The sequence below is a fragment of the Pleurodeles waltl genome, chromosome 10 (genome assembly GCF_031143425.1).
Source record: "Pleurodeles waltl isolate 20211129_DDA chromosome 10, aPleWal1.hap1.20221129, whole genome shotgun sequence".
NCBI lineage: Eukaryota > Metazoa > Chordata > Amphibia > Caudata > Salamandridae > Pleurodeles > Pleurodeles waltl.
The window spans coordinates 544,961,245-545,249,602 of record NC_090449.1 but is presented as its reverse complement, the minus strand read 5'-3'; positions in this window follow the sequence as shown (position 1 = coordinate 545,249,602).

The window sequence follows — 288,358 nt, the reverse complement described above, 5'->3', positions numbered from 1 at the left end:
AAGAGAAAAAATGCCAGGCTGGCACGAAACCTTAAGATAAGCATGTGAACGATCTCAGTGGAAAAGTACAGCTTCAAGCAAAATACACGTTTATTAGCACATTGGAAAAATACGAGCATCTAAACCGTGAGACCAGGCAACTAGGCCAAAGCCTGCACTAAAGTAATGCTAAGCTAAAACATTTCAAGCAAGCAAATCGTAGCACACGTTTATGATTATGTCGGATTAGTACAATTCTAATACACCACGTTATATAAAGCACGCTTATAAATGTTGGCAAACTACTCTCAGGGCACATTTTGTCCCCGTACAATCTTTATTAGTTCGGTTAAAGCCACACGTGATTATTGCAGTACTACGTTTAAGCGTCAATAAATGAAAACCTTCATTTTCTGCTTCATCAATCCCTCCTCTGATGACTACTTGTCATCACACCAAATCGTGCCCACAAATTTTATTCCATAAAAATTCTGTCAGTTCTCTTTTCCTTTTAATTCCCCTAGTTTTCGCTTTGTATTCTTCTGCCATTCTTTTCATTATTTTCTCTTCCTTCCGTCTTTTAATTCTTTCCATTATCATTATTATTCCCCTTTTTATTCCCCAAATTCCAAAAATGCAAATTATAACTATTAAAATTCCCTCTATTATTTTTAGCAATATCCCATTCCAAATTCCACCAAGCCAACTTCCCACTGAAGCAAGTCCTTTTCCAACCTTCTCCCACACTCCTGGTTCTTTCAGTTCCTTCAAATCTGCGCTCTCTTTTTTTAGATTAGCAAGCATAGTTTTAATTTTCACACTGTTATCTGGAATATACGTACAACAGTGTCGTGCACCAAGCATTTTGCAAACGCCACCATCCTTTGCTAAAAGAATGTCTAAAGCAAGCCTGTTTTGAAGAGTCATAGCTCTTTCCGCTGCAAGTTCAGCATCTATCAGGATTATAGCACCTTAAAACTTTGTCAACATGTTATCCACTATAGTAGACAACTTTCTTATTTTGATGGAATTCAACACGACTCCCAATGAAGGAATCATGGCTCCAAATATATCTCCTACCACAGCAGCTGCGGTCTCTCTTTTCTGGATACGATGGGATCCAGATGTCTTTGAAATCATCGATAGGTCATCCAGTTGCTAAACTTTTGGGAACACTATACCCAAATAACATCTCCCCCACCATCCCTTTGGAAGACGATAATAGGCATTATACCCACAAATGTAATATACACCTGGAATGACAGGGTCAAGTCCGTTCATCATGAATGTCCATTTGGCCTTAAAGATAAACGTATGTTTACACTCACTCGCTCCTACAAAAATGTTGTCATAATAAGATTCACCTCGATATATACAAAATTTCCCTACATGCCAAGCATCTAAAGCTATTCTCCCTTGTGTCTTTATTGCGGCAAAATCATAATTATCTACTGAAGCCCTCTTATGTAGCTCTTTTTCTAATTTCGCATTCATTTGTGCCCTTCTATCATCTGTGCGATCTAAAAAGCTTATTTCTACTGCAGAGAGCGAGCAGGTAAGGTTTTCCCTATGAGCGTGAGCCGTTTCAAAAGGTTGCATTGGCTCGAAAAATTCCCTCATTATTTTTGCATCCCAATCTTTAGCAATCTGGCTTAGCTGCGCTATTATAGGAACATATGCAAAGGTAACATCATAATTTGAGTAAAAATACTGTATGTTAGTTTGACCATAAAATCTAGACATTACGATACTACACGTAATCCCGTATGTAAGAGGCATGTGGTGATAAGTCACCCCTTCCTTTACTGATGTCGGTATCTGTGTACACACATAACAATCTTTCGCATCCATAGTCTCAACATATTCTGTTAGCAAGCGATAGAAAACATTATATGAAAGCTCTTTCTTATCATGCAAGTGTCTCTCATCTAATTCTAGTCTTTTCAATGCGGTTAGTTCAGTGACAGTAACAGGAGCAAAAGTAGAAGCATCAATTTTCTCATTCTCACCCTTTCCATGCATTGCAAGCACTATTGCCATTATTATTAGTACAAATGCAATTACCAAGCCTACACACACATATTTACAATATTTCTTTCTACTGTTTTGCGTCATGATCTGTATAGAATCAGAGAGCTAGAAGCACCTATAAAGAAACTTTTTGGCAATTCAGTTACAAAGCTGAACGAGCGCAATGTTCACACAGTTTTCTTCAGGAGGCCAGTCACTTATCGGTTAGCAGCATTTGTCTCAATTCGGCAATAACTCAGTCTTTTATCAGTTCAGCAAAAGTCTCATCCGGTTTAGCAATGTCTCAGCTGGTTGTTTGTATCACGTTGGATTGTAGCAAGCAATATCATTTATCACCCTTTCAATCGACAGAGTCCATAAAACTTTTCTTTTCTATTGGTATCTCTTCTTCTTCGGTCTCGAGGCTAAGAGATACAAACTCGTCAGTCCAATCGTCATGAACTACATATGCCCATTCAGGACCGGAATATCTTCTGTTCGGTATCCTTTTCCTTTTCAATTTCGCTTCCCTTTTTGATTCTGCTTCGCTGGTACTTTCCACCTTTGTCAAATCTTTTTCTTCACTCGGGGATGGTACCACAACAGTTACTTCTTTTCTTTTCTCTTTCACTTTTGGCCTTTCTCCGTCGTTCAAACTTTCTCCAGTCCTTTGTTTTATTGGTGATATGCTTAGTCTCCTCTTTGCACCATGTCCATTTGATGGACCTGCGATCTTTTCTGAGGAAACTTGAACTTTTTCGTTCTGTTCTGCCTTGTCCCCTCCTTCTGGGGAATCAATCACGTTCTCTTTTTCTTTTTCTGTATCGTCTGCTTCTGGGAAAGCCCTCCTCTGATCAGGCTCTCCTGCTTTTTCACCTTTTTCGAGCCCTTCGTCACCGTTACTTTCTTCAGGCTCTTTATCACTTTCAGCTGCTTCAGGTTCCTTGTCACCTTCAGCTGCTTCAGGCTCTTTGCTACCCTCAGCTGCTTCAGGCTCTTTGTCATCTTCAGCTGCTTCGTCGCTGTCTGAACTTTCTCCTTGGTTTCCCCCAAGTGAGTTGGTCTCTTCGTCCTCAGAGAATATCTCTCTCTCTTCCGTTCCTGCCTGTTCGCTTTCAGTTCGGTTTTGCTCTGTCTCAGCACTCAGCACTGTTTTATCAGGCACTGGCAGTTTTAGCGCTTCAACTTCCTCATCTGTGGGACACAACACTTTCTTTGTGTGACTGGCGTGGATCCAGTTGGGAACCCCCGCACACTTCACAGCGGTAGTTGTCGTCAGGATCACTTGGAAAGGGCCTTTCCAACAGGGTTCCAGACACGACTTCCTCACGTGCTTCTTTACCACGACCCAGTCACCTGCTTTCAGTGCGTGTCCTGGACCTTGGATCGGTGGCAAGGTGGTCGCTTCCACCTGGTGAGAGAAAGAGCGAACCACGTCAGCCAGACCTTTGCAGTAGTCTAACACCATATCATCTGTAATATTCAAGAGCGCGTTTGCGAGAACTGCAGGAAGTCTCATAGCCCTGCCCATGAGAATTTCGTGCGGAGACAATCCAGTCTTCCTATCAGGGGTGTTTCTCATTGACATTAACACCAAGGGCAATGCGTCAGGCCATTTCAAATTTGTCGATGCACATATCTTCGCCATTCGTGATTTCAGTGTACCATTCATCTGCTCCACCAGTCCTGATGCTTCAGGGCGATAGCTACAATGCAGCTTTTGCTCAATGTTCAGCGCTTCGCAAAGTAACTTTATCACCTCGTTATTGAAGTGACTTCCCCTATCTGATTCTAAAGAGATCGGGAATCCGAAACGTGGTATCAACTCTCTCAACAATAGCTTTGCAACTGTAAGGCTGTCATTTCTACGTGTGGGGTATGCCTCAATCCAGTGACAAAAAATGCACACAATCACCAACACATACTTCAGACCTCCATGCACAGGCATCTCAATGAAGTCCATCTGCATTCGACTAAACGGGCCACTGGCTCTGCCAATGTGGCTCGCGTTCACTACTGTTCCCTTTCCTGGGTTCATCTGCTGGCAAATGACACATCGATGGCAAACTGCTTCTGCAGCTTGACAAAATCTGGGGTTAAACCAATCAGTTTTGAACAATCTTATCATGGCATCTCTCCCTAGGTGAGCTTGCCCATGATAGAACCGCGCAAGCTGTGATAAGAGACTATTTGGCAAAACAAATTTTCCCTCATTTGAAACCCATAACTCGTCTGGTCTCTTTATACATTGTGATTTAATCCAGGAATCTCTTTCATCCTCCCTGACGTTATTCTGTAATGCTTTTAATTCATCTATTGTATCTACGACCTTCAAGGCAAATGCTTCAGCTGGTTCGAGTTCTGGTTCACTTATTGAATTCCATTCATCTCTGAGTAATATACAATTCAAGGCACAAAATATTGCGACTTGATCCGCATATGCATTTCCCAGAGAAACATAGTCCTGTCCTTTTGTATGAGCACTACACTTTACCACTGCAACTTCGGCTGGCATCTGAATAGCGTGTAACAATTCCCTTATCCTTTCCCCATTTTTCACCGGGGATCCTGAAGAAGTCAGGAACCCTCTCTGTGACCATAGTTGTCCAAAGTCATGCACAATCCCAAACCCGTACTGACTATCAGTGTAAATGGTGACTTTCATCAATGCAGACAGTTGACATGCTCTTGTAAGGGCTACAAGTTCTGCTACTTGTGCAGAATAGACTCCTTGAAGCCAGGCCGCTTCCAAGACACCTGTTACAGTACATACAGCATATCCTGCTTTCAAAATTCCCATCCCATCTCTTAGACATGAACCATCAACGAAAACAATTTGGTCATTTTCATCAAGCTTAGTATCCTTAATGTCAGGTCGAGGTTTTGTGCAAAATTCCGTCACCTGAAGGCAGTCATGCTCGACGTCTTCAGCGTTCTCAATTTCAGCATTTTCTCCAGGAAGCAAGGTTGCTGGATTCAACGTAGTGCACCTTTTCAGCTGCACATTCGGTGAGCCCAGAATTATCGTTTCATACCTTGTGAGCCTTGCTCCAGTCATGTGTTGCGTTCGGGAGCGGGTCAAAAGTATCTCAACTGAGTGAGGGACCATGACTGTTAATGGACGTCCCATCACTATTCCTTCACTCTGAGTGAGGCTGATACCAACTGCTGCTACGGCGCGCAAACACCCTGGAAGTGCTGCTGCAACCGGATCCAAAGTAGCTGAAAAATACGCTACTGGTCTGTTTATGCCACCATGGGCTTGAGTCAAGACAGACAAAGAACATGCATCACGTTCATGACAAAACAATGTGAAAGGCTTTGTGTAATCAGGCATACCTAAAGCTGGAGCCCTGCACATGCATTCTTTCAACTCAAAGAAAGCATCCATCTCATCTCCTTTCAGCTCAATTTGATCCAAGGCATCCTTCTGGGTCAGTTTCAGTAAAGGCTTTGCTAGAGTTGAGAAGTTGGGAATCCACTGGCGACAATAGCCCACCATTCCCAAAAACTTCCTCACCTCCCTCCTTGTCTTTGGTGGACTCATTTGAAGTACACTCGTTATTCTTTCCTTCATTATTTTCCTTGACCCTTTCTCTATCTGGTGACCCAAGTATTTCACTTTCTTCTGACAGAACTGCAATTTGGAAGGAGACACCTTATGTCCATTCCTTCCCAAATGGTTCAACAGAGCAATGGTATCGGCTGTGCAGCCACTTTCTGTCTTTGATGCAATCAGTAAGTCATCAATGTACTGTACTAGGGTTGATTCGAATGGCAATTCTAATGCTTCCAAATCTTTCTTTAGAATCTGATTGAAGATTGACGGTGACTCAGAAAACCCTTGAGGAATTCGACACCAACTGTACACTCTGTCTAAGAATTTGAAACAAAAGAGGAATTGGCTGTCCTCATGAAGAGGCACCGAAAAGAATGCTTGTGACAAGTCGATGACTGAGAACCACTCGGCATCGCAAGGGACTTGAAACATTATCACAGCTGGATTCGGTACGACAGGGCAACACTTGACTATGATGTCATTTATTTTCCTCAAGTCCTGCACAATTCGGACCTTTCCACTCGGCTTTATTAGTCTCATGATTGGTGAATTACATGGACTGCTCAACACTTCTTTCAGTAGTCCCTGCTTTACAAATTCGTCAATGAGTTGGGCAACTTTCATAAGGGTGTCTTGTGCCATGTGGTATTGTGGAGTCTGGGGAAAAGTTGCATTGGGCTTTACAGTCACTTTCACTGGTTCCACTCCTTTCATCAATCCCACCTCTTTCCCTGTCATATCCCACACTTCCTTTCCGACTGTTTCCCGTAATTCGGCTGGAATATCTTCTTCAGTTATCATCGGGAAAAGACAAATCAGAGGATACTCTTCATCGACAGTTTCCATCTCATCCCCCTCTACACTGTCCTCTTCTTCCCCATCACTGCTCGTCTGTATTTTTATTCCCTCGTTCGAACACATAATCGAACAACCCAATTTGCACAACAAGTCTCTCCCTAACAGTGCTATCGGGCTTGAGTCACATACCACAAACTGATGTACCCCTTGATAGTTACCGATGCTGACTGGTACCGGATCTGTTATTGGGTTTGTCAGGTGCCTGTTTGCTACTCCCACCACTTGAACTGTCCTCCCTGAGAGTGGCAAATTTGGTACTTCACTGCTCTTAACAGTTGAACGTGTTGCTCCTGTGTCAACCAGGAATGAGACACGATGACCCATTACTCTTCCCTCTACGTACGGACCCTTTTGATCAACTTCCAAGGATGCTGCAAGCACACAATCTCCTTCCTCTCCTGAACTTTCACTCTCCCACACATTGTTTATTCCACTCTCACTGTGTAGTGGGAACTGTTGTACGGTGCCATTTGTACTCATTACCTGACCCGAGACCTGTGGAGGAACCATCACTTGCTGCTGACCCATTGGTGCCAAAGGTATTTGCATTTGCTGATTAGGTACCATGGGTAACTGCTGTTGCATTGGCTGCATTTGCGTCATCTGCATACGAGGCATCTGCAGCGGCTGCATAGGTTGTAATCCCTGCAACTGATTTATGGTCTGAAAATTTGGGTTTGGACCTCTCATTTTTGGTCCCCTCATTGTCTGAAATGCATTGACATCATTGTTTTGCTGACCAGCACCTGCACCTGCACCTTCCTGCACCACCATTGGGCACTCGCGTTTCCAATGACCGACAATTCCGCACACGTGACACGGCATCACCTTCTTCATTGCCTGCACACCAGTCACAACAGTGTTCAAATCCGGACCATTATTCACAAAACCTCCTCTGCCTCTGCCTCTAGGCTGTGGCTGAAACGCCATGTTTCCCTGCAACTGCGGCTGCGGTTGCGGTACCTGCTGTTGGAACCCTTGCAACCCTTGCAAACCTTGCAGACCTGTCTGAGCTGCTTTAAGTTGCATCATCATCACTTTCTCCTTCAACTTTTTCTGTTTCACTTCAATTCCGTTGATACAGTATTTCGCATAATTCAACACCTCATCAATCGGTTTCGACTGCCAACAAATCAAATGCGACTTTATCATCTGACTTATCTCTGGTCTCAGCCCTTCCACAAATCTAAACACAAAATGAAGCATGTCCTTCGCCTCTATTGTTTCCGTGCCGCTGTAGTTCTTAAACGCCTTCAACAACCTCTCATAGTAACTATGAATCGACTCTTTAGCCTCTTGGGCAGTTCGATCGATCTTCTGCCAATCCACATTTTTCGCGGCCACCTTCGTCTTCAAATGCTCGATCACCTTATAGTACAGGCTCATCACCATAGGTTATGGTGCACCCGTCTCCCTGTCTCTCTCTGGTTCACTTGTCGGCCAACCTACAGCTCTTTTGCAATCCTCCCACAAATCTGCCGGAACCACAATCTCAAAGAGGGTGTTCAGGTCTTCCCAGAGACACTTTGCAAGCTTCACAAACCTGTCAGTCTGTTGATACCATTCAATCGGTTTCTCTCTCAGTTTGGGAAAATCATCCGTAAACGACTGAATGTCGCTTCTGTGCCATGGTACATGTATTAATTTTCCCCCTGCTGTCTCCCTCATTGGTAACATGGTTACTGCCTCGCTACTCTGCGGTCTTTTCTCGTTGATCTCTGGGACACTGTCTTTCCTCTTCTCCTTTCTCTTTACCCATCTGCTTTCCCATTTGTCTAAGCACCTCCACACTTGTGCACTCTGCAACAATTCTCTAAGGTGCGCCTTCATGCCTGCTGACCTCATGTGTTCAAAATCTGTGGTCCCAAAATCCAACCTGTAGCTCCTGCTCAAGTGTTTCATCTTGTCTATCTCCACCCCGTTTTTGTCTGCTATTTCTTGCAACCTTCTATGTACCTTGTCCACTTCTCTCGTAATCCTGGGACATAGATACCTCAGCTCTTCTTCCGAGTAGGACTCTAACCTATTCACACCCATAGTCCCTTCCACCAATTCTTGTGCTTCCATGCTCAACCTGACCCTATTCAGATAGTCTTCTCCCTTCCCACTGGCTGAGCTTTGTGTGGAATTCAGACTGTTGAACCACTGTGTCAGCTGTTGCGCATTCAACCCCATAAGTGTAGCATTTACATCGACTGCCATTGATGGTTGCGGCAATTTTTCAGTATTCGATGACAGCGGTATCACCAGTGGGGGACTCGACCTCACCAATGTTGACTGAGCACATATGGGACTAAACTCCATCAAGGATCCAGATCCAGTTGGCTGAGCCGCTATCGGAGTTATCCCTGGGGTGTTTTCTATGCACCTCCTTTCTGTCCCACTCTGCAGCATTGATCCCTGACCGCTCATACCCAAATTAGGCTGACTGTACAGAGGTACCGGTGGACCTACAGTAATGGGTAGCGATATCGCATCTGGGTTTTGTCCATTCCCCATGTTCTGAGGCATGTTCATTCCCACACCATGGGTCATCATTGCCGGCATGCCCATCTGACTCCCCGTCATCTGAGCATGTGCTGTTCCCCCCTGCATCTGCTTTTGAGGCATCAAAAACTGAGTTGATTCAGCTTGTGTCAATGTCTGGTTGTGACCATTCTGTACTCCTCTTACGGTTGGATCTAGAATCATTCCTGCACTGTTGTCACTGCTGTAGTACCCTGGCATCTGCGGCTGATAATTTTCTGCTGGTTTCGACATGGGCACATCTGGATATATTCTCCTAACCTGCGGTATCTGCGGGGTGAACAGTAAACTCGGGTCCTTAGATCCCGATGCTGCTCCTGAACTCTGAGTTTCACTGTTCTGTACCGGTGCCGGAGGGGCAGAACTGGTACTCGGACCTTGTCCACTCTCTGCATAAGGTGGTGGATGGTCGTTCAGCAATTGCATTATTAACTCCTCATCCTCTAACTCCTCTTCTCTTCTCAACTTTTCCTCGTCCTCTCTATCCTTGGAACACTTCCTGTTTGTCTTACAGGTAGCTTTCTTACCTGTCTCCTCTTCTTCCTTAGTAATTGCGGGGAACAATTTTATCCCCTGCAATACATCTGACCTCCACACCTTCTGTGCATTATCCCACCTAGCGTCCGCTAGTGTCTTTTCTACCTTCCTTATCCTGGTTTCGAACTTATTTTTCTGTTGCTGTCTAGCCATTAATTCCCAAATTGCTAGAGCCTCAAACTGGGCTGGCCTTGGAGGCACCTTCATGTCGTACATCGTCAACCTCAAATTCTCCAGAATCCTTATATTGAATGTCCCGTGGATCGGGAATGCTACGCTCCCATGTTTCTCTGTCAACTTGTGCCATTGCTTTAGCCAAAGGCACGGAGCTACCCCCTTTTCCTCCATTACAATGTAAGCTGGTGTGCCTTCGGGCGGCGTTTCCTCTCCTACGCTCGCTTTAATGTAAGACTCCCCCTTCATCGCACTCCTGAATGCTTTAAAGAATTTCATTTTCTCGTCTTTATTTCACAAAGTTTGTAATCAATAGGTGACTTTAATTCCCGGAATACTCTTCGCTTGCCTTTCCCCTTCCAATCGAGCCCCACGGACTGCGTCCAATCCGTGCGCGACCCTTCTCTGCAACCAACCTATCCCAGCGCGGCTCCTAGTGACGTCACACTCACACACACTGCGGCTGACAAAGCCTCGCGGCTAGTCCTCCTTCACTCAGCTCCTCTCGTAACAACTTCTTGCATGTATCGCGAGCTACAAAAACTAAAACAGATCTGTCGGTTTACTACAGGAAGGGTACCACAGTCGCTTCAGGACCTTAGGGACTTTTCACTAGCCTCGGCAGTTATTCCATCTTTCTCGGTCCCCACTTTCGCAAGCAAATCTGACCCGCAGACCTACTCTCAACTTGTCAATGATCTATTCTAGTGCACTTAGAATTTTGTCAAAGCCCGAAGTCGAAGTTTCTTTCACTCCCTTAACACACGTACCGACTCGTTGACCACGCCCGATCAACCTACTAAACCGCCCAGACCACAACATAAAACAACATACTCCGGAGTCTCTTGACCTCGCAGGACCCGTCTCAACAACAACAACCACGTGGACCTTTTTATGCACAAAGCGCCACACGCACATGAAGTTCGACGACTTCCCTCCTCTCACACTCGGAGTCGCACCTCCGCTATCTTCTATGAAGTTCGACGACTTCTCTACTTCTACACTCGGAGTCGCACCTCCGCTATCCTCTAAAAAGGAAAAAAAAATTCCTCGCAACCTTTTCACACAATCTGCGGCAGTAAGTTGTGCAAGCGCAAAACCCTAACTTCGCTCATACCATCACTAGTACCACCAACGCTGATCTCACACCTCCATTCTCCTCATTCGCAAGCTCCGAGATCCCGGGAAAGTCGCGGTGGACCTAGCCCATCATCATTCTGTCAATCTATTTTACCCAAGAAAAATCTAATTCAACTTCTCGAATGGGGTCTCAAAGGGCGTAACCGTTAATTCAACACCATGTACTTTAAGAGTACGGGGTCCCAAAAGACTAAACCGTCCTCTGCTACCATCTACTGATAGAGCGTTCCGTACTAATAATTTACCTGTGTTCGGACGCTCTTTAGGCCGATGAATCTTTTGACTAAGTGGGACTCTCTGTACTCTATATCGGTCAATTTAATCAAATTAATAATCAATAACGAACATAAGCAATACCTTGATCAACATAACACTTAACAATTAATCCAGAATACATTTCGGCGAAACCCTGACCTTTCAGTCAGGAATAACCACACCAGTTTATTCAAAGTTAGTGAATTTATTTCCCTATATTAACAAAGCTAGCACGATATAGATGTGTCTCAACACCAAATGATAAACATAAATGAACATTAATAGCTGTCCATAACGGCGAAACAGGTGCAATCTATGTAGCATTTGAATAACAAGGCACTCGATAATAGCAATGCAAATCACTAATACGATAATCTGTAATGAACTAATTGCATACATTTAGTCAGCATAACAAGGTCTCAAATTGCATCGTGCAACAAAAGAATCCTCATCTAACCTCAAATTAGCATCGGCATGTGGGACTTCATGCAAAACAATTTAGCAACATTAATTTAGAAAAACTCCTAGCTAGGGCTCTTGTCAAAAATCAGCAGTTGGTTACCTAAAAGAAACACAATGCAATTGTACAATTTCCTTTCATATTTACCAATTACAATCAGCATTCAAGGAAGTCTTCGTCTCACAGGTACCGCTTCTCGATCAGCATGGGACGGGGCAAAGGGGCAGGGGTGGACGGGGCAATTGCCTCACGGCGGCAAGATAAAACTACTACTTCATGCTAAGGATTCAAAGTTAAAGTCTCTAGGGTAAGAATCATTTAAAGTCTCTTTCTCTCGATTAGAGAAAGCATCAGAGTCTCTTTCAAAATGGCGTCGCAGCAAGGTGGGCCATAATAGCTACAAAATGGCGCAATGTCGGGTAATAGCTGCAATGGCTGGTAATGGCCGTAATAGCTGTAATGGCTACTTTCTTCTCGTGCACCTGGGTTTTATAGACAACAGTTCAAATCCAGTAGGGTCTTCCATTGGAGGGTTCATAGGTTAGCTTCAAATTATCCAATCAAAAACAACAGTTCTCAAGCTTTTACTTAAGCATACATTATCCTTGGAGACGGGTACGCAAGTTGCAACATTTTATACCAATTAACTCACTTTCAGAGCTTCCATTGTCCGCACCTGCAGATTGACCTTGGAGCAAAGAGAAAAAATGCCAGGCTGGCACGAAACCTTAAGATAAGCATGTGAACGATCTCAGTGGAAAAGTAAAGCTTCAAGCAAAATACACGTTTATTAGCACATTGGAAAAATACGAGCATCTAAACCGTGAGACCAGGCAACTAGGCCAAAGCCTGCACTAAAGTAATGCTAAGCTAAAACATTTCAAGCAAGCAAATCGTAGCACACGTTTATGATTATGTCGGATTAGTACAATTCTAATACACCACGTTATATAAAGCACGCTTATAAATGTTGGCAAACTACTCTGAGGGCACATTTTGTCCCCGTACAATCTTTATTAGTTCGGTTAAAGCCACACGTGATTATTGCAGTACTACGTTTAAGCGTCAATAAATGAAAACCTTCATTTTCTGCTTCATCATCACTAAGGAGTTTCATGACCAAATAGAGGAACAACGAGGCTGAAGGCCATATAGAGGAATTACATTGCAATATCCTTATCATGTATGACGGGGTACCTTATTCCTTATAATACATGATCTCACCATGAACTTTTCCACAAACCACTTAAAACCTTGGTTCATATTTGTTTCATATGAAAGAGAAAGCATGTTTTCTAGCATGAACAATAAAAATACAATCTCTAATGAAAAATTAAACACCTCACCAGCTGTGAGGTATTTGTTGCAAAAAGATATTTCAATAAGTTTAGCATGTCCGTTTTTTTTCTAAAAGGTGTGGTAGCTCGATTGTGTAAAAACATGCAGAAGTATTTTACATTTTCAGAGGGTGAAGTTGTGCTCTAAAAATAGGTTCAGAATTTATAGTATTCAGTTGTTGACTCCAAGCAGTGGTAGGGCATCGGGTAGGACCTGCTATGCCTGCAGGAGGAAGCAGCCAGACAGTTAAGTAGTTCTTAATGGCTTTTCTTGGATTTGATCTGGTCACAAGATGGAGGAGAAGCTAATACCTCATGAATGAAGATACCCTGAAAATGCTTTGTGGTGTGGCACAGGAGCTTGAAAAGTAACCAAACATTTTCGAGACAGAGAAATGCTAAACATTGCAAAGGAAAACAATAGTTGTGAGGCAAAATTAATGAGAGGACCAAAGCAAGAAGGAATGGAAACGAGTAAATAAATATAAAAAAGAAAAAAAGAGCAGGAAAAGAGGTACAAGGAATGGTGGAAACTGCTTCGAAGAACACTTACAGCTAACCTTCCATTAAAGTGTTGAATTTCATGATTGACTCAGTGTAGATGTTTCAAAGTGGTGGGGGTGGAAGTATTTTATTTTTCTGACTACTCTTCTGACACCAAGTGAGACCGCAGTGTGTTCTAGTAGTTAAAGTCGTTCATTTCACTTGAGTTTTATTTTTAATTTTATTGCTTCCAAAAAGATCACTGTACATTATGGTGCTTGCATTATTTTAAATAACAAAATTTCATATTTTCATAAACAAAAATGAAGACATCTTCAAACGGGTTTCTTGTTTTTTACAAGCTTTCATAAGAGCTAAAGATCTATTTTTATAATAAGGAAAATACATTAGGAAATGTTCTTATGTGAGTTTTCAGGATGTTTTACCATTTTAGTGGAAAAGTAAAAACATTGCATTAAAATACTTCAAAAGACAATAAATATAGAAGTAAACAAGGCAAAAATCAAGGGCCCATGAAGAGATGACACCATCCCCTCATTATCAAAACAATACAGATCCAGAATATAAAGTGCAAAGTTTACATCAGCATAAGCAAGCAACGGTTGGCCATTCACGAAAGGCAGCCCCTAATCAATTTGTACCTGGCCGTCACCAATTTCACCAAGGTAGTCTTCAAAATTTATGAGACAAATTTGGTTCACAGTTTTGGAGTGGGTCCAACCATTGATAGTTTGTCTCCTCATGCATCTTAAATTGTTTGTGATACCATTCCGCAAATGTAGCCACTGTCACAAATTTGCCAAATTTCAGCAATCATGAGATGAGCAACAAGGATTCAAATGAATTTTAATTAGTCACGTTTCCCCTCAAGAGCCGAAGGCCGAGCAATGGCAAGAAAGGATCTTGAGCAAGTGCTTTCCAGTAGATCTTTTCATATGCAGTAGTACAGCTCCGAATAGTCTCTTGAAAATGTGTGTAACTGGAGCTGGGTATATAACAGTTGATAGTGGTAATAAAATTGAACTCTTAATTTTGAGCTTACGGGACTTGGTACAGCATAATAATCATCACCACCAGCACTGTACCCCCTCTAACCAACCCAGATCTTCGACCAAGGAACTCCCCTATCAAATGTGTAGGACATTTTCCAGTTTGGTAGGCATTTTATTTTGCCCTTTTAGAAGTGAGTTTTCGAAATTTGATGTGAGACATTTTGGGTGTACAGGCTAAACTCTGTGGGCCTGATTAAGAAACATAAACGTACACTTTTGTGGAGTCTCTGCACATTAAAATATTTTTATGTGGGGAGATTCCACACTCATATACATACTACTCGTAAATTCTATTGTGAATACCAAACAATCATAAACATACACACAAGGTGTAAGGTTATATTCGTGAATCGGGCCCTGTGAGTTTATTGGCTAATTTACTGTGTTATTAATGGTGTTTATATAGGGAAGACAAGACCTAGTGGGTGGCAGAACACTTTGCCTAGAAGCAGTTACTTGCATGTAATCAAAACTTATCCCTTAGGATGCATTTTGTATCACTTAGTCAGCCACCATTTGCCAATTGACTGTTTATTGTAAACAAAGCCCAGAGCAGAAACCAATGCTGTAATGGTGTGCACGCCTTTCCAAAATTCAAGGTGCCCCTTTCGCCCTTAGGATAACACAGGTCATAGGGCTATGTGCTATTCAAAGTATAGCACCATACTTCATGAGAATAAGAATTCGTTTTTTTTTATTGGATCTCAGGCCTACGAGTTGTCATGTCCTCCAAGTTTGTGTGTTGTTCGTAATTTTTTCGGACTTATTTTCCAATGTGATGTTCCCTTTTACAGAAAGAACAGTGAGTGGACGCTTATCTTATTGTGTGAAATAAACTGTGCCAGAGTGTACCTTCTAGAACCAACTTGAGTGAATCTTCTCTACTCATCCATGTTACCCTTCATATTTTAAGGTGTAGCCAACTGTAGAACAATAGTACCTACGGAGCTGGGGCACCAGCTGTAAATGACAGTAGTCACCATGGATAGAGCTCACTAACCACTGAGAGCTCCATGACCTAGAGGAAGGTCTGGCATGACATTGTAGCTGTTTGCAAACCAATTATTAACAATTCTTAAAATATACATAAAGTGGACTTTGCATCCTACCCAGAGGCTCTCACAGATTGCTATTGGCTATTTGGTGTATCACTATGTCTTCTATGGAGTGCTTGCATTTCAGTACATAAAGAGCTATTGTATCTATTGTGTACACCATATCATCACTCATTAAAGTAGGTATGTCGTTGTTGCATGTATAAATAGAGCAGTTGGTTTTTGTGAGGTTTTTGGTGGGGTTAAATTAGTAAACCTGTATTTCGCTATACATGCTTACGTTGATGAACTACTGATGATAGTCGTCCAGTTACGATATGTGCAGATCGATAGTACTGTCCTAAGCAGTGGCCCGTCTGTATGGGATGTGGGGCCAGGCCCCACCTACATTTTTCCTGATGTGAAGAGTGTCTGTCAGACTGAACGAAAGTCAGCCTGAGAGATACTCTTCTGGTTCAGGTCAGGCAGCCAGGAGCTGGACATGCACTAAATGCACAGACTGTTGGCTGCCTGAGCTGAACATTGCTGGGCTGAAGAAGTCAAAGCCCTATGGGTGTGACCTCTTCAGCCTGGCAAAGGTGCCTCGACGCCATCCCCCTCAGGACAAGGGGGAGCATCACAGATTGCTTCTGACCTTGGCCCTTCAGTTTTAATCCCTGAAGTGCCATGGGTTGAGTGTCAATCAGTGACACCTCATCACACAGTGGTGGGGGTCAGCAGTCTCACTGACCGCATCCCACTCTGTGACCAGATTGGGACTGCTGCCTTCTCTCAGTGGCTGACCTCAGGTCAGCCAACGAGGGAAAGCAGCAATCCCAACCCTCCTGGTACCTTCTAGGCTTGGGACTGCTGCCTTCTCTCATTGGCTCATCTTAGGTCAGCCAGTGAAGAAAAGCAGCAGTCCCAACTCTCCAACCCTCCTGAGACTTCCAAGGCTTACCAGTCAAAGCTGCTGCTCTTGAAGTAAGTTTAAAACAATGTTTTGTGCATGCATGTATAAATGTATGTGTATTTGTTGGTGAGTTTTGTGAATTAGTGTGACTGGGTGTGCATGTGTAACCTCCCCCTCCACCATACCCCTCCCTCTTTAAATTACCAGTGCCACTGACTGACCTCCCTATTATGACATACAAGAGTCGTGTTCTTTTTCTACTAGGATATGCAGTGCTCCACACCACACTGGCAAAACACTTTGGCTGCATGCTTTTTTGAAACAAAAGAGAGACAGGAACAGTATGTTTTGAAGGAGAGACAGGGCAAGCTGAAAGTTGTTCAGACCAGTTTGGTGTACTCTGGAGGCGGGTTAAAATTCTACTAAATGTGTAGTTATTTTCAGACTCATATGGGCTAAAAATAACTTGAGTGGTGAGGCCTGGAATGAATTGACGAAAAGGAAAACATGAGATATGGTAATTTTACGTCACACACCTTCATGCCCAACTGAGCACCAGACGCAACACAGCACATTTCTGCATGTTCTCATATATCGTGCAGCAAGTGTTTACCTTTCAATGCATCTAAATTAGCTTCCTGCCCTTCCGTTTTTACGAGTCATTAGTATTTCAACTGTCTGACTTCAGCAAGTCTCGGCCTCTCAGTTTAGGATGCCATTTGCAACAGGACAATTATGAGCGTCTATGTCTCTTTGAGGGAGGTATGTGTTAATAATGCACATCGCAGGTTCGAATGTCAACACGATTAACATTTCATCTGAAGGGAAGCATGATTCTCATTTAAAACCTTCGGAAGAAAACGTGTTATTCTACTACCGGTCTTTTGCTATAATAATACCATCAAGGACCTCTTAGCAAGTTTTGAGGACACCAAGGCCCTTATTTATGCTTTCTGGCGCAAACCTACGCTAACGCAGGTTTGCCTCAAAAAGTATAGTGCCGGCTAGTGCCATTCCTAGATGCCGGCCGGGTGCCATATTTATGGAATGGCGCTAGCCGGCACTAAGGCCCTGTTAGCATCCTTGGAAAGGATGCTAACAGGGCCGGGGAGGTGTAGGGGGAAATGGGGCTTGTGTGGCAAATTATGGCGCTACACTGTTTAGAGGCAAACATTTTTACTCTAGCCAGTGTAGCGCCATTTTCCGGCGCACAAGCCCCATGGACATGGCTCCTGTCTTAGTAAAGACAGGAGCCATGCTCACCACCCCAATGGCCATTCCCAGGGGACAAATGTCCCCTGGACATGGCCATTGGGGCCAGTGCCGTGCCGTGTTGGGCAAAAAAAAAGAAAATACTCACCCGGACATACCTTGGATGGGTCCCCCGTCCTTAGGTGACCTCCTGGTGTGGGTAGGGATGGGTGGGCGTGTCCTTGGGGACAGGGAACAGCACCTGCGGCAATTTCCATGTTCTCTGACCACTGAAATCAGCCTACAGGTCCCCTTACGCCTCCTCAGACCCAGGCATTATTTAAGGCCCCATGCTGGATTTTAGCACAGTGATAAATATGGCGCAAAGGCCATATCGTCCTTTTCTGGACGGGAATGCCTACCTTGCATCTTAGGTAGGTTTTCCCCTACAGAAAGCAATGTAAACCCCATTACTTTGGCGCTAGACATGTCTAGCGCCAAAGTATAACTATGGAGTTTGGTTTGCGCTGAATTAGCATTAAAAAATCATGCTATTTCAGCACAAACCGAGTATAAATATGGGCCCAAAGTCCATGAAAGTAAAAGAATACAGAAAAATGCGACCATATGAGCTAGTGAGGCCTAGGAGTAACTTCCAACTCCAGGGGCCTCATTCAAAATGTACACACAATCCTACCCAATCTTGCATGGTTACCACTGTGTATTTATAGTTAGGTGTCAGAGTTTCCATAGGAAGAAGGTGATATGCTTTGAAACCATTTGATTAATCTGCACCAAACCTTTGATAAAGAAATGTCATCCATGTCAGCTCCTTCCTGGAAAGTGTTTCACAGATCCGTCGAGTATGGGCCAAGAAAAAAAAAGTAGTGATTTCTCATGGTAATTCCCATTGGAAAACTCTTCTCTACGATACAGAAAAATGGGTGAACGTAATTACAAATAGGTCTTGGTAACAAGTTGAGGTGTTATTTCTCTCCTTTGGTAAATAACAATACCACTGGGTAGGTTATTTCTCAGTTGCCATAAATAACACCTATCGTGAGTTTATGGGGAATAAGATGCAGTTTTATGGTGTTTAATGGACTAAAATCCACATGATGCAGTATATACCACATGTTTTTCCCTTGTTAATTTATGGGGAGAGGAGGGGGTTTGACCTGCCACAATTTATTGAAGTTTGATTTATTTAATGCATCTGATAAATATTAGGTGTGTTAAATACCTTCAAATATGTAATTCCAACCTATGCATACACAGATATTAATGCATAGGTTACGAGCAACAAGTAATCAGGCCTCAAGTGTTGAAAAAAGTTAGAACTTTACCCAGAAAGTAGGCATTTGTGGCTTGGTGTAAATCTTTTCAGCAGTTTTTGAGAAATTTGTGTTTAAAGTCGCACTTAAAATTTGGACTTGAAGAGGCTAAAAAGTTAGGCATATCTGGATGCAATACTGAGTGATCTGATTGGCAGGCTGCAACCAAGAAGAAAATGTTGCGACCTCCAATACAGCACTTGATGCCACAAAACACTAATGATGGTCTGTGGTCATGGTGAACCGTGACCCAGGCATAATTTGAAAATATATACCAAACTGATTTGCCCTGGTCAAAGATTTTACCTTCTGACTCTGGGCATGATTTACAGTTTGGCAGATAGGTTACTCAGTCATAAACGTGATGGATATCCCATCCGCCGTATTAGGATGTCCATATGACAGAATGGAATCGTAATAAAGCTGGCAGGATATCTGTCACATTGGTGAAGGAGGAACCCCATCTGCCAAACTCTAAATCTGATCCTTAGTTGTTTAAGGCTCAATCCAACAGAGGACTACACTTTTAGAACCCCACAGGACCGAAGGGGAATGCACTTGTCAAAGGGTTTATTTTGACATGTCGAATTTGTAGTTTTGCACTTTTACAGTCAGGATAGAATGGAAGGCCTGAAGCCATGTTTACTCTCCCACTGTAATGGATAGCACTGTAGGTGCTGCAGTCGATGCAGTGGATATGCTTTGTACTATAAATTAGGGACTGATAGGCAAGTTAAACATGCCAATTGGAGTATGCCAACACAGACATGTTAAACGGGAGCACAGGACCACTTGTTGCAGGGTTATAAGACACAGAGTTCTAAACTCAGCAAACATATAAGGTCCAGCAAAAGGCGAAATATCTGGGGTGTCCACACAGAAAAGGCAGATTTCTTCTAGACACCCTGATCACAAGGGACTTGTTGGGGTGGGGCCTCAGACATACTAACAAGAGCCATTTAAAAAAATGTGTACTCCTGTGGGATTCAGCGCAGCCATCCTGTGAGCTATTTCTTAGACGTTTGCACAGTACAGCAGTACCAGTGGCAGTAAACCTTGAGACAAAGCTTAAAAAAAATAATCTATGGTGTTTTTTCTCGGCGGGATTGGTGTCCGCTGAGAGGTTGGGGCTCCATAGCAGGGTTGGACATAGGACCTGTTCGGAGGCCATGCCCTGTGGCCAACACCTTCCTACGCACAACCAGAGGACATGCTCACTGGTGGGTTTTATTACTAGTGTGGTGCTGGTCGCAGCAAATGGCTGGCGGCTAAGTCCTGCAGCCAATACCTGCTGTGCAGATGATTAATAATGATGTCATAAATTATGTCAATTAACAAGTCCTGATTTATGTAATATGAGAGGTCATAAGCAGTGCATAATGGGGGCACAAGTTACAGTTAGCTTAGTGAACTATAATCAGTGAATTTCAGTATTTTATGTGTTTTTATAAATTAGTTTTTATCTTACTTTAACACCTAACTGTAATGTCACTTGAGTGTGTTTTTTAGGATTTAGGGATGGGTGGATGTTAGGGGTGGTGAGAGAATTTAGGGGGCAGGGAAAGGTGAAATTTAGAGTGTAAGGGTTTTTAGGGTTCATGGATAGGTAGGGTTAAGGGCTAGCTGAAGGGTTGGTAGAGCTCAGGGTGGGTGTCATTTAAGGGTGGTGGGGGATTTAGGGTTGAGAGAGGGGTAAGCAGTTTTAGGGGTCAAGGATAAGTGGAGTTTAGATGGTGAGTGTTTTTTATTGTTCAGGGACGGGTTGAGGCTAAAAGGGTTGATGGACTGTAGTGGTCAGGGCTAGATAAAGGTTAGTGTGGATAGAGTATTTACAAATAGCAAACTGATATTTACCTAATAAAATGTAATATGAATAAAAAGCAACTGACAAAAGTACTAAATATACAGTAGAAATCCAATCCAACTTCAATTTAAAACCCTCTAAAAAGAATGCTAAAAGCAAATTACATAGAACCTCAGGGGTTCGCTCATGGATCGGGATTTCCATCTCAATTGTAATGAAGCCCTCAAGAACAATAAGGATTCCTATCAACAAGAGATCTCTTCTTCCATTACTAGTTTTTAAATTTCTGACTCTCAGTTTTGCCTTCAAGACTCACATGCTGTAGATGCTATTTCAGAAACCCAGCATAATCCTTCTGCAACCAAAATAAGTTTATGCGTTACAGAAGTGATTATTTACTATCACCTATTAAATGTACTAGTGTTCTCTTGGTGAGAGGCAGGGGACAACTGATGTAGTCTCTGGATTGAGATTTGCTCCTAGAGTCCGTGTCAGAAGATTTGTATTACTGAGTGTTGAACATTACTCCTAAATCTCAGTTCTTACGATCTGTGCACTAATGGGTTGAACTAATGTTACATCTAAGTTAATTTGGATGTAGCTACCTATACATTTTTTGCAGGACTGGTTACTAAGTGCAACAGGTTTCAATGGAAAAAATCTAACTATTCTTCAAGCTAGGAAGCCGATGTACTTTATTCAAAATTAAAGTAATGGATATTCACAACTTTTTGGCCATTTTGGCCATTTCCTGACTAGGAAATCATATACAATTTGTCAGTCCCTCACGTTCAACCTATAATTTATTTCATTTTGACTAATACCTATACATACAAATACAGTGAACCAACAGCTAGCCCACAAGGAGGTGGGTTATAAAGAAGAAATGTAAGATTAAAAATAATTAGAACAAGGCAAAAAGCAATACACATTTGTAAGTTGGTTGTATGATGTAATCACACATGCCTGAGCCATGCAGGCCTTAACACTGCAGTCTGAACAACAACGTGTCTTTACCATGCATGCCTTTACCACCCATTCCTTTACAATGAATTTTGTTGTAAAAGCATGTTTGGCATAGGAATATGTGTGGTAAATTCCCCTGCACCCTGTGCCCCAACACCAGAAACCCCAGACCTCTACTCCACCCCACTCCAGCCTTTAAAGCTGCCCCACCCCCTGCCGTGAGCCCTACACCTCACCCTGAGTCCTGAAACTGACCCTGCCCTATCCTTAAAACTACCCCAACCCCCACCCTAAAACGAGCCTTGCTCTGCCTTTAAAACGACCCCTTCCCCTCCCCCCACCCTCACACCTAAAGCCCTGCCCGCGCTAAAAACGACCCCGACCTCAGCGGCCCCACTCTAGACCTAAAACTGACCTCACCCCTGAAAACTGCCCCTTCCCTGCACCCTGAGCCCTAAAACCCTGCCCCAGTCATGACCTTGTCCCCCCACCCTGAGCCCTAAAACCATGCTCACTGCCAAAAAAAACTAACCCAACATCCACATCCAAAAAAAACTAATCCAACTCCCCCCACCTTGAGCCCCAAATGTGCCCCACTCCTAAAAACTAACCCCTCAAAACCCAGCCCCAATTCCTAAAAGCCTTCTCTTTGCCCCCAAAACTAACCCTACTTCCCCACATAAAAAAAACCAAACCCAACTCCCCCACCCTGAGCCCTAAAACTGCCCCTACCCCTAAAAAGCAGCCCCCCAATCTTGGCCTCAGCCCCACTTACCTCTCCCGATACTTCCTGTTCCTGCTCCTGATCTGACCTGGACAGCTAGACTGCTCTCTGCCTTAACCACAAATATGCATAGTTAAGGCACATGCTTGTTTAAGGCAGACTCCACGCCCATGCTAGGTTCAGGCAAGCGTGGTTCAGCTTACGTATAAATGACACACGTTGCTCAGCCGGCATTGTTAAAGCCATTTCGCTTGTGAGTTGCACCACAAAGACAATAGTTATGTGAGGGCAAACACCTTGATTTAGAAGAGAATAAAAACACAGTACACTTTTAGAAGAAATGGTTTACAGAAAATAGATACAACAATAGGTTATATTCTAATATTAAAATGTACACCTCATATTGTGCCAATCAGATGATACAAGCTCTTAACGTAGATGCGATAATTCCTTTTTTGAAGTCACTACGCATCAAATTCAATAAATCATCAAGCAAGATCCTATTTAAACAGGTGCATGTAGCAATGTGGAGGAAAACACTTAAAAATGATGACTTTTAAACTACGATTTCAGCATTTCAGCATTTGAGGTAGTAATCATCCTATTAATTAGATAAATTAAAGATTAAGGGACCATTTGACACATATATGGTCCAAACTAAGGGTCCATATGAATTGTTCAATAGTAACTGGATTTCTGCCATTAAATAAACAATATGATTTAATACTGGTTACTAATATTATTTTAGAAGCATATCTAATTTTTCTTTTAGGTTTAAGCCATATGTAAAGGATTCTATCTTTAAAATCCAATAGCTTTCTCTTTCTCTCAATTTGCTTTCTCTATTTGCACTTCTATGTGGTTTGATGCTTTTGATTACCACAAATATTAACTAAAACTGAACTGAAATTTAGAACTACATATTGTATCTCGAATATATAGTGACATGGGATATCTGTTGTTTAAGTTTTTAAAAGCTCTTAGATTTCCCTTCCAACTTTATTTGACTAGTCTGATAGTTGTTCCTGTATAGAATTTTAAGCATGCACAAGTGATCATATAGGTACAAACTTTACTGTTTCAATTTAGAAATTCACTTATTTGGTTGCTTTTTCTCCTCTGAGTGTCTCAAAATTAGGTTTTTTGTTGTTGGTGTAGAGACAGCAAAATTATTGATGGTGATTCCTCTCCTGAATGTGATCACTGGTCTCTCCAATAGGTATTGCAATTCTTCCTTTTCAAGTCGTAAGAGGTGACAGTGTCCAAAAAGTGTTTCTAATCTCCATTTAGGATCCTGCACTGAATCTCACTATTTTATCAGCATGATCATCTCTCTTGAATGGTTTTGTTTTGAATAGTGAATGTTTTTTGTTGATTTTGTAGTTTGATCAATAATCTGTGTGTTTAAAAGAAAACTTCATTTAGATTTGACATGCATAATCTGCAAGCCTAAAGTAACTCACCATAGGGGATTTCATTATTTCAAGTTTAGGATGAGCTGAACTGGCCTGTAATATTCTATTAACAGAAATGGGTTACTGAACAGTTTGCTCAAATTTGGTATTATCAAATTATGTATATCTCACAATCACGAAAATTGATTTGTTGAACACTAAATTATATTCAATATTATATGGATTTGTTTTCAATAATTCATTAAACGAGTACAAATAATTGATATTACCCTTCCACATAACACAATGGCCCTCATTCTGACCTTGGCGGGCGGCGGAGGCCGCCCGCCAAAGTCCCGCCGTCAGGTTACCGTTCCGCGGTCGAAAGACCGCGGCGGTAATTCTGACTTTCCCGCTGGGCTGGCGGGCGGTCGCCTTCAGGCCGCCCGCCAGCCCAGCGGGAAAGAGGCTTCCACGATGAAGCCGGCTCGGAATCGAGCCGGCGGAGTGGAAGCTGTGCGACGGGTGCAGTTGCACCCGTCGCGTATTTCACTGTCTGCGCAGCAGACAGTGAAATACATTTAGGGGCCCTCTTACGGGGGCCCCTGCAATGCCCATGCCAGTGGCATGGGCACTGCAGGGGCCCCCAGGGGCCCCGCGACCCCCCCTACCGCCATCCGGATCCCGGCGGTCGGACCGCCGGGATCTGGATGGCGGTAGGGGGGGTCGGAATCCCCTCGGCGGCGCAGCAAGCTGCGCCGCCTTGGAGGATTCAATGGGGCGGCGGTACACTGGCGGGAGCCCGCCAGTGTTGCCGGTCCGACCGCGGCTTTACCGCCGCGGTCGGAATCCCCATTGGAGCACCGCCGGCCTGTCGGCGGTGCTCCCGCGGTCCTCCGACCTGGCGGTCTTTGACCGCCAGGGTCAGAATGACCGCCAATGTCATCAATAAAGTATAGCCATAAGAGGAGATTCCCATCATAGTGCAATAAATCATTGTGTGAGCTCCACACCCTCTCAAACTACCCCATAAAGTGTAAGGCATATGAGGGGGTGAAACAGGAACCCATTGCAGTTCGGCAAACCTGTTGGTATAAGTCTCCCTCATAGTAAAATAAATTGTTCTTTAGAATGGTGCTGCTAAATTCCATTAACATGTTTGTAGTTACCATAGATTTTCTGGCAGGTACAGAATATTTTTTGGCATACAAGTACATTTTATCAGACTCAGGCCCTCATTCTGACCTTGGCGGTCAGTGTTAAAGCGGCGGCCAACCCGCCAAAAGTCTGGCGGCATAAAAATATGAATTCTGACCCTGGCGGGAACCGCCAACACAGGCCGCCGCTTTAACACTCCGACCGCCACGGCGGTACAAACAAACAGCGCGGCAGTCACCGCCAACAGGCAGGCGGCAGACAATGTACCGCCCACCCTATCATGACCCACCAATCCGCCACCTTTTCCGGGGTGGGAGCCCCGCCGATAAAAACACGGCGGAAACAGACATCTCCAATGGAAAACGCTTACCTCGACACACTCCACGCGGAATCGGAACAGCATGGAACCCGAACTCCACATCCTCCCAGCCATTGCCTTCCTGCTCTTCTTCCAGGATCACGAACCTCGCCGCAGACGACAGCGGTGAGTACTGCACCTACGACACAGGAGAGGGGGGAGGAGGAAAGGTTACGGGCACACACATACGCCACACACCCACCCCCACCCTCACCCCCACCGAAATACCTACACACCTATGCAGATAAAAAAGTCAGAGTGACAACCCCAACCCCCCCCCCCAAAAACAAAGACAAAAGGCAATGAATGTAAAAGTAAAACCATATTATTGCAACAATAAAGTATAGCGACCTTAGCAATATATGAAGAATGAATACACATCTAGAACTCTATCCATACAAGTAGCAAAAGTCCGGCCCAGTCATTCAAAGTCCAAATGTCCGTGGGCCAATGTGCAGCAACACATGGGCAAAGCCCACACACGAGATCGAGTCCATTGGAGAGAACACTGCTGGGGCATCACTAAAATAAAAAGACAGGCACCTCAGGGGGAAGGGAAGGGGGGGCACCTCAGCCACATGAGTCCACGACGCCAGATCCACGAAGGGCCTCCATGCCCACTGTGCCATCCTGGGGAGTGCAAAGCCACAGTCTCACAAGTCTCTACAGTGGGTGGGTTGCCCACTGTGCCATCCCGGGGAGTGCAAAGCCACAGTCTCACAAGTCTCAACAGTGGGTGGATTGCCCACTGTTACATCCTGGGGAGTGCAAAGCCACAGTCTCACAAGTCTCTACAGTGGGTGGATTGCCCACTGTTACATCCTGGGGAGTGCAAAGCCACAGTCCATCAGGTGGATTACAGAGACCACTGGTCATGGAGGAGGCATGGTGGGCAGAGTGCGTCGTGAAGGCCTGCCCGACACAGAACCGGGACTGCCAATGGGCCAGCGGTGCTTGAGATGAAGGGCCCAGCGGAGCGGTGCTTGAGATGAAGGGCTCAGCGGAGCGGTGCTTGACAGGAAGGGCCCAGCGGAGCAGTGCTTGACAGGAAGGGCCCAGCGGAGCGGTGCTTGAGATGAAGGGCCCAGCGGAGCGGTGCTTGACAGGAAGGGCCCAGCGGAGCGGTGCTTGACAGGAAGGGCCCAGCGGAGCGGTGCTTGACAGGAAGGGCCCAGCGGAGCGGTGCTTGAGATGAAGGGCCCAGCGGAGCGGTGCTTGACAGGAAGGGCCCAGCGGAGCGGTGCTTGAGATGAAGGGCCCAGCGGAGCGGTGCTTGACAGGAAGGGCCGGGCGGAGTGGGGATTGAGATGAAGGGCCCAGCGGAGCGGTGCTTGACAGGAAGGGCCCAGCGGAGCGGTGCTTGACAGGAAGGGCTCTGTTCAGCGGTGCTTCTCACGGCGGGGCCCTGTTCAGCGGTTCTGGTCATGGCGGGGCCCTGTTCAGCGGTGCTTCTCACGGCGGGGCCCTGTTCAGCGGTTCTGGTCACGGCAGGGCCCTGCTCAGCGGTTCTGGTCACGGCGGGCCCTGTTCAGCGGTTCTGGTCACGGCGGGGCCCTGTTCAGCGGTGCTTCTCACGGCGGGGCCCTGTTCAGCGGTGCTCCTCACGGCGGGGCCCTGTTCAGCGGTGCTTCTCACGGCGGGGCCCTGTTCAGCGGTTCTGGTCACGGCGGGGCCCTGTTCAGCGGTTCTGGTCACGGCGGGCCCTGTTCAGCGGTGCTTCTCACGGCAGGGCCCTGTTCAGCGGTGCTCCTCACGGCGGGGCCCTGTTCAGCGGTGCTTCTCACGGCGGGGCCCTGTTCAGCAGTGCTCCTCACGGCGGGGCCCTGTTCAGCGGTGCTCCTCACGGCGGGGCCCTGTTCAGCGGTGCCTGTCTTGTGTTTCCAGTGAACCACACCTGGCCAATACTTGCCGCTCAGTCTGCATCGGACCTTTCCGTTGCGGGGCCCTCCTGTGATGGAGTCCTGGGGCCCTGGCTCTCCTTCGATACCCCCGGAATGGGGCTGGTGGGGCCCTCATGGCCAGGTCGGCTGCTCCATGCCTTTTGCTTTTTGCTGCCCTTGCCCTCCTTGGCAGACTGTCCGTGGCCCTTGGCTCCCTTACCCGATGTGGCAGGTGACGGTGCAAGGCTACCCTCCTTGGGGGCAGGCGTATCAGGCCTGTCGCGCCTGCCCTTCAGTTTTTTGGTCTTCTTCCCAGGGGGGGGGGGCTGGCTGTGCCTTTGCTGCTGGACGATGTCCCAGCCCAAGGAAAGGGCGGACTCCAAAAACCAGGCACGACGTTCTTTGGAGTTGCTGGGCTGGTGGTGGCTGAGGTGTTTGTGGAACTCTTACGGGATGGAGGGGGTGGGTCAGGTGAGGAAAAGAGGCCCACTTTAGAGAGGAAAATTTTCTTTGGAGCCATGGGAAGGGTGGCTGGAGTGGGTATGGGAGTGGAGGAAGAGGATGTGGTTGTAGGAGAGTCAAGTGTGCTGTCTTTGGGTGCAGGTGCTTGGGCAGGAGGCTGACGTGAGGTGGATGGCTGTTGTTTGGGTGCCTGCCTGCGTTTGTGTGGTTGGGAAGCGGGGGTGACAGACACACTGGGAGAGGACACAGGAGACGTGTACATGGCAGTGGGGGTGGTGACTGCACGTATGCGGACTGGTGTGGAGGGTGTGCTGGTGACGGGTGCAATGGCTGATGGTGGTGTGCTTGCAGGTGTGTGTGGAGACGTCACAGGGAGGGAGGAGGGAGACGAGGAGGTGGGGGACACAGAGGAGGTAGTGGCTGTTGGCATGTCTGCATCTGGATGTTGCTTGGGTGAATGCTTGTGTGTCCTGTGGTGCTTATGTCTGTATGAGCTGCCCTTGGGTGTAGAGGTGTGTGCAAGCTGGTCTGTAGGTGTGGATGGGATAGGCAGAGGAACAGGGGAGTGGGACTGGGTGGAGGGAGTCAGAAGAGGGAGGCTGGAGACAGGGACAATCGCTGCCGTCAGTGCTGAGGCCAGAGCGTTGAACGATCGTTGATGGGCAGCCTGACCCGAATGAAGGCCCTCCAGGTATGCATTGCTTTGATGCACCTCCCTCTCCACACCCTGGATGGCATTCAAAAGGGTAGACTGCCCAACAATGATGGTCCTCAGGAGGTCAATGACCTCCTCACTGAGGGCAGCAGGGGTGACTGGGGCAGGGCCTGAGGTGCCTGGGGCGAAGGAGATGGCCGGCTTCCTGGCCTTGCGGGCACGGGCCGAAGGCCGAGGGCTGCTGGGAGGGTGGAGCTGGTACGCTGGGTGGCGGCTGTACCTGTAGGATCGGTGGGCACAGATGTTGCCACCACCGCAAGGGAGCTCCCTTCCGAGGACGTGTCGGTGTCGCTGCCATCTCCACGGGTCCCCGTGGTGGAGCCCCCCTCACCCTTCGTCTCACTGGTCATGTCGAAGTCCGTTGCATGGCCCTCCGGGGCCATGTGAGATGCAGCTCCCTCTTGCGCCGATGCCACTTCTCCTCCGCCTGATGATGCTAATGCACACATTCACAGAAAAACTAAGAAAATGGGGGGGGGGTGGAAAACATAAAGACAAGCTGAGTGCATGCATTGGGGACACCGTTGGCGGAGAGAACAGACACAGAAGCCCCCTGCACTACGCTGTGCACTTGGGGTACACTACTCATTCACTGGGACATGCCCTACAAGCTTATGGGCGACAACTGCCCACACAGTATACACTGGTCCATGAATCGTGTTACTAGGCACCCTACAGAGGTGGGGGGCAGGGGCGCAGGACCATACTTCACGGACGGGCCTATCCTACAGAATTCGCCTTGGCCTAGGGATACCCACAGCCCTCCTCCCCCACCCAGGCACCTCCACTGCGCGCAAAATAGCTGAATGTGACAATTGTGTCTGTTGTGATGTCCTCAAGCGCCCATCTAAATCGGGGTAGGCCACCGCCAGGATCCGGGATATCAGGGGGGTCAAGGTACGACTGGCACCCCTCCTAGGTTGGGAGGCCATCCCCAGCAGAGCCTCCGCGGTCTTCCTGCTCCCGCGGCGGATGTCCTCCCACCTCTTGCGGCAGTGGGTGCCCCTTCTGGTGTGGACCCCCAGGGCCCGGACGTCCTTGGCGATGGCACGCCAAATGTCAATCTTCTGTTGGGCGCTGACCTATGTGACATGTACAGGGGGGGAAGAGAAACATCATCACTTTTCTGCATGCTCGATGTGAGTGGCCCCCCCTCCCCAACCTTGCCATGTGGCACATGCTCTCATCTGTCGTGCCATGCATTCGTCATTCGCTGCCCTCCCCTCCATCGTACATCCTCCCCACTCAGCCCAGGCATTGGGCACTATGCATTGCCCCCCGTGTACTCACCTGTTGGTCTGGAGGCCCGTAGAGTAGCGCATATTGGGGAGGACCCCGTCCACAAGCTTCTCCCACTCCTCAGAACTGAAGGCGGGGGCCCTTTCCCCAGTCGCAGCAGCCATTGTCACTTCCAGACCGAGGTCACAGCAGCACTTGCAGTATAGGTCCTCTCCTGTGAATGCTCAGTTCTCATGTGATCAAGCAGAGAGAAAATGGCGGTTACGGCCGCGGTGGTGCATACCGCGGCGGTGCGTACCGCGACCGCCGGCGCTCACCGCCATTGGCTCCTGAAACCCATAGGGTTCACTGTTGTCCAATGCAGCTTTGCGCTGCGGACTGCGACCGCCTACCGCCACGGTGTGCCACGCTTGCGCAATGACCTCACTTCACATTGTCACACTTCACAGGTCAGGCAGCCGCCATTTCAAGGGCCCACATGGCTTCATTCCTTCTGCGTCACACATGGCTAGGCCTTGCACCGACAATCATACTAGCCATTCAATCCTGAGAGATTCGTGTACTGGGTATGCTGTGGGCACTTACCTGTGGGTTGCTTGACTCTGTGCTCCATGTTGTCCTTCCTAGGCATCGTCCGCTGGGACTTGCGAGGAGACGGAGGAATCTTCCCGTGTACAGACCGCTGGTGGACCTGTCGACAATGGAAGAAAGACACGTCATACTCACCTACAGACTCAACCGTGCCACTGTACAGGAACTGTGTGCCCAGCTGGAGCCAGACCTGATGTCACCCATCCGCCAACCCACAGGGATTCCGCCTCGAGTGCAGGTGCTGTCAGTACTGCATTTTTTGGCAAGTGGATCATTTCAAACTACCGTGGCCATTTCATCTGGGATGTCTCAGCCTATGTTTTCAAAGGTGTTGTCTGCCCTGATGAAATACATGCGGAGCTACATCATTTTCCCTGAGGTGGGTGACTTGCCTACAGTGAAGGGTGATTTCTATGCCCTTGGACACATTCCCAATATCATTGGTGCCATTGATGGTACCCATGTGGCTTTGGTTCCCCCAAAAGACGATGAGCAGGTGTACAGGAACCGTAAACATTATCATTCGATGAATGTCCAGGTGGTCTGTTTGGCTGACCAGTACATCTCCCATTTAAATGCCGAGTTCCCAGGGTCAGTGCATGACGCGTACATCATGCGAAATAGCAGCATCCCTTATGTGATGGAACTGCTACAGAGACACCGTGTGTGGCTAATTGGTGACTCTGGTTACCCAAACCTGCCTTGGCTATTGACCCCAGTGAGGAATCCCAGGACCAGGGCAGAGGAACGGTACAATGAGGCCCATGGGTGGACTAGGAGGGTGATTGAGCGGACCTTCGGCCTCCTGAAGGCCAGATTTAGGTGCCTGCATATGACTGGTGGATCCCTAATGTACTCACCAAGGAAGGTGTGTCATATCATCGTGGCCTGCTGCATGCTTCACAACCTGGCTTTGCGACGCCAGGTGCCTTTCCTGCAGGAGGATGGTCCAGATGGTGGTGTTGTGGCCGCTGTGGAGCCTGCGGAGAGTGAAGAGGAAGAAGACGAAGAGGACGACACAGACAACAGGGACAGAGTGATACTGCAGTATTTCCAGTGACACACAGGTAATAATCTACTCCTGCATTGTATTATATCTGTAACTGTAGTGGCTCTCTACTGTCTGACCTTTCACCCCAATGTATGGTAACTTAGTTGTGTATATCACTTCCTATTTCAGTGATCTGATCCCCACGGAGTGCCCTCTGGTTTTTTTCCCCATGGACTACCGCTGTGTGACACTGGTATGTTGTCATCACAATGTAACTAGAAATGTTTTGTTGGTTATATCGAATACATTTGGTTTAAATAAATAGATAGCAGAATCCAGTTGGTTAATGTACAATAATTGTGTTTATTGAAGTTTTAAAATAGGTGTATAGTTCAAACAGGGTGATGGTGGAGGCATGTCCATGGCAGTGTCCAGGCTGTCGTTCCTACAGGTCCATTGTCCATATGCCTGTGGAAGGTGGAGCAGGGGCAGTTCAAGGTTGGACAGGGTAAACAAGTGGGACAGTGGGATGACATCCGGGGGTTTCCGTGCATGGCGGGGGTCTTGACATCCTACTCTGTCTTCTTCCTCGATCTCAGGCCTTTCTTGCAGGTGGTTCTTGTTCTGCAGGGGGTGGGGTCCGGGAGGGCCGTTGCTGTTGTGTCGGGGCCTCCTGACCACTAGCGCCGGCGGAGGTGGTGGGCTGTTCTTCCTCCATGCTAGTGGCAGGGGCCCTTTGGGGGGCCACATGGTCCCGCAATGTGGTGACAATCTGGTTGAGTGCCACCACGATTGTACCCATTGCGGAACTGATGCTGCGCAGTTCTTCCCGGAACCCCATGTACTGGCCCTCCTGCATGGCCTGAATCTCCTGGAACCTGGCCAGGACCGTCGCCATCGTCTCTTGGGAGTGGTGGTACGCTCCCATGATGGTGGTGAGGGCCTCTTGGACAGTGGGTTCCCTAGGCCTGTCCTCCCTCTGTCGCACAGCAGCCCTCCCAGTGCCGCTTTGTTCCTGGGCCTCTGTCCCCTGGACGGTGTGCCCACTACCAGTGCCCCCAGGTCCCTGTTGTTGTTGGGGTTGTGGGTTACCCTGGGTGCCCTGTACTGGTAGACACACCACTGCTTGACCTGTCCTGGAGACAGAAGCATGGGCCCGCTGGGTGGGTGCTGTGCTGGTGTTTCCTGAGGGGGTAGGTCTGCTGTGGCCTGGGGCTGACTGAGGGTAACCGACTGTCCAGAGGTCCCCGATGGTCCGGGCTGGTCATCAGGTTCCAGGTCGACAGAGCTGCTGTCATCACTGGGGGCCTGTTCTGGGGGTGGGACGGACAAATCTGGACCCTCCTGGCCGGTGTGTTGGCGTTCGGGCCCTGCAGGGGTAAAGGAATATGGTTATTGATTTTGTGTGTGCCGTGGCGTGCGATTTGTGGGTGCCCTTGTCCTCCAGTGCTGGCAGTCCCATGTGGGAGGAGTTGTGAGGGTGGTTTGTGGGGGGGGGGGATGGGTATGTGCAGTGGTCATGCTTAGGTGATGGGTGTCCATGGTTTGTGTTGGCATTCAGGGGTTTGGGTTGGGTTGGGTGGGTTGTGCTGGTGAGACATTAACAGGGAGTATGTGTGCTGGGGGGTTAGTGGTGAGGGTGGGGGTGTGGGTTGGCATGCTGGTGGTTGGGGGGGGTGAAGTAGTTGAGATTAGACTTACCAGAGTCCATTCCTCCGCCTACTCCAGCGAGGCCCTCAGGATGCAGGATGTTCAAGACCTCTTGCTCCCATGCTGTGAATTCGGGTGGAGTGGGTGGGGGTCCGCCGCCAGTCTTCTGCACAGCGATGTTGTATCTTGACACCATCGACCGCATCTTCCCCCGTAGGTCGTTCCAGCGCTTTCGGATGTCTTCCCGATTTCTGGGATGCTGTCCCACAGCGTTGACCCTGTTGACGATCCTTTGCCATAGCTCCGCCTTCCTGGCTATTGTGGTGTGCTACACCTGTGTGCCGAAGAGCTGGGGCTCTACCCTGATTATTTCCTCCACCATGACCCTGAGTTTTTGGTCCGTGAACCTGGGGTGTCTTTGGGGTGCCATGGGGTGGTGTGGATGAGGTGTGGGGTGGTGTTTGTGGTGATGAGTGTGGTGGTGTGTGGTGTTTTGTGCGTAGATGTGGTGTGGGTGAAGATGTTGGGTTCCTGTGTGTGTTGTGGTTTGCGTTCCCTGTGCTCTCTCTCTGTGTATTGCGCCTTGTCTCTGAATTTCGATTTGTGGGGGTTTGTGGGTGATGTGGGTGTGTGTTTTATATGGTGATGGGTGTGTGGGTGTGGTGTGTGTATGTGTCTCAGGTGTGTGTATTTTGAATTGTCCAATGTGGCTGTGTTTTGTAAAGGTGTGTGTATTTTGAGCGCGGCGGCGTGTACCGCCAATGGAATACCGCGGTTGAAAGACCGCCGCGTGGATTCGTGGGTCGTAATGGCATGGGCGTGTTTGTGTTGGCGTGACGGTGGAGGTTTGGTCATCTCCAGTTTATCGCTGGCCGCTGATAAAGGTTTCAGTGGATGTCGGGTTTTTGGCGGTTTGGCAGTTGTGGGTCAGAATGACCATTGCGGTTTACCGCGGCCGCGGCGGGATGATGGCGGTCTTCTGACCGGCAGTAAGAGCCTTTTACCGCCAGGGTCAGAATGACCCCCTCAGTCTCTGGCATCTGGGGGGTCATTCTAACTCTGACGGGCGGCGGAGGCCGCCCGCCAGAGTTCCCCCCTCCAGAACACCGCTCCGCGGTCAGAAGACCGACGCAGTGATTCTGGGTTTCCCACTGGGCTGGCGGGCGACCGCCAAAAGGCCGCCCGCCAGCCCAGTGGGAAACACCCCTCCATGAGGATGCCGGCTCCGAATGGAGCCGGCGGAGTGGAGGATGTGCGACGGGTGCAGTTGCACCCGTCGCGAATTTCAGTGTCTGCTCAGCAGACACTGAAATTCTTTGTGGGGCCCTCTTACGGGGGCCCCTGCAGTGCCCATGCCATTGGCATGGGCACTGCAGGGGCCCCCAGGGGCCCCACAACACCCCATACCGCCATCCTGTTCCTGGCGGACGAACCGCCAGGAACAGGATGGCGGTATGGGGTGTCAGAATCCCCATGGCAGCGCAGCAAGCTGCGCCGCCATGGAGGATTCTGCAAGACAGCGGAAAACCGTCGGGAGACCGTCGGTTTTCCTGTTCTGACCGCGGCCATACCGCCGCGGTCAGAATGTCCTGCGGAGCACTGCCAGCCTGTTGGCGGTGCTCCCGCCGACCCTGGCCCCGGCGGTCCGTGACCGCCGGGGTCAGAATCACCCCCCTGATGTTTTGAATTTGTGATACACAGTTCCTCAAAACAATGGTGCAAAATTAAGGAGTCTTTGTTTTGATTTGGCCTTTTTCTATTTACAAGGCTCTGTGATAAAAATATTTGATACTCAAATTTAACTTATTAGCAGCACAATTAAGACCTAAAAAATACTGACATGCTTATTTCTTATGTTGAAGATTGTAATTTTAACATAGTTTTTCTCAGACATGTTTATATCAGATCTCACTTGTCAATTTATGGAATGTGACACTAATTGTCAAAAAAACTAATTACAGCATCAATGTTAACATCATCTAACATCAGATGCACACAATATGAGTTGTCCATTTTAATATTATAATCTAAATTGTTGTTTTATTTACTCTCTGTAATCCCTTTCTACTAAAAATGGAGGGTGTGTTTCAGTTCTGTTTTAAATCTTATTGCTCCCTTTCATAATAATGTATTTCATTGTGGTGTACCTTTCATGTTTATCTTGCTTTTCGTGGAGTTTTTTTTTTATCTTTCTTTTCTTCATTATAACCCATCCGTTTGTGGAGTAACTGTTGGTTCACTGTATTTAAATATGTATAAACTTATTAATGGAGATGAAAACCTTTATGTGAAGGTTGTGAAGAAGTAACAAATTGTAAGTCATTTCTCAGTCATGAAACACATTTGACGTAAAGTTGTGGATACCCACTCCTTTAATCTTGAATAAAGTCCATTGTCTTTTAAACTTAAAGAATACATTTAATACTTTTTAATTGAAACCTCTTTATCTCAATGACCAGTCTGTCTAAATTAAACTATGGCGTATCTGAGGATGATACACTTTTTGTTTAAGGTCCTCTCAGGATAAAAAATATGTCTTCACTTTATTAAGGAGAAATATGTATGTAGGATTGTTATATCCTTATTGTTAACGTGTGTGAAGCCTGGCATCGCAGGGTAACAGTCCATGGTAACAGTCCAGTAGAGTGAATGCTTCTGTGCATGTTAAGCAGTGTGTCTATCCGTAGGGGCATTTTAAAGCATTGTAAGCATGCACTTTGTCCTCTGGTGCTTGACCATGATCAACGAGTGCACTCACTGGCTTTGCTTACGACTTGCAAATTACAGAATCACCCCTTTGGACGCACAAATGTTTGCAGTGTGCTCATGTGTTATAAAAACAACATAGGAACCTGTGTACAGTTGCAGTTAAGAAGCCATTAGCACTGAATGAACATGAATGAACATGACGTTTTAAGGACCTTTCAGTAACTTTATTAACCCACTGGTGACGATGGACTGTGCACGACTTGCTTAGTATAAGATAACAAGATAATGAAAGGTAGTAGTAAATAAATTTAGTTTGGGGATAGACCCTTAAAAATAAGATAAAATATACAATACATCTTTTCACTATTTTATTACCAAATAAGTATAATAAAACAATAACAAATATAGAACCTTTATTAAAAATCAATCTAAAATAAATTAAAAAAATTAATATGTCAAACCCTCCATCACTGATAAAAAACAAAAAAGGGAACCCCAAAACCTAATCTGCTACATCACGCTGATATGAAATCAATCAATCAATCCAAAGTTCATAGTGATAGCCCCAACCGCTTCCTTTTGATCCAGACAGTGTATAAACAGCAGCTTAATGCAAAATTATAGCAGGGCTAGTGTCCATCAAAATAATTCTAGTAACAACTTGATAGCGCCTAACACCCAGGGTGACAGAAAACAGCCTAATCCATGCCCTTCCAGCCCTTTTATACAAAGTGCAAAAAATAACAGATGATCAACATCCTCAACCATATTGTTGCAAAACGAGCAATGGGCAAATTCATCTGTGGTATGCTTCCAGTTGCTAGAACACTTGATGAACACGGTTATAACCTGACGAATTGTAATGGCATCCATACACTGTTCCAGGACAGATATGAATTTATGGCACAAGAATCCATTCTTAAGGCTGAGACACCTATGGCATGAATCAATCTTATGATTCCAAAATGCCAGTTTTACAGAATCCTTAGTGTCTTTGTTTATTGATGCAAACTCACCCCAGTAGATTCCCATTCATAAAACCTGGAAGTGAGATTTTTTTTATGTAATAGCGAGGGTATGTATTATGCCTTTCTGATGTTCATAATTTCTAGTAGGGCTAACCTGCATTGCAATAGCTCAGGGGTTAACCACAGCCTGACCCAAAAAGAAGGAGTTTCGAAGGAGCTATATCTTCTACTTTTTTTAATCTCATATCAAAAAATAGAGGAATCAAAGGTGTACTTTGTAGTATGCTACGTAGGGACCTTATAAAACTATTCTCCTTGATAGTGAGCCTACTAGTGTTCCTCACTTCCCAGATTTCTGCCTCGTGAAGATCTGCAATTTGTACCTTAGTTAGCATGCTAGACCTCAATACCCAGAGAAATAGATTTAGGAGTAGTGACTTAGGGGGTCATTCTGACCATGGCGGTAATTACCGCCATGGCGGAGGTCGGCGGTAGCACCGCCAACAGGCTGGCGGTGCACCGCTGGGCATTCTGACCGCGGCGGTTCAGCCGCGGCCAGAAACGGAAAGTCGGCGGTGTACCGCCGACTTTCCGCTGCCCGTCTGAATCCTCCATGGCGGCGGAGCGCGCTCCGCTGCCATGGGGATTCTGACACCCCCTACCGCCATCCTGTTCATGGCGGCTCTCCCGCCATGAACAGGATGGCGGTAGGGGGTGCCGCGGGGCCCCTGGGGGCCCCTGCCGTGCCCATGCCAATGGCATGGGCACGGCAGGGGCCCCCGTAAGAGGGCCCCAAAAAGTATTTCAGTGTCTGCCCAGCAGACACTGAAATACGCGACGGTTGCAACTGCACCCGTCGCACCTTCCCACTCCGCCGGCTCAATTCTGAGCCGGCATCCTAGTGGGAAGGTTGATTTGCCCTGGGCTGGCGGGCGGTCTTTTGGCGGCCGCCCGCCAGCCCAGGGCAAATGTCAGAATCACCGCCGCGGTCTTTCGACCGCGGTGCGGTGTTCTGACGGCGGTACCTTGGCGGACGGCCTCCGCCGTCCGCCAAGGTCAGAATGACCGCCTTAGTGTCTTGTGATCATTTATGAGGCTCTAAGAGCAGAATAATTTCAATTTTTTGTAATTGTTGTTTCCAGGAATGTGAGCTGTCTATCCTTGTCCCAAGCTAGTCAAATCTATCAATGTTTTGCATAGATAACCAATTCTCCTTCTAATTGTTTTTCCTTGATTTGCAGCAACACAGATACTCTGTGCAGAGCAGCTAACATTGTGTGCATTAAAGATAAGCAGACACTTAATATGCAAGCCCATGAGGTGCTCAAGCTACCAACATTAGTGCCATAGTAAAGGTGTCATGAATCCCAATCATACCAGAAAAAAAATGTACCTCTGGGTTCGTATTAAAATACCCTGAATACAGAAGCTAAGTGAGCTCATTACACCCCTGGGCCTGAGTGCCACTGCATCTTGTACCCTAATTACTTAACTTATAAGTGAACTCTATTTGCTATCACCATGCCACTCTTTTCTCCTTCTAAAAAATGTTCTAATCGTGGCGCATTGGGCAGCATAATTTGCCTTTTCTTGCCTCAGAATTCAACCCTGCCAAATATGTTGGTCCTCTCCTGCTGCACAAGTCCTGACTATGGAGCAAGGTAGAGTTGTGAGAGCGAACAAAATAGCAGGTACAGCTGAGCCAAGGATTGTCTCTAGCTGTTAAGAGCTCGTGCACAAGCTAACCCTTGAAAATATGTGGCATGGCAATCATGCAGCTCAGATCATGTTAGAAAATGATAAGGTGTCTTCAAAATCTTAAAAACTAAAACACAGAAATGTTTCATTTTAGTACATCAAATTATATCTCTGTGTTGAGAAGTATTAAATAAATGTGAAGGGTTTTTTATGTGAACTGAGAAACGTTCATGCCACCTCTCTGATAGCAATGCTATTAGTGAACTAAAAGGAACTCAGGAATCATAAATGTAGCCTAGATTCAAATTAGAGATGAAGATGAGGCTATTATTCTAACACAAGAGGAGTTTTGTACAGTGCACAGCCTAATATTTAAAGGTACCCTCACTCCAATCTCAAATGATAGCAACAGCCCCTTGTCTTTAACGGTTGTGCTCAGCCTCCTGGAGCGCCGCCTGCCACCATTAAAAGAAAAAGGGTTTTTTTATGTCTCCCTTCCATTACGTACTTAGGTATTGGGGAGCAAGTGTGCTTCCAGAGAAAGTCTGGTGATGGAAGAATCAAGGCTGTGTGTGCAGACTACAGGGAACACAGGAGGCAACCCAATCAGTGAAAACCCACCTCTGAACGGTCTATGAGGATTAAACACCATTACCTTTGTTTTTGATATATTCACTTTCAAAGCTCAAAGGTTACATAAGTCAGCATTATTTTTTAATGGCTTCTACAAGCCTACTGGGGTGTGGAAAACAAGAATGATGTTGTCTGCAAATAAAAGGGCTGGGATAAGGGTTCCTCCCAGCTTAGGGGAGTCAGGGGTGCAACCAATATGGTGTTTCAAAACATCATTCATATAAAAAGAGAACATAGTAGGGGTTAACAAACACCCTTGACACAACCCTCACTTAATGGGTATGTGATCTGTGAGCACGCTCCTCTCCCTGTAATTCACTTGGGCAAAATTTCCCTCATGAAGCCTGATGAGAATCCTTAACAAATCTGAACAGACTCCCATTTACTATAAAGTACACCACAAACATTGCCCGGAGACTAGGTCAAATGCTGCTTTTAAGTCCACAAAGGCCACACACATAATTTCCTTAGGGAGTCTTAAATATTTCCAAATATTTAGTGTGAAACAAAACATCTGATCTATCGTGCTGACTTTTGATTGAAAATTAGCCTGCAGTGGGGAAAAGATCTGAGATTCTGTCATGTAGTTCTGCAACTTTTCTAAACGCTGGCAGCAGTACACCTTCTGCAGGTTATCTAAAAGTGTAATAGGTTGGTAGTTGCCTGGGATAGTCCTGCCCTCTTTTTAAATTACAGGATGATTTCAGTACAACAAGAGGAACCAGGAATCCTTTCCCATGCCATGATCCTATTGGACAGTAGAGGTCCTACATGGCAGGTCCAGAATGAAATATATATCCCGGGGTTTTGTTGAGACCAGGAGATTTCCTGGATTCCAAACATTTAATGGCTCTAGTAGTGTCATCTACAGAGAAATAAAGAGTCATATTCTGATGGGCAACTATCAATCAAAGTAAAGTCACTCTCAAGTCTCATAGTATTTGTCCTAGCTACAATTGGTAGAACAGTTTCCAAGCTGGTTGCTGTATGCAAATGTTTCACCAACACATGCGTTCGAATAAAAAACTCTAAAGTGTGGGTGTTAATTAAGCTGCCATGGGCTATAATTGGTTAAACGCTACAGTATCTCTATAACTAGAGGTCTCAAAAAGTCACGCCAGTTGGAATCAATCCTGATTTGTTTAGAAGTGCCCATGTGATTTAATGGCCTATATTAATGCACCTTTATCCCTACAGCACTCTCTAGAGAACCAGAGTAAAGTCTGGGGTGAAGACGAGTTAGAGTCATCACTCACCCTAGTGCACAACTGTTGCAAAGTCCTAAATAAAGCAGTATGAAGACAGCCATGGCCCCACCACCTTTTGCTCCTCATGAAGAGTGCCTTTCAGGCTGAGCAAAGGTCAGCTGGATAGACACTCTTCATGTTCAGCTCAGGCAGCCAGGAGCGAGACATACGAGGTTTGAGCAGACTCCTGGCTGCCTGAGCGGAACTTTGCTGGGCTGAAGAGGTCACTACTCCTATGGGCGTGACCTCCTCAGTTCAGCAAAGGTGCCTTGAGGCTCCCGCCCTCAGTGACAAGGAGAAGCATCACCCATGGACTTTGACCTGGGCGCTTCAGGCTTAGCCCTGAAGCACTGAGGGCGAGTGTCAATCAGTGACACCTCATCACAGAGTGGGGTGGGGTCAGCAGTCTCACTGACCCCATCCCACTCTCTGACGAAGTTGGGACAGCTGCCTTCCCTCCTGTCAGGAGGAAGTGAAAAGTCTCAAACAGAGAGAAAGGCTGATATTAATTAAAACCAGATCGCCAGACCAGATCAGAACGGATATGGCAGGGAAAACTCTAAAATAATATATCTAGAAGACAGACTATGCAGTGACAGTAGTAATAGAAAGAGACAAGAGATCTAGCAAATAGAAAAGACACTTTGGTGGTCATTATGACCGCGGCGGGCGGCGGTCGCCGCCCGCCATGCGGTTACCGCCGAATGACCGCCCCGCGGTCAAAAGACCGCGGCGGCCATTCCAACTTTCCCGCTGGGCCGGCGGGCGACCGCCGGCCCAGCGGGAAAGCCCCTGCAACGAGGAAGCCGGCTCCGAATGGAGCCGGCGGAGTTGCAGGGGTGCGACGGGTGCGATAGGTGCAGTGGCACCCGTCGCGATTTTCACTGTCTGCTAAGCAGACAGTGAAAATCTATATGGGGCCCTGTGAGGGGGCCCCTGCACTGCCCATGCCAGTGGCATGGGCAGTGCAGGGGCCCCCAGGGGCCCCACGACACCCGTTCCTGCCATCCTGGTTCTGGCGGTGACAACCGCCAGAAACAGGCTGGCGGGAAGGGGGTCGGAATCCCCATGGCGGCGCTGCAAGCAGCACCGCCATAGAGGATTCCCTGGGCCAGGGGAAAACTGGCGGGAAACCGCTGGTTCCCCTTTTCTGACCGCGGCTTTACCACTGCGGTCAGAATAGCCCAGGAAGCACCGCCAGCTTGTTGGCAGTGCTTCCGCTGCCCTCCGCCCTGGCGGTCATAGACCGCCAGGGTCGGAATGACCCCCTTTATTTTTCCTTAAATAAGAGAACACTCACCTGTGGATTTCATTTTTTTGTTGATGCCTCTAGACGGTGTTGGTTCCTAAATGGAAGAGCAAATCACTTGTACTTCAAATCTGTACTGTTATATGAGACACAACAACCTCAGAGAGACATAAAACCATAATGTTGTTTATTATGATTGAAACTCAAGCAGAAAAAGGCCTTATTACTTGCAAACCAAAGTTTAACATGTGGTTTCAGAAGTGGGATTTTCCCATCTGATATGAGACGAAGAGCATCCTCTAACAACTAGCTGAAGAGCAGAAGAAACCTGAATGTTCCTTAGAAAAATATATGAATGTAGCTGAAGCCGGACATGAAGATTTTCAAGATACTCTGAAGGCCCAAGATGTCTCAGAGAGCCATGTACAGATCATTACCTGGCTAGTGCAAAGTAAAGGACTCGCCCCAACAGTATTGGTTCTATCATTACAGAAATTCCAAGTGGGAGAATACCCAGAGGCATTTCTTCTTAATTTTGAAAGAGCTGCTAGAGCCAGCTCTTGGCATATGGAGAGGTGGCCCCATTATCTAGCTCCACTATTAACAGGGGAAGCGCAAGAGGCATAACAGACCCCTAGTGCAAATGCAATTACCCTATATGTGGAGACAACATTTTTTTTACCGGATCAGTGGGGAGTGGATGAGGAAACTCATAGAATCCGTTTAAGAAGAGACAAAGGGCAACTGGGGAAAATCCCTAAGACACTGTTTTTTAAACTAAAAGATGCTTCTGACAGGTGGCTTAGACAGTGCTAACGAAAACGTTATGATCAAGATTTATTTAAAGCAATATTTAAAGGACCTCACAATGTCCACCCCGAGATGGTTACAGCAACATTCTGACCTGACTCTTGAACAAGCAGTAGAGATGTCTATTACCTATGCTAGGGCCCAATCATGACTGGGTTTCATGGAAACAGAGAAGGGAACATGACTATTAAACCTGATAGCCTCAGGAAAGAATTTTAAGAAGCTAATAAAAGTGCCAGAGGAACCTTCCAAAATTAAATCAATGAAGGGAAAGCAAGCACCCAACATGGGATCACAGTGATATGAATGAAGGGAATGGGGCCACATAGCTGAATATGTAAGAATAAGAAACAGGAAGAAGAGCCCATGGAGGTTAATTACATTCCCTGCTCTATATACTTCTCTAATGAAATGGAACAAAGCTATTTTATAAGTCTACCAACAAATAGAAAATTGGGGACTAATTTTAGTCTGGTGTAGGCAGTAATTATTGACAACTTAGTCTCACTTCAACGAATTATACCAGCTTAACAGGTTTGTAGTAAAAGTATTTCCCATGGCTAAAGTAGAAGTAAAAATGGTGGCAAGACAAGCCACAATAATAGAAGTGGGAGTCATCAGGAACCTCCCAGAAGATGTCGACTGGGTACCGATAACCCCCTGTTACTCACCCTATTAAGACAAACCCTGCAAGAGAATAAACAACAAGATACCTTAGTGGCAGAAGAAGCATGGACCCTGGATCATAATTTTAGGGCTGCCCAAAGAAACATTTCAACCTTACAAAATGTTTGACAAATAGGTAAACAGGAATAGGAATGTGAAGCAATTTCCCTTCGTCATAGTAAACAATGGGCTATTATACAGGAAAGAGACTTGTACCCGTCAACTTCTAGTCCTAAATCTTTTCCAAGATGAAATTCTATTGTATGCCCATTCTCACCCAATGGCTGGACATTTTGGACCTCAAAAGACTTTCCAAGCTAAACCAGAGCATTTTATTGGCCAGGTATTGTAGCGCAAATAAATAATTATTGTCAGGATTGCCAACAGACAAATCCATGCCAACCTCCCAATGATCCCTTAATACCAGTGCCTATAACTGGAAAACTCTATAAAAGATTTGAAATATATCTGATTGGACCATTACCCGACTCAGACAATAAGATGAGGTGTGAATGGCGAGGACCCTACAAGGTAATAGAAAATATTGGAAAGTTTACATACAGGCTCCAAAAACCAAGGGAGGGCGTAAACAAATCTATTGTATAAATCTACTTAAAAATGGCTAGGTTCCCCTGCAGTTTCAGCCACTACTGGCTTACCCCTTAAAAAGACTACACTGGATAAGTCTTCTGTAAATGATAGCCTTACTGGTCAATGAAAAAGTAAACACAATTTATCTCAGTTTTCTCCTATTTTCTCTGACTTGCCAGGGAGAACTCATCTCATTGTGAATGCTATCTACACAAAAGAAGGGATGGTATTAAAACATCACCCCTATTGAATTCCAGAATCTAGATGAAAAGCCATAAGGGAAGAGACTGTGAAGATGTTACAACTGGAAGTTATTGAACCCTAAACCAGTGATTGAGGTTCACCCATCATACTAGTTCCTAAGCCCAACGTAACTGCATGCTTTTGTATTGACTTTTGAGCAGTAAATAGCATATCAAAGTTTGATAGCTACCCTTTACCCTGAATAGATGAATTAATTGAGCAACTAGGGGAAGCTAAGTATATTTGCCATAGACCTTAGTAAAGGGTGTTACCAGGTTCCCTTGAGGCAAGAGGATAAAGAAAAAACTTCTTTGTCCACTCCATATGGTCTGTTCCAATTTATGGTTCTTGCATTTGGTTTGCATGGTGCTCCTGCCACCTTTCAAAGGTTAATGAACTCCATCTTAAAATCTCACCAACAATATGCTCAGTTTATTTAAATGATATAGTCATCTATAGCAAAGACTGGGAAATAGATTTCACACATCTAAGGACAGTAAACACAGAGCTGCAGAATGCAGGGCTCCTTTCATTTTAATGCCAAGAAATCACAATTTGCATATAATCAGGTGAAGTTCTTAGATAACTTATTAAGAGAAGGTTTAATTGAACCCCAAAATGAGAAGGTGAAGGTCATCACTGTCATTCCTTTTCCTATAAATAAACAGGGTATGAGAGATGTCCTGGGCCTTGCAGGTAATTATCAAAGGGTTTTTCCCAATATTCCCAAATATCTGATCCTTTAACAGACCTGCTAAAAAAACTGTCACCAAGAAAAAATTTAGGACTCTATCCTTTCAGGCTATAGATGCTTTTAGACATTTAAAACAATAATAGCCTCCAAACTGATTCTTCTTTTTCGTGACTTCTTTAAATCCTTTTTGCTCCAGAATGGTGCTTCTGATTATGGTATTGGTGCTGTTCTGCCACAGAATGCTGAGAGTGAGGAAGAGAGACCTATTCTCTTTACTAGCCATAAACTGTTCCCAAGAGAGATGGTGTACCACATTATTGAAAAAATATATTTAGGCATTAAATGGGCTATTACGAAATTGAGATGTTACAATTGTGTCTTGATTACACAATGTACCTGGTTTGCGTAAAAAATAACATGCAAGGAGACCACAGAGGAGGAGATGCGTGGAAAAATAAGGTGTGTGTTGGAATTTCTGGTGCAGTACAGATGATGCGTTGTTTCTTTCCATGCTGTACGGGGCTTTGCGTCGATTTCCAGCATGCAGTCTTGGTTCCTTACTGCCATGCAGGAATCTTTTTGAAGCCCAGGGATGATGCAGGGAAAATCCTAGGCATGCGGGAAGAAGTCATAGGAGTTGCGTTGATCCGATAGGCGATGCATCAAATTTTTTGTCGCAAGGCAGGCGCAGCGTGGAGTCTTCACTCGGGAAGTCGGCCAGCGTTGTTCCGGTTCCATTGTACATTGATCTGGTAGGCTGTAGGAAGTCTGTTTGGCCCTGATACTTCAGAAAACAGGAGGCAAGCTCAATCCAAGCCCTTGGAGAGCACTTCTCAGCAAGGTCAGAGGGCAGCAGGACAGCAGGACAGCAGAGCAACAGCAGGGCAGCAGTCCTTCTCAGCAAAGCAGTCCAGATATGTCCTTTTGGCAGCCAAGTAGTCCCTCACAAGTGTGCGAGTCCAGGGGTGAGGGAAAACAGGGAGGAGTACTGCTCCAACAACTGGTACCATTCTCCTCCATATCAGCATTTCATGACCTTTTGACTGGCCTCAAGGTTGTTCTTTGCCTTCTTCTAGAAGTATTGCATCTAGCAGCGGAAGGCTAGCATATAGCTAACCACATCCTGCGGAGGTGCCGTGGGAGCTTTATCCCACCTCTCTTTTACAATGCTTAAGGGTCCCCTGACAGGGTACCTATAGAGAAGCTCAAAGGGACCGAACCTTACCTCCTTCTGGGGCACCTCCCTGTAAGCAAAGAGAAGACATGGTAAGAGGATGTCCCAATTACGCCTCATGGCCTCAGGGAGGCCTGTGATCATGCCTTTCATGTCTTGTTAAATCTCTCCACAAGACCATTGGACTGAGAATGATAGGATGTAGTGAACTTATAGGTGACCCCACACGCATCCCACATGGACTTCATGTATGCAGATATGAAGTTTGTGCCTCTGTCAGACACAATCTTCTTTGTTAATCCCACACAGGTAAATATCCCCATCAGAGTTCTGGTCACCACCAGTGCAGTCACCATCCTCAAAGGGATTGCCTCTGGGTAGCAGGTGGCATGGTCCACCAAAAGTGTAAGCTGGTGACCTGAAGGAGAAAATCCATGCCCTGGCGCGCACCAGCAGAAAAATTAATGCATCTCGTGTCCCATAGCTGGAGAACCAACACAGCGCTTGTGCTGTGGGGGCAGAATTGACGCAGCACCTGTTTCCCTGTGGCTCCATCAACACAGTGAGTCTGGATTTTCCATGCATCCTTCCCGGGATGTTAATTTCTCATCACCCCTGCTCCGCAGTAAGGAACAGAGGCTGTGTGTCCAAAAATCAATGCATCTCCTTTCCTATGAGGAAACAATCGATGCATCACCTACCCTGCCAATAAGGAATTGATGCATTGCCTCTCCTGCGAGGAAAGAATTGATGCATCACCTCCCCATGCAGTAAGGAACCAATGCATCACATTGCTTTTCAGTACCTCATTCCTTCCCTCCAACTCCCTCACCCGGGCCTGCATCACTGTTGTTTTTGATCCCAAGTACTTTGTGCTAAAAAGATACAATCATTGATTCTTATGGATTAAGTTTCGCTGAAACTTTTAACAAGTGATATCTTTACTTGTGTATGTTGGATTTTTGTTGTTTTGGTTTTGTTTAATTCAGATAAATATTGGTTATTTTTCTAAAGTTTTTTTGTAGTGTTTTCATAGTCTTACTGTGTGTGTTCAAATACTTTACACATTGCCTCTGAGATAAGCCTGACTGCTCATGCCAAGCAACCAAGGGTGTGAGCAGGGGTTATCTTATCTGTGTGGCTCCCTTACCTTGACTAGAAAGAGGGTCCCTACCTAGAAAGGGTGCAAACTACTGCCAACTAGAGACACCATTTCTAACACTATGGCTTGACATACATATGTTGTTTCAGCAAGGTAAGTGGCACATATTGCCTTGATGTCAACATCACACAGAAAACTTGTCTGATGCAAAGTCCTGAAATTCCTTTCAGTCACAGTACAAGTTGTCTCTGTACAACATCTGTCTATCCCAAGTGCATGTCTGTCCAAGGATCATTACATTTTCATTTTGTACTTTCAAACTGCAACACATCACTACAAATGTCACAAGCGTGAAATGTCCAAATTAAAATTACATGGCGAAGGACACTGATACAGAATAAACAGAATAACAAGGGATGAATAATGATTTTATATATAAAATGTGTTTCAAATGATAAGTTAGGAGAGCACATGTACATAGCACAAGCAAAGGTAATCTATGTTAATGAACATAGTGGTCAATGTTGGGAAACTCTGATCCACTAACAACTTTGCCTTGGACTTTTCTGAACTGACCATTCCTACCAAATTACCTTTGCAGACTGATATGTTCTCTATGTCACAAATTGTTCTGACATTGGACGTTACAATATGTAAAGATAAACTTACACTCAGGTAAAGAAGTACTCAACAAGATCTTGACATGCATCAGTTTCTTCTTCTTTACCACTGTCATCTTCATTGGGAATTTCAACATCCTCACCCAGTGGCTCTTCACGGTCTTCATTCTCTGCAATTATTGGGATGTTCTGTCGCAGGGCAATTTTGTGGCACATGCATGACGTGGCACACCTTATCAGGTCAGTAGAGGAAGGCCCCACTGGTCTTGTCCAGGCACCTAAATCTGGCATTGAGGAGCACAAAAGCCTGTTCCACTGGCCTCCGGGTTCTTCCATGGGCCTCAGTGAAGTGGACTTCCCCTAGCAGTGTTGGATTCCTCAGGTGTGCTGACAACCAAGGTCTTTTAGGGTAAGCGGAGTCTCCTGCATGGAAGGAACATATCAATAAATTAACATCATATGAAGCCATTGTAACTTTCTAATCTAGGATTCAAGCAAATGATCCTCAAGTCATACTGTACTTACTAACAAGCCAGGCCCTCTCAGGTTCAAGTTATGACGTTTGCAGGAGTATGGTGCTATTCCGTAGTACAAAGGAAATATGTGTTGACCCAGGAATGTGGGCCCACACACTGCAGATGTACAAATCCGGTAAGCAGACAACTTGCACATTGAAAGAATGGAAGTTCTTACAATTGTGGCAGACCTGTTCCCTTGCGTGTGGTGGCACAAGGGAATATGCATGCCATCTGTTGTTTCAAATACATGTGGTAGTCCAACCAAAGCATAAAGTTCTACCTTCATGGTGGCCAAATCCTGTTGGCGAGGAAACTGGATGTAGCTGTTGATGTGTCTCAGCATTGAAGAAAGTACTTCTTGTGGCACACTACTGAAAGTTGGTTGGGACATACCCCCAGATGCTGCCACAGTTTATTGAAAGAGCCAGTGGCCACAAAATGAAGTACTGCCATATGTTTTACTGAAGATGTTATTGCTGTTGTATTCCTTTTGTGAGGCAGGAGATCAGGCTGCAGCTGGTGACAAAAATCTAGCATAGTTTCCAATTTGACAGAAACGTTTTAATGACATCCCTTTCATCCATAATGGGAAGGTCTGGAAATGGCGGGAAGGTCTGAGGCTGTCATCTCCTCTGGGAGTTATGATGCAAGGCAAAGCACGTGACAGAGCCCCTGCCTTCTCCCCTGGGGAGATGGAGCTCCTTACCAGGGAAGTCCTGACCCTGTGCAGCCAGCTGTATGGGACCCCAAAGGAACAGGTACAATGGGAAGTGCTTGCCGAAGTAACTTGTTTCCTCTTTGTCCACAGGCTATTTGGTCCCTTTTTGTTTATGACTGATATGTTGTGATGGCAGTTTAGCGAACTGCATGATTTACCTAAGTACAGGGAGTTGTTTGAGGGTGGTAGAAATGTCTGTGCATTGAAATGAAAAGTCACCTAAGGGAATAAGCTGCATTTTCAGTTTATGTTGCTCACAATACCACATTTAGTGAGACAAAAGGCAGACCCCTTACTTATAGTGTCTAGTAGGCACTTTACCAATAATTTAAGTGGAAACATACAGCCCAGGTCAAAAGGTGGAAATCTGAAAATCCAAGTAGATTTGTCAGAGTTTTTCAGTTGCCTGATACTGTTCTGTCAAGTGAATGTGTAGGCCATACTTGGCGTTTGGAATTGTTTTTTGTTTTAAACACGTCATGGTGTCACATATGAGGAAAGGTATTCCATGTGCTGCCAGTCTAAATGACACAGGCTCACAATCAGCCATAATAGTAAATCACTGCACACTTGTTCATACATCACCCAAAACCATGCTCTCACTGACACATAGCAGCCCATCCATACTGCCCTTAGATACTGTATGTAGTGCATACCATAGCATCGGACTCTTAGAATGATAGGCATTAAGCCAATGTAGATATGCATGCAGTTATGTGCACATAGTGTAAAGGTTGTTTAGCCTTTAGTAGCTCACAAGTTGAACTAATCTGCAATGGGTCTCACTACATGAGAAGTTCCCTATCCCTGCCTTCTATGGTGTTTGTGTACTGTATTGGTAACATGAGGTAACAAATGTTGAGACTTCTCTGCAGATCACTGAAAATTAGTGTTTCTAATTAACTTTGAAATGTTTTTAGATAATCTGTACTGTCTGTTCTGGGAATGCTTGTGAGAGCTGCTACTAAACTGTGTGACTACACTACAGACAACCAAAATAACTCCAACCCTCTTTTGTTGTCATTTGTTCTCAACCATACAGGTCTACACCCATCAGAAGTGGGCCACCATGAAGGCCATTGTGAATAAGGTGCAGAACCTGTGGGTCTCCAAGCGCCAGAGTCTGCATTGCAGGAAGAGGTAGGAGGACCTCCAACGCTGGACCAGGATGCCAGCGCAAGTCCAGCTCAGCCAGGCTTACCAATGAGGCAAGCACGATCGCCACAGCCTGACCCACACCCTTGTGGTGGCCTACCTGAAGCATGATGGGTAGTTGAGGGCCCATCAGCCCCATCAAGGGGGTGAGTTATTGTCTGTGGTCATTCTTGTTATTTAACCCTTTTTATTTACAGCAATGTTTTATGGTATCAACATGATGGTTGACACACATCAAATGCGCACATGGATTTCTGGAGGTGTACGTTTTTCATACAGTCTCTTATGCTGTGTTTGGGGCATTGATTTGTGCTACAGGTTGCAACCAGGTTCTTCATCATAGGCCAAGTACTGTTTTGAACAGACAAATGGCTGCATAAGAAAAAAGGGGTAGTTGCATTTCTTTGATGTTATAAGAGACAGTTGTACCAAACATGCCTCATTTCAGTATTGGGTCAGGTGTGAGGCTCCATCACAAATGTGAGTAGGTAATGTAGGCCTGGTTACAGGTGCCATGACATACTAAGCACTTATGATAGAGTTTATGTTTCAGTCTTTACATTGTTAGGTTGGTACAATGGGAACATGATAATGAACATCTGGTCCAAATGTACTGGAGACATTGGTGCAATGGCATCATTCCTTATCAAAAACATGTCAGAAATAAGTATTCACAGCAGGATTCAAGTCAGTTCATGTAGACAATACCAGATTGGCATAAAGCCTAAGGCCCGGATTTAGATCTCGACGGAGGGTATACTCCATCACAAACGTGCCAGGTATTCTGTCCTCCATATTCTGATCCCCATAGAAAATAATGGGATTGTATTATGGCAGATGGGATGTCTGTCACATCTGTGGCAGAGTATTCACTTCCACTAATATCTCAATCAGGGCCTTAGTCCTTCACAAATTGAATGTAAGCCAGTCTATTTCAACCAACATGTTTTTTTGGCCAAACTGTATTGATTGAAATAGAAAGCAATGTGTCCACATTGGTGACAGAGTCACATGGATCCCAAACAACATTTTAGTGTTCTTAGTTATGCCCATATTTGAAATAATGATGGTGAAAAATGGCATAGTTAAAGGACGTTTGCTTACGGGAGGTTACACCGCATATATGTTGGCGTATCCTATCTTGAAAAGTCAATATCAGGGCCAAAATATGACTCTTTTGGAAATATTAAAATGTTTTTGCTCTGTAATGAAGTGGGTTAGAAATGTATCAAAGCCTATGGGTTTACTCATGCTGTCAAGGTCATTTGTCAATCCATCACAAAAATATATTTAAATAGCTTCAACAACATAGGTATGTACATAGTGCCTAATACATTGCTATGTTAATTCAGTACAGACTCCACATGATACATCGTACATTTGAATTATACTTTAGCTACTTTAAGTAAGTGTTACCATCGATCAAACAATCAGACAAAGTAAACAGGCTTTCAGTTTATAGATATATTTGTACAATATTTCAACATTTGTGGACACTGATCCATATTTTAAATATGTTGAATGTCAATGATTCAGATTATTTGACCTTCTGGACACAGTGTGCAAATGAATTTCTGATTTCTGTATTTTTATAGGGACATAGGTTCAGTGTTCTAAAGAACAAAGCCCTACCAATCAGAAGTGTGAAACAGTTTAAGCAGAAAATTAAAAGTGGTTATAAAACAAGGTCATACATGATATAGGAGCTAGCATTGGGAATTTAAAAAATGTGCGCAAATGGTCTCAGAAAATGTTCCCAACATGCGTGAGATACTGATGATAAAGAAGTTAGGTTTGAGAGCCTTGAGGTTGGATAAATATGTAGATTAAGAAAATGTTTTGTGAGCAAATCTCATTTTCAGTTCTATTTACACAGATATAGTCAATCTGTTGCATCTGTCTTGTTAGCTTCATCAGACACAGGTAGAGAGGACATTGACCACATTGGAGGGGAAGCAGCTGACCACTGTCGTTCCAATGCAGATGCCAACAGCACTGAGAGACCCTGTGACACCGAGGGTGAGAGGACTGGCCAGAGACCAGGAGTTCTCCTACATCATCTTGGGAGGCCTCTACCGAAGACCAGTTCCTAGTGGGGGTGAACCCTATTGTGACTCTACCATCTGCATCATTGTCCACTACCCACCTTCCCATCTCCACACTCCCTCTTGCACCTTCCCCAGTTGGCCATGTCCACCCCCTAAAAGGGATGGTGTCTCCTTCACTGCAGGCACCTCCCCTTGTACCCTCAGCCACACTGAGTGAGGAGGCTATTGACCTCTTGTGGGCTATCTCTGCATGCCAGACTACACTCTTGAATGGCATCCAGGGGCTTTGTTGCCAAATATAACAGATGTTGGCTTAGCTGGAAGGCATTTATAGTATATCATCTGGCCTACAGAGGTCATTCCAAGGTCTGGCCTGCTCACTGACTGCAGCCTCCCAACCTTTCACCTTCGTGCCCCAACACCCGCCCCTTTCTATCCCAATTTCCTATTCCCAGCCCTGATCAAAGCACACGCATTCCTCTGCACACACCCACTCCAGCACACACAAGCAGCACATCCACACATAAACACAGACACAGCAAGAAACAAACATACAGACACCACATTCACCACTACTGCAGCCACCACCATCACCAACCAAAAGACACCACACCCACCACCAAACCAATATGAACCACCACCACACCAGCAGACACCACACCCACATGCACCACCAAATCCGCAATCACCACATCCACATCCACACCCACAGGACACAAATGCCCACACGCACTGGTCAATGAAAAGCCAGAGAAAACACACATGCAAATATATACCACATGCACAAGACCCACAGGCATCTGAACACTCAACAGACACACACACACACATCATCCACTGCCACTCCCTCTACCTCCCAACCCAAACCCCCTGCCAACCACCCTACCCATTTTCCTGAGACAAACCTTTTTTTAGTCCTGGCCCTGACTCCTTCCACATCCCAAACAACCCCTCCCAAATGTAAACCCACCACTTCCACACCCAAACCCACCCCTCCTACTCCCGAGACCACCCCTCCCAAACCCCATAAAACACCCCTTTTAAACCTAAAACCACCCCTCCCAAACTCACCCTCCTACCTCCCAAGTAAGGATCCTTGAGGTGACCACTCTGTGCCCACTTGATGCCCCTTTCTGAGGAGGTTGTACTTGGCAGTGTAAGTAGGAGGCAGGTTCTGGGCCTGAAGCCCACCTATTCTAGACTGTATGATCATTCATTGTTCTTTAAAAATTGTTTTTCAACGTTAGAGCAGTATCTCATTCTTTAATTAAATTTAATTTATTTGCACTAAGTTTGTCCCGGGAGTATTTTAATATTATTACTAATTGATTGTTGACAATGTTATTTTTGCAGGTGTGTGTTAAATTAACTTATTTTCACAAACACAGGTTTTATTTTTGACATATTTCTATAGTGCATTTATTAGTGTAGTACATTTGTGGTTGACATGTTGCTTTTGGTGCAAGCATTCATCCTGTTACTGGACAGTCACACCAAAAGTATATAAATTTCATTTTTTGTGACTTGATAACACATGTGTTGTGCAGATGATGTACACACATGCATTACACATACCACATGACAGTTTAGAGTTAAATGGCATCTAATGTTTGATATTAATTACACAAACTGAGAGCACATGTGACCTTAATACATCTCTGACATGCTTGAAGTTTAAGGGTTACATTGGTTGTTCATTCTATGTAAACCCACTTGCTTCATTGTGTAGTGCAAATACTAAATTATATTGGCTTTATGTATGTACAATGATGTGTGCTGTTTATGTTCTATGATATGGTAGTTTGTGTTAAATGATTACACACACCTGTGTGGACACATTTCCATTTAGGAATTGTTGTGATTTTTTTTTTAGATATCCATTAGAATGCAGATATTTGGCAACATATTGATGTTTGAGACTGATACGTTGAGGTGTTAGTTTTTAAAGTTTTATAACTACTACATTACAGATATATGCATTGCACATCATTGTACTCTTGCTTGCACATATTTTATAATCATTTGCGAGTCCAGTGGTAATGTACATAGACAAGTCGGAGAATGACAGGCAAAACATTGACTTACCTTCGGTTCCATAGACAACTGGGTTGATTTTTGTCTCGGTCAAGCAGCAGCAGCAAAGGTACGAATGCATGATTGGATTCATGGTGGCAGGAAATGAGAAAACTCAAAAGAAGTCAAGTTTTGTGCTTATATCTCTCCCAATCCGCCAACTCAGGCGTGGAGGTATTGTTGCCACAGTTGCATCAGCGGGAAGGCACACCGTGATTGACTCAGCAGTAAAAGTGTCTGGTGTCCCACCGCCAGCCACTTTTGTGTATGACATCATCGACGCGGGTAAAGATTCATGATGGTGATGGCAGCACTTCGTCTGCGGCTTTTTGTCTATGGGACCACCAACATCTTAACAGAGCATCCAGAGGTGTAGATGAGAAATCTTAGTAATTTGATGGCGGGACCAATTCCACCAAGATCTAAATCAGGCCCTTAGTCTCTTTTTTGGAAGTCCGAAATCTCCAGCATGACAAAGCTGCAGGCTGTAGCCAATGAGGGCTCCACGAGGCTGGATATCCCTTCTGAAAGGAGATGCTGAACAGGATTTGCTGCTGTGGAGAAGGTTGCAGCAGGAGTTGGGCGGATTGACAAGCAGGTAGGTCTTGGGTTCCTTTCAGTTCTCAGAGCACTTCTCTTCCAAAAATGTTCAAACACCCACATTGTGGATTCGGACTGTTTGGGCACCTTTAGCACTGCTTTGAAGACTCCAGGACTGGAGCAGCACACCTTTGAGGGCCAGGACTCACTCAGGCAGCTTCCAGGGATGAAGTTCAAGATGATTGGAGACTTTTCCAGCCCTGAAGCTTTGATCAGGAAACCAGCCAACTAGCCATTGGAGTCACTTCTGGAGTACTGGGATCAAGGAGAAGAACAGGGCTCAAGATCCAGGGCAGTCCTAAGTTGCTCAGAGCAGGCTGCAAACAACAGAACAGTCCTTCTTGGTGTGGCAAAGCAGTCCCTCTGAAGTACACAGCTTGCCACAGAAGTAGGCAGTCCTCAGAGTCCTTCGGGGGGTCTAGGCGTGAACTGAAGAGTGGGTCTGAGTGTACACTTTTTATCCCTGATGCCTTCTTTAAAGTGGAAGAATGTTCCAGAGGCTTCCCCCGACAGAAGTGTCTGGAATTTACAACTTCCCTGCACTTGCTCCAGCCTGGCTACAGACACAAAAGGCTAGTGTGAAGTTCTTATTGTATGAGCAGGACCCACCCGATTGATCTATAAGTGGAGGTATGCTCAGTACACTACCCATTTACCCAGTGATGGCCCATTTGGGCACACCTAGTCCCTCTATTGTGTGTCTGTTTGGGAGGAATATACGAAGGCAAATTGCCACTCACACATAGTCATGTGGCCCAGGAATTAAATGGTTGGGACACGAAAATGCAACCTTCCAAAAGTGTAATTTCCAGAATTGTCCCTTAAAATCTGACTTAGCAATTAAAAAGGATTTGAAAATACAATACCTCAGATACCAAACATGACTTTCTTACCTGCTTCCAATCACAGGTTAGCACGTATTAAATGTACTAAGGCAACCCAGTGTTATCCTATGGAAGAGGTATTCATCACAGTAGTGAAAAATACATTTGTGCGTTTTTTACTACCAGGACATGCAAAGCTTGAAAGTACATGGTTAACTTTTTAATTACAATACACCCTGCGCAATTGGTTGTCTAGGAACTACCTTAGGGGTGAGTTATATGTGATATAAAGGGAGTTTTAGGGAAGGCAAAGGGATTATTTGCAAGGTCAAATTGGGAGTTTGTAACTACTGGCAGACTGCAGTGGCAGGTCTGAGACATGTTTTCAAGGGCTATTTAAGTAGGTGGCACTATAAGTAGTCCAGGAATACTAGTAGCATTTAATTTACATACCATGGATATATAGTATACGACTTTACTAGGAAACTATGAGTAAATTAGATATGCTAAAAAGGTATAAGTCAATTCTACCATATTTTAGGGAGTGAGCACAACCATTTTAGCACTGGTTAGCAACAACCGCAAATTCAGAAAAGTCCGAGGGTATGCATGCACATGCATAAGTAAGTAAATCAGTAAAATTAATTTTAGAAATGTGAGAAATAGTGTTAAGTATGTTAGTGATTAGAAGATAGTTGGTTTCAAGTTGCTCAAATGAATGAAGTAAATGTAAAATAACAGAACCACAGTACAACTGTATACATTGATTAGTCATTCATTTGGAGATAAAAAGAATGGTTGATGTCTCTGCCCCAAAACACTATCAGGTATCCTTATCGTACATGATTCTAGGGCAAAATGAGTGAATTAAAATTAGGAGGTATCTTTCCAGTGACATACAATGAATTCACTATAGGTATTTCAGATTTACTCTTGGTTTATATTGATTTTAAAGTGAGGACATTGCACAGAAAATTGTGTGTGGTGGAGAAATGCAGAAGCTCTATTGGGAAGGAAGCACCAGAGTGGTATAAGGATGATTTTGCATCTCTGATGTGCAAAACATATATTCTGGCGAAGGAGATTGAGAACAGAGATTTAAACTGACTGTGCTGGGAAATTATTATGATTTAATTGCTGGGAAAGTGCTGGGAAATTAATTTAATTGCTGGGAAAGTGCAGGGAAAATAATATGACTTCATTATTAGTTATTCCTCAAATGAGGATCAATTTCTGTCAGACACAAGCTCAAGAACCTACCCAATATTGCTTTCAAAGCTTTTAGGCTTACGTTAAAGAGGCTACCATACGGTGTACTGATAAAGCCAGAGAAGCAACCTCTGAAAGTGATTGTGTACACGCCTGAGGGAGGCATATGACATTAAATGGATTGCAAATATATTAACAATAACATTTGGATTTGTAATTAAGCACTGTCAAATATTCTGTTATATTGAGTACCCTAGATGTACATTCATTTTTATTGGTGGGCTTTTACGCTACATCAGCTTACCTCAATTTACAGATGTTTATTGGTTTAGTCAAAAGCATACAAAGAATGCCCTTTTATGTTTCTATTCCGATTGACTGTAGAGGTGTACAACATTTTATTTGCCATAGCAAGTGGATTCATCAAGAACAAAGAACATATCATTAATGACCACAAATCCCATACTGGTACGACATAGAAGCTAGTATGTTGAAGCCACATCACCTCATCAAGATACTTTTTCAATCTTGAAAAGTATTACAGAGGAATCTAAATTTTCATAGAATTTACTCATAAATTAAATTCTGTTTAAAAGATGCAGTTTGCAAGGAAATGTTATGAATTTTTGAAAGTGGATGTACATTATGCTCTAATACATGGATGATTCTCAGGTGTAGGTAAAAATTTAATAACGGAAAAATATCTCTGCAGCCTGTGAACCATTAAAAAAATGGATGTCTAACAAGCACCTAAAACTGAACCCAAAAATATAGAATTCCTATTCATCACCAAGAAAAAAAATCTAACCTACCTGTCCAGTTTCACTCATGGTCTTTCATGTGTTGAAAACCCGCTATTGTAAATAGTGTCAAATCTTTGGTATTCAGACACAACAACTGCCCTAAAATACAAAGGCAAATTTCTGCCATGACCAAGAGTGCTCATTACCAATTCAGGCTACTTTGGGTTACAAGCAGGTAATTCTTGATTATTACTTACTGACTTCAGTTCAGGCACTCATTCCTCCAGATTAGACTGTGGGAAACCACTTCTCACCAGCCTGTCAAAAGCCCCCTTTCCCAAATCCCCCCTCCCAAACCACCGTGAGAGCTGTTCTATGTCAGATCGCTTGCACCAACTCAGTGCACAATTCCAAGGCTAACAAGATTTAAAAAGGAGTTTAATGTCCTCTTATTTCAAAAATACTAATAGTGAGATTGTGCACATCATTTCCCTTTCTAAGTTCCATTACCTAATTACAGCTGATTGGTCATGACTATTGTTTTTGTGCTTAAGTGTTTGCATTGTTGATTCTTATTACAAACTCAATTTTGATATTTTTTACAACACTCTAATGTCTTTGCAGTGTGAAATACTGCAAAAATAAACACACAAATAATTAAACTTTACATAATTGTAGGGTGGCGCTTTGACACATACAAAAGGCAGGGAACATGTAAACATGCCATATACAGCAAGAGCTATTAAGGATGCAGAGACTCTTGATGGTGTAATTGCATGGGGACATTGTCTTTCTATTGGACTGTGAAATCATTTAGGGCCTGATTTAGATCTTGGCGGACAAGTTACTCTGTCAAAATGGTGACGGATATCCAGTCCTAGGAAATATAAATCCCATAGGATATAATGGGGTTTATAGTTCGGCTGACGGGATATCTGTCACCGTCGTGATGGAGTGACTCATCCACCAAAATGTAAATCAGGCCCTTAGTTAATTGTTAAGGACCATACCCTTCATGGTGAAGCCTGATCATAAATCTTTGTAAAAGGGTTGCGTTTAATGAGCTTTTCAAAGTAACCACCCTCAAAATTAGTTATGTAACTGATCAATTATTAAATATATAATAAACTATTTGAACTCTTTCCAAACTCTGTGTCAGACCTCTAGACATATTTTGCATTAGGACTTTGTGTAGAATAAATCATGACAAAATGGAATATCTTACATTTAACAACAGTAAACTGGGACCTATAATGTGGTGAAAAAAACCTCTTCAACTGTGTTAGGAAATGTAGGGTTGCACATAGAAAAGCAATCTTGGTCAGACATTTTAGTAAGCTACAAAATAAAAATGTACAGATGTCTTTCCACCTACTACTGACAGCACATAAAACTTTATTAAGGAATTATTTGACTCCCTGAAAGCTCTTTAATCTGAGCTTCAAATGTTATTGTTTAGGCTTGGTGTGTTGACAAGCTAAAGTCATGTGTGGCCAATTATTCATTGTTATTTAGTATAAAATAGATGTACAGAAATAATATGTAAGTTTGAACTAATGACAATCATTTCTGTTTACCTAAGTCAAGTGTATGAGGATTAAAAAAGATTTCTGTTAAATTAGAAATGTAGACAGCCCCACTTCCATGTACCTACCATATGTACAATATTTAATCCTTAGGGATTGAAAGAGTAGTGAAAAAATCTAAATGGAATATTGAACAAATTACTTGACACTGAAGACTGTAGCTTATGATAGGCAGAAATCAAAAAGAAGAATTACATTTATAGAATTCTGGCATAAATATTAAGGCTTGTGAAATTAGTAGGTACTACTCTTAATCAGTACAGTAGAGTTCTTTTCTTCCAGTGAGCAGATTTCAGCATATATATATATATATATATATATATATATATATATATATATATATATATTTATATATATCACATATACAATAGTAGCACCTCTGTAGTTATGGTTGTGCCTGACTTACAATTAAAAAGACATTTTTATTTTCAAATTAGCTTTGGAGATATTCAATGAATCTGCGCAAAATGTTTAAAATGAAAAATTCTTCGGGTTTGGCATGGCATGTATATGCAGATCTGTCAACTGGGCTGCTAAAAAATTGGGGGGAGGATCAAAGAAATAACATTTCCTATTTTAGAACCCATTGACGTCTTTATTCTCTGACACAGAAAAACAGCTGAACGGAATGACACAAACTTGATATGAAACCAGAACTTTACTGTAAAATATGCGCCTTTGCTTGTTTGGTATCAATCTGTTCAATAGTCTTCTAAAAATTCGTTTTTACAAGTCTGGTTTTGGTAGGACTCAAATTGAGCTTCTAGTGGATCATATTTAGTTTTATTGGGAATCAGTTGTTCGCTTTGCCTTTTGGCTTGCAGGCCTGTGGCCCCGTCGCTAGTGACTTTTAACCTATTTAGCCTGTGCTGATGTAGCGCATTTATTTAATTATTTCTTCCAACATGGCTGCTAAGTACATAGTTAGGAAAATGTTTAATTTCCCGTTATCAGTGCTATGTTGTGAAGGTGCCACTATCAGCATCAAAGACAAGTGATATATACATAGGTGTTCACATCATGTCCCTTTCTCAGTTACGTGTGACAGGAACATAATGCACCTTTTGTGGGAATTGCTGACATAATTGCCTCCCCAAGCATGCTTTCTTATCTTTTGTTTGGGAACATACCTGCGTCAGGAGTCCTACAAGATCTGTATAAATACATCTCAAGCAGACAAGGTTATCAGAAGGTTTCCTACCAGATGCCATCAATGCCATCTATGCTGCACATCACCGTGATGCAGACCCAGACTTCGTTTCCCCACGCAGCCTGATCTAGAGACGTCATTCCAAGGTAATGAGGGTTGGGGGGCGCTTCTCGTGGACACAGTACTGGCAGATTAGGTTTATCACACCTAGCTCTCTTTAGGTTAGAGATTAGGTTCTCCATGCTAGGGTAAGGTGGCCTATTTCACATCTCATGTTTATTGCAAGATGGTAGGGATCTTTGTATTCACGACTCTTGTTTTCACAATTATGCTTCTTGCACTGTGCATTTTCCTACACATTGCAGCTCATGCATTTTACAGTGGATTGCACTCTTGGTAATATTATCTATTGAAACCTTTACTGCATCTCTTTCATTTCTTGTGTGTGACTGAGACTTGTTGCTCATGTGAGAAAAGTGTAACCACGACTCCCCTGAGATTTTGCACTACAGAGTTAATGCAAAAAGGCTGCCAGAAATCATCATTTACTGTTTGGATTTTAGGTGAGGTACTGCTTGTGAGCCGGGAGGGTTGGGCTGACAGTTGCGACTTGTTGTAATATTGGCCTAGTCATCTACAAACAAAAGTACTGTCATTCCTAAACCAGCAGTCTTGCCCAGATCAAGAGTCCAACTACAACATGGCACCACCAATGATGGTGTTTTGGCCCTAATTTATGGATGCCCTGAGTATCTCTGTCTCACATACAACAGGTACTCTAAGTGCCATTATACAGAGACGTCTTAATTCTTTGGTATAATCCTCTTCAGGTGAACAGGGAGCACCTAGCTAGGCAGTAGGTTGTTCGAGTTCGAACTCTTAAAAGGACTTTCTCCCCATTTGGTGTTCTGTCTCCTTACCCATTTTTCAACATGGCTAATGCATAGACATTCCCAAGAACGTCAGACATGCATTAACACTACATCTAATAGGGCATGGTTTAACAGACGGGGATGTCACATTCATTGTAGAAGCTAATGAAGCTTACCAAACAGAAAAAATCTATTTCTGGGTTAACTTTCCTGAGTAAGACACTACAACATGCACATTCCACACATACAGAATTGCAAACATTCTACAGCAGTACCAAGCATACCAGTATCTTGAAATACCGATTACTTAGCAAGAACATCAGAACTGGTTTAATGGGCCCTACCACACGTAATACAACCCTTGAGATTAGGTCCTTTAGGTAATTACGGAACAACATGGCCAATGTTTGCCACATTTACACCACACCCCGGTGTACAAAACTTGCAGGCAGCCGATCTGCGCAATCTTTACAATGAGCTAGTAACGTTATACAGATGACTCGTTCAGTTCGTATCGTGAACTTTGAACACGACAGCAGCGCATCCAGCACCACCAGCACCAGCTGGATACCAATTGGCTGTTACTGGGATTAACCCACAAATAGTACATTCGATCATGGGCAAGGTGCCCATGGAACGAGAAAAAATCCCATTCTGGATAGCCCAAAAAATGAGTCTGCTGGAAGCTGTGTTCCCCCATACGGGACCACAGGAAAAACATCAAATTCTCACAATGTGCTTGCCATTTGGAATGGTTCCCTAAGTGGATGACGGCACCACATGGGGTACAGTCTTCGCTGCAATTTACACTACCACACATGGTACCCCAGAACTTGCCAATCTGCTGGAAGTGTTAAAACAAATTCAGAACAAACACAGGTCTGCACCAGCCCTGGACTTGGGGATGAAACTGATGCATAACTTCGACCCAGTCTCCTCAATAATACTCAGTAGCATTAAAGGGAAAGCGTTAACTTTGGCCATACGCCAGGTTCTCCGGGAGATTCCACACTTGGAACAGGAGAAAGAGCTACTGAATATTATTTCCGATACCTATACTAGTATAGAACGGGAAAGTTGGGGTGCCAAGCCAAAAAAGCCTGAAATTCAGAGTACCACACCTAAGGAAGGTACTAAACAAGCACAAAAAAGTTCTTAAAACCTCTGGGATAAACAAAATCAAAATAAAGACAGGTGAAGTCAGAGAGCAGACTCCCCACACCCGGAGAGCTCCGAAAGGAGATATAATCTCAAAAATAGAGAAAACATAAAAACTCCTGACAGATATACTGATTCAAGTCCCTCTTGGTCCTTTCAGGATGCACCAGATAGACGTAGTGAGAGAGTGAGCTGGTCAGAGCAACATCCAGACTTACAGTGGTCTTCAGACAAGAAAGAAGACAAGTCCCTACAATAATAACCATAATGTAAAAAGAAAAAGGTGGAAGCACTTTCAGTTAAAAATGGCAGCCAACTTGAGAACATTGCTGAAGAACAAGATGTAGGCAGTGACACTGCTGGGCAGAATGGCAGAAGTCACGATACATCACCAGAGTCTGAAAGATCATCTAGATGCTACAACAACTATCAACTTTATTACAGTCAAGACTGTGGGTGGGCGTGTTCACCCACCCGATAGGGTTTATGATTTAAACACCCAAATTGAGTTAGACATAGAGCACACCATTAGTGTAATATTCTGGGATGAACCTAGTAGTGATATCTTGTTGGCTGAACGAGACTGGCCATCCGAACACGTCCGTGAGCTCCCACATGGGGAAGGTGTCATTTTTCCTTCTTTCTCTGATCTCTTTTCAGAGGTGTTAAAACAAGCCTATGCTTTCAAGTGGGCTTTAGCTAAGGCACCTGCCCTATACCACAACCATTTAGGTTGTGATGAGGATTCTCCTTACCATGTAATACTGATTAGGTCTACACCCAGCCTCAGCCCCAATATTCTGTTAAACACAAAGCCAAAGCTCCGGTGAGGGAGACCCTCACTCAGCTTGAGTACCAGGGAGTAATTGAGCATGTGTCTCTGCAATGAATAATCTGTTATCCCTGGTTGCAAAACCTGACCATTCATATAGAAAAGTCTTAAATTACAGACATTCAAACAGTCACACAAGCACATACGCAATACAAAACTCACACAGCACCACACTAATTAACAGCATAGTGTGTAAAAAATATAAAACAAACTTGGATATCTCCAACGGTTTCTTCTGCCAAAACTTAGCACATGAAAGTCGGGACTTGAGTGCATTCTCATTCGGCTCACAAAAGTGCTTCTGTCATTTTCTCCAAGGCTACAAGAACAGCCCAGGGATGTTCTTAGCCCGTGTAACATCAATATTGCATGATATTGACCCTGAGGCGTTGTCCTATGTGGATAACATATATCTCACGGATGACGACCTCAACATTCATCTTGCCAGGGTTGATCAGATTATTCTAGATTTCGCAGCCCTTGGCTACAAATTCAATTTTAAGAAACCTAAAATAGCCTTTCTCAGTGTATTGTTCCTGGGATAAGAGCTTTCAAAAGAGGGCAAGAGCCTGGCCCGCACTTTTTAGAAAAATGTACTCAACTCCATCCACCAAATACTATCAAGAAACTGCAGTCTTTCCTCGGTTTCCTCAACTTTGGCAGAACATACATTCCTGAATATGCACAACGCATCAAGTCACTTTGTGATTGAATGTGCCTAGAATTCTCAAGCAGACACTGGACAGTTGAACAAACATCCATCCATAGCGGGACATGCTAGAAGCAAAACACTTACACACCCATTACAACACAACAAATTTGGTCATTAGAATAATTGCAGGTGCCATTGGGCTCACTTATGTCACTTTTAATGAAGGTGACATGGTACCCGTAGCATATAAATCATATTTACACTCCAACGCAGAACAACACTTTGCACCAACAGAAAAAATTCTAACTGCAGTACAGATGGATGTCATCAAGGAGAGGCCGCTTGCCCAAAGGAAACGCAATATTGTTGTTACCCCGGTGCCAGCCTTAAAGGTTATGGCCAAAGCAAGCTTTCCTAGCGCTAAAGCATTACATCCACTCTGGATTCAGTGGGCAATGTCCCTGACTGCCACAGATGTTGATTATATCATTGACCCAAAACTTCAAACACAAGAATTTTTCTAATACGAACAGGAGTACCCCGCACCTCTTAACATATTGCCACTACGACAAGCTCAGCTGTCAGTCAAGAGAGAGATACTGGTACTGCCAGTCACTAGATGGTGATCCTACCCAGGTTCATGGGCCAGATGAAGACAGAATTTTTTAAAAAAATACTCAAACCTGATTTGAAGCAACAGCTTTTTCTTTCCTTGTCCTTTCCGGTCTACAAACCCGAAAATGGATTAATAGACCTGAAGTTCTCTAATTGGCAACCACTATTACAGGACTCCACAAACCAGTACTTGTGACATTTAAAAAAAAATAAAAGAGACGTAAAGGGGTAGAGAGACTCACTGCGTCAGATTAGGGACGCTGAAAGGAAACCCCAATGCTTTTTAAATAAAAGAATTCAGATTTTGCCCTGCAGTTTGCAGACCCTGCAGATGGTTTTGTGAACCTGTAGGCGGGCAGTGAGGCATGCAAACTCAGGTCAGGAGTCCACAAACCCACGGCAAGGGGCCTTGTTATACCCTTGTTGGGCATGCCTCAAGGGATGTGCACAAGAATGCAGGGGTTTGTGAACCCCAAGATAGGGTCCGTGGATCCATAAGAAAATAAAAAATATGGTCGGAGTATATGCTGAAGGCCTTATACAATGGAGTGAGTGTGGCACACAACCTAGCCTAAGGCCAGCCAAGGAGTCCAACCCCACTTACATGGACAAGGATCATGTGCAGCAGGATTTGGAGACCAGTGAGAAGTAGGTGCAATTAGGGTTGTCAGCACATTTGAGAGCGGCCCTGTTGATATGTGCAGTGTGTTCAGTTGACACAGCAAGATCGGTGCAGGGAATTGTGGCTTGTGGTATCTGATAAAATATTTACTGAAAAAAACTGTGTGGTTATGGTTAACTTTGGTTATGATACCTTTAAAGTGCAATTATGGTTACACATTTAATGTGAAAAGGCACCAAATTCACAAGTTATGGTTAAGACCTCAAATCATAACTCATACAATAGCCTGGCAAGCCATCACTCACGCAACAAATGCAATACTTATTGCTTCACAATATTTATACTAGTAGGTAACAACACCGCAACATAATTAAATAACAGCGGATACTAAAACCACTAAATAACACTACATTAACAGTCATCACTTTAACAGTGGTAAATGCAATCTGTTATATCTCAACTCTACAAATATTTGCCTCATTTGAAACTGCATCTATCCAACCAAGTCTGAGGTTATGAGCATTACATTTGGTGTGTAAGTTATGGGTTTCAGTACCTGTTGTGCTAGGTATTGATTGCAGTCCTAACCATAACTTGTGCTTTTCAGTGGTTTCTAATTTTAATTTGTAACCATTACTGCACGTTGCAGCCCTCTGGTCATAATTGCAGTAAGGCTGACCTATTTTGCGTGGGATGATCATCACCAGATTTCCCTTCCTCGGACTGCCAGTCTGTCAGACCTCTTTTGGGGGCCACTGGGCAGACAGAGTCTGTTTGTCATCAACCATAGTGGTTGACGTAATTTGTCATTGATTTCCTGGGGTTCATCCTACTATCACTCTGCAATCTGGGCAAATACACCCTTTTTCCACTTTAATCTCAGGGTAGCATGGGTGAGCTGCTTCTGAGGGAGAGAGTATAAGGGGCAAGTGCACAAAACTAAAAAAAAAACTAACAGACCGAATCAAGTATTCCCCTGTCAAGTGATTTTCATTTGAATTAAAAGAAAGTACTTTAAGCATAATATGATACTAGACAGAGCAATTCCGAAAGTCAGATACAAGGTTTTCATTATGTGTTACCCTTTTAACGATCTTCCTTGAGGCGCTACACCGTTCTGTATGGACTGACAGAGATTCCCAACATCTATAATCCTTGTCATGTAAAATCGGGACAAGGCACCGATTAGGCACATGTACAATGAACTCAAATCATCCCCAAGGCATAGATGCACCAAATAGTTCAGTTCTATTTCACCACTTTGTGGTTTCTCTTTAAAAGTATTGGGTTCATTTTGCAGACCTCATCTGCTTCGACATCTCTAGTTCTTCTCACAGCTTTAAGCACAGTGGTGAGCCACATTTCTGTTGCAGTTCAGGGTAGTGCTGGACCTACATTTGAAGCGGTGCTACTCCTGTGGTGGCAGCACTTAAACTGGAGGGTCTATGGCTGCAGTCTCACTTGAAAAATGACAGGTGGGAGATATCAGTGTGGTGGCACACATGGCAGTTCTCATCTTTGGCTGCAGAAGTCTCCCTAGTCTGGGTGCAGAAGAGATGCTAGCTTAAAAGGTGCAGTCTCTGCGATGATCCTGAAAATGTGGATGCCATCTGCAGTTATTGCCTTTGGGCAGATCAAGTCACCTACTTCAGCACTAACAGGCAACTTTGACATCATTAGTAGCAGCACCTGTCTCTCAGTCATGGTGAATTGCTGAACATGCACAGTGCTTGGTAAAAGTAGAATTTTTGGTCAGGATTACAACTAGAACCATTCAGAGTGACCAGGCACACCTTCCACAATTGGGTCACTTTTGGCTTTGCTGCCTTGAATGTACCTCACTTTCTCTTTCAATTTCCTATACCGAGAACACACTGGATGTCTCCTTTTTGTAAATCTCTAGTTCTGTAGGGTCAGCATCATTCCTTGCCCTCCTTGCCTCTCTTAGCATCTAGGCAAGCTTCTAGATTCTATGCATATTCTAGCTCATCCAGCAGAAAGCGCGTAGTTCAGGTGATGGCCCCTCACCTTTGGGAGAAGGGCTGTCATACAGACATCAACTGTGGCCACACTTTAGTATTTCAAACACTCTTAGTAGCACTTCCATCCTGGTTCCTGTAGGACCAGGATCCGGACCAAAGAGGAGTGGTTTGAGTCCCACGTTTATATATGTTTTCTAGGCAGGGGATGTAGATTCACTGTGTATGGTTTTAAAGCCATATTTGGGTGTTCTCTTCTAAGTGCCATTTTCTAGCTGTCCCTTAGAAACAACTTTTGAGCATTGACAATGATATGGGATTGAAGAAGGATAAGTCAAAATTAGGGTGCAATGAAGTGTCGGATATACTCTCTTTACCTGCCTGTTTTCACCCTTTCTGAGGTCGTTATAAGGAAATTACAAAATGACAAGTGTGAACACGGGAAATGTCAGTCCAACCGCTCACCACTACCATCTAACAAGTAGTAAAATTCAAGAAGGACTAATTAGCAGCCATTTGCTATTAAGGCCCTCATTGTATTGAAAAAGGGACCCCGGCTGCCATCCTCCTTCACTTTAGTATCTGGGTCTTCTCTTCAAGCCACAGAAATCCAGTAAATACACTTCCACTGTCTGGGGAAGCCATATTCACCCTACATTTTGCACCATGTTAAACTATGTGTTATTCAAAGTGGACCTGCTGGTGCAGGTATTTTAATAAAGATTATTAATGAGTGTTCATGTATTCTGAGTAATGGATTTGTGTGGAAACTGTAATAACATATCAAAATAATGCACGCATTTGAAAATGTGATCACGATGAGTGATTACCAATGTTCACGAAGTGTAGTTATTAATAGTTTATTAATATGAAATGTTGAGTATATGTTCGACTAATGTAGTAATGTGTCATATATGTTATTATGTATTAGCTTTATTAAGTGTAGGCCTTAACTTAGTGGAGGTCTTGGCCTAGTTGCCCGGCCTCATGTCAAGCTGTATTTCTAAACGTTTAGTAAAATGGCTATCCTGGAGAGTTAAACTGTGATTTTCCATTGTATTGTGTAAAAGTACTTGTAGCTAAAAGTCTGTCTCGTGAGAACGGATTACTAGAGGATGCTGTTCTTGCTAGAATGTAACATATTGAGTGTAATGTGTGTAAGACTGACTTTCTCAGGAGGAGAACAATGTAGACACTGACGGGAGTATAAGCTGCAACAATATTGTTACCTGACGAGCCGGATGATAAGGACATTGCAGGAGAAACCAATCAGTGACATGTGAACAGAGTAGTGGTAGACTTCATAGATTTGAAGTTTTAGTTTTATTTATTTTAAGTGTGAATATGCGATCCCTTGACCGATAGGGACTTGGGAAATAGTTTCAGGAAATTTAACTTAACAGGACTGCACTGAGGGAAGATAGCCCATATGCCCATTTTCTTTCTGGCGGAAAGATCAATATTTTCTTGTGTGTCTTGACAAGAGACGTGCTTAACTTTATTGCTTTAAGACTTTGGGGCACATTACGTTCTTGGTGGTTCAGACCGCCATGCCGGTGGCGGCGGAAAAGACCACAATGGGCATAGCGGTCTGAACCGCCATATTATAAACACAGGAAGGGCCACCTGTGGCGGGCCTCCGCCACCGCCAAGCTACTGCAGACAGGCAGCCTGACAATGGTGGATTACATTACCCGACAGGGTTGCATGCAAGCAGCGCTGCTCTCCGGATAATGTACCCTGTTTCCCCCAGCCTTTCCCTGGTGCAGGCTAGCAGAAGGGGTGCTCCGGGGCCCCTATGGGGGCCCGTGCACTGTCCTTGCACTTGGCATGAGCAGTGCAGTGCCCCGTTGCGCAGGTCACTGCCTGATCTGTTCGACGGGTGCTGCTTCACCCGCCGCACTGAGGCATTGCCGACGGCTCCATGTGGAGCTGTCGGCAATGTCCCGGCCTAGCAGAATGTTCTTTATGCGGCCGGAGGGTCTCAAGGGGGCTGGCGGTCTATAGAAAGACCGCCAGCAAGAATACGGTGGTGTTGACTGCCATGTTCATAATGACACCCTTTGTGTTTCTGAAATTTGATGCTGAATCCTGATGCCTTGCTGGCCGAACTGATTTCCTGATGACGAAGACTATCTTAGACTGCCGATTCAATTGAGGAGAGGTATTATTGTACCCATGTGTTTGTTATGCCTGTTTGCTTTTTCTTTCTAGTTACTAGCCACACTGTTTTGATAGAGCCATAGTTAGATGTTTTCCAAATTTGTGTTTACTAAATTGTTTTGCATGAAGCCTAACATGCTGATGCTAATCTGATGTTAGATAAGGCTTCCCACTAATGAAAATCTGCCAATAGGGAATAATGATTGATGAATTTCTCTGTTGAATCTAGATGTATGTGATATTGTTTGCGAAATTGTTCTTGTAATTAATTTGTACCATAACCGTAGAATGTGTATCAGTTCAAGCTTTGATTAGATTGTGTTTCTTTTGCAGGTTTGGTCAGCCAGTGTTATTTATATATGTGTATCATTTGATTTTGAGATTAATTTACGTGACTTTAGCATTGTTAATATAGGGAAATAAATATTATAACTTTTACTAAAAGGTGTAGTTATTCATAACTGAAAGGTCATGGTGTGTAAGAATTACTGACTCCAATGATTATTAATGTCATTGATTACCATTGATGTTACTGATTGATCATTGATTAGTGGTCTGCCTGTACTGGATCTATGATGGGAACATCTTAATTCTGAGTCAAAAGGTTCATCGACCTATTCTCGTCCCCTTGTAAGTTTATTTAAGGTCAGACACGCTAACAGACCCCAGTGGTCCCAGCACTCAGGCTTTCCCAACAAACACAGAGCCATACTACCATACAAGTGCTATAGACGCTCTGAGCATAAACGCAATGAGCACACACATGGAATTTCAGCACAAGGATCAGGGTTTCACACAACAGTGGAACTTTACACAAGTAGGTTCAGTAGACCGCCTTTTCCTTGAAACAGAGAAAAAGGTCTGCTCAAGCAAATGACCATAAAAGCTCAGCGTGCTGCCGCCTCCTCATTCAGGACATGGACTATAGCCATAGGCCCACTATGTGTGGGAGCTTGTTATGCTCCTCCATGTCACAGAAGACGTTCTGGACCTTACATCACGAGGGACGGGGCTAGGCGTCGGTGCACATGGTAGATGAGATTATGCCCAGGTCAAACAAAAAGTCTGGATGCCAACTTTACAAGTCATTGGGTACTCAGGGCAGGAGTACACGCTCGTTTATCACGCAGAAAATGAAACAATGATCACAGCGCCTTTTGACCGTTCATTAGTGCCACATTGATAGCTTTGATGAAGGAAAAGATGTCCCTGTCTACCTGGCAGTGAACTCTTATTTTGATGACCTATCATTCGTCAGGGTAGTGAAGGCGACGCACTCTCCTGATCTGGCAGGCCGATAATGATCTACGCTCACTAAAAATGTGGGTAACGGCGCTTTCTTTTAATTCAATTCTTTTGTAATAATGTTATGCCTTTTTTACCTAATATGTATTGGTCGCTGAAACGCACAAAAATGATTTTTGCTACATACAGATCGACCCTTAACAGCAAATTAAATTTCTTAAGTGTTTTTTTTTTTATTAGTGGTACCTAATTAGGTCAAATTAAGATGCTCTTGAAGTTGTCGCCATTTCACTATTTGGTCCCACTTAGAACCTCATACTTTTTATCATTTATAAAAATGGTGTGGGATGGTTTAAATTACCCATGTGCCTCACGTTTATTTTACATATTTCCACTCCATGGCCTGCAGGGAGTGTGAAGTAGGAGTTAGGCTTGCCCAGTGGTAAAGTAATTACTTTTTTCAACTCCTTATTTTTTCACATTATTCACTGCGCTATTAGGATCAAATGGCTTTTGCTAATAGTTTGCGACTTTTTTATTGTTGCAGTATTAACAGTTATGGCTATAAAACTTTTTTTCTCCATTTCTGTAGAGTGAATTTGCTGTAGGGCCCATATTCCATCCATGGCGTGCGTCTGGTTCGCATTATATCTGAGGAAAAAGTTATTCTGTTTCGGTGCCTTAAACTTCATAACACTCGTTGCCAACTGTCCTGCCCTGTTCTCATGTTACCCAGTTGTAACTGTAAGCAGGTAGTAGAGGCCTGTGTTCCAAATTCCCATCCAGAACGCATAATATATAACATTTTAGAATAAACGTATCAATCAGATAAACAGGATTGCTGACCTAGAATGGAACACTGCCACAGTATGACTACCCAGAGGCTAATGAAAGCTGTTCCTTTCATGGTCGAACAGGCCTATTATTCCACTGGGCATTTCCCTGGTTGGCTAAAGCCCTCGGAGTCCGGTTTTGCAAGCCCAGGGCCGGATCCTGGTGTGTCTTTCACTTCCTTGAGCTCCCAGCAGGCACCCGGAGGCTTCGAGTGAGAGAGAGAGAACAAGGAGGAGGGAGTGGGATGATAGAAAGAAAGTGATCAGTGATGGAAAAAAGAGATGAAGGAGAGAGAGAAGATAGAGAAAAAGAGAGAGAGATTTGCATGAGGAGGCGAAGGGAGCAGGGTTGGATTAAACATTTTTGCCTGGGTCGCTTCTGTAGCCTAGTCCAGCCCTGGCATCTTGTCCTTTCTGATTTCGATCTCATTTTTAACAGGGCATGATATCCGAACCAATACAAAGGATGATGTGTCTTAACAAATATGTTTACCAAAGGTAACGCAGTGGAGCCTGGGGTCTGTGGCACAGTTCTGAGATCATCTATGACCATTGGAAACGGTAGGGAAATTAACTCTTTACCTGATGAAGTAAGGGTGGCAAAGAGCAGCATTGAAACGATGAAATACCCCACTTACTTACTGGCAATCATCAATATACTGAGTCCCAATGTTGCTTGTCTTAATCCTTATCAATGAGGATGGCCTGCCCTGGGGACAAACACTTTGTAGTGTTGTATAGCTATTGTAGCCATGTTTTAGACATGTTGTTTTAGCTTACTAGGCCTGCCACTGTGAACTTTAATCCAGTTACATTTTATTCAGCGTTTCTTTAATTTTCTAGCAATAGCCACATTTGCAGTGCTGTTTTATCTTATTTCTCTCATTGTACTTTTGCCTAGGAAAGCATCAAGTTCTTATTAGGACATTTATTTCACTTTGTGCTTTCTCCAAGGCTACAGTCAGATAGGGTTGCTGGCAAACGTGGTATGCTGTGTCTCCAACATTCACAGAAAATCACACACTCATGCGTGGAGACTATTTCTTAGAATGTTAGCTGTTTTCTTATAAAACACCCCTTTGTCTTAGACACGTTAGAGGGAAATTCCAGCCAGATAAACACAACTGTATGCTGATTGCTTCGCTGCAGCTACTTGCTTAGATGGCCGGACCCCTGATTTGCACGGGGACAGTTTCTCTCTAAACTGCAGGCTTCTTCCTCCAGGTATGAGGGATGATGTACCCCAGGGGGAAACTCGAAGGGTGGATTAGGCTTGTTATGCTGTGCTCAAACATAGTATAGGCAGAAAAAAAAAAAATATATATATATATATATATTTATTTTTTTTCAATCTCAACACAGTCTTCGAAGCAAAGCACTCTAGCTGCCGGTGCTGGTGTAAGGGTCAAGACCACAACCCTTAAAATAGAATCGCCCAAGAGAAAAACACTGCACTCCCGGGGAATTCTTTAGCAATACCTCGGTGCACTAGAAAAACAGGCGTTTTAAACCAGCATGCAAAAATACTTTAAACCATTTGATAAAGACGAGATGTCGAAACGCGTCATGGAGTTTGATTTATGCTGTTTAAGTAATTCTGCCTGTTATTAAATCAACTTGCTAAAGAATTCCCAGAGAGTGCGGTGTTTTTCTCTTGGGCGATATATATACACATATATATATATATATATGTATATATATATATATATATATATATATATATATATATATATATACATATATATATATATATCACTCCTAGTGACAGTAAGGTAGGACCATTCTATTCTTGTGTTTTACTCCATTAGTCACCTGCTTGTTTTTATTGTGTTTTATCATCCTAGTTATTCTAATACATGACTTTTTAATCTAAGATGCAGTTATTTCAATAAATCCTTATTGAACTATATTCTGCCTCTGTTTTTGTTGCCTGTATGGGACCTTTTGGTAACTGAGAGAAAGGGATGGGACTGAATCAACCACAATTCCCATGAGGAGTCTTCTTGTCATGCACCCTGTTGCCACAATCATTCCGGCCAGAGATGAAACGCTGCTAGTTAGCCGGAGAACCCCAATTATGCAGACAGGTGTCATGTGGTGTGGAATCATACTTAGTACCCACAATCCAGGTGATCCTGTCTCCCAAATCCAGTAGACTCATTAGCATAATGAGAACCTACGTGACATGGAACCACCAACTTTTGGTCAGGCACTAATATTTGGATCCTCCTAAGTATCTCTGTCTCATCTAAGAATAAAGACACCTCAATACTATATACTGAGACGTCTGTGGTATTGAGGATTCCCTCCTCAGCTAGATAGGTAGCACCTATCTTGAGCTGTAGGTTGTTCAAGCTTGAACCTTAAAAGGACCAATCCCCACTAGGTGCCCTTATCTCTAAACAAACATCTACCATTAAAATGGCAAACCCACTACGGGTAGCAATTGCAGTAAATATGTGACCACCCCTTACAGCACATTTCTTGGCCATTGGCCTAACAGCCCAGGGGGGTCCAGTTACATTTGTTGTTGAGGCTCATCCAGCCTATAGAACAGAATTTTTATTTTTTTTTTACTCTTGGGTGACTTTTCCAGCAGCAGATGGGAATACAAATACATTTCACTACTATACACCTGCAAACATACCTGTACAAAATAGAGCTTATGCATATTTAGAAATATCTTTATCTTGTCAAGAGCATATTAATTGGCTTGATGGAGCCCTACCACATACAGTATTACATGTTAGATTAGGTCCTCTGAGCAATGATGGCCCGACCTGGCCTTTATTGGCCACATGTACACCACACCCTGATGCAGCAACCTTAGCGGTAGCTGAGGTTCGCCGCCTATATATAGAGCTCACAACAATGTACAGACTATTATTACAGTTTGTCATGCAAACATTAAATGCTAACCCAGCACGTGCTGCCCCAGTGAAACAACATGCAGTAATGCCAGGCATTAATCCTACGACTGCACATTCGATTATTGGTACCCACCAAGAGGGAGGAAATTTCATTTTGGTTAGCTCAAAAAATAAATGCACCGGAAGCAGTTTTTCCTCATACAGGACCTCAGGACAAACATAGAATTCTCACTATGTGCTTGCCATTCGAGATGGTTCACTCAATTGAAAACTGCAATACATGAGGCACGGTATTTGCCACGCTCTATACTACCACACTCGGTACACCACCACTTGCCAATCTTCCAGAGGTGTTAAAATAAATTCAAGATGAATACGAGGCTGCCCAGCCCTGGATTTGGGGATGTAATTAATGGGCAATTTTGCTACAGTATCTTCAATCATATTGAGTAATCTTAAAGGTGAAGCAGTTGCACTAGCAGTGCGCATGCGGCTCCGTGATGTTCCTCCACAGGATCAAAAACGTGAGCTACCAAAGATTATTGCAGAAACCTATTCTAGTATTAATCGAGATAGTCTGGGGGCCAGACCGGTTAAACCACAATTTCAAGGCAGATCTAATAAAGATACTACCAAGCAAGCGCCTAAAGGTTCCAAAAAACACTGGGATAAAAAACAACAAACACCTAAAAAAAGAAAGAGGAGAATCTCTGCTTGTGGAAACCCCACAAAATAGGGATAATATAAAAATGCTTGACAGATATCAATATACTGATACGCGCCAATCTTGTTTCTTTCAGGACTCACTGGAAAAACGCAGTTAGAGAGGTGGGCGATCAGAGCAGCGAACTGAGTACTTGAAACCGAGAAAGGACTCACAACGCTCGTCTGAAGTTTCAGTTAAAAAAGAAAAGAAACTTCCCCAACAAAAACCCCAATTTAAAAAGAGAAAGGTAGCAGAAGTTACAATTCGAAATGCCATGCAAGAAGAGGGCTTTACTGAAGAACAGGAAGTGGACACTAGCACTCCTCGACAGTGCAGCAGAGGTCACAATAGTTCACCATGATCTTCAAGAGCATCTGGAGGTGAAATCAACTGATGACTTCTTACAAGTTGAGACTGCGTACATGAGTGTCTTCACACCCAATAGGGTGTGCAGATTAACTATTCAATTAGAAGGAGACATTGAATGTAGGATAAATGCCATCTTTTGGGATCGCGTTATTTCTATTTATGATATTTTGCTGGCCGAAGAAGATTGGACGCCACAATTCATCAGCAATCTCCCTTATAGAGAGAATGTGATAGAAAAATCCTTCTCGCCCCTTGTTCCCAGAAAGTTTGTTGAAATGCAATGCATTGATTGGGCAGTGGCACAGGCACCTGCATTATATTCCAATCATGTAGGATGGGACAAAGATTCCTCTTTCCACGTAATACCAATAAAATCCCAACCGCAACCTCAATACACAATAAAATATAATGCAAAAGCACCTTTGAGGGAAATCATCAATTAACTGGAGTACCAGGTGTCATTGAACCCTCGGACCCATCTATGAATAATCCATTATTTACAGTTGCTAAACCCGACCATTCATATAGAATAGTCTTAGACTATAGACATTTAAACAGTCACACAAAAACATTTGCCATACAAAATGCACACAGCACAGCACTCATGAACAATATAGTGCGCAAAAAATACAAGACAGCTCTGGATATATCCAACAGCTTTTTCTGCAAAACCTACTGCCTGACAGTAGGGACCTAACAATCTTTAGCGCCCTTGGCTCTCAGAAAAAATTCTGCCGACTCTCACAGGGGTACAAGAACAGGCCAGGACTGTTCTCAGTTTGTGTAAAATCCATACTACCCGACATTGACCTAGAGGCGTTGTCATATGTGGATGACATCTATCTCACAGATGACGACCTCATGCAACATTTAAGACTGGTAGCCCGCATTGTTGTAGGATTTGCCAAAATTGACTATAAAGTTAACTTCAAAAAAAGAAAAATAGTCTTCCTTAGTGCCTCTTTCTGGGATACGAATTGTCGGGTGAAGGCAGGTGCCTGGTGCCCCAGTTTTTAGAAAAATGTGTGCAACTACAACCTCCAAACACAATAAAAAAGATCCAATCAGTGTTGGACTTTTTAAACTTTGGCAGAACATATATCCCAGATTATGCACAACGCATTAAACCATTGTATGACATAATACACCCTGATTTTACTAGCAAATTTTGGACAGTTGAACATACATGCATTCTAAAAGCTTTGCAAAAACACATGCTTGAAGCAAAAGACTTGAACACATGGGACAATAAAAAACACTTTGTCATCAGAGTAATTGCTATTGCCTTTGGTTTAACCTATGTGACATTCAATGAGTGTGAGACTGTCCCAATTGCATATAAATCACACTTATACTTCACAGCTAAACAATGCTTTGATCTCACTGAGAAATTTCTCACTGCTGTTCAGATGGCAGTCCTTAAAGAGAGACCTCTTGCCCAGGGGAAGCGCATTATTGTTATATCCCCAATTCCAGCCCTTGAGGCTGTTACCAAAGCAAGCGTTCCAAATGCTAAAGCATTACATCCAGGTTGGGTCCAATGGGCAATGTCTCTGACAGACACTAATGTTGATTATGTTTTTGACTCCAAATTACAGACCCAAGAGTTCTTACAATATGAACTTGAGTACCCAGTTCCAGCAAATACATTGCCTATCGAACAATTTGATGGAATTTTGTACACTGATGGTTCAGCTCAACCAGCGATAGGAACCAAACATCAATACTCCACTGCTTGTGCAGTCATGAGTGGTTACATGAAGGATGGCAAGTTCCATCCGCAAAATACTTACACGCAGACTCTAGGAGATTGCACTGCACAACTAGCAGAGCTTAAGACTCTGGTGATGGCACTGGAACAAACAGATCCTGAGCAGATGACGTTGACTGTCTGTGATTCGTACTACTGTGTCCAGTCCAGTCCAGTTCTTTATTGTTGGTGCCAAAATGGATTCAGATATTCAAAAGGTAACACCGTTAAGCACAGAATTATGTGGGGGAAAGTAGCGGAGCTGAAAGAAACGCTACCTAATGTCCATGTTGTGCATACACTAGGAGATCAGCGTGTTGGAATACATGTTGAAGGCAACACTCTGGCTGAAAAAGCAGCCAAATCAGCAGTAGCCTTGGCTTCTGTTGCTGCAATAACTTGTTCTAAACTAAAAGTGGATAATGAAACACTGGCAGCCGTGAAAGCGTCGGCTGACTGCACGACTTTTACCTAAAGCGTATCCTGCTAAATATTCCTACTGGATGGCAGGATTGTTTGATGCACAAGTAACAATACCAGGTGTGGGAGTTCGAGTAATTCCCAACAAAGATCTAAGACCTGAATTTTCAAAAGCAGCGCATAAGGGAGTTGCTTCTGCTAATGCTGGTGTGGTGGCTGCAATTTAAATATTATAATCACGATATTGGTGGCCAGGTCTCTACAAACAGACCAAGCAATATGTCCTTTGTTGTGACATCTGCTAGCAAATAAGAGGGTCGCCCGTGAAATGCCCGCTGCAGACACCTAGACAGCTAGTGCATACAAATACATCCTAGTCACTGTTGACTCATGCTCCAGATTTCTTTGGGTTTGGCCACAACGCTCAGCTGACGCTCGAAATGCTATCAAAGATTTGAAGGCCTTTATTGGCACATATGCAGTTGCGGCTTTCCTCTCGGAGCGGTGCACTGCTTTTGCCTCAAGTGCTTACAGGGTCACCATGGCTTCATTAGGGGTCCAATAGCATTGCTTGTCTCCATTTCATCCCGCAGGAAAAGTGTTGTGGAGCGACAAAACCAAGATTTAAAGCAATCCTTAAGTGCTGGAGTATTAGGCAGGTAGTAGTTCGCTTACACACCTATATGGAGTCCAGAGAGCACATAACAATCTGCCTAGAAGGTCCCTGGGGGGTGGGCGTTAATCATTCCAGTGCTTTTTTGGAACATAGATGTATGTTCCAGATCTTGATGCTCCTGGTGTGGAGGTGGTGGATACACCCTTTGACACAAATGAACGTGTCAATGTCTTGCAGGGCTTACAACAGTTCCGTGATGACAATGCATCTGCCAGTGCTGCCTCCTTTGCAATCAAGGATGTACCAGTAACATCTACCAGCTGGATTCTTAAACTTGGGGATCTAGTGCATGAAAAGATTACTGTGAAAAAGGAGTTTGGTCCTTCTTATTGTGCACTGGTTCCAGTCCTGGAAATACATGCTACCAGAATTGTGATACTACCACCGCTCCCTGGCTCTAAAGAAAATCGCTTTGTCTCCATTGACAATGTCAAGTTACACCATGTAGCCGATCCTGCACAGCAGACCTAGAGGATTCCTGAGTAGTGCCCGAATCCCTCACTCTCTTCAACCACAGATTAGGATGTTCCCTACCAGTGTTCAACAGCAATGTTGATACCTTTCCAAGCTTGGGGAGTTTGGAAAATGAGCTTTCATTAGTTCCACTTACAACTAGTTCTTCCATCAGTAATGAAAATAATGAGCAATTTCATACAAATTCTACACAAATGGATGTTGTAATTTCCTATGAACCACCAAGGGAGTTTTCAGCAAGTTCTCCTCTTCAAAACCCAGCTCCAGCTTTTGCACAAACAGATTCTGGTTATTTTGTCGACGTTAACGACATTTTCAGTGACTCATCTGCTTTTACTGCAACAGAACTGTCAAGAGCACGTAAACTGATACATTGGCTTAAAATTAACTATTTAATTTGTCCATGGATTTATTTATGACTCTTATTGACTGTACTTGCCTTACTCCTTTGGATGGGGTTTGTTATTGTTTTCTCTCTCCTTAGGCATGGACATTTTCTTCCTGAACGCTCTACAGTTGAACTGGTAGATGAGGTCCTAAAATCTCATTTTTCACCACACAAAATTCGCAGAGACTTGTCCCTAGTGAACATTACAGCCATACCAATTCCCAATGGGATTGTTTGAGATAAAGTATAATTCGATAAATATGGGCCTTCTGAGGTCATTCGAATACCATATGTATTCAAACGCTCTATGACAGATGTAGTCACACCCTAAGTAGTTTCTGATGATTAGGATGTGAAAACAGTTGATACTATGATGTCTGATCTAAAGTATTATATAGTATTTGAAAATGAAGATGTGTACCAGTTTAAAGGAAGTTATGGAGATATGTTCTGTTAGAATTATTATGGACATTATTTAATTCACAGAGCAAGTACCCCAAAGACTATTTATAAATATACACAATGGCAACACCGCCCAACTCCACCAGTAGGCAGTTCTAAAACGTATACTGAAAAATCTGCATATTTTTCTGGGCATAATGTAAAAAATGCTGAGTCGTATTATTTTCAATTGCCAGAAATGGAAAGTCAACATGTTTTATTGACAGATACAAAATTGATTTACTCTGATTCCTTTGTTTCTCAACTGTCTATAGAAGGCTATGAGTACTGGTTAAAGACAATTGACTTAAAGAGTGTGTGGGGAACAAACAATTGGCAAATAAGAGGAAGAGAGGCATTATTTAGAGCATGTATGATTCCTGTTCAAATGATATTTCTAATTGAAACTGTACAACAAACAAGCTGTTTAGGCTTAGCAAACATTAAGGAATTGAATGCGCCCAGTATTCCTACTCCTGCAAACTTTTACAAATGGCAAAAGTATATAAATGCCTCAGAAGATCAGCTCTATGAATCAGTTAAGAATGGTACATTTAACACATCATTTCCGCGTCCTGGTGGGTGGTTATTGTGGCCTGTAGACACCAATGGGTGCATTATGCATTTTGTTAACTCCTCGGGGGTTTTAGTATGAATAGGCTGGACCCTCGCTATGTGTTCTCAGAACACTCGGGTATAGTGACAACATATAGTGTAGGGAAACTATCCCAACAATGGTTGAAGGGTTTCTCACTGCATGCTGTCAAAGACCATCTAAGTCTCCTGTCCAATAACACAGATTTAGAGGATTTCCTGTTAGGCCCCAGAAGACAACGTACAAAACGCTTCTATATGCTGCATGCAATGAAATATGGAAGCTTTCCCAACAAGAAGCGGCCGCCCAGTTAAGGCAAATAGATCAGGAAAATTTACAGAAAACATTAGCAGTTGTAGATGATGGGATTAATACCTTGTCCAACCGAATATATATCTTGATTAACATTGTATTCTCTGCAATAGATATAGTACAGAGTGATGTATCATTTTTGCAACATGGACAAAGTCAGCTAAGATCCATTATGCAGTGAGGTTGGGCATTACAAACATTGAAAGCAGGTCGCGTTCCCTGGCAAACCATGAGCGCAAGGGAGATTTTTTCCACATTTAATTTAACGCAATAACAACAAATAATGGCTAAGAAAGAAGCAACACATGTCATGTTGAATATTGAAAAGTTAGAAAAGTTGCCTTTTACTGTGGCTGAAATACCATCTGCTGAATGGCTAATAGATGGGGTTATAAATCTGCCCATTTCAACACTTCAATTTTCATCCTGTTTGAAACACATTCCAGTGGGCAGATATGAAAGGCTGGGAGATAGTCACATATACGAGGTGTGGTAGTTTCCTTTTTCATGCAAATGTTTCAATGGCATGAAAGAGGTCTTTCTTAGTGGTAGTGAATGCGAGACTTCTGTGAGCCATTTGATGGTTTGTATGCAGCTTTCCTTGCACGGGGCATGTAATGTCTCTGCTGCAAATTTGGCTTGTTATCTGAAGGAAGTCCTAGTCCCCTTGATTAGACCTGCATTCCGGGTGCTCTCAATTGACAGCTATGTGCTCCTTAACAGTAAGAGCTGCTGTGGAAATGCGAGCCGAAATAGCTTATGTCGTTTTGGTCTCCCAAATTGTTACGTGTTGTGGAAATGTCCTTTTCCCCCCTATGCAGTTTCAATGAGAAGCAGACGTTTGGGCTCATATTGCTACTTCTGATGTGAATTTTGAAAAGTTGAGCAGACTAAAGGCTTTATTGTTTCAAAAACATGTGTCTCTTACATCTGCATGCAAGCCCTATGTGCTTCAGTTTGCGAGGTCATCGGCAGAAACTCAGTTGCTTTTAACTACAAATTTTCCGAGACACTTTGGTGAACTTGAGGGACGAATATTTAATGGGTACTACTGAAATCACCCACTTTTTTAAGGCTGTTGGTTCTGGTTTTTGTTCACACCTTTCCTCTATATTCTGTTTAACACCACCAGCCATACATTCAATATTTTCTATTGTTTTCAGGGGATTTCCAATTACTTTGGCTATAATAGGTAGCATTTTGCTGTTGATACTTTTTCTGCGCAATGGCTGTCCCTTCACAGCAAGGAGTGCTGAAATCGCTACCACCAGCATAGCTGTGTTGTGAACGCATGATGCAGTATTTCGGAGTACCACTCCTGGAAAAACTGGAGTGTGACTGTTCTTTGTCATTCAGACCAGTTTTGGATTGTGTGCAGCCCATGTTTCGAAGCTTGTGCCTCTTTGAATGTGCACTGAAAGTCTGTCTTCCTACACAGCACTTACTTTCATTGGACACTGATCTGTTGATGTTCTCGATGAGGGCTCATTATCAGAGATATGCATTGAGGGCGCCCTTGCTATGGGAAGCCTTTTATGAGTTGCCTTTTGTGGATGCCGCAACGCTTAACTCTATGACGGGCATGACATGGAATGCTGCTGCCTCAGCTGGAGCTCAGGCTTTGGAACACAAGTACTCTGTGGCTTTCCTTGAATATGATCTAGATATCTTACTGCCTGCCAAAGTAGAACGTCTCCTGGCTTCCATTGTCCCGGATGTGATTGGCAATTTCCAAAGTGCCACTGACTTGAATTTGTTTTTCTTTAGTTTGTTCAAATTGTCCTTTTCCTGCCTCTTAACTTGTGGCTATTGACATACATGCTGTTTAGTATAAGATTTTTATTAGATTTTTTTTTATCTTGAGCTTTTAAACCACCTTTGATCGGAAAGGGGACGGTGTTGTGTTTTAGACATGTTGTTTTAGCTTACTAGGCCTGCAACTGTGCACTTTAATCCATTTACATTTCATTTAGCATTGCTTTAATTTTCCAGCAATAGCCACATTTGTGGTGCTCTTTTATTTTATTTATCTCATTGTACTTGTGCCTCGGAAAGCATAATGTTCTTAGTAGGACATATAGTTCACTTTGTGCTTTCTCCAGTGCTACAGTCAGATGCCGTTGCCGACAAACGTGATATGCTGTGTCTCCGACATTCACAAAAAAATACAAACTCATACCTGGAGACTATTTCTTAGAATGTCAGCTGTTTTATTATAAAACAACCCTTTGACTTAGACACGTTAGATGGGGATTCCATCCAGATGACCATGCTGATTGCTGATTGCTTCGCTGCAGCTACTTGCTTAGGCGACCGGAACCCTGATCCGCATGGGGACAGTGTTTTCCTAGACTACAGGCATCTTCCTCCAGGTATGAGGGATGATGTACCCTGGGGGGAATCCCAAAGGGTGGATTATTATTATTCTGTTGTGCTCAAACATAGTATAGGTAGGAGATATATATATATATATATATATATATATATATATATGTATATATTGTGTTTAACTCTGTTAGTCACCTGCTTGTTTTTATGTGTTTTATCATCCTAGTTATTGTAATACATACCTTTTTTATCTAATATACAGTTATTTAAATAAATCCTTATTGAACTATATTCTGCCTCTATTGTTGTTGCCTGTATGAGACCTTTTGGTAACTGAAAAAAGGGATCGGATCTGATCGACCACGGTTCCCCTGAGGAGTCTTCTCACATGCCCGGTTGCCACAATCATCTCAGCCAGAGATGAGGCGCTGCTAGTTAGCCAGAGAACTCAGATTAGGCTAACAGGTGTCATGAGGTGTGGAATCATACTTACTACTCACAATCAATTTGATGCTGTCTCCCAAATCCACCAGCCTCATTAGCATAATGAGAACCTATGCTACAGTAGGATTAACTCTAAACTTTTGCAAGGAAATGAGAGGTCCAGTCTCCCACAGGAGACCCTGAAATATCAAGTAGAAAATCATAAGACCAATGAAACCACTAAAAATAAAAGGAAAGTAGGACTCTGACATTAAATAGTGTGACTCAATGTAATGAAGACTGCTGATGAGAATCGGATCATTACCCTTTCTTTCTCGCTTCTCACCACAGTCCTTATATATGAAGACATAACAAGCAGAAGTGCATGTTGAAGTGGCACTCATGAAGATGCTGTGCAGGGAGATCAAGAAAACCAAGCCAAAACATTTACAGCCTCAAAGGCCGCAATCTTAGGAGGCAGCCTCACCAACAAGGAAGCATGGGCTAAAACAGAAAGATGGGGAAAGCAAAGAGGCAATACGGACAAAAGAAGAACATCCGAACCCAGCGTGGGAAAGGGAACCAACCAATATGGCAGACAGACAAAAAGTGCAAACACATCTTCTGGGAAACAACTGGGAAGATGGACCAACCAGCAAGGACAATCAAAAAAGCAATGCAGAGAAGCACCAACATGGTGCTCAAATCCAAAGCAGGCAACAACCAAACAAAAACACATAACAAAGTCTGAATCGAGACCAACAAAGCAAAAAGGCACAGTGAGGAAGAAGATTACATCCATAAAAGACACAGAAAGATGCTAATAAAGAAAAATAGAGGGTGACTCACCTCAGGATCCACTAAAGGCAAAAAAGCAGATAACAAACCCAGGTGACCCTGCTAGAAAGCGCAAATATCCAGGAGAGACTTGATGAGCCCCATCAGTAATGTAAGGGTGCACCCCAGCTGAGAGAAGTAATTGCAGTGAAACACGTGACCAGAAAACAAACAAACATGTTGCCCAGTGGATCTCAATGGCAGCCTGTATCATGACTTGACAATAAAAAGGCCACAGAGAAACAAGGGAACCAACCAGGAGCTACCAACAGCTTCACAAAGAGCTGGAGCAAAGTTAAAGCAGACATTAACGTACCCACTAAGAGCAGCAGAGCATCACCCCACTCAAACAATACAAAGAAACAAATGGCAAGGAAAAACGAACTGGGGCCTGAAGCAGAAGAAGGCGCTGGTAATTTCCACAACAGAGGAGGCCAAGGTGTGAAAAACTACAAAAGAGAACAAAGAGACATCCAGGAATTGGCTGAAAAGGGAGATAGGGCCATGAGAGATACAGAGAAAAGGGGTTGGATGAAAAAGGAGTTAGGGTCATGAAAGGTGCAGAGAATAGAACAACAACAAGATAGGCTGGAACCTTGACCTGATCAAGGATTTGAAGGAACCTCTCAAAGTCCTGAGGTCAGAGGGTCCCCAACCAATGTTGTTGTAGAAACCAGCATGACAAAAGGAGAACAGTTAGAGAAAAGTACTGGTGGCACAATCAAGTGAGGGAAACAGCAGGTAGAGGCACAACCAAAGGTATCAGTCCTCAAACAATTGATCACAGAAGAAGGAGAGGAGAGAGGGCCCAAATAATACCCCAAGCCACATGCAGCACCACACAGAACATCTATGGGTTAAAAAAGAGTTAAAAAGAAATGGCATTCAAACATATCCGAGGACCTGCAGTGAGAATGAGCAAATCAAGACACCATTGCATGCCAAGCTGGCAACAGAGATGCCAGGAACCCCAAGAATACAACTTACAGCACACAACGAATACCCTTAAAATATACTAGAGGATCCCCTGCCCATAAGGAAGGACTGCAGCAAGTTTCAAACCACAATAATAGAGATAGAGATGAAATGTCATACGAGACAGGGGCTTGAAACTGTTCAACAGAACTGCCTCAAAAGTAGTCACAGAACCACAGTCATGAAATATATATCCTACAAAATGGCATCCAGGCAAATGAAACAGCATGCTATAAGTTTCAGCCCAGAATGGCAGAAGCACCCAATAAGACAGAGAAAAGAAACCAAACCCCCCCACAAGGATTGGGCATGGACAGTCACAGAGGTACAATGTGAACAGGTTGAAAGTAGAAACAGAAAGCACCCCACATAGAGGTAGAGCCATCAACCCAACAAGAAACTGGAAATTATCAGTAATGGGAAGGAAGGTAATGGAGCCAGCCTGAACGAAGCAAATAGCAAGTGTGGAAATCCCACAACCACACATGCCAAGGGGCATGCTCAAAGTCAAAATCAGGGATACAAGTGTTAACCAGGATCAACCAACAATCACAGAGATGAGGAACCCAAAATTATAGAAGTCTGCAAAGCCTGCATCTTTGAGGACTTAGGCAGCCCCCACAAAGAGGCAGGTCATAATAATTCCATGGCCACAACTAAAGAACATTGTTGGTAGTGTTAAAAGTAGAAGACAGACAGGTGACACCACACCAATCATGGAAAAATAACCAAACCAAGCAGTTCTGGGGAACATGGTTTGACACTAGACACTTAGGAATACCAGACACAAAGGAAATGGCAAGAGACTTCAATGACAATACTAGTCACATGAAAAAGACATTATAAAAAACCAAAAAATCAACAAACAAGGTGAGGTGACAAGTAGGCCCTGCCTATGAAGAGCTAACCATCAAGCCATGCCAAAAAAAACTTTAGAAGGGAAGACTTCCTGTACCACCTGTGTCAAGAGAAAGGGCAACAGGGAAAGCACTAGCTTCTGTATAGTTCCCAAAACACAGAGTCGGCCATGACAGAAACACACTGTGCAAGGTGGTAACCTCCTCTCTGAAAGGCAGCTTAGGTTAACAGGGGTAGAAGAGTTGACCCTGGAGTAGTACAAAAAGGGAGCAACAACAAAATGAGTGGGAGGGGTTAAGGAGCATGGTCCAGGACTAAGAAGGAACAGCTCTGGGAGCAGGTGAAGCAGGAAGCACTGCAATGAATAATCGAGAAAGCACAAACAATGTCTGAAGACCAGGTGGAAATTAGACCTTGAAGGCACAAAGCTCAGGAAGTACAGCCAAATGACAAAACAATTATTCATTAAGGAGTGTAAACAAGCACAACATGTAAAGACAGACAGCTACCACAACCTACACCAATGCATGGATCATCCTTGAGCAGCTGCAGAACTAAAAGTGCACAGAGAAGAGCCAGACCTCAATAAAAACTGGTAAGCAAGACAGAGGTATCCTCGGTCATCATCTTTAGTCTCTACCCATGTAAGTTGTAAGAAGAAAGAAGGATATAACCATTCAGCAACCCACGATCAGTACAGCACACACAAGTACAAAATATAAAACTTATTGGCAAAAGCACTCATCAGCCGTCTACTGTATAAATCTGTATTGCTGGGCAGGATAGATTGATTATAAGTGCAAATGACCACCAGAGTACCTGTTACACAATAACATAATAAACCTCACTTTGTATACTCCATTCTTTAATATTGTGTGGACTGCAGACCAGTGTCATCTGCATAGATTTCTTTGGAATGTAACATATTACTCTGGGGTAGTCGGCTTGGACAAAACATTTGCTAAGAAAGTGTAACATCTTAGCTACTCATATTTGAGATCAGAGATCTGCAGAGGGAATATCTGCACACTTACTCCAAAAATAAAATGGTTATTAGAAGACTTAGGGCTTGATTATGAGTGCTGCATTAAATAAAAATCTGACATTGAGGTGTTTGGAATTTATCAGATGCAATACTCATCATATAATCTGAGTGATTAGCGGAAAGCATGCAGATATTGGTGCATATCACACCAACATTTGCAAGGATCTGTAATTACCAGGCATTTTCTCCTTGTTAAGTTCTAGCAGGTTTGCCCTGCCGGAATTTAAACAAGCATTGGTAAATGCATTAGGTTTCGCCTATCTGATTATTAATATATTTTGTTGCTGTTTAAGTATTAGCTTGGTGAGCAGATGTAAAACTGATATAGTAAACTAATATTTGAACAGGGGAACCTGAATGCCAGAATGTGTGGTTGTAAGATGCAAAAGGTGTGCATGCTCACCAACAGATGTAATGAAAATAATAATAATACCTTACTCCCTGTGGGACACTGTAGAAGAATAATCGATTAGCTTGGGGACAAGAGAGAGAATGCAGAGGCAAGGAGTGGGGACAGGAGGGAAGTGAGTGTGTCAGGAGGAAGGACCAATCAGAGTGGGAGAGAGGTAGGACAGAGGTAAACTAGTGGGAAAATAGTAAAACCGAGACTATGAGTGGTACAAAAGTAATAGGGAAAGAAGGTATTATGTTAAATGGAGAAAGAAAAGGATAAGTAACGAGGAAATAAAAAAAGGAAAGCACAAGTGAAGGAGGGGCTGAGAAAGGAAGCAAGAAGAAAAGCAAAGATTTCAGAAAAAAAGAGGGAGCGTCAGCAAGCAAGTAAAAAATCAATGAGAAACGTTATGTGCAGGCAAAACCTAATCATGTGTTATATTGCCTCAAACAGGAGCTGTGCGCCATTAACAAAGAAAAAAAATGTGTTTCCAGCAATCCTGCATTCCCCATTGTGGTACAATGAAAACATGAAGCCCCACATATGTGCTTTGTAAAGACTTCAGTTGCGTAGCTCCAACCAGCCTTGCTGCACAACATGATTACAAGCAGATGAGGTGTCAGCAGCTAACAATGTAGACAAGCAACAGTGTTGCCCGCATGGAGCCGTACTACCTTATTTTCAGTAGCAGCTCTGCTCATCTGAGGTACAGCATGGGTGTGTAAGGGGTGCCCAGTCAATAAGCCTGGCTGATACAGGCTGGGCTGGTATGTAGAGCCGAGAAGAAATTACAGCTGCAGAACACCGTGGTACAAATTATTGCCAGGTATTGGGGCTGTCGTAATCTTTCAAGATTTCCAGTAATTTACATTACACTTGGTACTCAAAATGAATGATTTGTAGTGACTTGCCAGGTATGGATTTTTTTAAGTGACTGGATGCGAGATGGAGAAGTGCAAGGAAGCGAGAAATGACAACACTTGTCAAATTAATGGTGAACAAATGATGTCTAGATAGCTCCCACATGTATCCTCAATCAGTGCAAGACACTATACATTGGCTCATATTTGTTGTGGAATATGAATGTTACTATTGAAGCCATTTGCTCAGAAACAGACCTGGCAATCTGGAAATCGGGCAGACTAGTCGAGCAATTATCATGGTCCATAACTGCTGGCAGAAAGGCAAAATGCCACAAAACGAACATTGAAGTGGATAGTCGCTACTCGTGTCAAACACGAAAAACAAAAGCAGCATAATGCACAAAGGGTGTGGGCACAAAACACACTCAGGGTGAAAAGGAAGCGTGCCATAAAATGAATGTTCATATGATTAATCACTAAACAAGTAACTGAATGCAAAAAGTAAAAGTGATATACTATGCAAAGGGCGATAACAGGAAATACATTGAGGAACCATACCGTTGCCCGAGTCCATCTACATGATAGGCAACTAAGTTGTGCAATTACGATCTGTACAATACATCAAGAAGTGTTGTGCAAATAGAATAGTGCACAGAAAGCAACCCCAAGTGGCAACACATAGTTGATCACTTATCCATAAATAGGAATGCTGTAATGGCAAAATGCCATGTTCACAGAAAAAAACTGCATGGAGAAACCGACCTTACCCTCAGTAGGAGAACCAGCATCTGGAAAATGTAATTGTACTTTAATCGTATTTATATAGTGCCTGCTACCCCTGATGAGGCATTGAAGAGTTTTTCAACAAGTAGCACGCTACTCCAGAACCCAAAAGGATTAGTGGTGGATTAGTATGGGGAAATATGAGTATAGTGTTTTGTATAGGGAAATATCAGTTATTTTGAGGAGTGGATTTGTGAGTCTGCTATTTGAATTGAATAGATTAATGGAGAGCTAGAAGTGGAAAGAATAAAGAAAGTGGATCTATACTTTAAACAAAATGAGAGAGACATGGGAGTGATTGCTCACAATACACCTTGTGTTTCTTCCCCTTAAGCATTTCTGCTGGGAGGTTATACAATACATTGGCTGAGAATGAGGCTAAGGCTTCTATACACTTTGCAGTCAAACTTATTTCCCATCAGCGACTCTGCAGATCCCAGTGCATTTTTCTAGTGCTGACCAGCACGTGCATGGTGCCATAGTGCTTTTGAAATCTGGGCCCTCTTGGCTTACATCGTTTTTTCAATCGCTCATGTATTTGTTTCAAGACTGTATGTAACTAGGGGACAGACTTGAAGAGTTTTGGATGTGAATGGCGATGGGGAATACTTCGAGTTTTGAGAGTAAACGTAATGAATTAGTGAACTGGAAGTATCTGTTGTATGCTGTCCTCATTCAATATATCGAGGTATGACGTCAAAGTCTTAGATGGCTCAGCAATACCAGGTCTGGAAAGAGATAATAGCTGGTCTCAGATGAACAACCAGTAGGACAGAATGGACAGATTATCGGTACATTTTTTTCTCTATTTCAGAAAGTCATTTTCAAGTGTGAAGTGTAACGGAAAATAATTATTCAGGTAGAAGCACTGTTTGAGAATAATTATTGCACTAGTTTGATAAAGATGACATGTCAGAGTCCATTTGTTAACAGGGTTGGTCATTCTCACCCTAAAACTAATGCATACTCCAGATCTAAAAAAAAAAGGTCCACCGGCCAAATTCTAAGTTGCTAGTCGTCATGAGTTGGTGATGCCCATTTTTTCTCAAAAAAGTTTTACGAAGATCGCTCCACCAGTTGCAGAGCTGGTAGTTTCGCTAACCGCAACACTCTATAACAGCATCTTCTAAGGCGACCATGTTCGACCATCACTAAATGCTGGACCTCAAATAAGTTCAACTGTAAAAAAATTGGAATGTTTGATTTTGTCACAGCTATAACCATGTTAGAAAAGGGAAGTAGCTGGGTGGCTTTGCATGATGTGCTCAAGGGGTACGGCAGATGGCGTCAATTCTTTATCAAGCCTACTACATTGCACAGATGGAGACAGGTAATGTCCTACATTCAATAGCATCACACAGAGGTCATTGATTATGTGTCACTCCCAATTCCATACATAAAGCTGTCACATACAAATGGCATATATCAGTCGATCAAAATAATTCCGGGTACGTTTTATAAATGACACGTATCCAAAAGGGTCCCGGAAGCATACGTTTGCAGACCTGAGCCCCAGAAAGGAAGCCCAAAAGGGCTGATCTGGAAGCCAGGAGTGAACTGAAAGCGACAATATCCAGTCTTAGATTGCATTACTCTGCTCTTCCACGCCAATCGCTGAACCCACTCCTCCCTCCTATCAAGAACAGCGGGGATGGGGATCAGCCTAACGAGACAATCTGTCACGGGCTGCTTCCTCACCACCTGAAGTCACCACATAACAGAAATAAAAATAGGGCACGCATTCATAAAGGCATGGTAGGGGTATCTCGTAAGCATCGCCATAGTAAAGTATGTAAAAAAAGGGTATATTTATTGGTGCAAAGGGAATATGTCACAACTCAATAAAGTTGCAGTTCAAGGGATGTCAGCTGTAAAAGCACTGTACACATACCCTAAGTGATTGTCTTCACACCAAAAAATAGTGCAACTAGCGGGAATCTAATGACAAACCTTGATGTTGCGTCCATTCAAATTGATGAAAGCTGACTTTTGACATGAAATAAAATGAAATTCGATAGCGGCAAGTAGGTTTGTCGGCGATGAGTGAGACATCCAGTGTGAAGCTAGCTTTCCTCAACTGGCAGGGAGGGGGATCAAGATTTTTGTTTGGGCGCCAAGACTCACCCCTATGTCAGTGGGAGAGGAAGTAGGCTTTGGACGTTAGGTTCTCCCTGTAGAAGCGGTTTACAGAAATTCTGGGGTAGTTCAGCATGCAACCCTGGAAGGTGCCCAAGCAACACACCACCTCTTCACCGTTACTCTGACTGCCTGAAAGTAACGCACAGCCCTACAACACAGCCCAACTCATCGGGGCTTCTTGGTTTACATCAAGGGCACAGCCCTGGGTAGATTGTACCACACCAGACACAAGCACTCTAATCTCCCTATGGCTACACGCATTTCAAGTGTGCAGTTTAAAGACAGTCTTGAAATGTGTGCAGCCACAGCCACATTCAGTAAACCGGTACAAATAAAATAAAGCGAAGAGCATATTAAACAAGCAATGCGCAAGTGCTGAGCACCAACAGCTTACAAAAAGTCCCCAAAAAGCGTATGAAAACAGTACTTGGTCAACGGGAAATGATAAGAACAAACACATGAGGAACAAGCATTCGGAAATGAGACAAAATAGTGTGACAGCCAATAGAAAAGGGGGAAAGTAAGTGGCAAGCACAGGAACCAATGAAAAGGAAGGAAAGCAAGGGGGTGGGATGTACACCCCCTTTAAGATGTATATTCACTACAAACAATTTTCACAAGCACAGCCCAAGTGCTGTGCAGGCAAACCCTAACAAGCATTTTCAATGCAACGGGGCTCGCATTTGCTCCAGTTAGAGCTATTGGTGTTGTACAGAAAAAAAAAATGCAGGGCGATCGCACTATGTAAAATGCAGCGCGATCGCGCTGAGTGGAAAATAAACAGATAAAGTACTCCGGACCCCATGCTGAAAACATCGAGCCTCGTATGTTTGTAGTAGTTTACCGGTGCTGTGTATGTGGGCTAAACACCGGAAAAGGCATGACGTATGTATGCCTTTCACAAATGAAAGCAAGCAGATTATAAAAGGCAAGCCCATGAACCAATGTAAGTGACTGACGTGACATGGGCGTGTTTTGAAGCCCAAAGAGAGATTACAGAATGGATGGAGCGCTATGCTATGCGCTCGCCCATAAAAAGGACGCCATCTTTATCCCACCTGGTAATTACTGGGTGCAGAAAACATGGTACCACTTATAATTGCAATCGCTGCGCATTACAATTTAACAGGTCACTTTTAATCAGATGTTAAAGGTGCATCAAGGAATGTCGAATACAACCGCAGCAAAGGATCAGACAACAGAAAGGCTGACCTACGGAGTGATCATAGATAACTAAAGGGGAGTGACTTCCCCTTATCCAAGGCGCCATCTCACCTTAAGTCTGGCACCATGTTGACGCCTCAGAAATATCAAAGGCTAAGCAACAGAATTAAGCCATAAAAATAAACATAAAAATAACAAGTGCAATGTGCATATTTTATTACCGAGCGCCATATAGATTTTTCGTACACAGGCAGCCTCAGAGAAAGGTAAACATAGCAACGGGTAAACACCGTAAGTTCCCCAAAGCCAACAAGAAGCCATTGGAGCATAAATAAATATTACTCACAGATTTCCCCATTCATAGGCCACAAATGCAATATCTGATCACTTCACAGCCATTTCACGGTGCTGCATGTCCGCCTGTAAACTGGATGGAAGCTACCGGATTTCTGCCACAAGTACCAGGCCACAAAGTGGCGGTGAGCAGTGATGACCAATTGTGAAGACCCAGGATAGTCCACCAGCACCAGCTCAGTGAGGAAGAGGCCAGGCGGTCCCATCCCTGTGTATGCCTCAGATGAATCGACATAGCAAGAGAAGGGAAAACCATCTAAGTGCTTGAGATAGAGGTGGTCATTACAACCCTGGCAGACAGTGTTAAAGCTGCGGTAATACCGCAAACAGGCCGGCGGACCAAAATAGGGAATTATGACTGTGGCGGAAACCGCCAACATAGACAGCCACTTTAACACTCCGACCGCCACGGTGGTAGAGACAAGCAGCGCGGCGGTCACCGCCAACAGACAGACGGGGGACAAAGTACTGCCCACAGTATCACAACCCGCCAATCCGCCACCTTATCCGGGGCGGACTCACCGTGGATAAAAACACAGGGGAAACAGCTTTTGCAATGGGAAACCGCTCACCTGAACACACTCCACGGGGAAGGAGGCCACCATGGAGCCCGAATTACAAATACTCCCTGCGCTTGTCTTTCTGCTCCTCTACGATCACCATCTACGTAGGCGCCGAAGACAACGGTGAGTACTGCACATATGACATAGGGGAGGGGGAGGCAAAAGTCAGGGGGACACACACGCAACACCCCCACCCCCAACCCCACCCTCACCCACTACAACACACACACCAATGCATGTCCATACAGCACAGTAACAACCCCAAACCCCCCCTGAAGAATGCAAAGACAAAAGGAAATCAGTTCTAACTTTGTAATGTATCAAAATACAGTAAGCTAATATATACAGATATATATACACATTCCAGAATTGATACATTACGATTAGTAGTGCAGGTATGCACATATCAATGTCCGTGCACCACTGGGCCCAAAATTCATGGGCGAGGCCCACACTAGATACCTGTCCACAAACGGAGAGAACACTGCAGGGGCATCAGATAGAAATACAACAGGCACCTCAGGGGAAAGGGAAGGGGGGGGCACCTCAGCCGGATTACAGCACCACGCCAGATCCACGACAGGGCTCCATGCCCATTGATGTATCCTGGAGAGTGCAAAGCCACAGTCTCTCAAGTCTCTACAGTGGGTGGGTTGCCCACTGTTCCATCCTGGGGAGTGCAAAGCCACAGTCTCTCAAGTCTCTACAGTGGGTGGGTTGCCCACTATACCATCCTGGTGAGTGCAAAGCCACAGTCTCTCAAGTCTCTACAGTGGGTGGGTTGCCCACTGCTTTATCCTGGGGAGTGCAAAGCCAGAGTCTCTCAAGTCTCTACAGTGGGTGGGTTGCCCACTGTACCATCCTGGGGAGTGCAAAGCCACAGTCTCTCAAGTGGATAACAGTCTCCACTGGTTCTGGAGGGGGACTGGTGCCCAGACTGCATCAGGCTCCCCGTGACAGTTCCTGTTCCGTCACTGTCCCAGCTGTACATGGGCTAACAATGCTTGATTTGACAGTCTTTTCCCTGTTCAGCGGTGCTTTGCCATGTCGGTCTTTTCCCTGTTCAGCAGTGCTTTGCCATGTCGGTCTTTTCCCTGTTCAGCGGTGCTTGACTTTGCAGTTTCTGACCTGTTCAGCGTTGTTTTGCCCTGTTCAGCGGTCTTCACCATGGCGGTCTTTTCCCTGTTCAGCGGTGCTTTGCCATGGCGGTCTGTGCCCTGTTCAGCGTTGCTTGACTTTGCAGTTTCTGACCTGTTCAGCGGTGCTTTGCCCTGTTCAGCGGTCTTCACCATGGTGGTCTTTTCCCTGTTCAGCGGTGCTTTGCCATGGCGGTCTGTGCCCTGTTCAGCGGTGCTTAACTTTGCAGTTTCTGACCAGTTCAGCGGTGCTTTGCCCTGCTCAGCGGTCTTCACCATGGCGGTCTTTTCCCTGTTCAGCGGTGCTTTGCCATGGCGGTCTGTGCCCTGTTCAGCAGTGCTTGACTTTGCAGTTTCTGACCTGTTCAGCGGTGCTTTGCCCTGTTCAGCGGTCTTCACCATGGCAGTCTTTTCCCTGTTCAGCGGTGCTTTGCCATGGCTGTCTGTACCCTGTTCAGCGGTGCTTGACTTTGCAGTTTCTGACCTGTTCAGCGGTGCTTTACTTTGCATTTTCTGACCTGTGCATTGGTGTGTGGCATGACGGTCCCTCATACCCCAGCGGGGCTGTGGCTGCCGGGGCCCTCCAGGGCACTTACGCTGGCGATGCTCTCCGGACTAGTGACGATTGTGCTGCCCTCCTGGGCAATGACTCTGGCGGTGGTCTCCGGACCAGTGACGACAGTGCTGCCCTCCTGGGCACTGACTCTGGTGATGGTGTCCGGACCAGTGACGATTGTGCTGCCCTCCTGGGCAATGACTCTGGCGGTGGTCTCCGGACCAGTGACGATTGTGCTGCCCTCCTGGGCAATGACTCTGGCGGTGGTCTCCGGACCAGTGATGACAGTGCTGCCCTCCTGGGCACTGACTCTGGCGGTGGTCTCCGGACCAGTGACGACAGTGCTGCCCTCCTGGGCACTGACTCTGGCGGTGGTCTCCAGACCAGTGACGACAGTGCTGGCGGTGGCATCCCGGCCGCAGGGGAGGATGGCTCCCTTGTCTGCTGTGCTGCTCTTCCCAGACTGTGCAGACTTCTTCTGGCCCTTCACCACCTTTGGAGGAGTCACAGCTGACTCGGCACTCCCCCTGGGACCCTTATGAGCAGTTTTGCCACCAGGAGTCTTCACCCTGTCCCGTCGGCCACTTTCCAACTTTAGGTGCTTTACAGGGGGTGGACTGGCAGTGTTTTGGCTCCGTGTCACACTGGCTGCCCTGGTGGCCGGTGCACTCCACACACCTTGAACACGCACCACTGGTACTGGAGTTTTTTTGGCTGAGGTTCTACTACAGGACCTATGAATTGGAGGGGTGGGGGTGGTGGCAAAGAGGTCAACGTTGCTGAGGAAGAGTTGCTGACGAAGACTGGGATGGGTAGCTGGAGGGGGTCTGGGAGTGGAGGAAGAGGAGGTGGTTGTAGGAGGTGTAACTTTAGGTGATTTGGGTACAGGTGCAGGTACTGGAGGCTGTCGTGAGGTGGATGGATGTTGGGTGTGTGGGTGCCCGCGTTTGTGTACTTTGGGAGGGGGCATCACAGACACACTGGGAGTGGACACAGGGGACGTGTAAATGGTAGTGGGGGTGGTGAGTGCAGGTGAGCAGGGTGTGGTGCTGGGTGTTCTGGTGCGAGTCCTAGTGCCTGTAGATGTAGTGCATGCAGGTGAGAGTGTAGACGACACTAGGAGGGAGGAGGGAGACAACGTGGAGGGGGACACAGTGGAGGCAGTGGATGTTGTTGTGTCTGTGTGTGGGTGATGCTTGTTTGAGTGCCTGTGGGTTGTGTGGTGCTTATGTTTGCCTGAGCTACTTTTGTGTGTTGAGGTGTATGCATGCTTGTCTGATGGTGTGCTTGGGATAGGCTGGGGTACAGGGGACTGGGTCTGGGTGGAGGGAGTTGGAGGGGGTGGGCTAGACACAGGGACAATGGCTGCCATCAGTGCTGAGGCCAGAGATTGCAGGGTTCGATGAAGGGCAGCCTGACCAGAATGAATGCCCCCCAGGAATGCATTACCGTGTTGCAACTCCCTTTCTACACCCTGGATGGCATTCACAATGGTAGACTGCCCAACAGTGAGTGACCTGAGGAGGTCAATGGCCTCCTCACTGAGGGCAGCAGGAGTGACAGGGGCAGGGGCTGAGGTGCCTGGGGCGAAGGTGATGCCCACCCTCCTGGGTGAGCCGGCACGGAGCAAAGGCTGAGGGGCTGCTGGGAGGGCGGTGCTGGTAGGGGGGGTAGGCGGCTGTACCTGTAGAAGTGGGGGGCACAGATGGTGCCGCCACCACAAGGGAGCTCCCGTCGGCGGACGAGTCTGTGTCGCTGTTTGGTGATCCGGTGACCGACGTGAAGCACCCCTTCACGAAGGAGAGGGCCTTGTGGAGGGTGGGTTCCCTTGGCCTGTCCACCCCCTGTCGCACAGCAGCCCTCCCAGTTCCCCTGTGTTCCTGTGCCTCTGTCCCCTGGACCGTGTGCCCACTACCACTGCCCCCAGGTCCCTGTTGTTGTTGGGGTGGTGGGTTATCCTGGGTTCCCAGTAGTGGTGGACACACAGCTGATTGACGTGTCCTGGGTATGGAGGGATGGGCCCGCTGGGTGGGTGCTGTGCTGGTGTTACCAGAGGGTGGAAGGTCAGTGTTGGGCTGTGCCTGTGCGAGGGGAACCGACTGTCCTGAGGCCCACGATGGTCTGGGATAGTCATCTGGATCCAGTTGGCCAGAGCTGTTGTCGTCACTGTGGGCCTCTTCTGTGGGTGGAGTGGAGATGTCTGGACCCTCCTGTGTGGTGATGTTCCGTAGTGGTCCTGCAGGGGTATAAGAGCATGATAATTGCATGTGTGTGTGTCATGGTGTGCAATGGGTGGGTGTGCATGTACCCCAGTGCAAGCATTCCTGTGTGGGGGTTTGTGTCATGATGGTTAGGGGGTTGTTATGGGTATGTGCAGTGAGCATGCTTTAGTGATGGGTGACCATGCTTAGTTGTGTCATGCAGGGCTTGGTGTTGGGATGGGTGGTTTGTGTTATTAGTACATTAGTGAGGAGTTGGAGTGATAGGGGAGGGGGTGAGGGTGGGTGTGTGTGATAGCATGCAGGTAGGGTGGGGGAAATGATAGTTAAGATTTGACTTACCAGTGTCCATTCCTCCACCGACTCCTCCGAGGCCCTCTGGATGCATGATGGTCAAGACTTGCTCCTCCAATGTTGTTAGTTGTGGGGGAGGAGGTGGGGGTCCGCCGCCAGTCCGCTGTACCGCGATGTTGTGCCTGGAGACCACAGAACGCACCTTCCCCCGTAGGTCGTTCCACCTCTTCCTGATGTCCTCCCGATTTCTTGGATGCTGTCCCACAGCGTTGACCCTGTCCACGATTCTGCGCCATAGCTCCATCTTCCTGACTATGGAGGTGTGCTGCACCTGTGAGCCAAATAGCTGTGGCTCTACCCGGAGGATTTCCTCCACCATGACCCTGAGCTCCTCCTCGGAAAACCTGGGGAGTCTTTGGCGTGACATGGGGTGATGTGGGTGATGTGTGGGGTGGTGTATGTGTTGATGTGTGTGGTGCTGTGTAGTGGTGTGTGGTGTTTTGTGCGTGGACTGTTGTATGGGTGATGGTGTTGTGTGCCTCTGTGTGGTGGGTTTCTCAATTGCTGTGCTCTCTGTCTCTCGGCTTCCTCAAAATTTCTGGTCGTAGGGGTTTGTGGGTGATGTGGGTGTGTGTTTTATATTGTGTTGGGTGTGTGGGAGTGGTGTTTGTATGTGTATCAGGTGTGTGTATTTAGAATTGTCCAATGTGGCGGTGTTTTGGAGATGTGTGTGTATTTTGAGCGCGGCGGTGTGTACCGCCAATGGAATACCGCGGTTGAAAGACCGCCGTGTGTATTCGTGGGTCATGATAGCATGGGCGTGTTTCTGTTGGCGTGACGGTGGAGGATTTGTTTTCGGCAGTTTATCACTGACCTTTGGTGTGGCGGACTTGTGTGGGTGTCTGTATTTCGGCGGATTCCGAGATGTGTGTCATAATAGCTGTGGCGGAATTCCGCGGCGGTGTATTGGCGGTCTTCTGCACGGCGGTAAGCGGCTTTTACCGCCAATGTTGTAATGACCCCCAGAATGTATACAAAGCACGTGGAAGAAAGAAAAAGTGGCTGAAACCACACAGCGGATGCCTGAAGGCCAGTTTACTGTGCACTAAGACAACATCAAGAGAAAGAGACTGCAGAGTGCCGTTCCCATTAAATTTGTGGGCTAACCAAAATGGACCCCACATGGTACAGTCCTCTAGGAAGAGAGCCCAGTAGCGAAATTCATTAGAAGTAGTGCCATATATCCCACTGAAAGCATGTGACACAGCTAATAACTATTTGAAGTTACCCTTCTCAGAAGGGGACACGAAAAACAGGTCTTCCTGTGAGAAGATGGTTCTTTCATACTTCTCTCCTGGAGGATTGGAGGAAGTAACTTTAAATAAAAATTGCAATTAGGGCTACAAGGTGTCTTTCTCAGAGATGTCACCCCATGGACAAAGCCTGGTAACAGGAATAAGGACAAACTAGTTAAGTTCTAGTGGTTAGAAAGAACCCAGTCACTAGAAAGGCATATAGCCTTACAACTGTAAAAAACACACATGTGGTCGCATCTGTGCTAAATTCTGGAGAAGAACCCTCGAGAAGCATAAGTAGTGGTGTGTTAAGGTGTTGGTAAACAGGTCAGTTGCCCAGGGCATCCACCTTTTCAGAGTCCCCTCAGAAAGTAAAATTCCTCTCAAATTCACGTATCTGTTTTTCTGCATTGCAGCGTTTAATGTATACTTCAACATTGTTTGGTAACATTAGGCTTGAATTAGCAGAAAATCGGTAGCCAAATTCAAAGTTGTTTCAAAAATAGGGGTCCTAAAGGTTTTCTTGACTGGGGCTCTGGAAATCATTAATTTGACACTGAACATAAGATGAAATCAGTGGCAGTCCAAAGGCTGCTTTCCAACATGATTCATGATCTTCAACTGATATAAGTAAACTTAAGATTAAAGAACATGAGAGTATCAATAGAAAGAGGAGATTGGGGAGAATGAAAGAAATGCTTTAAAATGTCATGGGGACAAATAATAAAGGATGCGGAGAGTTTCTTGTCATTTCTCAGTTCCAGATTAAGGCATTGTACAAGCTACCTTATTGCTGAAGATCTGTAGTCCTTCATATAAACAAGAGATGAGGCCTGTGCCACAAACAGGAACTAATAGTATTGTGAGCGCAAATATAGAGCTAGCAACGTCGGATTTCTTTACAAGTTTACCTGAAAAATGGTACTAAAATTCCACGGGATGTGACTGGTGTTGGACTTTTGCTTATGCAGGGTCATCCCGAATCTTTTTGCCTCCTGCCTCCTATTTTTTCTGACCTGTCGCTGTTGGCTTTTGAACTCTGAGCACTTTACCACTGCTAACCAGTGCTAAAGTGCATATGCTCTCCGTGTAAATTGTATGTAATTGGTTTATCCATGATTGGCCTATTTGATTTACTAGTAAGTCCCTAGTAAGGTGCACTAGAGGTGCCAGGGCCTGTAAATCAAATGCTACTAGTGGGCCTGCAGCACTGGTTGTGCCACCCACATAAGTAGCTCTGTAATCATGTCCCAGACCTGCCACTGCAGTGTCTGTGTGTGTATTTTTACACTGTAAATTCGACTTGGCAAGTGTACCCACTTGCCAGGCTTAAACCTTCCCTTTTCTTACATGCAAGGCACCCCTAAGGTAGGCCCTAGGTAGCCCCAAGGGCAGGGTGCAGTGTATGGATAAGGTAGGACATATAATAATGTGGTTTATATGTCCTGACAGTGAAATACTGCCAACTTCGTTTTTCACTGTTGCAAGGCCTGTCTCTCTCATAGGATAATATGGGGGCTACCTTTAAATATGATTAAAGTGTAGATTCCCCTAGAGAGTAGATGGACATGTGGAGTTTGGGGTCCCTGAACTCACAATTTAAAAATACATCTTTTAGTAAAGTTGATTTTAAGATTGTGCGTTTGAAAATGCCACTTTTAGAAAGTGAGCATTTTCTTGCTTAAACCATTCTGTGACTTTGCCTTGTTTGTGGATTCCCTGTCTGGGTCAGTTTGACAGTTAGGTTGTTTTTCACCCCACACTAGACAGTGACACAAAGGGAGCTGGGGTGTAACCTGCATTTCCTGATTAGCCATCTCTGCTAGGAGGGAGGGGTGGAGTGGTCACTCTCATCTGAAAGGACTGTGCCTGCCTCTGACAATGCAGACTCCAACCCCCTGGTGTGTGTCTGAGGCCTTGCCTGGGCAAGGCAGGATTTCACAAGTAGGTTTTGAAAAAAGTTGACTTCAAAGACTAAAATGGGTATAAGAAGGGCACCCAAATCTACAGACTTTAGAAACACTTCTGGAACCAAGAGGAACCTCTGCCTGGAGAAGAGCTGATAGCTGAGGAAGAAGTGCTGCCATGCCTGTGACTGTGCTTTGTGGAGCTTTCCTGCAGTGCTGCTTCTGCCAGAGTAAGAGGGCAAAGACTGGACTTTGTGTGCCTTCCATCTTGTGAAGAAATCTCCAAGGGCTTGAGTTAGAGCTTGCCTCCTGTTGTTTGAAGTCTCAGGGACAGCAAAGACTTCTCTCTGCCAGCACCTGGAGTCTCTGGAGAGACTCCTGCTCTGACAAGTGGTGCCCTATCCAGTCCCTGGGCCCTTTAAAGGAAAGCTGGTGGAAATCGACTTCGGAAGACTCCGGACCGACGCCGCTGCTGAATCCGGTGACGCCGCCTGCACCCGACGCCGTAACCTTCGCTGGAACGCGACGCCGCTGCAGCCCCGCTGAAGTCCACAACTCCGTGGAAGTCGCCGTACCACGTCGTGACCAACGCCGCTTGAAGTGCGCGGATTCAACATTTCGCACAGACGCCGCGATCCCCGACTTCGCGCATCGGCTTGTTTTCACTCTTCACCAAAGGTACTGTACTAGGGGGTCTACACGACTCCGTGTCTGGCGCCTCTGTTGTCAGCTTGTTGGGAACGACTCCGTCACAACGCCGTGTTAACATCTCATCGAAGCCTTTTTGTTTCTAAGCGCTATTTTTTTAGTTTAATCTTTAAAAATTAATAACTTGACTTGTGTATGTTGGATTTTTGTCGTTTTGGTCTTGTTTTGTTTAGATAAATATTTCCTATTTTTCTAAACTGGTGTTGTGTCATTTTGTAGTGTTTTCATGAAGTTACTGTGTGTGTTGGTACAAATACTTTACACCTAGCACTCTGAAGTTAAGCCTACTGCTCTGCCAAGCTACCAAGGGGACAAGCAGGGGTTAGCTGAGGGTGATTCTCTTTTACCCTGACTAGAGTGAGGGTCCTTGCTTGAACAGGGGGTAACCTGACTGTCAACCAAAGACCCCATTTCTAACAACAGGGTAAAGTGATCACAAAGTACAACATTATGTAATCATTCTTAGATTTGCAGAATACTGGGCACTACTGGAAACGTCAGAAAATATGACACTTCCTTGCCTCCCTTACTTTGATGAAGCTGTGGCATTAGTTGGAATATATGGAGCTGTGAATTAAATTCAATAGTTAACGTTTGGGGAGGCCTGGAAGGACGAGAATGAAAAATAATGTTCAACCCTGACCCCTGTACACCAATTGACAACAATGCCAGGTCAAACAACGTTTACCTTACTTAAAATGCATTTACAATAGGTTATCCTAAAAGCCATCAGATCTGACTTAGAGTTTGGCTAGGGTGACCAGATTTTCAAAACCAAAAACCAGGCCATTCTCCCACCAGGACTATAATTGCAATGTAACATATATATGCACATTTTATAGTAATGCAATACACATTGCACAACATTAGGCAGGCATCTTGGAGGCGATCGCAGAGGGTGTCAAATGCAAAGGTTCAGATTCATATTCAATTTCCATATGCAGCATAAAAACATCTTGGAGGATGGGTTGCTCTGTCACAATGGTGACGGATATCCCGTCCGCTGAAATCTAATTCCCGATATGTCATATGGGATTTGGGCCCTTCTTCAAGACAAAATTAGGGTTGTGACCACTGACAATAGGAACTGCTAATATGGTGGTCAACTGCCTTAATCTGCTCCCTGCAGACCCCTAGCTCTTGTTTTATTTTAATGCCTGATTAGGAGGTCACAAATGGAAGTTTTTGCAATTCATTTTAAAACAGCATATGCCACAAACTATGCCACAAACCTAAGGCATGCTAGAGCATACTCCGTGGCACTTTTCATAACAAGCTCATCTGCTGCTGCTTCTCTCCCAATGACGTTGACAGAACTAAGAAGTTATTTGTCAGTAAACAGATACCCACCTTGCAAGTGTGCTGTAACAGAATCACTATAGGTGATAGAGCCTGGGGCCCATTTACTAATTCTGGGGTCAGATGAACCTTTGCCTCTCAGTTCAGAGAAGTGAACAGTAACAGTTATCAAATTCATTAAACGGTTTCTGTAAAACCCAAATGTCACAAAATAACATTTGGAGTCAATTCATAGGGTTAAAAGAGTTTTATTACAGACTCAAAGTCAATGTTACATAAATGAGTCTCAAAACTATAGCGTAAATATATAAAATCATCAAAGGAGAATTAAAGCGTTGTACCATGTTAAACTTAGTTAGCATATACAAGAATATAACTTTGATTGCCACAATGCAAAAGACCAAGAAAAGCATGTGACTCTTGGTCACTAGAACCAAGTTCTCCTGCTTAACCATTTAAACTAAAACCTAACTATTCTAACATTAAGGAGTATTGAGAAACGTCGGCAAACAGAAATTCAGTAGAATATTCTGTTAAGAGAGGTGTGATGGCATGAGGCCACGTAGAAATTATGAGGTCTGTACCTCAGAAGGGTCCATTCAGCTCTAGGAATAGGAAAGGGTCTGAATCTCTAATTAACTGAACCTTCCTTAAATCACCGTTTCCCAAGACGATGACATCACAGTTGAAGCTTCTCGATTGAAACCCTAATTAAAATGAATTTGAAGTTACAATTTCCAACCCCCTGATGCATCCCATCTTAATACTCTGGTCTCAGCAAATTGAAAAGAGTTACGACTGCCAAGCTTCTGGAACACTCCTCTCTTCGTTCTTGCATAGTTTGTCTCAGGCTTTCTTATCTCTCACAAACAGTAAGCTTCTTGTTGACTCCGTCTCTGCTCCTAAAACCTGCTTCTCGAAACATTGAAGAAAAACAACTCCACATTGAAAGATAATGGTAAAAAGAAAATTATATGAGTAGGCCTTCACTCCAGCCAGATTAAATAAAACACTGATATACTTTCAGAATAAATTAATTGCAAACACTAGATGTAAGAACATAGAAAATGATTATGCAAAATTATACTTTCAAAATGTTAGTTCGAATTAATATTCATAAAACACTGAATAAATGTTATTATATCCAAAGATGAACTCCGCTTGTATGCTTTGCAATGCAGAAATTATATAAATCATTTTAAATGTTATACAAAATGAGACCACCAGAGTGTGAACACCAAGAAATGGCAAACCTTTCACATTCTTTTCCCAGAGACGTAGTGGCACAGCCAAGCTATGCTCTTTCATAAGAAAGGGTGACATCTGAGAGTATCATTTCAGTGGAAGAGCTCTTGCTCATCCAAACCCCTCTCAAAATCGGGACAAGTATTACATTTGTAGAATACTGTTGGGACACCAAGGCAGAAGTAAAAAAATAAGGGCGAAAAAATTCGAGACATCCAGTCACCTTAAATTTGGTGGACGGGATACTCTGTCAAAAACATGATGGATATCCTGTCTAACTTATTACAAGTCCCCTAGGATATAATGCATTTTTAACATAATACACTTGAAATACAGTGAACTGGATACCCTTCACATTTGTAATGAAGTATCCCACCAGCCAAACTCTATATCACTCAGAGACATAGGCATTTGAAGATGAGCTGGTACACCACGGGTATTGCAATGATAATATTAATATAGTATTGAAGACATGAAATATTAGGCCGTAAAGTATATACATGAAAATACTAGGACTTTAATTAAAAGGAGAACTTAAATATATATATATATATATATATATATATATATATATATATATATATATATATACATCCCACCATTGTGGACACGCTCAATAGGACCTTTCTAATTTATTTGTAAGACATTTCTTGTTGGTAAAAAGACCAAGCCAACAACTTAGTTTTTTTAAATTATATTATGGGCTCTTTTTGGTGGTCTTTCTTTGTGGCATTTTTGGCCATTTATGTAGGGCTATTTGTTTATGGAGTTTGTTGACCTCTTTTTAAATTCTCCATCTTTTGAACATTTTGAAAATATTAAATTTATGTGTGGGTAGTCGATAATTTTGATTGTTACTCGTTTCTCAATCCGTGGGATATTACATAGTGTTGTCATTCTTTTTAGTAATAATAGGTTGGACATTTAGGGCCAGATGTAGCAAGGCTTTTGCGCAGAAACGCGTTCCCTTCCTATTTGTGACTCGCAACGCGATGTAAGTTGATTTGCGACCGCAAAAGCGGTCGCAAATCAACTCGCAGTTACCATCCACTTGAAGTGGATGGTAACTCATTTGCAAACGGGAAGGGGTCCCCATGGGACCCCTTCCCTTTTGTGAATGATCACAAAAATATTTTTTCAGAGCAGGTAGTGGTCCTATGGAACACTGCCTGCTCTGAAAAAACCCGAAACAAAAGGTTCCGGTATTTTTTTCCAAGTGCAGCTCGTTTTTCTTTAACCCCTTAGCTGCTGGGCTGTTTCCCCCCGAGTGCTGAGCCCTTTTTTGGCTATTTGGGGTAGTTCGCGCTTAGGCCTTCATAACTTTTTGTGCACATAAGCTATCCTCGCCAAATTTGCGTCCTTTTTTTCCAACATCCTAGGAATTCTAATGGTACCCAGAGTTTGTGGTTTCCCCTGGAGGAGACCAAGAAATTAGCCAAAATACTGTGAACATTTCGTTTTTTCCAAAAAAATGGGAAGAAAGGGCTGCCGAAGAAGGCTTGTGGTTTTTTCCCTGAAAATGCCATCAACAAAGGGTTTCTGGTGCTGAAATCACCATCTTCCCACCTTTCAGGAAAGGGCAGACTTGAATCAGAAAACCACATTTTTCAACACAAATTTGGCATTTTACTGGGACATACCCCATTTTTACTATTTTAAGTGATTTCAGCCTCCTTCCAGTTAGTGACAGGAATGGGTGTGAAACCAATGCTGGATCCCGGAAAGCTAAACATTTCTGAAAACTAGACAAAATTCTGAATTCAGCAAGGGGTCATTTGTGTAGATCCTACAAGGTTTTCCTACAGAAAATAACAGCTGAAATAAAAAAATATTGAAATTGAGCTGAAAACAACAGCCATTTTTCTTTATGTTTTACTCTGTAATTTTGCCCTGCGATGTCAGATTTTTGAAAGCAATATACCGTTATGTCTGCTGGAATCTTCTGGTTGCGGGGATATAAAGGGCTTGTAGGTTCATCAAGAACCCTAGGTACCCAGAGCCAATAAATGAGCTGCACCCTGCAGTTGGTTTTCATTCTATACTGGGTATACAGCAATTCATTAGCTGAAATATGAAGAGTGAAAAATAGGTATCAAGAAAACCTTTGCATTTCCGAAATGGGCTCAAGATAAGGTTTTGAGGAGCAGTGGTTTTTTGCACATCTCTGAATTCCGGGGTGCGCATACTAGCATGTGAATTGCAGGGCATTTCTCAAATAGACCTTTTTTTTACACACTCTCTTATATTTGGAAGGAAAAAATGCAGAGAAAGATAAGGGGCAATAACAATTGTTTTGCTATTCTATGTTCCCCCAGGTCTCCCGATAAAAATGATACCTCACTTGTGTGGGTAGGCCTAGAGCCCGCGACAGGGAATGCCCCAAAACACAACGTGGACAAATCCCATTTTTTGACAGAAAACAAAGCTGTTTTTCCAAAGTGCCTGCCTGTACATTTTAGCCTCCAGCTCAGCCGGCACCTAGGGAAACCTACCAAACCTGTGCATTTTCGAAAACTAGAGACCTAGGGGAATCCAAGATGGGGTGGCTTGTGGGGCTCTGACCAGGTTCTGTTGCCCAGAATCCTTTGCAAACCTCAAAAAAAGGCTAAAAAAACATGTTTTCCTCACATTTCGGTGACAGAAAGTACTGGAATCTGAGAGGAGCCACAAATTTCCTTCCACCCAGCGTTCCCCCAAGTCTCCCGATAAAAATGATACCTCACTTGTGTGGGTAGGCCTAGCGCCCGCGACAGGAAATGCCCCAAAACACAACGTGGACACATCCCATTTTTTGACAGAAAACACAGCTGTTTTTTCCAAAGTGCCTGCCTGTACATTTTGGCCTCCAGCTCAGCCGGCACCTAGGGAAACCTACCAAACCTGTGCATTTTCGAAAACTAGAGTCCTAGGGGAATCCAATATGGGGTGACTTGTGGGGTTCTGACCAGGTTCTGTTACCCAGAATCCTTTGCAAACCTCAAAAAGTGGCTAAAAAACAAGTTTTCCTCACATTTCGGTGACAGAAAGTTCTGGAATCTGAGAGGAGCCACAAATTTCCTTCCACCCAGCGTTCCATCAAGTCTCCCGATAAAAATGATACCTCACTTGTGTGGGTAGGCCTAGCGCACGCGACAGGAAATGCCCCAAAACACAACATGGACCCATCCCATTTTTTGACAGAAAACACAGCTGTTTTTTCCAAAGTGCCTCCCTGTACATTTTGGCCTCTAGCTCAGCCGGCACCTAGGGAAACCTACCAAACCTGTGCATTTTCGAAAACTAGAGACCTAGGGGAATCCAAGATGGGGTGACTTGTGGGGCTCTGACCAGGTTCTGTTACCCAGAATCCTTTGCAAACCTCAAAAAGTGGCTAAAAAACTAAGTTTTCCTCACATTTCGGTGACAGAAAGTTCTGGAATCTGAGAGGAGCCACAAATTTCCTTCCACCCAGCGTTCCCCCAAGTCTCCCGATAAAAATGATACCTCACTTGTGTGGGTAGGCCTAGCGCCTGCGACAGGAAATGCCCCAAAACACAACGTGGACACATCCCATTTTTTGACAGAAAACACAGCTGTTTTTTCCAAAGTGCCTCCCTGTACATTTTGGCCTCTAGCTCAGCCGGCACCTAGGGAAACCTACCAAACCTGTGCATTTTCAAAAACTAGAGACCTAGGGGAATCCAAGATGGGGTGACTTGTGGGGCTCTGACCAGGTTCTGTTACCCAGAATCCTTTACAAACCTCAAAAAGTGGCTAAAAAGCAAGTTTTCCTCACATTTCGGTGACAGAAAGTTCTGGAATCTGAGAGGAGCCACAAATTTTCTTCCACCCAGCGTTCCCCCAAGTCTCCCGATAAAAATGATACCTCACTTGTGTGGGTAGGCCTAGCGCCCGCGACAGGAAATGCCCCAAAACACAACGTGGACACATCCCATTTTTTGACAGAAAACACAGCTGTTTTTTCCAAAGTGCCTCCCTGTACATTTTGGCCTCTAGCTCAGCCGGCACCTAGGGAAACCTAACAAACCTGTGCATTTTCGAAAACTAGAGACCTAGGGGAATCCAAGATGGGGTGACTTGTGGGGCTCTGACCAGGTTCTGTTACCCAGAATCCTTTGCAAACCTCAAAAAGTGGCTAAAAAAACAAGTTTTCCTCACATTTCGGTGACAGAAAGTTCTGGAATCTGAGAGGAGCCACAAATTTCCTTCCACCCAGCGTTCCCCCAAGTCTCCCAATAAAAATGATACCTCACTTGTGTGGGTAGGCCTGGCGCCCGCGACAGGGAATGCCGCAAAACACATTGTGGACAAATCCCATTTTTTGACAGAAAACAAAGCTGTTTTTTCCAAAGTGCCTCCCTGTACATTTTGGCCTCTAGCTCAGCCGGCACCTAGGGAAACCTACCAAACCTGTGCATTTTCGAAAACTAGAGACCTAGGGGAATCCAAGATGGGGTGACTTGTGGGGCTCTGACCAGGTTCTGTTACCCAGAATCCTTTGCAAACCTCAAAAAGTGGCTAAAAAAACAAGTTTTCCTCACATTTCGGTGACAGAAAGTTCTGGAATCTGAGAGGAGCCACAAATTTCCTTCCACCCAGCGTTCCCCCAAGTCTCCCGATAAAAATGATACCTCACTTGTGTGGGTAGGCCTAGCGCCCGCGACATGAAATGCCCCAAAACACAACGTGGACACATCCCATTTTTTGACAGAAAACACAGCTGTTTTTTCCAAAGTGCCTGCCTGTACATTTTGGCCTCCAGCTCAGCCGGCACCTAGGGAAACCTACCAAACCTGTGCATTTTCGAAAACTAGAGACCTAGGGGAATCCAAGATGGGGTGACTTGTGGGGTTCTGACCAGGTTCTGTTACCCAGAATCCTTTGCAAACCTCAAAAAGTGGCTAAAAACAAGTTTTCCTCACATTTCGGTGACAGAAAGTTCTGGAATCTGAGAGGAGCCACAAATTTCCTTCCACCCAGCGTTCCCCCAAGTCTCCCGATAAAAATGATACCTCACTTGTGTGGGTAGGCCTAGCGCCTGCGACAGGAAATGCCCCAAAACACAACATGGACACATCCCATTTTTTGACAGAAAACACAGCTGTTTTTTCCAAAGTGCCTCCCTGTACATTTTGGCCTCTAGCTCAGCCGGCACCTAGGGAAACCTACCAAACCTGTGCATTTTCGAAAACTAGAGACCTAGGGGAATCCAAGATGGGGTGACTTGTGGGGCTCTGACCAGGTTCTGTTACCCAGAATCCTTTGCAAACCTCAAAAAGTGGCTAAAAAACTAAGTTTTCCTCACATTTCGGTGACAGAAAGTTCTGGAATCTGAGAGGAGCCACAAATTTCCTTCCACCCAGCGTTCCCCCAAGTCTCCCGATAAAAATGATACCTCACTTGTGTGGGTAGGCCTAGCGCCCGCGACAGGAAATGCCCCAAAACACAACGTGGACACATCCCATTTTTTGACAGAAAACACAGCTGTTTTTTCCAAAGTGCCTCCCTGTACATTTTGGCCTCTAGCTCAGCCGGCACCTAGGGAAACCTACCAAACCTGTGCATTTTCAAAAACTAGAGACCTAGGGGAATCCAAGATGGGGTGACTTGTGGGGCTCTGACCAGGTTCTGTTACCCAGAATCCTTTACAAACCTCAAAAAGTGGCTAAAAAAACAAGTTTTCCTCACATTTCGGTGACAGAAAGTTCTGGAATCTGAGAGGAGCCACAAATTTCCTTCCACCCAGCGTTCCCCCAAGTCTCCCGATAAAAATGATACCTCACTTGTGTGGGAAGGCCTAGCGCCCGCGACAGGAAATGCCCCAAAACACAACATGGACACATCCCATTTTTTGACAGAAAACACAGCTGTTTTTTCCAAAGTGCCTCCCTGTACATTTTGGCCTCTAGCTCAGCCGGCCCCTAGGGAAACCTACCAAACCTGTGCATTTTCGAAAACTAGAGACCTAGGGGAATCCAAGATGGGGTGACTTGTGGTGCTCTGACCAGGTTCTGTTACCCAGAATTCTTTGCAAACCTCAAAAAGTGGCAAAAAAAATAAGTTTTCCTCACATTTCGGTGACAGAAAGTTCTGGAATCTGAGAGGAGCCACAAATTTCCTTCCACCCAGCGTTCCCCCAAGTCTCCCGATAAATATGATACCTCACTTGTGTGGGTAGGCCTAGCGCCCGCGACAGGAAATGCCCCTAAACACAACGTGGACACATCCCATTTTTTGACAGAAAACACAGCTGTTTTTTCCAAAGTGCCTCCCTGTACATTTTGGCCTCTAGCTCAGCCGGCACCTAGGGAAACCTACCAAACCTGTGCATTTTCGAAAACTAGAGACCTAGGGGAATCCAAGATGGGGTGACTTGTGGGGCTCTGACCAGGTTCTGTTACCCAGAATCCTTTGCAAACCTCAAAAAGTGGCTAAAAAACAAGTTTTCCTCACATTTCGGTGACAGAAAGTTCTGGAATCTGAGAGGAGCCACAAATTTCCTTCCACCCAGCGTTCCCCCAAGTCTCCCTATAAAAATGATACCTCACTTGTGTGGGTAGGCCTAGCGCCCGCGACAGGAAATGCCCCAAAACACAACGTGGACACATCCCATTTTTTGACAGAAAACACAGCTGTTTTTTCCAAAGTGCCTGCCTGTGCATTTTGGCCTCCAGCTCAGCCGGCACCTAGGGAAACCTACCAAACCTGTGCATTTTCGAAAACTAGAGACCTAGGGGAATCCAAGATGGGGTGACATGTGGGGCTCTGACCAGGTTCTGTTACCCAGAATCCTTTGCAAACCTCAAAAAGTGGCTAAAAAAACAAGTTTTCCTCACATTTCGGTGACAGAAAGTTCTGGAATCTGAGAGGAGCCACAAATTTCCTTCCACCCAGCGTTCCCCCAAGTCTCCCAATAAAAATGATACCTCACTTGTGTGGGTAGGCCTGGCGCCCGCGACAGGGAATGCCCCAAAACACATTGTGGACAAATCCCATTTTTTGACAGAAAACAAAGCTGTTTTTTCCAAAGTGCCTCCCTGTACATTTTGGCCTCTAGCTCAGCCGGCACCTAGGGAAACCTACCAAACCTGTGCATTTTCGAAAACTAGAGACCTAGGGGAATCCAAGATGGGGTGACTTGTGGGGCTCTGACCAGGTTCTGTTACCCAGAATCCTTTGCAAACCTCAAAAAGTGGCTAAAAAACAAGTTTTCCTCACATTTCGGTGACAGAAAGTTCTGGAATCTGAGAGGAGCCACAAATTTCCTTCCACCCAGCGTTCCCCCAAGTCTCCCTATAAAAATGATACCTCACTTGTGTGGGTAGGCCTAGCGCCCGCGACAGGAAATGCCCCAAAACACAACGTGGACACATCCCATTTTTTGACAGAAAACACAGCTGTTTTTTCCAAAGTGCCTGCCTGTGCATTTTGGCCTCCAGCTCAGCCGGCACCTAGGGAAACCTACCAAACCTGTGCATTTTCGAAAACTAGAGACCTAGGGGAATCCAAGATGGGGTGACATGTGGGGCTCTGACCAGGTTCTGTTACCCAGAATCCTTTGCAAACCTCAAAAAGTGGCTAAAAAAACAAGTTTTCCTCACATTTCGGTGACAGAAAGTTCTGGAATCTGAGAGGAGCCACAAATTTCCTTCCACCCAGCGTTCCCCCAAGTCTCCCAATAAAAATGATACCTCACTTGTGTGGGTAGGCCTGGCGCCCGCGACAGGGAATGCCCCAAAACACATTGTGGACAAATCCCATTTTTTGACAGAAAACAAAGCTGTTTTTTCCAAAGTGCCTCCCTGTACATTTTGGCCTCTAGCTCAGCCGGCACCTAGGGAAACCTACCAAACCTGTGCATTTTCGAAAACTAGAGACCTAGGGGAATCCAAGATGGGGTGACTTGTGGGGCTCTGACCAGGTTCTGTTACCCAGAATCCTTTTCAAACCTCAAAAAGTGGCTAAAAAAACAAGTTTTCCTCACATTTCGGTGACAGAAAGTTCTGGAATCTGAGAGGAGCCACAAATTTCCTTCCACCCAGCGTTCCCCCAAGTCTCCCGATAAAAATGATACCTCACTTGTGTGGGTAGGCCTAGCGCCCGCGACATGAAATGCCCCAAAACACAACGTGGACACATCCCATTTTTTGACAGAAAACACAGCTGTTTTTTCCAAAGTGCCTGCCTGTACATTTTGGCCTCCAGCTCAGCCGGCACCTAGGGAAACCTACCAAACCTGTGCATTTTCGAAAACTAGAGACCTAGGGGAATCCAAGATGGGGTGACTTGTGGGGTTCTGACCAGGTTCTGTTACCCAGAATCCTTTGCAAACCTCAAAAAGTGGCTAAAAACAAGTTTTCCTCACATTTCGGTGACAGAAAGTTCTGGAATCTGAGAGGAGCCACAAATTTCCTTCCACCCAGCGTTCCCCCAAGTCTCCCGATAAAAATGATACCTCACTTGTGTGGGTAGGCCTAGCGCCTGCGACAGGAAATGCCCCAAAACACAACATGGACACATCCCATTTTTTGACAGAAAACACAGCTGTTTTTTCCAAAGTGCCTCCCTGTACATTTTGGCCTCTAGCTCAGCCGGCACCTAGGGAAACCTACCAAACCTGTGCATTTTCGAAAACTAGAGACCTAGGGGAATCCAAGATGGGGTGACTTGTGGGGCTCTGACCAGGTTCTGTTACCCAGAATCCTTTGCAAACCTCAAAAAGTGGTTAAAAAATAAAGTTTTCCTCACATTTCGGTGACAGAAAGTTCTGGAATCTGAGAGGAGCCACAACTTTCCTTCCACCCAGCGTTCCCCCAAGTCTCCCGATAAAAATGATACCTCACTTGTGTGGGTAGGCCTAGCGCCCGCGACAGGAAATGCCCCAAAACACAACGTGGACACATCCCATTTTTTGACAGAAAACACAGCTGTTTTTTCCAAAGTGCCTCCCTGTACATTTTGGCCTCTAGCTCAGCCGGCACCTAGGGAAACCTACCAAACCTGTGCATTTTCAAAAACTAGAGACCTAGGGGAATCCAAGATGGGGTGACTTGTGGGGCTCTGACCAGGTTCTGTTACCCAGAATCCTTTACAAACCTCAAAAAGTGGCTAAAAAAACAAGTTTTCCTCACATTTCGGTGACAGAAAGTTCTGGAATCTGAGAGGAGCCACAAATTTCCTTCCACCCAGCGTTCCCCCAAGTCTCCCGATAAAAATGATACCTCACTTGTGTGGGAAGGCCTAGCGCCCGCGACAGGAAATGCCCCAAAACACAACATGGACACATCCCATTTTTTGACAGAAAACACAGCTGTTTTTTCCAAAGTGCCTCCCTGTACATTTTGGCCTCTAGCTCAGCCGGCCCCTAGGGAAACCTACCAAACCTGTGCATTTTCGAAAACTAGAGACCTAGGGGAATCCAAGATGGGGTGACTTGTGGGGCTCTGACCAGGTTCTGTTACCCAGAATTCTTTGCAAACCTCAAAAAGTGGCTAAAAAAACAAGTTTTCCTCACATTTCGGTGACAGAAAGTTCTGGAATCTGAGAGGAGCCACAAATTTCCTTCCACCCAGCGTTCCCCCAAGTCTCCCGATAAAAATGATACCTCACTTGTGTGGGTAGGCCTAGCGCCCGCGACAGGAAATGCCCCAAAACACAACGTGGACACATCCCATTTTTTGACAGAAAACACAGCTGTTGTTTCCAAAGTGCCTCCCTGTACATTTTGGCCTCTAGCTCAGCCGGCACCTAGGGAAACCTACCAAACCTGTGCATTTTCGAAAACTAGAGACCTAGGGGAATCCAAGATGGGGTGACTTGTGGGGCTCTGACCAGGTTCTGTTACCCAGAATCCTTTGCAAACCTCAAAAAGTGGCTAAAAAACAAGTTTTCCTCACATTTCGGTGTCAGAAAGTTCTGGAATCTGAGAGGAGCCACAAATTTCCTTCCACCCAGCGTTCCCCCAAGTCTCCCTATAAAAATGATACCTCACTTGTGTGGGTAGGCCTAGCGCCCGCGACAGGAAATGCCCCAAAACACAACGTGGACACATCCCATTTTTTGACAGAAAACACAGCTGTTTTTTCCAAAGTGCCTCCCTGTACATTTTGGCCTCTAGCTCAGCCGGCACCTAGGGAAACCTACCAAACCTGTGCATTTACGAAAACTAGAGACCTAGGGGAATCCAAGATGGGGTGACTTGTGGGGCTCTGACCAGGTTCTGTTACCCAGAATCCTTTACAAACCTCAAAAAGTGGCTAAAAAAACAAGTTTTCCTCACATTTCGGTGACAGAAAGTTCTGGAATCTGAGAGGAGCCACAAATTTCCTACCACCCAGCGTTCCCCCAAGTCTACCGATAAAAATGATACCTCACTTGTGTGGGTAGGCCTAGCGCCCGCGACAGGAAATGCCCCAAAACACAACGTGGACACATCCCATTTTTTGACAGAAAACACAGCTGTTTTTTCCAAAGTGCCTCCCTGTACATTTTGGCCTCTAGCTCAGCCGGCACCTAGGGAAACCGACCAAACCTGTGCATTTCCGAAAACTAGAGACCTAGGGGAATCCAAGATGGGGTGACTTGTGGGGTTCTGACCAGGTTCTGTTACCCAGAATCCTTTGCAAACCTCAAAAAGTGGCTAAAAACAAGTTTTCCTCACATTTCGGTGACAGAAAGTTCTGGAATCTGAGAGGAGCCACAAATTTCCTTCCACCCAGCGTTCCCCCAAGTCTCCCGATAAAAATGATACCTCACTTGTGTGGGTAGGCCTAGCGCCTGCGACAGGAAATGCCCCAAAACACAACGTGGACACATCCCATTTTTTGACAGAAAACACAGCTGTTTTTTCCAAAGTGCCTCCCTGTACATTTTGGCCTCTAGCTCAGCCGGCACCTAGGGAAACCTACCAAACCTGTGCATTTTCAAAAACTAGAGACCTAGGGGAATTCAAGATGGGGTGACTTGTGGGGCTCTGACCAGGTTCTGTTACCCAGAATCCTTTACAAACCTCAAAAAGTGGCTAAAAAAACAAGTTTTCCTCACATTTCGGTGACAGAAAGTTCTGAAATCTGAGAGGAGCCACAAATTTCCTTCCACCCAGCGTTCCCCCAAGTCTCCCGATAAAAATGATACCTCACTTGTGTGGGAAGGCCTAGCGCCCGCGACAGGAAATGCCCCAAAACACAACGTGGACACATCCCATTTTTTGACAGAAAACACAGCTGTTTTTTCCAAAGTGCCTCCCTGTACATTTTGGCCTCTAGCTCAGCCGGCACCTAGGGAAACCTACCAAACCTCTGCATTTTCGAAAACTAGAGACCTAGGGGAATCCAAGATGGGGTGACTTGTGGGGCTCTGACCAGGTTCTGTTACCCAGAATCCTTTGCAAACCTCAAAAAGTGGCTAAAAAAATAAGTTTTCCTCACATTTCGGTGACAGAAAGTTCTGGAATCTGAGAGGAGCCACAAATTTCCTTCCACCCAGCGTTCCCCCAAGTCTCCCGATAAAAATGATACCTCACTTGTGTGGGTAGGCCTAGCGCCCGCGACAGGAAATGCCCCAAAACACAACGTGGACACATCCCATTTTTTGACAGAAAACACAGCTGTTTTTTCCAAAGTGCCTCCCTGTACATTTTGGCCTCTAGCTCAGCCGGCACCTAGGGAAACCTACCAAACCTGTGCATTTTCGAAAACTAGAGACCTAGGGGAATCCAAGATGGGGTGACTTGTTGGGCTCTGACCAGGTTCTGTTACCCAGAATCCTTTGCAAACCTCAAAAAGTGGCTAAAAAAACAAGTTTTCCTCACATTTCGGTGACAGAAAGTTCTGGAATCTGAGAGGAGCCACAAATTTCTTTCCACCCAGTGTTCCCCCAAGTCTCCAGATAAAAATGATACCTCACTTGTGTGGGTAGGTCTAGCGCCCTCGACAGGAAATGCCCCAAAACACAACGTGGACACATCCCATTTTTTGACAGAAAACACAGCTGTTTTTTCCAAAGTGCCTGCCTGTACATTTTGGCCTCCAGCTCAGCCGGCACCTAGGGAAACCTACCAAACCTGTGCATTTTCGAAAACTAGAGACCTAGGGGAATCCAAGATGGGGTGACTTGTGGGGCTCTGACCAGGTTCTGTTACCCAGAATCCTTTGCAAACCTCAAAAAGTGGCTAAAAAACAAGTTTTCCTCACATTTCGGTGACAGAAAGTTCTGGAATCTGAGAGGAGCCACAAATTTCCTTCCACCCAGCGTTCCCCCAAGTCTCCCGATAAAAATGATACCTCACTTGTGTGGGTAGGCCTAGCGCCCGCGACAGGAAATGCCCCAAAACACAACGTGGACACATCCCATTTTTTGACAGAAACACAGCTGTTTTTTCCAAAGTGCCTCCCTGTACATTTTGGCCTCTAGCTCAGCCGGCACCTAGGGAAACCTACCAAACCTGTGCATTTTCGAAAACTAGAGACCTAGGGGAATCCAAGATGGGGTGACTTGTGGGGCTCTGACCAGGTTCTGTTACCCAGAATCCTTTACAAACCTCAAAAAGTGGCTAAAAAAACAAGTTTTCCTCACATTTCGGTGACAGAAAGTTCTGGAATCTGAGAGGAGCCACAAATTTCCTTCCACCCAGCGTTCCCCCAAGTCTCCCGATAAAAATGATACCTCACTTGTGTGGGTAGGCCTAGCGCCCGCAACAGGAAATGCCCCAAAACACAACGTGGACACATCCCATTTTTTGACAGAAAACACAGCTGTTTTTTCCAAAGTGCCTCCCTGTACATTTTGGCCTCTAGCTCAGCCGGCACCTAGGGAAACCTACCAAACCTGTGCATTTTCGAAAACTAGAGACCTAGGGGAATCCAAGATGGGGTGACTTGTGGGGCTCTGACCAGGTTCTGTTACCCAGAATCCTTTGCAAACCTCAAAAAGTGGCTAAAAAAACAAGGTTTCCTCACATTTCGGTGACAGAAAGTTCTGGAATCTGAGAGGAGCCACAAATTTCCTTCCACCCAGCATTCCCCAAGTCTACCGATAAAAATGATACCTCACTTGTGTGGGTAGGCCTAGCGCCCGCGACAGGAAATGCCCCAAAACACAACGTGGACACATCCCATTTTTTGACAGAAAACACAGCTGTTTTTTCCAAAGTGCCTGCCTGTACATTTTGGCCTCCAGCTCAGCCGGCACCTAGGGAAACCTACCAAACCTGTGCATTTTCGAAAACTAGAGACCTAGGGGAATCCAAGATGGGGTGACTTGTGGGGCTCTGACCAGGTTCTGTTACCCAGAATCCTTTGCAAACCACAAAAAGTGGCTAAAAAACAAGTTTTCCTCACATTTCGGTGACAGAAAGTTCTGGAATCTGAGAGGAGCCACTAATTTCCTTCCACCCAGCGTTCCCCCAAGTCTCCCAATAAAAATGATACCTCACTTGTGTGGGTAGGCCTAGCGCCCGCGACAGGAAATGCCCCAAAACACAACGTGCACACATCCCATTTTTTGACAGAAAACACAGCTGTTTTTTCCAAAGTGCCTCCCTGTACATTTTGGCCTCTAGCTCAGCCGGCACCTAGGGAAACCTACCAAACCTGTGCATTTTCGAAAACTAGAGACCTAGGGGAATCCAAGATGGGGTGACTTGTGGGGCTCTGACCAGGTTCTGTTACCCAGAATCCTTTACAAACCTCAAAAAGTGGCTAAAAAAACAAGTTTTCCTCACATTTCGGTGACAGAAAGTTCTGGAATCTGAGAGGAGCCACAAATTTCCTTCCACCCAGCGTTCCCCCAAGTCTACTGATAAAAATTATACCTCACTTGTGTGGGTAGGCCTAGCGCCCGCAACAGGAAATGCCCCAAAACACAACGTGGACACATCCCATTTTTTGACAGAAAACACAGCTGTTTTTTCCAAAGTGCCTCCCTGTACATTTTGGCCTCTAGCTCAGCCGGCACCTAGGGAAACCTACCAAACCTGTGCATTTTCGAAAACTAGAGACCTAGGGGAATCCAAGATGGGGTGACTTGTGGGGCTCTGACCAGGTTCTGTTACCCAGAATCCTTTGCAAACCTCAAAAAGTGGCTAAAAAAACAAGTTTTCCTCTCATTTCGGTGACAGAAAGTTCTGGAATCTGAGAGGAGCCACAAATTTCCTTCCACCCAGCGTTCCCCCAAGTCTACCGATAAAAATGATACCTCACTTGTGTGGGTAGGCCTAGCGCCCGCAACAGGAAATGCCCCAAAACACAACGTGGACACATCCCATTTTTTGACAGAAAACACAGCTGTTTTTTCCAAAGTGCCTGCCTGTGCATTTTGGCCTCCAGCTCAGCCGGCCCCTAGGGAAACCTACCAAACCTGTGCATTTTCGAAAACTAGAGACCTAGGGGAATCCAAGATGGGGTGACATGTGGGGCTCTGACCAGGTTCTGTTACCCAGAATCCTTTGCAAACCTCAAAAAGTGGCTAAAAAAACAAGTTTTCCTCACATTTCGGTGACAGAAAGTTCTGGAATCTGAGAGGAGCCACAAATTTCCTTCCACCCAGCGTTCCCCCAAGTCTCTCGATAACTTGTGTGGGTAGGCCTAGCGCCTGCAACAGGAATGGATCACACAAGGGTCAATGGTAGTCTTTCTTGAGGTCTTCTGTTAACGCTGGAGTGATTCATTCCTGAAGCAGGCACTAGGCGCAGGCACACAAGCGGGGTTGTGTTTTTATCAGGACAAGTGGGGGAACACTGGGTGGTAGGAATTTGGAGGATCCCTGCAGATCCCTGGACTTGTGCTCATTGGAATGCAAGGAAAATGTGTTTTTTAAGCACATTTTGTGATTTCAAGGGGATTCTGGGTGAAGGAAAACTGGTGAGAGCCACGCAAGTCCTGCACCCTTGGACTCCCCTGGTACTAGTTTGTTAAAATTAACCCACCACTCACACTGGTTGGTTTTAGCACCTCCAGAAATTATGGTTTCAAAGCATGATTATTTATCAAAGTATCTGAATATTGAAACCAAGCCTTCTGAAGGTGGGCCATAAAGCCGCGTCCAGGCACCAACCTCTTTATGGTCCATTCACACGCCATTCACGCACAACAAAGAACCCTTTCATATCGCCAGCCACGGGCCCAATCCAACCAATCACTGCACTCACATTAACTTACCGCTGCCAGACAAGGGCCATTCACATTCACACGCCACAGAACGGAATCAGTTTTACTACATTTTACCACCTGTCAAGTAACTGCCTGATTCTTCCTTAACATTACCAAATGCATGCGTAACAAACCTTTACTAATGACTCCTGTGACAGCCACCTGCGGCTCAGGAAGACATGTTTTTTATGCGCTTTTAACGCACTCTCTGTGCTAAATCCAACTCCTTCCAGTTTGTGGATGCAAGTTGGGGGTGTCCGAGTATGCCGTACAAAGCAATTCCTCGAACTGAGTGAGCATATCTACCTTTGAAACTAAGGGAGACATGTGGGGATTTCTCATGATGTTACCTAAAGAGAAGGTCATAGGCTAACTGCCTCCTTTTTCCTTAACATTACCAAATGCATGCGTAACAAACCTTTACTAATGACTCCTGTGACAGCCACCTGAGGCTCAGGAAGACATGTTTTTCATGCGCCTTTAACGCACTCTCTGTGCTAAATCCAACTCCTTCCAGTTTGTGGATGCAAGTTGGGGGTGGCCGAGTATGCTGTACAAAGCGATTCCACAAACTGAGTGAGCATATCTACCTTTGAAACTAAGGGAGACATGCTGGGGATTTCTCATGATGTTCCCTAAAGAGAAGGTCATAGGCTATGAAAAAGCGTAGTGTTTGGTACATAGGGGAGTCCATGAGAACGTAGCATATGTCCCAGCCAACATTATGTGCAGTGATGTGACTATAATGCACTTATACAGCAAACTGAACATCTACTAAGTTCTGATGGAGGATGAACATGAAAAGCAGGTCAAACACTGACCTATACAAGTCATTCTCCTTCAGTGCTGGGATGGCACCAATGGTTTTGAATCCATAGGTGTAGATGATGTACATCTGTACTACCTGTACTATCTGCCTTCTACCTGTGCAATAACCCTGTGAAGGCACTCCTACCATACGCTTTCCTTACCCATCCATGTCTCTGTTCTCATCAGAGTCCTGGCTAATCCTGTATAATAGCCAAGTGAACCTATACTAGTTTGTGGAAGCAAGTTGGGGGTTTCCAAGTATGCCCTACAAAGTGATTCCTCGAATTGAGAGAGCATATCTACCGTTGAAAGTAAGGTAGACATGCAGGCGAAGATAGGGTACTCCGTGGCAATGTGGCATATGTTCTGTTCACTAGTATATGCAGTAGGGGGAATATAATGCATGATAATTGAACAGAACACCGACCACGCCAAAAGGAAGTCCATGATGAATTCAAATTCTGTGGCTCCTTGCCTAACGAAGCAGTGGCCCATGGACGTTCGGTATCCATGCACTGCCACTGAAAGGATTACCCAACGGCAGCTCAACCTCAGTCGATTTCTCAGAACTTTGCTTTATGATACAACGTAAAGCAAGTAGGGATACAGAGGCCTGGTTGTGATGGACACTGGGGACAGTAATACCAACTCTCCTGCCGCTTTCCATGCTTCGAGCACACTTTACAGCGACGACATGGACGATCCTTTTTGGGTGTTTTAGGAATGCGATCAGCAAAGTGTCGCTCCTGCAGCCTTGCCACATCCTCCAGAACATATGAGGTGGAGGCTGCTGCTTCTTCTGTAACAGCAGTGAGGCTTTCAATTACAGACAACTGGAAGTCAAGGAAAGTCATGAGTCTTCCTGTGGTTGTCTGACGGTAAACAACATACGCATTATATGTTGCCATCTGAATCAGGTGGGTAAACAGTTTCTTGTACCAAGTGCGAGTTTTACGACGCGCATTGTATGGTTGAAGAACCTGGTCGTTCTTGTCCACTCCGCCCATGTACTTATTGTAATCAAGTATACAGATGGGCTTGTGGACTTCGGCCATCTGACCCCAAACCGTGATGGGAGAAGTGCTCTCATCATGAATTGTAGTGAGCACGTATACATCACGCCTATCTAGGAACTTGACTGCGAGCAGTTCGTTAGAACGCAATGCAGTACTCTGGGATTTCTGGAGCTTCTTGCAAACAAGCTCCTGCGGGAATCCTTTGCGGTTACAACGAACTGTACCGCAGGCCACAGTGCCAGCTTTGTAGAGCTCACTGAACAGCTCTACTCCTGTAAAGAAATTATCCACATAAAGGTTATAACCTTTGTGAAGAAGTGGCTGGACAAGTTCCCATACAATCTTACCTGTGACCCCTAACGCGGGAGGGCAACCTACAGGGTTTAGGGTAGAATCCTTCCCTGTATAGACTGTCAAGCTGTACACATAGCCAGTAGAGCTCTCACTCAGCATGTACAGCTTTATGCCATAGCAAGCTCTTTTGCTCGCAATGTACTGTCTGAAAAGCAGCCGTCCTTTGTACAGGATCAAGGACTCATCGACTGCTATATTCTTTCCAGGAGTATAGATCTCTGGAAACCTGACAGAGAAATGTTCCACGACAGGCCGAATTTTGAACAACCTGTCATGATCTGGATGGTCCCGGGGCAATGCAGCAGAATTGTCATTGAAATGCAGCATGCGCTGCAGTAGCAAAAAACGATCTCTGCTCATGTATGGTGCGAAGATGGGAGTTACCCAAACCGTGCGAGTCGTCCAGTAGGACAGCAAGGTGGGTTTCTGCACTAACCCCATTTTGAGCGTAAGGCCCAAAAATATCTTCAACTACGCCAGCGAAGTGGGAGTCCACTGGCGTGCCCTAGAACGGGGCCCTAGAGTGCCTCTGCGCTCCCTCAGAAATTGGTCTGCACGCAAATTTGTTTGCTGCACAACTTTCTGAAGGAAGTCAACATCCAAAAATAGATAGATGTAGTCGACTGGTAAAAAGTTAGCTGTATCGACTTTATATCCAGCGTCACCAGTAAAAGGTGGAATTTGGGGCTGAACCAAACAGGGGGGCTGCCAAGAGAGCACTCTCTCTGTGCTTGCGGTAGCAAGCACGTGCTCTCTGGGTTTGGCTAACCCAATGTGGTCCCGCTGCCCAGAATGTGCTTGCGAAGGGACAGCACGGATGTCGTCATTGTCTCCTTCAGACTCACTGGAAGAGGTGTCGTCGGATGGGACTCCGCCGACTGAAAAATCACTCCCAGAATCTGCCCCATTGTCCTCTCCCTCAGATGCTGTCTCAGTGTCTGCTGTCTCAGTCTCTGAGCCTACATCAGAACTGTCCTCCAGAACCTGAGTTAGGGCTTGATCAGCAGTCATCCAACGAGACGCCATCTCTGCAACTGGCTAAACTGTCCCTCTAAATTACTAGCCTACGTAGAAGGCAGATAGTCACAAAATTGCTTGTGGGTATGTTTGTTGTATACAATAGGAAATGTCGTCACCTTACCTTCGCTTCTTCTCCAATTCTGCAGATTCTCTGAAAACACTGAAAAAAACAAAAAAAGAATGTATTACTTCACCTTACCACACACCCTGTGCAACAGTCATTTTTGGTGCTCTGCCTCCCATTACCTCCTCTTCTAATTCCCTCAGTACTACCCAGCAAAAGTGCCACTCATATCTCCATAGTCCCCCTGGCATTACATTTGTTTTAAAGCGCAGGTAACGCTTGCCTTTACTAATCCACTCAGCTAAATACATATAAATGTATCTCCTTTGCAGCAGGACAATAAACCATCTGCGCTACTTTATGGCAACTGCCACTACAGAAAAGACATGCATGCATGCATATATATAAATATATATTGTGTGAACAAGAATCTCACCGCACTCCACGAGGTTCAAATTGCCATCTTTTATTGCAAGCAACAGCCACGTACGCGTTTCGACTCTCAAGGAGTCTTGATCACAGTAAATGAGTCCCTCTTTTCTTTCATTGTTTATACTTGCCATAAAACATGTCAATTTGAACCTCGTGGAGTGCGGTGAGATTCTTGTTCACAAAATATTTTCGAGGTTGCTCTCCTCCATCACTGAGCACCGGCAATGGAGTGCACTGCGAAACAATCTTTTTACCAATTTGTGTTGCATATATATATATATAATAATATACATATATATATATATATGTTTAGAAACAAAGTGGTTGAAGGGTTGCTGGGCGACACACTCCACTGCCGGTGCCCAGTGACAGAGAAGACCAATCTAGAAATTATGTAATGCCGAAAAATTTTACCGCACTCCACGAGGTACAAATAAACATGTATTTTATTGCAGTCAATAACCACCAACGTGTTTCAACTCACCAAGGAGTCTTGATCACGGTCCTCGTGGAGTGCGGTGAAATCGTTCACCATTATAAAACAACACACAAAAGAAAAACAAGCATTTACAATGCAATGGATCTCGCATCTGCTCGAGTTAGAGCTATTAGCATTATAAACTCCTAACCCAACTTTTCTTGCCACATAAATTGATAATTGAAAGTTAAACTCTTTCACATAAGAGAGCCGATTCACAGCGCCACGGCCACCATGAGCATCAGGTGAAGAGATACACAAAAGGAAAAGAAGTTCGCTCGCAGTTAAACGTAACAGCAAAAGTGCAATTAGCCATGTACCAGGGGCGATGGCCAAGGCGGTAACAAAACCTCCCCAAGGAGGGACAAAGGTAAACCATTTTCCAATGTAATCAAAGGATTTTTGAAGGGCAAGCCCACGAACGAGTGGTAGTGATGGGCGTGAGGTGGGCGTTGTTAGAAGCCCAGATACACACCAACAAGTCAGAAAAGCAGCGCATGGGCGCTGCAATGCTTGACCTGAAAAAAAAAAAAAAATGTATATATATATATATATATATATATATCTCTATATATATATATATATATAGAGATATATATATATATATAGATATATATATATACATATTTATGAGAGAGAGAGAGAAAACGACACTCATGTCACAAACTTTTTTTTTTCATATATGTGTGCTTGCCCTTGGCAAAGCACACATGTATAAAAAATGTATGAAAAAAAAATGGCCCCATTGATGGTCACCCTAAGGGCTGACCACCAACAAAGTGTTTTTTTTTCCTGTTTTTACCCTGGGGGGGTGCGATCACCCCCCCCCCCCCAGGCAAAACTACACGTTTCTTTTTTGTCCCTGGGGTCGGCCCGTGATCTAAGGTCCGACCCCGCCATTTTATTTTCTTCTTTTACTTTTTTTCAAATTGTGGGGGCGCGATCGCCCCCCAAAACAGTGGTAATAAGAAGATCCCTGGTGCCTAGGGGCGGTTCCGGGCCATGGATCGCAGCCACGCTGCAATCCATGGCCAGGAAACGGTGCCAGGGAGGCATCGATGGAAAGGGGAGAGGCTCCCCTTTCCATCGATGCCTCCCTGGCATCTGGGGAGGCCGTTTTGGCCTTTTTTTCCCCACCGGAGAAAAAGAGAACACTTACCTGCTTCTCTTCTTCTCCGGTGGGGAAAAACTGTGACGTCAGTGCGCCGACGTCACAAGGGGGCAGGAGGGGGGCGGGATGGAGATGCGGAAGTTCTTCTGCGTCTCCGACGGGGGAAAAAAAATACTTAAAAAATCCTCCGGTGCATTGCACCGGAGGATTTTTAACCCCCTCCCTGGTGTCGCCCACTGGTCGTGACCCGCACCAGGGAGGGAGTGTGGGCGTCGGCCAGTGGCCGACGCCCCTCAGTAAAAAGGTTAAGGAAAACCGGCTGTGGATGGAAAAAAAAAACCTGCTTTATTTAAAAGCAGTCATGGACATGGTGGTCTGCTGTCTCCAGCAGGCCACCATCCCCGTGAGTGCCCAGGCTCACAATGGGGTCGCAACCTGCGACCCACCTCATTAATATTAATGAGGTGGGTCTTTGCGACCCCATTGCGAGTTGCAGAAGGTGTCTGAGACACCTTTCTGCATAGCAAATTGCGAGTTGCAATTTGCGAGTCACTCGGACCTACATCTGGCCCTTAATTCCAATAATATGGAAAGACAATCAATTTAAAGACCATGCAAATATAAGGTATGATGTGTTTGATATCATATTTATTTCTCCATATATAAAAATTGTATTATTATTATTTTTTCTTTTCAATAAATATATTGTTAAAATTACAGAATGATGGCGATATTATAAAAATCTTTAGAACTATGAAGATTATATCCTTTTTTTTAAAACTGGTGTTTATATTTTGTTTCTTGTATTTTGTCTTTGTAAATATTAGTAATATGTGTCATGTGATATATTAATATATATGTCTTCATCGACTATATGTGTGAATAACATTCCTGGTAGCATGTGTCCCTTGTCTCTTATGATTATGAGTTCTTTATGACCATAAGTATGTGTATTAGAGGTGATTTTTTGTATGTTTTTGTACATTTTCTTTTTGTTGTTAAATTATCTTTGTATTTATTGTGTCTTTTCTGTCCTGGTGTGATATATACATTCTTTTTGTGTTACATTTCAGCCCTGAAGAAGTCCTTTTGTGAAGGATGAAACGCATTGGCTGATTGCTCGTTTGTTCAAGAAAAAGCAATAATAAAAAATGAAGATTTTTAAAAGACAACGTTGTGTTACTGGACTTTACTGACTTTGCACAGTGGTGCACTAGCCATATCTTTTTGCATGTAATCCTTTCAGGATTGCCCCTGTGGTGGCGGGTGCCATGATTTGTGCACAGGTATAGCCATAGATATTGGGCAACAATATAGTTCACAGAGTTTTAATATTTATGGTAGTCCAAGACAGGTGCATTTGTAAGGTTTAACCCGCCACCAATTCAGTAGCAGTTTAACTTAGTTGACCACCTCTTTTTTGACTGATGGTGGTCCAAAGTAAGGACACTCATCCACATGGATCTTTCCTAATGAATCATATTGAATGTTTTTATCACACTGGGATGCAATCATACAAATGTATATAAATATCTATGCATTTTAAATAAAAAATTCCAGCTATTCAGAACTGCTAAATACATTAATTGGAACTTTAATTAACACATTCACTGTTTCTTAAAATCCTACCAACTTTTTTAAATTGTACACAGTTATGTAAGTTTAAGTAGCTATTGTTATCAAGCACTGGCAACTTGTCCACTCACTCCTAATTGACTTTGTTAATTTAGGGTCTCTCTATAATATTCATACATGGCATCAGGATAATGCCCCCTGGGGCATAATTGTATTCACCTTTCAGTGTAAGCTGAGCCTGTCCTGAAGGGCATCAAAGACAGTTAATTTGCAGTCAAAATAGTCATTAGCATGGCTGCTCACTTAACATGTAACAACTAAAGGGGGGACAATGGAATGAATATTGCTGAGAAAAAGAGAGCAACTTTTGCGACATCCGGGGATGGAAGTTTTCCCTTAGGATGAGATGGGGTGAGAAGATTTATCTCACCAAGAGTATTGCCTTTAGCCAATAACCTTCTCAAATTGCAGTATTCCTTACATTTGATTGATTTGCCATTTCACATATTACAAAGCTTATGTATATTCCTCAAAGGAAACACTCCTGCTTATATAGATCAGGCAAGAGACTGAGCATCTCTTGTTTACATCTCTGCTGCAATACTGGATGCGTTGGAAACATTTGTTGTTAGGTAGTGAGATGTCTGGTAACAACCGAGAGTGATCATCACTTTCCTAGATGCATGCAATGGATGAAAATGTGATATGAGCCTTTAAAATCTCCTGAAGGGGATATCTGGAGAGTTCTAGAGGGAGTTTATCATTTTGATTACAACTTTCATGACTAGCAACGTTTTTGAAAGAATATTTGAGGGCATGGAATAAACATGTTTATCCTTTCTCGAAGGTTAAGGTTATGCCATGGTACTAACACACAGCCTCATGCTTCCACTCGAGTAACCCTAAAACGTACAGGGTCTCTGCATCTCTTCTAATAAAGTATAGGCAATCCTTTGATTTAGTAGTCTGGATGATGATGTATCTAGCGGTTATGCAGGAGAGCATACACAATATATTTAGTTCATATGCTGTAAACAGAGGCCTGCTGTTTGCATCCTTGATCATTTGATAGTTTGGTATTCCTGCTAAGTAGGTCATTCTTATTTGAAGCAAATATAAGCTTCAGAGTATCTGAGGGTTAGTTCAGAAAAACATTGATGTGCTTAGGATGGATTGGTTCATCACAAATGTCTCACCCTTTCCATCTCCGTGCATTATAAAAATGTTTTGGAGATCTAGAATCCTCCAAAGATGGTAATCTTTTTGGTAAGAAATTATGGTGGTCATTCTGACCCTGGCGGTCTTTGACCGCCAGGGCGGAGGACCGCGGGAGCACCGCCGACAGGCCGGCGGTGCTCCAATGGGGATTCCGACCGCGGCGGTAAAGCCGCGGTCGGACCGGCACCACTGGCGGGGTCCCGCCAGTGTACCGCCGCCCCATTGAATCCTCCGCGGCGGCGCAGCTTGCTGCACCGCCGCGGGGATTCCGACCCCCCCTACCGCCATCCAGATCCCGGCGGTCGGACCGCCGGGATCCGGATGGCGGTAGGGGGGGTTGCGGGGCCCCTGGGGGCCCCTGCAGTGCCCATGCCACTGGCATGGGCATTGCAGGGGCCCCCGTAAGAGGGCCCCTACATGTATTTCACTGTCTGCTGCGCAGACAGTGAAATACGCGACGGGTGCAACTGCACCCGTCGCACAGCTTCCACTCCGCCGGCTCGATTCCGAGCCGGCTTCATCGTGGAAGCCTCTTTCCCGCTGGGCTGGCGGGCGGTCTGAAGGCGACCGCCCGCCAGCCCAGCGGGAAAGTCAGAATTACCGCCGCGGTCTTTCGACCGCGGAACGGTAATCTGACGGCGGGACTTTGGCGGGCGGCCTCCGCCGCCCGCCAAGGTCAGAATGAGGGCCTATATGTTGTATAGTCAATGGTTATTAGATTACTTAAAAAATATATACAGTTCATGCTTTGGCAATGGAAATCTCTTTGGGCTTAAATATGTAACAATGAAAATCTATTCTCTAAGAAATGTAAGATAATCTTCTTGTGTAAAGCAGAATATATTACTTTTTATAAAAACAATATCAATTTAATTATAGGGCAGCATGTGTGCACACAGAACTAATAAGAATCAACTCAGTGACCAGCTAATCATATCCTTGAGCTCTTCTAGTTTCTGCAATTGGCAATCCACTGCAAGATTAACTGGCAGGAAAATGCCAACCAGGTCAGCCATCTCCTGCTTGTTTTCATTTTTTGAGAGTTTTTCTGTTTTTTTTTTTATTTAAAAACAAAATATAGCCTGTCTATTCAATGGTTCTGTATTCAAACACTTGAATTGTGCTCTCTGTGTGAGTGATGAGTAACTACGGGTGTACAAAAAGGATATTGCTCTTCACACTTTGTAGAATCTTTAAACAGGTGGCCCAGGGTCAGGATCCATCAGCCGGTTGACAGGTTATCTGGTTCCATAATTGGGCACTCGATGGTGAAGCTACTTATGTCAGATACTGGAGTCTCTCTGTTGTCACCAGAGGGCCTGGGTCAAGGGGCCTCTTCCGAGGCAGTTTCACCCAATGGATTGATGCTGCTGGAGTCAGTAAACAAGGTGGTGGCAGGAGGTGATACATTGTCTCCAACACCGTCTTCATTGTCATGCACATCCGGACAGCTTTCTCCTTCAAAAGCAGAAGCTCAGCAAGGACAATTGACTAGATACATTGTAGCAACAGGGGGTGCTATTATCCTGTGTCTCAGTCTCTCCAGGTAACAAAGTTCCTCCTCCTGTTAGTGCTCTCTGTGTGGCCCCCTTCTGTCACAGTGGTGCTAGCAATGGATTTCTTGATTTAGGTGTGTTTGGGTGTCAGCAATGTGCTGTCAATTCTGCTCCTACACCCAATGTAGATGTGCCATTAGTGGTTCTGGGCAGTAACAATTACAATGGCAGCCGAGGGAATAATAATTTATGATCCTCTCTTCATTTTAGAAACAGCCAAGAGGTAGGCTGCATTCCTCCACAGAAGCACAACCAGGCAGCATCCTCTCTAGCATTACTTACTACCTCACCTCAGGAATCAACAGAAGCTATGGCGACAATGGTGGCCATGGTGTCTGGGAAGGGGGAAAAGGACAAGCTCAATTACAAACCAGTCACCCCAAAGGCCGACCTCTACAACAATGGATGATATTGAAGCCAACAAAGAGGACTACTACTCCCCTGGTTATCAGTAATGGTTCTCCTGATCAGTATAGGGCATCAGAAGGGGGTGACAGCAGTTCTAAAGGCCCAGTGACACATTTCTGCGGCAGCCTGACTCCGGATAGCAGTAACCTATTTCTTCTACACACATGGAATTTTTTTGACCATTTCTGAAAGATTGGACTGCCTCAGTAAGCCCGGAGCAAATCTAACCAATCATGCAACAGGTAATCCAGAGCCGTCTCCACATAATATAGGCTTGGCTGGGAAAAAATATGATGACAATGGATCTAAATGTGGACACTTCAACTGTGACTCTCCCCTATTCTATTGAATGCTCTCTCACTACAATCATACAATTAATGCAGGTTCAGCGCTCAGAGGCACTTCAGCATTATGCCCAGGTCAGACGCTTTAATTTACAGCTACTGCAATCTCTAGCTGAAATTGCGGGAAAAGTCTTTACCTTACCACACAGGTCTCAGAGCTCCATCTGTGAGTGGCTGATACAAAAGACATCTGGACAGCCTCAGCAAAATCAATAAGAGATGACGAGAACTGCCTTATCCAGATGCAGTTCAAGATTGAAGATTTGGAGAATCGTCAGTGTTGTAACAACATAAGGGGTTTTGATATACCCATGGGGAAAGAAGGGGACAATCCCTGACAATTTATCATCCAGTTGCTCATGAAAGGAGCTGTCTGACTGGAATGTGAACTGACACATTCAATGTGCCCATTATCTTCCACTCCAGCATGACAATACCAAATCCGACAAAGCTCGTCCTCGGCCACTACTAATATATATCGGTAACTATTTATTGAGGCAAGCAATTTTCTTGATGGCACGTCCCTTAGCTCCCATTTCAGTGGATTCAGTGTCATTTTTGATCAGATTTCTGTAAGCCTAAAATGGATGGACACTGGCAGCTTCAAGAGATGATTGATTCACTCAAAGTAGTGGGTGTGCAGGTCTTTCTCCAGGAATCTGCTAGGCTGAAGATCTTCAGGTTGGTCAAATCCTGTTATGAAACAGTTGATATTGCCAAAGTTCTCAAGAAGTGTCAGGGTTAGAACTGCTGTTACAGCTGCATTATCTTTCTGCTTTTTACTTTTATTACAACGTGTTTTTCTCTCTCCGATGTGGCCTTCACTTTTTATATTTATGGTGTTTCCGTGCTATGTTGAGATGTACACGTCTTGAATACATTTCTTACACTGGGGTGGCACTGTGGCATAGGGCAGGGTGGGGTTGGGTGCACACTGGTATCTGCCTCCGTGTTCCGACAGCTTTAGTGTGCAATGATTTTTCCCTATGCTTGAGGTGGGTTTTTGTTTTGATGGGTGCATGTCACTTATGTTGGATTTTTTGTTATTTTGTTTTTTGGATGGTTGGATGGGTGGGTGGGTGGATCGTTGAGTTGAGTGGTTGTTAGTTCAAGTTGGTTACTGTGATCACATGTGTTTTACATCTGCACACGCGCATCATGTTAGTATCATACTGATGTCTGGCCCATTGGTTAGTAAAACACTATACCCCGGTTAAGATTGATGTGCTGGAACAGAGCTGGTTTTACTCACAGGCTCAAGCAGTGGTTGGTTAGTGAAGAGCTCTTAGCCTACAAGCCACAGATTTTCTGCCTAACTGAGACTCATTTGGCTTACAAGAATCGCTCTCCATTCACGTATCTTTTGTTTGATCCTGTTCTCTGTACCACCCAGTCGACTTCTATATGAGGTGGTTGCAAGTCTTTGCTCAAGACATTTGGCATCGTCAAGTCAGAAAACAAACTCTGACTCTAAGAATAGGTGAGGATCGCTCCGATAATTGTTCACTCTAAGATAATTTCTATTGTCACAGATTATGGGCCAAATGTTGATGATCCTGCTTTCCTTGGTTGGTTAAATCTGGAATTATTTGTATTCATTTGGGGGACATACTTCTTCTAGGGAACGTTAACTGTATAATGAACTATGAAGAGGATACTATGAATCTAGCAGCTAATCCATGGATGGTGAAAACTAGAGCCGCCAGATTTAGCCTTAGTCTATGGTTTATAGTCTATGGTTTTGCTGATGTCTGGTGGACTCTGTATCCTAAACGTCCTGGCTATACTTTTTTCTCTGTACTTAAAGACAGCATTCAAGGATTTACATGGTTTTTATAGCCCTGTGGCTGATTCAGTTTACAAGTATGGAAGGCTGTCCTAGGATTACTTCAGATCACAATCCTCTTTTGCTGGTCTTACAGATACCCGACTCTCGCAAGGAAGGGAGGGGTTTTACTTTTCTCAGATCTTTTTTTTCTCATCCATATCATATAGCCCAGATGAATGACTGCTTTGGGAAATTGTTTCTAGTTAATATCAGCTCTGTCGCACTTCACATTGTCTGGGACACTTTGAAGGCTTACATACGAGGTATTACATTTCAGTTTATCCTGCAAGCTGATAGACTGAAGAAAGAGGTTTTTAAATGCTGATCCCAGCTTCAAGAGGCTGAATACCAGCATTCCTAAGCTATTAAGGATAGTGGTCACGATGAGTCTTTTATTTATTCAACACTAGTGAAGCTTCGCTGCATATTGGGTCAAGGATTACGAGAAAAGTTTTGACCAAGTATCTTAACCATAGTGCACTTCAATATGAGTACGGGCAAAACTTGGGCAAGTCCATGCTCACTAAATAGCGGAAAGATGAAATGTAATTTAAAATGTTAAGGGCAATGATGGCACTCTTCACCATGGCAGTTGTGCCATAGTGGAACAGTTTTCAGACTTCTATAAGGACATCTCTGGTCACTCATCACCTGTCGCACAATCCAGGGTCACTGTTTATATTCAGCGCGCAAGCCTCCCCTATCTTAACTCATTACAGATTTCAGAATTAGAGAAGGATATCACAATTCAGGAAATTAAAGGGGCAATTAAATCACTACCTTCAGGGAAAGCAGCAGGGGAGCATGCTATTCTGTTGGAATTCTATAAGGTATTTAGCAATTTTTTTCTCCCCCTATTCTTGAATGTGGTGAAAAGTACTGAAAAGGGCTCTGAAATTCTTGCCTCATGGAATCTTACCAACATTATAGTGTTCCTTAAAAAGAGAAACCTCCAAAGGAGAGAGGGTGATACCAGCCAATTCCGCTGATCAATTCTGACGTGAACATTTTCACCAAAATTATAGGTGCTCATCTGGGCCCCTCTGATTCATTCTTTAGTTTTATCAAAATAGCATGGTCATGTTCTCGACCAGGATGGCATAAGTCATGCAAACACTGCTGTTGCAGCTTTTGATGTGGGAAGGTCGGTTGGTAGCAGGCTGGGTATGGTTTTGTTGGATGCCGAGAAGACTTTCAACAGAGTGTCATGGATGTTTCTTTGGTCTGATCTGTCCGCTTATGGTAATGGTAGCAGTTTCACTGCTCTTGTTGGGTCCCTCTACCAAAATCCGATGGCTAAGCTGGTTTTGGATGGGCATACACCTCCCTCATTCAGCATTTACCACGGCAACTGTCACAGCTGCCTGTTATCCCCTACATTATTTGCTATCTAATTTAACCTTATTCACAACATCTCAGCACAAACTGCTTGACTCTTATTGTCATTTTTAATGGCATCGAACTTAAAATAAGTGCATGCGCTGTTGATGTTGCAGCCTACTCTAGTGTTCCCCTGGCCGCTTTGTAACAAATTTCAATGGAAGCTGAGAGGTTAGGGGCTGTCTCTGGTTACAAACATAGCCTATCCAAAACACAAACTATGCTGAACTTTCCACCAGACTCCTCAGTCCCAGAGACAGTCACTGCTGCTACATACCTGGGGGTTTATATTTGTGCTAATACGGATCCTATTGTTTCATTAAATTATGAACCTCTCCTAATTTCTGTTATTTCTATTATGCGTTAATGGAATTGCCTCCCAATCAGCATCTTCTGAAGATGCAATATTCTCAAAATTAACATCTTACCTAAATTTTGCTAGCTTTTTCTGGTGATTACTTTACACATTCCAGATCTCTTTTTTAAGCATCTCAAGGGGATGATAGGTATCTTCATCTAGGGGTATAGGAGAACCAGAAGGGCCGTATGTCTTTTAAAACTTCCCTTTAGTCAAAGTGGTCTGTCTCTTCTAGATCCCAAGGTGTATTTTTGGGACACTGTTGCCACTCGTATTAAGAATATCCTCACTCATCAGAACCCTGACTGCTTTGCTCAAGGGTATCAAATGGCCCTGAAGCCGGAGTTTTTTTCTTAGTAGATGTTCCGATCCAAATTATTTTAAGTGGGTTCGGTTTAGGATCATTAGGGAAACCTCCCGGATCTGTGGGGAAATTTGCACCCAATATTCAATCAATAAATCAATCAATCAATACTTGTAAAGCTCTGCTTATCACCTGTAGGGTCTCAAGGCGATATTCTTTTCTACCTCTTCACTCATATACACTGATGTGGGGTAACTCTATTTTTCCACCTATCTTCCATTACTCAATGGTCGAAGGATGGTATAACCGGGGCATTCAGACTGAGGGTCAGATTTTTGACTCTGAAGGTTTTTTTTGCATTTTCTCCTCTGCAGATATTTTATGACTTTCTGCAACAGTCATTATTTTTAAATACCTACAGATGCAAGACATTTTTTTATACAACCAGGCATATAAGGTTGGGAACAAGGGACACCGACATCTGGACTTCTTTTTTTTAACACAATTGGCAAGCCATCAATCAGAATCTTAGACAGGTTTATGTGCACAGGCAGATAGGATGATGGGTTTAATCTTGCTGCCAAAAGTAGTGCCAAGCTTGGTCAGGATATTTCTGTCAATTAAATCTCTGATGCTTTTGATATCACTAGTTGCTCTTTTTTTCTGTTAGCCAACAACTTCAGCAATTATTGACTGTGTGTATGCTATATTGTACTCCAGATAGAATATATAAATGGTCTAAGAGTAGTTCTAACCACAATACCTATTGTCCTAAATGTGGTGTACATGCAGCCGATATTCACATGTTTGCAGAGGCCCCCACACTTATAGCTTTCTAGTAAGGCATGGTGCAGTTTTTATCCTTTGAACTAGATTATCATATTGATTTGGCAGTTAAGGATCTACTGGCACACAAGCTTGATGTTGCTCCAGACTAATCCTGGTGGTATCTATTGTGATTACTGTTGCCCGGTTGTGCATTGCCAGTGTTTGGGTCACCTTACATTCATCATTGTTTATGAATGGTGGACATTCATTATACAGATGTTTTAACTTGCATCAGCTATTCTTAAGGCTACAGGTCCCAAGGCCTGTGTGCATTTGAAGTTTGCATGTGTTTTGTTGTGTTCCATGATCCTTATTCTGTGTATTAAGACCATTTATTAAAAAGATTAATGGATGATGCAGTGTGGTTATTACGCTTATTTTCTGTCTGGTTGATGACAAGCAGCTTTAATAAAAATCATTTTAAAAAGCTTGTGTTTGTACTGCATCAATCATTTAGAAAGAAGGTGTGACTACTATGGGGGTCATTACAACCCTGGCGGACGGTGTTAAAGGGGCGGTAAAACCGCCAACAGGCCGGTGGTAAAAAAATGGGAATTATGACCGTGGCGGAAACCGCCAACAAAGACAGCCACTTTAACACTCAGACCGCCACGGCGGTACAGACAAACAGCGCAGCGGTCACCGCCAACAGACAGGCGGAAGACAATGTACCGCCCACAGTATCACAACCTACCAATCTGCCACCTTTTCCGGGGCGGATTCCCCGCGGATAAAAACACGGCGGAAACAGCCATTTCAAAGGGAAAACGCTCACCTCTACACACTCCACGAGGAACGAGGGCACCTTGAAGCCGGAACTCCATATTCTTCCTGCACTAGTCTTCCTGCTCCTACACGACGATCATCAACGCCGGCGGCGAAGACAACGGTGAGTACTGCACCTACGACATAGGGGAGGGGGAGGCAAAAGACAGGGACACACAAAACCAACATCCCAACCCCCACCCCGACCCTCACCCACTACAACACACACACCAATGCATATCCAAACATTACAGTAACAACCCCCAACCCCCCTGGAAGAATGCAAAGACAAAAGGAAATGAGTGGAACCCTTGTAATATATCAAAATACAGTAACCAAATATATACAGATATATATATACACATTTAACAAAATATACATCACGATTAGTAATGCAGGTAATGCACCATTCATTGTCCGTGGACCACTGGGCCCAAAATGCATGGGCGAGGCCCACACCAGATACCTGATCAAAATGGAGAGAACACTGCTGGAGCATCAGATAGAAATACAACAGGCACCTTAGGGGGAAGGGAAAGGGGGCACCTCAGCCGGATGAGTGCACCACGCCAGATCCACGAGGGGGCTCCATGCCCATTGATGTATCCTGGGGAGTGCAAAGCCACAGTCTCTCAAGTCTCTACAGTGGGTGGGTTGCCCACTGTACCATCCTGGGGAGTGCAAAGCCACAGTCTCTCAAAGTCTCTACAGTGGGTGGGTTGCCCACTGTCATATCCTGGGGAGTGCAAAGCCACAGTCTCTCAAGTCTCTACAGTGGGTGGGTTGCCCACTGTACCATCCTGGGGAGTGCAAAGCCACAGTCTCTCAAGTCTCTACAGTGGGTGGCTTGCCCACTGCCATATCCTGGGGAGTGCAAAGCCACAGTTTCTCAAGTGGATAACGGTCTCCACTGGTTCTGGAGGGGGACTGGTGCCCAGAGTGCTTCATCCTGTGAAGGACAGATGGAGTGGATGCATGTCTCCACTGGTTCTGGAGGGGGACTTGTTCCCAGAGTGCTTCATCCTGGGAAGGACAGATGGAGTGGATGCATGTCTCCACTGGTTCTGGAGGGGGACTGGTGCCCAGAGTGCTTCATCCTGTGAAGGACAGATGGAGTGGATGCATGTCTCCACTGGTTCTGGAGGGGGACTGGTGCCCAGAGTGCTTCATCCTGTGAAAGACAGATGGAGTGGATGCATGTCTCCACTGGTTCTGGAGGGGGACTTGTTCCCAGAGTGCTTCATCCTGGGAAGGACAGATGGAGTGGATGCATGTCTCCACTGGTTCTGGAGGGGGACTGGTGCCCAGAGTGCTTCATCCTGTGAAGGACAGATGGAGTGGATGCATGTCTCCACTGGTTCTGGAGGGGGACTGGTGCCCAGAGTGCTTCATCCTGTGAAGGACAGATGGAGTGGATGCATGTCTCCACTGGTTCTGGAGGGAGACTGGTGCCCAGAGTGCATCACTCACCCCGTGACGGTCCCAGTTGCATCACTGCCCCTGCCGCCCATGGGGTAGCGGTGCTTGCCATGGCGGTCTTTGCCCTGTTCAGCTGTGCTTGAGTTTGCACTTTCTGACCTGTTCAGCGGTGCTTGCCCTGTTCAGCGGTGCTTGCCATGGCGGTCTTTGCCCTGTTCAGCGGTGCTTGAGTTTGCAGTTTCTGACCTGTTCAGCGGTGCTTGAGTTTGCAGTTTCTGACCTGTTCAGCGGTGCTTGCCCTGTTCAGCGGTGCTTGCCATGGCGGTCTTTGCCCTGTTCAGCGGTGCTTGAGTTTGCACTTTCTGACCTGTTCAGCGGTGCTTGCCCTGTTCAGCGGAGCTTGCCATGGCGGTCTTTCATTGCCCAGCTGGGCTGGGGCTGGTGGTCCTTCATTGGGCAGCTGGGCTGTGGCTGCCGGGGCCCTGCTGGCCAGCTGGGCTGTGGCTGGCGGTGGCCTCCTGGGCACTTACTCTGGCTGTGGCCTCCTGGCCAGTGACGATGGGGCTGCCCTCCTGGGCACAGACTCTGGCGGTGGCCACCTGGCCAGGGACGATCGGGCTGCCCTCCTAGACACAGCCCTGGCAGTGGCCTCTTGGCCAGTGACGATCGGGCTGCCCTCCTGGGCACAGACTCTGGCGGTGGCCTCCTGGCCAGTGACGATTGGGCTGGCGGTGGCCTCCTGGGCAGCGGGGATGATGGCGGTCTTCTCCGCCGTGCAGCTCCTCCCAGACTTTGGGGATTTCTTCTGCCCCTTCCCCACCTTGGGAGGAGTCACAGCTGAGTCGACACTCCCCCCGGGACCCTTGAGAGCAGCTTTGCTGGCTGGAGTCTTCACCCTCTCCCGCCGGGCACTGTCCAACTCCTGGTGCTTCACAGGGGGAGGACTGGCTGTGCTGTGGCTCCGTGTCACACTGGCTGTCCTGGTGGCCGGTGCACTCCACATACCTATAACAACAGGCACCACTGGTCCCGGAGATTTTTTGGCTGAGGTGCTAATACGGGACCTATGATTTGGAGGGGGGTGGTGGGAAAGAGGTCAAGCTTGGTCAGGAAAAGTTTCTTAGGAACACTGGGAAGGGTAGCTGGAGGGGGTCTGGGAGTGGAGGAAGAGGTAGTGGTTGTAGGAGGTGTACGTTTGGTGACTTTGGATGAAGGTGCATGCGCTGGAGGCTGTCGTGAGGTGGATGGCTGTTGGGTGTGTCTGTGCCTGTGTTTGTGTATCTTGGGAGGGGGTGTCACAGACACACTGGCAGAGGACACAGGGGACCTGTAAAAGGGAGTGGGGGACGTGAGAGCACGTGAGCGTGTTGTGGTGGTGGGTGTGCTGGTGCGGGATGTAGTGGCTGTAGTGGTAGTGCATGCAGGTGAGAGTGTAGGCGAGACTGGGAGGGAGGAGGGAGACGACGAGGAGGGGGACACAGTGGAGGCAGTGGATGTTGGTGTGTCTGTATGTATGTGATGCTTGCGTGAGTGCCTGTGGGATGTGTGGTGCTTATGTTTGCCTGAGCTTCCCTTGTGTGTTGACGTGTGTGCATGCTGGTCTGATAGTGTGCTTGGGATAGGCTGGGGTACAGGGGATTGGGTCTGGGTGGAGGAAGTTGTAGGGGGGAGGCTAGAGACAGGGACAATGGCTGCCATCAGTGCTGAGGCCAGAGTTTGCAGGGTTCGATGAAGGGCAGCCTGACCAGAATGAATGCCCTCCAGGAATGCATTTGTGTGTTGCAATTCCCTTCCTACACCCTGGATGGCATTCAAAATGGTAGACTGCCCAACAGTGAGTGACCTGAGGAGGTCAATGGCCTCCTCTCTGAGGGCAGCAGAGGTGACGGGGCAGGGGCTGAGGTGCCTGGGGCGAAGGTGATGCCCACCCTCCTGGGTGAGCGGGCACGGACGAAGGCTGAGGGGCTGCTGGGAGGGCGGTGCTGGTAGGGGGGGTGGCGGCTGTACCTGTAGAAGTGGGGGGGCACAGATTTTGCCACCACCACAAGGGAGCTCCCATCGGAGGACTATTACGTGTCGCTGGTTGCAGATCCTGTGACCGCTGTGAAGCTCCCCTCGCCCTCCGTCCCACTGGTGTATTCCGAGTCCGTGGTGTGGCCCTCCATGGCCATGTGGGATGCAGCTCCCTCGTGCTCCGGTGCCACTGTACCTCCGCCTGATGATGCTGATGCACACAAGAACAGGGAGACCACAAAAAGGGGGGGGACGACAGAAGAAAGACAGGTTGAGAGCGTTGGCTTACCGCTACCGTTGGCGGACAATACAGACACAGAAGCCCCCTGCACTACGCCGCGCTGTTGGGCTCTACAGATGCAATTCCTGGGATATATCCTACATGGCTATGGTCGACATCTGCACACATAGATGACACAGGGGCATGTATACCTGTATTTGGCACTCTACAGAGTTGGGGTTGGGTGCCACACGGCCTGCATTACGGAGGGGCCTAGCCTACGGAACTCTCCCTGGCCTAGGGAAACCCACAGCCCTCCTCCCCCACCCAGACACCTTCGCTGCACGCAAAGTCCGCTGAATGATGTACTCACCCCCTTGTGTCTGCTGTGATGCCCTCAAGCGCCCATCCAACTCAGGGTAGGCCACCACCAGGATCCGGAAGATCAGGGGGGTCATGGTTCGACGGGCACCCCTCCCACTTTGGGAGGCCATCCCCAGCTGAGCCTCCACCGTCTTCTTGCTCCAGCGGCGTATGTCCTCCCATCTTTTCCGGCAGTGGGTGCTCCGTCTGTGGTGGACCCCCAGGGTCCGGACGTCCTTGGCGATGGCACGCCAAATATCCTTCTTCTGGTGGGCGCTGACCTACATGAAATGTACAGGGGAAGAAGAGAAGTCTTTACAATCTGCACCGTCGAAATGAGTGGCCCACTTCCCTAGCCTTGCCATGTGGCACATGCATTCACAGTCCTTCATGCACGCAGAAATGTGCCCCCTTCCTTCTTACAACCAGCCCTCTCCACACAGGCATAGCCCATACGACGTGCTCCCTGTGTACTTACCTGTTGGTCTGGAGGACCGTAGAGTAGCGTGTACTGGGGGAGGACCCCGTCCACGAGCTTCTCCAACTCCTCTGCAGTGAAGGCAGGGGCCCTTTCCCCAGATGCACGAGCCATTGTCTCTTCCAGACCGAGGTCACAGCAGCACTTGCAGTGTAGGTCCTCTCCTGTTGAAGATCAGGTATCGAGTGATTGAACAGATAGAAAATGGCGGTCACGTCCGTGGCAGTCACGTCCGCGGCAGTGCGTACCATCACCGCCGGCGTACATCGTCATTGGCTCCTGGGACCCATAGGGTCCAATGTTAACCATGCAGGATTGCGCCGCAGTCTCCGACCGCCTACCGCGACGGTGTAGAACACCAGCGCAGTTACCTCACATCCCATTGTCCCACTTTAGAGGTCAGGCAGCCGCCATTTCAGGGGCCCACATGGCCTGATTCACAACTGCGTCACACAGACCTAGGCCTTGTCGCACAACACAAATACAGGCCAGATTCTGTGTATAAATGGTGTTCTATGTAAACTGTGGGTACATACCTCTGAGTTTTTTGACTCTGTGGTCGCTGTTGTCCTTCCTAGGCACCGTCCGCTGGGACATGTGAGGAGATGGCGGAATCCTCCGGTGTACCGACAGCTGGTGGACTTGTTGATAATGGAGGAGCGACATTTGATCATCACCTACAGGTTTGACCGTGCCACAATCCAGGAACTGTGTACTCAGTTGGAGCCAGACCTGATGTCAGCAATCCGCCATCCCACAGGGATCCCCCCTCAAGTGCAGGTGCTATCAGTGCTCCATTTCCTTGCAAGTGGGTCATTTCAAACAACAGTGGCCATGGCATCAGGGATGTCCCAGCCTATGTTTTCCAACGTGTTGTCCAGAGAGTTGTCTGCCCTTCTGAAACACATGCGGAGCTACATCGTTTTCCCTCAGGTGGAGGATTTGGCTTCAGTTAAAGGTGACTTCTTTGCCCTTAGACATATCCCCAACATCATAGGTGCCATTGATGGGACCCATGTAGCTCTGGTCCCCCCCCACAGGAGTGAACAGGTGTACTGGAACCGGAAGAGTTATCATTCGATGAATGTACAGATGGTATGTTTGGCAGACCAGTACATCTCCCAGGTAAATGTTATGTTCCCTGGCTCAGTGCATGACGCCTACATCCTGCGGAATAGCAGCATCCCTTATGTGATGGGTCAACTCCAGAGGCACCGGGTGTGGCTATTAGGGGACTCTTGTTACCACAACCTGTCATGGCTACTGACCCCAGTGAGGAATCCCAGGACCAGGGCAGAGGAACGCTACAATGAGGCCCATGGGCGGACTAGAAGGGTGATCGAACGCACCTTCGGCCTCCTGAAGGCCAGGTTCAGGTGCCTCCATATGACAGGTGGTTCCCTATTCTACTCACCAAGGAAGGTGTTCCAGATCATTGTGGCCTGCTGTATGCTTCACAATCTGGCTTTGCAACGACAGGTGCCTTTTCTGCAGGAGGATGGTCCAGATGACGGTGTTGTGGAGCCTGTGGAGCCTGTGGACAGTGATGAGGTGGAAGCAGAGGAAGAAGACATTGACAACAGGGACTCAGTTATCCAGCAATATTTCCAGTGACACACAGGTGAGAACACATTCCTGCCTACTACAAGTACTTTCACACTTCTACCTCTCTATTGTCTGTCGATTTCAACCAGTATATGGTAACTGAGTTTTACATTTCCATTACGGTTTCACAGGTGTGGTTACCAACATGTGTCATCTGCTTACATTCCTCATGGACTTGAGATGTGTGACATAGGTATGTTGACATTACATTTGAGAACACATTTTGTCACTGTCATTGCTAATACACATTTTCAAAATCACAGACTGACTCCAGATTGTTTTGTGCTTCAAGGGTGTTTATTGCAGTGCTAAATATTGGAGTGGGGTTGTACAATGGTGAGGGGTGATGGTGGAGGAATGTCCATGGCAGAGTCCAGTCTATTAGTCTCACAGGTGCATTGCCCATATGGGCATAGAAAGTGGAGCTGGGGCAGTTCCAATATGGACAGGGTTACAAAGTGGGACAGTAGGATGACAATCAGGGTGGTCTCATTTCTTGGCGGGGGTCTTGGCATTGTGCTCTGTCTTGTTCCTGGATCTCAGGGACCATTTGCGGGGTGGTTCTCCGTCTGCAGGGGGTGGGGTGCTGGTGTGGTGGTCCTGTGGCGGGGCGTCCTGTCCACTAGCGCAGGCGGAGGTGGTGGGCAGTTCTTTGTCCATGCTAGTGTCAGGGGCCCCTTGGAGTGCCACAGTGTCCCTCCTGGTGTTAAGTATCTCCTTCAGCACCCCTATGATGGTGCCCAGGGCGGTGCTGAGTTCCTCCCTGAATCCCAAATACTGTTCCTCCTGCAGCCGCTGGGTCTCCTGAAACTTGGCCAGGACCGTTGCCATTGTCTCCTGGGAGTGGTGGTATGCTCCCATGATGGAGGAGAGGGCCTTGTGGAGAGTGGGTTCCCTAGGCCTGTCCGCCCCCTGTCGCACAGCAGCCCTCACAGTTCCCCTGTGTTCCTGGGCCTCCGTCTCCTGGACCGTGTGCCCACTACCACTGCCCCCAGGTCCCTGTTGTTGTTGGGGTGGTGGGTTATCCTGGGTTCCCTGTAGTGGTGGACACACAGCTGATTGACGTGTCCTGGGTACGGAGGTATGGGCCCACTGGGTGGGTGCTGTGCTGGCGTTACCAGAGGGTGGAAGGTCTGTTGTGGCCTGTGACTGGGTGTGAGGAACCGACTGTCCCGAGGCCCACGATGGTCCGGGCTGGTCATCTAGATCCAGTTGGACAGAGCTGCTGTCATCACTGTGGGCATCTTCTGTGGGTGGGGTGGAGATGTCTGGACCCTCCTGTCTGGTGACGTTGGGTAGTGGTCCTGTAGGGGTGTAAAAGCATGATTATTGCATCTGTGTGTGTCATAGTGAGCAATGAGTGGGTGACCGTGTACCCCAGTGCTTCCACTCCTGAGTGGGAGCTTGTGTGAAGATGGTTGAGGGGGGTGTTATGGGTATGTGCAGTGGGCATGCTTTAGTGATGGGTGTCTGTTGGACTTTTTGCCTCACGCAGGGTCATCCCCAGTCTTTTTGCCTCCTTCCTCCTGGTTTTTCTGACCTCTCGCTGTTGGCTCTAGGACTCTGAGCACTTTATCACTGCTGACCAGTGCTAAAGTGCAGGTGCTCTCCCATCTAAAGTTGGTATGATTGGCTTATACCTAATTGGCATATTTAATTTACCTATAGGTCCCTTGTACAGTGGTATCTCTATACCCAGGGCCTGTAAATTAAATACTACTAGTGGGCCAGCAACGCTGCTTGCGCCACCCACTGAAGTAGACTTTCAAACCTGTCTCAGGCCTGCTAGCGCAGGGCCTGTGTGCACAGTTTTCTGCCACAGGGACCTGGCATCTAAACTTACATGCCAGGCCCAGAACTCCCCTTTTACTACATGTAAGTCACCCCTAAGGTACGCCCTAGCTAGGCCTTCGGGCAGGGTGCCATGTATGTAGAAAGGCAGGACATGTGCCAAGTTGCGTGTCCTGTCCTAGTAGTGACAAACAGCCTAACTGGTGTCTCACTGCTGTGAGTGCTGCCTTCTCATAGGATTGCATTAGAAATGCCCTGCCTTATGTGTAAGGGGTATTGTCTGATTTATGAGGAGTAGCGTAGGCGTGTTTGGTATGGTTGTGATGGTGATAATAAATGCTGCTTACTGGTGTGGGTGTATTTTTTATGACTATCACAGAAATGCCACTTCTAGATAGTGCGCATTTATCTGTGCTTATGACTCTGGTGTTTTGCAGCTTGACTCCAATCCACGTCTGGGCAGAGTGACAGTTGGGGCTTTGTGCATACTTTTCAGACAGCCTGTACACAGGGAGTGTGGAGGTGTCACAAAGGTGCATCTGCATGCTGAATAGTCTTCCTGGGCTGAGAGAAGGGAGAGGCGGGGCACACCTGCATTTGTAAAGACTGTGCCCTGGCCTCACACAATAGGGTTGTTAACCCCCCACTGATGTTTGGAGCCTGTGCTGAAAGGAGAGAGGGTGGCACTCCCAGAATCAGTTGTAACTGGCTGGAACCTCCTCTCCCTACCATTGTAAAACACTGTAAGAACTGACTATAAGTACAGGGGAATTTTCCCCACAATTTGGAGACTCTTGGAATGATCTTGGAACTGGACACCAAAGGCTGAAAGGACTCACCAGGAACCGCCATGGACTGCTGTTGCTGTGCTGACCTGTGACCTACCTGGTCACTGTGAAGGACTTGCCACTTTCTGCCTTTCCCTTGTGCTGGCCTGTAGCTGGGCCCTCCACCTGAGGACCTTGTCTTAAGATTCTGCTCCCTGACCCCTGCATCCATTTCTTCACAAGGGGTGCTTCTCCGTGGTTGAGGCTGCCATAGCGCTGATTGCAGCACGCTTATGGAGCCTTGGGAGCTCGTAGGCTCCTTGCTGCATTGTGCCCCTTTAAATAAGATCACCGCAACGGCCCGGGAAGCTGGAAGAACACTCGTGCACCGCATCGGGTGCAGGCGAGTGTCTGCTCAGGCCCCAGGAGGGGTCTGATCTTCTTGTGGCTTCATGGCAGGACCAGGGGAAGGCACGGGAGTGCCCCCTTCCCCCTGGCCTCTGCGTTAGGAGCAGGACGCTCCTTTTCTGCTGTTAGGTACAACGGGCATTATTGTGGGCCCCCACCTCTTGGTGGAAGGGCCAGTGGAGGCCCAAGGGGGCCCCCAGAGATCACGGGTCCCGGGAGGGGCCTGTCATTAACCCGGAGGGGGTGCGTGGTGCCCCCCTCCTGCCCTAAGTTGTTTTTGCCGGCTTTGGCCCCCCTCGTGAGGGCCGGTTGAGGCCCTGGGGGGCCCCATGTAATCACAGTCCCCAGAGAGGCCTGTCTATAAAAGGGAGGAGGTGCATGTCGCCCTCCTCTGACCCCAGAGTATAATGGAGGCCCCCGTTTTGCACATAGGAGCGCCAGGGGCCCCATTGTTCGCCTTCTAGGCACTGGAGGTGCCTTCATCCAACCAGGTACTGTTTAAAGGACCAATATAGTTGCAATCCAAAGTTCTTTCTACAGACTTTTGTTTGATTCATATATTACCTACCTGCGTTTGATGTTTTTACATATGTGTATGCAAATGTTCCTTTTATGGACATGCTTGCTAATATGTTTTTCTAACTTGCCATATGTTTTCTAATGTTCCTACTATGGGCATTTTATGATATTCTTATGACAAGTGCTGTGATGTAATAACGTGTTTTCCTGACTACTGCTTATGTTGCAGAATACTGAGTAACCTGTGTGTTATATGTGACTACTGCTAGGTTGCAGAGTAACTAATGTGTAACGTTCTGACAACTGCTAAGGTAGCAGGATAGTACTGATATGTGATGTTTGATCTGATAATTGCCTTGTGTACAATACTGTATATTTTCATATAATCTGGTGTTGTGTTTCCTTTGTGGTGGGGATATTGCGTCACGTGTGTTGTGTGTGTTGTGCAAACGCTTTACAAATTGCCTCCAGGTTAAGCCTGACTGCTCGTGCCAAGCTACCAAGGGGGTGAGCAGGGGTTATCTTGGACGTGTAACTCCCTTGCCCTGACTAAAGTGGGTAAGTTCTGCCTGGCTGAGGTGCATACCCTAGCCAACCAGAAACCCCATTTCTAACAGTATCCATGCTTTGTTATGTCATGCAGGGCTTGGTGTTGGGATGGGTGGTTTGTGTTAGTAGTACATATGTGAGGAGTTGGAGTGATAGGGGAGGGGGTGAGGGTGGGGGTCTGTGATAGCATGCAGGTAGGGTGGGGGATATGATAGTTAAGATTTGACTTACCAGAGTCCATTCCTCCACCGACTCCTGCGAGGCCCTCAGGATGCATAATAGTCAAGACCTGCTTCTCCCATGTTGTTAGTTGTGGGGGAGGAGGTGGGGGTCCGCCGCCAGTCCGCTGTACCGCAATGTTGTGGGTTTGTGGGTGATGTAGGTGTGTGTTTTATATAGTATTAAGTGTGTGGGAGTGGTGTGTGTATGTGTATCAGGTGTGTGTATTTTGAATTGTCCAATGTGGCGGTGTTTTGGAGATGTGTGTATATTTTGAGCGCAGTGGTGTGTACCGCCAATGGAATACCACGATTGAAAGACCGCCGCATGGATTCGTGGGTCGTAATAGCATTGGCGTATTTCTGTTGGCGTGACGGTGGAGGTTTTGTTTTCGCCAGTTTATCACTGACCTTTGGTGTGGCGGACTTGTGTGGGTGTCTGAATTTTGGCGAATTTCGGGATGTATGTCATAATAGCTGTGGCGATTTACGCAGCCACAGCGGTGTGTTGGCGGTCCTCTGCACGGCGGTAAGTGGCTTTTACCGCCAATGCTGTAATGACCCCCTATGTTCCTTAAAAAAGATCCCACTCATTCTGATTTATATTGAACACTCACAGTTGAATTGTGACTCCAAGATCTTTGCCAAGATCTTGGCATCTTGAAAGGATGGAGGGCTTGGCAATACGATGCACCTTAATCAGCAAGCTTCAGAGCTGAGGTTGGGGACAGAGTCAAACTGAACTTCTTGCTTGTATACACCTGTTTGAAACAAATTGTGTTCTTTGATAGCTGCCCTGTCTGATTTATTCAGCTCCGGGATGTCCTGAGGGCCTTCCATTTTCTGCAAGATCAATGGCAGACATGGCCCGACTCCATAGACCTACATCCCAGGGGTACACTTTGAACCACTGCTCGTTGTCCTATTTAAAACCTTTGAATTATAGACTCGGACATATCTATGTTACCCCTCCTTTTTAATATGCTCATGAACAACAAAAGATAACTTTGAAAACATGAATGATTTACGCTTGATGAACTTATCAACCAAACTCATTCAAGAAACTTATTTTGTTTTAAATTTAACCTTGGTTGATAAAATTTCCTGATCCCTTTGCTGAACATTTGCTCAATTAACCCTTGAACACACTACCTAAATTAAGTAACAATATGGCAGAGAAAAGTATTAAAAACTTAAACAACTTTGTTTCACCACAAATATACAGCTGGAGTCAAATATTTTTCAGGAGTAGAATCCATGTGATATGCAGCAGACCTTTTGCTCAGCAAAGATTCACTGTAGTATTTTAATCCTGCTCTATTTGACATGTGAGGTTCATCAAGCGGCCCTAATTCCAACTCAATGTGAAAAGGAACAATGCCATTTTGGAGGGAGGTTGCAGTGAATCAATTTCTCATCCGTAACGCACATACTTTGAAGAAAATACAATTCTGGTCACCATATGGGATTAGTGCTTTTCTTCTGTGTTGGACTCTGACATTTTTGTCCTATGGGAAGTGTGTGACCCACTGAGTTGTTAGCATCTTTCCTGATATTGGAATATTGGTCTTGTGTACACCCGAAGATTAAACCGAAACTTGTTCCTGCTGTTTGCCTTGGAGAAATAAGATTTTCTGTATTTCATCACCAATAGTTGTTTGGGTTTGTGTTGTAGAAACAGCACTCATTTGATCCACCAAAATAGTTTGTATTATTTGTGCTTGTTATATGCCTTGGTGTTTTTAGACATTTTTGGTCTCCCATTATTGATCTTCTCTGTCCTTTTTTGGTATATTGATGAATTGAGATAAGGTTAACAAATGAGAATTTTGGAAAAGTTTTCTTAAACGTTTGATACTTTGCTTTCTCTTATAATCTTATTGTAACTTTAAATAAGATAACATGTTCACGGGTTCATTGACTAAATGTTAAGTAAGGAGATCAGTCAACACAAATCCAGCAAGTGGAGTTAATAAAAGTAAACTAGTACTTGCCTGTAAATTCCTACCTTCACAATATTTCGGTAGTCAATATTTTGGCCACAATAGTTTGTAGATCAGTTTTCATCCATGATTTTCTAATAGAATACCATTTTTGGTGAGGGGAAATAGAAAGCAGGAAAAGAATTAGCACAGGCAACAAGATAGAGCATGGAAGAAGATTGCTGTTGGTATATTTAAAAGCATATTTGGAACAGTGGCTGCTTGTCCCCTTTGAAAGTGGTGGGGCGACTGAAGTGCCCCACCACTTCGCATTAAAAAAAATCCCTTCCATCCAAAAGCCCAAATAACACCATGATGCTAACTACAACACTTATTTGCATTATACAGTCCCATGCATTACACACACACACATGCACTACACAATTAAAATAAATAAAATGACACTTACTCACGGCTGTGTGCCCTCCTCCATGTTCTGCTCTCCAATAGAGGAAGAGCTTACCTAACCAATCAAACACTGTTCTCATGCTGTTAACAAACGGGATTCAAGCTAGCCTGGCTGACAAAGGGTAATACCCTGAAACAGGTCCCAGGAGGCTTGTTTCTGGTCCAGGGAGGACCTGGCCTTGCAGTTCAGGCTGGACTGTTTCCATGGGGAAAAGGGCCAAGACTGATTTGCATATGGCTGGGTCCAAACTGGGGTGCCATGGTGAGCAAAAGAACGATGCATTAAACACAAATCTGTGACTGGGGGCGAGTGTTTGAAAAGTTTCAGCACTCCGTCCATCATCCCTTTGTGTTGTTAAAGTTAATCAGCATAAGAGCAGTGCCTGGATTGGATGGAGCAGCCTAGTTGTACTCTCCTTCAAGCCCTAAAGGCCTGTGCTTGGTCTCCACTCAGCTCTCTTAAGACATCTCAGTGGAAAGCTTCAAAGTGCACATGTCACTTTGATTGGTGCAAAACAGTTGGCCAAACATGCACACTTTGGAGTGTCCAGTCAAGGCACGGCTCCAGTCCTCTGCCGCAGACAGCAGAGAACACGTCCAGCATGTCTCTGTGCTGGTGCACACTGCGCCGGTAAAAATAAAATGGCAATTAAATATTTTCATTACCATTTTATTTTTGACTGCATGACTCGCAGCGGGTGGGGCGGTTGATGCTCCACCACCCTCAAGAATAAACCACAGCTGATCTGGAATTAGTGAAACAGATGTGAGCAATTAGTAACAAATTCCAGAAGGAAAAAAGTAGTTTTCAATATACTCAAAGGTGGCTAGAGAAATTACATATGTAACCCTAAACACAAAATAAATAACTACTTACACTACATTTCACCACAATTATCAATGAACCATGCAAATAGAGTTCAGATGTTAAATGAAAATGAAAAGGAACTGAACAACCATGGATGGGCGACACAATAGAAACCACAAAAATCATTAGAGTAATCGTCCAGGGGCTTATTTACAAGCCCCTTGCACTGCTTGTGGGTCACTTTTTTCCACTTATAAAAAGTGACGTATTGGCGGTGCAAGGGGCGTTTTAATAAGTCCCTCAATTCCCAAGTAAAATTTTAGCATTGATATATAATTAGAGGAATACCCACCTGAACCATCATTTTACATCTTATTAACGATGCGCTAACAGAACAGATTATGAATTCCTGGAAAACGTTCAGGGCAAATAAAAAAAACAATTAAACTTAGAATAAACTGTTTGCTGATAAAGAATATTATTCAGTGACACTGAAAATGACATCAGTACATTTGAAAGGTTTGTATTTTTATTGTAATGTACCTAATGGTTGTTTGGTGAGAAAGCCTGTGCTCAAAACATTAAGGGGGTCATTCCGACCCTGGCGGTAAATACCACCAGGGCCGGGGACCGCGGGAGCACCGCCAACAGGCTGGCGGTGCCCCGCAGGGCATTCTGACCGCGGCGGTTCGGCCGCGGTCAGAAGAGGAAAACCGGCGGTCTCCCGCCAGTTTTCCGCTGCCCTGGGAATCCCCCATGGCGGCGCAGCTTGCTGCGCCGCCATGGGGGATTCCCACCCCCTCACCGCCATCCTGTTCCTGGCGGTTCCGCCCACCAGGAACAGAATGGCGGTGAGGGGTGTCGTGGGGCCCTTGGGGGCCCCTGCAGTGCCCATGCCAATGGCATGGGCACTGCAGGGGCCCCCGTAAGAGGGCCCCACTTTGTATTTCAGTGTCTGCATTGCAGACACTGAAATACGCGACAGGTGCCACTGCACCCGTCGCACACCCTCCACTCCGCTGGCTCCATTCGGAGCCGGCCTCCTCATGGAGGGCTGTTTCCCACTGGGCTGGCGGGTGGCCTTTTGGCAGTCGCCCGCCATCCCAGTGGGGAACCCAGAATGACCGCTGCGGTCTTTTGACCGCGGTACGGTCTTCTGGCGGTTCCCTCCAGGCGGGCGGCTCCCGCCACCTGCCGGGGTCAGAATGACCCCCTAAGTCTAAGTAGGTCATGTTGGCAAGCCAACCGGAAAAGATACAGGCCTTATTAGTTCACTGGAAAAACTTATTTCAGATGCCATAGGCGTGATCTGTTTAGTATGAAAAGTTACAACAAAGGCCCAAAGCTTTATTTAATTATCATCAAACACATATGTTAAAGCCAGTAGGTGTTTAAGGGTGGATTGTTATTGCACCATTTGACAGAGTAATATATGTATTTTTGTAACGTGTAGCAGAGACTGTGGTCCTAATTAACCCATTTGACAAACCCTAAGGGAAGAAAGAAGACTTGCACTGTAAGAATTCTTACAAGAATCTCTTCAGAACTCTTGGCAAGCTTAGTTGCCTGTCTTTATCTGGTAATAAAAGCAGCATATGTGTACTTATAGCTAGGTAGGAGTCTCCTCAGGAAGTCTTTTTTTGTTTTTGGTTTGTGCTGATCCCTCCAGAGAAGAAAAAGCATGGGTGCCAAAACATTGAGTTCCCATATTAATTCCTTTAGGAAGCTTTGTTCTTGATGATTCATATTATTTCATGGAAATCCATATAGTCGTTTTCGTGAAATTTGTGTTAAACAAGATGCTCAGGGTAGGCATGAAGAGGTTAAAATTGTAGGTAAATTTGAACTGTTGTAAAAATATGATCCTCTGATTGGCAGAAGGACCCTTTTCTGGTCAAGCATAGCCAAGCGATCTTACTGGTTGGCCGCAACTAAGAAGAAAATATTGTGACCGTCAATACAGGACTTAGGGATTTGGGCCCCTTTGCCCTGAAATAGGTTTTTGAAATAGGGAAGAAAGGGGTGTGGTGAGCACACCATGATCACAGGTGGGGGCAGGGGCAGGGTGTACACAGATGAACCACCCTAATGCCAAAATGAAAAACAAATGGATCACAGCTAACAGAATATCCCAGTGGGATCCAGTGTGGCTCTCCCAAGAGCTTCCGCATTATCAGCTGCTCAAACTTCACATCTAAGGTACCATGGTACCTTACAAGCTTCCACGAGCAAGCTTGTACATTACTGCTGTATCACAGAGTGGACTCTTGTGTGGTGGGTCCTATAGGAGTGTCATAGTACCTGAAAAAAAATATGAAAAAAAAATATGGGTTAGCCGACCACAGCAGGATTGGCCACAAGACCTGCAGCCAACACCCCGCTGCCTGAGATGTCACCAGTGATGTCATAAATGATGTCTTGGAACATGTCATGAGTGATGTAATATGTGAGGTCATATGTAGTGCATGACGGGGGTACATTTTATACTTAGCTCTGCTAACTATAACCGGTCAATGTCTGTTTTTTTTTTAGTTCAAAACATTAATGTTGTCACAGACATATTCACCTAACTATAATTCTGAGTGTTTCCTAAACATTTTTGAGACTTAAAGAAATATACTAAGCTACTGCTTGAGTTAAATGAATATTCTTTCTGTACTACTCATCAATGACACTACTTCTGATGTATCTGTCTTCTGATGTGTGCTCCTGTTTTTAAAGCAAGTGTATTATTATAGCCTTATGGCCCACTGCACAGGCTACACCAGCCATTAGAGGCTTGCTCCAGTGTTAAAGGCCTGAGCTGAAAGAAAGGCCTTTAACCAGGGAGTGGGACTTCAATGCTGGTATAGCTCAGCTACGGAGTGCTATAAGCTTATTTGAACATTCCGCTACTAGAGGGCAAAATGTTTTAATAAAGAAAACAAAGGCCTCACAGAGCCCAAGAGGATTGAACTGCAACAGCTGTGAAAAACTCATATTGGAATTCTGAAACTAGTTGTTTGTCACACAGTGCTAAGACCTCTCTACTGGATGTATATTGTAGTGGGTTGTGTAAATCCAACATTGGCACAAAAACCTCTTTCCAAGTTCACAAATGGGGTTGTTGTGGTTTGAAATAGATTAGCCTATACAGATACATGTTTTACGTTGGTCATTAGTGTTTACAGTAGAGGTTTAGAAAACACATGACTATTTGCATATTTCTGTCTCTTATGTGATTTGTGAGTGCAGTAGTTGATAAGGTTACAGTGAGCTCTGTGCTGTATATCTCTCACCTGTGTCTTCTTACTTTTAAAAAATGTAAATGGTATTTTATTAATTATATTGAACTTTACTTTGCTGAGTGATGTCATCAGTGATGTCATTTGAGATATCATTAGTGATGTCGTCAGTAAAGTCACTGACCATGTCATAATGCAATATCTGAGGTCATAAGCAGCACATTGGGGGGGCGAAAGTTATAGTGAGCTCAGATAACTATAACTTATGAATTTCTGTGGTTTGTGTGTGTGTAAAATCTGAACCTAACTATAACATCCCTGTAACCTTTGTTTTCTTCAATGAATTTCTAAGGATCTTTTATTTCTATCTCATAACTATAACATCCCTGTAACCTTTGTTTTTTTAGTGCATTTCTACATTTAAAAAAATATTATTTATATATATATATCTAAATATATTTATATATATATATATATATATATATATATATATATATATATATATATATATATATATATATATATGTACATACATTATAGATATATAGATATAGATAGATATCTATATCTATAGATATAGATATAGACATAGATATCACCTACTGGCAGTTGCCAGCAGGTATACTTAGGACCATGGGCCAGATGTAGCAAGGCTTTTACGCATTGCAATCAGCGAAAATCGCTGTTTGCAAGGCGCAAAACCCACATTGCGATGCCCATTCCCATTTTGCGAGTCGGTAACCTGGTTAATGAGTCGTAAAATGGAACTGTGAGTCGCAAATAGGAAGGGGTGTTCCCCTTCCTATTTGCGAGTCGCAGCGCGATGTCGGATTGCTTTGTGACCGCGAACGCGGTTGCAAAGCAATTGCAGTTACCACCAGTGTCACACTGGTGGTAACCCATTCGCAAAAGGGAAGGGGTCCCAATGGGACCCCTTCCCCTTTGTGAATGGCATTGAAAACATTTTTTCAGAGCAGGCAGTGGTCCTATGGACCACTGCCTGCTCTGAAAAAATGAAACTGACACGTTTCATTTTTTCATTTTGTAATGCATCTCGTTTTCCTTTGAGGGAAACGGGCTGCATTACAAAAAAAAAAAAAGCTGCTTTATTTAAAAGCAGTCACAGACATGGTGGTCTGCTGTCTCCAGCAGGCCACCATCCTTGTGAGTGCTGCGACTCGCAAGGGGGTCGCAATTTGCGACCCACCTCATTAATATTTATGAGGTGGGCCTTTGTGACCCCCTTGCAACTCGCAGATGGTGTCAGGAACACCATCCTGCATCCTGCATTGTGACTCGCAATTTGCGAGTCGCAATGCAGGAATTTCCTACATCTGGCCCCTAGTTTCTATAGTAAAAGCAATTTTTGTTTTTCTAAAAACTTTGGCGCTATTTGATGAATCTTCACAAAGTTTTCCAGGAAAATCTGACACTCACCACAGCTGCTGTCTGGAAAGTTTCAGGATGATCCGTCAAGTGAGGGCAGAGAAAAAAGGGGGGTCCCAAAACATATGTTCGTGATTCATTTTTCCACAGGGATTTTGAACAGCGATAGGACGAAATTACACCAAATATAGCGGAAAGGTATCTTTTGGTCCACAAAGTGACCTTTTTGTTATTTGGTGTAAATACGTTCAGTAGTTTTTGAGAAATTATGGAAAATCTAAGTTTGTATATATAGGGACGCAAAGGCTCCCCATACCCTCCTGATCTCATCTTGAGATCTGATTGGCTGCCAACACTTCAACAAGGAATTGTTGGCTGCCATCTTGCGACTCAGTTTAGCCATGTCCCAGACAAAAATGGAAAAAAAAGAAAAGGGGCTAGGTTAGGTAGATCCTGACCCCTTAGCTCTGGTGTTGGAGTCCCAGAGCAAAAAAGCATTTTTTTAAACTTTTCTGTGGATCCCCTGATTTTTTTTTTTAAAACAAGTGCGGGCCCTGGCGCTTTTTTTCTGTGAAGCCTCCGGGTGGGCCAGGTCAGGGGAGCATTAGAATTATCAATGTGAGGGGGCTGCCCGGTCCCCGTGTATCTCTAGGAACCGCTACCTCCCAGGGGCTAATGTTTTATGAAATGTGGGGGGCACCTGGCCCCACCTGTAGGCCCAGATACTGCCACCTCACAGGGGTGAAGATACAGAGTGAATGCAGGTAGCTGCCATGCCCCCTCACAGCCACAAGGAATGTCACATCGCCAGGGCTTAATGACAATTAATGCAGGGGGCCCCACAGCCCCTCCTGCACCCCTGTGGACCACCACCTCTATGAGGTGTTAAGTTAAACAAATGGAATGCGAGGGGCCTGCCCAGCTCTACCACAGCCCCAGGGACTGCCATCTCCCCCCCGGTACCAATCAAAAACAGTGCAGGAGAGTCCCAGGACCCCCCCCCCACATCCCTGGGGACTATCACCTCATAGGGCTAGATTACATTAGAGGGAGGCCACATGGCCCCCTTAAGGTGCCAATGATGGCCCTGGGGACCGCCATCCCCCAGGGCCAGCTTCTGCTATGTCCTGGAGTACCCAGGCCAGGTCCCGCAGGCAAAGATTGCCACAGAGTGGTGTTGGATTAATGTATATTAATGAAAAATTACTTTACAATAAAAAAGTAGAAATTCACAGAAAAAAACAAAGGTTACAGAGACGTTATAGTTAGGAAATAGTTTTAAAAAAACATAGAAATTCACTTTAAAAAAAAATCAAGTCTACAAGGATGTTACAGTTAGGCTCACTTTTTAAACGTACCAAACAAACCCCACATAATACATCACTCATGACATCTTTCATAACATCGTTGATAATATCAATGTAGCTTTTGCAGAGAAATAGCAATAGCATTTCATTATTCCTCTCCTCAATAGATCAGCCTCAGCAACGGGACAATGCATGGAAATGGCTCAGCCACAGTTGGGCTCTAAGTTAACTGAACCACTTAAAGTGATTCAAGCTAAAGAATCAGATTTAACACAAATACTCTACGAGGATAGTCAAGGGAAAAAGACATCTGGAACTGCGGTGCTCCACAGACAGGACTCGGACAAGAGAAGAAAAGAATGACATGGAAAATGGCTAACTGCTCTGCAAGGTATGGTCTGGATATACCAAATTCCCTAAATCATTTTCTGACACCGTCATTGGTCAGGAAATCGTACTTTTGCAGTAGGACCAATAGTCTTTAAACTCTAAATCTAAATTATAGCTAAACAGTCTTTCACATGACAATGATTGGCTCCTCTTCTCCTGTTCCCATCGTCAGGCTTGTCAGGTAACTTCTTTGTTACAATCCTAGCTCCAGTCAGTGCGTCCGTTGTTAGCTCCTGGGAACATCTCAGTCTCACAAATCAAGTTTACAAAGTAACACTTTCTAGTACAGAACATCTCCACCAGTAGTTCTCATAAGAAAGTTTAAAACATGTACAATTCGCTTGGTCAGCACAGTGTGAACAATGAACAATATTAATTCTTTGCTTTCACAAGACATTTACGAACAATTATTTATGTCATGAAACTTAACATGAGGCTTTGTCGACTATTACCAATCCTCACAATTAATTAATGCCTAATATTATTAAAGCAAATACATAACATTAAATCATTATTATGATCCACTAATAAATTCTTCTACATGTGCACAGTATTTAACTATTCAATGTGATTCATTATTAATTATAACACATGTAATGATGGTCACTCAAGTGGGCACATTCTCCATGGCTCACATTATTTTCTGTGTTAGCCTCACTCATGTAAATCTTTTAGCCATCAATACAAATTTATTAGCATCTTTCACAATCCCTCCTCTGACAACTGATTGTGTCATCACACTTTACATCACTTTTGAAATACATTTTTTTTAAATACAATTTTGTCTCATTATGCCCTTTAACATTTCTTTTCTTTCTTGAATTTTCTCTAAAATACTTTTCTAATTTAATTTCTTCCCTCCTCTGATCATTTTTCAGTTTCTCTATTTTAATCACATTATACAATTTACGAATTCTCCATAATCCAATTATACAAATCACAATAGTCAATGCTACCTGTAATATTTTCATAAATATACCTTGCCCTCGGTTGCCCAGCCAATTTCCCAAAGAAGCAAAACCTTTGCCAACCTTTTCCCAAACACTAGGGGGGTCATTCTAACCCTGGCGGTCCGCGACCGCCAGGGCTAAAATGACGGAAGAACCGCCAACAGGCTGGCGGTGCTTCCCTGCCCATTCTGACCGCGGCGGTAAAGCCGCGGTCAGAAAAGGGGAAACTGCCGGATTTCCCCTGTGAGATTCCGACCCCTTTCCCGCCATCCTGTTCCTGGCGGTTTTTACCGCCAGGAACAGGATGGCGGGAACGGGTGTCATGGGGCCCCTGGGGGCCCCTGCACTGCCCATGCCACTGGCATGGGCAGTGCAGGGGACCCCTAACAGGGCCCCAGCATGATTTTCACTGTCTGCTTAGCAGACAGTGAAAATCGCGACGGGTGCAAGTGCACCCTTCGCACCCCTGCAACACTGCCGGCTCCATTTTGAGCCGGCTTCTGGGTTGCAGGGCCTTTCCCGCTGGGCCGGCGGGCGCTCCCTTGGCGGGCGCCCGCCGGCCCAGTGGGAAAGCTAGAATGGCCTCCGCGGTCTTTTGACCGCGGAGCGGCCAAGTGGCGGTTCCAGCTTGGCGGGCGGCGGTCGGGTTCTTCCAAAACCTTTAATTCAGAGTTAGCATTAGTCAAATTGTTAGCAAAGCTTCTAATTTCTCTACTACTATTAGATATAAATGTACAACTATGTTACAATTTCAGCATTTTAAAACTCTGGCCTCCTTTGTGAAAAGAATGTTTAGCGCAAGACAGCTCTGAAGAATCATAGATCTTACTGCAGCCATTTCAGTGTCCATTAGGATCATGGCTCCTGAAAAACTAGTCAGCAAGTTATCCACAATAGTAGAAACTTTCTAGTTTTCATGGAATTTCGGATAACTCCCACTGAGGGAATCATTGCACCAAATACATCTCCAATTATGTCACAGTAAGATTCTCTCTTTGGTCTAGCAAGGTGTAATTCATTCCGTTTAGGTGTCTCATTTAAGTTCTCAAGTTGATAAATCTTTAGGAAAACTATTCCCAAATAGCATGTGCTGTACCATTCTTCTCAGAAGACGGTAATACGCATTTGGTCCACATATGTACTAAATATCCAGAATTGATGGGTCTTGTCCATTTAACATAAAAGTCAATTTTCTCTGGAAGAGAAACGCATCTGCATCCACTCATTCCCACAAACAATGTATCAGTTCTAGATTTTTAGTCTGTATATACAAAGCGTTCCTACATGTTGTGCTTTTAAAGTTAACTTACCTTGTGTTTTGATTTCACTAAATACGTAGTCATTCCTAAATGTGCTTTTCACTAAGCCATTATTTAATGTCTCCTATATTGCCTTTCTCGTGTCATCAGTGTGATCTAAGAAGCTCTTTTCTAAGGGTGTAAACAAGCATGTCAAATTAATCCTGTGCACGTAAGCTATGCCATATGTCAATGTAGGTTCAAAGAAACCTCTCACTAATTCTATGTTTTTTTCCCTTGCTACTGTACTCAGGTATCTAATAATAGGAACAAAAAAGCCCACCAAATCATGATTTGAATAAAAACACTGGATATATTCTTGATTATAGAATCTTGTTAGTAAAAGACTGCAAATAATTCTGTATATTAGTGGCAAGCTATGATAGGTAATCCCTTCCTCTACGGATGAAGGAATTTGCGTGAAAACATAAAATTCTCTCACATCCATTGTCTATCAGTGTGGTAGTGGCTTCTAAAACAGAAGTATGACTCGCTACAGCTATATTAAAAAAACTCATACTGACAACCAATAGCAAACATACTATCATGCAAACGATTATTAAGCCAATACCTACGTATCTGCAACATCTATTCTTTCTAACCTGCTCGTTAGGGTTACTCATGATCTTTAAAGAAGAAAAAAGAAAAAAAAGAAAAATTATTTATGGAACAAAACAAATATCTTCTTTTCAATTTTTTACTGCTTTCAGTCTCTTTTCAAGAACTTCTCATCAAAATAGGTAACTTGTCAAAATTGGTTTAGCAGCTTGTCAAAATCAGTTCATTTTAAAAAGTCTGTTCAGGTTACTTTCAATTGTCTCTTTTCTCATTTCAGCTGCACAAAACCCTCAAAGTTCAGTTCATTGACCTACTTCACGTGCCAATGTATTGACCTGGAATTTCACAGTCAGAACAAAAAGACAAAAATTAACTTTGCCAATCACTAGTTGTTGCATCAGCCCTTTCAAGACCTGCATATCTTCCATTTGCAATTCTCTTCCTTTTCAGCCTTCGATCTCCATTTAACTCTCCATCACTCAAATTTTCCTTTCTTGTTGTGTCTATTTCTTCTTCAATTGTTGATACGGTAATTGATTATTTTATCTTAGCTTGTGATTTCACCACTTATCACCTTTCAGTTGACCCTTTGTCAATACTCATTTCAAAATTGGACTTTCAGCTTTTTCTACTAATTCTGCAGGATTTTGACTTGATGTTCCTGCAACTTCTCTTGTAGGAGTCAGATCGTTTTGACTTTGATCCACCTCAACTCCTTCCACTGGGTCTGTAGCTTGCTCTGTTTGTCTTTCAAGATCATCTGCTTCTAGGAGAGCCCTCTTCTGATTTGACTCTCCTGCTACCAAAGTTGACGTTGGTTCACTGTCACTTTCCTATATGTCATCCGCTTAGTCTCTCACAGGTGTGTCTGGATTGTCTTTGATCTGCTCAGATTTAGTCTCTGATTCTCCAGCTTCCTTTTCTGATTCTGGAGTTTGTCCATAAGTTGTTGGTACTCTCAACAACTCTTCTTCACTGTCCAAAGGACAGGGTTCTTTCTGAATTTGACTAGCATAAATCCAGTTCAGAGCTCCTGCACACTTCACTGCAGTAGTAGTAAACAGTTCTACTTGATGAGGACCTTTCCACCTGGGCTCCAAACAAGTCTTCCTCACATGTTTTCTGATCACAACTCAGTCTCCAGCTCTCAGGTTGTGGCTTTGATCTTGAGATGGCAGCACAATGATGGCCTAGACCTGATGAGAGAAAGAGCAAACCACATCAGCCAGACCCTTGTAGTAGTCCAACACCGTATCATTTGTTATGTTCATAAGAGAATGGGCAGGAACCGCTGGCAACCTCATAGCTCGGCCCATGAGGATTTCATGCAACTGCAGTCCAGTCTTCCTGCCGGTTCTGTTTCTCATCCTCATCAGAACTAGCTATAGTGTGTCGGGCCATTTCAGATTTGTGGATGCACACATCTTTGCAAGTCTTGACTTCAAGGTACCATTCATTTGCTCTACAAGTCCTTATGCTTCAGAGCGGGAACTACAATGCAACTTCTGCTCAATGTTTAAGGCTGAACATAATAATTTAATCACTTCGTTATTGAAGTGACTTCCTCTATCTGATTCTAAAGAGATCAGAAAACCAAAATGATGTATCATTTCCCTAAACAATAGCTTTGCTACACTAAATTTCTTCGTGTGAGGTAGGCTTCAAACCAGTGACTAAAAATGCAAACAATCACCAGCACATATCTCAACCCTCCACACATAGGCATCTCAATGAAAACCATCTGCATTCTGCTAAATGGACCTCCCCCTCTTCCAATGTGGCTCATGCTGACAACTGTCCTTTTATCTACGTTCATCTGCTGGCAAACAATACGACGGAGCAAACTGCTTTGACAACCTGCCTAAATTTCGAATTGAACCAGAATTGTTTAAAAGTTTGAATCATAGCATCCCTCCCAACATGTGCTTGACCACGATAATATTTGGCCATTTCAGTCAACAACTTATTTGGCAGGACTTTCCCTGATACCCACACATCATCATCCCTTTGCCCACATTTCATTTTAATTTCATTTTAACCCACATTTTCTTTTCAGCTTTGTCAACATTTTCTTGAAGAACTTTCAGCTCTTCCCAAGTGTCAATCACAGTTTAAGCATAATTCGTACACATTTCTTCTTCAACAGTTCCCACTTGTCTTTGAACGATATACAATTCAATGCGCAAAACCTTGCAACTTGCTCTGTATATCCGTTTCCCATTGATACAAAGTCATGCGATCTCTGGTGTGCATTGCATTTCACCACAGCAATAATTTCAGGCATTTGTAAAGCTTGTAACAAATCATGGATTCTCTCACCATTTCTAACTGGTGAACCAGAAGAGGTCAGGAAACCTCTCTGTGACCATAGCTGACCAAAGTCATGGACTATTCCAAATCCGTATTGACTGTCGCTATAAATGGTAACTTTAAGTTGTGCAGAGACCTGACATGTTCTAGTAAGAGCCACTAATTCAGCCACTTGTGTGGAATACACTCCTTGAAGCCAGGAAGCTTCAAGTATACCAGAAATTCTGCACACAGCATACCCTGCTTTTAATGTTCCATGTTATCTTTTTAACAGGAACCATCATCAAAAATAATCTGGTCATTTTCTTCCTATCGGGTATATCGAATATCAAGCCTAGGTTTTTGTATTGAAAATAGGTATGTTTGACCACTTACTTTGTGTTGCACCACTTTGCATATTAGTTGTTCAGTTATCACCAGTTGCAGATTACATTTTGTATTCAGTTTAGCAGCCTATTGGCTTTATTGTGGCGTTAGACATTGCAGTTGAGACATTGCAGTTGAGCTGTTTTTTTCCACAAGGTAAACCGAGCTTGTTTTTCGTATTCCTTTCTCATCGAACACCAACAGTTAGTCAGTCAACATGATAAGAAGGACAGTGCAGGGAAAGGTGCGGTCCTTGGGAGGAGAACCTTGAAATGCTGGCCAGTTTTCAACGTTTTTCTTACAACTCTGACCTTCAGTAGCCAGCATGTTTCAATATTTCCATCTGAGAGGTGGGTCTTCTAGAAGGCTCTTTCTATGGTTGTTTAAGCTATAAAAAAGGTGGCCCTGCTCAGTAGCGAGGGAGTTTCCAATACCTCGGTAAGCACTGGACGTCAAATGCCTGACACTTGTCTCGTGAGAATGGATATCTCTTTCTCGCAGTTGAACGGGGTCATCTTCTTGCTGGCATGAGAAAGATGAAGAGCTTGGCAGGCCCCATGGTGATGAATTTTTACTTTAGTAATTGCTTTGCAATTATGCTATAATATAATTGCATGTATTTGCTCTGTACATTGCAGTTGAGAATAATTTTGATATATTTTCCTTTCATTGCTTTCACTATTTTTAAACATGTGCTTTCAACCTACTAACCTCCTTCATTTTTTAGGAACCTTGTGGTGAAGTAATAATAACTGTCTTCTTTAAACTAAGAAGTGCATTCCAGAGATTTTTTTCAGCTCGGTCATTAGTGAAAGAAAAACATTTTGGTGTAGTCGGCAGGATAAAAAAAAAGGGGGTTGGAGGTTGGAAGTGCACGATTTAAAAGTGTAAATATGTTTTTGTTTAGAGAATTAAAGGAAGCACCACAAATCATGTTTGAAATTGCATGTGAAATTAAAATGCCTTATGATGTTTTGGTTAACATGTTTTCTTATTTATCAGGACTTTCTAAGGTTTGGGATGGGTGCTTAGATAAAACAAAAATGTTAAATGTTTTTACATGTTTAGAAAAGGTGCTTTTTGAAAGGAATGATGTCCCTTTTGTTCTTGACAGGAGGGTTTGGATACTTTTGTCTGCTTACAGAAAAATGCGTGAGAGATGTAAACAGTTAGAATATGAAAATAAGAAAATAAGAGAGCAAGTCAGTCAGAACTAATTATTGCAAGATAAAACTGAAATCTGCCAAGCTGTTACAGTAGATCTGACTTTTCACATTCCAGTAATGAGGAGGTTAAAAAAGGTGGGGGCCAGTGTCAGCCTCATGAGCAGAGCATAGTTCTTCGTGTTCAGAGTAGCCCACCGATTTTGGCAGGAGTTGAAATGCATTTTTTAAAAGATTACACTGAGCAAGAAGTTCATGATGTTACTGGTATATTCAGACCACTTTTGCAGAGTACCATGTGTATAATTAATTCAGACAAGACACAGGTACTGCCACAAAATGTGCAGTTTCTGGGAATTCAGTGGAATCCAGAACGTAGAGAGATGTTGTTACAGGTAAAACAAAAGAATTTAGAGCTTGCTACTATTTGCACTAAGCAAGAGAGACAGAGTTTCATGACATTGTTTGATTTGTGGAAACAGCATAGCCCTCATCTGAGCAAAATCTGAACCCTTTGGTACAAAGTAACTAGGAAAAAACATGAGTTTGAATGGAGTAAAGAGCAGATTTGTGCTTTTGATTTGGCAAATGAAATAATTCAACAGACTTTAGACTTGTGCAAGAGGAAACATTGAGTTACATATAACTGTTCCGGGACAATATGCAAACTGGAGTATGTAGCAGGAAAAGGGGAGGACAAGGTTGCCCGTAGGACTTTGGATTAGAAAACTATCTGACTTTGTGGAAAGCTCTACTCCTTTTGAAAAACAGCTTTTGACTTGTTTTTGGGCTCTAGTGAATACTGAGCAAATGATACTAGGTCATAATGTAATTCTGAAACCTGAAATATCAATCATGCAGTGGATGATAAGTTCACCTAAATCTCACCGTATAGGACATGCACATGAGGCTAGTATCAAACACTGGATCTGGAACATACAAGACAGGGCTCAAGTAGGACCGGCAGGCACTGCAGCCCTACATGAAAAGGTGTCACAAGCCCCTGTGCAGGATGAGGAGAGAGATCAGGAGGTACCACAGGTAAAGGAGTCACCAGTGAAATGGGAAGGCACCATTTGAATTCTTGTCCCCTGAGGATAGAAAGCATATTGGTTTAACTAATGGTTCATTGAAATACGTGCGTACTAAAAGGCATTGGAAAGCAGTGTTATACAAGCCAGTTACTGAAAAGTTGTTGAACACCACAGGAGAAGGAAAAAGTAGCCAGTATGCAGAGTTGTACACTGTGTGCGAGGTTCTAAAGCAAGAGCTGCCTGGGACGTGTAATTTTTAAACTGATTCTTGGTCCAGTGCCAATGGATTAGCCGTTTGGCTTTCCAAATGGTAGGCACATAACTGGTTGATTAATTCAAAGGAGGTGTGGAGCAAAGAGTTGTGGCAAGAAATTTGTGAAATGTTAAAACAGAGTAAAGTCATAGACGCTCATTGTCCCATTGACTCACTAGAACGCTGGTTCAATTCGCTTGCAGACGTCAAAGACAAAAGTTCAGAGGCAGAAGTATCAACCCAGAATTCTGACTTAGTGAGGATGGCTAAGTGGGCGCACCAGAAATGTGGACATCTAGGAGAAAAAGCCACGTACAGGTGGGCAGAGATTAGAGGAATGCACATTACCCTAGACTTGATAAAAACTGAGATTTTGCAATGTCCTATTTGTTAGCACAAACAACCGAGATATGTCCCACAAACAGTCAAAGATCAATTGGGGAGAGGAAAGTTACAAGGACAGATATAAATCAAAACTATTTTGTTAAATAGTGGAGAAGCTGATTTATTCATACAGATTAGAGACAGAATTATCCAACTTGTCATAAGTGCAGTGTATGGAGGTTTGGTAAGGAAGGGGACTGCCCCAGCCCTTCTGACAGTGCTAGGAAATGGAAGTTCAGCAGACAAAAGCATCAGTGCTAAGGTGTGGGTTGAATCCCCAAGTGGCCCTTCAGAACCTGCAGAAATGATAGCAAAGGACCTCAATAACGTCCTGCTGATTATAAAACAAGGAAAGAAAAAAGGAGAGCACATTTCAGATGACAAATGTTATTTGCAAGAAAAGTCATACTTCTTTCTTTTACAGATCTTACTATGACTTGCCACTGACCATGAGTGTTCTGTGTGGTCTCCCTTCGGGCGTTTGCATGTGGGGTCGGGAGAGGGACCACACCCCCAACCTGAACCTGATGGGGGTGGGATGCTCCTGCTGTTTTTAAAGTGCAAAACCTATGGATTCATTTTGCACAAATTGTGTTTCACAGATCAAAGTTCTACATGGGAACAATACAGAGTACTATGGATGTTCTGTCAACTCGTTTGATTACATTCTTCCACTGGAACTAACCCATGGTTTGTTCTCATCTGATGACTGCTGCCAGTCTCATTAAACAAAATTGCCAGTTGGTAGGCTGTTTTAATGTGGAAACCTGACTTTCACTTACATTCCAGCAAACCTTTCAGGTGGACCGTGTACCTTTACATGATTAGAACTCATGATGTTTTCATCTAATTCTACACCAAGTTGCTACCCTAGAAACGCTATTCAATCAGTTATTATCCCAATCAGAGTATCTAGGCGTCAGTCTTTTCATTGTAGGTGTGTCTGATTTAAAGGTTTATAAGATCAATACGTTAATCCACTTCCATTGCATTCTACTGATTGCTTTTATCATTGCATTACGTTGCTGTATACAATGCAAACCTGATTTGCTTATGATGTTTTCTTTTTTTTTAAATAAGAGAAAAGTAAACAAAGTTGTTGGTCAAAGGGTGGAAATGTATTGAAAATAGGTATGTTTGACCACTGACTTTGTGTTGCACCACTTTACATATTAGTTGTTCAGTGTTCACCAGTTGCAGATTACATTTTGTATTCAGTTTAGCTGCTTATTGGCTTTATCGTGGAGTTAGACATTGCAGTTGAGACATTGCACTTGAGCTGCGTTTTTCAACATGGTAAACCGAGCTTGTTTTTCATATTCCTTTCCCACTGAACACGAACAGTTAGTCAGTCAACATGATAAGAAGGACGGTGCAGGGAAAGGTGCCTTGGGAGGAGAGCCTTGAAATGCTGGCCACTTTTTTATGTTTTTCTTCCAACTCTGACCTACAGTAGCCAGTATGTTTGAATATATCCATCTGAGGGGGGTCTTCTAGAAGACTCTTTCTACTGTTGTTTAAGCTATAAAAAGGTGGCCCTGATCAGTAGTGATGGAATTTCCAAGACCTCAGTCAGGATTGGATGTCAAATGCCTGACACTTGTCCCATGAGGGTGGATATCTCTTTCTCGCAGTTGAACGGGGTCATCTTCTTGCTGGCATGAGAAAGATGAAAAGCTTGGCAGGCCCCACAGTGATGCATTTTTACTTTATTCATTGCTTTGCAATTATGCTATAATATAATCACATGTATTTGCTGTGTACATTGCAGGTGAGAATCATTTTGATATATTTTCTTTTCATTGCTGTGACTATTTTTAAACGTGTGCTTTCGACCTACTAATCTTCAATTTTTAGGAACCTCGTGGTGAAGTAATAATAAATGTTTTCTTTGAACTAAGAAGTGCATTCCAGAGATTTTTGTCAGCTCGGTCATTAGTGAAAGCAAAACAGTTTTGTGCACAAAGCAGTACCTTGCAGACAGTCATGTTCAACATCTTTCAATTTGTCAAATTCAACATTTTCTTTTGGAAGCAAAGTTACTGAGTTAAGCACTGTACACTTTTTCAGAGTAACATTTGGTGAACCCCAAGTCATAGTTTCATATCTGGTCAATCTTGCATTGTTTAGATGTTGGGTCTTTGTTAGGGTAAGCAAAACTTCAATGGAGTGAGGGAGATGTCCCTTCACAATGCTCTCATTCTGAGTGAGGCTCAATCCAAGCGCTGATATAGTTCGCAGACAGCCAGGTAATGCTGCTGCAACTGGGGCCAAAGTAGCTGAAAAATATGCTACTGGGTGGTTTACACATCATGTTCATGACAAAACAATATAAATGGCTTTGTGTTGTCAGGCATTCCCAAAGCGGAGCTTTGCACAGGCGTTCTCTCAGTTCAGTAAAGATTTTCATGCAAGCTTGATCTAACTCTAGGGGATCAGTAAGCTCTTCATGAGTAAGCTTCAGCAACAGAATAGAAATGATTGAAAAATTGGGAATCCACTGACGACAATAGCTTATCATTCGGAGAAACATTCTGACATCTCTCTGTGTAACTGGGGGATTCATCTGCAATATGGTTGTGACTCTGTCTCTGGAAATCCTTCTAGCTCCCTTTTCAATTTGGTGTTCCACATATTTCACTTCTTTCTGATAGTACTGTAATTTTGCTGGGGACACTTTATGTCCGTTCTTTCCCAAATTATATAACAAAGCAATAGTATCACACCTGCAAGCTTCTATTGTCTTTGCGGTGATTAACAAATCATCAATGTACTGACTCATTGTCAATTGGAAATGCATTTCCAATGACCGCAGATTCTTCTTCAGAATCTGATTGAAAATGGACGGTGACTCTGAAAACCCTTGAGGAATTCTGCACCAACAATATACTTGATCCAGAAATTTAAAACAGAAGAGAAACTGGCTATCCTCATGAAGAGGTACAGAAAAGAATGCTTCTGATAAGTCCACTATGGTGAACCATTCGGCCAAGCATGGGATATGAAACAATATCACTGCTGGATTAGGCACCAATGGACAACATTTAATCACAATATCATTGATTTTCCTCAAATCCTGAACAACTCGAAATTTCCCACAGGGTTTTCGTAAACCCATGTTAGGTGAGTTACATGGGCTGCTCAATATGTCTTTTAGAAAGCCTTGCTTTACAAATTCCGCAATTATAGATGCAATCCCTTCAACAGTATCCTATGTCATGTAGTATTGGGGAATCTGTGGAAAAACTGAATTCGGCTTGACTGGGACTTTAACTGGCTCAACTCCTTTGATTAGACCAATGTCTTTCCCTGAAAAATCCCATACTTTCATCTTGACTGGTCCTTGCAAGTCAGAAGGAAGATCTCGTACTGTAAAAACAGGATAGAAACGGATCAGAGGGTTCTCTTCATTCACTAAGTCACAATCTTTTCCCTCAGGCTGGTCATCTTCATCATCACTATTCATCTGAATAGCAGTCCCATCATCTGAACAGGTAATTGAACATCTTGTTTTGTATAGCAAATCTCTTCCTAGCAAGGAAACCAGACTTGAGTCGCAAACTACAAATTTGTGTAATCCATCGAAGTTTCCAATTTTAACTGAAACAGGTTCTGTAATCAAGTTTATTAAATATTGGTTTGCAACTCCTACAATCTGTACTGTCTTCCCTGAAAAGGGCAAGTTGGGGACTTCTGCAGTTCTCACTGTAGAGCATGTAGCTCTTGTGTCAACTAGGGATGAGACTTTGTGACCCATCACTTGTCCCTTCACATATGGACCATTCTGGTCTACTTCTAATGAAACGGCTAACACACACTCTTCTTCATCCGAACTTTCACCCCCCCAGCCATCATTCAATTCATCCTCACTGTGCAATGGGTATTGGTGTATTGTGTTATTACTTTTGTTAAACCTTTAGCCTGTACCCTGCTGGGGAAGCATCACCTGCTGCTGTTCCGTTGGGGCTTGAGGTATCTGAATTTGTTGTCTGGGTACCATTTGGACTTTAGTTGGCATTTGCTGTTGTTGGAGAGTAGCTTTTATAATTAAAAATAAACATGAATTGCTTGCAAATAATGTATAATGAAGCTGCATAGAAAACGCACTAATATGTTCCTAATGTACGCATTTGAAATGTGCCCACGGGGAGTGGCCACCAATGTATACGATGATTGATGAAATTGGCTAATAATGAATTATTAATGTACTAATGTATGATTCTGTTTTCTCATTAAGAGTTATATGCTAAGGTTTTGCTGAATAAATCATTAGGCCTTAATTAGCAAGAGTCTGGGCCTAGCTGCCTGGTGTTTTTCTAACGTGCAATGTGCTGTCTTCCTGAAGGACATAAAGCTGTACTTTTCCAGAAGATAGAGATGTGTGTAACCGTAGTAAATTCTTTCTCACGAGACCCGACTTGCTCAAGGAGACATTCTTGTTCAATGCAACAGTGTAATTCGCAACAGATACAAGGTCGCCTGAACTGGGAAAGACAATGGAGCTACTGACTGAAGCTGTGCGTGTAACTTTTCCTACCTGCCATCTCACCCGATGAAGACGTAAATCACAGGAGCCACTGAACTGTATGAGAACTGTCTTAGGTAAAAATTCTAGTAAGGTGACCACTCAACCATTGGACAGAGATAGTGGTGCACCAAATACTGACCAATGGGAAATTAAAGACTTGTCTGGCAAATTCAATTTAACGTCGTGTCACAAGGAGACATCAGCCATTAGAGGGACACCCCTGCTGTTACTCTGGCATTTCGTCTTTACCTTTGCTGCTTTGATTCTTCAAAACCATCATCACCTTGTCTTGCCCGATATCTATTTCTTCTCCTCCTTAAGAGGGAAGAACTTTCTGCCCCGATAGCTGAGACTTTGCTGTTATATCCTAGCTGAGGGCGGATCGACTACTGTCCTGAGGACGAAGACTGACTCTGTATGCTGACCCATTACGGAGGGTAACTATATGATAATGAAATTGTAATTGTCTGTTTGCCTTTCCTTTCTAGGTACCAACTGCTTTTGACAGAGACCATAGTTAGTTGTTTTCCAAATTTGTGTTACTAAATTGTTTTGCATGAAGCCCAACATGCTGATGCTAATTCGAGGTTAGTCAAGGAGTTCACTAATATTGGGTGCAAATAGACAAATTGACTGAATCTTTGCTGTGTTGAATAGATGCGCTAATGATACTCTGCTAATTAGATCCATGTTGACACCGTGTTTTGTTCTAATATTTATAATCTTTGCTTTGCTTAAATCTTACTCGAGTTGCCATATTGCGACATTATTGATGTGTTTCCTGGTGTTGAGACTGATAAACTTGCTAGTAGATTGTAATCAATAGGGAATAAATCTCATGAACCTTACTAAACTTCATGTGGTTATTCACGGCTGAAAGGTCATGGTGAGTTTTGATTCCTATTAATGTAATTAACTAATTTGATTAATTTGCTGTTGTGAATATTGATGAGACTATTGACCTACCAATTGATATGCTGATTAGTTATCTCGTCTTAAGGTGTCTCCAATCATGGTCAAAAGGTTCATTGGCCTAAAACAAGTCCCAGAGAAAGTAAATTACCTAGGGCGAGACACGTTATCACTGCAACTGGAGCATCTGCAAACGTGGCATCTGCATCTCTTGCATGGGCCGAAGCCCTTGCGCATGATTTACACTATTTGGGAAATTAAAATGTTGACCTCTCTTTCTTGATCCTTTCATCTTTGGAAAAGAATTGATTTCATTCATCTGTGGAACAACACCTTCCTGTCCTAACATCGGACACTCCCATTTTCAATGTCCGAGGCCTCCACAAGCGTGACATGGTAATGTCCTTTTCATAGCCTGCATATCATTCTGCCTTGCCATTTGTCTAATGTTCGCCATGTCTGAAATCTCAGAATTAATTCTCTAATGTGAATTTTCATTCCCGGTATTCTCATCTTCTCAATGTCTTTTGAGTCAAGTTCTAACCTGTAACTCCTTTTCAAAAGCTTTGTTTTCTCAATTTCTATGTCATATTTCTAAGCCAGATCTGATAATTTCTGATGTACTAATCCTGCTTGTTCGTAATCAGTTTGCACAAATAGTGCAACTCTTCCTCACGGTATACATCAAATCTGTTTAACCCTATAGTTCCCTCAATTAATTCATCTGCTTCTAGTCTAAGCCTGGCCAAATTCAGTGAGCTTCCTCCACTTGAACTTCCTGCTGCGCTACTCAGCTTCTCCAACCATTCAGTTAATTGATGCACCATCAAACTTTGTAACGAGCTATTGTTATTACTCACACGGGGTACTTGCTGTAACGTTAGAAATGGAGTCCCTGGTGTCATAATTGGGTTAGGACCTAAGTCAGAAGAGTCGTGGAACACCTCAAATCAATTAACGGACCTGTCATATCAAATGTTGGCTTATTTGGAGTCATCATACCTGTATGTACATTGAACCTTTCCATTTCTACACCTGAATTCAAAATCTTTTGTTCATTGCTCTTATTATTTGCCTGGGAAAATAATGGTATGGCTGGGCCAATAGTGACGGGTAATGACACAGCATCTGGACTCGGTCTGGAGTTTTGATCTCTATGGTACATTGCTCATGTATTCTGATTTGTTAATGCAGACATCTCCGTCTGTGACCCTGTTATAGGGGTGTATCTCGTGATTGTCTGTGCTTGCATGGGAGACATTAAATTAGGGGTAGATTCTACCTAGATCAGTCTCGGCTTCTGATAAACCTGTCTCATGTGAGCAGCTTGTCCTGTCGGCACCATCAAGTTCGTTGCAGTATCCACAATAGGTGCATCTGGGTAAATTCTTGGTACATCAACCTACGGCATAGATATCTGTAATGCAGAAGTGGTAGGAACATTATGGCTAACCTGTGCTTGCCTTGGTGTAGTTTCAATCGGTACCAGAGATGCAGGGTCTGCACTAGTACTTTGACCTGTCTCATGTGCTGCATATGGTGGGGGCTGACTTCTCAATAATTGTAAAATAAACTCATCATCGTCTGATTCTTCATCATAACTCAAAGATTTTCTAGACTCCTTAGAATTCTGCTCTCTGTCATCAGAAGGATACAAATCCCTCTTCTTGGTACTCTTTCTAGCCTTGCTGTCGTTCTCTTGTGTAATTGCAGGAAACATCTTAATTCCCTGTAAAGTCTCAGATTTTCAAAATTTCTGCTCACCATTCCATCTCGCCTCTGCTAAACATTTCTCAGCTTTTCACATTCTCTTCTCAAATTTCTGTTACTGCTGATGTCTGATCACTAACTTCCAAATAGCTAATGCTTCAAATTTTGCAGGTCTCGGAGGGGGTTACGAATCACACAGTACTCTCCTCAAATTCTCTGAAATTCTCAAATTAAATGTTCCATGGGCAGGAAATGCTAAGCTCCCTTCTTTCTCAGTTTCTTTGCACCATTTTTTAAACCAAAGACAAGGAGCAGCACCTTGTTCTCCGAATACGATGTATGCGGGTGTACCTTCTGGCAGCGTATTCTCTCCTATTGTAACTGGAATTTGCACATTTCCCGTTAGGGCACTCTTTAATGCTTTAAAAACTTCATTTTTTAATTCAACTACGCTGAAATCAAATCAGGAAGTACATTTTGAATCCCAAAATCCTTTTCATCTATCTTCTCAACCAATTACGCTTCATGGTTATCCACCAATCCATTCGCTGCCTTTCTCACTAACCGACCTATCCCTCTAGAGAAGTCACACTCACACATGCACAGGGGCTGACTAAGCCCTACAGCTTGCCTTCCTCAATTCAGATCTGCACCAAACTAAATGCAAATATTGCGAACACTAATGAAAATCAATACACACAATGTGTCTGTTTGCTACAGGTAGGTAACACAATCGCTTCAGAAACCTTACTGAATTTTACACTGCAGCATTTAGCTCCTTCGATCTCAGTTTCCCTGACTCACAAGCAAAATCTGATCAGCAAGTTTTACTCTAAAATGGATCATTTGATCTTCCTGGTGCACATAGAATTCACCAAATCTCTGTTGAAAAACTATCACTCACTTTAACACCCACTCTGAGTTTGTCAACCATGCCTGATTGACCTATTAAAACAGACAAATTACAACATCAAACCTAGTGTCTCATACACTCATACAATACTCTGGAGTCTTAAACCACACAGGGTCTGCATACCAACAACCACATGGACAATTTTTTTGCACAAAGCGCCACACACTTGTGAAGAACGATGAGTTCCATGCAATCACACGTTGGAGTATGCAAACTCCCTAACCAACTTCATTGGGTGTAAACAAACTTCTTAAACAACTTCATTTGGAGTACACAGACTCCCTATTCACTCACAAACATCACAATTCACCTGCTATTTGTTTAACAAATGCAAGTGCAGAACCTATTCCATTCACATTCTCACTAGAAGCCCTGAAAACATCTTCAAACAAGCACTGGCAAATGCCAAGATTTGGGGAAAGTCATGGTAGGCTCTTAGGCCCTCATTATGACCATGGCGGTAAATGCTGATGGCCACCAACATTCAGCCGTGGTGGCGAACATCCGTTTGCCATACTATGACACACACACACACCAATCTGACAAAATACCTTCACCTACAAAAATCTGCCAGCCGAAAGGTCAGTGCAAACGTGGCGGTCCCAACATTCATACCATTACACCAACAGAACAACGCCCACCACATTATGACCCACGAATCACCACGGCGGACATTCAACGGTGGTAAACCATGGGCTGTACATACCGCCGTGCTCAGAATGGACACCCACATACAAAACAACACCACATTGGCCAATACGAAAAACACACACCTGACACCCATGCCCACATCACACCCACACACCCACGCCACTATAAAAAACACACCCACATTACCCACAATTCTTTACAATGGCAAATCATTTCCAACATACTGACACCAAGACCACTGAGAGAACTACACACACACCACTTATACCCTTACATCCATCACACACCCAACATTATACACCCCACCACATTACTCAACATACTCTCACCATCACACACCACACAACACCCATGTCCCCACAAAGGCACCCCTGTTTCACTGAGGAGGACTTAAAGGTCATGGTGGAGGAAATAGTCAGGGTAGAGCCACAGCTGTTTGGAGCACAGGCACAGCAAATATCCATGCAAGGAAGATGGAGCTATGGTGGAGAATTGTGGACAGGGTGAATGCTGTGGGACAGCACCCAAGAACAAGGGACGACACCAGGAAGAGGTGGAACGGCCTACGGGGGAAGGTGCATTCCATAGCAGCAAGGCACCAGCTCACCATACAGAGGACTAGCAGTGGACCCCCACCTCCTCTCCCACAGCTCACAGCATGGGAGGAGCAAGTCTTGGCAATACTGCATCCTGAGGGACTCGCTGGAGTAGCTGGAGGACTGGACACTGGTAAATCAACATTTAATACTTATCACCCCACACACTGCACCAACGCAGATGACTAACCCCAGTGCCAAGTCCTGCATGCCATACCAATGCATGGACAGCCCTCCCAGCCCTGCATGGACACCGATCACAAAAGCATGCACAGCATAGGGGAACTAACAGTCCCACAATACATCCCCATACACAAGCAAAGGTGGCAGGTCAACACCAACGATAGAGGTGAAGCCAGGGATGTACAATTTGTCATACACATGAAGCATAATATGTCACTTTCATCCCCACAGGTACCCCAGCCAATGCCAGTGGAAAGGAGGTGCCACGACTATCTAGTCCCACAACAGAAGATGTCCCCAGTGATGACAGTAACTCTGGACTTCGGGATCTGGATGACCTACCTGGCCCATCAGGGACCACTGGACAGTCGGTCACCCAAGCCCATTCACAGACCACCACAGAGCCTCCCCCTTCAGTATCCAACACCACAGCACCCACCCAGTTTACCCACACCTCTGTCCCTAGGACACGTCAATCAGCAGTGTGCCCACCTGTACAGGGACCCCAGGCCACAACTCGGCCCCAAGACAATGAGGGACCTGGGGTCAGTGGCAGTGGGTACACCGTTCAGGGGACAGGGGCAGGGCCAACAGGGACACTGAGAGGACTGCTGTGTGCCAGGGGGACAGGACCAGGGAACCAACTCTCCAGGAGGCACTCTCCTACATCCTGGGAGCCTACCAACATTCCCAGGACACAATGGGCCAGAGCCTTGACAGTGTGCAGGAGAACAGACAGCTTCAGGAGGGACAGTATCAGAAGATTAGGGAGGACTTGCAGGCCATTAACACCACCCTGATCTCCATAGCAGACATGATAGCAGACATGATCAACATTATGAGGAAGGCAACAGCACACCAGCAGGCCCCTACCACTAGCCAGCCCATTGACCAGCCCTCCACCTCTGCTGCCGCCAGTGGGCAGAAGGCCTGCCACAGGACCCACAGGCCACCAGAGCCCCTCCCCCTGCAGAAGGTGAACCACCACACAAATGTTCCCTTTGACCCAGACAGAAGCCAGAGACACTTGCCAAGACCCCCATGAGGAAATGAGAATATCCTGATTGTCCCCCTTGTGTCCACTCAGTCACCTTGTCCACCTTGAACTGCCATTGCTCCTCTTCCTATGGCCCCTTGGACACTGGACCTGAGCTACAAACATTCTGGAACAATACCCTGGAATCCATCACTACCCCATTCCATCACACCTTCCCCTAAATCTCTTAGCACTACAATAAACACCCTTGAACACAACTCAACTACTTGTATGCCATGTGTTGAAAATTTGTATTTATGTAAACAGTTACATCCATTGCAAATAAACTGTACATTGTGAGAGCATAGAAATAATGACCTGCAGCTGGCTGTAGTCAGCACACAGTTGTTATGGCACCAACATCTGTAAAATGACAAACCATAGGTGACAGTAAGTAGAGGTAAAAGGAAGTTAATCCCATCATGCCACAGCCACAAAGAATACACAAATAGCCATAGAAATGTGAAGTTGCACTTTCTCACCTGTGTGTCATTGGAAGTAATGACGGATAACTGATGTTCTGTTGTCCTCTTCCTCATCCTCAGCCTCTTCATCCTCACTGTCATCAGGATCTACTGCTGCAACGGGGTATCTCCTGTCTCCTCCTCCTGCAGAAAGGGTACATGGCATCTGAGGACCAGGCTGTGCAACATGCAGCATGCCACTACTATCTGGCAGAACTTCTCAGGTGAGTATCAAAGGGATCCACCTGTCAGATGTAGGCACATGAACCTGGCCTTCAGGAGGCTGAAGGTCCTCTTAATGATCTTCAAACAACAACACCAGGGAGGGGCATAAGTGGGAGATTCGGAGGAAAGAAACCTGGTCCCGTGTGTATGGCTCCCAATAATCAACAAATCAAAAATAATATACACACAGTTCCAAAACACAAGAGGGTTTCTTTCAGACTAATGGTTCTGCATTGAGTGGAAATCAATATATTCGAAGCAAAAGCCCTCACTCACCTTCCGGTGACATGCTTCATCATAGGGCTATGCTCCTCGTCAGGCCGGCGCTGCAATGCCTGACGGGCCCCACAGGGGGGCTCTTTGCCAGAGATCTTTTGAGAACAATGCACAACCAGTCAAAAAGTAATTTAAGAATTAGTAGAAGGTAAACCTACGAACACTGCGAGACCCCGGAGTTGGCAGATCTATTCAGAAACCATAGTGGATTTCTCAAGCTTGATGTTTTCCCCGATGAGGCCCTACCTTTAATATTTGGAGGGTTTTTGATTTCCCTATTATGGGTTCCTAATTGCTTAAAGGATTAGGTACGTGTTAAGGTCCTGACGAATCGCACAAGATCATTTATTGACTAAAAACAGCGAGAAACATGTTGACCTATTATATAGAGTAACACAGGGGATACTGTGTTTACCTATACCTTTATTATTCTCTATTGTGAGATTTAGTGACTATATTATTTTTTACCATTTGGGGAGTGTAGACATTATTTTACCATATCCCAATTTGTCGTTTTTAATCATGTCAGAGGTATTAGTATCATAATAAATAGCATTTTTTACCTCTAGTCATTTTTAACTACCCTTATACCAATCGTTAAATTACTTTTTGACAGGTTGTGCATTATTCTCAAAAGATCTCCGGCAAAGAGCCCCCCTGTGGGGCCCGTCAGGCATTGCAGCGCAGGCCTGACGAGGAGCATAGCCCCATGATGAAGCATGTCACCGGAAGGTGAGTGAGGGCTTTTGCTTCGAATATATTGATTTCCACTCAATGCAGAACCATTAGTCTGAAAGAAACCCTCTTGTGTTTTGGAACTGTGTGTATTTTGCCTCTTAATGATCTGCCTGGTTCGCCCATGTGCCTCATTATAACGTTCTTCAGCCCTTGTCCTGGCATTTCTCACAGGGGTCAGCAGCCAAAATAGGTTTGGGTAGCCAGAGTCACCTGCAGGTATTGACGGACAACATTTAGCCACACACAACCCTATGGGGTCCACACCAGTGGCATACACTAACAAACAGTGTGTGGGGACCAAAGCTCACCTATTAGCCACACTCTGTGCCTCTGTAGTTGGGCCATCACATTTGGGATGCTGTTATTCCTCAGGACAAAGGCATCATGCACCAACTCAGGATACTTAGCATTGACGTGGGAGATTTACTGGTCCGCTAGGCACACCTTATGCACATCCAGAGAGTGGAAATTATTAAAATTCCTGTACACCTGTTCATTCTGGGGGGGGGGCAAATGCAATTTTCATCCTTTCAATCACCCCAATAATATTTGGTATATGTCCCATTGCAAAGAATCCAGCCTTCACAGTGGCCAAATTTTCCACCTGGGGGAAAGCGATGTAGCTGCACAGGTGTTTGACCAAGGCAGACAAAACCCTTGCCAGCACAATTGAGAACATTGGCTGTTACATTCCTGCTGCCAAGCCCACTGTCACTCGGAAAGAACCAGTTGCCAGGAAATGGAGCACTGCTAAAACTTGCACAAGAGGGGGGATCCCAGTTGGTTGACGGATAGATGAGATCAGGTCAGGATCCAACTGGGCACCCAGCTCTGTGATTGTGGCCCTGTCCAGTCTATAGGTTAGTATAATGTGCCTGTCCTCAAGTGTAGCTAAGTCCACCAGGGGTCTGTACACGGGGGTATGTCTCCACTTCCTATTCATCCGCAGCGGTAGGTATCTAAGGGACACAAGAGTGAGTAGACTGTCACAATTGGAACAACAAAGCCACAGCTGCAGTCCACATGGTGCACTTATGTATTGGGACAGTGTTAATGGCGAAGTATGTGCCAATCTAATCTGTGATGCAGTAATTGTCCATATGCCTGTTCTCCCCCCTGAAATGGCGACTAGTGACTGCCTGTCCTATATTTAGGGACAGGTGGAAGTGAGGTAACTATGCCGATGCTGGACGTCATGGTGGAAGGCGGTCTTGCACCACCATGCAATTCCTCATTGGATAATTTGGGGCTCTATGGAGTACAGTGGCCAATGGAGTTCTACGCCGGCAGTGACGGTGTACACCGCCACCAACGTGACCACCATTTTCTATCTGATTCCTCACTTGTTTCCTGACCTTCAACAGGAGAATACCTACACTGCGTGTGCTGCTGTGACCTGTGTCTGGAACCTACCATGGCCCGTGTGACCAGGGAAAGGGCCCCAGCCTTCACTTCGGAGGAATTGGAGCGACTGGTGGATGGGGTCCTACCCCAGTACGGACAGCTGTATGGGCCTCCAGACCAACAGGTGAGTACACTTTGGTCACGATGGATGTGGGAAGGATGCATGGAGATGTGTGTGCAAGCATTGTGTCATTGGGGCTGGGGGTGGGGCAATGTCTTAAGGCGATGTACATGTGGAGTGTTTGTTTAATGGTGTTCTCCTGTCTGTACTGCCTCTGCACGTCAGCGCCCATCAAAAGAAGGGAATATGGCGTGCCATCGCCAATGATGTGGGGACCCTGGGGGTCTATGGCAGGCGCATCACCCACTGTCGGAAACAGTGGAGGACTTGAGACGCTGGGCATGGAAGACCATGGAGGCCCAGCTGGCAATGGTCTTCCAATGAGGAAAGGGTGCCCGTCAGACCCTGACCCCCCTGATGGCCTGCATACTGGTGGGGGCCTACCCTGAGCTGGATGGGCGCTTGAGGGAATCACAGCAGGCACAAGGGGGTGAGTACAGTGGGTATCAATACATATTTTGGCTGGTGAGGTGGTATCTGGGTGGTGGATGTGTGTTAGTGGGTACCCCTAAGGCCAGACCAGACATTGCAGCGAGGGTCATCTTAAAGGTAATGGGTGTATGGCAAGTACAGGTAACCTAGCTTGTTAGCAGTCCTTTTCAGCCAGGGCATCGTGGGTCCAAGGAGTGCTGCAGTTGGTGATGTGTGCTCCTCATCTTGCCTTAGTGACTAGCCATATCACTGGTAGTGCAGTGCATAGTGCTTAAACCTGTTCCCTGTGTGTGACGTTGATGTGTATGCCAATAGTGGTGCTGGTGCAATCATTGACCCAATGTATCATTTTTCTCTCTCTCCCCCTTTCTTTTTTTTGTCATTCTGTCCTTGTGTGCATTAGCATCATCTGGTGGAGGAGCTGCATCACACAGGACCCAGGAGGCAGAGTCCACCGACGACGAGTGAACCAGTGGAATGGAGGGTGAGGGGAGCACTATGGCAGAGACTGGAGGAGACAACACAGACTCAGATACCTCCTCTGATGGGAGCTCCCTACCCCCGTGCCTACACCATCCTCCCAGCAGCCCCTCAGTGAGTTGACCGTGCCTGCTCACCCAGGAGGGTTGGCATCTCCTCCACCCCAGGCACCTCAGGCCCTGCCACAGTGAGCCCTTCTGCCCTGAGTGAGGAGGCTATTGACCTCCTGAGATCCATCTTTGTAGGGCAGTCAACCATTGTGAACACCATCCAGGGGCTGGCATCCCAGTTGCAGAAATGCAGTGCATTCCTGGAGGGCATTAATGGTGGATTGGCGGCCCAACAGAGATCGATTCAGGCTCTGGCCTCCTCTCTGATGGCAGCCATTGTCCCTGTTTCTACTGTCCTCCCTCCAACCTCCACTTCCCAGTCCCATCCTCCTCAACCCCAACCCATCCCAGGCACACATACAGACGAGCATGCACACAAGACAACACCCAAGAGTGTCACAGGCAAACACAAGCAACAACACACATCCCACAAGCACTCACGCAAACATCATACAGTTGCAGACATGACAACACTCACTGCCTCCACTGTCTCCCCTTCCTCCTCCTCCCTCCCAGTAATGTCCACACTCACACCTGCATGCACTACATCAACATCCTCTACCAGCATTACCACACCAAGCAGAACACACACCTCAATTGCAGACACCTCCACAACAGCCATGCATGCATCCCCTCTGTCTTCTCCCACCCTGTCTGGTCCCCCCTCCTAAAGGACACAAATGCAAGCAGTCACACCACACACCCAGCAGCTATCCACCTCACATCAGCATACAGCCCATGCATCTTCACCCAAATCCATCAGACATGCACCTCCTACAACCACTCCCTCAACCTCCAATCCCATTACACCTCCCTTCTCCCACCCCAACGTCCCTAAAAAGCTTTTCCTTTCCCAACATGACTTCTTCCTTCCCCCTGTCCTGCCTGTATGAGCAGGGTACCAAAGACCCAGCCCAGCACCTCAGCCAAACAGTCCACGGGAACAGCGGTACCACCACCTACTTGTGGTGGTAAGGATACCTCCATCGAAGAAGGGGAAGGAGGATGCACCACCAGGCAAGAAGGGGAAGGAGCCTGCACCACCATACAAGATGAGGAGGGAGCCTGCACCTCCATCCAGGAAGGGGAAGAGGCCATCCCCCCCTGCCAGGAAGGGTAAGGGGTCCATGCCCATTGTAATGGAGGAGAGGTAGCCCTCTACTTCAGCGGAGGCTGTCAGGGCACATCTACACCACCAACAGCTGTCACGAGGCCCCCACTGCCAGCTGATGAGTTGCAGCCATCCCCAACTGCAGAGGCTGCCCAGGAGGCTCCTTCATCCACCACCACACTGCAGCAATCAGCAACTGCAGAGGCTGCCCAGGAGGGTCCTCCATCCAGCACCACACTGTAGCCATCAGCAACTGCAGAGGCCTCCCTGGAGGCACCTCCATCTGCCAACACACTGCAGCCGTCACCGCCAGCGAACGCCATGAAGGCCACCCTCCAGGGGCTGCTGTATGAGTTGGCCAATCCAGAACCAGTGGGAAAGTCACCCACTCTAGAGACTGTGGCCTTCCACTCCCCAGGACAGAGCAATGGGCAAGTTGCCCCCTCCAGAATGAGTGGGAAAGTCTCCCACCTGAGAGACTGTGGCCTTGCACTCCCCAGCAGAGAGAAATGGGCATGGAGCCCCCTCCAGAACCAGTGGGAAAGTCACCCACTCCAGAGACTGTGACCTTACACTCCCCACCATGGACAATTGGGCAAGGAGCCACCTCCAGAACCAGTGGGCATGTGGCCCACTTCAGCTGAGGTGCCCCCACACCCACCCCCTGAGGTACCTGCCCATTTCCAACATGATGCCCATGCACAGTGGAGTCCTGATACTGTCATGAATTAAGTTGGGGCTTCGGCTGTGCCCTGTGGCCATGTGAGCCTTTTGTACTTTGGACTGGCCATTGGCCATTTCTAGACATTGACGCCTGTTTTTGTTATCACCTGGACAATATGCTGGCTGTTGGCATGATATTACAGTATCAGTTAAACCTCAATGTGGTCCTTGTTTTAATTAGGCGTGGGTCCTGTGACATTGGTTTTACTCTGCAGCTGGTTGTGTGTATGGTGTGTGTGAAATGGTGTGTGTGAATGGTGTGTGTTGTGCATGTGTGTGTGTCACTCTCCTTTTCCTCCCTCCCTCCCTTGTGTGCTAGGAGGCTGTACTCACCATCGTCGTCTTCGTTGGTGTTGGTGTTCATGGTGGACCATGGCGTAGAAGAACATCGGGAAGACTTGAAGATCTGGTTCGATGGCGGCAGAGGTCTTCTCTGTGTCTCTGATGGTGAGTCTTCTGCTGTCTGTGCAATGTTTCCGCCAGGCCTTTGATGGCGTTGGTACCGCTCTGGAAATCGTGGCAGTTTGCTATGTCATAATATGGTGGGCAGTACCTTGTCTTCCTCCTGGCTGTTGATGGCTACTGCTGTGGTCAGTGGTGTTAACGCCCTGGCAGTTGGTGTGGTACATTGGCTGTCTATGGGAGGTATCACAGCCCTGGTCATAATTTGGTGGTAATTCTCGCCAGCCTGTTTGCGGTATTTGTGCCACTTTAACCGTCACTACCAATGTCATAATGATCACCATAATCTTTTATTTCTACTATCGAAATCTGGAACTATTATAGCTGTTACATCTGGTGAATCATAGTGGTCTCTTAAGGAGACACAATACCGTTAACACTACCAAAACTGGGAAACTTATGGTGACTTCTTAAGGAGGTTAACCATCCAATTCTTCTGTCAATTACTAGAAATTATGGTGGCCTCTTAAAGGGACTAACCATCATCTGCTATAAAAACTGTGAGCACATCTGACCTTATTTGGTCTTTAATAATTTATTTATAAGGGGATGCATCAGAAGTTTGATGGACCTTTTGACTATGCTTAGAGTGATTCCACCATGTACACAATCTTTACTCATAATATGACCAGCAACAGCATAACATGATCATCAAATCAACTGTCAAAACTTTGAATCAGTAATCTTTATGCATCATGACCCATGTGGCCATGAATAACCATGCCTTTCAGTATAATTAGAAAATATATTTCCCTATATTAACAATGCTAATATCACATAGATTAGTCTCAAAGTCAAAGGATGTGCATATACAAACAACACCGGCTGACCAAAGCATCAAAAGAATCTCAGTCTTACTAAACCGTTTATGACTAAGCATTCAAGAGTTACAGTACAAATTATTAACCTCAAAAACTGAGATAGCATACATCTAGATTCAGCAGAAGCACAAAATCAATTCTTTGTTAATTACGTTTGTAAGCGTGTAACACTCTAACAAAACCTCAAATTAGAATGGCATGTTTTGACTGCATGCAAAACAACTTAGACAAAAGTTAATTTTGAAAATATCTAACCAGGGATCTATCAAAATCACGGTTGGTACCTAAGAGAAGAATAAAACGTTTAGCAAAAGCAATAGCATTTCATTACACCTCTCCTCAATAGATCAGCAAGCTGTGATTTCTCTTTGTCATTTATACATCTGTTTGGTCAGCCTCAGCAACTGGACAACTCAAAGAAATGGCTCAGCCACGGTTGGGCTACAAGTTAACTGAACCACTTAAAGTGCATCAAGCTAAAGGATCAGCGTTAACACAATTACTCTAAGAGCATGGTTAAGGGGAAAAGGCATGTGGAACTGCGGTGCTCCACGAACAGGACTCAGACAAGAGAAGAAAAGAATGGCATGGAAAATGGCTAACTGCTCTGCAAGGTATGGTCTGGATATACTAAATTCCCTAAAGCATTTTCTCACGCCATCATTGATCAGGAAATTGTACATTTGAAGTAGGACCAATAGTCTTTAAACCCTAAATCTAAATTTTAAATAAACAGTCTTTCAGACTTCAATGATTGGCTCTTCTTCTCCTGTTCCCATTGTCAGGTTCATCAGGTAACTTATTTGATGCAATCCCAGTGCCAGCCAGTGCATCCATTGTTAGCTCCTGGGAACATCTCCGCCTCACGCATCAAGTTTACAAAGTAACACTTTCTGGTACAGAACATCTCCACCAGTAGTTCTAATGAGAAAGTTTACGACGTACAAATCGCTTGGACAGCACAGTGTGAACAATGAACAATATTAATTCTTTGCTTTCACAAGACATTTACGAACAATTATGTATGCCATGAAACTTAACATGAGGCTTTGTCAACTAGACCCAATCCTCGCAATTAATGAGTGTTTAATATTATTATTAAAGGAAAGACATAACAATAAATCATTAATATGATCCATTAATACATTTTTTCTACATATGCACATTATTTAACTATTAAATGTGAATTAATTATTAATTATTACACACATGATGGTGGCCATTCAAGTGGGCACATTCTCCACAGTACACCTTATTTTCTATGTTGCCCTAACTCATGTAAATTCTTTGGCCATTAATCAATACAAATGTATTAGCAATTAATTCAACCTTCACATGCCAAACAATTATCACAACCAACTACTGCAAATTTACCTTCATCTACATTTTCTGTCACATTATTTCTATATGTGTGGTTTTGTAGTACTTGTTAAATGCAAACAGTTTCAAGGCGTACTCTCCTTCTTGTAGAGCAAGTGTTAGACATTTTTGTTTTTACAATATCGGTACTCTCTGAGTATTCAGCAAGATATTGAATTTCTGGAAAATACTTCAAAACTCCATTTCGAGTGCCTGCTAGGCTTGTAGTCCCAGCTGTGAGCAGGGCTAGTCGTGCCTTACCCCCCTCATTAGTGATTTCAGAGATGTTGTTATTTTCTTTTCATCACAGTAACAGTTTGAATCATGTTATGCCTTTGAAATCTTGTGTAACTTGGAAACTCAGTTATTAACATAATGGCAATGTTTAAAACAGATCTAGACCAATGTTTGTTGTCAAGATAACTTCTGAACTTCACCCAGGTAATCTAGGATGCACATGACAACTGTCTACAACCACCTGGGCCTCTCCCAGGTAATCCAGGAAGCACGTCAACTGCCGGCTCTTTAATTGAACCTCCTAATGGAAAAAAGACAGTTGAGAATCATGTGCAATTACAATAATGACTAGTGAGTTCCTGTTTTCAGCATGTGTTTCCTTGCACCTGGTTTGGGCCGGCTATAAAAGCCGGCATTTCAGACTTAATCTGGCTTAGCCTCGTTTAACTTGGAAGTGACGCTTACCTGTCTCCAGTCTTCGGCAGCCTTTCCTTAGCAGGGGCAGTCCTCTATTCACAGCAGCATCCATACCTTCACAGTGACAGGCTTCTCCTTGCAGCAATGTGTTCCCTGAGTTCTGTTATAGTATTTCTGATCTTCTACACAGTTAACCCAGTACCTGTAAAAGTCAGGCAGCTTGCAATTCATCTCTTGCATCACACTTTCTTGCACTGGCAAAAGACACAAGTCACCCTAAATAAGGTAATACAAGTTTTTCTGTTTAATATATAGCGCTGATTAATCAAACTTATTTAAAGGCAGCAAATAATATTCAGATGAATCTTGTGACTGAAAAGAGATTAAAGAAAAGTCATAGTTCTTGTAATAGCTGTGCCTTCCTGGATCTTGTGCTTATAGTTGCTATTCAATCCATGTTTTCTCTATCAGAATCCGATGTTGGTTTTCTCTTTGACTTTTGCGGCAATTAAGAACTATAATCTGATTGCCATTGCATATTTTCATAAGAACCTTCAACTCTTGAGACTCTTGAACTACTGAAGAATTTGAAGTAGTTTTGTTGTGATTAACCCAGTTATTTTCTCTCGGTGGAAATCCTTGTACATGATAATTCCTGAATAAATCTGGAAGCACACTGGGGAAAGTTTCTTGTGTGAATTATTGTTATGTTGATTTGATGATAGTTAATGCCAAAGATCTGTTTAGATTTTCTTGTTTTGAAGTGTGGTTTCATTACAGGGAAATCCAAGTCCAGACCCTTGTATCTGAATAATCCTGATTGGCAGCATCCTGAATCCAGAACCAGAATTCAGATATTCTTGAGCCCAGCATTGCCCAGAGTACAGACATCAGAATATGTCCTGGTATTTCTCTCTTCTCTCTCATCTTAAACCCTCTTCCCCTTGGAAACTTCTAGGGTTGCAGTGTGTCCTTCATTGCTGCCCTGCCAGTTCTCATTGGAATTCAGGAATTATCATCGCCCCATCGGAACACCGGTAGTTCAGGTGAGTGGCTCTCAATATAAGCCTCTACCCACCCAAACAGTGTCTTTTGGGACTCTACATGTAAGATAGTGTTCTATGATAGAAAGTACAGACTTATCTGAGTCTGTTTTGAATTTGGTGCATCTTTTTTCCGCAACAGCATACAAATATAAAGAGCACCTTTTGCTTGGTGCTCTCTATGTCAAAAGAAATCAGTAATATCTCCAAGAGGTGGATTTTCTTTGTTGCAGGTGAAGGATAGCATGGCATGAAATCTGTGGTTAAAATACCTGCAAACATTTGCACGATCCAAAGAGCAAAGTTCTCCTGGTGTCTTTAATTTGATACCTTTAATGTTTGCTTCTCTCAAAAAGTCATGCAAGTCATCCCATGCACACTCTGTCCAACTTAGGGTCACAAACCAAGTTTGTGCACTTAACTTTGGCACCATGCACTGGAGCTCACCATCATGATGATACCAATACTCATTGGTCCCATGCTGGCATGCCATCAAATTTTTGTCCAATTTCTAAACTTTTCCATGAATTATGTCAACAAAGTCTTTTGAAGACATATTTTGTAGTTTAATTCCTGACTTTGGAATATGTTTAACACCATATGAAAGTCAAAACAAATCACTTTCAAATAAGAGATGGAATATATATGGAATACGTTTTCATAATCTAGGGTCCTCCGGATATCATCTTGATGACCTATTCTTAGGGGGCAGGTATTTGCACAGGACGGTCATCATACTGTCTACGTACTCTAGCTGGAAATAGTTGTGGAAAACCTTGAGTCTCTAAATGTTTCTCCCATACACTCATTTGAGCTCCTTTAGATTGTTTCAGCTGCTTCCATTCAGAGGCATCCCCCATAACCTCATTTGAATGCAGTGGATGGATACTGTACTGGTCATATATTTCTTCATACTTAAGTCTATCCATTTTTTTAAACTATCCACTTGAAGGCAAGATTTCTTCCTCTATGCAACTTCCATGTGCAACAACATCTACATCTTTGTAATACATATTATTCTGTTTGAGATAGGATGTAGCTGTTGTCCCCTTATTCACAATCACTAATTTCTTCAGGACTTTTTTTTTTTTGAGGGCACGCATTGATTAAAATAATAAGTGGTTCTTCTCTCTCTACACCTGCAGGTTCAATATTGCATTTAACAACTAAAGATAAGTCCACAACTCTACCTTTACAGCCTTTCTGTAATTCAGTCAGTGGTAGTTTCTCACTCTTTGTTTCCATACAAACTATTGCTTGAAAACTATGAATAGATTGAATCAGTATTGTTTCATAAACATTTAGTTGTTGAAGTTCCACTGAAAGTTGAACAGACTCTAACCTATTATGTATTGCTCAGGCAGGCATTTGGTTGTTCTCTAATTTATCATAGCGATACTTGTAGATGATCTGGCGTGTTGACAAATCAAAATATTCTTCCACAAATAAATACATTGCAAATTCTAGCCACTTGTCTCTGTTTTCTTGTTCAGTTTTGAAGAACACCTCAACATTTCATGATTGGCCTTGGTAGTGAGTGCATCGACAACAAATACAAACATAGCTTGGTTTCCCTGTAGAAACTATATTACACTTTGCTACTTTTTGCACATAGTTATCAATACTTATATGTGTGTTCTATTCCTGTACACTCAAACATACCATTTCTTGGGGCTCCATTTCAGAACCAAAGGAATGTAACTGTCTATCTTCGCAACCATTTAAACCTCTGATACTGCACAATATAAAAGTGCTTTGTTTATGAGTCCTAAATACAATGGAGGGGTTCTAACTAAATGTTAAATTTTTGAATGATGAACAACCAACATTCCAAAATTATAAAAGTTGCTTGTGCACACTTTCCCGGATAAACACGTCAATGAGTGTCCTTGTAAATTAATGTATTTCCTCACTTTGCATGGATCTAATCCTTTCAATATTGCAATTCTCTGCTTCACACTTCCATCTGGAAATTGACGTACAAAATGCCTTAATATGTCATTTGATTCCTGCCGAACACTACAACTACTACTGCAGTCCTATTTATATACAGGGACATGTCTACATGGTCCTTTTACCATTTGAGCTATCTCTCCCTCTGTTTTGTAAGAACCATCTCCCCTTTTGCAATGGGAATACAGTATTTTTCCTCATAGCATCAGGCAGTTATTTTCTCCTGTAAGTAGCTTGCTTCATTAAAGAAAGAATAAGTGCTAAGCATATGCTTCCTTTCTCCTTTGAAAATGTGGCAAAAATTACTTTTATTAATAAGCCTGTTTTGTTTTTTTCTCTTCATAGACAATAGTGTTTTATCCAGTGTTCTTATTTTGTTCAATATCAAGATAAATAGTTTTGCTTCAGGGCAAATGCTTTATCAACTACACTGTCAATATGTTGTTTTTGCTTCAAGGCTGCTGTTCTTCTCTTACTCTCCCTCATGTTTCATACCAAATTCTGTAGTAACTTTCTTCAAAACATTCTCATTTGTATTTCTTTAAATTGTTTGCCTCCTTGTCAAACCAATTTTTTTCCTTGTAACTTTTTTTTGCTTTCAATGTCATTTACTCCTTCTCCTTTCTGACTTGATATCAAAACTCACTTTTTTATTTGCAGATTTTCCCACATTTTGCATTTTCCACATATTATTTTAAGAAACTCCTTAGTTCATTTACCAGCATGTCTTTTTTCGAGCACAGTCCATATAGTACTCTTTCTTCTGTTTTTTCTTCTTTCTTTCTTTTTCAGCATTGTAAATCCTCCTCTTTAAACACAAGTAGGTGTCTGAAAAGCAAATACAGAATGCATTTACTTTTACATTACATAGTATTACACTGCATACTGCAAACAAGTAAGTAATTACATAAGTGGTTATGTCAGTGTGTAACAGGCTGTGTAAGTCTGTCAGTATGGCTGTATAAATGGGTATATGAGCTAATGTCCGGTTGGTTGACTAAGTGTGTCAGTACTTGAGTATAAATGTGAATGAGTGCATCTGTGCCTATGTGGATGTGCCACTGGGTGTACAAGTAACTATGCTTGTGTGTAGCTGGCTGTCTTAGTAACTCTATGGGTCTCTAAATGGGTATGTAAGCACCTGTATGGATTGGTTACTGGCTGTGTTAGTGAGTGTTGGGGTATGTAACTGTGTGTGCAAATGGCTCTGTCAGTGGTGGTTACATAAGTGCTCAGTGGGTGTATGAGTGGATGTGAAAGTGCCTCTGTCACTGTCTGACTGGGTGAGTGAGTGGTGGGACCTGTTTTTGCAGCTTTTACCTCCTCACTGCCCAGCTATTACCAGCAGCTGACAGAGAGGACTAGAGCCCCCAGAAGCCCGCACAACAGCACAAGCTCAGAAAGAGGGCCCTGTTCAGCGCTGAGCCCTAGTAAAAACACATAGTGCTTCCTGTGGCTATAGGACTTGTTTTGGCTGCTTTTGCTACATCCTTGCCCAGCAATATCCAGCAGCTAACAGAAGAGACTACATTCCTCAGAAGACCACACAAACCCAGAAGGAGCACTCTGTTCAGCTCTGAGGGCTAATAAGCGATTGTGTTTCCTGTGGTGCTGGGTTGTTTCTCCCACTTTTGCCACCTCCTTGCCCAGCAATTACTAGTAGCTGACAGAGGGGACTCCAGCCCCCAGGAGACCACACGAGCCCAGGAGGAGGGCTCTGTTCAGCACTGAGCACTATTAAGTGCAGTGTGCTCTCAGCGGTGCGGGACGCAGGCAGGTCATGCCTGGGTGTGTGCCTAGATGAAGACCGAACCAAGAGCAGACCCGTCTGTGCCCGTCTGAGCCCAGAGGAGGCTAGGCTTGGCCACCCCTTTTTCTTATTTGGAGATACTTGCTGTTTCCCACTTTTTAGTGTTGGGCTTTGTGTCTGTTGGACTGTATTGTCATCCTTATTAATTAAATCAAGGTGGTCATGGGAAAGATGAAAGTAAATTCAGCCAATGGGCCAGAAAAGAGACCAAGGACACACAAATCTATACTGTCTTTTTTAAATAATGCTCACGGAAGAGGTTACATGTGTTGAAGACCAGGTGGCCATGAACTGTTGCGCAGTCTGTCCAGAGGGTAGCCTCAGCTCCGGATTTAGATGTAAGTGTGGTATTGCCCACCTGTGCACCTTCTCAGATCATAGTTGGACTAAGGAGTTGTCATCTTTTAATATTATTTGTCTACAGGAGACCTGTGATGTTCAGAGTTGTTTTTATATGAATGTTTTTGCTATGTATCGTTACAGCTATTCCCTCCCCAAGTGGGCATGTTAGAGGCAGCCTTGCAACACATAATAGTCTGAGCCTTAATTGTAAAATTGAGCCGATCACGTCCAAACCACCTGATATCCTTGGTGTTCTTTTGGTTTACTCAAATAAGTACAGAATGCTGGTTGTCAATTTTTACAATGCTGTTACAGTAAGGTATGAACTGGGGGCTGTATCTAGCCTAAAAAGGTTTATAGATGACTATTTTCACTATGTGTCCATTTTCACAATGATTCTGTTGCTGTGTGATTTCAATCTGCACTTTTGTTTAGATTATTTCGGCAACAAGGAGCCTGAGAATGATTTGCTCTTTGCCGACCAAGTTCATCTTAATCATACACAGGAAGGGGATATGATGAACAGCTTGATTACCCACAACAACCTAGTTAATCTCATGTTATTGAAACAGGATGAGTCAGATTAAAGAATACCTACATTGGACGGTGGGGTGCTGGCTCAACCATTGATTATATTTTCATTTCAGCCTGTTTGTTTTCTGGTCTTGTAAAATTCAAGGTTGTGTGGGATGTTTTGAGTGACCATAATCTCTTGACAGTCACATTTGTATGGGACATGAAATGTGTGCATGCGACTCATCTATGTAAGCAGCTGGTACTATCTTTAGATCATGGGTGAAGGGCTGGGTGGATTTTGACTATTCCTATAGATTTTATCTCCACTCTGTTTACTATCTGTTTCACTGATTTTGTAACCTGCCTTAGGGGTGACACCCCTGCCTGAGCATCCTGATGTAATTTTCTAACATTTGCATTTCTATTAATCCTGCCCTTTCTAAGTTGGGTGTTCTTTCTTCTCCACCCTCAGGCAAGTGAGTTGATAAAAAGTGCTTTTGAGCGCATAAGGATTTGTTAAACATCTTACATAAGAAACCTTGTTGCCAGGATGCGGCAAGGACAGCTAGAGCAGCATATTGTTTGGCATGTAAAGAGCGCAAGAGACTGTTGAAAAGGTAGGCTTGGGAAAATCCAGATTGCAGTGTGACAGTGCTGCCTTTTGGCCTGTGGTAAATCACCCTGTGTTTAGCTCCTAAAAATTGTCCTATCAGGCTTCTATCATTATGGCGCAGGCCGGGGTTGTGCTTTTTGGAGCCGTTTATGATGAAGAGGAGAGAGATACCCTGCAAAAACCTCAAACATTATCCGCACACACTTCCGAACCATCACCTCACTTCCAGAATTCCAAACGGCCCTCAAGACCTGGCTGTTTGAATAAGCCTCCGGGACCTCCTAGCACCTGGGTAACCTATCAGGTGATTAGATGCTCTTTATAAATCCTGATTGACTGATACCCCATGGATCGGCTTCTGGAAGGACCAAAAAAATGTATTTTAATGCAAGCAAGTGGGTTTATCTCTTCTCTTTTTCTAGTTCAGGCCCCTGACCCTTGCGGATTCCCTGTATATCTACATATGGTCCTTGTTGAGTTGTTGGCCTCTTTGCTCACCTTACATGTAAATGCAGCTGCTAGTGGCCCTAAGCCATTGTCGTGGCATCACTCGGTTCAAGTCTGAATTAAAAAAAAATGGAAATAGGGCAGACCCAGCCTGCTACTGGCCTATTTCTCTCATTGCCTCAGATATAAATCAGAGGCCGGATTGTGCTGGGTTGCCTTTCATCTTCGGCGGTAGAGGATGATATTCTGTCCGATTTACAATATGGCTTCAATCCTGGATGGGGGACTATTGAGCAATGTTTAACCTTTCTTTAACTATTTACTTATTTGTAAATACTCTTAAGCCAAGAAGGGCACAACCCTCTCAGCCTTCATGGACCTCAGCTCAGATTTTGATAGAGTAAACCAAATCAAGCTGTGGTCCATAATGGCGCAGATGCAGGTAGAGTGTGCTCTAGTTACCTTTCTGCTTGATTTGCACAATGGCCTCTCCGAATCAGTTAGATATTGTCCAAATGTGGACTGCACATCGCACTTTCATCTGAAGCATGGTGTCAGTCACGGCTGTATCTTGTTTATTTTGTACATTATTAATTTAGAATCGACTTTAACACAATTACCTCAGGTTGTCACTCGATTACTGCTCTGCTTTATGCAGATGCCACAGCTTTAATTGCATGCACTGTTAGGGGATTATAGGATCTTCTAGATATTTTTATCAATTTCATAGACAGTAGTGATCCTTCACGTATTTTTCAAAAGTTTTTGGCACCAAAAGATTAAACCTGTGAAATTTATGGAGCAGTGTCACCACATCAATAACTTTGAGAATTTTCAATGCTTCAGGATCCAATTTGATTCCCACCTTAATTGACAGCTGCTGAATAATCGAAATCTGATGTCCCTTAATAGGGCCATTTATAGCATCGGTGACTTTGTTCACCGGCTTGGGCGCATGCCCATGAAGACAGCTTTGGACATCTTTAAGGCCAAATACATTCCCATAATCATTTATGGCTGTTGAATTTGAAGCTATGGGCCCATTGCACCCATCCAAATAGCAGAAAATAAGTTCCTCAGGGGGCTTTTAAAAATTCCACAAAGCACACCTACCGAGGTAGCCCATGACGAATTGGGTATGGGTTATATTTCTGACTTTATTTGTCTTCGCCGCTTGCTTCTTTGGCTTTCTGCGTGGATGAAGGATAAACTGGAGTTTAATATATTAGTTTTTCATGATTGCCTGGAATTGAACAATTCTTTACAAATTCCCTGGCACATTATGTTTCATTCAGCATGAAATGCTTTGGTAAACCAAAGCTTTTACCTCAACCAGGTAAAATAGTTAAAAGTGGGCATTTAGTGAAAAGGCAGTAGTAGAACGCGAGGCGCTTGCTTTGACTTAGCATTCACTGCGTCATTTTACTTTGGTCAAAACTGTGACTGGCATGGAACCCTATTTAAATATAGATATGTCTAGTTACACAGAAGACTGGTTACCTTTGTTAGGCTCAATTTGTTTCCACAGTTTATGTTTTCTAGCCGTAGTTGTTATAAATAATCTGAACTACCTGTATTCATGTGTGATATTGTTTCCATCGCTGTTACCATGCAAAAAGTAATGATCTGCTCTAGGTATATTAATTTGAAATATAAATTCATACAGCCTCTTTTGCTAGCTATGAATTTTAACCAAATGAGTCTGGCACTCTTGTTTTAACAGTTTGTATTAACCTGCACAGTCCGTTCTTTTTTATTGTGGTATCTCTCATCTGTTTTGAAGATGTGATACTACTAATTTTGCACTGTTTGTGTCCTGGTATCTTATGCTGATATTGTACATTCATTGTCTTGTCTTGTGTTTGACTTTTATGACTTTTATGATTTGTTTTTTAAAATAAAAAATGAGTGCTGGGTACATGAATGCCTGTATGTATGTCTGTATGGATGTGACAGTGCCTGCCTGGGTGTGTGAATGACTACATAAGTGGATGTATAGATGAGTAAATGGGTGTGTCAATAGTTGTATTAGGTTCTTTCTGGGTGTGTCACTTACTGTCTGGCTATATGAGTGGTGGGTACAAAAGCAGTTTTTCTGTGGCTGTAACTGGTGTATGAGTGGCTGCCCGATTATGTACAAATTATATGCTATTAAATTATATACTTTAATTAATCACTCACATCTACTTCCAAACACACTCATACATAGTAGCTTAATAAAACAGCTATATTTACTCTACAGCCATTTTGTTTCCTCCTTTGCTGCTCACTATGTTTTTACTTAATATTTTACTTAATATCCTCATCTACTTTCCCTTTTTTTTTTTACTGTTGTGTAGAACCTACACTTTTTCTTTCAGCTTATATACACTCATAACATTTTATTTAAATTCACTTTTTAAAAGTACATCCTTATTCACATTCCTGTGAAATCCCTTTGCTGTTCTCCAACTTTTATCGCAGTATGACTTAGAATCTCTTGTGAGTGAAATTCTCAAGTCAGACATATAGTAAATATGGTACAAAAGTATCAATAATGGCTATGCTTCCCAATGAGCCTTCACTGATAGTACTGGCTCTGTTTCGATGGTGACCATGTTTGCAACACTCTCTGACTACGACTAGGTTAAAAGTTCTCATTACTTTCTCTGAGCAGCATACTAGCTTCACATTAAACTGTAGCAGGGTGGTTGACTGGTTGCAATTTCGAGCATATTCCTAACAACATAACTTTTTTTATTTTTTCAAAGCGAATCACAGATGTAGTTACTTTTTTCTCAAATTCACTACCTAATTTTAGTTACCTGGACATCTCTGCCATCTGATCAAATATGTTGTATTATATGTTAGGTGTTGTCCTCCATTTAAATGCCTTTCATCCTAAATACTGCCTCATTTAGCTGCAGCCTCCTCCAGTGTGCTAATCCTGCTTGCCCCCAAAATGCCTAGAGTGTGGATTGTGGGTCATGGTTTTATGTTTTGGACAAGAGGAAGTGCTAGGAACAGTAGAATTGACAGAGACGTGGGTTTACCTAATGTAAACATTACTTTGGGTGGCCAGAGAGGGCATCAATTTCTGCTGTTGGTTAAAAACATTTTAGATATGGGTCTGTGAGTGGGTGTGTGAGTGGCTGTATGGGTGTGTGAGTGTGTGTGATAGTGGCTGCATAGGTGTGTGAGTGAGTGTGTGAGTGGCTGGCTGTATTGGTCTGTGAGAGGGTGAATGAGTAGCTGTATGGGTATGTGAGTAGGTGTGTGAGATGCTGTATGGCTGTGTGAGTGTGTGTGTGAGGGGCAATATAAGTCTGTGAGTGAGTGTGTGAGTGGTTTTGAGGGTGTGCAAGTGGGTGTGTAAGTGACAGTATGGGTCTGGAAGCAGATGTATGAGTGGCTTCATGGGTCTGTGAGTGCATATGTGAGTGGCTGTATTCTGGTCTGAGTAAGTATGTAAGACAGGGTATGGGTCTGTCAGTGGTTTTGTGGGGTGTGAGTGGGTGTGCGATTGGCTGAATAGGTCTGTGAGTGGGTGTGCGATTGGCTTTATGGGTATTTGAGTGGGTGTCTGAATGGCTGTATGGGTGTGTGAGTGGCTACATGGGTGTGTGAGCAGGTGTGTGACTGGTTGTATAGCTGTGTGAATGGATGTCAGAATCAATCAATCAATCAATTATATTTATACAGTGCGCTACTCACCCGTGAGGGTCTCAAGGCGTATGGGGGTGGGGGTCACTGCTGCTCGAAGAGTCAGGTCTTGAGCTGCCTCCGGAAGGCGAGGTGGTCCTGGGTGGTCCTGAGGTGGGCGGGGAGGGAGTTCCACGTCTTGGCTGCCAGGTAGGAGAAGGATTTCCCACCTGCAGTGGTTCGGGGGATGCGAGGGACGGCAGCGAGTGCGAGGCTGGTGGAACGAAGTTGACGGGTGGGCATGTAGAAGGTGAGGCGACGGTTGAGGTATTCGGGGCCCTTGTTGTGGAGGGCTTTGTGTGCGTGGGTGAGGAGCCTGAAGGTGATCCTTTTGTTGACGGGTAGCCAGTGCAGGTGTCTCAGGTGGGCGGAGATGTGGCTGTGGCGGGGTACGTCGAGGATGAGGCGTGCAGAGGCGTTTTGTATTCGCTGAAGACGTTTCTGAAGTTTTGCTGTGATTCCTGCGTATAGGGTGTTTCCGTAGTCTAGGTGGCTCGTGACGAGGGTGTGGGTCACAGTTTTTCTGGTGTTGGCGGGGATCCAGCGGAAGATCTTTCGGAGCATGCGGAGTGTGAGGAAGCAAGAAGACGAGATGGCGTTGACTTGTTTGGTCATGGTGAGAAGGGGGTCCAGGATGAATCCGAGGTTGCATGCGTGGTCTGAGGGGGTCGGTGCAGTGCCCAGGGCCGTGGGCCACCAGGAATCGTCCCAGGCGGACGGGGTGTTTCCGAGGATGAGGATTTCTGTTTTGTCTGAGTTCAGCTTCAGGCTGCTGAGTTTCATCCATTCTGCGACGTCTTTCATTCCATCCTGCAGGTTGGTTTTGGCGGTGGCTGGGTCTTTGGTGAGGGAAAGTATCAGCTGGGTGTCGTCGGCGTAGGAGATGATGTTGATGTTGTGTTTGCGTGCGATGTCGGCGAGGGGGCTCATGTAGACATTGAAGAGAGTCGGGCTGAGCGAGGAGCCTCAGATGATCTCGGGATCCGAGCGGAACGGCGGGAGGTAGACTCTTTGGGAGCGGTCGGAGAGAAAAGAGGCGATCCAGTCCAGGGCCTGTCCTTGGATACTGGTGGAGCGGAGGCGGGAAATTAGGGTGCGGTGGCAGACGGTGTCGAAGGCAGCCGAGAGGTCGAGGAGGATGAGGGCGGCTGTTTTTCCGTTGTCCAGCAGAGTTCGGATGTCGTCGGTGACTGCGATGAGGGCGGTTTCCGTGCTGTGGTTGGCCCGGAATCCAGATTGGGCGGGGTCGAGCAGGTTGTTGTCTTCGAGGAAGTTTGTCAGTTGTTTGTTGACGGCCTTCTTGATGACTTTGGCCGGGAAGGGGAGGAGCGAGATGGGGTGGAAGTTCTTCAGGTCGCTGGGGTCCGCCGTGGGTTTCTTCAGGAGAGCGTTGACTTCCGCGTGTTTCCAGCTCTCGGGGAAGGTGGCAGATGCAAATGAGCTGTTGATGATGGTCTGGAGATGGGGGGCGATGATGTCGTCGGCTTTGTTGAAGATGTAATGTGGGCAAGGGTCCGAGGGGGCACCGGAGTGGATGGTGTTCATGGTAGTTTTGGTCTCTTTGGCGCTGATGGGTGTCCAGGCGTTGAGGGTGACTGCTGGGGCTGTGGGTTCCGTGGTGGTCGGCGGGGCCTGTGGACCAAAGCTGTTGTGTAGGTCGGTGATCTTTCAATGGAAGAAGGTAGCGAGGGAGTTGCAGAGTTCTTGTGAGGGCGTGATGGAGTTGGAGCTGGCGTTGGGATTGGAGAGCTTTTTGACGATGTTGAAGAGTTCTTTGCTGTTGTGAGTGTTCTTGTCCAGTCTTTCTTTGAAGGATGCTCTTTTGGTGGCGCGGATCAGCTGGTGGTGTTCGCGGGTGGTGATTTTGAGGGCTGACATGTTTTCTGCGGTGTGATCTTTGCGCCTGGTTTTCTCGAGGGTACGGCAGGTTTTTTTGGATTCTTTGAGGGCGTCTGTGAACCATTGAGGTTTCCTGGTGTTGATCTGTCTTGGGAGACGTCTGAGGGGGGTGAGGTTGTCAGCGCAGTTGGTGATCCACTGTGTGAGGCTGAGGGCTGCGTTGTTGGCGTCGGAGGTGATGGTAGGTTGGTTGTGGTTGAGAGTGGAGAGTAGCTGTTCTGTGGAGATTTTGTTCCAAGGTCTGCGTGAGATGGGTTGTGTGCGAAGGTGGAGAGTCTTGCGTCTGAAGGTGAAGTGGACACATCTGTGGTCGGTCCAGTGTATTTCGGAGGAGTGGCTGAAGAATACGTGGTTGCTGGCGGAGAAGATGGGGTCGAGCGTGTGTCCGGCGATGTGGGTGGGGGTGTTCACCAGTTGCTTGAGACCGAGGTTGGCGAGGTTGTCGAGCAGGGTGGTTGTGTTGGTATCGTTGTTCTGCTCCAGGTGGAAGTTCAGGTCTCCGAGGAGGATGTAGTCTGGCGAGGCTAGGGCGGGCAGGGAGATGAAGTCTGTGATGGATTCGCTGAAAAGGGCGTGTGGTCCAGGGGGTCTGTAGATGAGGGTTCCTCTGAGGGTGGTCCTGGGGTCGGTGTGGATCTGGAAGTGCATGTGTTCGGCGGCGAGGGGGGTGTCTTCGGTGGAGGTAGTGACGTCGATGGAGTTCTTGAATATGATGGCGATTCCTCCTCCGACTTGGTTGGTGCGGTCTTTCCTGGCGATCTTGTAGCTGTCGGGGATGGCTATGGCGATGTCGGGGGCCGAAGAGGCGTTCATCCAGGTCTCAGTGATGAAGGCAACGTCCGGTGCGGTATAGTCCAGGAGGTCCCATAGTTCAATGGCGTGCTTGTGGACGGAGCGTGCGTTGATGAGGATGCACTTGAGGTGGTTATTGGCTCGTGGGCTGGTGGGCGGGGTGCAGTCGCAGTGGAAGGTATGCTTGCAGGTTTAACATGCGAAGGGTCCATGAGTGCGTTTCCGGCTGGCTTGGTAGTAGGTTGTAGCACGTCCCGGGTTGAGTGCGTGGAGGGAGGCAGCGTCGTAGCAGTGCTGCGGGGTTTGGGAGTGCCGAGGGCCAGGGGTACTAGCGCGGACGGGCGCAGACGGGCTTGCCTTTGGCGCGCCTTTGGCGCGCCAGCGGCCGCCATAAGAGGGAGGTGGGGGGGAGGAGGGGTCAGCTGGGGGCGGGAGGGAGGGCGATGAATGGGAGTAGGGAGGGGCGAGACGCACGGGTGGTGGCGGCGGCAGCGGGAAAGCAGAGGGAGGGGCGGGGGGGCCAGAAAGAAGGGAAAGTGTGAAAAAAGGGAAAACTTCACAGGAGATGGAGCTGAAAAGAGGAGCAAGGACAGGGAGAGAACAGCAGAAACGAAGGAGAATGGACAAGACAAAGAACAGCAGAAAACGAAGGAAGAAGGACAAGGGAGAGAACAGCAGAAAACAATGGAAAAAGGACAAGGGAGAGAACAGCAGAAAACGAAGGAGAATGGACAAGAGAAAGAACAGCAGAAAACGAAGGAGAAGGGACAGGACAAAGAACAGCATAAAATGAAGGAAAATGGACAGGACAAAGAACAGCAGAAAACGAAGAAAAAAGGACAGGGGAGAGAACAGCAGAAAACGAAGGAAGAAGGACAAGGGAGAGAACAGTAGAAAAAGAAGGAAAATAGACAGGACAAAGAACAGCAGAAAACGAAGGAAGAAGGACAAAGGAGAGAACAGCAGAAAACGAAGGAAAATGCACAAGGGAGAGAGCACAGAAGACAGAAGAGAAAATGAGGGGCTGGACAGGGGGGTGCGCAAGGAGTACTTATGGTCTGCTGGAGGTGGCAGGAGCCTGGGCAGGTGGAGCTGCAGCGGCGGGGTAAGCGACCTACCCTAGGGTCAAGGGTCGCTGTCTCTGCTGCGCAGCGGCCACCATAAGAGGGAGGTGGGGGGAAGGAGGGGTCAGCTGAGGGCGGGAGGTGGGAGGGAGGGCAACGAATGGGAGCGGGGGGGCGGGGCTGCAAGGGTGGCAGCGGCAGGAAAGCAGAGGGTGGGGTGCGGGGGCCAGAAAGAAGGGAAAGTGTGAAAAAAGGAAAAAATTCACAGGAGATGGAGGCGAAAAGAGGAGCAAGGACACGGAGAGAATAGCAGAAAACGAAGGAGAATGGACAAGACAAAGAACTGCAGAAAACGAAGGAAGAAGGACAAGGGAGAGAACAGCAGAAAATGAAGGAAGAAGGACAAGGGAGAGAACAGCAGAAAAAGAAGGAAAATGAACAGGACAAAGAACAGCAGAAAACAAAGGAAGAAGGACAAGGGAGAGAACAGCAGAAAACGAAGGAAAATGGACAAGGGAGAGAGCACAGAAGACAGAAGAGAAAACAAGGGGCTGGACAGGGGGGGAGCGCAAGGAGTACTTACGGTCTGCTGGAGGTGGCAGGAGCCTGGGCAGGTGGAGCTGCAGTGGCGGGGGAAGCGACCTACCCTAGGGTCAAGGGTCGCTGTCTCTGCCGCGCAGCGGCCGCCATAAGAGGGAGGTGGGGGGGAGGAGGGGTCAGCTGGGGGCGGGAGGGAGGGCGACGAATGGGAGCAGGGGCGGGGCCGCACAGGTGGCGGTGGCGGCGGCGGAAAAGCAGAGGGTGGGGGGCAGGGGGCCAGAAAGAAGGGAAAGTGTGAAAAAAGGGAAAAATTCACAGGAGATGGAGGCGAAAAGAGGAGCAAGGACAGGGAGAGAATAGCAGAAAACAAAGGAGAATGGACAAGACAAAGAACAGCAGAAAACGAAGGAGAATGGACAGGACAAAGAACAGCAGAAAACGAAGGAAAAAGGACAAGGGAGAGAACAGCAGAAAACAAAGGAAGAAGGACAAGGGAGAGAACAGCAGAAAAAGAAGGAAAATGGACAGGAAAAAGAACAGCAGAAAACGAAGGAAGAAGGACAAGGGAGAGAACAGCAGAAAACAAAGGAAAATGGACAAGGGAGAGAACAGCAGAAAACAAAGCAGAATGGACAAGACAAAGAATAGCAGAAAATGAAGGAGAATGGACAGGACAAAGAACAGCAGAAAACGAAGGAAAATGGACAGGACAAAGAACAGCAGAAAACGAAGGAAAAAGGACAAGGGAGAGAACAGCAGAAAACGAAGGAAGAAGGACAAGGGAGAGAACAGCAGAAAAAGAAGGAAAATGGACAGGACAAAGAACAGCAGAAAACGAAGGAAGAAGGACAAGGGAGAGAACAGCAGAAAACAAAGGAAAATGGACAAAGGAGAGAGCACAGAAGAGAAAATGAGGGGATGGACGGGGGGAGCGCAAGGGGTACTTACGGTCTGCTGGAGGTGGCAGGAGCCTGGGCAGGTGGAGCTGCAGCGGCGGGGGAAGCGACCTACCCTAGAATGGTGGATTGGGGCTGTGTGTGAGTGTTTGTGAGGGTGTGTGGGTCTGTGAGTGGTTGTGTGAGTGGCTGTATGGGTGTGTGAATGGGTGTGTGAGTGGTTTTGAGGGTGTGTGACTGGGTGTGTAAGTGACTGTATGGATCTGGAGGCAGGTGTGTGAGTGGCTGTATGGGGCTGAGAGCGCATGTGTGAGTGGCTGTATGTCTGTGTGTGTGGGTGTGTGAGTGGAGGTATGGGTCTGTGAGTTGCTTTGGGGTGTGTGAGTGACTGTATGTGTCTGTGAGTGGGCGTGTGAGTGAATGTATGGGTCTGTGAGCAGGTTTGTGACTGGCTGTATGTCTGTGTGAGTGAGCGGGTGAGTGGTGGTTTTGGTCTGTGAGTGAGTGGTTTTGAGGGTGTGTGAGCATCTCTACAGGTCTGTGAGGGGGTGTCTAAGTTGTTGTATGGGTGTGTGAGTGGCTGAATGGGTCTGTGAGTGGTTGTGACTGGTTGTATTGCTGTATGAGTGGGAATTTAATTGGCAGTTTAGATCTGTGAGTGAGAATGAGTAGTTTTGAGGGTGTGTAAGTGGCTGTAGGGGTCTGTGAGTGTATGAGGGTCTAACATGCTTCAAAGGGGAAACCCCAGAGTCATGCTTCCTTCAATGGGGAAGCCACCTTTAATGGGCTGCCCAGCCCTGAGTGGGATATCTTTTGTTCCTGTAGACAGCTTGGAGACAAGACTAGAGAGGGAAAACTCACCCCCAAACTTGGTTTACCATAGATGTGTTGTCCTCAGCTAGCCACACCTCTAGGGTGGGCTAACGTCCTCCTCACTACAGAGGAAGGGTGGTGCCATCTTTGAGGGGGCAGGAATATGGAATTCTAGGGTAGCCAGGTGCCACACATCACAGGACTTTGTCACTAGGTAGGAGGGAACTCAGAAGCCCATTGCTTAGTAAATGTGTGGTCCCGTAAGGGCACTTTCCGGGGATAAATAGGTCCCCCTGGCCTGTTGACCATCAGTAATAACTGGACTTGGAAGAAAATTGAGAAGAAGACAGATTAGCACCTGGTGGAATCACACAAAGAGAGCCTGCGATGCTGGATGCACTGCACCTCCTGCACTTTGGGCTAGTGGAGTTTGGACCCTGTTCCCCGTGCCTGGCTCAGGGAAAAGCTAGTTACTGGCCCCAGTCTGAGGCAGAGACTTAAAGGGTCAGTTGGCTAGCCCCCAGAACAGCACTGGTGACATCAAAGCTGAAAGAGCCCAAGACACACCTCTGATAGCCACCGCTGATGTTTTGGCACTACCTGGCACCTGGCACTGGAAAGGACAATTAAGAGATAGCTAAAAGGTGCACCTATGTCTGCTAAACCCATGTGTGTTGGTTGTGACCAGATTTGTTGTCCAAGTGGGACACCAGCTTACTACAAAGATTTGCTCTGTGATCGCCGTGTTGCAAAAGTGCAAGATCTGCATCAGCAGCCTTTGGAATTCTGCAAAGAGAACTTCGTGGGATCTATGGACAGAATCACCCCCATTCATCTGTGGATTGAGAACTCGACCAGACTTCACCCTCATTGACCCCTCAGCATCAGGAGCATACTTGAGCATCTTTGAGCCTGCACCCATCAGCATCAGGACCTTTACATTATCATGTTTGGTGGTCATTCTGTAAAATTTTGATATTGCTCAAACATTTTCTAGTGGCTAGATAACTGTTCAAAATGGCCTTTCTTGTCCCCTAGACATCTGTCCTGTCAGACACGATTGTCTAACTTGGGTCAGAACTGTTAAACTAACTTTTTAAAACTTTTCAAAATTTTCCAAACATTTTGTTGGCCAATGCTTATTTATGGTTGTTTTAAAAAGTTATTTATTAATTTTAAAATCGGTATATCCAGAACCTTCCAGTGCATTTTGCAGATTAAGGTCTCTGAAAATGTAAAAAAATCTGCTCCATTTTTATAAATCAGTGTTGTGTGTCTTTCTTGTCACATGATTTGCTTTTATGTTGTTTGGTGCTGTTAAATGCTTTACACATTTTCCTTTGCTAAGCTTTATTGCACACAGCCACAGCTACCCAGGGTTGAGCTTAATGTTGAGAAACATGGCTAACTGGACCAAAGACAGTATTTTTGAGTGAACTACATGATAGGATTTCCCAGACATACCATGCAGTAGACCCCAATCCTCACAAATTCCAAAACTACTGAACGGATTTACACAAAATTGCAAACAACAATCTTTCTGGATAAAGAGCTAGCTCTCTGCCAAATGTGGTGTAATTTTGTTTAGCAGTTCAGGCTGTAGCTGTGTCTTAAATTCCTATGGGAAATTGCATGGGGAAAACCATATTGGGACTCACCTTTTTCTTGGCCCTCACTTGACAAATCACCCCAAAACTTTAAAGACAGTAGCTGAAGTGCGTGGCAAACTAGTTTTAAGAATGGTGTGAAGATTTCTCAAAAGGCACCAAAGTTATTGACAAAACAAAAAAACAAAAAACACTTTGCCTACGGAAACTAGGTCCTAACTGTAAGTACCTACTTCGACCCCCAAAATGCACCATTTTTTCTCAGTAATTTGACTGCTAATGTTTTATTGATATTTTAAATGATGTTATAGAAGTTGTCATGAGTGCTGTAATATTATGGACTAATTAGCATTGCAAAGCGAGGGCGCGATTTATATTGACCATAGGGCACGAGTTATATTTACTTGAAATAACTAACTATGAGTGCTGAATTTCTATGGTTTTGCATGAGTAAATTCAGAACCTAACTATAACGTACCCGTAACCTTCGACTTTTAAAGTGAATTTCTATGTTTTTTCATTCTATTTCCTAACTATAGTGTCGCTGTAACCTTTGCTTTTTAGTGAATTTCAATTATGTTTTTAATGTAAAGAATTTGAATTACATTATTACTATTACTTTAACTCTTATATGTTAACCCAACTACTGGATTGACCCCCAAAGTGGCCTTGTGCATTGGGTGTTGGCCATAGGGCCTGGCCTATGGCCAGGCATGCGGCCAACCCCTATAACTAGCCACCCCTGCGCCACACACGGCAAAGGCTGTGCACAGTGGGGGTTGCACTCAGGGCCTGGTGTGCAGCCATAGCTCTGTAGCCAACACTCTGTAACCACCTGACAATGTGTCATGCACTGTGGGGTTGGCCCCAGGGCCTGGCCTGCAACCAGTCCCTGCGGCCTCCCCCCTGTTATCACCCAATCCTCTTTAGCACATGGCCTTTGGCCGTGCATGGTGGGGGTTGGCTGAAGGGCCTGGCCTGTGGCCAGTCCCTGTGACCAACCCCCTACAACCACCCAGAGACTTTGATGAATGATATTCTTAGAATTAGATATTTTAGGACTAAGTGAAAAGAAAAAATGCATTTGTCAGTTAAAAAGAGTGAGATCACCTTCCAGTATGTACCTTAAACATTTAAAGTTGAAAATAAATTGAAGAAGGGAAATGACGACAGACACACCTCTATTAGAACCATCAACCTTCAGTGTGATTATCTAAGACCTAAACCTCTACACCACAGGTTTTTCCTGATTATGCAGTGTCCAGTTAATACTATGACATTCATGCCATAGATTTTGATGGGGAAAAAATAATTCAATGTTTCTTGTGACTTCCGTCACAAGGAATGCTCACCATTCAAAACACTAGTAAATTAGCAGATATACTGCATTGAGATACCAGACTTTGAACCTTCAACCTAAAGAGTGAGAGTCTATGAGTTTTACCAGTAGTCCAGAAGGGACATTCAAATCAAACATCATTCTTTTGGGCTGTTTTGAAATCATTATATGACTTCAAAGCCATACACAAGCACAAGCGTCCTGTGGGAGCCGGCATTGTTCCCACAAGCAGGAGATGGTTGACAGCTCCCACTTGCAGAAAGCAGTGTTATGTTTACTTTTGCTTTTAGGGGTGCTATAAGCTCCAACCAAGCAAAAGCAAACTGCTTCATCCCAAGGGTGGGCACCTCATGAGGTAGCAGGAGTCACCCTGAGGGATGGCAGTCCCAGGGCCATCCATGGCTTCATGAGGTGGAACCACGTGACTCCCCCTCCATCTTTGGAAACTTGCTCCAGGGAGGTGGCGGTCCCCAGGGCTGGAGGTCTGTGACAGACCCCCTTCATCATTTTATTTCATCCCCAGGGTGTGGGGGACCTCACAGCCCTCTCATATATGGTTTGAATTGCTTCAGTGAGGTGGCAGTCCCAGTGCTGTGGGGGAGGCTGTGCGGGCCCTCCTGCATTAATAGTAAATGTTTTGCTCCATGGAGGTGACGGTAACCAGGGCTGCGGGGTGCCATGCAGGACCCCCACATTAATTTATATACTTTGGCCTAGGGAAGGTGGTGGTTCCCAGGCATCAATAAGCCCTAAAAGGGGGGTCCACATGCACCCCCCTCCTATTTTATGGTGGGGCCCAGGGACCTGGCCTACCCAGGGGAAAAATTAAAAGCAAGTGTGGTTGACCGCACTTGCTTTTTTTTTTAAGTCACATCAAAATTCACATTCACGGATACGCCATCATTCTCACCATGATTAAAAAAATAAGAATAATTTCAAGCCTGTGAGAGGTCCCTGGGGGACCCCTGCGTTTTTGAGACTCGACTGAAGCAGATTCTCAAAATGGCTGCCAACAATTCCTGGTTAAAGTGTTGGCAGCCAATGAGATCTCTGCATCAGATCTGGAGTATTCGTAAAGCTTTCGTGCCTCCAGATATGCACATTTAGTTTTCTTTTAATGTCTCAAAAACTACTGAACTGATTTACACCAAACAGCAAAAAGGCTTCTTTCTGGACTAAAAGCTACCTTTCTGACACATTTGGTGTAATTCTGTCCAGCCGTTCCGGCTGTAGTCATGCTCAAAATCCCTATGGAAAAATGCTTTGGGAAAAAGAGTTTTGGGATCTCCCTTTTTTCCTTGGCCCGCTTTACAGATCACTACAAAACATTTGAGACAGATGCTAAAGTGAGCGTTATATTATAACTAGCTAGTGGCGACTACCACTAGGTACTATATATACACACACACACAAATATATAAGATACATATTCAAAACGTGTTTTGAACAATCTTCAGTTTTTATCATGTGACATGTAGTTTCTATTGGCCATCATTTGAAGAACTATGATGCTATGATGACAGCAATGGACACAAACAAAAGACTGCAATATAATGTGCCCAGGGAGAAGTGGTAATTCAAATGAAAGAAAATCATGAGAATAATGCAATACAATTATGCATTAAAAAAACGAAAATTGGACAGGGTATGGTCACCCTGACCCCTTAGCTCTGGTGATGGGGTCTAAGAGGGACCCCACTAAGCAAAAAAGCATTTTTTGGGGAAATTTCAGCGGAAGTTGCAGCTGATCTGCCAAAAATTCAAACAAAAAAACAAGCACAGGTTCCCCCTCCTCACCTGCTCATGCCCTATGGTAATTATAAGTTGCGCCCTCACCATGCCCTGCTAATGACCCCACAAAATATGGAACTCATGACATCTTTGATAACATCACTGATAATTTCAATATAATATTTGCAGTAGCATTTTTGACGAAGGAACTGTGCATGGCTAGGGGCGCGAGTTATAGTTACCATAGGACGTGAGTTATAGTTATAACAGGGGAATTTCTATGGTTATACATTTAAAATATGACTCTAACTATAATGTCCCTGTAAACTTTGTTTATATCGCTCTCTATATATATCTACCTATATATATATATATATATATATATATATATGTATATATATATACAAATATATAAATAAATATATAACTAAATACATAAATAAATACATAAATAAATAAATAGATAAATAGATAGATAGCTAGGTAGACATCTTTTGATGCAGAGTCCATTATCCAATATAATGCATTTCGACTTCTCCAGGGTCTTAATCATATGCAAATACAAACTTGTCAGCTGCTCTCCTTTTTTAAACACCAAGTGCATAAACATCAAACAGGGACTTTAATTCAATTGGAACTGCAATAAATGTGTCAAAATACGATGGTAATCAGTGAAAATCTGTCACTATATACTTTGATGTAATTATATATTCGGACCATTTGCCACTGAGTGTTGTTTTATGTAGTTATGGTTGACACCCGTGACGAGCCACAGCCCAAAAGGCGGGGCGTTTTATAGTCAAGTGAAGTGGTTTATATATATATGTATGTGTATAATATATATATATATATATATATATATATATATATATATATATATAATCCACAACAGATTGAACGATTTCCACGAAACGGCTGCACTGATCCCTTGATCGTCTCCAACTCGTGAGGACAAAATAAGTATTCAAAAATTGAATGTCATCAATTTTATTCCATTTAATTAAGTCACAGTTTCCTGCACTGAATGTCAATGCGTTTCGGCAAACGCCTTCTACAGGACATATATGGCACCATTCGATGAATCTTCACAAAAATGGGACGTTCTGGGGTGATCCGTTAAGCGGGGGCTGAGAAAAAGGGGGATAAAAAAATTCTCATACTTCTTTTAGATATGATACAGCACGAACTGATGGAAAGAATTACTCCAAATTATGCAGAAAGGTAGCCCTTGGTCCAGAAAGAGTGCTTTTTATTTGGTGTAAATCCGCCCAGTAGTTTTTTAAATATTAAAGGGAAAAGAATTATAGATATCTAGGGACGTAGATCCTAGAGATCTTATGCTGAGATCTGATTGGCTGCCAACACTTCAACCAGGAAGAACTAGAAGCCATTTTGGGACTCTGTTTCAGGCAAACAGCAGGCACATACATGATGGGGCCGAGAGGGAGGAGAAAGCAGTGAGAAAGAGGGACTGGCATGCAAATGGCACGCAGGCCATGGGGCTGAGAGGGAGGAGACTGCAGTTAGAAGTAACGACAGGCAGTCAGCAGGCACTCAGACCACAGGGCTGAGAGGGAGGAGAAAGCAGTGAGAAGGAGGGACAAGCAGATAGCAGGCACACAGACTACGAGGCTGAGAGAATTGAGAAAGTGGTGACAAGGAGGGACAGGCAGACAGCAGGTATACAGACCATGGGGCTGAAAGGAGGTAGAAAACAATGAGAAGGAGAGGCAGGCAGGCAACAGGCATGTAGAGTACGGGGCCGAGTGGAAAGAGAAAGCAGTGAGAAGGAGGGACAGGCAGGCAGCAGGCATGCAGATCACTGGGCTTATAGTAGGAGAAAGCTGTGAGAAAGCTGGACAGGCAGGCAGCAGACATGCAGTCCACAGGTCCTGGAGAAAATGGTGAGAAGGATAAACAGGCAGGTATGCAGACCACAGGACTGAGAGGAAATAGAAAGCATTGAGAAAGAGAAACTGCCAGCTAGTGGTAACTCAGACCACAGGGCTGAGAAAGTGGTGGGAAGGAGGGACAGGCAGGCAGCAGTCATGCAGAAAACAGGGCAGAGGAAGGAGAAAGCACTGAGAAAGAGGAAAAGGCAGGCAGCAGGCATGCAGACCACTGGGCTGAGAGCAAAGAGAAAGCAGTGAGAAGGAGGGACAAGCAGGCAGCAGGCACGCAGACCTTGGGGCTGAGAGGAAGGAGAAAGCAGTGAGAAAAAAGGAGAGGCAGGCAATAGGTACTAAGATCAGCAGACTGAAAGGGAAGATAATGCGGTAAGAAGAAGGGACAGGCAGGCAATAGGCACGCTGGCCACAGGGCTGAAAGGAAGGAGAAAGCAGTGAGAAGGAGGGACAGGCAGACAGCAGGCACGAAGACAGTGGGGCTGGGAGCATAGAGAAAGCGATAAGAAGGAGAGACAGGCAGGCAATGGGTGCACAGACCACAGGACTGAGAGAAAGTAGACAGGCAGACAGTAAGAACCCAGACCACAGGGCAGAGAGTTCAAAGAAAGTGATGAGAGGGAGGCATGCAGCCCAAAGGGCTGTGAAGATGGAGAAAGTGGTGAGAAGGAAGGACGTGCAGTCAGATCATGGGGCTGAGCTGAAAGAGAAAGCAGGAAGAAGGAGGCACAGGCAGACAGCAGGCATTCAGAGTACAGGGCTGAGAGGAAGGAGAAAGTGGATAATTACTATGAAAGTAAAAATAACACTAATTTTAATGATTTTTGACCTGATTGAACTAAATCATGATTTGAAGTATTTGCAGCAAATTAGACGCTTGTGAGTCCATCAGTTTTGGAAACCTACTTAGGATGTTAAGGAGCAGACCCATGCTCTCTTTGAAACAAATGTTTTGAGTATGTGTAAAAGTCAATAATGGTGGCCTATTTTTTCACTTTAGGGGCTCAAAAAGTGTTTATTCATGCAGGCCATGAGACTGAGTCCCTGCGGAAAGTGGTGAGAAGGAGGGACAGAAAGGCAGCCGATATGCAGATATTGGGGGTGGGAGCCCAGAGAAAGCAGAGAGAAGGAGGGACAGGTCGGCACCTGGCATGCAGACCATGGGGCTGATAGGGAGGAAAAGTGTTAAGAAGGAGGGACTGCAGGCAGCTGACAGGTACATGACAGGTCTGAGAGGGAGGTGAAAGTGCTGAGAAGGAGGGACAGGCAGGCATCAGGCATGCAGACCACAGGGCTGAGAGGGAAGAGAAAGCAGTGAGGAGGAGAGACAGGCAGGCTTCAGGCATGCAGACAACAGGGCTGAGAGCACAGAGAAAGAGGTGTCGATTTTGATCTGAAGGTGCACTGAGGCCTGCTAATCAGACCCCAGTGCCAGCACTCTTTCCCTTAAATTGTACTGTGAAGGTAAACCCAGCTGGCAAGGACTTTACCACCCCTGCAAGGCCCTAGCCAGTGGTACACAGGGCAGGGATGGTAAAAGGGGCCCCAGAGCTGCTGCACTGATTGTGCCTCCCCACTGACCTGAGAAAAAGCAAAACTTGCAGAGCTACCATATCAGCCTGCACAAGTAGCTTGCTTGCCGGAGTTCAACTCTGCCCAGATCAAGTATATGTAGAGTCCATTCACTGCCAATAGCCCAGGTCAGTCATTCCCTAAGGCAGGCCTCCCATATCCCAAGAGGCAGGGTGCACTGTGTTATGAGTGTGGAGTATATGCATGAACATATTTGATCCTGTAATAGCATTTAAAACTTAATGCTAACACAAGTGACCGACTGTCCATAGGATAACATGTGCTAGCCCCCAGGCAAGCCCCAGATGTCCAGCTCCAAGATGGCCTCACCACTTCCCCCATGTTTTGTGTTAAACACCATGCTTTTTAATCCTGAACATGATTCTCATGCCCAGGGTTACCTAGCATGTACCTGGTGGCATTCTTAGAAGATGCCCACCAAGTTGCCAGCTTTCTCTTCATTGGCTGGCTATCCTGAGCTGACAAGACAAGATACTCCCTTCCTGTTGGTTGTGCTAGCACTTCCCCCAGGATGGAGTAAAAGGAACTGGGCAGGGAGGAGGTCACACCTCCGCCCTCCTAGGATGGCTAGTGTTTACAACGATCAGGGCGGTGAGCCTCAAAGGCTCGAGGACAAATGCCTTCCAGCCCTGACCATGCTGACAGGTAGGAAAATTAGTTATTCAGGAGGCATACACCTCCAAGAGGCTAGCCACACATTTAGGGTGGGTTAGGAGGTCTGTACACCGGAGGAAATGTTTTTCCATGTTGCTAACCTTGAAATTAGAGGGCTCTGGCTAGAAAAGTGATGTCCTCCCATATGAAGTCATCACCACAAGGGCAGACTAGCCGCCGGGACTGTCACGTAGGCTCTCATTATTCTAATGAGACTACTGGATTTGAGCTGCAGAATCGCCTGTGGTGTGGGAGACTGAGTCTAATCCACTACAGGTGACACCTTTCGCCTGAATCCGGGTTTTGCTCCGACTAACTAGCAGTGCCTCATCTCTACCCAAGAGCAGGGATGATTGGCAGCCGAGCGCATGACACAATTGACTCCTCAGGGAAATCGTGGTCACTCAGATCGTATCCGTTTTTCTCAGTTACATTAGTCTCACATGTACAAGGACAAGCAGAGGCACTATATGTTTCAATAAGGTTTTAATGAAGCAACTGCATCTTAGATAAAAAAGCATGTACTGCAATAACCAGGACGATAAAGCATGACAGGATTAAAATTGTGACAAGGAGAGTAAAGCATAGAAATAACGCTACCATATTGTCGCTAGAGTCAATAGACTAATTCCTACCTAGGCTGTATCAGAGCACATCATGTTAAGCTCTAGTTCTGCCCTTCAGATTGTGGGCACTTTTACTCCATTCAGGTAAATGGAATACCTGCCACTGGCCTAAGAGACACATGTGCCAGTCACACCATAGTGGTTGACAGGTTAGTGTTCCCAGAGCAGTTTGTAGAAGGAGAAACCAGAAAGGTAAAAGTGATACCTTGGGAGGTCACAGAGAGACCTTTGCCCATAGTGCCCCTAGAGAGGGAAGGTACGCGTATTTGGCACAAGGTGGTGTTCAGTTCTGACCTCTCCTTGTGTTGCCTACTGGGTAATAACCTACCAGAAATTGGTCGGATCCAAAGTGGGGTGGTTACCCAGAGCATCCCCAACCCAATGTCCCTAGGGATCCACTCCCTGCAGTTAAGAGACAGGGGTCCCAAACGAAAGGGAAGAGAAAAGGGAAAGGGAAGCCACTCTTACTTGAGTTCCAATGAGCCAAGGGTCTTCTAGCCCAGTAAGGGTAGAACCCAAAGTTGGCCCTGGTGAGGCTTCACCTGTTCCTGTAGATGTCCTGAACAGATAGACAGCTGCTCAGAAAAAGGGTATGGTCCCTTCTCTGACAGAAGAAAAAAGTAGAAGAAGGGTGCCTGCCATAAGATGTGGTAAACCCTAACTCTAGACAGCATGAGAGGTTCCAATAACCCACTGTCACTCCTAGAGCAGCTCAGCCCACTGTCAGTTGAAAGCTCAGGTTCTAGACTCTGACAGATGTCAATAGCCTCTGCTGGGTGCTAGCCATAATAGAAGCACTGACCTTGGTATGGAAGGCAGACTCCATGGCCAAAAGTGAGTTAGGCCCCTACCCTGCTGGTTATGGTGGGGTTGCTTAAGTGGTAGGTGACCTCTGTGGGTATGTTAGGTGTTACCCTAACAAGTATAGGGGTAGGAAAAGAGGGTCCTCTCCCCCTCCAAGCTAGAAGAGAAGGAATAAAAAGATACAACTCTAGGGAATTTTCAGTTTAAAATGGGTCCAGTCACTGTTGAATAAAGTCAACTGCCCAGAGGCAGTGGCCTGGACAGAAAGAAGTAAGGCAGAGTAGGCACTGCAATACTACAGCTAGTTTCTTTACATTTTTCTTCACCTGACAGCCCAGTAATACTCTCCCAGAGTTGGGTTGAGTCTCCTTGGTGTGTTGACTAGGGGGCAGTTGTGTAGGAAACTAGGTTATATGCAGATGCCCCCCGACTTTTTGTCTCCAGTTAAACTACTTAATGCTGCTGTTTTTGATCTGAAGGTGCACATAGACATTCCAATCAGACCCCCGCGGCAAGTTCTTTTTCGCTTAAATTAAATTGTAAATAGTGTACCCAGTTGTCAAGGACCATCCACCCCTGTAAGGCACTAGTAAATGGTACCAGTGGTACCCATGGCAGGGATGGTAAAGGGGTCACCAAGGCTGCAGAACTGATTGTGCAATCCTGCTGACCTGAATATAAGCAAAATCTGCAGAGCTACCATGTCAGCCTGCAAGACCAGCTTGTCTACCCAAGTTTGACTCTGCCCACACCAAGTGCAGTCAGAGTCCATTCACTGTTCATAGCAAAGATCAGTCACCCCTAAGGTAGTCTTTCTATAGCCCAGGAGGCAGGGTGCACTGTGTTGTGAGTGTGGACATGTGGATAACCTGGGCTGCCAAACAGACAAATCCCAGATGTTCAGCTCCATGATGGCTGACTGATTTTCCCCATATTTGGTGTCAAACACTGTGCTTTTTAATTCTGAACATGATTCCAATACCCAGGGTTAACTAGCATGTACGCTGGTGGCATTCTTACAGGATGCCCATCAAGTTGCCAGAATTCTCTTGGCTTGGTGGGGTCTCCTGAGCTGTTTGCTGATAAGAATCGACCCTCCTGATGGTTGTGCTAGCATTTCCCATAGGATGGAGACAAAAGACCTGGGCAGGGAGGAGGTCACACCTCTGTCCTCTCGGGATGGCCAGTGTTTATAGTGATCAAGGTGGTGAGCCCCAAAAGCTTTCACCACCCTTGATATGTAATCGCTTGTCCCCCCACTCAAGGACAAATCCCTTCAATCAATCAATCAATCAATCAAAAAATGTGTAGAGCGCGCTACTCACCCGTGAGGGTCTCAAGGCGTTGGGGGAGGGGAAACGGGGGGGCAGGGAGGGTCACTGATCGAAAAACCATGTCTTGAGGTTCTTTCTGAAAACCAGTAGGTCTTTGGTTTTGCGAAGGTCGGTGGGGAGGGAGTTCCAGGTTTTGGGGGCAAGGTAGGAGAAAGACCTGCCTCCTGTGGTGGTGCGTTGGATGCGGGGGACTGTGGCTAGGGCGAGGTCGGCTGATCGGTGGTTACGTGTGGGAGTGTGGAAGTTAACTCTTTCATTGAGGTTGGTTTGGCCGGTGTTGTGGAGGGATTTGTGTGCGTGGATGAGGATCTTGAATATGATTCTCTTATCTATGGGGAGCTAGTGAAGGGATTTGAGGTGTGGTGAGTTTCGTTCATGGCGGGGGAGGCCAAGGACGAGGTGTGCAGCTGTGTTCTGGATTCTCTGGAGTTTGCGTTTGAGTTTGAGTGTGGTGCCGGCGTAGAGGGCGTTACCGAAGTCCAGTCTGCTGCTGATGAGTGCGTGGGTGACTGTCTTTCTGGTTTCTGGGGGAATCCATTTGAAGGATTTTTTTAGAGTGCGGAGTGTGTGGAAGCAGGAGGAGGTTAGAGTATTGATTTGCTGTGTCATGGAGAGGGAGGGGTCGAGGACGATGCAGAGGTGGCGTGCGTGGGCTGCAGGGTAGAGGGCAGTGGGCCACCAGGAGTCGTCCCATGTGGTTTTGTTGGGGCCAAAGATGATGATCTCGGTTTTGTTTGAGTTGAGCTTGAGGTGGTTAGTGGTCATCCAATTGGCAGTGTCGAAGAGAGCGGCGTGTATGTTGGTTTTGGCAGTGGTGGGTTGCGGGTGAGGGAGAGAATGAGTTGGGTGTCATCTGCATAGGAGAGGATAGTGGTTCCGTGTTCTCGGAGGATGTTGGCTAGGGGGATCATGTAGATGTTGAAGAGTGTGGGGCTGAGGGAGGTCCCTTGGGGGACTCCGCAGGTGATCTTGGTAGTGTTGGAGTGGAAGGGCGGAAGGCGGACTCTCTGGGTCCGGTCGGTGAGGAAGGAGGTGAGCCAGTCTAAGGCTTTGTGGTGAATTCCTATGTTGTGGAGGCGTGTGCGGAGTGTGTGGTGGCAGACGGTGTCAAAGGCTGCGGAGAGGTCCAGGAGGATGAGTGCGACAGTCTCGCCTTTGTCGACTTTGGTCCCGATATCGTCAGTTCATGCGATGAGGGCGGTTTCTGTGCTGTGGTTCTTGCGGAACCCAGAATGTGAGGGGTCAAGAGTGTTGTTTGCTTCGAGGAAGTGGGATAGGCGGGTGTTAACTAATTTCTCTGCAACCTTGGCAGGGAAAGGGAGGAGGGAGATGGGGCAGTAGTTGGAGAAGATCTCTGGGTCGGCTTGTTTTTTTTTAGGAGAGCGGTGATTTCCGCGTGCTTCCAGGGGTCTGGGTAGGTGGCGGAGTCAAAAGAGGAGTTGATTATGTTGTAGAGTATGGGGGCAATGGTAGGGCTAGCTTTGTTGTAGATGCGGTGTGGACAGGGGTCAGAGGGGGAACCGGAGTGGATGGAGTTTATGGTTTTTTCGGTTTCTTCGTGTGTGGTGGGGGTCCATGTGGAGAGTGTGGTGGGGGGGTCCTGAGTGGGGGTTGGGTTGGGTGAGTGAGGGGTGTGTGTGGTGGGTGTGTGTGGTATGAAGCTGTTGTGGATGTCCAGGATTTTGTGGAGGAAGTGGTTGGAAAGGGTGTCACATAGGGGCTGTGTGTGTGTGGGGTCTATGTTGCTGGCTTTGGGTTTGGCAAGTTCATTGATGATGGTGAAGAGTTCTTTGCTGTTTTGGGAGTTGTTGTCAAGGCATGTCTTGAAGTGATCTCTTTTGGCGGTGCGTATGAGTTGGTGATGGGTGCGAATGGTGGTTTTGAGGGTGGAGAAGTTGGTAGTGGAAGGTTCTAGTCTCCATATTTTCTCAGCTTGGCGGCATTTGCGCTTGGAGTCTTGGAGTTCAGGGGTGAGCCATGGGGCGTTCTTGATGTTGCGGGTGGTGATGTGTTTTCCGAGGGGGGCTAGTGTGTCTGCGCAGGTAGTGATCCATTTGGAGAGGTTGTGTGCTCCTCTGTTGGGGTCGTTGGTGTGGGGGGGTTATGGGCCAGTTCAGAGTTTAGTCGTTCTGTGGGGATCTTGTCCCACATGCGGTAGGGTGTGGTGTGTTGATGGTAGTGTGTGGGGGGTTTGGTGAAGGAGAAGTGGACGCAGCGGTGGTCAGTCCAGAGGAGTCCGGTGTTGTGGGTGTAGGCTATGTGTTGCTTGAGGTGAAAATTGCGTCGAGCGTGTGTCCTGCTGAGTGGGTGGGTGCGGTGACCAGTTGTTTGAGTCCGAGGTTGGTGAGGTTGTCTATGAGGGAGGTAGTGTTGTGGTCTTGTGGGTTTTCTAAGTGAAAGTTGACATCACAGAGGATGATGTAGTCTGTGGAGGTGAGGGCGTGCGAGCTGATGCTGTCGGTGATGGTGTCGCAGAAGGAGGGGCGTGGTCCGGGTGGTCTGTAGATTAGTGTACCTCTGAGGATGGAGTTGTTGTTAATGTGGATGAGGAAGTAGATGTGGTCAGTGTTGTTGGTAGTGTCTTGGGAGCTGGTGGTGACTTTGATAGTGTCTCTGTGTAGGATGGCGATGCCACCGCCTGGCCTGTTGAGGCGGTCTTTGTGTTGGAGTTTGTATCCCTTGGGGGTGGCTATGGCTATGTCGGGTTATGAGGAGGGGTTGGTCCAGGTTTCCGTGAGGAAGGCGATGTCAGGTGAGTGTGATGTGATGAGGTCCCAGAGTTCTATGGCATGTTTGTGAAGGGAGCGGATGTTGAGGAGCAGGCAGTTAAGGTGGTTGTGGTGGGTGGCGGTGTGGTGCGTGAGGGTGTTGTTGCGGGTGTGTTCTGGTTGTGGGCTGGAGTGCTGCGTGGTTGGTTGGTGGGGGCAGGGTGGGTGAGTCTTGTGTTGGGGGTGTTGTGTTTGTTGAAGGTGGGGTCGCTATGGTTGGTGTGTGGTGTGAGGGATGTCGAGCAGGGGAAGTGGCAGGTGTGGCAGGTGAAGGGGCCATGAGTGTGTGTGGGGCTAGATGTGGTGCATATGGGGTGGGGGCCTGGGTTGAGAGAGTGGAGGGTGAGGGGGGAGTAGGTGTGTCTGAGAGGGCCAGGGGTTCTGGTGCTGGGTGCAGTCCAGGAGCGGACGGGCACAGACGGGCTTGCCTTTGGCGCGCCAGCGGCACGGGCGCTCCGTGGCTGCCATAAGAGGAGGGGAGGTTGGGAGTTGTAGCTGGGATGCGGGAGGGCCTGTTGAATGAGAGGGCTGGGGGGTGGGGCCGCAGGGGATGCAGTGGTGAGAAAAGTGGATCAGGAAGGAACGGTGAGAAGGAGGGGGGAGGCGGGAGGGGCCGCAGGGGACACAGCGGCAGGGAAATTGACAAAGAAGCAGTGAGAAGGAGGGGGTAGGTGGGAGGGGCCGCAGGGCACGCAGCGGCGGGAAAAGTGGATCAGGAAAGAACGGTGAGAAGGAGGGGGGAGGCGGGAGGGAACGCAGCGGCAGGGAAATTGACAAAGAAGCAGTGAGAAAGAGGGGGGAGGCGGGAGGGGCCGCAGGGCACGCAGCGGCGGGAAAAGTGGATCAGGAAGGAACGGTGAGAAGGAGGGAGGAGGCGGGAGGGGCCGCAGGGGACACAGCGGCAGGGAAATTGACAAAGAAGCGGTGAGAAGGAGGGGGGAGGCGGGAGGGGCTGCAGGGCATGCAGCGGCAGGGAAATTGACAAAGAAGCGGTGAGAAGGAGGGGGGAGGGGCCGCAGGGGATGCAGCGGCGGGGAAAAAGGAGGCAGCAAAGGAGCAGGATGGAGATGGCGTGGAAGGTGGAGCGGGGAGCGACCTGCCTGCAGGAGCAGGGTCCCGTCCCACACTGTCCAGGCTGACAGGTGGGTAGATTAGTTATCCAGGCGGCATACACCTTAGGGTGGGCTAGGAGGTTTGTACAGCCGAGGAAAGGTTCTGCCATGTTGGCAAACCTTGAAATTAGATGGTTCTGGGTTGAAAAGTGACATTCTCCCACAGAAAGTTATCACCTCAGGGACGGACTACCTTCAGGGATGAGTAGCCATTGGCCACTGTCTCCCACACCCGTAAAGTCCCCTAAACTAGTAGTTAATGGGCTCCCCTGGGACCAGAACCTCAGTTCTGACTTTGAATCTGAGAAGCGGCACGGAGAAGGCACCATCACCAACAACAGAACTTTGGACCCTGCAGCATCGCAAAGGAAGGACCCTCATGTGCCCTGAGGAGACTGTATATTGGAACTATGTGTTCGATGTGTGCCTGTGGCAAATGCTCATTGCCCAAAGAGGGACTTCAGTAGAAATTAGAAACTGAAGCAGACTCTCCCGAGTGGTGGAACCAGTCACCTTCCCCCTGTAGAAAAATCGTCATGCTTTGTCACAAGAAGTGCGACCCATTCACCCCCTCTTGAGCGAGCCTAAAGAATACCTGTGATCTGCACCTCGGGAGTTGTAGGGAGGCTCACAACACGTTTCAAGCCACTACACCACTCTTGTCAACCTCCAGCCAACGAAGTACCTTGAATTACTTTTGCCACTTCCAAGGTTTGTTGATCACTGTAGGAGGCTGGCCTGGCTTATAGTGGGTACCTGATGGTACTTACACCTAGTGCCAGGTCCAATTATCCCTTATTAGTAGATTAGTAGTGTTCTAGCAGCTTAGGCTGAATGAGGTAGCTATAGCAGAGCAGCTTAGGCTGAACTAGGAGTCATGCAAAGCTCCTACTATACCACTTACATCATATAGCACTATGTCACAAGAATCACAATACTCAGAGTTACTAAAAATAAAGGTACTTTATTTTAGTGACAGTGTGCCAAAAATATACTCCCTTAGGAGGTAAGTAAAATACACAAAATATACACAGAAACCAAAATTAGGTAAGTAAACACTTAGAAAAGTAGTGCAAACACTGTAGAATACAATAGGCCTAGGGGCAACACAAACCATATACTAAGAAAGTGGAATGTGAACCACTTAGGGACCCCAGGCGTAGTGTAGTCTGTAGGTGGTAGCTGGGAGTGTAAGAAAACACTAAGGGGGCTTGAGATACCCCACCCCAAGACCCTGAAAAGTAGGAGTAAAGTGACCCTACTTCCCCAGAAACACACTAAAGTTGTGATAGGAGATTCTGCAAAGACCACAACTGACTGCAAAGCACTGATGACAGGTTCCTGGATCTGATGACCTGTAAAGGAATGGGACCAAGTCCAAGAGTCAGGAAAGTGTCCGGGGGGCAGTAGCCCACTAAACCCCGGATGAAGGTGCAAAATGGCTGCCTCTGGGTGGAAGAAGCTGAAGATTCTGCAACAACGGAAGATGCCAGGAGCTTCTCCTTTGCATAGAAGGTGTCTCACGGCGTGCTGGAGGATGCAGAGTTGTTTCCACACAGAAAGACCACAAAGAAGCCTTGCTAGCTGCAAAGGTTGCGGTTGAAGAAAATGGGTGCTACCAGGGCCCAGGAAGGACCAGGAGGTTGCCCCTTGGAGGAGGAGACCGAGGGGGAACTCAACAACACAGAGAGCCCACGCAGAAGCAGGCAGCACCCACAGGAGCACTTGAAAAGGGGTTCAAGAAAACTGAGCACAGCGGTCATCTCAACACTACAAAGGAGAGTTCCATGAAGCCGGTGGTCAACTCAGCAAGTTGAGCAATGCAGGACGGAGTGCTGGAGACCTGGGCTATGCTGTGCATGAAGGATTCCTTTCAAAAGTGCACAGAAGCCCTAGCAGCTGCAGGTCACGCAGTACACAGGATTACTGTCTGGCATGTGGAGGCAAGGACTTACCTCCACCAAATTTGGACAGATGGACCACTGGACTGTCGGGGTCACTTGGATCTAGCTCCTCTGTTCCAGGGACCACGCTCGTCAAGATGAGAGGGGACCCAGAGGACCGGTGATGCAGAAATTTGGTACCTGCGTTAGCAGGGTGACGATTCCGTCGACCCACAGGAGACTTCTTCTTGGCTTCCAGTACAGGGTGAAGGCAGACAGCCCTCAAAGCATGCACCACCAGGAAACAGTTGAGAAAGCCGGAAGGATTAGGCACTACAATGTTGCTGGTAGTCTTCTTGCTACTTTGTTGCAATTTTGCATGCGTCCTGGAGCAGTCAGCAGTTGATCCTTGGCAGAAGTCAAAGAGGGAGATGCAGAGGAACTCTGATAAGCTCCTGCATTCGTTATCTGATGAGAAACCCACAGGAGAGACCCTAAATACCCCTCATGAGGAGGATTGGTCACCTAGCCAGGTAAGCACCTATCAGGAGGGGTCTCTGACGTCACCTGCTGGCACTGGCCACTCAGAAGCCTCCATTGTGCCCTCACACCTCTGCATTCAAGATGGCAGAGGTCTGGGACACACTGGAGGAGCTCTGGGCACCACCCCTGGGGTGGTGATGGACAGGGGAGTGGTCACTCCCCTTTCCTTTGTCCAGTTTCGCACCAGAGCAGGGGCTGGGGGATCCCTGAACCGGTGTAGACTGTTTTATGCAAGGAGGGTGTCATCTGTGCCCTTCAAAGCATTCCCAGAGGCCAGGAGAGGCTACTCCTCTCAGACCCTTAACACCTATTTCTAAAAGGAGAGGGTGTAACACCCTCTCTCAGAGGAAATCCTTTGTTCTGCCTTCCTGGGACTGGGCTGCTCAGACCCCAGGAGGGCAGAAGCCTGTCTGTGGGCTGGCAGCAGCAGTAGCTGCAGAGAAAACCCCAGAGAGCTAGTTTGGCAGTACCCGGGGACCATGCTGGAGCCCCGAGGATGCATAGGATTGGCACCCCAATACCAGATTTGGCATGGGGGGACAATTCCATGATCTTAGACATGTTACATGGCCATATTCAGAGTTACCATTGTGAAGCTACATATAGGTAATGACCTATATGTAGTGAACGTGTGTAATGGTGTCCCCGCACTCGCAAAGTCCGGGGAAATTGCCCTGAACTATGTGGGGGTAGCTTGGCTAGTGCCAGGGTGCCCTCACACTTAGTAACTTTGCACCTAACCTTCAATAAGTGAGGGTTAGACATATAGGTGACTTATAAGTTACTTAAGTGCAGTGTAAAATGGCAGTGAAATAACGTGGACGTTATTTCACTCAGGCTGCAGTGGCAGTCCTGTGTAAGAATTGTCTGAGCTCCCTATGGATGGCAAAAGAAATGCTGCAGCCCATAGGGATCTCCTGGAACTTCAATACCCAGGGTACCTAGGTACTATATACTAGGGAATTATAAGGGTGTTTCAGTGTGCCAATCAGAATTGGTAAAAATGGTCACTAGCCTGCAGTGACAATTTTAAAGACAGAGAGAGCATACGCACTGAGGTTCTGGTTAGCAGAGCCTCAGTGATACAGTTAGGCACCACACAGGGAACACATTCAGGCCACAAACTATGAGCACTGGGGTCCTGGCTAGCAGGATCCCAGTGAGACAGGCGAAAACAAACTGACACACAAGTAAAAATGGGGGTAACATGACAGGCAAGATGGTACTTTCCTACAATCACCAGCCTGGTAACCAACTGGCTGCCACCAACTTCAAGCAACTCCCAGCAATAGTGATCAACATTGGCAACAACCCCACTGCCGGCTGTGGAATCCATGTCCTGGGACACCAAATGCCTCTACCCTCTGAGGGTAGAGTGTAAGTTCACCTCGAAGTGCGGTTTTGCAGAGTGCTCCATCTCTCGTGGTACCCTGTCTTTTTTAAGAACAGCAAGGCTACCTCTGCCCCCAGACTCCCTGGGCAAGGTTAAAAGGTACTGTCTATAAAAAAAAAAGTGGTCTAGGGACCCCTCAGACCTTAACTCTAGGTGTTTTCCCTGGAACTCACCCCACAAGTGACTGACTGCACACAGTTCTTTCCCCCACTGACTTCAATGGTATTCGTTTGACAACTAAAAGTGCATCTCTTTTCAAATGCTTCAAAAATCAACAACTTTGGTTTTACGTAAGATACAAAGGGGGTCATTGCAACCCTGGTGGTACAAGTCCGCCAGGGCTGAAATGACGGAAGCACCGCCAACAGGCTGGCGGTGCTTCCCTGTGTCTGGCCCCGGCAGTAGTAATCCGCCAGGGCAGCGCTGCCCAGGGGATTACGAGTCCCCCCACCGCCAGCCATTTCCTGGTGGTTTGAACCTCCAGGAAAAGGCTGGCGGTACGGGGAGTCGCGGTACGGGGAGTCGCAGGGCCCCTGGGGGCCCCATGCAGCTTTTCACTGTCTGCTATGCAGACAGTGAAAAGCGCAACGGGTGCAACTGCACCCGTCGCACGGCCGCAACACCGCCGGCTCCATTTGGAGCCGGCTCCTATGTTGCGGCCCAGCGGGGATCTCATAATGATCGCGGAGGGGGTGCGGCCGCATTGGCGGCCGCCCGGCGGTCAGATCTTGGCAGTCATAATGAGGGCCAAAGTTTATTTTGGTGTCTAAATTAAGATAAAAATCTGCTTTATTTTTCTAAATTGGTGTTGGATTTCTTTTGAGTGGTGCTGTCAAATGCTTTACCTATGATCCTATAAGTAGCTTGACTGCTGCTTGCCACTCTAGCAGTACCGAGCTAAGATTTACTGATGTGAATCCGAGATCCACTTCTCATTAATATGTAAGTAATGCATGGTAAGAACCCCCCAGTCATACCACATAATACTGCCACCTTGCTACACTGGAGAAAGTAGTGAGAAGGATGGATAGGCAGGCAACAGCCACGCAGAGCATGAGGCTAAGAGGGAGGACAAAGTGGTGAGAATGAGAGAAAAGTAAGCAGCAGACATGCACAAAACAGGGCTGTGAGCAAGAATAAAGCAGTGAAAGGGAGGGAAAGGCAAGGAGCAGGCATTCACAAACAGGGCTGAGAGAAAGGAGAAAGGAATGCGAAAGAGGGAAAGGCAAGCGGCATTAAATGGGGATGGGAGCAAGAAGAAAGCAGTGACAATAAGGGAAAGTCAAGGAGCAGGCACTCAAAAAACATGGGGGAGGCAAGGAGAAAGCAGTGAGAATGAGTGAAAGGCAAGCAGCAGGCATGTACAACACCCCTGTTTTTTGGGTGCCTTCTTGCTTTTTCCTTGAATGCTGTGCAATGCTTGTCATTGGATGCATGCACCAGGGTTGGATGAACACGAGGGGCTGGCCCTGTAGCCTTTGGGTTTAGGAGTACATTTCTAAGGTTTTTTTAAATTCTATTTCATAACTTTAATGTCCTTGTAATCTTTGTTTTTTAGTGAATTTCTAAGGTTTTTTAAAATCTATTTCCGAACTAAAATGTCCCTGTAAACTTTGTTTGTTTCAATGAGTTTCTAAGGTGTTTTATTCTCTTTCTTAACTATAACTTCCCTGTAACCTTTGATTTTTTAAAATGAATTTCTAAGGTTTTTTTTGGTAACCTTTAGTTTTTTTAGTGAATTTCTATGTTTTTTTTTTACATTAAGTAAGATGCCCTTCACAACGCACAGAGATGGGGTTGGATGCAGTGCCTGGCGGCTCTCTAATTCCCTTATTCACTGCAGTATCCTCAGTAGAAAATGCTTTCAGTTTTTCACTTCGTTTCCATCAAGAGGGCATTCAGATGTGCTACACTTTTTGCATAAATGTAGAATGTTAGTACTCTAGCTGCTCATTAGAATACTGTAAGCTGCTGATCACCAGGGAGTTAACTGGCAGTCTGCTGTTGGTGTTGAAAGTGTATGCTTCAGTGCAGGGTTTTACTATTTTGATTCAATCAAAATGGCTTCAGGTGTGTCACACTTCTGTCATATGTGAACACTGTAATTGTTAATTGGAACACCATGGAAGGCTGCATTAGAACACAGGGGAATCAACTTCCAGGATGCTCCAGTTGGAAGTGCATATTTGACTGAGAATGTCAAACTTCATTCTCAAATGTCTGAGAAAGATAGTGTGAATTTATGAAACATATACTCTCATTTTAGCTTCTGGAGCGCCTTCCATAACCTCTACGGGAAAATCATGGGAAAAAAGTCCTCTCTCAAACATAGTTTATGAAATCCAAGGCAGGCAAAATCACCTTAGCACACACCACAATTCCGAAAATTAGCATGACACCTTCAAGAAGTGATTTATATTTTAACTAAACTTTGTTATCACCCTTTATGTGTCCTCCTTTTTGTTTCTCTCAAAACCTGCCATTTACTACAATTCATTTCAATCGGTGCTATCATGTGTATTGCTCCCAAAGATTACTGCCATCACTTTCTGGTTGGAGTGCTGACAGCCAATCAGATCTCACCCTGAGGTCTGTGCTTAGCCTCTGCCTGAATATATACATTTATTTTACCTTTAATATATCTCGGAAACTGGAAACTACAGAATGAATTTACACCAAATAACAAAAAGCACAGTCTGTGGAACAAAATCTAGCTTTCTGTCAAATTTGGTTTAATTCCATCCAGTAGTTTGGGCTGTAGTCGTGTTCAAAACTCCTATGAAAATTTACACTGGAAAATAATTTTTTTTTTTACCTCCCCTTTTTCTTGGCCCCCCGCTGGAAAGGTCACTCAGAAACTTTCTGAGTGCAAGCAAAAATCAGCGGCACACTGTTTTCAGAACATTTTGTGACGATTTCTCGTAAGATGCCAAAGATATTGGAGAATCAAAAAAGGCTTTTCTTCGGCAAGGATGACACTGTGTTAATCCTATGCTTAAAGATTATGCTGTACAAATGGCAAAAGACTTTGTCCCTATCTAGCTTGGCGTGGATAGCACTGTTCTGATCATATGCTTAACATTTTTGCTGGATAAACAGACATTTGAGGTGAGCAAATCTAGAGCGTCGCAGGTGTTGCAGGGTGATCCTTACCGGAGCTACTCTCCACCTAAACTTGGGAAGTACCCAGAGTTTTCTCTTCTTTTTTGCATATCTATCTATATCTATCTATCTATCTATCTATCTATCTATCTATCTATCTATCTATCTATCTATCTATATATATATATAAATGAATAAAATATTAGCAAGCGTCAGGCATATAAACACCATTGGGACAGCCTAGATTTCTGCTTGTATCAGAAGGCATTCTATATGAACTCTTCCTAAAGGTTATCCTTGATATTGTCTCTTCCAAAAGGATATTTCATTACTGAATTAACAGTCTTTTTTGTGAATTCGGACTAAAATTCACTATTGCATTATGGGCCTTCATCCTTGAGTCTTTAGTTTACTGAGAAACCCATTCCTTTTCCACAATAATTACAGTAATCTTCTTGTGCACTGTATACAAACACACTGTCCTTTATTGTTTGAATACTGCTGCCCAGTACTGATAACTGAAATCAGCCCTTAAAAAAGTGTTTGAACTACTCCTTACTCTAAGAGACTGCGGTTAGAATGGAGCAACCGGGCATGTTCAGGTCAAGACTACCCATCCTATTCTGAAAGTAGATCAGCTTACCTGTACCCTCTTGGGCAAATGTCAGAGTGGCTGAATGACCAAACTGGGCCTGCTGCTATGCTACCTCGTCTCTTCTACACAATGGTGTGTACAGTTATGCCTACATTCTCTTTCTTATAACATGTATGAATTAGACTCTGAGGCATTTTATTTACTGTTTCACTGTATTTATTCTCTGTCGCTACTGAAGGGTAGCCTCCAACAATTAAACTCAACACCACATTTGGGTGTGCACTAGCTTGCTGCACATACATGGCCGTTGGGTTCAACAAGTAATAGAGCACAACTACATTGTTTGTTTAGCATGCTGACATTTACACCAACATATCACTGCACAACACTGATTCACTATATAATATTTAAACAGTTTGCTTTGTTTTACTTTCGGAAATAAAATATGCTTATGAAGACTTTAGAGTCCCAGGCTTGTTCTAAGCCTCAACCACAGTCTACTATTAAGAGAATGAGCAATGCTCATTGCGGGTTAGGTGGACTTCAGCACTGCCCAACAATGGGTCTTTAGTGCCAAGACAGTTAGGTAATAAAGCTTGAACTCCATTTACAACCATGTCTAGGTATTTTATCTTTTTGATTGTTCAAAATCTGATAGGTGATATATATGATTCTTTTTTTGTGGTTTGAATTTGATGCACAAGAAATGGTGGTACAATATATAATTAAGGCAGAGGGATGTATTACTTCAGCATGTATGCCTTTACCACACAGATGCTTTTACCACGCAGTAGCCTTTAAGGTAGAGGTAAACAAAATCTTATTGCCACCTGCCAGGTTGCTTTGCTGTCCACTTAATGATGGGCTGGTCAGTTCCTGTTGCGGAACGCTGGGCGGAGGTAGCTTCTATCTCTTCCTACTAACCTCTCAACAAGAGCAGAGGTTGAAGTGGGCAGGATTGAAGGGGAATGGCAAGCCAACACTTTTTTAATTTGAAAAATACAGTTTCCTCACTTTTCCTCAAAGACAACCGTCCTAAAGTTACATCTACAAAGTAGAATTGAAATTTATACACTCCCTTCACAGGGGCCTAGGAAGACTAAATGCCTTAATTAATCTATGCTTTATTGTTATATTTGGAAGAAGGGAAGGGGAAGGTCAGGGTGGTGGTCCTGTCATAGATATTGTTAGTGTAAAAACAATGAAAGTGAGTTGATAGAATGTTTTATTTATTAACAATCCTTTGGTTTCGATGGGTCACAAAATGGGTAGTTTTCCTTTACAAATGTTATTTGGCTACTAGAGCTTAACTGGTATGGGATTAGGATGCCACAAAAGTGATGTACTACCATAGCCTTAAATTACATGCAATAAGTGATGGTTCACAAAACAGACAAAATGATGAATGTAAATTAGCTACTACAGACAAATTAATTCATTATGTTATGAGAGTGGTGCGCTATAGCTTTAAGAGAGTGTTCTAAATTCCTTCTGTGAAATTTCCACATACATTTTTCCACAATTTGTGGGATGGATTTGTGATTGATTTTTACGTATAATGAAGTCCTTTTTTCATCTCTTTAGTAGTTCTTTAAAAGCAATATGGATTAACTACCAGTCATGTGATCAAGTCCCTGATCTGTCGAAATGCGTTTTTCCTGTTTTTCAGCCATTAAATAAACAAATCTGACTCTGCTGGTGTGGCTCGTCTTTCCTCTTTTTTCGAGAAGTGGGAGAATTGTTGGTGATATATATATATATATATATACATATATATATATATATATATATATATTTTTTTTTTCACTTACAAAAACCAAGGTTACAGGGACATTATAGTTACTGTGAACAAGGCTACGGATGAAACGCGTTGGGAGGAATAATCTGTGGATATCTGTATGATAGTAAAAGCTTCAATTTCACTGGAAGTGTCCTGACCTTTCTTGTTACTAAAATAATTTGTCTTGTTATTTATATATATATATATATATATATATATATATATATACCACATATTTTCTCATCCAATAAGACAAAAAAATCAAGACTCAAAACGGATAGTTGCAAAAAAATATTAGCAAAACCAGAAAGGTTTTCCTCCCAACGCCTCAGCCGTAGCCTTGTTCACGGATGGGGGAATACTACATACACCAAGTATAAATACAAGTAAATAAACATAAAGAAAGGACTTACTCCACAGTGCAAACATATATCAAAGTGAAAACGGTGGGCGCCATCTTGTAAGGTTATGAAGCAGCATCATACATTCAAAAAGATAGCAATGATATATATGTTTGTTTATACCTCATATATCATTCAAAATGTCATATGTCACGGACATTCATATTTCTGATATCCAACAACTGATCCAATTGCATTATTTTAACTACATAGCAATCACTAAGTAACATAAGTTTCACATGCTCAACATATCCTATTATTTTATCCGTCCCACCAAAATTAAGTATTGTAAGTCCAAAAACCCCCAACAAAAACATATAAAATCTCTCATATTTACAGAAACATCAAAAGAAACTCGAAGATGGTATAAAAAAACTGTTTATCTGCCAAGATGTGTATTCATCTCTTCACTTAGGTTCAAACCATTCGGGGAAAGAGTCATAAAGTTGATAATGTATTTTGACTCAAGAACACTTAACATCTTCAGTCTATCACCCCCTCGAGAATTAAGTTTGATCTGATCACAAACTAAATAGCTAAGTTGCCTCTCATCACCTTGATGTACCTCATGAAAATGTCGTGCCACAGGGTAACTACGATCAAATTTGCGAATAGCTCTTACATGCTCTAACATATACTGTATATATTTTTTCACTTACAAAAACCAAGGTTACAGGGACATTATAGTTAGCCTTACATTTTAAACATGCAGAATCATAGAAATTCAGCTGTTTAGTTAGAGTTAGAGTTATTTCAAGTAACTATAGTTCTTGCCCTAAGGTAAATATAAAGTTATAGTTTCTTGAAATAGCTCTGACTACAAGAGCTGCATTTCCATGGTTTTGTATGTTTTAAATGTGAGGCTAATTATAACGATCATGTAACCTTTGGTTTTGTTTTTTAAGTGAATTTCTATGTATTTTTAATTCTGTTTCCAAACTAATATGTACCTGCAATCTTTTTTTCAGTGAATTTCTATGTTTTTTTAAAAATGTTAAGTAATTACTATACATTGTTCCAACCACCACCGCACATGACCTGGCCTGTGGGCAGGCTTTGCATCCAACCCCTATATCCATGCAACCCTGCGCCACACACAGCCTTTGGGCTTGAGCAACGGAGGTTGGCTACAGGGCCTGGCTGCAGCCAACTCCCTATACCCACCCAGCACCACGTCACACAGGGTCTTCAACTGTGCACGGCAGAGGTTGGCCGCAGGGCCTGGTCTGAGGCCAGGCTCCGCAGCAAACCCTCTGTAACCACCCAATCCCACGCTTCTTACAATGACAAATGTTCTGACAAATTGAAAAAAACCCATGTATTTAACAAGTGAAAGGAGTGAGATAACCTTTCTGCATATACTTTCAAATCTTTGAAGTTGTAAAGAAGTTAAAGCTGAGAAATGACAACCGACACACCTAGACTGGAACACTCAACCATCTGTGTGACAGAGACCTTAACCACTAGCCTACAGGCAACTCCATACTACACAATGTCCACACAGTGTTATGATATTCTATCTAAAGATGGCGATGGGAAAAAGACTTAGGGCCATATTTATACTTTTTGACACAAAACTGCGCTAACGCAGTTTTGCGTCAAAAAAATTAGCGCTGGCTAACGCCATTCTGAAGCGCCATGCGGGCGCCGTATTTAATCAATGACGTTAGTCGGCGTTAGCCACCGGCGCTGCCTGGTGTGCGTGGAAAAAAACGACGTACACCAGGCAGCGCCGGCGTAGGGGGATATGGGGCTTGGGCATCAAAAAATGGGGCAAGTCAGGTTGAGGCGAATTTTTCGCCTCAACCCGATTTGCGCCATTTTTTTCGACTCCCAACCCCCATAGAAATGACTCCTGTCTTAGCAAAGACAGGAGTCATGCCCCCTTGCCCAATGGCCATGCCCAGGGGACTTCTGTCCCCTGGGCATGGTCATTGGGCATAGTGGCATGTAGGGGGGCACAAATCAGGCCCCCCTATGCCACAAAAAAAAAAAAAAAATGACTTACCTGAACTTACCTTAATGTCCCTGGGATGGGTCCTTCCAGCCTTGGGTGTCCTCCTGGGGTGGGCAAGGGTGACAGTGGGTGTCCCTGGGGGCATGGGAGGGCACCTCTGGGCTCCTTCAGAGCCCACAGGTCCCTTAACGCCTGCCTTTTCCAGGCGCTAAAAAACGGCGAAAAAGCGGGCGTACGTCATTGTTTTTGACCCGCCCACTCCCGGGCGTGAATTTTGCCCGGGAGTGTAAATACGGCGCACATGCCTCGGAGTCAATTTTTTAGACGTGAACGCCTACCTTGCATATCATTAACGCAAAGTAGGTGTCCACGCTAAAAAATGACGCAAACTCCATGGACTTTGGCGCTAGACGCGTCTAACGGCAAAGTGTAAATATGGAGTTAGTTTTGCGTCGGAATTGCGTAAAAAAAAACGACGCAATTCCGGCGCAAACGGAGTATAAATATGCCCCTTAAATGTTCCATCACTAGCAGTTTTTAACATTCAAAACACAAGTAAATAAACAGACACACTGCCACAAGATACAAGGATTTGAAACTTCAACCTACTGAGCAACACTCCAAAATCTTTGCCAGCAGGCTAGAAGTGATTCTGTTCTACTGTGCATTAAAAAATAACTATAATATTTGTACCAAACATCTTGCTAGTGTGACGCTTTGAAGTTATTATATTGCAAGAATATTACAATAACAATCTCCTTCTCTCTCTTTTCCATTCCATTATGGGATGGAGAGAGAGAGAAAGTAACAGGAGTGCAGGGGGATCTTCAGGGCCCTCACAGTGCACTGGCTCCCATCTACTGCCAACATTGCTCCCATATGCAGGAGCACTATTTATATCTCTTTCCCTGCAGACATGTTTTTGTGAGGGAAAAAGATGAAAACTCCGCTTTCAGAAAGCGGGAGCTGTTTGACAGTTCCCACTTGCTGAAAGCAGAGTTATGTCTGATTTAGCTTGGCAGGATTTGTCAGCTTCCACCAAGCAAAAGCAAACAGCTACCTCCTGAGGGTGGGTACCCTGGGAGGTAGCAGAAGGTGGGCCTGGGAGGTGGGGATCCCCATGGCCATGGGTGACCATGCAGCCCCCATCCATCAATTGGAAATTTTCCCCGGGTGGGTGGTGATTACAAGGCCGTGACAAACCCCTTCCTATTTAATTTAATGGCACTGGGGTGGTGGTGAATGCCAGGGCACGGGGGGCTCATACCCCCACATTGTAATAAGAGAGAGCCTTGGGAGTTGGTGGTCCCTGGATCCCAGGGGGGTTTCCGGGACCCCCAAATATTTACTAAAGATATTGTGCTGGAGAGACGGTGGTCCATGGGGTACAGGGGGTGCGTGGCTCCCGAATTTTATTTGCATATTACCCAGGGGAGGTGGCAGTCTCCTGGGCCGGGGGTCCACAGAATCCCCCCTATTTGTTTATTTTGGTTGTAGCCCTGGAGAGGTGGTGGTCCCCCACATATTGTTTGCACATTGTCCCGGGGAGGTGGCAGTCCCCAGAGCCTGGGGGCCCACAGGAACCCCTTTAACTTTATAATTGTTGAAGCCCCTGGTAGGTGGTGTCCCGGGGAGGTGGCAGTCTCCAGAGCCTAGGGGCCCACAGGAACCCCTTTAACTTTATAATTGTTGAAGCCCCTGGTAGGTGGTGGTCACCAGGGCTAAGGGGGCCACAGAACCCTCCACATACTGTTTGAATGTATCCCGGAGGGAGGTGGTGGTCGCTGGGGTTTGAAAAAGCCCTAGGAGGGGCCCATATGCCCCCTCCTTTTTTTTGTATCTTAATGCCCCCAGGACCTGGTCCTCTTGGGGGCCAAGTAAATTTACAGCATGGCCCAAGCTTTTATTTGAAAAAGTCACTAGAAAAATCTGTGGATCAATCCGTGAATTTTTCTATGATTTAAAAAAAAAAAACATCCTTTTAAGCCCTGGGGGGTGGCTCCTTTTCTTTTTTTCCACATTTTTTGTTTGGGACTTGGCTGAAGCTGAGTCCCAAAATAGGTTGCCAACTGTTGAAGTGTTGGCATCCAATCAGATATCAGCACAGGGACAGTTATATCTATATTTTGTCCCCTTGAATATCTCAGAAATTATTGAACGGATTTACACCAAATCACAAAAAGCACAAACTACGCACCAGGATCTAGTTTTCAGTCAAATCTGGTGTAATTCCGTTCTGTAGTTCAGGCTGTAGGCGTATCAAAAGACCCTATGGGAAAATAAATGGAGAAAACAATTTTTGGGACCCCCCTTTTCCTCAGCCCCCACTTTACATATCACCCTGAAAATTTCAAGACAGCAGCTGAACTGACTGTCATATTAGTTCTGAAAATTTCTTGAGGATTCGTCAAATGATGCAAAGTTATTGCCAAAAAATATATATATATTTCACTACGGAAACTAGGTCCTAACTATAACTATCTACTGGCCTACTGGTGACAGGCAGTAGGTAATATAATTTTTTTTTAAATCACAAAGTACTTTACTATTAGGTAGCGAAAATAAACGTTACAATAGAGGAAATATTTGATGAAATAAATTATAAATATAATATTTTTATTTCTGATGTTAGAAACATAATTTGATTCCAAAGATTGTTTCTATAATAGTGAATGGTGTACATATATTTCTTGCAGTCTGTATGTATATCTTTCTAAAGAATAGGCATGGGTATAAGGAGGATGTTCCTTTAAATAGGTGTTTTGCACTGTATCACGTGATGGCCCATTCAAAGACTTTTTGCTGAAACGCCTAAGCCAGATTGTTTGTAGCACCTCACACTTTGCATTTTGGTAATAAGAATATATGAAAATACATTTCTTTTGAAAAAAGCTGACAGCTCATAATGACTTGTGTTGTCTCCTGGATCTGCCCAGGTGATTGGATTGTGGGTTGAGGCAGGTATTCTCAGGAAAGAGGATCATGAGGAATGTGATGGTGGGACTGCACAAGACTAGCACCCAGACATGAGGAGTTGGCTCTTTTCCGGCGTGGAGGAGAGTAGTTCAATCCGTGAATGCCATACACCTCTGGCCTGGAAATTAAACCCAAGCTTTTGGAGTGAAACCGCACATATGGGCAAAAAGCAGGTAACGGGGCAAGTGTGAAGTTGACAGTGTGGTCCTTGGAGAGGGATTATTATTGGAATCGGTTACCTTGTATTTCATTATCCTGTCTTGAGCCTAGTCATCACAGAAGCATGCAGAGGGCAATTTGGCCATAGTCCTGGCTCCAAAAGTGTAAAATAAACACAATAAATTGAAGCTGGAGGCTAACTAAATGAAGGATTGACTTATGAGAGCATACAGTGTCAAAGAAAAGGAGAAGAGGTACGATTTGCTTTGTGGGGCCTTTTTTTTTTTAGAAAATTGTGAATGGATGAGGTGATATAAGCTACAAAACATGGGTTATGGAACAGACTGCAATTGTTGTTTTTTATTTTTTATTTTTTTGGAATAAAACATAGAATAATTTAAACAGGAAATTGAAAATCAGATACTATTATTAACAGCAGAATTACGGATTGATGTACAGAACGATGAAGGGAAATGTCAGCGCCATCTTCTTTCCATGGAGGAACATGTAACTGTGCATAGAGGTCACCATTTGCAGCAAGACCTGACTATTAGAATGATGAGGTTAAAGGTCATTGCTACACTTGGATTTATTTATTATCTGCATGAATGCGCAGATATGAACGGAGGATGCCATCTGCAGTCAGAGCGGTGGCAATGAAAGACCTGTTCAATAGTTCTTTAATAATAAATAAAGTGATGAAACATTTAAATTGGAATAATCGTTCTGAAAATTTTTTTGAACAATCTGATCGATCAAGACTCATGTGTAGAGGATGACAGGGGTCATTGCTGGCATTTTGTAACATTTAATATACAGGTGAATGAGCAAAATAGAGAAAATAAAATTCCCACAAAAATATAAAAGAGCAGCTGGATAGCAGGAAGAAAAGTGTGTGAATAAAGAAAAGAAATGTGGGTTGGAATACATTAAAGCTGAGAATCAGATCCAATTATAGCAGTAATATTGTTTTACATGAAGAGCTCTGTTCATCTATGATCATACAAGCAATTTATTATATCATTTGCGTGAAGGGTTCTATCTATCTGGGATTAGACAAGTAATTTGTTGTATTATCTATATTTGGGCAACTGGCTGAGAGACGAAGGAAATGTTTGATTTAGACAATAGTGAAATCTCCCAGATGACGTGAATGCTAGGAAATGTGAAAGGAAGTGATTTTAAAGTGCTATTGAAAGATCTTGAGAAAGCACGCTTTATGGAAATAAAGAAATGGTCGGAGAGCATAACTTTGAAGAAGTATATAGAATGTAATCACATTCCAAGGGGACTGAGAATATTTGTCCTACCAACACTTAATTATATGGATCCTGACTTATTGAGAAAATGGCAAATAGATATAACAGAATATTTCAACAAACTAATGAATATTCTCATTACTCATGCTTAGAGAAGGCTCACACAACTTACAGAAAAAATTAAGGAGTTAGAAAAGGCATTGGAAAAATATAAAGAGATTGAGGAAGGGACACAATGCTTTGAGGAAATTGGATAAGCATGAAAAGGAAGTCCAGAAGAAAAAAATTGACAAAGTTCAATAGAGATAGGATTGACTACATCACAGGAAGGGTCTATATATTTGCTAGACATTTTGATGCAATGCATAACAGACAAATGATGGATCAAGTCCAGGACCAGCTGGAAGTGCCATTAAGTGTGGAAAGCTCTGAAGTGAGTTTGGGGGGGAAGAGGGACCATCAATGGCACAAACCAAGCTGGACCTTTCAGGGGAAATTAGCAGATGACAACCCAAAGGAAGGGCAGAAGAATGACAAAATCAGGATATCAGAACAATCAAAGAGAACAAGGCAGAGTAGGAAGAATAAGAGGAGGAAGGGCAGAAATAAATAAAATAAAGTCTGGATGACAATCTTGATAATCAATCTGTCCTCAAAGATCCTGAATCACAAACATATGGATCTTTTAAATGAAGGATTGACATTTTGTCCAAGTGCAGGAATGGACTTGGCAACAGCAAGTATTGATTTATACAAGTATTGTAGCAAAAAAATATTAAATAAATATTTTGCGAATAAATCAAGTGGGAGTAAAAGATCAGGAGCGCCCCAGCCTATGTCAAGCTTGTCGATCAACGAAATTGCCCCAATGCAAGATCTATGTAATTTGGAATGGGAATCAAGTATAACTCCTATTTTAACTTAAAAAAGACTTATCTGACCAGCAATTTTGCACAAAGATGGGAGTGGAAACTGACAGATCAGTGGTGAGTGGATGCAAATCAAAATCCAAATTTAGCCCACAATTACCATCGAGCGATAAAGTGGATTTGCTTCAAGAGTTGATGGCAGAGGATCTCAGGGATATAATCAAAAAGGAGCAACAAAAGCATCATGGTCAATTGAATAATATGACGAAAGATGATTGGCGGACATTGAAAGACCTACAGGAGGATAATAGTATTGTGATCAAAACATCTGACAAAGGGGGAAATATAGTTGTAATGGACTGTAGTAGATTCTGTCAAGAAATAAGGAGGCAATTATCGGTTCAAGAAAACTATGAGAAGCTAAAAGAAGATCCCATAAAAGAAATTATGAGAGAATTTCATGAAAGATTACATATATGGCATGAAAGAGGTCTACTGGAGGATGAGGAGTTGGAGTATTTAAAAAAGACACATTCAATAACACCTAAAATATATGAGTTACCAAAAATACATGAGAGTATGAGTAATCCCCCGGGACGTCCAATAGTTAGCTCCTGTGACTCCTTATTGTAGAATGTATCAATGTAGCACTTCCATCTTTTATTAGAGATTCAATGGATTTTTTTAATTGAATGAAAGGCGTACCATGGAAAGAAGGATATATATATTGGCAACAGTAGGTGTTGTGTCACTATACACCTCATTAAAACATGAGGATGGCCTCGAAGCCTGTGCATACTTCCTACGCAGCACACCATTGAGTTTATTGTAACACACACATGTTGCTGGATATTATGAAGTTTTGCCTCACAAATAACACCTTTATTTTTGAGGGGGGATATTATATCCAGAAGAAAGGGACAGCCATGGGAACGTCTTATGCTCCAATTTATCCCAACCTAACAATGGGGCAATGGAAGGCTGAATTTGTGTGGACAGAAGAGAACGCTGAGGTTCTCAATAAGGTCATGTTATGCATCCGCTTAATAGATTACCTACTTCTAATCTGGGAGGGTGAACAGAGTGAATTGGAGGCATTTCTAAACTCCCTAAAATATAATCTGCTTGGGTTACAATTTACATTTGAAACAAGCAAAGAAAAAATAAAAATGTTGACATAGAGATTTATATTGACTGTGAAAAAGTCTGCACAAGATTACATCGTAAACCCACGAGCAGCAATAGTACCTTATTTGCAAATAGTTCACATCCCAAAGCACTTAAATGGATCATGCCTGTGGAGAATTTCTAAGAGCTAGGAGAAATTGTTTCGAGGTGAATGACTTCAAGATACAGGGTGATGAGGGGTTCTCAAGATTTCTAAGACAGGGATACCTAGTATCCATATTAGAGGATGCCATGAAGAGAGCGATGGAAAAAAACAGAGAGGACTTATTAGTCTCAAAGAGTATGAGAGAGAGGAAAAGGGATCAGGAAAACAACATTAGATACATCATGTATTATAACTTCTTGGATAAGGAGATTAGAGTAGCTCTCAGAAAAAATTGGAGAGTACTCAGAAAAGATGATGAGCTAAGAGATTGGGTAACAGAACATCAAAAAATCACATACAGAAAAACACCATCTTTGAACCATCTGCTAGTTAGAAGCTACTTATCGGTACAAAAAGAGTGGAACAAAGAACTGGCTCCAAAGTCAGGTGTTTTATAAATGTTTTAAATGCAAGGCCTGTCGGTACAGTAAGAACATTTAAGAGTTTAAATGTATTAATGGATCCATAAGGAAAATTGGAGAACAGATAACATGTGAAACCTCATTCATAGTATACTCTCTGGAGTGTGGCTGTGGCAAAAAATACATAGGAAGTACTGTAAGTAAATTGAAACCATGTGTATTGCAACATTTAAGAGCATTACTCCTATGTGATTGTAAAACATATTTGAGTACAGCACGGTGGGGAATATAACAATTTATGTTATTAAGGGATCCATCATTTTAGGGCTAATGTAAGAGAAGGAGATTGTGAATTGGTCCTCAGAAGATCAGAGTCAAAGTGGATAATTATAGTTGAATCAGAAATACCTTATAGATTGAACATGGACGCTAAAGTTCATGTACATCTCTGAATGCAGGGGGGCTGATATGTTGATATGTTATATATTGATATTTTTGGACTGGATATCTTGGGATGTGGAGTTTGGAATGCAAAAAGTTGTATTTATATTTCATTCTCCTTCCCCTCTACTCCTGTTTCCCTCTTCCCCCTTTTTTCTTCCCCTTACCCCCTCTTTTTCCCTCTCTTCGTCTACGTTTCCCCCAATTTCTCTCTTCTCCCCCTCTCTATCTTTGGAGGGACTGCAAACTGCAATACTGACATTAGAATAAGATCATGATCGGGGGTATATGGAGGGATATGTGGGACCTTGTGGCATGATATTTCCATTGTGGGTAATGAAATGAGTAATTAATGGGGTGATGCTGATCTTTTGCATTAAGACCCTCTGGGTTAGAAGTACTCTTCTAGACCACAAAGTATACAGTGGACGTTTGGTGTCATTTAGGTAGGGATCATTATAATACATTACATGGGATCTGGTGAATGTGTATCAATATCCTAGTGAGATCAGTAGAGGACCTTGGAAGGGATGAGGATTGGGGAAGTTTAAAAGTTTTCTAGCTTTAGAGGATAGATTAGTTATGTTTATATTTATTTATAGTTACATAATGTCATCTAGCATTGTGTTTAGCATATTTAGCACTTTATAAATTATTGCACATGAAGCACATCAACTTTTGCGTATATTTGATATTGGACTCCATTTAGCACAAGCGGTAATTGCTGTTCAGCTCTTTGGCAATTCATGATAACAGTCTCTAGTACTTTACTGAGTTGATTTTTTAAATACACATCACACAGTACTTTACTATAAGTTAGAGAAAATAAATGTGATAATGGGGCAAATATTTGATGAAAGAAATTATAAATATATTAATCATAATTTGATTCCAAAGACTGTATCTATGCTAGTGAATGGTATATATATCTCCGTCTGTGTGTATTTCTTTTTAAAGAATAGCCGTGGGTATAAGGAGGATGTTCCTTTTAATCAGTGTTTTGCACTGTATCACATGATGGCCCAGTCGAAGGCTTTTTGCCGAAACGCGTAGGCCAGTTTGTTTGTGGCACCTCACACTTTGCATTTTGGTAATAAGAATATATGAAAATAAATTATTTTGAAAAAAGCAAACAGCTTGTACTGGCTTGTGCTGTGCCGTGTCCTGGATCTGCCTGGGTGAATGGATTGTGGGCTGGGGCAGGTATTTTCAGGAAAGAGGGTCTTATATATATATATATATATATATATATATATATATATATATATATATATATATATATATATATATATATATATATATATATATATAAATTTTTTTCATTGAAAAAACAATGGTTGCAAGGCCGTTATAGTTAGGTTGATGTTTTACCCATACAATACCATAGAAATTCAGCAGTTATAATTCTACTTATATTTATACTTAAGCTTAGAACTATAATGCATGGCCTAAACTTACTTAGCAGCATGAGTTATAGTTTCTTCAGATAAGTATAATACTTCTTTCTACAGCACTAACCATAATTTCTATGACAAAATGAACCCCCTATTTTGTTCCTTTCTAAATTAAATGTTTTAAGTTTTAGCAGTTTGATGCAATCAAGATGGCTTCAGGTGTGCCACACTTTTGTCATAGGTACGACTAAGAGGTCTAGTTGTTCTTTAGAACCCTCTGGGAGGCTGCATTAGAACACAAGGGAATCAACTGACATGCTGCTCCTTTTCGAAGCACATGTTGTGGTGAAAATGTCAGTATTAATTTTCATATGGCTGAGAAAGTTAATGTGAATTTACAGAAAATATGCTCTAAATTTTTTTCTGGAGCACCTTCCATTACCTCTATGGGAAAACCATGAGAAAACAGTTGTTTCTCAAACATGATTCATGAAACTTTAACAGAAGGATTTTTTCTCAAGTTAAAATCACCTTAGAACACACTACAATTTCTAAAACTAGTATGGTACCATCAACATTTGATTTATATTGTAAATAAAATCTGTTATCACCCTTTAAGCGTTCTCCTGTTTGTGACCCTCAAGATCTGCCATTCACTGGGATGGCCCCAAGAGGGCTGCCAGCATTTCCTGATTGAAGTGCTGACAGCCAATCAGATCTCACCATGAGCGGTGTGCTTAGGCTCTGCTCAAATATACAAATTATTTTTTTCTTTAATAAGTCCAAAAATTCTGAACGGATATACACCAAATAACAAGAAGCAAGGTCTGTGCACAAAGATCCTGCCAAATTTAGTGTAATTGCATTCAGCGGTTTGGGCAGTAGTCGTGTCTAAAGACCCTATGGGAAAAGGCACAGGGAAAAAGCATTTTGGACCCCCCTCCTATTTCTCAGCCCCCGCTTGACTGATCACTCCAAAACTTTGAAGCCAGCCGCTGAAGTGAGTGGCGTATAAATTTTGAAAATTTTGTGGAGATTGATCAAACGGTACCAAAGTAACTGGGAAAACAAAAAATGCATATGCTCATGTCAGCTGCTGTCTGGGAAGTTTTGGTGTGATCTGTGAAGCAAGGCCTGAGAAAAAGGGGGGAACCAAAAATGGGTTTTCTCCTTGTTCCAAAGGGATTTTGAACAGGAATAGCGGCCGAACCACTGGATAGATTAACAAATTTGGCAGAAAGCTCGCTCTTAGTCCAGAAAGCAACCTTTTTGTGGTTTGGTGTAATTCTATTCATAAGTTTTGGAAAAATTAAAGAAAAAATAAATTTGTATGTATAGGGATTTGAAGGCTTTGCAAACCCTCCTGATATCGTGCTGAGATCCGATTGGCTGACAGCACTTCAATAAGGAAGCCATGTTGAGTCTTGGTTTTACCTCAGTCCCAGAAAAAAGGTAAAATAATAAGAAAAGGGGCCAGGGTAGGGGCACCCTGACCCCTTAGCTCTGGTGCTGGTGCCCCAGAGGGACCCCACCAGGGCAAAAAAAGCATTTTTTTTTTTTTTGCTATTAATTCATGATGGGGTCACAAATCCACAGCAAACATTAAAAAACAAAGCAGAGTCAGCCCTTGTTTAATCAAGCCCCTGGATGGGCGAGGTCCCAAGGGCATGTTAAAATAAAGAAGCAGGTACACAGGCCCCCCTCCTAGGGTATTTTTATGCCCTGTGGACCACCACCTCCCAAGGCTTATTGTGATTATGTGGGCAGGCCTGTTGGGCCCACCCATGCTCCGGGGACCACCACCTCCCCCGGTCTTAATTCTCATTGTATGTGGGGGCAATGTGACTGCCACCTCCCCAGGGCTTAAGTCATATAGAATGGGGGTGTCCAAGTGGCCCCTCTCCAGAACCCAGGGACTGCCACCTCCCCAGGGCTTAGGCAATAATGAAAGCAGGGGCTGTGTATCCCCTTGCAGCCTCAGGGTCTGCTCCTATCCGGGATCAACTTTCAATAACATTTTGGGGCAGCATGGCCCTTCAAAGCCCCAGGGACTGCTACCTCCCTGGGTCCAACTTTAATTATATGCAGGGGGCCGGGAGGCCCCCCTGTGGCCTCGAGCACTGCCACCTCCCCAAGACTATTGATAGAAATTAAGGGGGACATGCATGCTCTGAGCTTGTTTTAATGGCGCCCCTGGGTGGGCCAGGTCCCAGGGGGCATGTTAGAATAAAGAAGGGGGTGGATGGGGCCCCCTCCAGGACATTTTTATGCCCTGGGAACCCCCACCTCCCTGGAGCTTCTTACTATTATGTGGGTGGGCCTGCTGGACACACCCATGCCCCAGGGATTGCCTCCTCCCCGGTGCTTGTCATATAGAATGCAGGGGGGCCGTGTGGCCCCCCACAACCCTGGCCACCGTCACCTCCCCAGGGCTTAGGTAATAATCAGTGTGGGGCACCACAGGGCCCCCTGCATCCCCAGGGATCACCACCTCCCCAGTGCTTAGGTAACAATAAATACAGGGAGCTGAATGCCCCCCTGCAGCCCCGGGGATCACACCTCCCTAGGGCCTACTTTCAATAATATGTGGGGTCTGTGGAAACCCCAGGCAGCCCCGGAGACCGCCACGTCCCTGGAGCAATTTCTAACAATAAAGGGGGGGTCTGCCTGGCCCAGCACCACATCCCCAGGGCTGAATTTTAAGAAGATAGGGGATCCATTGCAGACCCCGAGCGCCAGGAACCACCAACTCCCCGGGCAAATTGTAATGTTTGAGGGGAGCCCCGCTCAAAGATCCATAGATGGCCCTGGGACTGCTACCGACCATGAATGGCTATTGGTATGTCCCAGGGTGTCCATCCTCAGGACACAGCTGTTTGCTCTGACTTGGCGGGAGCTTTGACAGCGCCTGCCAAGTCAGAGCAAACATGCTGCTCACAGCAAGTGAGGGCATGCCAAAGGCCATATATGCCACTGGTTGGATGAACGTATAGTAATGAAAATCACTTTACGTTTAAAAAAAAACATAGAAATTCACTGGAGAAAAACAAAAAATACAGGGACATTATACTTAAAGAACAGAATTTTTTTTTTAAAACTATAGACATTCACTCAAAAAAAAAAAAACACCGGCTATAGGTACATTATAGTTTTACTCACACAAAACCATAGAAATTCAGCAGTTATAGTTACAGTAATTTCAAGGCCTAAGGTAACTATAACTCGGGCCCTCACAATGCACTTCTAATTGCCCCAGATATTACAGTACTCATGACAACTTTAATAACATCAATAAAAATATCAATGAAACATTAGAAGCCAAATTATTGAAGCAAAACTGTGCATGCCGGGGGCGCGAGTTTTGGTTACCTTAGGCCTCGAGTCGAGCAGCTCTCACTCGCTGCAAGCAGAGGTTTCCTCTGTTTCCCTGCCTGCAAAGATGCAGGCAAGGACCCAGAGGAAACAATTGCTCTTGCATCTTTAGTAGCTCTGTCTCTGTGACAGCAGTGCTGGCTCCTGCACAAGGTGGGATCCCGATGGGACCAGGGGGGCCTTGAGGCTCCCCCGTGGTCACATTGCACACTGGGTGCCCAGGAGGGCACCCTGGAGAGATGGCTAGGCTCTGAGGGATGGGGTCCCTGGTGCCGAGATCAGCTTAGGGGAGGAGGGATATGCAGCCCGCTCCAAAATATAATTTTGAGGCTGGGCCCCGGGGGGATAGGGCCTCCAGGGTCAAAATTAGCAGGGGGGAGGGGTGGCCCTGTGGGATGGGGACCAGGTGCTGAAAATGGCTGTGGGAGGTAGCCGTGAGGCTCCCCTCCTCCATTTAATGAAGGCCAGGCCCCATGGGATGGGGTCCCCAGGGCCGAGATCAGCACGGGAATGGGGGCCGAGCACTCCCCCCATTAATATGTAGTTGGCCCTAGAGATGGGTCCCCAAGGCTGAAATCGGCCAGGGAGGGGGGCTGCGGAGGCCCACCTCCCCCACACTGGCCATTCACCCAACAAGGTAGCACTTACTAACTAACCAGTGGAGAGTGCTCCCTCTTGCACCCACTCTCACATCACATAGACCCTCTCACACCCACTATCACACCCGTACAGACAGTCTAACAGTCACTGTCACACGCAGAGAAACCCTCTCACACCTATTCTCACACAAAGAGAGATAAGCACTGCAGCCAACTCCTGCCGCAACACCGTGCACAACGTGGGGTTGGATGGTTAGCAGGGATGGCCGCAGGGACTGGGCAGAGGCCAGGCCCTGCAGCAACCCCTGCAGCACACGGTCAAAGGCCATGCACGCTGCTGGTTGGATGAACATATAGTAAGGAAAATTACGTTTAAAAAAACATAGAAATTCACTGGGAAAAAAAACAAAGATTACCAGGACATTCTAGTTAAAAAATAGAATGAAAAAAAAAGACTTTAGACATGCACTAAAAAAAAAACATCAGCCATAGGGACCTTATAGTCTTACTCACACAAATCCATAGAAGTTCAGCAGTTATAGTTACAGTAATTTCAAGGCCTAAGGTAACTATAACTCGGGTCCTCATAATGCACTGCTAATTGCCACAGATATTACAGCACTCATGACAACTTTAATAACGTCAATGAAGCATTAGAAGTCAAATTATTGAAGCAAAACTGTGCATGCCAGGGGCGGGAGTTGTGGTTACCTTAGGCCTCGAGTCAAGCAGCTCTCACTTGCTGCAAGCAGAAGTTTCCTCTGTTTCCCTGCCTGCAAAGATGCAGGCAAGGACCGAGAGGAAACAATTGCTCTTGCATATTTAGCAGCTCTGTCTCCGTGACAGCAATGCTGCCTCCTGCAGGAGGTGGGGATCTGGATGGGACCAGGGGGGCCTTGAGGCTCCCCCGTGGTCACATTGCACACTGGGTGCCCAGGAGGGCACCCTGGAGAGATGGCTAGGCTCTGAGGGATGGGGTCCCTGGTGCCGAGATCAGCTTAGGGGAGGAGGGATATGCAGCCCGCTCCAACAAATAATTTTGAGGCTGGGCCCCGGGGGGATAGGGCCTCCAGGGTCAAAATTAGCTGGGGGAGGGGAGGCCCTGTGGGATGGGGACCAGGGGCTGAAAATGGCTGTGGGAGGTAGCCGTGAGTCTCCCCTCCCCCATTTAATGAAGGCCAGGCCCCATGGGATGGGGTCCCCAGGGCCGAGATCAGCCCAGGGTTGGGGACCGAGCACTCCTCCCATTAATATATAGTTGGCCCTAGAGATGGGTCCCCAAGGCTGAAATCGGCCAGGGAGGGGGGCTGCGGAGGCCCACCTCCCCCACACTGGCCATTCACCCAACAAGGTAGCACTTACTAACTAACCAGTAGAGAGTGCTCCCTCTTGCACCCACTCTCACATCACATAGACCCTCTCACACCCACTATCACACCCATACAGACAGTCTAACAGTCACTGTCACACCCAGAGAAACCCTCTCACACCTATTCTCACACAAAGAGGGATAAGCACTGCGGCCAACTCCTGCTGCAACACAGCCAAACACCGTGCACAGCGTGGGGTTGGTTAGTTAGTGGGGATGGCCACAGGGACTGGGCAGAGGCCAGGCCCTACAGCAACCCCTGCCACGCACGGCCAAAGGCCATGCACGCTGCTGGTTGGATGAACATATAATAATTAAAATTACTTTAAGTTTAAAAAAAAACATAGAAATTCATTGGAAAAAAACAAATATTACCAGGATATTATAGTTAAAAAATAGAATTAAAAAAAACTTTAGACATCCACTCAAAGAAAACATCGGCCATAGGGATGTTATAGTCTTACTCACAAAAACCATAGAAATTCAGCAGTTACAGTTACAGTAATTTCAAGGCTAAAGTAACTATAACTCGGGCCCTCACAATGAACAATGCTAATTGCCCCAGATATTACAGCACTCACGACAACTTTAATAACGTCAATAAAAATATCAATGAAACATTAGAAGTCAAATTATTGAAGCAAAACTGTACATGCCAGGGGCGGATGTTATGGTTACCTTAGGCCTCAAGTTATAGGTACTTGAAATAACTTTAACTATAACTACTGAATTTCTCTGGTTTCTGAAAGTAAATTCAGAACCTAACTATAACATCCCTGTAACCTTTGGTAGTGGGCCAGTCCTTCATCTTCCATGTTCTATTTTTTTATAGGTTCCCTTTCTTACCTGTCTTCTTTTTATTTGCATTTGTTACAGCATACTAGAGATCCCCAGACAATGCTAACAGGCCACTTGCTTGCATATTTAGGCTCCATTGTGTCTTTTCATGGGACAAATATTTCTAAAGAAGGCAACCCTCAAAGAATGATATTGTTCATAGTGTATATTGTTTTATCATTCTCAGCTGGCCAACGTATTAGTTGTAAATGTGACGGACATGTTGCATATTAAAACAATGATACGTTGCTTACAATAGGGATGCAGGATTGCCACCCTATGTTTTAATTTTATTTGTTATTGCAAGCATATGCCTGTCATGCATATATTGTTGAGGGTGTGTGTGTTATCATGGCTATGTAAGTGGGTGAGTGCACAAATTAGTTAGTGGATGATTGTCTTCCTGTGGGTATAAGTGAAATAGTGTATATATGATGCCATTCAGTGCCTAAACTCATGAATTACTGAAGAGGTACTTTTATTTTTAAGCCAGACATATTGGCATTGCTAATGCTTCTTTTGGTATTTTTCCCCAACTAGGAATATTTTTTTGCTATGGAGAAACTCTTCCCTGTGTCCAATCCAACAGGAGGATGTTCCCCCTCCCCATACCAGGAGAATTAATTTACTTCTGTCCTTAACAGGGGTAAATCTCTGACTTTTACCAGAATGGGAGTAGTCAGAGACTATTTTGTTATTACCTACTAATGTGTATGTTTCTGTAGGTTTGCAAACTTACAGGACATTCTCTGCAAGTAGGTACAAATCTAGCTCATAAATTTACTCATACACAAATCTTTGTGTGATTACATCTTTTTACAAGTGGAAAATCAATTTTTGTGAATTATGAAAGATGAAGTTTGAGTGTGTAAGTTAAACTTACAGGTGCAAATATATTTGTGAACCAAACCCACAGTGCTTATGTGATATAAACTTGACAAAGCACATCTCTGAGGCACATTAAATCCCAAAACATTATGAGGTGTTATGAAAGCATTAGTTGAATTTGAAATACAGAGTGGAACTGATGAATTGTAACTATTTTTTCACCTTTCTTTGAACTGCAGTTGGTAACCTTTTCATCCAACTATGGTTTCTGGATGCCTTCTGACAAATAGGCCCTCATTATGACACAGGCGGTAAATGCTGCCTACAGCCACAGCGACAGCCGGCAAAAGACCGTTGCCGTGGCTACCAGCCGACTGCCATATTACGACCGTAGCCAGAATTCCGCTAGAAGGCTGGCGGAATTCCGGCTACAGTTTTGCGGCGGACGGCGGAAAGGTGGCGCCGCTGCCAGCAGCAGCGCCACACCAGTAGACCGCCGCCGACCGTATCATACCCATGATATGGCCTAGCGGTGTTCTGCTGGTGGATGCTGCTGCTGGCAGTAGCGCCGCGTCCGGTCTCCTGTCGGAGGGCCCCCTGCAAGCAGGTAAGTCGGGTGCTCCAACAGGGGATGGGCTGTGGGGGGTGTTGTGTGTCTGTATATGTTTCTGTGTGCGTGCATGCGGGTGTGGGGTGTGTGGAATGTGTGTGCATGTATGGATGTGAGTGTGCATGTATGTTGTGATGTGTGAATGCGTGTGTGCTTGTATGTATGTCAGTGTGTGAGGAGGTGGGTGTGCATGGATGTATGCATGCATGGGTGAATGTGGGTATGCATGTGTGTATGCATGTGTATGTCTGTGCGTGTAGGTGTGTGTATGTCAGGGGGTCGGAAGGGGGAAGGTGAGGGTGGGAGAGGACTCTGAGGAGGGGTGGAAGGCTGGGGAGACCCCTATCAGTGCTGTGGAAGGAATTCCCTGGCACTGATAATGCCGAACAACATGGTTTTCGTGGCGGTAGAAAAGCCATGGAATCTATGGCGGTGGGTGGGGTCATATTCCCGTGGGTGGCCTAGTGATGGCTGCCGTGGCGGTCGGTGTGGTACATTGGCGGTTTGGCTTTTGCCAAACCGCCAATGTCATAATATGGCGGTATGTACCACCAGCCTGTTGGCGGTACTACCGCCACTATAACACCAACCGCTGGGGTCACAATGACCCCCATAGTCCCCAATCACGAATGATGGAATTATCCTGGGTGCCAGCTCTCTCACACCCAAAACAAGATTACAGTCGGAGCTCAATTTGCTGGTGTTTACTCCCAAACTGTGCTGCTAAAGAAGCCTGGCAAAAATCTCTAGGAGTGGCTTCTCCAGGAGAGTGGAGGAGTGTTGCACCACTAAAAATGCCCCAGAGCAGCTGGAAAATAAAATTATTACCATTTTATTTTTCAGCATACCGTCCTGAACTGAGTGTCAGGAGGAGGCAGGGCAATTGCTGCTGAGGGACAGCGGAGAGCTGTGCACTTATGTTTAAAGTGCACATGTCCATTTGGCCTGCCGCCTTGCAACAGCCAGCCAGATATGCGCATTTTAAGCTTCTCGAACCTACCTGTCTTAGACAGCTGAGCTAGAGAAAGCACAAGCCTCCAGCATTCTTAAGAGTGTTGAGAGTTACTGGTCCCTTCAATCCTGACACTTCTCTTATGCTGTTTGACTGCATGAGAGTAGCACCAGGATTGGGTAGTGCAGTTTTCTGAGTCCGAGCTTTGAGGAGAGAAGACAAAAGAGGGAGGAGGACATCATGTAGCAAGTCATAAAGGTAAGAGACATTTTTTAAATTATTCCATATTTTACCTGCCCCACCACTCTAAATGCATGTCAGTCGCCACTGCAAATCTCTGGAGCAAATGGCACACATGTCCTATTTGCATAAATTGGAGTGGGACCTATCAGAACTTTCTTGTTCATTGGAATGTGTTAGAAGGTGTTAAATTCATTATTGGGTGCACATTGAGCCCCCGATTATTGGAAAACCACATACAACTTCAAAATAACCGGTTCACACGATGCACCTAGTTTTAGGGGGAAGTTTGTGATCGGGTCTCTAATATTTCTATATTTATGTTGCATAAGAAGTGCATAGTCACCATTAAATCACTATCTGATCCCCAGGGTTCTGCTGCTGAGGCATGCAAAGTATCTCAACAGATGCATTAATGATGTAGAACCCTGGGTGTAAATAACCAACACTGGAAATGAAAGATTTTTTCTCTGGGACACCATAAATTGGGAATAGACGACTGGCATCATAAAAGGGGTGGAATCACGAGGGGGGAATCTAATAGTCAAATTACAAATTATTTTTTTTACATTTCTGACCCCCAAAGAAATGGCCCACAGGGACAAATGTGACAGAAAGTCTATTCTGAATTACTTACCTGGACTCAAAGAGACTGCATTTTAAAAAATCTTGCAGGTCCCAGTACCTGAGAATTTTGTGCAACCAACACGTTGCAATAGCAGTATGGTAACTCTGGTGGTGAATGCACTTACTGGAGATATATGTGTGCAGTCTAGTCACAGGTTTGACACTCCAAGAAATAGCTTAGAAGGTTAATGTGCCTTCCGCTAAGCACCACATGTAACATGCAGGTCACCGATTTGTAGTTTATTATACATAGTTCAGTGGGTGACAGCTTGTCTTGCAGGGATCCTTGTGTTACCTGAATGCCACTGATTTAAAAACATTTCTAATATATGTTAGTGTGTTATGAAACTGCACCAAGGAGAGACATGCAAACTGTAGAGCGTAAATTCATAACCTTGTTCATATTTCTCAATCTTTTGTTATTCTAAGGTGGCTAAAAAAGAATTTTTTATTAGCAACAAACACATTTAAGTGTTTTAATGATTATTAGTATAATTATGCTTATAGACAGATACATTAAGAAGGATTGGCAAAGCCAATAGGTCTTACCTATGCAAGAGCTATTGGATTTGCCAATATGTTTTAGCCATGTTACACACCAGAGTGGCTGCTGTTCAGAATAGTTAAAAGTTAGTGGGCTAAAGAGAGTGGTGTGGAGTGGAGTGTCATGGATTGGTGTAGAGCAGTGTGGAGTGGAACAGAGGAAACTGGTAGAGTGGAACAGAGTGTTGTAGAATGGTGTAAAGCAGAATAGACTGTTGTCGTAGAGTATAGTAACATAGAGTGGAGTAGTGAAGGAGATTGGAGTCAAGTTTTGTAGAGTCGAATGGCATAGAGTAGAGTGGAGTGGTGTACAGTGGTGTACAGTGAAGTGTAGCGGTGTAGAGTACAATGGCACAGAGTAAAGTGGTGTAGAATAGAGTGGTGTAGAGGGGTATTGGAATGGCATACAGTGGTGTAGAGTGAAGTGGAGTAGACTAGAGTGATGTGGAGTGGCATAGTGTACAGTGGTGTAGAGTGGCATACAGTGGAGTGGCATAGAGTAAAGAAGCATAGAGTGGAGTAGAGTGTCATAGACTAGAGTTGAGTAAAGTGGAATGGAGTAGCACAGAGGGAGTTGCATAACCATCAAAGAGTGGAGTAACGTTGTAGAATGGCATAGAGTAGAGGTAGAGTTTTGTAGAGTAGAGTAGAGTATTATAGAGCAGAGTAGATTTTAATGGAGTAGAGCATCATAGAGTGGAGTACTGTAGCATGTAGTGTCATAGAGTGTTGTAGAGTGGCTGGGAGTAAAGTGGTGTAAAGTACAATGATGCAGAGTGCAGTGGTGTAGAGTGCAGTGGCATGGAGTGCATTGGGTTTGAGTAAACTGGTATAGAGCGGAGTGACATAGAGTGCAGTGACATAGAGTATAGTGGCATAGCTGCAGTGGTGTAGAGTACATTGATGCAAAGTGGAGTGCAGTGGCATAGAGTAGATTGTTTCAGAGTAGAATGAGGTGGCATAGAGTGGAGTGGTTCAGGGTAAAGTGGAGTGGGGCAGGGTAGAGTGGAGAGGTGTAGAATGCAGTGGCACAGAGTGAAGAGGTGTAGAGAAGAGTGGTGTGGAGTGCAGTGGCAAATAGTGCTGTGGTGCAGAATAGAGTAGAGAAGCATGGGGTGATGCAGAATGTAGTAGCATAAAGTGCAATAGAGTGGCCTAGATTTGAGTGATGCCGATTAGAGTGCAGTGGCATACAGTAGAGTGGCGCAGAGTAGGATGGCGCAGAGAGCAGTGGCATAGAGTACAGTGGTGCAGAGTAGGATTGTATGGCATAGAGTGCAGTGATGTAGAGTGTAAATGTGTAGAGTTCGAAGGTGCAGAATAGAGAGCTGTTGATTTCAGTGGCAGAGAGTGCAATCTTGCAGAGTTTTGTAGAGTGCAGTGGCACAGAGTGGAGCAGTGTAGAGTGAAGCAGAGTAGAGTGGCACAGAGTAGAGTCATGTAGAGTACAGTGGTGCAGAGTAGAACAGAGTAGCATAGAGTGCAGTGACAGAGTGCACTGGTGTAGAGTTGATTGTATCAGAGCAGAGTGAAGTGGCATAGAGTGGAGTGATTAAGGGTAGGATAGAGTGGTACAGGGTAGAGTGCAGTGGTGTAGAGTAGGGTGGCACAGAATGCAGTGGTGTAGAGTAAAGTGGTGTAGAATGAAGTGGTGTGGAGTGCAGTGGTACAGAATAGATTATAATGGCATGGAATGATGTAGTGTTTAGTGGCATAGAGTGGCATACAGTTCAGTGGTACAGAGTAGAGTCCAGTGGCAGCGATAGAGTGGTGCAGAGAGCAGAGGCATAAAGTACAGTGGTGATGAGTAGAATAGAGTGGCATAGAGTGCAGTGATGTAGAGCACATTGAGGTAGAGTGCAGTTGTGCAGAGTAGAGTGGTGTCAGTGGCGGAGAGTGCAAGCTCACAGAGCAGAGTGTTGTAGAGTGCAGTGCCACAGAGTGGGGTGGTGCAGAGTAGAGTGGCGCAAAGTAGAGCAGCATGGAGTACAGTGGTGCAGAATAGAATAAAGTGGGGTAGAGTTCAGTGCAATGGAGTAAAGTAGCTTGCAGTGGCATAGCGTACAGTGACATAGCATGTACTGATGCAGAGTAGAGTGGCATAGAAAGCAGTGGCATGAAGTAAAGTGGCATAATGTAGAGTGGTACAGAGTAGAGTGGCTTAGAATAGAGTTGCGCTGCGTAGAGTGGCACAGAGTAGAACAGAGCAGCTTTGCATGCAGTGACATAGAGTGTATTGGCTTTGTGTAAAGTCGTGTTGAGTGCATTGGCACAGAGAGCAGTGGTGTAAAGTAGAGCGGCACACTGTAGAGTGCAGTGTCATTGAATGCAGTGGCATAGAGCGCCACACAGTTGCGTAATGTGGCATAGAGTGTAGTGTCATAGAGTGCAGTGGCATAGAGTAGATTGTTTAAGAGTAGATTGAAGTGGTGTAAAGAGGAATGGTGCAGAGTAGAGTGGAGTGGTGCATGATAAAGTAAAGTGGCATCAAGTAGTGGCGTCGAATGCTTTGGCATAGAGTGCAATGCCATAGAGTGCAGTATTGTAAAATAGAGTAGCATAGAGTGGATTGGCATACAGTGGAGTAGTAGAAAGTAGAGTGGAGTGGCCTAGAATTGACTGGAGTATAACGCAGTGGCGAAGAGCGCAGGGGTGCATAGTAGAGTGGGGTAGAGTTCATTTGCATAGAGTGGTGTGCAGTAGAGTAGAGAGGCATAGATTGAGATGGTGTAGAGTGTTGTACCGGACACCAGCAGTGCTAAGGCCGGCCCTGGTGGTAGGCTGTTGTTGTTTCAGTGGAACGTGTTCACCTGTTTCGTTGCTGACAACACACACATCCACCAAACAGTATAAAATCATAGGAAGGATGTTTAAGGCTGTATTGTAAATAATGTAGTCATTTCTGGGCTCCTGTTTGTAGTTTTCTGTTTTGTGGCACACTGCTACTACACGTTGCACATATTGAGGCTATTGCTCACTAAGTGTAGTTGTGTAAGGTGCACCTTTCAGATTGCCAATGTGTGTTCTCATTAAAAGGACTTGGTACTGGGGCTCGCTGACTGTAACTAGAAAGATCATTGGACATTCACTAGAGGGTCACATTAATCTAAAGCCAACAGTGCTTTGACAGAAGAACCTCAACATTAATCTTGCCACAGAAAGTGTGTGCACTTCCTCCCTGCAGGCCTGTTTTAAGGGTCGTGTCACAGTCTCATAAACTAACAAGAGGGGTACAAATGGGCTCCATGGGGAGAGTAATCTGCATTCTTCTTGCTTTCTTATAGATGCTTTCTCTTTAAAGTCACAGAAAGAAAAGTAAACACCAAATTCCCTCGGAAAAAGGAGCCTGACATTTGACCTTTGTGTTTAAATTCACAGCAAATATGACAAAATAAGAACAGGATTTAAAGGCCTTTTCTGAGAAAGAGAGATCTCGGAAGCATACAGTTAAAAGGTTTGGGCAAGGGCAGGAATGAACTCAAGCTGGGCAGCCTAAAGCAAATAAAGCCAGAAAACAAGAAAATGTGAGTTAGAAACCACAAAGCCAATTGTAAGAAACAGGTGGAATGTATTCCCAGGGAAGCTTTCTGAATGTCTCTAAAATGTTTTCAGCATACCAGACAGCTGCACTGTCTGGTAGGGTTCGACCTAAAAAACGATGCTTCCTTAGCCACATTAGCATCATATTTTTTATGCTAATGTGGCGCAAGGAGGCAAAAGTCGCCACACCATATTCCCAAAGTGACACAATGGATGCATTGCGCTACTTTGCAACCCCTTGTGTCACATTATGCCTGTGCCAGGCACAATTTATGCATGGGGTGTTCAGGTGTTAGGAGGCCTGTAAAAATGGCGCAATTAAATCTATAAGATTTCATTGCGCCATTTTTGGCATCATTTTTAAAGCAAGCGTTAAAAGGAAGTGCCCATAATTACCTATGGGCCTCTTTGCACTTTGCTCCACTAGCGTCAAAATTTTGGACACTAGTGGAGAAAAGCGCTACAATAGCATCAAAAACGTAGATGCTATTGACCTAACGGTGCACCCATGGTGTTGTTAGGTGGCGAATGGGGGGGGGGTGCAAGAAGTCTGGTGCATCAGTACTGATGCGCCAGATTCTTGTAAATCTGGGCCTGAGTGTCTTGGTTTCTTCAATGTCAATGGCATCATGGTCCAAGGCTCCAAGCCTATTCCCAGTCAGGGTGAGACTCGAAAAAAAGAGTGTTGATTACCCTTTAAAGTAAGACGTTGTTGAACTGAAAATAAAGAGGCCTCTCTCACACCCTGCAGGTTGCTGCTATGAACGTACAACACAAAAATTGCGAGCGCCACTGAATGTATCCCCGTGATAGCAAATTGTATCTTGATAAATTAGGACATTTCACTGGGGGAAGCTTTGATCCCGGCTCCAGACATTTGGTTCCCATCTCTTTCAGCACTGCGCGTAACCGTGTACTACGTAAATGCTAGAAAATCGAAATACGTAAATGGAACGTCCCTACATGGGGGAATGCCCTTCCCTTCAAGGAATTTCGAGTCAGAAACATAACGCGCAAATGTGTCCCGCATGTGCCCTTTTATGTGGAAGCAGAAGGAAAAGGTTGAACTGTAACTTGCATAGCTTTGCTTGCAGTGATATTTACCACACATCATACAATGCAGTGCATGCCAAGTTCAGGCTAATTAGTTAGAGGTGGCTTTCCCCAATAAGAGGAACGCCCCTCAAGCGGGACAGAATGGAAAAAGGTCTGTACTGCAGAAAGCAATAATAAACCTCCTTTTTCCCACAGATCTGTAGCCTGACATGGTATGCACATTTTAATTGCTCCATAAACTGTTATTTGGTAGTAAAGATTACAAAGCTTAGGTTTCAAGTGTGCACAGCATGTCTCTCGGGATTCTTTGTAATTGTTGCATGCGAACAGTGAGCTAACCAAAAATGTCTGGGATTCAGGGATTTTTGCCGGCTGAAGCTTCAAGTGCAGGAGTTTCCATTTCGAAAGGTCTTCTGAGACTGAAGTATGTTAAGAAAAGGTATTTGACACATAATATGGTGTGGAAAAAATGCTTTTTTACCAATGTATCATAAAATTGTGTTTTTCAGATACGAAGCTCAGTACGTGTTCCAGATTCGGATGTTTTCCATTTTATGGCGTGGTGACATACACAGGTTATTGGTCTCAGGCTGCATCCTAAATAGAGTGACATAAAAGCACCTGAAACCACATGTAGACCCGAATGTGATAAATAGAGAACATCTCTTAGAAGACTTACTCTTGTCAAACTCAAGCCTTGAAATTTCAGAAAGATTTCTGCTCTCAGAAGGTAATTAACAGGCAATGAACCACAGATATGGCCTGCATTTGTAGATCACATCAGCCTCATTCTTCCTTCAAATTTGAACACAAGTGACACCTTCTATCTACCCTCTAGTCTCTTACACGAGTTAATGTTACCATAGGACATGAGTTCTAGTTAGTTGAAATACCTCTAACTATAAGAACCGAATTTGTGTTGTTTTGTGCGTGTAAATTTTGAATATAACTATTATGTTGCAGTAACCTTTGTTTTTTTAGTGAATTTCTAAGATTTTTAAAATTGCATTTCCTAATTATAACGTAACCCTTATTTTCTTCAGCGAATTTCTATGCTTATTTGACATAAAGCAATATTTAATTACCATACGTTAATCCAACCACCGCCAGGGACGGCCTTCAGCCGTGCCCAGTGGCATTGGGGGAGTTGGCGCAGGGCCTGGCCTACCCCTCAAAGACAGTCAACCCAGATGGGGCCATGCAGCTCCCCCTCCCTGGGTCAGTTTCAGCATTGGGGACCCCATACCCTGGGGCCTGCCCACCATTTAAAGGGGGTAGGGGGGAATGTAGCACCCTTCCCCGGACTAATATTGGCCCCGGGGAACCCATGCTCCAGGGCCTGCCCATCATTTAAAGAGTTGGGGGAGCACACAGCCCCCCTCCACGGGCCAATATTGGCCCTGGGGACCCCACCCAGAGAGGCCTCATCTCAAATTGCTGTGTGCCCTTGCCTCACACAGGGCACCCATTTCCTCATTATTAGAGGCTGGGTAGGAAGCCCAAATGCTCCCCTTGGTCCCAGCCAGCTTCCCACCTCCAGCGGAAGCAGCAATTGTTTCTGCAAACAGGGAGGAGCTAAAAATGCTGCTCCCTTTGTGTGGGACCAATTTTTAATCTGTTTCCCATCCCGCAGAAGAAAAGTCACTCCCGGTGGGTGGGAGCATTCTCCATGCTCAAGGCCATTGTGGAAGGACTTACTATTTGCTCTCTCTTGGTGGGAGCTGTTGAATAGCTCCCGCCAAGAACGAGTAAACAGCTATGTCCCAAGGGTGGGACCCCTTCCCCATTGTTAAAATTGACCTTGCCCCAGGGAGATGGTGGTCCCTGAGGCCATAAATGGCGTCGGAGGGGGGCCCGCATGGCCCCAATCCCCGTTGTTAAAATCAGCCTGGCACCAGGGAAGTGGTGGTCCCAGGAAATGATAATGGCCAGGGAGCAGGGGCTATGCAGCCTTCCTCCTCTTTGAAAAGCTAGCCTTGGCTCAGGGAGGTGGCATTCCCCAGGGCTGTAAACACTCAGTAGGGGGACCTTACAGTCCCCCCTCCCCCTAAATTGACCTTGGCCTGTCCCTGGAGACGTGGCAGTCACCGGGGCTGAAATCAGCCTGGGGAGGGTGGGCCACGCGTACCCCCCTCCCCAAGATATATATATATCTCAATATTTGCCCCAGAACCTGGCCCACCTGAGGGCTGCAGTAAAAAAAAGCGCAGGAGACCTTTTTTTTTCAATTTTCATGTGGATTCATGGATCCTCCACAATTTCTGGATGAAAATAAAATAAAATTTTGGCCACAGCAGTGTCCTTACAGGACCCCACCACCAGGCCTAGGGGGAAGGGGTATTCCTACCCTGCTCCCTTTTTTTTTTGTTTTACCTTTTTCTTGTGATTCATCTGAGTCTGAGTCCCAAGATGGCAGGCAGCACTCCCAGGTTGAAGTGTTGGTCGCCAAATCAGATCTCACCATGAGGTTAGCCAGATCTGCGGAGGCATCCTTAGATACCTATATTTCCTTTTTCTTAAATGTTCTCCAAAACAACTGAACAGATTTGCACCAAATCACAAAAAGGGATCTTTCTTGAGCAACAGCTCGTTTTCTGCCAAATTTAGTGTAATACTGTCCAGGAGTTCTGGCTGTAATCGTGCTCAAAATCCCTATGGGAAATTGCATGTGGAATATATATATTTCATATATATATATGTGTACACACATATATATAGTTATAGTAAGGCCCAATTTTCTATAGAAAAATCTGTTTTTTACATGCCTATATCTTTGACGCTGCTTTATGAAAATCTTCATGAAATTTTCTAAACACGTTTGACAGTCATGTCAGCTGCTGCCTGGAAAGTTTCAGGGTGATTCATCAAGTGGGGGCTGAGAAAAAGGGGGTGCAAATAAGGAGTGTTTCCAATGTTAATTCCCATAGGTATTTTGGACAGCCATAGTGCAGAAATCACTGGACGGAATTACACCAAATTTGGCAGAAAGATAGCTCTTGGTCCAAAAGGAGCCCTTTTTTGTTGTTTCTTGTAAATTAGGCCTGGACGGAATTCATGGAGTTCTGCTACATGGAACTCCACGAAGTGCCAAAAAAACTCTGCTGCTGCGTGGAGTTCCTCAAGGGACGGAGCTTGGGTAAGTTGTACTGTTCCCACCAAATTTCAGTGCCAGGAACTTCTACCACGCTGCAAAATCTAGGCATACAGCATTGCGTGGAGCACCAGAGAGTGCTAACTTCTTTCTGCTGCTCGAGTAGATTTTCCACTTGAGCGGCAGCTTCCTCAATGCGAGTAGCAGCTTTCTCATCGTGAGGGGTCACGACCTACCATAACCGCTTATGTTCAGAAATCTTGCTTGCACTTGCCAATTTAGCGATTTCTCTCGCTCACCAACTTAACGTTGGCAAACACAAGCGAGAGAACAAAAGTCCACTCCGCATCACTTTTCAGAGTTTTTTGGAATTCTGCGTGTAGTGAGGAAAAATCTGCAAACTCTACCTGCCGAGTGGAATTCTTCACCAACCCCTAGTGTAAATCCGTTCAGTAGTGTTTGAGATATTAAAGAAAATCTAGATTTGAATATCTAGGGAAAAATCTAGATTTGAATATCTAGGGGAGAAAAGGATTCAGGACCCCGCTCGATCTTGTGCAGAGATCTGATTGGCTGCCAACACTCCAGCAAGGATGTGGCTTCAGCTGAGTCCCAAAACAAAATGTAAAAGACAAGAAAAGGGGCCAGGGTACGAACACCTTGACACCTTAACTCTGGTGGTGGGGTCCCAGAGGGACCCCCCCAACCCCACCCAGGGCAAAAAGGCATTAAAAAAAAAAAATCAGCAGACATTGCGATCCGCTGAAAATTTTAAAAAAACAAGCACAGTCTCCAGCGCTTCTTTTTTAATAAGCCCCGCTGCCCAGGGCCTACGGGGTTTCATTACATTTAATGCAGTGGGGCAGCGTGGCCTCCCACTGTTCCAGGAACAACCATCTCCCCAGGGCTTAAGTGTAATTAAATGCAGGGGGCTGTGCAGCACCCCCGCAGCCCCAGTGACCACCACCTCCCTGGAGTTTAAATGTAAATATATACAGGAGGCCACACGGTCACCCAGCAGTCCCATGGACCAAGACCTCCCCAGAGCTATTCTATGTTGGAGGGGTAGGCCATGTAGCCCCCCTCATCGAGCCACTGATGGCCATGGGGGCTGCTACCTCCCAGGGATTGCTCCCGCTATCTCCCATACCTGGGAGATAGCTGTTTGCTATGACTTGGCGGCAGCTTTGAAGCTGCCGCTAAGTCATACCAAACACTCTGATCTGATGAAAGGAGAGCTGTCAAGCAGCTCTCCCTTCATGGGAGCAGAGGTTTCCTCTTTCTGTCTACCCGTGGAGAGGCAGGCAGACATAAAGAGGAATCTGCTCTCACAGAGGGGGAGCTGATAAGTAGCTCCCTCTCTGTGACAGCAATGCTAGCTCCAGCATGAGATGGATGCCAGCTGGGACCATGGGGGTCTTCAGACTCCCCACATGGTCCCCAACATTAAAACTGGGTGCACTGGGGGCACCCAGGTCACATAGCCAAGCACTGGAGGATGGGTTCCTGGGGCCAAGATCGGCCCTGCGGAGAGGGGCCCCTCCTCCCTCAAAAAATAAATAATTAAGCTGCATTCTGGGGGCCCTGGGACCCAGACCACCCTAGGGAGGGGGCCATGGGGCCTCCTCCTAAAAAAGAAAAAAGTAGGCCAGGCAATGGGGAATGGGGTCTCTGGGGCCGAGATCAGCCTTGGGAGGTGGGCCAGACGGCTGCCCCTCCCCCCCAAAAAAATAAATGTTTAGGCTAGGATCCATGGGATGGGATCCCCAGAGTGAGATTGGTGTGTGGGGGGAATCGCATGGCCCTCCTCCTTCTCCCCAAAAAATTAAAGGTTTACGCCAAGCCTTGGGGAATGGGATACATGGGGCCAAGATTGTCATGGAGGGGGGACACCCAGACACCTCCGCAAAAAAATAAATATTTAAGCTGGGCCCTGGGGGATGGGGTCTCTGGGGCCAAGATCGGCCCTGGGGAGGAGGGCCATGTGGGCCCCTTCCTCCCAAAAAAATTAATAATTAGTCCATGACCTAGGGATGTGGTCCCCGGGGCCGAGATCAGCCTGGTGTGGGGGCAATGTGGGGTTGGGTTGTTATAGGGGTGGGACGCAGGGACTGGCCATAGGCCGGGCCTTGCAGTCAAACCCTGCTGTGCATGGCCAAAGGCTGCACGCAGCGTGGGATTGGGTGGTCATAACCCAGTCACACACGGCCAAAAGGCGTGTGCAGTGGAAATTGGATTTACATATATTTTATGTATTTGCAGTAAAGTTGATTTGGAATGTGGAATGTTTGTTCTTGTTGGTGCTGGTGTCTGGCCGTGTTCGAGGCAATGACAATTGGATGACGGTTGAGGCTTCGGACAGCTGTGAAGACAACAGTGCTGATGAGGTTCCATAAGAATAGTATTTTCCAGGACTTATCTTCCTGGTGGAACAGTTTTCATTATATTTCGCCACAACATATTTTGGCGACAAATTTGTCAGCACTGGTTACTAACCCTACGTAGTTACAATATATTTCTGGCTGCCATTGCATCCTCACCTGTTGTATTTTGCCACTACTTGTTCTTTGCTGCGGTAAGACTGAACCCTCCTTGCACATATGTGAATTTGTTAAGTTCGTAAGCCTCAGTTTCATTGTAGATGGGGTCTCTCGCACATTCTGCGTGAGTCATCTTCTTCTGGTGTTGCCGTTGAGTGTCACAGTCAGTGCGACTCATTGTTATCGAGTCATTGTCATCTGATGTTGACGGCGTGAGTTGATGGTATTTGCATTAAATACAAGCCCCTCCCGCCATGACAGTTACGTTGGACGACGTTGTTGGCCATTTTAGAAGTTTGGAAACACTTTTGGGAACAAAGAAATACAGCAACAGGCACACTTTTACTTTCCTGTGTCACAACCTTTAGAGAAGTATACTTACAGCGGTAGGCACACTTTCTCTTGCCTATCAGATACGTGGCAGCAACATTTCCTGGTTAATGTGTACAGCGGTAAGCATGCTATTAACTGCTTATTGCACTATATATTATTGATTTATACATTTTACACTCCTGTGCAATTACTGCTTAAGTTATATATTTATTTATATATATATATATATATATATATATATATATATATATATATATATATATATATATATATAAAACGTGTTTTTTTTAAAGGAAAAGTTTACTTTTATAATATTGAATACATTATACTCTTGTTTTGCTTATTGTTACACAGACAGATATTTTGCCCGTTTTTGGTTTTAATGCTATATATGGTGTTTTAGCAATATATTTAGCATTTCATTTTTGGATAAGTTTTTTGTACACAGTAAAAATACAAACTGATAATCTCCCATTACCTTTTCTTTCTGAGTCAGGTGTACCTAGGGTAAAGTGGCTTAATTGGTTTCAAACATGTTTAAGTTATTTGGTGGCTATAGATGGGTAAAGTTTCTCAGCTGTAAGGAAAAAGGTGATTTTGTACAACTGTCTTGGGCCTGAAGGTCAAAGAATTTTTGATCATCAACCATAACTATTTCCTCCATCATCTATTCAGGGGGACGTTTTTACTGAAGGAGTGAAAAGACTAGAAAACCATTTTAAAGATGGTCTAAATGTCATTGTGGAGAGGCATACGTTTTTCACAAGAAAACTGTTTCAACATGAAACCGTTGAAAATTTCCTGGCAGAGTTCAAAGTTTTAGCTTCTACTTGCGAATTTGAAGGCCCTTGGATCAATATTTAAGAGATCAGTTAGTTTTTAATTGTTTTGACACCAGAGTTCAAGAAAACATTTTGTGTTGTAGAAATCCCACGTTATGCGAAACATTGGAGATTGCAAGAGAGAATGAACGTTCTGTCATGGCTTCTAAAGTGTTGCTGTAGTCGCATTTAAAAACAAGAATTCAAAGAATGAATTGTTTGAACAAAAGTGGGACAATAGTAATACAACTTGTTATAGGTGTGGTTCTAAATCACATTTGGCGAATGCTGGAAATTGTCCTGCACTAGGTAAAGTATGTGTAAATGTAAAAAAAGTTGGACATTTTGCACGTGTATGTAAGAACACTCAAAAAGTTATGTTAGTTGATTCACAATATTCACCAGGTCAAAATCAGCTTGATTTGGTAAATGAGTTAGATGATTTGAATTTTGAGAAGAAGTGTGTACTATTGATGAACATGTCATTATCCAACAGTTCGCAATGCAGTAAGTTCCATAGCACTAAGGAAGTGTGTGAAGTGACAATTGGAGTCAATGTCATGAGAATCACTGTTGATTCAGGTTCGTTTATCACAATAATTTCAGAGAATGATTATCATTCTAAGTGGAAGGAAATTCGTTTGTATCCACCAGACATCAAAACAGTTGTATTTGGGGGTCAGAAAAAAAAAAATATGATTGGTTACTTTGAAGAGACAATTCAGTATCAGCACTAGTGCTTTATGACTAAAATTTATATAGCCAAGAAAGGAAAAAGGCCCTCATTATGTAATTGGGGGTAAATCACGCTTATCGCCATGGTGATGGGTGCCAACATAACACTGCAGTGGCGAATATCCGTTTGCCATATTATAAACACACGCACAATAATCTAACAGAATACTGCACAAACACAAATCCGCCAGCCCAAAGGTCAGTGCTAAAGTGGCGGTACGAACACCCATACCGTTACGCCAACAAAACAACGGCCACCACATTATGACCCACGAATCATCATGGCACGCATTCAATGGCGGTAAAACATTGGCAGTACACACTGCTGCACTGAGAATGGCCACCCTAATACAAAACAAAACAACATTGGCCAAACCTAATCACACACACCTGACACTCATACATACACCACACCCACCTGCCCATAGCACTATAAAACACACACCCACATCACACACCACCCTTTAAGAATAGCAATAAGCGCCACCAGACTAACATGACCACTGAGACAACTATACACACACACACCACAAACACCCATACATCTGTCATGCACCCCACATCCCACACCCCACCACAGCACTCAACACCCTCTGCACAACACACACCACATAGCACCCATATATCCACAAAGGCACCACTGTTTCACAGATGAGGAGTTGTGGGTCATGGTGGAGGAAATAGTCAGGGTAGATCCACAGTTGTTTGGAGCACAAGTACAGCAAATATCTATTGCCAGGAAGATTGAGCCATGGTGGAGAATCGTGGACAGGGTGAACGCCGTGGGACAGCATCCAAGAACAAGGGACGACATCAGGAAGAGGTGGAACGACCTATGGGGGAAGGTAAGTTCCGTGGCAACAAGGCACCAGCTCACCATCGTGAGGACTGGCGGTGGACCCCCACCTCCTCCCCCACAGCTGACAGCATGGGAAGAGCATGTCTTGGCAATACTACATCCTGATGGACTCACTGGATTAGCCGGAGGACTGGACACTGGTGAGTCAATATTTACTACATATCACCCCCATACCCAGTCCACACCTCACACCCAAGACAATCAGGGACCTGGGGTCAGTGGCAGTGGGCACATGGCTCAGGGGACCCAGGCACAGGAGAACAGGGACACTGGGAGGACTACAGTGTGCCAGGGGGAGGACAGGCTCAGAGAACCAACTCTCCAGGAGGCACTCATCAATGTCATGGAGGCTTACAAACAATCCCAGGACAAGATGGGCCAGATCCTAACCAACATACTGGAGAACAAGTGGCTGCAGGAGGTACGCCATCAGGAGATTAGGGAGGATTTGCAGGCCCTCAACACCACCATGGTCTCCATGGCAGGGGTGCTGGCAGATATGGCCCACATCATGAGGGAATGGACAACACACCAGCGGGCCCCTTCCATTAGCCAGTCTACTGACCAGCCCACCACTTCCGCTGTAGTTAGTGGGCAGGAGGTCCTCCCACAGGAGCCAAATGCCACCAGCACCCCTCCTTCTGCAGAAGGTGAACCACCCCGCAGACGTTCCCTGTGACTCAGACAGAAGCCAGAGACACATGCCAAGACTAAGACCACCGCCAGGAAAGGAGACCCTCCTGAATATCCCCCTTGTGTCCCACCTGTCACCTTGTCCACTTTCAACTGCCTTTGCTCCCCTTCCGATGGCCCCTTGGACATTGGACGTGTGCTAACCTCTACCATCACCCCATTCCATTGCACTTTTCCATCAATTATTTGCACTACAATAAACACCCTTGAACACAACCTAAGTGAAAGTGTTTTATTTGATGAAAATGTGCATAAATGAAAACAGTTACATCTTGTGCAAATTATCTGAACACTGTGATAGCATACATTTTAAGAGCTGTTACTGTCTGTAGACATCACATAAGTACACTGTTGTCGCATCACCAACATCTGCAAAATGAGAATCCGTAGGTTACAGTAAGTAGAAATGCAAAGGAAGTGAATGCCATCCTGCTACAGCCACACAGAACACATCAATAATCAGAGGAATGGTCAGTTCCACTGTCTCACCTGTGTGTCTTTGGAAGTATTGATGTATAACTGGTGCTCTGTGATCCACATCCTCATCCTCTGGCTCCTCATTCTCACTGTTCTCTGGGGCCACTGCTGACACACGGGCATTTCCAGTCTCCTCCTCCTGCAGAAAAGGCACAGGGCCAGGTTGTGCAACATGCAGCAGGCCACTACTATCTGGCAGACCTTCTCTGGTGAGTAGCACAGGAATCCACCGGTTAGATGGAGGCATCTGAATCTGCCCTTCAGGAGGCCGAAGGTCCTCTCAATAATTCTCCTGGTTCACCTATGTGCATCATTATAACAATTCTCAGCCCCTGTCCTGGCATTCCTCACAGGGATCAGGAGCCACAATAGATTAGGGTAGCCAGAGTCAATTGCAAGTATTGAGAGACAAACATTAGCCTTACACAATGGTACGGGGTCAACACCAGAAGGCATACACTGACATACATTGGGTGGGGACTCAGCCTCACCAATTAGCCACACCCTGTGCCTCTGTAGTTGTGCCATCACACATGGAATGCTGATATTCCTCAGGACGAAGGCGTCATGCACTGACCCTGGATACTTGGCAGTGATGTGGGAGATGTACTGGTCAGACAGACACACCATTTGCACATTGAGGGGCATATTTATACTCCGTTTGCGCCGAATTTGCATCGTTTTTTTCGACGCAAATTCGACGCAAAACTAACTCCATATTTATACTTTGGCGTTAGACGCGTCTAGCGCCAAAGTTCATGGAGTTAGCGTAATTTTTTGGCGTGGACACCTTCCTTGCGTTAATGAGATGCAAGGTAGGCGTTCCCGTCTTAAAAAATGACTCCCAGGCATGTGCGTGGTATTTATACTCCCGGGCAAAAATGACGCCCGGGAGTGGGCGGGGCAAAAAACCCCACATTTGCGCCTCTTTTTAACGCCTGGGTCAGGGCAGGCGTTAAGGGACCTGTGGGCTCAGAATGAGCCCAGAGGTGCCCTCCCCTGCCCCCAGGGACACCCCCTGCCACCCTAGCCCACCCCAGGAGGACACCCAAGGATGGAGGGACCCATCCCAGGGAAGAAAAGGTAAGTTGTGGTAAGTATTTTTAAATTTTTTTTTGTGGCATAGGGGGGCCTGATTTGTGCCCCCCTACATGCCACTATGCCCAATGACCATGCCCAGGGGACAGAAGTCACCTGGGCATGGCCATTGGGCAAGGGGGCATGACTCCTGTCTTTGCTAAGACAGGAGTCATGTTAATGGCGTCTGGGCGCCCCAAAAAAATGGCGCAAATCAGGTTAAGACGATTTTTTTGCCTCAGCCTGACTTGCCCCATTTTGGGACGCCCAAACGCCATTTTTCCCTACGCCGGCGCTGCCTGGTGTACGTCGTTCTTTTTCACGCACACCTGGCAGCGCCGGTCGGCTAACGCCATTCAATAAATACGGCGCCCGCATGGTGCTTCAGAATGGCGTTAGCCGGCGCTAATTTTTTTGGCGCAAAACTACGTTAGCGCAGTTTTGCGTCAAAAAGTATAAATATGGCCCTGAGTGAGTGGCAATTCTTCTGATTTCTGAACACCTGTTCATTCTGGCGGGGGGACAAAGGCAACATGTGTACCGTCAATCGCCCCAATAATGTTGGGTATATGTCCCATTGCATTGAATCCTGCCTTCACAATGGCCAAATCTTCCACCTGGGATAATGCAATGTAGCTGCACATATGTTTCACCAGGGCAGACAAAACCCTTACCGGTATGATTGAGAACATTGGCTGTGACATTCCTGCTGCCAAGCCCACTGTCACTTGGAATGAACCAGTTGCCAGGAAGTGGAGCACCAACAGAACCTGTACTAGAGGGGGGGTTCCAGTGAGATGACGGATAGCTGATATCAGATCAGGCTCCAATTGAGCACATAGCTTTGTGATTGTGGCCCTGTCCAGTCTATAGGTGAGTATTATTACCTCTCCTCCAGTGTAGCCAAGTCCACAAGGGTTCTGTACATGGGGGCTTGTCTCGTCCTTCGATTCCTCTGCAGTGGTAGGTATCTAAGGGACACAAGAGTGTGTAGCCTGTCACAATTTAAATAATGGAACCACCACCTCAGTGTACATAGAGCAGGAACGTGATGGGACATTGGGAATGGCAATGTATGTGCAAAAAATGGAAATGACGCAGTTCACGAGTATCTGAATATTGTCCACCACCATAAAATGTTAAACGCCTGTCCTGTATGTAGGGACAAGTGGAAGTGAGGTAACTCCACCGGCGTATCGCATCATGGCCGAAGGTGGTCTTGCACCGCCGTGCTATTCCTCATTGGATATCATGGGGCTCTATGGAGTAGAGTGGCCAATGGGAATCACCAGCGGCAGTGACAGTGTACACCGCTGCAGACGTCACTGCCATTTTCTGTCCATAACCTCACTCGATTCCTGACTTTCCACAGGACAACACCTACACTGCGTGTGCTGCTGTGACCTGTGTCTGAATCCTGCCATGTCCCATGATACCGGGGAAAGGGCCCCTGCCTTCACTTCGGAGGAACTGGAGTGTTTGGTGGACGGGGTCCTACCACAGTATGGGCAACTGTATGGGCCTCCAGACCAACAGGTGAGTACACCTTGGGCACGAGGCATGTGACAGGGTTGCATGGAGATGAGTGTGCAAGCATCGTGTCATTTGGGAGGGTCGTATGTCTGGTGGTAGCGTACATGGTTGGCGCTGAGCAATGGGGATGGAAGGGGATTTGTGGGCCATAAGTGTGACAGGCTGGATTGTATTTGTAATGGTGTCCTCGTGTCTGTGTTTCCTCTGCTGGTCAGTGCCCATCAGAAGAAGGGATTGCCATCCCGAAGGATGTGCAGACCCCGGTGGACTACAATAGGCGGAGCACCCACTGTAGGAAGAGGTGGGAGGATCTGAGACGCTGGGCCTGGAAGACCGCGGAGGCCCAGCTGGGGATGGCCTACCAACGAGGGCGGGTGCCCGTTGGACCCTGACCCCCCTGATGGCCTGCATACTGGTGGTGGCCTACCCAGAGCTGGATGAGCGCTTGAGGGCATCACAGGAGCCACAAGGTGGTGAGTACAGTGTGTGTTACAACTATGATTGGTAGGTTGCATGGGAACCTGGTGGTGGCTGTCAGTGGGTGCCTCTCAATGCCAACTCAGAGAACGCAGCGTGATCTAGCTCAAGAGTAATGGGTGTATTGCTAAATCTGGTAACATAGCTAGGTTGCATACCATGTCAGACAGGGCGCAGGGGGTCCCAGGAGGGGTGCAGTTGGCGGTGTTTAGCTCTCATCTTGCCGTGGTGCCTAGCCAATGTAAAGCCAGTGTGATGCATGGGACACAATCCTGATCTCTGTGTGTGACGGTAATGTATATGCCATCTGTGGTGTTGGTGCCGTAATTGACCCAGTGCTCCCTTTCCCTCTACCCCCCACTTTTGTCTTCTTTCATCCTGTCCATGTGTGCACTAGCATCATCTGGCAGAGGAGCAGGGGCACTGGTGATAGAGGGAGCTGCATCCCACAGGGCTTAGGAGGCAGAGTCCACTGACGCAGAGGGGACCAGTGGGACAGAGGGCTAGGGGAGCACCACGGCAGAGACAGGAGATGACAACACTGACTCTGATACCTCCTCCGATGGAAACTCCCTGGTGGTGGTGGACACCTCTGGCATGAACCCAGCTGCAGGTACAGCCTCCACCCCCGTAACAGCCCTCCTAGTAGCCCCTCACCAAGTTGCCTGTGCCCGCTCACCCAGGAGGGTGGGCATCTCCTTTGCCCCGGGCACGTCAGGCCCTGCCCCAGTGAGCCCTGCTGCCCTGAGGGAGGAGGCTATTAAGCTCCTGAGAACCATCTCTGTAGGGCAGTCAAACATTGTGAATGCCATCAAGGGGCTGTCATTCCAGATGCAGCAATGCAATGCATTCCTGGAGGGCATTAACAGTGTATTGGCGGCCCAACAGAGATCGTTCCAGGCTCTGGCCTCCTCTCTGATGGCAGCCATTGTCCCTGTTTCTACTGTCCCCTCTCCAATTACCACTTCCCAGTCCCAGTCTCCTCAACCCCAGCTCATCCCATGCACACATACAGACAAGCATGAACACAAAACATCACAAAAGAGTGGCACAGACAAACACAGGCAGCACTCTTCAGGCCACAAGCACTCACACAAACAACAGACAGTTGAACACACAACAACATCCACTGCCTCCACTGCCTCCCCCTCCACTTCTTCCTCCTGCCTCACTGTTTCATCCACACTCACACCTGCATGCACTGCATCAACAGCCACCAACATCACCACACCAAGCAGCACACACACCTCACTTGCAGAAACCTCCACAACATCCATCCACGCATCCCCTGTGTCCTCTCCCACCATGTCTGCCCCCACCTCCTAACAGACACAACACACACAGACACCCAACAGCCATCCACCTCACACCAGCACACTGCCCATGCACCTGCACCCAAGTCCAGCAGACTACACCTCCAACAACCACTCCATCAACCTCCACTCCCATCCCTCCTCCCTCATCTTGCCCCACCATCCCTAAAAAGCTTTTCCTTGCCCAACTTGACTTCTTCCCTCGCCCTCCCTCCATCCTGCCCATAAGAGCAGGGTCCCAATGACCCAGCCCAGCACCTCAGTGTAGGAAAGTACCATCTTGCCTGGCATGTTACCCCCATTTTTCACTGTATATATGTTGTTTTAGTTGTATGTGTCACTAGGACCCTGCTAGTCAGGGCTCCAGTGCTCATAAGTGTGCCTGAATATGTTACCTGTGTTATGACTAACTGTCTCACTGAGGCTCTGCTAATCAGAACCTCAGTGGTTATGCTCTCTCATTTCTTTCAAATTGTCACTAACAGGCTAGTGACCAATTTTACCAATTTACATTGGCTTACTGGAACATCCTTATAATTCCCTAGCATATGGTACTGAGGTACCCAGGGTATTGGGGTTCCAGGAGATCCCTATGGGCTGCAGCATTTCTTTTGCCACCCATAGGGAGCTCTGACAATTCTTACACAGGCCTGCCACTGCAGCCTGAGTGAAATAACGTCCACGTTATTTCACAGCCATTTTACACTGCACTTAAGTAACTTATAAGTCACCTATATGTCTAACCTTTACCTGGTAAAGGTTGGGTGCTAAGTTACTTAGTGTGAGGGCACCCTGGCACTAGCCAAGGTGCCCCCACATTGTTCAGGGCCAATTCCCCGGACTTTGTGAGTGCGGGGACACCATTACACGCGTGCACTACATATAGGTCACTACCTATATGTAGCTTCACAATGGTAACTCCGAATATGGCCATGTAATATGTCTATGATCATGGAATTGCCCCCTCTATACCATCCTGGCATAGTTGGCACAATCCCATGATCCCAGTGGTCTGTAGCACAGACCCTGGTACTGCCAAACTGCCTTTCCCGGGGTTTCACTGCAGCTGCTGATGCTGCCAACCCCTCAGACAGGCATCTGCCCTCCTGGGGTCCAGCCAGGCCTGGCCCAGGATGGCAGAACAAAGGACTTCCTCTGAGAGAGGGTGTTACACCCTCTCCCTTTGGAAAATGGTGTGAAGGCAGGGGAGGAGTAGCCTCCCCCAGCCTCTGGAAATGCTTTCATGGGCACATTTGGTGCCCATTTCTGCATAAGCCAGTCTACACCGGTTCAGGGACCCCTTAGCCCTGCTCTGGCGCGAAACTGGACAAAGGGAAGGGGAGTGACCACTCCCCTGACCTGTACCTCCCCTGGGAGGTGCCCAGAGCTCCTCCAGTGTGCTCCAGACCTCTGCCATCTTGGAAACAGAGGTGCTGCTGGCACACTGGACTGCTCTGAGTGGCCAGTGCCATCAGGTGATGTCAGAGACTCCTCCTGATAGGCTTCTTCAGGTGTTGCTAGCCTATCCTCTCTCCTAGGTAGCCAAACCCTCTTTTCTGGCTATTTAGGGTCTCTGTCTCTTGGGATTCCTTAGATAACGAATGCAAGAGCTCATCCGAGTTCCTCTGCATCTCTCTCTTCACCTTCTGCCAAGGAATCGACTGCTGACCGCGCCGGAAGCCTGCAAAACTGCACCATAGTAGCAAAGACGACTACTGCAACTCTGTAACGCTAATCCTGCCGCCTTCTCGACTGTTTTCCTGGTGGTGCATGCTGTGGGGGTAGTCAGCCACCTCTCTGCACTAGAAGCTCTGAAGAAATCTCCCGTGGGTCGACGGAATAGTCCCCCTGCAACCGCAGGCACCAAAGAACTGCATCACAGGTACCTTGGGTCTCCTCTCAGCACGACGAGCGAGGTCCCTTGAATCCAGCAACTCTGTCCAAGTGACTCCCACAGTCCAGTGACTCTTCAGTCCAAGTTTGGTGGAGGTAAGTCCTTGCCTCCCCACGCCAGACTGCATTGCTGGAAACCGTGACTTTTGCAGCTACTCCGGCCTCCGTGCACTTCCGGCGGAAATCCTTTGTGCACAGTCCAGCCTGGGTCCACAGCACTCTAACCTGCATTGCACGACCTCCTAAGTTGTTCTCCAGCGACGTGGGACTCCTTTGTGCGACTTTGGGTGAGCACCGTTTCACGCATCCTCGTAGTGCCTGTTTCTGGCACTTCTGCGGGTGCTGCCTGCTGCTGAGAAGGCTCCTTGTCTTGCTTGACGCCCCCTCTGTCCCCTGACGCAATTTGCGACATCCTGGTCCCTCCTGGGCCACAGCAGCATCCAAAAACCCTTACCGCACGATTTGCAGCTAGCATGGCTTGTTGGTGGTCTTTTGGTGGGAAAACACTTCTGCACGACTCTCCACAGTGTGCGGGATCCGTCCTCAAAGGGTAAGTCTCTAGCCTTTGTCGTTCTTGCAGAAACCTACGCTTCTACTGTCCAGTAGCAGCATCTTTGCACCCACAGCTGGCATTTCCGGGGCATCTGCCCATCTCCGACTTGCTTGTGACTTTTGGACTTGGTCCCCTTGTTCCACAGGTACCCTCGACTGGAAATCCATCATTGTTGCATTGTTGGTTTGTGTCTTTCCTGCAGAATTCCCCTATCATGACTTCTATATCCTTTGGGGAACTGTAGTGCACTTTGCACTCACTTTTCAGGGTCTTGGGGTGGGCTATTTTTCTAACCCTTACTATTTTCTAATAGTCCCAGCGACCCTCTATGAGGTCACATAGGTTTGGGGTCCATTCGTGGTTCGCATTCCACTTTTGGAGTATATGGTTTGTGTTGCCCCTATCCCTATGTGTCTCCATTGCATCCTATTGTAACTATACATTGTTTGCACTGTTTTCTAATACTATTACTGCATATTTTGGTATTGTGTACATATATCTTGTGTATATTTGCTATCCTCATACTGAGGGTACTCACTGAGATACTTTTGGCATATTGTCATAAAAATAAAGTACCTTTATTTTTAGTATATCTGTGTATTGTGTTTTCTTATGATATTGTGCATATGACACTAAGTGGTACTGTAGGAGCTTCACTCGTCTCCTAGTTCAGCCTAAGCTGCTCTGCTAAGCTACCATTATCTATCAGCCTATGCTGCTAGACACCCTATACACTAATAAGGGATAACTGGGCCTGGTGCAAGGTGCAAGTACCCCTAGGTACTCACTACAAGCCAGTCCAGCCTCCTACACTCAGCCAATCAGTCCACAGGGACAGTGGAGGCACCTCCTAGTGATTGAGGCAAGAGAGGGAAGGATCCCACCCCACCACCCAAGAGAGGGAAGGATCCCACTCCACCACCCAAGAAAGGGAAGGATCCCACTCCACAAGCCAGGAAAGGGAAGGATCCCACTCCACCAGCCAGGAAAGGGAAGGATCCCACTCCATCAACTAAGAGGGGCAAGACCCCCTCTAACAGCAGTGGTCAAGGTGCCCTCACCTCAGGCTGGGACACAGCAGCCCTCACCTCAGGCTGGGACACAGCAGCCCTCACCACAGGCTGGGACACAGCAGCCCTCAACTCAAGCTGGGACACAGTAGCCCTCACCTCAGGCTGGGACACAGCAGCCCTCACTTCAAGCTGGGACACAACAGCCCTCACCTCAGGCTGGGACCCAGAAGCCCACACCTCAAGCTGGGACACAGCAGCCCTCACCCCAGGCTGGGACACAGCAGCCCTCACCTCAAGCTGGGACACGACAGTCCTCACCTCAACTGGGACACAGCAGCCCTCACCTCAGGCTGGAACAAAGCAGCCCACACCTCCAGCAGAGGGCATGTAGACCTACCGAATCAGTGTGCATGTTCCCCAACTCAGAGACTGTGACCTTGCACTCCCCAGCTAATAGTAATGGGCATGAAGCCCCCTCCAGAACCCATGGGCAAGTTCCCCACCTCAGAGACTGTGACCTTGCATTCCCCAGCATAGGAAAATGGGCATGCATCCCCCTCCAGAACCAGTGGACAAGTCCCCCAACTCAGAGACTGTGATCTTGCACTCCCCGTCTAATTGTAATGGGCATGGAGACTCCTCCAGAAACAGTGGGCAAGGTCCCCACCTCAGAGACTGTGAGCTTGCACTCCCCAGCGAATTGTAATGGGCACGGAGCCCCCTCCAGAACCAGTGGGCAAGTTCCCCACCTCAGAGACTGTGACCTTGCACTCCCCAGCATAAGAAAATGGTCATGGACCCCCTACAGAACCAGTGGGCAAGTCCCCCAACTCAGCTGAGGTGCCCCACACCCCTCTTCCCTCTGAGGAGCCTGGCCGGTCCCAACATGATGCCCTTGCACAGAGTAGTGCAGATTACATCAGGGAAAGAGTTGGGGGCTTAGACTGTGCCCTGTGGCCATGTGAGCCTTTTGTACTTTGGACTGGCCATTGGCCCTTTCTGCACAGTGTCTCATGTGTATTTTGTCACATGGACAATATGGTGGTTGTTTTCATCCAATTACACTTTCTGTTCTGGAATGCTGTAGTCCTTGCATTATTATGACGTGGGTCTGTGACATTGTTTTTCTTCTGCAGCTGGTTGTGTGTATGGTGTGTGTGTGTGAATGGTGTGTGTTGTGCGTATGCGTGTCACTCTCCTTTTCCTCCCTCCTTCCCTTGTGTGCTAGGTGGCTGTACTCACTGTCTTCATCTTCGTCGGCATTGGGGTTCTAGGTGGAGTATGGCGTAGAAGAGCCTCGGGAAGACTTGAACTTCCAGTTCCATGGTGGCCTTGTTCATCTCTGTGTCTCCGAAGGTGAGTCTTTCGTCTTCTGTGTTGTGTTTCTGACAGGCTTTTGATGGTGTTGGTACCGCCCCAGAAATCCTGGCAGTGTGCTATGTCATAATATGGTGGGCGGTACTTTGTCTTCTGCCTGGCTGTAGATGGCTACTGTGGTGGTCAGTGGTGTTTACACCCTGGCGGTTGGTTGGTACATTGGCTGTCTATGGAAGTTATCACCACCATAGTCATAATTTGGTGGTAATTACCACCAGCCTGTTGGCGGTATTACCGCCACTTTATCACTCACAGCCAATGTCATAATGACCACCATAATATATTAGGGTGGAGACCAGTGTCAATTTGGAATGGTACTCAGACCTGGTACTGATGCACCAATTACTTTGGTGGAGAAAATTTAAATGAAAGTGGATTCCTTACAAGAGTTTCTTAAGAAACATCAGAACATTTTTCAAGATAAGTTGGGGATGGTGAAAGGTTTTGAACACAAAATCATCCTAAAACCTAATGCCGTTCCTATTGTTCACAGAGTCTGAAATGTCCCATTAAGCATTAGAGAAGAGTTGAAGGAACATCTTAAAGGCCTTTGTGATGAAGGTGTAATTGAACCTATTGATTAATCTCAGTGGATTTCACCTATTGTGGTTGTTCTTAAGCAAAAAGGTGATCTTAGGCTATGCATTGATTTAAAGACACTTAACAAAAACATACAAGTTGACTGTTTTCAGTTACCTAGAATCTAAGACATGTTGGCTCAATTTGGGCGATATGAATGTTTTTACTACCATTGATTTGAAAGCAGCTTATCAAGTGGAACTTAGCAAGGAGTCTTGTTATCTCACTGCATTTGTTACACCCTTTGGAGCATTTCATTTCTTATGCATAACGTTTGGTTTAATTTCGGCAGTGTCTGTTTTTCAGAACCTTATGCATCATCTATTTGGAGATATAAAAGGGTTTTTGGCTTATCAAGATGACATTCTAATTGGTTCAGATTCGGTGTAAGAGCATTTATAGACATTAGATAATGTTTTAAGCATTTTAAAAGACCATGGTATCACAGCAAAAAAGGAAAAGTGTAAATTCATGATGGATACAGTGGAATATCTGAGTCATAAAATATTGGCCTCAGGTATTTCACCTAAAAAAGATCTCATTTTGGCGATTGAGAAATCTGCGCCACCTACTAACAAAGATGAATTAAGATCATTCCTTGGTCTTTGTGAATATTATTCACATTTTGTTCAGACTTTTGCGCTACAAACTGAGCCACTACGCAAATTGCTGAGAAAAGGTGCAAAATGTTTATGGGAGACTGAGCAACAAGAAGCTTTTGTTGGTGTGCCAGTGTTACAACCTTATCAAGAAAATATTATTTCAATTGTAACTGCTGATGCGAGTGGCATAGGCTTAGGTGCTATCCTGAGCCAAATAGTTGATGGTAAGGAGAACACAATAGCATTTGCATCTAGGTGATTGTCGGAGGCTGAAACAAATTACAGTACGATTGAAAGAGAGGCATTAGCTTGTGTATAGGGTGCTCAACATTTTGCTACATATTTATGGGGCAGAAGGTTCATTTTAGTTATGGATCATAAACCTTTAGTTTTTCTGTGAAATTTTAAAACATTTCATAAGACTAGTCCTAGATTAACAAGATTGTTATCCAAGTTATATGATTTCAATATTGGAATGAAACATGTGGCAGGAAAAAAAAAACTGTAGAGCAGACTTCTTGTCCAGTTGTCCGGTGGCTGGATGTGTGGAAGAAAATATGAGTCAGCAAGATGAGATAGTAATTAGAGCAACTGATGGTGTGAGTGTGTTGGAAGGAGATATCTCGCAACAATGCTGGAGGGAATGTGCGAGCAAGGACAAATGTCAGATGATTCTTGCAAAGTACATCCCTTGTGGATGGCCTAGGGAGGGGTTTTTGGCTATGGACTTACAACCTGTAATGACAAGGAGGAATTGAGTGTAGAAGGAGGTTTGATAATGAGGAGAGAGAGCTTAATTCCGCCCATGGGTTTAAGAGGGCGATTGATAAAGTTGGCTCACAGTGTTCATGTGGGCCTTACAAGTATAAGGAAACGTGTCAGGTTGTACAGTTGGTGGCCGGGAATGGCCACGGAAATAGAGGTTGTGATGAACAGTTGTAGGGAATGTGGTCAACCTGACAAGAGAATGCGTAATCACAAAGTACCACTGTGTCCAGTGCAGTTTCCAGAAAAACCCTGGGAGAAGGTAGAAATTGACTTTATAGGACTTATTTGTGGTCTCTGTGAGGATAAACGTTTAGTGTTAGTGGCTGTGGATTATTATTCTAAATAGATAAATTATACATTTTTGAGAGAACCCAATGCTGAAGGTGTAGTGGCATTTCTAAAAGAGTTGTTTTGTAATGAAGGGATACCAGAGTTTTTGGTCACAAATAATGGCGTACAATTTCTCTCACATTTGGTGGAAAGGTTTCTGGAAAGGATGAGTGCTAAACATCACACCACTGCTTTGTACAGTCTACAAGGAAATGGTTTGGCGGAAATAGGTAATAGAATGCTTAAGGAGATCATTCAAGTAGCTAATTATTCGGGCAGGTCAGTTCACGACACAGTAGTGGAAAGAGTTTGGTGTTATCATAACACACCATAAGCTACCACAGAACTGTTGCCGTTGTTGTTGTCAAGAGGGAGACATTCAAGTAATGATCTGTCTCCGTCGTGGGTAGTTCATGAAACTAGAGTGAATGATAGAATCCCTGCTATTATACAAGTTAAGGCAAGAGTTGATGATTCTCAAGTTGCCAGCAAGAGGAGGTATGATTTACTTAAAAATGTGAGTGATGTGCAATTCAGTGTAGATGACAGGATTAAAGTGAGGAAGCCTCAAAGGAAAGAATATAAGGGATCTAGATGTTTTTCCTGAAACTAAGGTGGTATGTGTCTCCAAACAAGTGATCAAGGTGAAAAATGGTAAATGGTGGAACAAGAGACATTTTGTTAAAATTCCAGATGACAATATATTTTCCTGGAAGTGTCAGTGCAGGGCAAACAGTTTAGGAGAAGTTGGTGAGAGTGGTGGACTTATGAATGACATGAGTATAATTTGTGGGGATTCTAATTATGGTCTGAATGAGGGGCTTGAAGGGAGAGTAAGAAATGTGGGTCAAGGAGATGGTGATGTGCCACACGTTGATGAGGGAAACATTGTAACAGTCAAAGATACACAAGTTAAGGATACAGATGGCACTGAGAATGTACAAGCAGATCTTAGATTTGACCCAGAAGATTTGCTAATGTGGTGACCAATACTGGTTCCAGTGGTTTAAAGGGGCGACTTAACAAAATCATTAATACAACTCAGTACCTGGATGGTTATGAAATGTTTTAAAAAAATATATATAATAATATTATAATAATGTTGGTGAATTTGTACCAATGTTATATTTTATTGTTGTTGTTGTAAAAGGGAAAGATGTGTTATGTATATGCAGTAAAGTTGATTTGGAATGCGGAATGTTTGTTCTTGTTGGCACTGGTGACTGGCAGTGTTTGAGGCAATGACTGCTAGATGATGGCTGTTCCCTTCAGACGGCTGTGATTTTTTGTAAACTTTAACACATGTTAAAAGCAAATTCAGTCTTTCGATGTAGGAACACTCAATTTAAAATCTATATTCAGGTTTTTCTCATATTTGCAACCTGATTGGTAGTTAAGCCATTTTCCATTGTTTTTTGGGCAAAAACATTTTTATTTGTTTACTTTCAGTTGGGTGATGGCGAAAAGTAGGTTGCTCAACTCTTTGTGGACAAGCATACAAAGCAAAACTCGAGATGAGGCATAGTGTGACATGGTGGATGCCTTTGTAGTAGTCCATTCCCAATTGTAACGTGTTCAGGTGTTTCTAAGTGATGTGCACAAGCAGCCGTTTTGAGGATCAGGGCTTATTTTTCCTTATTAGGCTTTGACATGGAATGAGAGAGAGAGAGTGAGAAGGAGAGGCAGAAATGAGAGAAAAGAGGAAGAGAAACAAAGTAAAACATTGAGTAATTGATAAACTAGATATGAATAAGACACTGAAAGACTGAAACAAAGAGGCAGTATGTGTATGGTGGTGGAAGAAAGAGGCTGAGGTGGAATCAAGTTGAGACTGCTCGTGACCTCTGCAAGCCCAAGCATTATGCAATATCACCGTACATGGCAACAAAATATTTCGGACCTCTGCACTTTTTCACTTTTTCAAATTAAGCACTGGACCTTGCCTACATTTTCTGGGACCTTAGCTTAGCCAATTGCATTTACAGTTCTAAGACACTTGATACCTCCATTCAAGAGACTGGTCAGTGACTGCAAGTTCACCAACACTGGTTCCAATTGTCTTGGACAAACCTTGACCCATTGACCAATGAAAGAAATTGATGGTTATTCTCACAATGCTTAAGAAACTGAACCATCACTTAGCCCTCGTGAAGGGGAGTGAATACATCCACTGCACCATATGGAATTAAATATCTCAAGCCTGCCTGACGAAAAGAGGACGATGGAAATTCAAACGCATTCTGCAAACTAACTGTGACCAATTACGATCTGTTTCTTATTCCGCGGAAATGGGCTTTAAGTTTCTTCATAACAAACCTCATGTGTTTTATGTCTCCCAGAAAAGGGAAAATGAAGAATGGATAAAAGATGTAATCGATCTGCAAGTGTATACACCGGATAGCAGAAGGCTGGGGCAGGTTGATAATGTTAAACACTCGGGGTTCTACTCAGCAATGCCTCTCCCGGTCTAAGTGACTTGATGTTTCCTTTTACAGATTGCTTTTTCAGTTTTAGAATGTGTGCTTATCCTCATAACCGACAGACAGTAGCATGTCAGTAGGACAGAGAGCTATTAGGTGGTATTTCCAGACTCTGCATCTTGCTGCAACACATTTCCAGGTATTTTAATGAGTGATAGTTGCAGCACTGAAGAGGCGTCAAGGGCCAGAAATGTTGTTAAATTCTTGGTATTCCTACAGAAATCACAGGGATTTGGCGGAGTGAGTCGTTTGGGCTGTTTGTCTCACCCAGTCTTCCCACCCCAAGTTGCTCCTCTTTTGAGAATATCATCACTGCTATTATGTGATACGCTTCGTTGTCCTGAGCATTTTTTTTTATTTCGTGTAATGTGAAATGAAAAATCTAACAATCAACTGTCAAATACAGCAACATTTTACTGGTTCTGTTGTTTGTCAGTTTGTGAAGTGGCGAAAATGGCAAAAGTGTTTCAAATTAGCACAATATCACTCAACTGAAGACATCTGTGATAATTTAAAGAGCAACATTTTTCAGTGGACAGATTTTGAGCTTTGAACAATACAAAAAACAGTGAGGGTGGAATGATCGAATTAATCTCAGCCACTGGTAATTATTATGTGCCACATTCCAGTCCATAGCTTTTTGCCCACCGTGCTACCTCAGAAAGGGACAAGGCAAACACAAAAAATGAAAATTAGGTTTGGTCCTTCTCCATTAGGAACAGTCCACACTAATTGTCAGGCCCATTCCCCTCTGAACTCGAACACTAGCTATGCCAGCCTGGCTTCAGTCTATTATAGCCTCTTAAGTAGGGTGCAGCTTGGTTCCAGTGGCACAGAGGGTAGGGGCTCACATCTGGCCTTACATATTGTACCCAGGGCATTACATGAAATAATTTTGTGCTTTGGCAATATTTATACCCACAGCTAGGCCCTATTTGTACCAATGGCTTGATTTCACTGGGAACGTAATGCTTCCTAACTCTGAAGAAGCTGTCTGTGTGGACACAAAAACCTGCAAATATATGTTTTTGTTAGCCTAATTAAGTATGATTCTGTGTACATCAGAGAGGTGATTGGTCCTGACAGTACACACTAATATATACATATATGTGCAGCAATCAACATTTGAAAGAAACACCAAAGTACTAATTTCACTGGGGTTTATAGTGTCTCTTCATTTGTTAACATTTTTTACATCTAAACAGGTGTTTTGTTTGGTCGAGAAAGATTGTAGATTAATATTTTTGGTAACTTAATATTGTTTGATTTGGTTTACAACAGAGAAAAGCCCCAACCAGACTTACACTGTACAGACAAATGCAGAAGTAGCAACTAAAATAATCTAAAAGAAGCAACATTTCCTAGAGCTCACAAGATTCTTGATTATGTTCTACTGTGTTTTCAGACTCCCACTATTATCTAATGAAGCATCTCAGGACTAAAGTCCTAAAACTTCAGCTCAGACTTTGTTTAGCTTGCTATGAACTAAAGTTAGGAATGGGCGTAACATGTGTAGTTCAGTGTAGTGTAATCATGCAGGATTAACTGAGAAGTTCTCATGTTTACTCTTAATTTAGTGCTATTTATTAGCACAAAAATGCCTCCTCACAACCAAATTGGGCACAATAATGCATTAGGAAATAGCACTAAATCCAACAGAACATGAACAGCAAGCACAAACAACTGCTCGCTAAATGTGCTGATGGGGTAGGCTTTTCACCAAACTTTCCCCAAGCATTTGGGGGCATATTTATACTCTGTTTGCGCCGGAATTGCGGCGGTTTTTTTGACGCAATTCCGACGCAAAACTAACTCCATATTTATATTTTGGCGTAAGACGCGTCTAGCGCCAAAGTCCATGGAGTTTGCCTCATTTTTTAGCGTGGACACCTACTTTGCGTTAATGATATGCAAGGTAGGCGTTCCCGTCTAAAAAATTGACTCCGAGGCATGTGCGCCGTATTTACACTCCCGGGCAAAATTCACGCCCGGGAGTGGGCGGGTCCAAAAAAATGAGGTACGGCCGCTTTTGCGCCGTTTTTTAGCGCCTGGACAAGTCAGGCATTAAGGGACCTGTGGGCTCGGAAGGAGCCCAGAGGTGCCCTCCCATGCCCCCAGGGACACCCTGTCACCCTTGCCCACCCCAGGAGGACACCCAAGGCTGGAGGGACCCATCCCAGGGACATTAAGGTAAGTTCCGGTAAGTATTATTATTATTTTTTTTTTGTGGCATAGGGGGGCCTGATTTGTGCCCCCCTACATGCCACTATGCCCAATGACCATGCCCAGGGGACAGAAGTCCCCTGGGCATGGCCATTGGGCAACGGGGCATGACTCCTGTCTTTGCTAAGACAGGAGTCATTTCTATGGGGGTTGGGAGTCGAAAAAAATGGCGCAAATCGGGTTGAGGCGAAAAATTTGCCTCAGCCTGACTTGCCCCATTTTTTTGCCGCCCAAGCTCCATATCCCCCTACGCCGGCGCTGCCTGGTGTACGTCGTTTTTTTTCACGCACACGAGGCAGCGTCGGCGGCTAACGCCGGCTAACGTCATTGATTAAATACGGCGCCCGCATGGCGCTTCAGAATGGCGTTAGCCGGCGCTAATTTTTTTGACGCAAAACTGCGTTAGCGCAGTTTTGCGTCAAAAAGTATAAATATGGCCCTTGGTGTTTTTTTCTTAGTGCAAAGTGCCCCCCTGGTGTCCAAAGTAGGTGCACGAATGTGCTTAACCACTCTCTATGCAAATGATTCACATGTATATACATTGTATTGATATGTATTTCATGTGAATGTCCTAAAGGTCAAGCATGGATTCCATCAATGCACAGACCCACAGTTTCGTTCCTGTGATCTAAATCACCCCCCCAGATACAAGCTAAACATTCTGGGCCTGATTCTAACTTTGGAGGACGGTGTTAAACCGTCCCAAAAGTGGCGGATATACCACCTACCGTATTACGAGTCCATTATATCCTATGGAACTCGTAATACGGTAGGTGGTATATCCGCCACTTTTGGGACGGTTTAACACCGTCCTCCAAAGTTAGAATCAGGCCCTCTGTCTATGCCCCGCTCCTAGCATGCCCATAAGCTGAGTGACCCAGAACAACGCCAATGTATAGGGGATAAAACAGCCTCTGCAGAACATTATAAGGATATTACAATTCACTGATGAGTTCTATGACCCTATATAGCAACAAGACCAAAGGGTGGGTTCTTTATAAAATCAGGGAAAGAGGAGGTGACTTGCAGTACCGTTAAAGTTTGGCAGAGGGTTTTTATTCCTTAGATTACATAGCCACAACCCATTCGTCAAACAACTACAATTCTTAGGGGCTTATTTACAAGTCCTTTGCATTTCCTTGTGCCACACTAGTGTCATTTCTTTACTCTAATGTGGCATTAAGGAAGCCATTTCCCCACACCAAATTTACAGTTTTTTTGTAAATCTGGGACTGTGTCAGAAGCAACGGGTGTTGCGGTGGAACGCCCACTGCAGCACCCATTGCCCGCCCCTCAGATGAAGAAAACTACATCAGAGGGGCCCAAATTTACAAGGAGGCATAAAGCTACAAAAAGTGGCATTACACCTCCCTGTGCAGCGTCAGGATTAGCGCGGGGCAGGCTGTAAGCCTATGCCTGAAGAGGCATAGGAGCGTCGAGGGACAGAGGAGCGGGCAGAGGAGGTAAGTGTTTTTGTTTTGTTTTTAAATTAAATGTAATGTTTATTCCCTCCTGCCTCCGCCCCTCACACGCCTCCCCGCTCCGCCCCTTCCGCGGCCCACGAGCCGCTACTGATAGATCCTAGTGATTCCCTGAGTGTGGTGCAGCAAATAAAGGCATGACATATGCCTCTTTTCCCTTTCACACAGGCGGAAAATTACTCAGGCAGTTAGTAATGGAGGGGCTCCCTGCCATGTTTTGCCACAAATGCGGCCTCTTTTATTCATGGGATTATCAAGAACTAGTTCAGAGCGTCCATTTTTGGATTTATACTTGGTAGAGTTATGCTGCCAGCTTCACACAATTTGTTTCCTCTTAATTCATCACAGTGTTTGCAGAAGGGTGCAACATGGCTTCACTTTGTTGTCATATCACTGTAATCCTTCTTAAAAGCAAGCAACAACCCGAGACAGGTGTCAGTTCCGAAGTGGAATAATGTACCTTTATCGATTAGGGTTCAAGTAAGCTAGGTTGATTCGACGGGCTTCGATAGTGCAATCTAATAAACCTTAGCACAAACGTGCTGCTTTTTCCAGTGTTCCCGCATGAATTAAATTCAGTGTGTCACACATACTAATGATGTGTTTCGGTAGAAACAATGTGAACACTCAAAGAGGCACTCATTTTAATGTAATAAAAATAATGAAACTAACACGGCGATTCCGATGTTTTGCAATTACAAAAAAAAGTGCAGTGAATTGCTGTACTGTGCACAGGCGTATACACTCTTCTTGCACGTGCGTATTTAAGCATCATTTCAACACCATTGAGGGGCTTTGCATAGGTTCGTCTACATTTGATTCAGCGGTGATGGAGATATTGTGTAATTTGACCCCTTCCTATCAAGGGAACTCCATTAAAGGATGACACCCTTCCCATTAGCCAATAAACACAAAAAATAACATGGAGACACTTCCATGCTGAAAGTGGCTCCAGGATCCCTAGGATGACAGTCATTTGAATTCTAACATCTGCAGTTGAGTCGTTTAAGTCTTGTTTTATCTGTAATCAGTCTATTATCCTACCCTTCGCTCCTCACCATGTATCTCTACTCTTAGGTCTCCCTTCTTTTGGGGCTCAAACAATCTACTCTGGCTCCCCTTAAGGCTACCCTCCGTACAGCAGCTTTCCTCAACAGTGGTGCTAAAAAGTCAGTTTCTATAACATCGATTCTGAAAGAACCTCTCCAACTCCTCCACGAAGCCAGATTTAACTTTAAAATGGCCTGCATCTCCCATAAAGAACTACATCTTGGCCTTTCCAGCAACCTCAAAAATGAGTTGGGTGCCGCTTGAGGAACAGTAGAGGCAAACACAATATGCTACTTGAGATCTGAAAACTCAAGAAACAAATGCTAAAACAGGCGTTCCCATGTGAAAGCACCAAGAAAGTGTAATCAATTGCCAAAGAGCTTAAAACTGGATTCTAATCTCTTGGCATTCTGAAAAGACAAAGAAACACATATTTTAAATTACACTTACCATTTTCAGACACATCAATATACATATACATAGTTACTGCAGAATAACACTGTTAATGTTAATGTTACTGTACATTGTTCTTTGTTATTAGGATTTGGTCCATTTCTCTTGTAGCAGGCCCAGGCTGTATGAATACCTTAACAGCAATAACAAAAGTAAAAAACTAAAATATAATTTCTGTGCCAATTATGACGTAGGAAAGGTAACATGGCTTAGGGACTGATTTATATCTTGGCAGAATTGGTACCACCATCTTTTTTCCATTGGATAAACCGTTTGCCGACTAAGCAGTCCACCTGCTCTATTTAGATCCTGGCGGGCCTATAGAAGAAAGTCTGTTGGTGAACTGTTGTCACTGCCATCATTTTCCATCAATCTCAAAAACTCGTGACTTCATGCTGACGTAACTGTGGAGGCTAAACCTCCACACCTGAGCTAATGGCATCGAAGGCATATCAGGTTGAAACTTACCTTTTTTCTACTGATCACTTTCCTTGCCACCATGAACCTGATTGTACAAGTTCTACCTTTGCTGCTGCTATTGGACCACAATGAAAATCAACCCCATAATTTCTAGAACTGAGGGTAAGTGACTGTTTTATGTGTTACCATCAGAACTGTCTGTGTACATTAGCTCTCGACTTGTGCATTTTTAAAAAATACTTGCAAGTAATAGTACAATAATGCCCAATGCATGTGTTTAATGTGGTAGTGTAAGAAATGTTAGAAACACGCATCTATATTTTATTTACATTTACCAATTTGGTTGTTTGACCTGGCCCTTTTTGCAGAGTTATCACCAGCCATTTTACCTTCTTTCTCCTACTATTTCTGATCTGTTTTTTTCTGGGCACTTTACTAATGCTAACCAGTGCTAAAGTGCGGGTACGCTCTGTCTAAATTGACAGTCTGCAGCACTGATTGTGCCACCCGCACGAGTAGCCCTGCAAATATATCTCAGGCCTGCCATTACAGTGTCTGTGTTTGCAGTTTAAAACATTTCGACCTGGCAAGTGCACCCACTTAACAGGCCTACACCTTCCCTTTTTTACCTGTAAGTTAGCCCTAATGTGGGCCCCAGGTAGCCCTATGGGCAGGGTGCAGGGTATTTAAAAGGTAGGACATGTGATGGTGTGTTTTACATGTCCTGATAGTGAAATACTGCTAATTTTGTTTTCACTATCGCAAGACCTATCTCTTCCATAGGATAACATGGGGATTGTTTTGAAAGATCTTTTAAGTGTAATTTCCCAATGGCTTATAGCGATATGGAGTTTGGGGTCTCTGAACTCAATTTAAAAATATAACTTTTGGTGAAGTTGGTTTTTGAATTGTAAGTTTGAAAATGCCACTAAAAGTGGGCATTTTCTTGCTTATCAATTCTGTGCATATGTCTGTCTGATGAATACGTATCTGGATGAATCAGGATGACAGTTGGGCTGTTTGTGTATTCACTCTAGAATGTCACACAAATGGAGCTGAGGTGTTCCCTGCATATCCTGAAGGCCCATTGCCAGACTGATGGATCTTCCTGAGCTATAGTGGTGGGAAGACCTGACACTTGCACCTGAATAGGGCTGTGTCTGTCCTCATACAAAGTAGTATCCCACCCCCTGGAATGTGTCTGGGGCCAGGGCAGGGTTTTGTGCACTACAAAGACTTCTCTTTGAATGGGTATAAGCACTGGACTTTTGAGGTCACATAGACAGAATCCTTCTGGACTGAAGAAAGTCTGACAGGAATAAGAACTGGATGCTGTAGAAGGGACTGCCACTTTGTCTGTTGCTTAAGTGATCTGGTCGGCTGCTTGCCGTTTCTGTACTGGGAGTGAAAAGACTGGACTTGGCTTTCTGCATCCTGCATCCAAAGGTTCTCCAAAGGCTTGGGCTGAGCTTGCCTCCTGTTAAGAAGTTTTAGGGACATCAAAGACTTCACCTGCCAGCACCTGGACTCTCTTGCTAAGAGTCCTGACTTGCCAAGTGGTGCTAAATGCAGATACTGGGTTCTTGGGAGTGGGTTCTGATGTACCAAGGAAGAAACAAGTGCACTGACCTCCAGAATGACTTCAGAACCAGCGACACTCTCTGACCCTGCACTTCTGCCTGCACCAAAGCTGTGATCCCTGCTAAGTGCAATGACCATGTTCGTTGCCGCAGGCCCGATGCTGCCCCAGCACCTCTGAAGTCCCACCACAGCATAATTCCTGAGTGCCGTATCCCCACCATATGTGACACCCAACTCCAATTCCGCAACAGCACCTGTAGCCCTGTGGTGCGATCGTGACACCACAAAATCGACGCCCAGCATCTTGAGCTACAGGATTCATCTACCCTGCCTTGTCGTATGAAACCAACGCCGTGTCACCAATGCAGCATCACCTCCCCTGCACTGTCAGGGACAAACACCTCACCTTTCCTGCCTAGCAGTAAGGAACCAACGCCTTCCCTCACCGATAGTAGCAAGGAACCGAAACCACAACCGTTTCAGCGACACCTCACCTCCCTGACTCTATGCAGTCTTGATTACCCATCATTTTCCAAGGTACTGTACCTGGGGTCCATGTGACTCTGTTAACGGCCCATACTCTCTCTAAACTGATGCAGGACTGTTGGGAAAGATGCTGCCAAGACACCGTGATAGCCCCAGTTGGAGCTATTATGTTTCTAAGTGCTATACTAAGATTTAATCTTTGAAAATGTGTATCTTTACTTATGTATGTTGGACATTTGTCACTTTGGTCCTGTTTTACTAAACTGGTGTGGACTACTTCTGTGGAATTTTCACTGTGTTACTGTGTGTATGTATAAATACTTTACATATTGCCTCTAAGATAAGCCAGACTGCTCTTGCCAAGCTACCAAAAGGGTGAATAGGGGTTATCTTAGGTGTGTACCTCCTTTACCCTGACTAGAATGAGCATCCCTACTTAGACAAGGTACAACCTACTGCCAATTAGAGACTCCATTTCTGACATTGGTGATCAGGGGTGGGGATTGGACTTGTATTTGTGCTTTACATACAGTGATTGGTTTACACTATTTCCATATCGCAGACCATTATGTGCCAATATACTGTTTCTCCTTTTTCTTAACTGGTCATTTTTCTAAATTTACTCCTGCTTCATCTTGATCAGCTTGGGAGTTTGTGTGGTTGTTGAACGTCTGAAGCCTTGACAGAATAAGAATGGAAATAACTTCTGCCACCTAAACTTCTATATTACGAAGGAGCTCTGAGTTTTCCTCAGGGAGAGGAGGATGGCTGTGAAGAGGAGATCCATAAGGTAGGATCTTGAGCTGAAGTTAAGAGAGCTGGACTTGGAAGCCAGGAGGACTGAGTTCAGCTCCAATGGTGGCAATAAAAGTATCATGTCCAGTACTGCAGAAAAGTTCCACATACCAAGAGACCTGGTTTCTAAGGAGGGGGGTTACATACACCTTTGGACTCAGGCATATGAGGTATCTCCAGATGTGCGCAGGCTCCCAGAGGTGGGTTGGGGACCTGTAACAGTGTTGAGAGGGACATGCTACTGGCTGTAGAAGGGGTGACAGGGAGATATGTAGCTCTATGGAGAAAGCTCTGGCATGGGAATATGGAGTTGCCCCAGAGGAGGGTACATTGAGTTTCAGGGACAGTCAGACACTGTCTTACCAGATGGGAGATGATGTGGAGAACTTGTTCAAGGCACTGGACGGTTGGGTGAAGGGTAGTATGGTGAACATACATGAGGGATTGTACATGCCAACATCTGGTGGAGTGTGAGTTCTCTGACCCCAGGGAGCTTGCACTGGAGGCAGACCTCTGGGTGAGTACCAGAGTGTCTGGGATATCATTGGGGAGTGATCCCTAGTGGAGTGACTCAGGTTTTCCCCATCAGAGTCCAGGGGGAGTTTCAGTGACCCAGACAGGTTGTAGTATAGTGGGGGAAGAAGGGTCCCACATTCTTTCCAGGAGTAGGAGAAGGGGTGGGAGTGGGCAGAGGCCCAGGGTACCCTAGGTTCAGCCCCATTGCTTGGATTGCTCTCAGAGGGGGAATCGGCAGGGGGACCTGGCCTCTACAAAGAGACCAGCCACTGATGGGAGTCCCATAGTGTCAGGAGAACTTGCAGGGTGGCTACCACAAGTGCCCCACCAGTACTGGTATCTGGCAGCACCATTCTGAAAGGGAGGGTTCAGAAGACCAGATGGAGGGGTGATGTCAGGAATCCCCAAGGTGCCTCCTGCGTTATCTGTCAGCATCCCCAGGGATTAGGGTTAAATCTTATCTCTGTTCTTGGTTAAACCTTCATGTTTTTAAGTAAACATAATATGCTGTGTTACACAATTGGTTTTATCAATGCCTGTTTTACCAATGCTTGTTTGCTAATGTGAGCAGATGTAGAAATGTGCTTCTAATTGGGTGTGGTGACTCATCCACATGTGGAAACTCAACTGCTTTCCTGATTGGCTATAAATAGCAGAGTGAATCATGCCTCCCTGCTTGACTTTGATTTGCTTCCTGATCTCAGCATCTAAATCTTGGCAGTCCAGCCTCTGCTGTCATCCTCGTATTCAGGACTTTGGGGCAATTCTTTTCTTCATTCCTGTACCAGCTGACCCCAGGCATTCCTCCAGCACTCCGGAAAAGACTGCAGCTAAATGACTAGTATTCTCCAAGGAGTTTGTTCTTTGAGTGCCGCACTTTCCTTGAACAGCTGGTGAATTTCAGACCTCGTATTTTGCAAGAGTGCTTATCTTGAAGAGACAAATGCATTTCTGAACATTCTACATTATTATTGTAGTTACTTGCCTAAATGTGCTTTAGGAAATCTGCTTGAGCTCACGTACTACAAAAAGTGACAGTGCAATTTTAAAAGAGCATTTACATGACTTTTCTTTCTCTAAAAGCAGAACTCTTGGATTTAAATTGTGTCATTCATGCCTGTGTTTCAGGTTTGAGGAATTTGTTTTTTGAAGGGTATTTCATACACACACAGTGAAACCAAACCGAACTGTGTCACCCTAATTGTTTGAACCCAGAGAGGACATTTGTATTTCTTGGATTGTTTTGGTTCCTTTTAGTTTAACCCTATGCATGCAGGAAGGTTATATGTGATGTAATTAATGCCCTTGTTTGTCTTTCTTGTGCATGATAAGTGCAACCACAGTTCTAATTGTAGTGAGCAACACTGAGGGGGTCATTCCAACCCTGGCGGTCGGTGTTAAAGTGGCGGCCAACCCGCCAACAGGCAGGCTGTAAAAAAATTGAATTCTGACCCTGGCAGGAACCGCCAACACAGGCTGCCACTTTAACACTCCGACCGCCACGGCGGGGCAAACAAACATCGCGGCGGTCACCGCCAACAGACAGGCGGCAGACAATGTACCGCCCACCCTATCACGACCCACCAATCCGCCACCTTTTCCGGGGCGGGAGCCCCGCCGATCAAAACACGGCGGAAACAGACCACGAACGGGAAAACGCTCACCTCTATACACTCCACGAGGAATCTGGACAGCATGGAACCCGAATTAAACATCCTACCAGTGATTGTCTACCTGCTCCTCTACCAGGAGCACGAATGCCGCCGCAGGAAACAACGGTGAGTACTGCACCTACGACACAGGGGAGGGGGGAGGAGAAAAGATTATGGGCACACACATACGTGACACCCCCCCCCCAAATCCCCACACACCAATGCAGAGCAACAAGTCTGAGTTACACCCCCCAAGCCCCCCGGAATAATTCAAAGACAAAATAAAATGATCATTAAAATAGAAGTATATTAAAGCATATTTGAACTTAAGTGAAATATGAAATTTATAAAATAAATAAATCACAACATGAACAATGTATACATAGTCCAAAAGTCCGGCACATATTGGCTACATGCCATTGTTCGTGGGCCAATGTGCATAAACACATGGGCAAAGCCCACACACGAGACCCGATTCCATTGGAGAGAACACTGCTGGGGCATCAGATAATAAAACCACAGGCACCTCAGGGGGAAGGGAAGGGGGGGCACCTCAGCCACATGAGTCCACGACGCCAGATCCACGAGGGGCCTCCATGCCCACTGTACCATCCTGGGGAGTGCAAAACCACAGTCCATCAGGTGGATTACAGACTCCACTGGTTATGGAGGAGGCATGGTGCCCAGAGTGCTTCTTGAAGCCCTGCCCGACACAGATCCGGCCCTGCCAATGGGCCAGCGGTGCTTGAGATGAAGGGTCCAGCGGAGCGGTGCTTGACAGGAGGGGCCCAGTGGAGCAGTGCTTGACAGGAAGGGCCCAGCGGAGCGGTGCTTGACAGGAAGGGCCCAGCGGAGCGGTGCTTGACAGGAAGGGCCCAGTGGAGCGGTACAGAGAGGGCGGGGCCCAGCGGAGCGGTGCTTGACAGGAAGGGCCCAGCGGAGCGGTGCTTGACAGGAAGGGCCCAGCGGAGCGGTGCTTGACAGGAAGGGCCCAGCAGAGCGGTGCTTGACAGGAAGGGCCCAGCGGAGCGGTGCAGAGACGGCGGGGCTCAGCGGAGCGGTGCTTGACAGGAAGGGCCCAGCGGAGGGGTGCTTGACAGGAAGGGCCCAGCGGAGCGGTGCTTGACAGGAAGGGCCCAGCAGAGCGGTGCTTGACAGGAAGGGCCCAGCGGAGCGGTGCAGAGACGGCGGGGCTCAGCGGAGCGGTGCTTGACAGGAAGGGCCCAGCGGAGCGGTGCTTGACAGGAAGGGCCCAGCGGAGTGGTACAGAGAGGGCGGGGCCCAGCGGAGCGGTGCTTGACAGGAAGGGCCCAGCGGAGCAGTGCTTGACAGGAAGGGCCCAGCGGAGCGGTGCTTGACAGGAAGGGCCCAGCAGAGCGGTGCTTGACAGGAAGGGCCCAGCGGAGCGGTGCAGAGACGGCGGGGCTCAGCGGAGCGGTGCTTGACAGGAAGGGCCCAGCGGAGGGGTGCTTGACAGGAAGGGCCCAGCGGAGGGGTGCTTGAGATGAAGGGCCCAGCGGAGCGGTGCCTGACAGGAGGGGCCCAGCCGAACGGTGCAGAGACGGCGGGGCCCAGCGGAGCGGTGCTTGAGATGAAGGGCCCAGCGGAGCGGTGCTTGAGATGAAGGGCCCAGCGGAGCGGTGCAGAGACGGCGGTTCCCAGCGGAGCGGTCCTTGACAGGAAGGGCCCAGCGGAGCGGTACAGAGACGGCGGGGCCCAGCGGAGCGGTGCTTGACAGGAAGGGCCCAGCGTAGCGGTGCTTGACAGGAAGGGCCCAACGGAGCGGTGCTTGACAGGAAGGGCCCAGCGGAGCGGTGCAGAGACGGCGGGGCCCAACAGAGCGGTGCTTGACAGGAAGGGCCCAGCGGGGCGGTGCTCGACAGGAAGGGCCCAGCGGAGCGGTGCTTGAGATGAAGGGCCCAGCGTAGCGGTGCCTGACAGGAGGGGCCCAGCGGAGCAGTGCTTGACAGGAAGGGCCCAGCGGAGTGGTGCTTGACAGGAGGGGCCCAACGGAGCGGTGCTTGACAGGAAGGGCCCAGCGCAGTGGTGCAGAGACGGCGGGGCCCAGCAGAGCGGTGCTTGACAGGAAGGGCCCAGCGGAGCGGTGCTCGATAGGAAGGGCCCAGCAGAGCGGTGCTTGAGATGAAGGGACCAGCGGAGCGGTGCCTGACAGGAGGGGCCCAGCGGAGCGGTGCCTGACAGGAGGGGCCCAGCGGAGCGGTGCTTGACAGGAAGGGCCCAGCGGAGCGCTGCTTGACAGGAAGGGCCCAGCGGAGCGCTGCTTGACAGGAAGGGCCCAGCAGAGCGGTGCAGAGACGGCGGGCCCTGTTCAGCGGTGCTTCTCTTGGCGGGCCCTGTTCAGCGGTGCTTCTCACGGCGGGGCCCTGTTCAGCGGTGCTTCTCACGGCGGGGCCCTGTTCAGCGGTGCTTCTCACGGCGGGGCCCTGTTCAGTGGTGCTTCTCTCCGCGGGGCCCTGTTCAGCGGTGCTTCTCTCGGCGGGGCTCTGTTCAGCGGTGCTTCTCACGGCGGGGCCCTGTTCAGCTGTGCTTCTCACAGCGGGGCCCTGTTCAGCGGTGCTTCTCACGGCGGGGCCCTGTTCAGCGGTGCTTGTCTTGTGTTCCTAGCGAACCAGATCTGGGCAATTATTCCAGCTCAGTCGCCATCCGACCTATCGCTTGCGGGGCCCTCCTGTGCTGGACTCCTGGGCCCGTGGGTGTCCTCCGTCACACCCCAAATGGGGCTGGTGGGGCCCTCCTGGGCAGCTCGCCTGCTGCCGGACTTGTCCGCCCTGCTGCCCATGCCCCCCTTGGCCGAATCTCTGGGGCCCTTGCCTCCCTTTGTGGATGGGCCAGGTGACGGTGCAAGGGTGGTGTGCTTGGGGGCAGCCGTCTCAGGCCTGTCGTGCCGGCCCTTCCCTTTTTTGGTTCTTTTCCCAGGGGGTGGGCTGGCTGTCCCCTTGCTGCTGGCCGATGTTCCTGCCCTAGGAGCTGGTGGACTCCAATAGCCCTGAACGATGGTCCTAGTAGGTGCAGGGCTTGTGGTGGCTGAGGTGCTGGTTGGACTTTTACGAGATGGAGGGGGTGGGTCAGGTGATGCAAAGAGGTTAATTTTGGAGAGGAACAACTTTTTAGGAGCAATGGGAAGGGTAGGTGCAGTGGGTATGGGAGTGTAGGAAGAGGATGTGGTTGTAGGAGAGTCAAGTGTGCTGTCTTTGGGTGCAGGTGCTTGTGCTGGAGGCTGTGGTGAGGTGGATGGCTGTTGGGTGGGTGGCTGCCGGCGTTTGTGTGGCTTGGAAGAGGGAGTGACAGACACACTGGGAGAGGACACAGGGGACGTGTAAATGGCAGTGGGGGTGGTGACTGCACGTGTGTGGACTGTTCCGGTGGGTGTGGTGGTGATGGACGTAGTGGCTGATGGTGGTGTGCATGCAGGTGTGAGTGGAGACGTCACAGGGAGGGAGGAGGGAGACGAGGAGGAGGGGGACACAGAGGAGGCAGTGGCTGTTGGCATGTCTGCATGTGGATGTTGCTTGGGTGAATGCTTGTGTGATCTGTGGTGCTTATGTCTGGATGAGCTGCCCTTGGGTGTTGAGGTGTGTGCAGGCTGGTCTGTAGGTGTGTCTAGGATAGGCAGAGGAACAGGGGAGTGGGACTGGGTTGAGGAAGTTGGAGGGGGGAGGCTAGAGACAGGGACAATTGCTGCTGTCAGTGCTGAGGCCAGAGCGTTGAACGATCGCTGATGGGCAGCCTGACCTGAATGAATGCCCTCCAGGTATGCATTGCTCCGATGCACCTCCCTTTCTACCCCCTGGATGGCATTCAAAGGGTAGACTGCCCAACAATGAGCGTCTGGAGGAGGTCAATGATCTCCGCACTGAGGGCAGCAGGGGTAACTAGGGCAGGACCTGAGGTGCCAGGGGCGAAGGAGATGGCCGGCTTCCTGCCCGAGCGGGCACGGGGCGGAAGCTGAGGGGCTGCTGGGAGGGCGGAGCTGGTGCGCTGGGTGGCGGCTGTACCTGTTGTTGCAGTGGGCACGGATGTTGCCGCCACCACAAGGGAGCTCCCTTCCGAGGACGTGTCGGTTCGCTGACGTCTCCACGGGTCCCCGTTGTGGAGCACCCCTGGCCCTCCGTCTCACTGGTTAACTCCGAGTCGGTTGCAGGGCCCTCCGGGGCCATGTGAGATGCAGCTCCCTCGTGGGCCGATGCCACTTCTCCTCCGCCTGACGATGCTAATGCACACATGAACAGGAAAACTAAAAAAAGGGGGGGGGGAGAAGAAAGAAAGACATGTTGACTGCATGCATTGGCGGCACCGTTGGCGGAGGGGACAGACACAGAAGCCCCCTGCACTACGCTGCGCACTCGGGGTACACTACTCAATTATAGTGACTTGGCCTACAAGTTTATGGACGACAAATGCACACATAGGTGAGCCCGGGCCATGGATAGCTATATTTAGCACCCTACAGAGGTGGGGGGCGGGGGCACAGGGCCATGTCTAACGGAGGGGCCTAGCCTACAGAAACCGCCCTGGCCTAGAGATAGCCACAGCCCTCCTCCCCCACCCAGACGCCTCCACTGTGCGCTAATATAGCGGAATGTGCTGATACTCACCCCCTTGTGTCTGCTGTGATGTCCTCACGCGCCCATCCAAATCGGGGTAGGCCACCGCCAGGATCAGGGGGGTCGATTGACGACTGGCACCCCTCCTACGTTGGGAGGCCATCCCCAGCAGAGCCTCGGCGGTCTTTCTGCTCCCGCGACGGATGTCCTCCCACCTCTTGCGGCAGTGGGTGCCCCGTCTGTTGTGGACCCCCAGGGCCCGGACGTTGTTGGCGATGGCACGCCAAATGTCGATCTTCTGATGGCCGCTGACCTATGTGACATGTACAGGGTGGAAAAAGAAATATCATCACTTTTCTGCATGGTCGATGTGCGCGGCCCCCCTCCCCAACCTTGCCATGTGGCACATGCTCTCATCTGTCGTGCGTTGCACTCA